The sequence below is a fragment of the Syngnathus scovelli genome, chromosome 17 (genome assembly GCF_024217435.2).
Source record: "Syngnathus scovelli strain Florida chromosome 17, RoL_Ssco_1.2, whole genome shotgun sequence".
NCBI classification, from domain to species: domain Eukaryota; kingdom Metazoa; phylum Chordata; class Actinopteri; order Syngnathiformes; family Syngnathidae; genus Syngnathus; species Syngnathus scovelli.
Window position 1 is genome coordinate 2326140 of NC_090863.1, and position 284123 is coordinate 2610262.

The 284123-nt window shown below is 45.4% G+C and overlaps 15 protein-coding genes and 9 long non-coding RNA genes across 47 annotated transcripts in view; 10 read left to right on the forward strand and 14 right to left on the reverse strand.

The window, feature by feature from the left end:
* LOC137839604 (glypican-1-like) overlaps positions 1-9724 on the reverse strand; it is a 30783-nt gene extending 21059 nt beyond the window's left edge. The window contains exon 1 of the mRNA XM_068648657.1: positions 9170-9724. Within this exon, the coding sequence (XP_068504758.1) occupies positions 9170-9329 (160 nt within the window). The 5' untranslated portion in view covers positions 9330-9724. The remainder of the gene's footprint in view (positions 1-9169) is intronic.
* Positions 9725-18685: 8961 nt separating this feature from the next.
* Positions 18686-136012, reverse strand: gpc5c (glypican 5c). Of its 4 annotated transcripts, none has more exons than XM_068648656.1 (9): positions 135865-136012; positions 127481-127642; positions 86264-86967; positions 77245-77408; positions 76276-76332; positions 75088-75210; positions 47461-47581; positions 36078-36216; positions 18686-20683 (listed from the first exon to the last, which is right to left on the reverse strand). In XM_068648656.1, exons 1-9 carry the CDS (start codon positions 135959-135961, stop codon positions 20502-20504), a joined length of 1749 nt encoding a protein of 582 aa, XP_068504757.1. In that variant the 5' UTR covers positions 135962-136012; the 3' UTR covers positions 18686-20501. The 4 variants fall into 4 exon arrangements, with proteins under 4 accessions (XP_068504757.1, XP_068504756.1, XP_049602801.2 ...); XM_068648655.1 differs by lacking the exon at positions 135865-136012 and adding an exon at positions 134445-134930; XM_049746844.2 differs by lacking the exon at positions 135865-136012 and adding an exon at positions 134839-134927.
* Positions 57663-60479, forward strand: LOC137839611 (uncharacterized). Its single transcript, XR_011085620.1, has 2 exons — positions 57663-59986; positions 60052-60479. It is a non-coding gene; the product is annotated as an uncharacterized lncRNA (long non-coding RNA).
* Positions 62118-63907, forward strand: LOC137839607 (uncharacterized). Its single transcript, XR_011085616.1, has 2 exons — positions 62118-62549; positions 62615-63907. It is a non-coding gene; the product is annotated as an uncharacterized lncRNA (long non-coding RNA).
* On the reverse strand, positions 88795-91476 carry LOC125984732 (uncharacterized). Of its 2 annotated transcripts, XR_011085614.1 has the most exons (3): positions 91312-91476; positions 90391-90699; positions 88795-89328 (listed from the first exon to the last, which is right to left on the reverse strand). It is a non-coding gene; the product is annotated as an uncharacterized lncRNA (long non-coding RNA). The 2 variants fall into 2 exon arrangements; XR_007487053.2 differs by lacking the exon at positions 91312-91476 and having other exon boundaries at positions 90391-91289.
* LOC137839609 (uncharacterized) lies at positions 92842-94842 on the reverse strand. The gene is made up of 3 exons (XR_011085618.1): positions 94741-94842; positions 93930-94034; positions 92842-93128 (listed from the first exon to the last, which is right to left on the reverse strand). It is a non-coding gene; the product is annotated as an uncharacterized lncRNA (long non-coding RNA).
* LOC137839608 (uncharacterized) lies at positions 96782-99907 on the reverse strand. Its single transcript, XR_011085617.1, has 4 exons — positions 99793-99907; positions 98982-99086; positions 98171-98275; positions 96782-97369 (listed from the first exon to the last, which is right to left on the reverse strand). It is a non-coding gene; the product is annotated as an uncharacterized lncRNA (long non-coding RNA).
* On the reverse strand, positions 113570-116555 carry LOC137839606 (uncharacterized). The gene is made up of 2 exons (XR_011085615.1): positions 116103-116555; positions 113570-115487 (listed from the first exon to the last, which is right to left on the reverse strand). It is a non-coding gene; the product is annotated as an uncharacterized lncRNA (long non-coding RNA).
* Positions 117006-119030, reverse strand: LOC137839610 (uncharacterized). The gene is made up of 3 exons (XR_011085619.1): positions 118720-119030; positions 117818-117922; positions 117006-117113 (listed from the first exon to the last, which is right to left on the reverse strand). It is a non-coding gene; the product is annotated as an uncharacterized lncRNA (long non-coding RNA).
* LOC137839605 (uncharacterized) lies at positions 122199-124459 on the reverse strand. The gene is made up of 5 exons (XR_011085613.1): positions 124267-124459; positions 123300-123416; positions 122920-123076; positions 122440-122629; positions 122199-122309 (listed from the first exon to the last, which is right to left on the reverse strand). It is a non-coding gene; the product is annotated as an uncharacterized lncRNA (long non-coding RNA).
* Positions 136013-140311: 4299 nt separating the features above from the next.
* nyap2b (neuronal tyrosine-phosphorylated phosphoinositide-3-kinase adaptor 2b) lies at positions 140312-156346 on the forward strand. 2 transcript variants are annotated; one of them, XM_049748269.2, is made up of 7 exons: positions 140312-141263; positions 143143-143337; positions 146149-146462; positions 149097-150170; positions 151766-153079; positions 153287-153393; positions 153596-156346. In XM_049748269.2, exons 2-7 carry the CDS (start codon positions 143159-143161, stop codon positions 153872-153874), a joined length of 3267 nt encoding a protein of 1088 aa, XP_049604226.1. In that variant the 5' UTR covers positions 140312-141263; positions 143143-143158; the 3' UTR covers positions 153875-156346. The 2 variants fall into 2 exon arrangements, with proteins under 2 accessions (XP_049604226.1, XP_049604228.1); XM_049748271.2 differs by having other exon boundaries at positions 140313-141263; positions 153599-156346.
* On the reverse strand, positions 156256-174826 carry LOC125985492 (collagen alpha-4(IV) chain). Its single transcript, XM_049748399.1, has 48 exons — positions 174817-174826; positions 174725-174770; positions 168644-168686; positions 167933-168004; positions 166896-167030; positions 166768-166812; positions 166577-166693; positions 166386-166451; positions 166255-166290; positions 166028-166090; positions 165906-165941; positions 165777-165818; positions 165616-165699; positions 165431-165475; positions 165289-165360; positions 164960-165004; positions 164837-164890; positions 164665-164728; positions 164431-164535; positions 164060-164209; positions 163973-163981; positions 163794-163883; positions 163549-163700; positions 163245-163317; positions 163060-163166; positions 162782-162965; positions 162615-162686; positions 162423-162530; positions 162130-162348; positions 161905-162066; positions 161656-161823; positions 161406-161549; positions 160920-161030; positions 160667-160845; positions 160516-160579; positions 160353-160427; positions 159939-160046; positions 159754-159861; positions 159545-159616; positions 159325-159453; positions 159021-159128; positions 158796-158951; positions 158612-158719; positions 158368-158505; positions 158170-158286; positions 157792-157980; positions 157308-157591; positions 156256-157193 (listed from the first exon to the last, which is right to left on the reverse strand). The coding sequence occupies exons 1-48, from the start codon at positions 174824-174826 to the stop codon at positions 156924-156926; spliced, it is 5034 nt and encodes a 1677-aa protein (XP_049604356.1). The 3' UTR covers positions 156256-156923.
* A 306-nt stretch (positions 174827-175132) lies between these two features.
* LOC125985437 (collagen alpha-5(IV) chain-like) lies at positions 175133-192070 on the forward strand. Its single transcript, XM_049748284.1, is given in 53 exon segments — positions 175133-175191; positions 175193-175319; positions 176617-176670; positions 177271-177360; positions 177441-177485; positions 177570-177614; positions 177701-177763; positions 178134-178187; positions 178873-178899; positions 179398-179466; positions 179605-179667; positions 179753-179788; positions 179896-179937; positions 181955-182032; positions 182147-182200; positions 182303-182368; positions 182902-182946; positions 183011-183064; positions 183161-183208; positions 183638-183722; positions 183811-183846; positions 184015-184185; positions 184338-184430; positions 184610-184693; positions 185080-185150; positions 185231-185419; positions 185517-185679; positions 185767-185856; positions 185925-186032; positions 186124-186218; positions 186317-186467; positions 186561-186671; positions 186805-186969; positions 187053-187139; positions 187277-187417; positions 187510-187608; positions 187689-187781; positions 187920-188059; positions 188140-188266; positions 188391-188471; positions 188567-188665; positions 188792-188839; positions 188995-189177; positions 189256-189386; positions 189456-189528; positions 189599-189673; positions 189746-189871; positions 189946-190041; positions 190159-190368; positions 190441-190618; positions 190765-190879; positions 191126-191295; positions 191376-192070. Coding segments are annotated over 53 exon segments (5079 nt in total). The 3' UTR covers positions 191452-192070.
* On the reverse strand, positions 176994-222116 carry LOC125985435 (fibroblast growth factor 12). 11 transcript variants are annotated; one of them, XR_007487313.1, is made up of 9 exons: positions 213720-218806; positions 212774-212821; positions 209260-209370; positions 206309-206412; positions 199458-199656; positions 194789-194930; positions 187018-187109; positions 179379-179478; positions 176994-178185 (listed from the first exon to the last, which is right to left on the reverse strand). XR_007487313.1 is itself a non-coding variant. In XM_049748274.2 (9 exons), exons 2-9 carry the CDS (start codon positions 213913-213915, stop codon positions 193748-193750), a joined length of 1062 nt encoding a protein of 353 aa, XP_049604231.1. In that variant the 5' UTR covers positions 213916-213970; positions 221008-222116; the 3' UTR covers positions 193057-193747. The 11 variants fall into 11 exon arrangements, 8 of the variants coding, with proteins under 8 accessions (XP_049604231.1, XP_049604233.1, XP_049604232.1 ...); XM_049748274.2 differs by lacking the exons at positions 176994-178185; positions 179379-179478; positions 187018-187109 and adding exons at positions 193057-193928; positions 194010-194090; positions 221008-222116 and having other exon boundaries at positions 213720-213970; XR_007487314.2 differs by lacking the exons at positions 176994-178185; positions 179379-179478 and adding an exon at positions 184425-185166.
* Positions 222117-230500: 8384 nt separating this feature from the next.
* On the forward strand, positions 230501-233664 carry LOC125985434 (presenilin-associated rhomboid-like protein A, mitochondrial). Its single transcript, XM_049748273.1, is given in 11 exon segments — positions 230501-230649; positions 230842-231016; positions 231375-231482; positions 231549-231681; positions 231866-231961; positions 232046-232195; positions 232539-232609; positions 232704-232805; positions 233008-233105; positions 233377-233416; positions 233419-233664. Coding segments are annotated over 11 exon segments (1176 nt in total). The 5' UTR covers positions 230501-230569; the 3' UTR covers positions 233542-233664.
* Positions 233665-234575: 911 nt separating this feature from the next.
* rc3h1b (ring finger and CCCH-type domains 1b) lies at positions 234576-247203 on the reverse strand. The gene is made up of 19 exons (XM_049748268.2): positions 247053-247203; positions 245560-245993; positions 244628-244748; positions 243371-243610; positions 243113-243288; positions 242790-242990; positions 242460-242592; positions 242212-242330; positions 242012-242124; positions 241684-241923; positions 241349-241560; positions 240823-241262; positions 240191-240346; positions 239955-240110; positions 239677-239896; positions 239454-239596; positions 237760-237975; positions 237555-237658; positions 234576-237470 (listed from the first exon to the last, which is right to left on the reverse strand). Exons 2-19 carry the CDS (start codon positions 245788-245790, stop codon positions 237314-237316), a joined length of 3378 nt encoding a protein of 1125 aa, XP_049604225.1. The 5' UTR covers positions 245791-245993; positions 247053-247203; the 3' UTR covers positions 234576-237313.
* A 107-nt stretch (positions 247204-247310) lies between these two features.
* LOC125985433 (uncharacterized protein KIAA1614) lies at positions 247311-253928 on the forward strand. Of its 2 annotated transcripts, none has more exons than XR_011085665.1 (10): positions 247311-248993; positions 249228-249291; positions 250211-250363; positions 250432-251519; positions 251709-251859; positions 252311-252530; positions 252639-252751; positions 252834-253024; positions 253090-253419; positions 253540-253928. XR_011085665.1 is itself a non-coding variant. In XM_049748272.2 (10 exons), exons 2-10 carry the CDS (start codon positions 248261-248263, stop codon positions 253281-253283), a joined length of 2907 nt encoding a protein of 968 aa, XP_049604229.1. In that variant the 5' UTR covers positions 247311-247929; positions 248224-248260; the 3' UTR covers positions 253284-253928. The 2 variants fall into 2 exon arrangements, 1 of the variants encoding a protein (XP_049604229.1); XM_049748272.2 differs by having other exon boundaries at positions 247311-247929; positions 248224-248993; positions 253090-253928.
* Positions 253929-256483: 2555 nt separating this feature from the next.
* tal1 (T-cell acute lymphocytic leukemia 1) lies at positions 256484-262801 on the forward strand. Of its 2 annotated transcripts, none has more exons than XM_049746943.2 (4): positions 256484-256686; positions 257717-258391; positions 259938-260056; positions 260843-262801. In XM_049746943.2, exons 2-4 carry the CDS (start codon positions 257823-257825, stop codon positions 261349-261351), a joined length of 1197 nt encoding a protein of 398 aa, XP_049602900.1. In that variant the 5' UTR covers positions 256484-256686; positions 257717-257822; the 3' UTR covers positions 261352-262801. The 2 variants fall into 2 exon arrangements, with proteins under 2 accessions (XP_049602900.1, XP_049602901.1); XM_049746944.2 differs by having other exon boundaries at positions 256491-256686; positions 259938-260026.
* LOC125984771 (uncharacterized) lies at positions 259323-266292 on the reverse strand. Of its 2 annotated transcripts, XR_011085654.1 has the most exons (5): positions 266146-266292; positions 265215-265271; positions 261203-261353; positions 260820-261084; positions 259323-260416 (listed from the first exon to the last, which is right to left on the reverse strand). It is a non-coding gene; the product is annotated as an uncharacterized lncRNA (long non-coding RNA). The 2 variants fall into 2 exon arrangements; XR_007487068.1 differs by having other exon boundaries at positions 260820-261353.
* A 117-nt stretch (positions 266293-266409) lies between these two features.
* Positions 266410-271113, forward strand: LOC125984764 (protein phosphatase 1L). Of its 3 annotated transcripts, none has more exons than XM_049746947.2 (5): positions 266410-266608; positions 267031-267364; positions 268624-268798; positions 268929-269090; positions 269295-271113. In XM_049746947.2, exons 1-5 carry the CDS (start codon positions 266526-266528, stop codon positions 269645-269647), a joined length of 1107 nt encoding a protein of 368 aa, XP_049602904.1. In that variant the 5' UTR covers positions 266410-266525; the 3' UTR covers positions 269648-271113. The 3 variants fall into 3 exon arrangements, with proteins under 3 accessions (XP_049602904.1, XP_049602905.1, XP_049602903.1); XM_049746948.1 differs by having other exon boundaries at positions 266472-266604; XM_049746946.2 differs by lacking the exon at positions 266410-266608 and adding an exon at positions 266674-266907.
* A 1792-nt stretch (positions 271114-272905) lies between these two features.
* arl14 (ADP-ribosylation factor-like 14) lies at positions 272906-274183 on the forward strand. Its single transcript, XM_049746953.2, has one exon. It carries the CDS (start codon positions 272998-273000, stop codon positions 273607-273609), a length of 612 nt encoding a protein of 203 aa, XP_049602910.1. The 5' UTR covers positions 272906-272997; the 3' UTR covers positions 273610-274183.
* A 1532-nt stretch (positions 274184-275715) lies between these two features.
* LOC125984762 (zona pellucida sperm-binding protein 3-like) lies at positions 275716-278026 on the reverse strand. Its single transcript, XM_049746942.2, has 8 exons — positions 277559-278026; positions 277271-277386; positions 276986-277089; positions 276740-276917; positions 276553-276670; positions 276369-276454; positions 276073-276296; positions 275716-275909 (listed from the first exon to the last, which is right to left on the reverse strand). The coding sequence occupies exons 1-8, from the start codon at positions 277916-277918 to the stop codon at positions 275872-275874; spliced, it is 1224 nt and encodes a 407-aa protein (XP_049602899.1). The 5' UTR covers positions 277919-278026; the 3' UTR covers positions 275716-275871.
* Positions 278027-278342: 316 nt separating this feature from the next.
* The window catches only part of LOC125984765 (schwannomin-interacting protein 1), a 6653-nt gene continuing 872 nt past the window's right edge, over positions 278343-284123 (reverse strand). For 2 of the 4 annotated variants that reach the window (XM_049746950.2, XM_049746949.2), the window contains 6 exons: positions 280673-280782; positions 280133-280253; positions 279681-279890; positions 279470-279593; positions 279283-279376; positions 278343-279169 (listed from right to left, as the gene is read on the reverse strand). In XM_049746950.2, the coding sequence (XP_049602907.1) occupies positions 279118-279169; positions 279283-279376; positions 279470-279593; positions 279681-279890; positions 280133-280253; positions 280673-280782 (711 nt within the window). In that variant the 3' untranslated portion in view covers positions 278343-279117. Of the gene's footprint in view, positions 279170-279282; positions 279377-279469; positions 279594-279680; positions 279891-280132; positions 280254-280672; positions 280783-280933; positions 281046-282141; positions 282319-284123 lie in introns of those variants that run through there. The other 2 variants (XM_068648686.1, XM_049746951.1) reach the window with 2 other exon arrangements.
* LOC125984758 (uncharacterized) overlaps positions 282533-284123 on the forward strand; it is a 12110-nt gene continuing 10519 nt past the window's right edge. Inside the window, exon 1 of the mRNA XM_068648685.1 lies at positions 282533-282849. The gene's annotated coding sequence lies outside the window, so the exon portion shown is untranslated. The remainder of the gene's footprint in view (positions 282850-284123) is intronic.

Genomic DNA, 284123 nt, shown 5'->3' on the forward strand with positions numbered 1-284123 from the left:
ACAAGGTGAGCAACCATGCGCTAAGCTCAAGTTGAGGGAGTTCATTTGGAAGATGTCAAATATTTATGAGAGAGGAGGACTGTGCTGGGGGAGGGAGCGAGCGAGGGAGGGAGGGAGGGACCTAGGGAGGGAGGGAGCGAGGGAGGGAGGGAGATGGGAAAATACATAAGGGAAGACCCAAACGCCCGCACGCCGAGACAAATGAAACCAAGCGTCCTCCGTTCTGACTGAGCGGGAGAAAAATGACATCTAAATAAGTCACTGTCATTTCAAGTTCATTAGCTCACCACTTGCCTTCACCCCTGGGGGGATGGAGGGTGTGCATATTCAAGAGGGAACCACTTGTTACAAGCGTCCTTTCGGCTCGTAAAATAATAAAGTAGTTACACAAGACAATTGACTGTGTGGCTGGGAACCTTCTTCTACGACAGTCTTAGGTTTTCGACAGAATTTCAACATCAGCTTGCTTGAGGCAAGACACAGAGATGTAACCTTTTAACTGATTTTTAAAATGTGACCAAGCCCAGAAAAAATGTTTTCCTAGCAGACTGAGGAGGAACGGTTTCTCTCAACTCAAGGATACAATTTATTAACATTGGCGTGCACCCCGCATTGGAGGTCAGAATTCGTAAAGACCAGGCAAACGCAAAAGTTACGCAACTACTCAACAGGAGGATGGAAACAATTGTCATGTTTGTGAATAAAATACCATATCATGTTGGTGGAACGTAGTAGCTATCTATGGGTTGCGCCACAACTTAGGCCTGCTTTTAGCTGCTCCAACATCTTATCTACTTTCTGCAGACGGAATGCCCAGAAGGTTATTATGGAATGGATATGATGCTTCTTATGAAGTAATCATTGATTTATTTGTAATTTTAGTTGAATCAACAAGGTTTCTTGATGATCCAGCAAAATCCTCCCTGCAACTAAATCAAAGTGAATGGCTGCCGGATGTACCCTACCTATCAAAATGAACGGAGGGATGTTTTATAAAAACCCAGGGGAAGATGAACAAATGGAAGGGACTGGAACAAGTGAGACAGCAGGGCAGCAGACCAGACCAGACATAGTGTAAGTGAGCAAAAAAAAAAAAAAAAAAAAAAAAAAAAAAAAAAAAATGGCCATTTAAGTAATGAAAACACATCTTTTACCAACAAACAGGATGACATTGACAGTAATTGCATGTAATTATAAGCCTGTCTACAGGTTCCTCGTCTTCCAAGACCTTCGTAACACTTTGGTCATGCCCACTCTTCCATTATCTACTTCCATGGTCCAAAGAGCCGCAATGGTCAAGCCTAACAAGAAAACCACGAGTGGGATTTTTGTGAGCCACACACAAATGATGTCAGTATCAAAGCCAATCTTTCGATCTAATTACGCCCAAAAATGTGCTGAAGACAGCACAGCGGATGCGAGTTGGCATGCGAGTGGGCAGCTGAGGGAAAGTGGAAGACAACTGGCCGCAAATACGGCAAATAGTGCAGAACTTCATGCAGAGGAAAAGCGCTGATCTCAAGGCTTACCATGAAAGTGCACTCAAATGCGAAGAAGCGTTTGTTTGGTTTCCAGGAAGGCAGTGGAAGTTTGGGCAGACGAGAAATAGATTCCCACAGAAAGATCAAGAAAATAAAGCGTTCATTCAATAAAACACTCTTCTGTCAAAACAAGTTGCTTTAATCTAAGAGGCAATTAAAAGGCCTGCTGGAAATTGATGATGCGAAACCATAAACAGCCATCAAAAAAATAAAAACATTCAAAGCTTATTAGTGTGTCTGAAAGAAGGTTCCAAAACTTCAATACGAGAGGCTATAAAATGGGAATGATGAGGAGAAAAGTATGTGTTTATGAGCCAGACATACTAAGCACAATTTCTTTGTGCTGTCTAAAATCAATCTATGCCATTTGTCCGAGGTGAGCTGGAACCTATGCCTGAATGCCTAAAGCAGACCACTCCACAGCCCGGACTGGTCAACAGACCGAAGCATTCATTCACACCTATCAAAAATGCCGTTTTTAACGCGTGCGGCAAAAGATGCTAATTGCAATCCTTCCAAAACTCCAACTGGGATCTCGCGGCCGCACGATCCCCAAGTACACGTGTGCTTGTTTCCCCCAAACTGTACTCGCCAGAGGAAGCCCTAAAGGAGCTGTCAGCAGCTTCTCGCAATGTGGGAGTGAGCAGTGCAACTGGAAACATGCAGCTGCTTTGCCAGTGATTACGGAGGCTGATGTTAGCACCTAGGGGGGGTGCAAGCTGGACACAAAGAACATATTCACAAGTCCTGACCCACCTGCCGTGTTGGTCTCACACACTGACAGACGCACACACACCCTTAATTATTTCCACTCTCAGTGAGATTGTCTACGTTAATAGCTAGAGTGTGAGTGTGACTGAGGGAAGGACATGAGCTGCTGCGTCTCATCTTTATTAAATCGGCGTCGTGGGAGCCAGACATCAGGAGCCAAACACATTTCACTGATTGGTTCACTGATCAGACGCCACCTTGCTGATATCAAATTGAGATCTTGTGGTGGAGACACGCATAAAAGCTTGGGGAAGAGAGGCGATAGTGTTGAATATAGGAACAGATGAGATGGCTGAGCCATTGGCAGGCTTGCTTTTGATGTCTAGCTCGCTCGCTCACTCGCACAATAAAACAGTAGAAGATGTCAATCTATTGATTACGTTTCCTAGCAAATAACTGGATCTGGGCTCAAGAGAAATACAGTGTATGATCAGAGATTACAGTCGATTTTCTCAATTTCCAAATTCATATTTTTTGGTTGTATACACATAATTCGACAGTAAAACACTTGATTCTCAGTACACCTTTCCCTTGTTGAAATGAATGGAAGTGCCCTTAATCCATTCCAGCCTTCCAAAAACCATTGTTTGTAATGTAGGTTCATGAGGAAAATAGCACTCACTCTATAATATGACGTTTGATCAATAAATACACATAAATAAAGAATGAAAAAGAGTAAATCTTTGCCTACTTCTGAAAACGTATGCTTAAGTGAGCCGTTCCGTTCGGTTTGTACTCTCGGCCAAAGCAAAGATTCCGTGCTGACTGCTTGACCACGTCAGGTCGTCTAAGTCAAAGCAAAGAGACGGCCAGTTGTTGGAAACACACAATTTGCATTAGCTAACAGCGTTTGCTTCCGATGAGCGGCGCTCGCTCACTCGCTCGGAAGATGTAGGGGTGAGTGGGGATAAAACTGCCATTTGCCCTCCGTGAGGTCAAAGTGCTGTCTTTTGAATCTCTCGCGTGCTTGGGGATTTGCAGTAGCTATTTTAGATTTGAGGCTTTGGCCTACAATCCCAAAAAACGTATGCCTTGGTTCATTCATTCATTCATTCATAAGTCTCCATGAAAGTGAACACTTGTCAAGGGTCGAGCTTCGCTCATTCCATCTTACGCAGGAGCTCAATGAAGACAAAGAAAATAGATGGAAGAATAGAACCTTTTTGGCTTGAAATCCAACAAATCATCAAGCAGTGAAATTGCTTGTGCAGTTGCCATAGTGACAACATCTCCCTCAGTGCAAAGAACCAGATGCCAGAAAGTTCATTGCACAACTGCAGAGCCGTGTGTTTCTTTGGGGCGTGGCGGCCTGCAGACGTCACACTGTGCTTCAATACGGCTTTGGAAGTTGGGTCAGCACCGTGGCCGTAAGCGGCGGGAAGCAGAACCGCAAAAGTTCACGTGACGTTAGGCTCATAAAACAAAGCCAGAACGCTCGAGCGAGTGTTGCCGAGTAGCCTTGGAGTCGACGTTGAGGCGTAGGTTCAAATCCCACAAAAGCTTGTTAACATTTCGATCTTTTCCATATGATTTTTAGCAGGATGGCAGAAATTCTGATCTCATGGTTCCAATGGTGGATGTAGCTAAGAATGGAACAACGTAGGAATCAAATCCAGGCAAGAACATGGAAACTCGACAACGGATATCTGGACCCCAGATTCAGACCTGTTTTTTCAATTCCTTTTGATTTGAACAACTATGTATATGCTGGATAGCCAAATGAATCAAATACATAAGGATCTACAAACCAAAACCAAAGATGGGCAGATGTTCTCCCTTATCAATACATTTGCAGCACTTCCTTGATCAGTATGCTGTTTGAACCTCACTCGAGGGAGGACATGAGCAGAAGCGGACGCCAAACGACGCCTTCATGGCACATTTCCTGTGGTGTGGAAGCGTGCCAAATGAACAGCAAACATGTGGCGCACATTTCGAAGCCAAAGATGTCTACCGTATGCGCTTGTGATTTAGCTGCTCATTTTGAGCCTAAAATCATCGTGCAACAACACTTTTGCTCTCCGCAAATGAGTCACTTGAACTATTGGAGCATTTTCTATATTTATACCGTACATGGGAAAAGCTGGGACTTGCCGACTGCTCGATCACACGTAGCCATGTTTTCATTTCGGTCTGGGCTTTGCCATGCTACCTAGTATAGCACCGATTCCATCAATATAAGCTAGAAAAAAACCAGAGGAGTAAAAACGGTTCAAATATTTGAAAAAGATTCTCTTTCAAATTGAAGACAATTATAGTCATGAATGAATTCGATTTGTCTTTGCGGGCCTCATCAATTGATGTGGTGGGCTGTATCTGGCCCCCGGGCCTTGGGTTTGACATCTCTGCACTAGATGATAGCAAAGTGCTACTTTTGTCTACAGCAACTTTTTTTGAACTTTAACATAGTTCAAGTCTTAGGTTGCTTTCACGGTTTACTTCAGGTTATTATCCATCTGCACTGTGAAGCGCCGCGCCGGCCAATGAGCTGAACATGGTCATCTTGAACGGTGAAGGTAACAGTCACATCTTCAGGAAATACAAAGTCATTTAGCATTGCTGTAAAGTTTTCTGTAAGGTAGTCGGGTCTGTTCTCTCTTTTCTTTTTTGTAATAATCCTACAAATTTAATTTTAAAGTTATGCCCTTAGGTGATACGGTTGTGCGGCATTTGAGATAGCATACCTCAGTAGAAGCTCAGTTAAGAACGAATTAACCTTTTCCGGCAGCACTTATTCCAAGGAAGGAACAATGAAACTGAAGGTGTGTTGTTGCAGTGTTTAACTTTGTACACTGGAATGACAATTAAAAAAAAAAAAAAAAAAAGAAGCAAACTAAGCTGCGCAATTTGCCTGCATACACACACACACACGCACACACACACACACGCACACGCACACACGCGCGCGCGCACACACACACACACACACACACACACACACACACACACACACACGCACGCACGCACGCGCGCGCGCACGCACGCGCGCGCACGCACGCACGCACACACACGAGGCTGTCACGCACACACGTCAACAGGCTCAGACAAGAGACGCGATGGCAAGATTGGCTTTCAACTCCGATACAAACAAGTGTTGATGTCTCCTCGCCTTTCCACTGACAATCTCCAATTAGGCTTGGGCGCGCTTATCTGCTAATGAATTCCACTCCCAATGCCGCCGCATGGAATTTAGTGGCACGGTTTCATGGAAATCTATGAATGGAAAGGAGTGTGAACGAACATCTGTTTGGAATTGGAATGCCAAGTGTTTATCTCCATTTGTCCTATTTTTCCCTTTGTTTAGGGCGTCTTTATATCGGCACTTGTGCTAGTCTAAGTCTTTTCAGTTTTTTATTCTAAATCTGCTTCGAACAACCCTGAATTTGATCATTATTAAGCAGGATGATGCATAAATGACTTAACCCATTTCTACATTTGGCCATTTGTGCACTCCTGAGTGCCATTCCAGATGAAGTTTTAGTTCCACTACAAGGTGAAAACAAGCCATTCATTCTTAGAAATCATTATGGAATGAAAAGCTTCTTCAACATGTTTAACTGAGGCTTCCTTTTTTTTTTTTTTTCCAAGCCTTTTCTTCTTTTGTGAATTTGCTGTAATAGAGTGCTCGTCTGTAGCTGCCTGCCTGCCGGCCTGCTGATGGGCTCGGGGAAGTTGGCTCGCTGAAACGCATAACACCTTGCACCCTTTAAATGTGATTGGGGGGGGGCATGTCTTTTTTTTGTCCGAGTCTCCACACCAGCCGTCACGGCACAGTACATGTATTTGGCTAAAATGTGTTTAAAGCAAAAAAGTAGGGGTTCGTATGGGGGGAAAATGGCCTCTCAGTCATGTTTAGGTCCTGAATTGATATTTTTTTCCCACCTACTTCAGCTCGCAATTAAAGCAAAAAAAAAAAAAACAACTCCTATTTGAAAATAGATATTTTATATTATAGTATCTATATTTGATTGGATAAACTTATGAGCCAATAGGATTGTTTTTCTCCTGTCTGACAGCTAGCTCCATTAGCAGCTCCTGCTTCAGTGACCAAATTTAGTACATTTCCCAATAAGGGGCTAAAGGATGTTGGATGCAAGACAAATGCCATTCCTAAGATTGAATCAGTGAAGACTTGAACCAAAGTCATGGGCTAGTTAAAGTCTTATCATTAGACTCCGTCAAACGTATAAGAGCAATTTCAAGCCGAGATGTGTTTATTAAACATTTCTGGGCTTGCCGAGTTCAAAACAAGCCCGTCGCTGCGGGCGACCGTAGCCACCGACCGACCGACCGGCCTGTCTCTCTCTGCCTCTCTCTCTTTCTTTCTCTCTGTGTGTCTGTCTCTCCAACTCTCCCACAGTGGAGTCAGTGTGCAGCTCCTAGCAGGGGTGCTGAGCAACAATCTCGCACAGCACTTACAGATGACATTTCAGAGCACAGAGCAGCACACTGTCAGCCTCTGTCAAGCGGCAATCAACAACAACAAAAAGGCAGCACGGGGATGCCCACCCACACTGGCGGAGCAAAACGTTACCAGCCCCGTCCGTCTGCACATGTCTCGCTCGGGCAGCTCGCCTTGTTTTTTCTTGCAATCAAGAGTCGAACTCCTTTATCTCATTCAAAGAGCACTCCAGAGAAGGACAAAAGAAAATGTGAGTTGAGGAGCATTCATCACTGACCAAAAGATAAGTTGCGCTGATGCTAATTATCCACTAGCGGGAGGAGGAAAATCAATCATCCTTCTTTTTCTTGTCTTTCGACAAAACAACGACAAGAAAGCCGGGTCGGGTCCACAACTTATTATACTCTACGGAGAAATTCATTCATTGCAAGACTTTTGTTTCTGCGCAACAGACTGATTTCCTCGCTTCATTAAACCTTGTGCCAACATTTCACTGAAACAGCAAGAGTTGCTTTCCCCTTTTAATTTTAGTATCTTTGTCAGTGGCGCAAATGGATATTATGGACGTATATTGGTCGTCGGGAAATGAGGTGACACACACGAGGCCGGGTGACCTTGAGTGCAGTCATGAGTCTGTCTGATCACGTCTCGGTGTCACATCCTCAGCCAAATCTCAGGGATCAGCCTCAATATTCAGGTGGCTCATAATTGAGAAGCATAAAGTGAAGCTTTCATGTTTTTACCCAGGTGTTTAATATGCCAGACTAGAGCCACTCCAGAGTGCTTATTTATGTCCTCCAGGCTGGAGAGACGAGGAGGAAAATCGTCAAAGCTTCCGTTCCTCTGCCTGTGCCGATCTAACCTGAACTTGAGTACAACTCCGTTTTATTGATTTCAAGAAAGGAGGTCTTTCTTTAATGCATTATGGATTACATACACATTTGAAGGGGAAAAAACATAGGAAGAGGAAGAGCTCGGTCGGGCGGGCGGGCGGGCATTCATTAGTATTTCACTACAGGCCATACGGCCATAAAAATCTTGGGTTACTACTTGGTCCTTTGCACCTTTTGATGTATGGCGACATGAAAAGTTTCATTACAAATGCAGCACAGTCTTCACACTTTTAAAGTTGACATTCTTGTTAAGCAAGCCTGGGTTGTGGTACTAACTGGCCTCCTCTTTGATCAACGTGAATTACCCCACCAGCGGTGTCCAAACTACGGCCTGGTGGCCATTTGCAGCGGTCCGTAGCACATATGGAAAATAACATTTTTTATGGGCCGCAATTATATCAAAAAGTGAGTGGGGGTGTGGGCAGGGCGAAAAAAGAAACAACTGAGCACACACTCACGGCCGACAAGGTGGCGCTTTAAAGCGACCAAGCCAGCGGACAATCGGAATGGGCTCAAGTGAGCGACTCATGCTGGGCCCCAAATGTGTCACTAATGTGCCCCATTTTAGATGCACATTTGTGTTTTTAGCAATTATCTTCCAAAATGTATCATACGTACACAAACAAACAAACATGCGTACTTGTCTATTGCTTTAGCCCTTCAGGTGTGTAAAACTACTCAAACAACAAACCCTAGTGTATATTGGCCCTTGGGGGACTCCACCATGACTGACAGACAGCCCATTCGAACATCACGTGCCCCATGTCCAGAAAGCATTTTCTTTCGATGTAGGAAAATGGCATACGCATGCATCATCAGAACCGGCCGTCTTTCCTGTCAGTGCATGTTCCCCACTGTACCTACAGCATGTTTTCCAAGCCATCCACCCAATTCCACAAGACGCGCACGTCTCAGCCGCAGAGAGGCTGGCATTAGACTACAGATGACACAGCGATGAGTAACACGGTGCTCTCAGAGCCCACACTCAAGTGACTGGCTGCTGCTCATTTATAATAAGCAACAATTCTCAGCAGTCAGGCACCCGCGCGCGCGTTAGCACCGCAAAGAAACAGCCGCTTCAACGTGTTAAACACATTTCTGATCAAGCCATTATGCTTACTTACTCTTAATGTGTATACATTGACTTTAATTCAGCATTGCCACACACACACACGCACACACACACACGCACACACACACACACACGCACACACGCGCACGCACACACACACACAGCATATGCAACATGTGTTCGAAGTGCAGATTGTGACACTTTCGATAGATGCTGCTAAATAGATATTGAAACTAAAATGTTTCATGACCATTCTGTTTTACAATGCATTTAAACTTGATTTGATGCAAGACAAATCATGTTTTTGACATTACGTTGATTGGATCAATATAATCATCGAATACGCACTTTTTTTCCGATTAGACTTCAACAAAGTGAAGTGCACTACAACAGTGTTTTTGTTTGTTTTGTGTCACCTTTTTCAAATCATTTTTGACAGCTCGTGGTGCATTCAGGGACCGAGTCAAGAGTTGGATGTGTTCACACTCACCCGATATTTCGGACTGAGGAATGCCGTTCACTGCGAATCCTTTGCCGGTATAAAAGTGCCTTATATCCGAACAACTCCTGGCTTTGCTGGCGCCTTTGTCCCCGCAAGCTGTGGCCGTGAGCGAGCACAGTACCAGAGCTGCCACGATGAAGGAATCCATCCCGGCACAATGTCAACAGTCAAGTGCAAAAAGAAAATTGAGGAGGAAAGCAATTGAGGAAAATACTGACTGAAGACAGTAGTCTCACGATGTGTTCAATAAACTCCCTACTACTGAAGTGACGGCAGACGTCCGGTCCCCCCCCCCCCCCCCCCCCCAAAAAAAAAGGGAGCGAGGAAAAAAATAAAACCGCGTCACGCGGTGCGCTAAAAACGACTCCACACTTTGTTTTAGAGGTCCTGTTGAGAATAGGGCATTGACAATGAGCTATAGAATCAAACAAATCAGTCCGCTCAGAAATAATCCAGCATGGAGTTTGACGCGTTTGAGCAGCCCCATGCACGAAACGTCTGGACCGGCAATTAGGACGAGCCGGAAGGGTAGGAAGGACGAGCCGGGAGGGAAGGAGGGAGGGAGGGATTGAGGCGTGGGGCGGGGGGCTCATCTGAACTCGGAGGTGCGCACAGTTAACATTAAATGCTCTGACGCGCAGGGTTTAGCTTCACAAGTATTGGGGGGGATGTATAATATAAAATCAAATATACAATCAAAACAAAGAGTGCACTCTAAAGCAGGCGTGCACATAGGTCTCCCTGCTACAACACACCCAAAGGAGGTCATTTGATTCAGGTGTGTTGCAGCAGGTAGACCATGAAGGACAGAATTGGTCACACCTCTTCTAAACTGTCCAGGTGTGAATATGAGACTGGCTGCAGTTTGCAATGACATCTTGATTTTGTCTCAGGTGAGCTGTAGGCGTGCCCGCCCCGCCCCAACCCATCAACCCGCGCCCTCCCGCCATCGGTACAGAGCGGGTCAGCCTTCCTCCTCACTGTGCTGAACACGTACATGCGGCCACATCACTCCTCGCAGCGTAATTTAACGGCCGGCCGGTCGGCCGGCGAGTCCCAGCGTGCCTTTCACCTGTCACCTGCTGGAGTTCCACCGCTGTGGATTTTGGTTCACCTTCACCAATACAGCTTCTCGTGTTCTTCTCCTCTGTGCCGAGCAGCTGTGTTATCGTGTGCTTGTTGTACAAAAGCTCCAATCAGTTTGTCCAACACGGCAGGCCCAAGACATTTGAAACATTTCAATCACATTTGTAGGCCACGGTGCCGACGTATGGACAAACTGGAATTACTATGTCTCTTTTGAAAAATGAAACCTAATGTATTGTACTGTAGTATAAAATAAACGTGATGGGCAGTACGTCACAATCTTGAGTTGGAGTGTTTGGCTCTGCTCTTCCTGTGCGCTGTTTGCATTTTTCCTTATGCTTGTGTTTCTTTTCTCCAGATACTTGGGCTTCCTCCCCATGACAAAACTATGCCCCTCACTGGAAAATAATCTAAGCAAATTCTGAGACTTGTCATAGGGACTGAATAGTCAATATAAAAAAAGGGGGGGGCGCTGATAGTCCATTCTTCTCCAGAGGACCCCCAAGTGTCAAGAATATTCCACCAAGCACTTTAAGACAGGTTGGGCAAACTTTCCTGAGCACTCCAGGACCCTGATGCTGAACTGGCAAGCCCCCACCCCCCGCCCCCCCCCCCCCCCCCCAAGATGCGTGGGCCGTCAGTACGTGGTTCTCCGTGGCCTCAATGACCTCCTCCCACGCCAAGTTAAATCCTCACTGACCACCAAAGTTGAATTGCGCTTGGCCTGCCGGTACCCATCAGCTGTCACCAGAGTCCCACAGGCTAAAAAGGCCTAAAGGACTCCTTCAGCTTGACAGCTTGAAATTGCCCGCCCACTGGGGATGAATGTGAGTGAGAAAAGTTGTTTGCCTGCCCGCCCTTGGCCCAAAGGCGGCTGCTGGCATGGGCTTCAACTCACTTGCAACTGTAATGACGATGGATGGATACACATGGCATAGAAACTGGATTCATTTCATCCTGCAAGGGCCTGAATGACAGCATTTTTTTTTTCATATCAGCAACGGTCACAAAATTCCGTTGCTACCAAATCGAGTGCCGCAATATACAGTAGAATAGATTCAAAGGTAAAATCCAAGTGTATTTGAACTCTCCCTATGGCTCGAGCCTGACATTTTCATTCACATACTCGATTATCAACAAGACTTTCATTCAATGTGGAGGGGGGCAAAAAAAAAATTCCCTTTCGTCACGTGGGTGTGTGTGAATTGGAAGCAGACTGTCTGATGATGCCGCTCGCGTGGGAGATGCTTTTTATGGATTGTTTGTGGACGAGGACGCTGCCACGCATGATGGCTTTGACACATGGAGACGCTCGCTTGTTGCTGGAAAGAAGCATCAAGCAGTCACACAAACACTCAAGTGAGAAGGTGAGAGAGGGAACGGCAGGAGGGAGGGAGGGAGGGAGGGAGGGAGGGAGGGAGGGAGGGAGGGAGGGAGGGAGGGAGGAATGACATTATGACATGGCGAAATTGCCATACTGTGTCACAGAACAAGATTTTGCCACCCAAAAAAATAACTTGAAATGTGATACTTTTATTTTCAATTTTTATTTCCCACGTCAAATCAATAGTATTATTTGTACCAATTTGACCCCAAAATTGCATGAAAACTTTCCAGCAAATGCAATATACTTTAATATTACAAAATGTGAACGTAATAGGGCCTACATACAACTGATTGAACTGATTGTTAGCCTCCTTACCGTATGCCATTGTAAGGGAAAGAACTGTGTCGAACCAAATAGCCCCAAAAGGCATTTAAGGCATCATTGTTAAACAATTTCATGTAGTGAGTCAAAGATTTGTCTTGAAATATTTGTTTTAAATGAAGTCACATTATTCCAATTTGCAATTGTGAAAATCACCAATGTTTACTTCTTGTTGGCTATTCTGCTAATAGGCTTCGACCCTGTAATGTCACATGAGCAGAGAGGAACAAGCTGGCTTTAAAGAGTGTTACTACATTTTTTGGGGCATATGTGGCCATAGTTCACTAGTGGAGAAACTGATTGGCCCTTCACCATCTGCCATGAAGATCTGTATAATTAACGCTCAGCAGCACAGCAGCCATGTTTTCTTCCCATTGAAGTTTTATTGGACCTGACCATGAAAGGCCTTCTAATGAGGACCAGGAAGCAAGGGGAAGCTGGGGAGACCAGCGAGAGCGATAAAAAAAGAAAAATGACGGTGACTGGGGGCCGGATTGAGGCCAAGAACTTTCTACGTCGTCTTTGTTGTGATGCATCAAATCGTATTGTGCGTGGCCTTCTGCTCGCGTACAATATTTCACAGCATGACCTACATTTCAAAGTATGCTAAAAACACCCCAGTCACCTTGAGGAATTCAAAGAGGTCAGCCTTCCCTTCCAGACTTACCTCGCAATGTCAACATCAAGGTTAGGGTTGTGATCTCTTCGCTAGCGGTGGGACACAGCAGAAAAGCAAAACATATTGACGAAACAAATAAACGTTGACAAGGACACAAAGAGAGCACTTACAATGATTACCTAGTCCAAACCAAACTCAAGGTGGGTGATTGAAAATCAAACCTTGTGAATTTGAAGTCACACATTTTGTAGTCGTTGTCAAGTCACAACTCATTCAAATGGGGACTCTCGTTGACTTAAACACATTTTTACCGCTACGTTCATCTTCCACAAGTTCATGTGTAATATCGCCCGCCGGTCGTGCAAGACGTTGACTGACAGATGGATGATTCAAATGAGAACTATTGAGGCACTATTGGGGGGGGGGCATGAAGCATGATAAGAAGAGAGAAAGGGGGGTATATAAATAAGCTGAGCACAGAGGGATACAATATTCAAAGCAAGAAGAAATAACTGCAGCAGTAATGCTTGACTTCTCGGGGCGTCACAAATGAGAAATGTAGCTTTTACTAATCAGAGAGCAATTCTCCTTTGGAATTACTTTAGGATGGCAGTCAGTGGAGAAAAGCTGGACGATGAACCCATTTATGGAGACGTACGTACACAAGAGAGCCTGCCACTCTCACGTTTTCCACTGCAGACATTTTGCAGCATTTTAAAATGGCACGGCTTGAAATCCATAACCAATTTAACACATCAGGTCAGAATACCAGACTGATTTTCATATCGAGAAAAGAAAATGCAACACAATCAAGTCACCTCAAAGCAATTTGAGACAACTTTTTTTCCTCATATATACGTATTTCTCTCTATTTTTAACCCACCGAGTTTAGAAAAAAAAAGACCTTGGCAGAGGCACACATTAATTTGAGTGATCCTCGTGCATTGTGTCATCTCCTAAAATGACACAATTTATTAATGTGCTTGTGAATATAATAGCCTGAAGGACTCCTTGATTGCATTTTGCTCTGTTTGGACTATTACGTAGGTCATATTTATTTTCAATTCATATTCCATTAGTTAATAATACTTGACCCTAATTGATAAAATGCCAAATCTCTTGTTGCAAAGTTGAATTACCACGAAAAGAGTGCTGGTAAGTGAGTCAGGGTGAAGTGCGTGTGCTCACTCACCGCTGGCAATGATTCGAAAATGTCCATGTGAGCACGAATCATCAGGTCCACACGCTGGCTTTCCAGTCTGAAATGATTCAAAGAAAAGAACAAGTGAACAAATGAGACAAAGTAGCTCAAAAGATAAATGTGCATTTGTTTATAACGGAATTGTCGGCCATTTCAAATACATTCAGTGAAGAGTCTTCTTACCTCAACTCAGTTGTTCTATGTCAGGTCCAGTTGGACAAAAGCAACCTTGAAAAGCGTGAGAGGTCACTTCCTGGTGCCGTTCTCAGCCCCCCCCCACCCACCAAGAATCCGTCATAATTAAATCCTACTTCCATTTTGGAATAGCACGCATTCCTCCAGCATTTTTTGCGCTTTCCCATTCGAGGGCTCACACACTCACAGTTTCAAAGGAGACGGTGCAATTGGGAATTGAGTGGCATGATACAAAGCCAACGTAACATGGTTTAACTTCCCATCCCCACGCAAAATGAATAGGAGCGGCGTGTTTAAGTGGCATTCAGGCGGAGGATTGGCTCAGCACCTGTTGTAAATGCAAATGTCATCAGCGTGCCTTTGGGTTCTTCTTTTAACGCTACTACATAACGTTGGAATGGTTCTTGTTCGGACCCTGTCACGTAATGTTATGTTTGCACGTAAAAAAAAGAAAACTATTAGGAACCAAAATAAATGATTAGGTTATGTGAGCATAACTCTTTTTCTCATCATGCCATGTTGCTCCCATTTAAAAAAAAAAAAAGAAAAAAAAGATAAATGTAAATGTAGTTGAAGAAACGTTTGTCACGTCGTGTATAAATCGGCTGTTGTTTTTCGCTCTGGAGGTCTGAAACGATCTCACTCCAGGCATCCTGTTTAAGATATCATTTTTTCATCAGTTCCCCTTCAAATGGAAATGTGTCGCTATACTTTATTGCCAAAGTGTACCAATATGAATTGACGGAGAAAAACTATCATGATGGCACTAATTTGGAATTTAGAACTAGGGAGTTGTTGACTCGCAATAAGGAAATGTGATGATTGTGTTAGCAGATGATAATGACAAAAGACCAAAGGGAGAGCGAATGCGATTTGAGGAAGGCGGAATTACACCCAAGGGATCCAGGAGAAAAGGCACAGCGGCGGGCGGCCCTCATTCATCTCCAGGACACCAGCGACAAATAGAGCGAGTCTGACGGGGAATTGAACACGACATGATGACCAGCCTTGTGTGACTGGCATGCACCCACGCATATATTATTTCTCATGATGGGAATTGATCAGTGTGACCAATGAGGAGGACCAGTGAAGCAATTATCTTTTTTGGGGTTTTTCGCTCAGCTATTGCAGGTTTGACATGACACTCTGTGTTGCTAATGCTCAGAAATGCAGTCAAAGGTAATGTTCGAGTGTAATATGAAATTGCGTTGGCAGCGGGAAAGCGGGGAGTGGAAACGGCATCCGACGCAACATTGTTAATTATGATCAGAAAACAATATCTTGATATTTTTCTTTTCTTTTCATACTATTGTATGTTTCCTTATAGTAGGTACTGTAAATCTTGGCCACTTAGTATAGCTGCAGCTAACAGCTAGCAGGTACCCGAGTAAAAAAAAAACGGATTTGATTTTTACCATCATTAGAATAAGTATTATACTATATCTAATTTTTTTTAGGTGCCTGTGCCTAGATTGTCCTCCAATCCTGCAATGACTCTCCCTCATCATTTTTGTCACTCCCATAAAGTGAGTACGTAATGCATTTCACGTTCCACTTTGACATTTCTTCATCTATTAAGAACTCCCCATTTCCATCCAGTCCATTTCTAAACGTTCAACTTAGCATGAAGGATTTCTGGCTCCCTCGTTTGAAACTCGGCTGAGTATACATACACAGCGACTCGGTTCTCCCAAGCCCAAAAAGGACAGACAGCCTATTAGCGTCAGAGCGTCGACAGTTTTCGCCGAGTAGACTTTTGTTGGGAAATGTTTACGACTGCGTGGATTAGACGCGTGTTGAGAAGATGAGGTGTGGACTTACTTGGCTGAGCCGGTGAGACAGAAGCGCTGACGTGTACTGCCATTTAAAATAGACCAGACAGACAGCTGAGCAGCTGTGACCTCACGTCACCCCGACTCTCACTTACACTCGCTGACAGTATTCCTGCCATATGCACACCAGAAGTGGGAAAAGTACTTCAGCTTTGGATTGAATGGAAGGTGAAACCATCTCCTGAGAACTATGCACAGTAGTACTAAATTGATACGGCTTGGACTAGGTTTATTTTTGTGAATTATTTACCCATCCAAATGATGTCAAATATAGACGAGATTTCCAAAATACACGTACAGATGCAAAGAAAGAAATAGTCTGTGTAGGTCTATCCTCCTTCAGGGCAAAATACAAATATTCCGCCAACGCAGTGGCCCTGAACGTTAGCTAGCGAAATAACGTGTGCCGCCATGTTTACGATAGCTGTGTTTACTTTATCTGTGCAAACACAATAGAAACAATGCATTTAAAGCCTCATTTTATGCAGTGACTGATCACTTCCTGGTGCCGTTCTCAGCCCCCCCCCACCCACCAAGAATCCGTCATAATTAAATCCTACTTCCATTTTGGAATAGCACGCATTCCTCCAGCATTCCTTTGCGCTTTCCCATTCGAGGGCTCACACACTCACAGTTTCAAAGGAGACGGTGCAATTGGGAATTGAGTGGCATGATACAAAGCCAACGTAACATGGTTTAACTTCCCATCCCCACGCAAAATGAATAGAAACTTTCAGGAGCGGCGTGTTTAAGTGGCAAATACACCTACAGATGCAAAGAAAGAAATAGTCTGTGTAGGTCTATCCTCCTTCAGGGCAAAATACAAATATTCCACCAACGCAGTGGCCCTGAACGTTAGCTAGCGAAATAACGTGTGCCGCCATGTTTACGATAGCTGTGTTTACTTTATCTGTGCAAACACAATAGAAACAATGCATTTAAAGCCTCATTTTATGCAGTGACTGATCTCGAGAGTAAAAGCAAAAAAGTGAATAGGGAAATAAAGACATCCACATTACACACACACTCACAGGTATTATGTGTCTGCTACATCATTTACTACATCCATTCATTGATTTGTGTCGCTTGAAGCAAGTTTGTTAAACAGAGGACGACACATTGCTCGAGGGTATTGCTTTGGGCTAAAAGCAATTCAATTGCAACTCTGGCAAGGACGAGGCACGATATCCTCGCAAGGGACTTTTTTTGCCGTCGTCTGCTGCCGGCCAGACGGTCGCGGCACCAAATAGATTCCTGGGATCAAATGCAGTCTGCATACTAGTGGAAGTCTGCAATTGTGGGACCGAGCGGTTGGATGAAATCACTGCTATTGGGGCAGATACTTGAAGAAGAGTGCGGCCACTGGCCGCTCTGCCAGGAAAGTGTCATTAGTTATTTGCGCTGATAGGCTGATGATAAAAACAGTGTGGGTGTGGTGGAGGCTTAAAGTGCCTCTGTCGCCTGAAGCGGAGCCATTGAATTCCTTTCCTCAAACCGATGACGGGAAAAAAGACCCAGCGTGGACTTTTTTAAATCGACACCAAGCAATAATTGGACCTGAAACTACAGTGTCATCCCCGTTCCAGGACATTGGTTGAACTCCAATTGGTTTGGACTTAAAAACAATTTTCCGCATAGGAATAAGGGATAGTAGTATTCATTGTATTAATTGATCCCAGCAGCCCATTCTCATCATTTCATAGCATTTGCATTAGTATTCGACTGAAGCGCTTCTACTGCGTGTATGTGAACGTTCGATGTTTTTGGTCCGATTCGATTGAAAATGGAAGATTTGCCCCCACTGCTCGATACGTAACACTAATGTTACCTTTGTGAAATATGACCGCAAAATCCAGGCGTTTGGATCCATCTCAGGGAGAGGCCATTTTGCTGTCGACTGAAAATGACATCGCAGTCGCCAGGTGACTCAGCTACAGAAAACGGTGAGCCGTGATTGGCAACTGCGATGCTCTTCTCATTTGCCAGCTAGTGGCTTTTGCCTGTTCAAATCATATGGCACAAACAAAACCATCAAAATAATGCGTTTCAATGAGTTGGGCTGCACAGAAGTGTTTTTTCTGTGAGCCGGCCAACGCTGCCTCCGTCAGTGCGCAAAGCTACTTGTGCACATTGGATTTCTGCTGCAAATACAGACCCATATGTTTAGCAAGGAAGCCTCTTGGATGCAAATGGAGAAGGTCAGACAGTGCAGCCTGCATACATAATCACGACTCGTCAGCTTTGGGAAGTAACGGCAGTAGCGGCGGCGGCGGCGGCGGCGGCGGCAGCAGCAGCAGCAGCCTACTTCTTTGCCGTTCCTAAAATGATTTTTCAGGAAGGCTGCCTGTCGTGAAGTACTAAGACAATGAATGGGTTCATTTCCCGTGTTGTTTCAAGATGGCTTCCTCTCTCAATCCATCGGTCCTCGCTCTCTCTACAGTCTTGACATCATTATCCCCCAAAATAATCTCCTTTCTCCTTGACATGCAAATCAAGCAGTGTCTTAATTCAAAGTGGTGCCAGTCAGCAAGCCAGCCAGCCAGCCAGCCAGCCAGCCGGGCATTGGCATGGTTTGGTGCATTCCTCACTGCTACATGTTGAGTTTGCTCCTTTGTATCTTATCCTTGGGCTTGTGAGCTATTTAGTAATAGCTAAACTAGTGTTTACCCTCCTGAGGTTTGCTGTGGTCTTTTTCACAGCAGGTTTGACAAAGTGAAGATATCCACTCATTGTGTTCAGAAAAGATCCAGACTTGTCTGCTTGTTTGTGTTGGTGTCCAGCTACGAGAATATTCCCTCAAGGCCAAAAATACAAAGCTTGGCATATTGGAAAAACAATGCAATAAGACACAAAACAAGTTCAGTGACTTAATTATGTACATTTATACACATGCGACAATATACGTAGTATGGCGGCCAGTGACCTGTGTGAGGGAGATGGGGAAAGAAGAAAATTGAACACCCATGCCTCATTCACCACATCTTACAGACTGGATTTGCATAGACATCAAAGACAATCTATCCTTTTGCCCGCGTTAACGGACAACTGAACTGGACTGGACTGGAGACCAACCCGTACCTAACGGAGTTCAAATGTACATGTGCATCTTTGAAGCCTGGCTAGCCTTAGTAGGGTGGTCACGCTGAATATACATTCATTGACATCACGCTGAACATACATTCATGGACATCACGCTGAATATACATTCACGGACATCACGCGTTTCACCTTCCAACAAGAGCGACGAGCTGGATTGGCGTCATTGTATAAGGAGAGCAGCTTGCTTGTTCACCTTCTTTTGCGCCGAGACAAATACGGATTTACTTGTAATCTATTGGATTTGTGAGGAACGTTCGGCATTAGGGTGGGTTGGGGGCATTTCTGTTATCGTGACTGCTTGAAAGAAAAACATTTTCAGCATTAGAACAGGACACACAATGAAGTCATTAAGAAGGAAGGGCTTGCACAATGGCTACCACTGTGCTGAATCTGGCAAGAGAAGCACCAACATTTGAAAATGCTTTTCAACACTATTAGGCTGGGTGCTTCACAAAGTTTTGTTCACATTGGAGAAGTGTGAAGAATAAATAAGCAAAAATAATTGCAAATGACAGCCACTCGCGTAAGGTGGAAGTCGTCAGACTCTGTCATGTCCAATCTTTGTCGGGTGGGTTGTTGTTAACCGCAGTATCTCCACAGTTGAATACTACAAATGCAATCCCTTTTTGAATTCTTACAGGTTCTTTAAGTATTGAGGGCAAATCATTCCAAGAGTGATTTTTTTTTACACTGATCCTGCTTGCATTAACATTTTTTGACAACATGCATTTCCACAAGCCAACACGCAAAAGAGGATGCACGCTAAACATTCATCAAATCAAATGACATTGTTTTCCTTCCTTCCTTCCTTCCTTCCTTCCTTCCTTCCTTCCTTCCTTCCTTCCTTCCTTCCTTCCTTCCTTCCTTCCTTCCTTCCACATCCCTGTATATTCAGAGCAGATGAGCAAAATCCATTTTAACAGCTCATAAAGCTCCATCAGGCACTAAGAGCTTTAGGCCTGCCTATATACAGTCACTTACTATAAACACCTCGTTGCACGTGTGCGAGGGCGCTCACCTGCACACTCGTTACATTCTAATCCGAGCCTAGATACACAGTCATTAGAGGATATCAAATTTGCTGTTCTGGGTCGTCAGACGCCTGCAACGGATTTATCAATCTAGCATGCATTCCATAATCCTCACACAGGAGAAATGTTTTCAAAGGAGTTTTTCTGTGGGGGCGGAAGATGATGCAGTGCTTTGCCATGGCAAAATGAAAGGGACAAAGAAAAGTAAATTGTGTAAGGCCTCCCTCGTACATACATACATAGTCCTCACCAAAAATGCCAAGGGTGTGTCTTTAAGAGTGAATGGTACCGGCCGAGCTGTGTCCATCTCCACCGTTTCATGAATCCAGAGGGTGCGCTGGGGAATTTCTTAGGAGCCCGTGCATGAGATCGGTTTTAGCAAACACGCGGCGAGCGCCACAACGGGACGGGCAATCTGCCGTCTATAGTTTCACTTGTCATCCAACAAGAAGGAGCAGTCGAAAAATGCTGTGTGTGTATGTGTGTGGGGGGGTGTGTGTTGGATGTTAAAGTTCCTATGCACTTTCTTGTAGCTGAATCCCAGAGACATCAGAATAGGGTCCACTGTGAGCAAAGTGTAGCAAGGAGCAGCGCGAGGCTGCAAGGTCCCGGCCAGCAGATTGACGGGGAGCCTCCGATCACCCGTACCGGAGGGGGCTTGGCTGGGTTCTGCTTTGAAGCGTCCAACCCAGGCCCATTGGATCCAACTTCACCGGAGCCTTTTGTGTGTACTGTAGAATCAAAACCACAGAAAATATTCATCATTTGACAGTTCAGGACCCTATCGTCCTCATTCTTGGGTACCGTGCCGATCGATCACAGCCACCGATACCTAAGGCGAAGAGAGTCTGACGTTGAGCGTTGTTTCGTTATCGTGTTGAGTGAAACTGACTTCAAAAGATATTCGCTATTCAGTATCGAGGGGGAGCTCCAAAAGTAAATACTGGTCGGTCTGAACAAAAAAACTGATCAATCACTTGACTAACAGGTTGTTTCAATACATTTTCAGTCAACAAGAAAAGACTGCTTGATCACAAACCTCTAAAGAGGCTGAGCAAACATTGCATAAGCCTAGGAATAGGGAGGGAAATACGTATATCAAGGAGTGCCCATCCCCAAAGGATGAAGTAATGACTGGATGAAAGATTGCAGTGCATTGTGTCAACTGTTAAAAGAGCTATAATCTGCCACTGTTGGAAAATGAGGTCAGGTTTTCTGCTGATCCCACTCAATGCCAACGAGCCAAATCTCTCAAGATGGATGCAATTGTGGAATCAATCGACTGTGACCTTACTGGCGGCTGGCGTTACGAGAATACAGCTGTGACATCTCCGAAGTCCGTCCGTCTTGACAACGTTCAAGTTGACCGTGAAGAGACAGAAGCAACACACAACAAATGATTTCTTTTTCCATATCGCCACACCTCTGTTGTGCATGTGTGATAAGGGTTCGGCCGTCTCAAAAGAGAGCGAATTGTTTCCAGCATACGTTGTTTTTATTGTCCCGGCTGACAATAGACAAAGACAGCATTCATTCCAAATCTGATAGCGCTTATTGTGTTCGCTGGAACTGGGCTGCATCTCACCAGGATAGCCAAGAATAGAGAAGGTAAAATATGCACCACACAAAACGCTAAATCACTGCATGTTAGCCAGCTGGCTAATTACAGAGACAATTCCTGCCAAAAGAAGCAATCACCTTGCAGACAATCACGCTGCCAACTCGTTGAAGTGTTTATTTGCTATTAGCGAACACACGCCGCACCAAAGCTTTGTGAACTCGAACACAAATTGGAAACAATATCATTTAGCTCAGAGTGGGCCAGCCAATGCTAACTAAACCGCTCAAGACCAACTCTTGCTAACAGCTGTGAAAACTTGATGCTAAAACGACGTGATGCTATTTACACCAGAGAGAGAGAGAGAGAGAGAGAGAGAGCGAGAGCGAGAGCGAGAGCGAGAGCGAGAGAGAGAGAGAGAGAGAGAGAGATTATGCAATCAAGCATGTTGACACATCACAAGTGCAACAATTTGTTGATTGTCCTTTGACCAATCAATGAACTGCGGTGTGTTACGCTCCAGGTACCCAAGCTAATTATAGCGCTTTTATTGCTGTGTTATGTCATTTGTGATTCAACTAGATGGATGAATAATTAAGTTGACACCTGCATCAATGTAAAATCATGAAGTGTATCTGAGCAATGAAGTCCCTTAAAATATGCAAAGGTGGAAAGACAAACATCAAGGAGGCCAGGTGGATAATGGAATGTGATGTTAGCATAATGACACAATGTTAGCAGATTGAGTCATGCTTCATAGAGCTGGCTCAGATGCTAATGATGAAAATACAGGGAGGGAGGGAAAGGATGGAAAAGCAGGCGATGATGGTTAGGAGAGGAAAAACAGTAGGATTGCTTTCGAAGCAGCAGATTGAATATCCATCATCAAGGCAGATGGATTCCATCAATTCAAGGGTGTGCGATGGCACGCATATATAGTTTTGAAATTTTGCATAATTCACAGACCCGACCGACGCCTTTGACGATGAATACGGAGGCTACTGAAATAGGACAAAAGTAACCCAGGGAAGGAAGGAAGGAAGGAAGGAAGGAAGGAAGGAAGGAAGGAAGGAAGGAAGGAAGGAAGGAAGGAAGGAAGGAAGGAAGGAAGGAAGGAAGGAATATCAAATATATGTATATCAAATCAAAGATCTCAAAATCACTGGCACTATTGTATAAAGTAAAAGATCTTATAAACCAAACATAATTGTATTCCTTGTACTGCTCCTTCATACTCCCATACATTATGTACTGTGTGGAGGTGTGGGGCAACACATACAAAACAAACACAGATCCAATCTACATTCTACAAAAAAAAGCTATACGACTTGTAAATAATGTTGATTACAGAGAACCATCTAACCCTCTTTTTGTAAAACTGAATGCACTGAAATACAATGATCTAGTCGATTTTAAAACCATCCAACTCATGTACAAAATAAAAAATAATCAATTACCAAACAGTATCCAGAGGTTGTTTGAGTGGAGGGAAAGTACCTATTATTTAAGAGGAACACTTATGTTTAAAAGAGATTTGGTGAGAACAACTTTAAAGTTGCATTGTATAACAGCTAAAGGTGTGGAATTATGGAACGCCAGCAGTGACGAACTAAAGAATTGTAGTACTTTACCTCAGTTTAAAAAAAATGTATAAAGGCAAAATACTAATGGGATACTGTAGCATGCTGTGAGGTGTTTAAACTGCTTTTGTATTTATCTAAAGGAGGTGTATGTATAAGTGTGTGTATGTATAATATCTATATGTATGTATGTATGTGTATGTGTGTGTATATGTATATATATATATGTACCGTAATTTCCGGACTATAAGTCGCACTTTTTTTCATAGTTTGGGTGGGGGGGCGACTTATACTCAGGAGCGACTTATATATGTTTTATTTCACAAATTTTTACTTGAGCATTAAGACATCACTTACTTACAAGTTATAGTTGACCACTTCCCATGTTATTTTTAGTATAGTTGATCACTTCACATGCTTTTATATCTTTATCTTGAACATATTCAAAACATAAAAAATGGAGAAAACATCAAATAAAGCAATTAACACTTTAAAGCACCATATCCAAGTCCACTGTCTGCTGTATGTACACTTGCTCTATTTTTGCTCCTCTTATATTTATTATTATTATTTATTATTATTTGGCCTGTTCTCAGCTCTTTGTTTGTGTTTGTCACGTTAGCATACCTATCGTTTAGCCTGTTGTTGCTATTTAATGAATTGGAGTGACACCGATGGTTTTATAAACATGTTATTCATGTAATAGTTGTCCTTAATCACTCTATATGTTACGTCAGGCCCGTTCTCAGCTCTTTGTTTGTATTTGTCACGTTAGCATACCTATCGTTTAGCCTGTTGTTGCTATTGTTTAGCCTGTTGTTGCTCGTTCATGACTGTTTTTGGTGTGGGATTTTGTCGAATAAATTGCCCCCCAAAATGCGACTTATACTCCGGAGCGACTTCTATATGTTTTTTTCACTTTTTGGGGCATTTTATGGCTGGTGCGACTTATACTCCGGAGCGACTTATAGTCCGGAAAATACGGTATATCTTTAACATATCTGAAAATGGACAAATCTTGACGGAATCAAGCAAACGTGGTTACAAGGGGTAGAGCTAGGTAAGCCTAGGCTTCCTTCTACTCCCTTTTGAACAAATAAGATTTTTATGATAAAGTGAAAAATTATAACGCAATGTTTTTTTTTTTCTTTTCTTTCTTCTCTATTGTACTATGGAGTTTTTATTTTCAGTATTTTTACTTTCTTTTCTTGTATTTCTTTAAATGTTCGAAATAAACAAACAAACAAACAATGAGTGGCACAAACGGCGAGGCCTCGGAGATCCAGTCGCTCTCGCTTCCTCCTACAACTGACCTACATCGCTCATTTATCAATTAGTTCTGCATCCTCCCCGTCCTCACGCATACTTCCATTCCCCTTACTGTTTCTCATCATTTCCTGCAAAGAGTGTCATGCAATGCCCTACCTCACCCACTAAGCCTATTGTGGTACTTTAATTATATTACATCAAGCTATCCACAGGCTGGACACGCAGTCGAAGCGAGACACTGTAAAACTGCGCTCCTTTCATTAAAAGTTGCAAAAGAGCACTGGAAAGTTGGAGGCACGCTTTACAAACGCATAGAGCACCTCCGAGGTCTGTTGTAAAGTCTCACTTTAGACAACAGGAAATTATATCGGCACTTCATTTAGCGAGTGTGCCTGAGGGAGAAAAAGAGTTTTTTTTTCAAGGATTTCAATTTCAGCAAAAGTGATGATGTACAAACGTTTGCATGTGACCGATGGATGCAAGCGCTGGAAAGGGAGGAAGGAAGGAAGGAAGGAAGGAAGGAAGGAAGGAAGGAAGGAAGGAAGGAAGGAAGGAAGGAAGGAAGGAAGGAAGGAAGGAAGGAAGGAGCAAAAAGGTGTTGCTATGACTACGTAGGTGAAGCCGAAAGTAAGTAGGATGTAGCATAGTATTCTGTTAGAGAAAAAAAGCAATGCAACATCAATCAAATCAGATTGGTGGTTCGGTTTTACATGACGTGATAGTAGGATGTTGAATGAGAGGGAGAATATTTTCATCAAGCCGCACTCCAAAACTGTGGTTTCACTCTGCAATGGTGTACTGCAGCCTGGTAGACAGGACCACCTGTCTCGTAATAGGCTCATTTCAACAATGATTATAGGAGAGGGTGCAAAGTGTGATAACCGTCTCAAAGTCAACATCGGCCGTTTGGCAATCAGGTCTAGCGTCGGTGGGCGGGCGCTGTTGGTCAGGCATTTCCGGCACTGTCAATTGGTCACTATTTCCTCTTTTTCAATATAGAGGTGGAAAATAATGCATGGTTCTTTTTACTCCTATTCACTGATTAATCAAGAGATTGATCGATTGTCAGAATAAGCGTCAGTTTTAGCCCTTGTGCAAAATCCCCGTTCATTTGGACCACTAATGCTCCTCCAGATGGAGAGGCTGTTGTTTGGGATTTTTGGACACTCATTGGCCAAAGAGCAAGCAACAACAGCTGCTTGGAACACGCCTGGTCACAGCACCGACGACGGGCTGCACCGCCAAGAGAGGATGGATGGATGGATGGATGGATGGACGGACGGACGGATGGATGGACGGACGGACGGACGGACGAAGGGAGGAGAAAAAGGAGGATGCGGAAAAGGGGTTGAAAGGTGAGTGGGATAGACAACACAAAGATGTCTAGCAAGGAATTTTGGGGGGTAAAATGATAACCCAGAAAGACACCACATTTGTTTTACTTTCTTTTTGATTTGATCCTCCATCTGATGCTTCCATAATATGTGAAGACTTTTATCACCTTGTATTATGAAGCTATTGAACTAATAAAATGCGCAGAGACTTGGGCCAATGTGTGTTCTGTTTGCTAGTACGTCTATTTCTTTGAGTGGTTTGAGGCTCACGGCGCTCTCCCTCGGTTGAACAATAGCCGAGAAATGGCCTTACTACTCGGCAGCTTAGCAAGTGCAGCTGCTCCAAGCTGAACACTTGCAGCCATAAAAACACAAATAGCAGCATCAGCCGAGGTATTTCTTTTGTCTCCATCGCCCATTTAACGTCTGCTTCAAACTTTTTTATGTTGCAGTTTTCAGTTCCAACACCAAGTGTATTAAGAGTGCAGAGCTCCCCTAAGGCCATTGCTAAACATTTGTTTTACTCCAATGCATAATTCCTGATATATCTTCTCACACTTGATTTCTTGAAATTTGAGCCAACATATTGGGCAGGAATCTGTCAGACTTGCACATGACATTGGAGTCAACTCAAAAGAAAAACAACCTATTTGAGAGGGCTCATTTATTATAAGGTGGCATTTATATTTGACTCTGCCATGAATGGATTTGATTGCACGTGTGACAGGTTTCATCCCAGTGTCATCCCCAAAGAAATAAGTTTGGAGGTTTGATTGATAGCACATTGTGGGAATGTTGGTGGATGACAATAACTTTGCTCGACCTCCCTCATACTGCACATATTCTCCTCACTCGGTTCACTCCCTCTGCTGACCTTGAAGGTCTTCTCCCTCGGCTGGGCTTGATGGGAAACGGATGCAAACGGCGGAAGCAAAGGAGTTTGTGCTTCTTGGACGTGGACAAGGTCATTGCGTCTGCCTTATAGCGAGCGATGTGGCATTAAGATGAAAGATGTTTGACACGGTTGGACCATTTGAAAAAGCAGATTGGTGAAAATGAGCTGAAAGACCAACATACCGATGTAGACTCGCTATATGGTGAACTTCATTTGGCTATTACCTGATCATTTCATCAACTGTGCACTGAATCCTTATTTGGTACGGAACAAAATTGATGCAGGGACCATCGTCGAGCTCGTCAATGGATTTGCTTTTGTCCGTGTCCGACTATCTCTTCTGCTCAACCGTTACAAGGTGTGACCTTTCTGAAATGTTGGCTTGTGAGAGCAACAGCCTCTCTGTTTCGGCTAAAGAACAAAACAAAAAAAAGCCGAGCGGTGTAAGGTTTCTCGCCTCCTTTTAAGTGGATGCGCGTCTTGAAGTCGGAGCTCTGAGCGAGACTATCTATAACGGAATGTCAAGGGAGGCCATTTTGATTGAAGCGGTTGGTTTACGTACACTGGACACAGGGCAGACTGTCAATGTGACGGTTGAAAGTCCCTAACTCATCAAAAAATACTTTTTTTTTTTTTTTTCCGAAAGGTATCATAGGTATTCTTTTGTAATCATTTCGATGCCAGTTAATGTGCTGGAGTTTTTCGCTCTGTTCATTTAACTGGAAACTATTTTACTGATCACTGGCAAGACTGGAAGTTGGTCACAAACCGAGGGTGCCTGGTGGATTGGTTTTTCCATTTTTGAGGTATGTAGCCCAGCATTGGTGCCAATAACAACTTTCACCAAAATATAGGAACTCAGACAGACTGGGATCCAAACAATCACGGGGTACCTACTTCACTTGGTTTGCATCGAAAATAAATGAAGTGAAAGGTCATGAAAACACTTTGGTATCAAAATTACTTTCTTTTAAGAACATTGCTGGCGGCAAAGTGGACCTGCACAGACAGAACTATGACCAGACTCCATGCTCTTTTATTTTGGCTCACAAGCATGCAAACATTTAACATTCCACAGATGGGTAGCCAAAACTCATTTAACTCTTAACTCACAAACACTAATCAAAGCTGTTAAAGGTAAAGGATGCTTTGACACTGTTCATTAGGGGCCATCCATCTGTGTGCTCACTGTCTACGTGGTTTTATGCTAACTAGGGGCGACCTCATCCTCTCGAACGAACCACCTGATTTTGTACTTTAAAGCAAAACTGATGTGTCTTAGAAAGTTCCATCTGGTTCACAGGGGACATAAGACTGGTGGCCCCATGGGCACTGGATGGGCCACTCAAGGGGCAGAAAGGGGCCAGTGATGGGGCACGCATCCAAGCCTAGCAACAGGCATGGCTGCACAGACACTCCAGAGCAGGGGTCGCTGCGACGGAATCTGCTCAGTGCCATACTCGAGCATTGGAGTCTTTGGCAGGATTAGGATTTACTCCCTTATGCAAACACACTTACACATAGAGAAACAAAAAGCAAAGGAGGCCCTGGGGGTGGGGTGGGGTGGGGGGGATGGATGGATGGATGGATGGATGGATGGATGGATGGATGGATGGATGGATGGATGGATGGACGGACGGACGGACGGACGGACGGACGGACGGACGGACGGACGGACGGACGGACGGATCGATGGATCGATGGATGGATCGATGGATGGACTGTGACGTCCACCAGTCAATACAACAGATTCTTTAAATGGAGAAAAACAGTCAAAGGTTTTTAGGCAAGAGAAATGGGTTGAAACAACACACTTACAGTATATTGCATCCTCCAAACTCTGCCACTTTGCATTCCCCTCCTATTTCAATGATATGACAAGAATCCACACCTCACACGCCATATGCCTAAGTACTTTGGCAAGTGCTAGTTTGTTCTTTCAGACAGACATGCGTGAAGGATACGGCTATAAACTGGCTCTACTTTAGTGAGTCTCGATAGTCATTAGGGTCCTGCCTGCCTGCCTGCCTGCCTGCCTGCCTGCCTGCCTGCCTGCCTGCCTGCCTGCCTGCCTGCCTGCCTGCCTGCCTGCCTGCCTGCCTGCCTGCCTGCCTGCCTGCCTGCCTGCCTGCCTGCCTGCCTGCCTGCCTGCCTGCCTGCCTGCCTGCCTGCCTGCCTGCCTGCCTGCCTGCCTGCCTGCCTGCCTGCCTGCCTGCCTGCCTGCCTGCCTGCCTGCCTGCCTGCCTGCCTGCCTGCCTGCCTGCCTGCCTGCCTGCCTGCCTGCCTGCCTGCCTGCCTGCCTGCCTGCCTGCCTGCCTGCCTGCCTGCCTGCCTGCCTGCCTGCCTGCCTGCCTGCCTGCCTGCCTGCCTGCCTGCCTGCCTGCCTGCCTGCCTGCCTGCCTGCCTGCCTGCCTGCCTGCCTGCCTGCCTGCCTGCCTGCCTGCCTGCCTGCCTGCCTGCCTGCCTGCCTGCCTGCCTGCCTGCCTGCCTGCCTGCCTGCCTGCCTGCCTGCCTGCCTGCCTGCCTGCCTGCCTGCCTGCCTGCCTGCCTGCCTGCCTGCCTGCCTGCCTGCCTGCCTGCCTGCCTGCCTGCCTGCCTGCCTGCCTGCCTGCCTGCCTGCCTGCCTGCCTGCCTGCCTGCCTGCCTGCCTGCCTGCCTGCCTGCCTGCCTGCCTGCCTGCCTGCCTGCCTGCCTGCCTGCCTGCCTGCCTGCCTGCCTGCCTGCCTGCCTGCCTGCCTGCCTGCCTGCCTGCCTGCCTGCCTGCCTGCCTGCCTGCCTGCCTGCCTGCCTGCCTGCCTGCCTGCCTGCCTGCCTGCCTGCCTGCCTGCCTGCCTGCCTGCCTGCCTGCCTGCCTGCCTGCCTGCCTGCCTGCCTGCCTGCCTGCCTGCCTGCCTGCCTGCCTGCCTGCCTGCCTGCCTGCCTGCCTGCCTGCCTGCCTGCCTGCCTGCCTGCCTGCCTGCCTGCCTGCCTGCCTGCCTGCCTGCCTGCCTGCCTGCCTGCCTGCCTGCCTGCCTGCCTGCCTGCCTGCCTGCCTGCCTGCCTGCCTGCCTGCCTGCCTGCCTGCCTGCCTGCCTGCCTGCCTGCCTGCCTGCCTGCCTGCCTGCCTGCCTGCCTGCCTGCCTGCCTGCCTGCCTGCCTGCCTGCCTGCCTGCCTGCCTGCCTGCCTGCCTGCCTGCCTGCCTGCCTGCCTGCCTGCCTGCCTGCCTGCCTGCCTGCCTGCCTGCCTGCCTGCCTGCCTGCCTGCCTGCCTGCCTGCCTGCCTGCCTGCCTGCCTGCCTGCCTGCCTGCCTGCCTGCCTGCCTGCCTGCCTGCCTGCCTGCCTGCCTGCCTGCCTGCCTGCCTGCCTGCCTGCCTGCCTGCCTGCCTGCCTGCCTGCCTGCCTGCCTGCCTGCCTGCCTGCCTGCCTGCCTGCCTGCCTGCCTGCCTGCCTGCCTGCCTGCCTGCCTGCCTGCCTGCCTGCCTGCCTGCCTGCCTGCCTGCCTGCCTGCCTGCCTGCCTGCCTGCCTGCCTGCCTGCCTGCCTGCCTGCCTGCCTGCCTGCCTGCCTGCCTGCCTGCCTGCCTGCCTGCCTGCCTGCCTGCCTGCCTGCCTGCCTGCCTGCCTGCCTGCCTGCCTGCCTGCCTGCCTGCCTGCCTGCCTGCCTGCCTGCCTGCCTGCCTGCCTGCCTGCCTGCCTGCCTGCCTGCCTGCCTGCCTGCCTGCCTGCCTGCCTGCCTGCCTGCCTGCCTGCCTGCCTGCCTGCCTGCCTGCCTGCCTGCCTGCCTGCCTGCCTGCCTGCCTGCCTGCCTGCCTGCCTGCCTGCCTGCCTGCCTGCCTGCCTGCCTGCCTGCCTGCCTGCCTGCCTGCCTGCCTGCCTGCCTGCCTGCCTGCCTGCCTGCCTGCCTGCCTGCCTGCCTGCCTGCCTGCCTGCCTGCCTGCCTGCCTGCCTGCCTGCCTGCCTGCCTGCCTGCCTGCCTGCCTGCCTGCCTGCCTGCCTGCCTGCCTGCCTGCCTGCCTGCCTGCCTGCCTGCCTGCCTGCCTGCCTGCCTGCCTGCCTGCCTGCCTGCCTGCCTGCCTGCCTGCCTGCCTGCCTGCCTGCCTGCCTGCCTGCCTGCCTGCCTGCCTGCCTGCCTGCCTGCCTGCCTGCCTGCCTGCCTGCCTGCCTGCCTGCCTGCCTGCCTGCCTGCCTGCCTGCCTGCCTGCCTGCCTGCTCAGTAATACACCACCGCAAGAGCCTCCCGCACTGAGGTGAGAAGGTGCAAATGGTGTGAAGTCCTTGTGCGATAAGTCTCCGATGAATTCAACTGATTTAACTTAGTTCTGTTCTCATCTTCAAAGTGTTCGTAAATCACAAGGCTTGGAGGGAGGGAGGAAAAAGTTGGGCTGTGATGTTATAAATGTTTTATTTTGAGGGGGTGAGTTGCCTGCTTTGATGTCATCTCTTGCATATCAGACTTTTCCAATCAAATCTCAAAGCAGCTTCCTTCCATATGAGATTTTGGAGGACTTAGCAAGAGGTCTGCAGGACTTAGAGTGGAGTATCTATCACCCAACATTGATTCCATGTTGTTTACTAGACTAAAACCCATGTACATGAATGTTAAAGAATGACTAACATGCGTTGACTGGTCAGGTCTCGCCTATCCGGCAGGCAGGCAGGCAGGCAGGCCGGCCTGAAAGTCCACCCAGCTAATTGCAGCATGACTTACAGATTTAATCCTAAGACTTTAATGACCTTTCAATCGTTTAATGAAGGGACTGTAGCATTACTTGGATGCAAACATATTCAGGATACAAGTCAATGCAGCAAGTCAATACTTAACTTGGCTCATTGATGCCACATTGCATGAATCGACCACGCATGCAGTGCTAATGTGAAAATAATTCAAATATCTATTTAGGCCTATTCGGAGTTGCAAAGAAACAAGTTGACTTCCAAAGACAATTCCACCTTAAAGTCAAAGTCAAAGCCTCCTTTATTGTCAATACCTCCGCATGTCAAGACACACAAAGAGATCGAAATTACGTTTCTCACTATCCCAGGGTAACAAGACAGAGTTCACAACGCACATACAAGTAAACAACACAGGAAAAATAAAACAAGAAGATGAACAATAAGAGTGATAGCACGCTAGCCGCTCCGGATGCACAGCAGAGTCCGGAAAGATGACAGTCAACATGGCGTTTTCACTCATCCTCACTCACCTGGTCTGTATTTAAGTCAAACAGGCTGAGACATGGTTCAGGTTCATCCTTAGACTGTGATTTTGAATATCACTGGAATGTCTTTTGCTTGCTTATGCTTTTATTTGTTCAGTATTATGTTACAACAGTAACAAAGGCTTGTGTGGAGCTTGGGCTGTGCTCAACAGGCTCAGGCTGAGGTTGCTGCTGCTTCAGCTTTCTCAATCCAAAAACCCTGCAGCCAATTCAGAGGATGGCCATTAACTCATTCACTACTCCCATTGACGTCAAAGATATGAACTGGGCTAGCAGCGTTGAACGAGTTCATAACGGAGCGCCAACGAAACCCTCACTGAGTAGCTGCATCTGGTCAAGTCTCTGAGGAGAAAATATTTCACAGTTGAAAAGTTGAGTCGATGCCTGACAAGTGGCAAAGTGTATTAGGGTGTAACGTCAGACAATAAAATTCAAGTTCAATCCACTAAAGTCACATCTCACACCGTGTTTATGAGTCTAGAATGCAAGCTAACCATCTTCCAAATGTAACCTACTTGGAAACTTCCTCTTGTAATGCAATAGTCTTGCTAAATGAGCCCATTTTCAGAGCACTACCTTCTGAGTGCTTCTTGTTTCAAAGAAGTATTCCAAATCCTGACTCCTTGTTATCAATTTCACAAATGTATCAGGTAGTAACTCTTAACAAATCCTTTGCTTTATGACCTGTTGCCACTGAGATTCTTGGTGAGAGTCCCCAAGGAGTGCTGCAGGGGCTCAATCATAAAGGCTTCACTGACACTGCTTAGAAAGGAAATGATGATGTTGGCTAATGAGAACCATTATGCTTTGATGACTGTGCACCTAGGGAGCCCTTCCAGCTCAAATCCTCTCTCAGTGCCATAAAACCACAGGGCAGAGTGTGCCAAGCCATGACGGACAAAAAAAAAAAAAAAAAAAGGGGGAGACCACTGCAAGGCAAGATGGAGGGCGATATAAAAACAATGGAGGTGGCTAGCCGGGCAAAAACTTGGATAGAGCAGAGTCATTACGGTAAGATATAGCAGGGACTGCAAACAGGAGATTTGGAGATCTGACATAAGTCAACTATTCCTCCCATATCCACCTGCGGACCAGACCCTCGTCCTCGTCCTCGTCCTCTTCCTCTTCCTTCCCGAGCAAAGCTGCCTTCTTGAAGCTTGCTCTACCCCGGAGCATCAATTCTTGGGCCCTTAAGCTCCACATGAAAGTTTAAGGGAAATGGCAATCCTAACCGTAATATCCATATCAGGCAATACATCTGCTGGCCAGCTGACTCCTAAGCACACCAGTCCCGAAGGGTTTGGCTCACTCGGACCTGGTGGCTCAGGAGTCAGCCGGTGACGGCACAGGTTCCAAACTCGAGTGATGAGCTAACGCAAATAAATCGTTTGGAGTCTTTTTTCGAAAAGAGTAGAAAAGCCACACCAGAGAACTACAGAAGACGAGCTCATAGTAATGGCAAGGGTGAGGAAAGCTACGGTTCACTGCAGATTCACGGATTTATTCTCCCGCCGGTGGCCACAACAGCTCTTAATGTGCAGGCCTTGCCACATAAAGTACATTAACATGTCTCCAGGCAATAGCATGTAGGGGGTGAATCATGATTAAGCAAGAGAGGCATCATGCTATGTGACTACTGGACATGCAAATTGGGAAAACAATGGCAATTTGCCTTTCAAACTTTTATATGTATGCTGTACGTATGTGTTTAGGTAGAATTGTTGCAACACAAAGAGGCAAATGTATGCATTTAGTCTTGCTCATGTTTTGATTGCACCAGCCAAGAGCTGCTTGGGGTCATAATGTGTTTTGATTCATTTAGTTCAGCCTGAACACACCAAATATTGGACTTCTCCAGAAAAAGGGAAAAGTAATGATTTCATATACGGATCGTATCATTTATTTATTGCAATCTATTTCGTCATTATTCATCAATGAATTTCAAAGGGAAAGGGATATTAATACTTTGAGTCACCAGTGCGGTCACAAGATCCAAAAGATCTGGGACATTTAAATAAAAAAAAACAAAAAACCGTACACTGCACTTTATACACGTTTGACTTTTGTCAACTGTTTACTCTTTGCAGGCGTCCTTGTGCCACCAGAAATGTCTGTATAAATGTATTTATAGCCCTTTATTTTATTTCATTGACATTCTAAGTGCAGTACATTGTAAGAGTATGCAAGCCATTTAGTCATTCTTTTTCTTACCAGTTCCATTCTATCAGTGGTTTACTGCATTATGAAAACAGGTCCATAAAGTGCAAGGTGCATATTCTATTCTTCTTTTGGCTTTTACAGCAAACACATTCTTAGCAGTCAAGATGGCATGCTGAAATACCAGTGTGCACTATGTTGTGGGTGACAACACATACGACACTGTTTTTCATGATATTGATTCTGCCGCATTTATCACAGCTGAGCGTGGATGAAGAGACGGCGCAGAGGGAGTTTGAAGCTGCAGGTGCATTATGAGCCCTGTGAGATGTGGCTATATATATATATATATATATATATATATATATATATATATATATACACATTAAAAAAAAAAAACCTTTTCCTCACCCCCCGTGGGTGGTCTCTTTTTCCCTTCAAGCTCGGGTCCTCTACCAGAGGCCTGGGAGCTTGAGGGTTCTACGCAGTATGTTTGCTGTTCCAACGTTTCCTGGGATCTGTTTCAGCCACTCCTCCATGTTGGGGGTTACGGCCCCTAGTGCTCCAATGACCACAGGTACCACTGAAGTCTTCACTCTCCAGGCCTTCTCCAGCTCTTCTCTGAGGCCTTGATATTTCTCAAGTTTCTCATGTTCCTTTTTCCTAATGTTACCATCATTTGGGATGGCTATGTCAACCACAACGGCTTTCCTCTGCTCTTTGTCCACCACCACAATGTCCGGTTGGTTCGCCATTACCATTCTGTCTGTCTGGATCTGGAAGTCCCAGAGGATCTTGGCTTGGTCATTCTCTACCACCTTTGGAGGTGTTTCCCACTTGGATCTTGGGACTTCCAGTCCATACTCTGCACAGATGTTCCTGTACACTATTCCAGCTACTTGGTTATGGCGCTCCCTGTATGCTTTACCTGCCAGCATCTTACACCCTGCAGTTATGTGCTGGATTGTTTCAGGACCTTCTTTGCACAATCTACACCCTATATGTAAATCATTAGCCTGTGAAGTGCAACTGATTATAGCAGCTAGGGAAAATGTGACAAATCTGCACACTTAGTATGCAGGAGGTCCAACAATGTGCTGGCCATCTTCTCAGTGAGACTTGCAGCATTTATCACATCTAAGTGATAAAGGAGACAGTGAGTCTGCTCTCTGTAGATTAGTCATGTTCATTAGTTTGCTAATGAAGTCTCTCTTGCCAGAACAATGGGCAGACATGCCCCCTTTCAATATGGACCTCGGGAGTTTGTCACAGCAAACAGATGGAAAGGAAAAATGACTCTCCAATCTAAAAAAAAACAAAACAAATGACCCCAAACTTTTCTAAAAGATGAACAATAGTATTTAAGTCATGTGTTGGATTCAAAACTGAATGAATGGACATTCCAATATGTCTTCAACATTGTAAACCCTTTAGAAGATTTTGCAAGACAGATAATACTGATTTACAAAATTGGTTTAAAAAGACTTCACTTTGAGGTCGAGTATCACCAAGCCTTCATTTTTAGTTTTCATTTTTTAGTCATCAACAAAAAAGGGGCAATCAAATTTCTAAAAATAACATTTTATAAAATGTTGGCTCAACGTTTTACTGGCCTCACCGCACTATTGATTTATACTTTGCACACCGACTAAAGTTTTTTTTCCGTAAATCTCACACGGTGGCTTGGATTGATTCCTCACCGGCGATAGAGCTCGAAGAAAGGCCAGCGTGTTTTATCCATATGGCAACAAGGACAACGTGGAACTGGCGGTGTAACAGATATACGTACATTGTTCCATGCTCAAACTATTGCCAGTTTGGTCATCAAGGAAATTTCTTTGGTGAGGAAATTCACAAGAATTGTTCATTTTGATGACAGTGATTTTTAAACGTGATTTAATTCTCTACTAATCAACTCTGATCTTACTCGTTAGTGGATTAGACTGTGGTAGTAGAAAAGAAAGGCAACGCAAGCCCGAACAACACCCACCACACGTCATTTCATGTTCATCCAAAAGACTTGTTGTGTCAAGTTGTGAAGGCACTCCTGGGAGGCGTCAGGGTGTGTTTTTGACACACAAGTCCATGCAAATGCTCGCAAATGCGCTGTGCGTACGTGCGTGTGCGCTACTCACAGGTTGCGTCTTGACCGTCTCCCGAGGCTTGACATCCGTCTTCGTCATCACAATCGGCGCTGCTGCCCTCCATCTCGCCGCTGCCCAGCTCCTCCCAGGCCTCCATCTGGCCCAGATTTGGGAATCTCTCTTGGGTCTCCTGGATGACAAAGACTTTGTTACACGGTGGAAGTGCAATTTCACTTGGACACAAACATGACCAATAATCCAGGATTCCCACAGCAATTTATTTCCTATTGCTCTGAATTGCATAGCGTCATGAAATCATGTCGGACGCACGCTGGAGTATAACGTAGCAGCCTAAAGCATGACACGCGAGTCATTTATTAGAAGGGTTTATGACCAAATATGATACAGGTGGGTTCCTGGTTCACCATTTGGTGGACAGTTATGATCCCTATTTTAGTTGAACCTTTGCTTTTAACATTGGGTGTAATTTCACTATCGACCACTGGATGGCGGCACACTTATTTAGGTGATAGTACATTTGAAAGGAAATAGTGTATTTAGTTCAACATAGGCTGTTTTTTGTCGAAAATGTCATCTGCTGCGATCCTGCTTTTTACACCTACGGAGAATGACAGCTACGGAATTATTATTATTTTAATTTGTATATTTTTGCCCATTATTATTGATGAACATTATGGGATGTTGACTGACGATTTGTTTACTGCAAACACATCAGGGGGATCGGTACACTGTTAAACTGCATGTGCATTATTTTTGCGTTATTCGCTTTCAATATGTGCTGATATATTCTTTGAAAAGTGTGTTTAAAGAGCGTCATTTTGAGAAAGCAGGGGACATTTCGCTTAATCTTGAGCAGGCAGTGTAGGCTGTAAGATATGAAAAGAGCTGCCTGCCCTGACGGAGAAATATTGAGCAGTACAGCTGCCAACAATGTGCCACGAGCAGTGAAGCAGGGTTGAAAAGTAACCATTTAACAAGTGGCACGCTGAAAATGAACAAATTAAAGGCATGACATGTTTTGGGTAGATTTCATTTAAGCGACACAATACAACACTAATGGTGTCACATAAGAGTGATACCACACGTTTACACCGCCTGCGTGATTCATAGACTGACATCAAATAAAGCAAAAGGAGTTTCAAAGTGTTGTTTGTGAAACTGAGGAACAAGTTACGTATTTGACCCAAAAACAGATTGAGCAATCACTGATCTGTGCATCGGGAGGTAATAGAGGCAAGATTTATTTCAAAGAAGGATTGCACAATCATGCAACTACTGCGGCTTTGTATATTCAGATAATTGCATTGTCAGTACTGCATTTTTTCAAGATGGCGGCGCGTGCACACGCAGCGGCCACTTTCTGTCCCGTCAGTACGGTGATTTGTTCGTCTAATGAGTGTTCGTCCGACAGTCTTGTGTGTTCGTCTCGTCCGTGCTACAAGTACAGCAGGCAGGTTCTGCTTGACATCGGCAGAAGTGGGTTTTGCGGCGTTCTGGACTTTGAAGTGTCGACATTAAAGGCGCTCGGACTGCTACGTCCTGAAACGTCGACCTCACCCGCTATTCCTCCCCCGGTTGGGAGCCGTCGGAAACGGTGTGCGAGGAGGCAGAAGAGGGGCAAGCGCGGAGGCGTCCGGGCCAGGCTGGCGGCCAACCCAGCGCGACCGGCGGTGCCCTCCATTCTGCTGGCGAATGTTCGATCGCTGGACAACAAAATGGATTACGTTCGCCTGCTGAGGTCTACGAACCGGACGGTGCGGAACTGCTGTGTGCTCGTGTTCACCGAGACCTGGTTGAGTGACAACATTCCGGACTCTGCAGTGCATCTGGAGCGGACCGTGCCATTGTACGAGGGGGAAAGTCGCGAGGAGGTGGAATATGCGTCTACATCCGAGAAGAATGGTGCCGGGACTCTGTGGTGGTATGTAAGCACTGCTCGCCGCTTGTGGAGTTTGTGATCATTAAGTGCCGTCCTTTTTATCTGCCGAGGGAATTTACCGCGATTCTGCTAGTCGCGGTATACATCCCGCCTTCCAAGATCGAAGGAGACAGGATCGCAGCGCTTGGTGAACTGTACCAGGCTGTCAGTGAACAGGAAACAGCGCACCCTGACGGTTTCACCATCTTCGCTGGAGACTTCAATCATGCCAACCTGAAGTCTGTTTTCCCGAGGCTTCACCAGCATGTTCCCTTTCCGACACGTGGAGACAGCTTCCTGGACCTAGTCTACTCGGCGCAAAAGGGAGCTTTCAAAGCCACCCCCCTCCCCCATCTGGGGCTTTCTGACCATCTCACCGTTTTGCTTTTGCCCGCATACAGACAATTGGTAAAGGCATCCAGGCCGGTTCGGAGGCAGGTTCGAGTGTGGCCTGAGGGTGCCTCCGATGCACTTCGTGACTGCTTCGACACCACTGACTGGGACTTGTTTAAGCAGGCAGCCACCTACAACGATTGGACGGACATAGAGGAGTATACTGACTCTGTTACCTCTTACATCACGAAGTGCATCGATGATGTGACTTGCTCGAAATCCGTCGTCACTCGCGCGAACTGGAAGCTGTGGCTGACGGGGGCTGTCCTCAGACTGTGAGGGCCAGGGACAAGGCTTTCAGAGCGGGGGATGAGGCTGGCTTGAGGACAGCGAGGGCCGACCTGTCCCGAGGCATCAAAGAAGCGAAGAAGGCGTACTCCTGCAAGGTCTCCACCCACTTCAAGGACAGCAAGGACGCACGTAGCCTTTGGCGGGGCATTCAGACCATCACGGACTACAAGCCCGCGCCGAGGAGCTGTGAGGGCGACGTCCGTCTGCTGAACGATCTGAACCGCTTCTTTGCTCGCTTCGACGCCCAGAACAGCACTTGCCCGCTGAAGTCCACTCCCCCCCCACACGAGCAGCCCCTGCGCCTCTCTGCCGACGGTGTGAGGAGGGCGCTTGCCGCTATTGACACCCGTAAGGCGGCGGGCCCTGACAACATCCCGGGTCGAGCGCTGAAGGACTGCGCTGGGGAGCTGTCGGGTGTCTTCACGGACACCTTTAACGTTTCCCTGCAGCAGGCCATCGTCCCCTCGTGTTTCAAGGCTGCCACCATCGTTCCTGTGCCGAAGAAACCTGCACCGTCCTGCTTCAATGACTACCGCCCTGTGGCACTGACGCCCATCATCATGAAGTGCTTTGAGCGGCTGGTCATGGAGCACATCAAGTCCGTTCTCCCCCTCACCATTGACCCTTTCCAGTTTGCGTACCGTGCCAAGCGGTCCTCTGAGGATGCCATCTGCTCTGCCCTCCACTCGGCCCTCACCCACCTGGAGAGAAAGGACTCATATGTGAGGTTGCTGTTTGTGGACTTCAGCTCTGCCTTCAACACCATTGTGCCGCAGCGACTCATCCGCAAACTCGACGAGCTGGGCCTCAGTACCTCCCTCTGCAACTGGATACTGGACTTCCTCTGTCAGAGGCCTCAGGTGGTGCGTGTTGGCGACAAAATCTCCGCCAGCATCACGCTGAGCACGGGGGCCCCCCAGGGCTGCGTGCTCAGTCCATTGCTCTTCACCCTGCTGACGCATGACTGCACTGCGACCTACAGCGACAACCGCATAGTGAAGTTTGCTGACGACACGACTCTGGTGGGTCTCATCACGAAGGGCGACGAGACTCGGTACAGGTCGGAAGTTGACCTTCTGACCACGTGGTGCAGGGACAACAACCTCCTGCTGAACGTCAATAAGACCAAGGAAATCATTGTTGACTTCCGGAAGGGTCACACAACACACCTGCCGCTGATCATCGACGGTGCTGTGGTGGAGAGGGTGAGCTGCACCAAGTTCCTGGGGGTGCACATCAGTGAGGACCTCTCCTGGTCCGCAAACACCTTGTCACTGGTAAAGAAAGCTCAGCGCCGCCTGTACTTCCTGCGGAAGCTCAGGCGTGCATGTGCTCCTCAGGCAGTCCTGTCTACATTCTACCATGGCACCATTGAGAGCGTCCTCACCAGTTGCATCGCTGTCTGGGGTGGTAACTGCACTGAACAGAACTTGAAGGCCCTGCAGCGCATTGTGAATACGGCTGGCAAGATTATTGGTGCTTCGCTCCCCTCCCTGAAGGACATTTACACCTCCCATCTCGCCCGCAAGGCAACCTCGATTGCCAGAGATGTGAGTCACCCGGCTCACTCTTTGTTTGACCTTCTGCCCTCTGGGAAGAGGTACAGGAGCCTGCGCTCCCGCACCACCAGACTCGCCAACAGCTTCTTTCTCCAGGCTGTTAGGGCCCTGAACTCGCTATCCCCTTCTGCGTAGCGTGCGGCACTGTTGCGCTATTTTCGGGAATGTCTGCTGTACGCGCACTTGCTCCTTTTTTTTTTCTGCTCCTCTTATTTATATTATTTATTGTTGTTATTTATTCATTATTTATTCAGCACGCTTTTGTTATACTTGTTTACTTGTTTGTCTGTTGTGAGCCATGTCTTGTCACCGTGGGATAGGGGGGAACGAAATTTCGGTTTCTTTGTGTGTCTTTGGCATGTGGAGAAATTGACAATAAAGCTGACTTTGACTTTGACTTTGACTTAATGGGTAAAATAGCTTGGTTTCTATTAGAGGTGTCACAATTAATCCATTAATCTATTTGATAGAGACATTTGAAGATCCAAATCTTCTGATTTCAGGCTCTCAAAAGTAATAATTCTTTGAATTCTCTAGTCCTTCATGAAAGCAGTAATTGATCGTTTGTTTTGAATCCAAATAAGACATTTGCAAACATCTCATTGCACTTTGGAAAAGTCAAATCCTTCTTGTGTGATATCGCTTAACTATTGTTTGGTTGTTGTTGTTGTTTTCTTATCACTAAATGATACCAAAGAAGCATAAATAATTGGTTAATAAAAAGTATTTGGGGAAATGTGTTTTTGAATACACTAAGGCAGATACAATTGTCTCCGATGATTTGATTAATCGATAGAATCGTCGATTCTAAGAACATTTGATAATGACAGCCCGAGTTGTTCACATTTTTTGCTACGCTGATGCACAAAATGAAATGAGTCGCGACTCATTACAGCCTAGGCAATTTCCATTTCTCTTTCGAGTTTTGCCTTTCCCAGCATGGGGCCAAACTAATGGGACCACCTGCGGCCCCATCTTTCGACCCGTTTCATCACTTCACGTCAGATAAGAAGCTCTCCTGACACAACAACTAAGGCATCTTTTTTACAAGGTTGGAAAGGATCACCAATGTCGGATGTGAACGCGGAAGACAACAAACAGCTCGGGTTCGCTTGAGAAAGCTGACAAGGTTATCGTTACTTTACTTAGTTTGAACCGGAGCCACTTGGTGCCACTCAAAACACATGACACGAAAGTTGATTCTTTTTATTTAGTCCACATTTGAACTTACTAACGGCCTCATTTCCTGCTTCTCCCTACTCTGAGGCAGCAGTGCTGAACCAGAAGACAAGCTATGGATTAGCAAGCTAACGGAAGACACCGTGACCTTTGTGAAAAAGAGATGAAGTATTTACGATATGTTGCATTAATCAGCATATGTATTTAACAGAAGATGGAGTGTGATAAGAAAACTGCTTGCGGGAAGACACCGAGGTGAACCCGTTGACTTTTTTTTTTCCTTCTTACATTCTTTTTCACAATTAAACGGTCAGCTCGACAACAAATGTTGCTAACCAACAGCATCCTGATATGCGCTTGCGTATTTGGTTAATAACAGTGCCTTTAAGTGTCCGTTGAACACAATGGCTGTCCTAAAAGCATTATAATTAGAGAGGAACTCAATTAAGACGTGTTGCTGTGGAAACCTCGGTTCTTTTGGTACAAAATTGCTGCTTGGCTCATGCCCAAAGCAGTGGGTTACTTTGTTTGGATTTTGGAAAAACAGCCAGCTTTTTTGTTTGCCTTTTAACCCCAAATTGCTGATTTCAAAGTAACACACATGGAAATCATTTGGTGGTTGAGCTACAATGATTCTCCCAAAAGCTTCCGAGAAGAAGCACAATTTAACATAACCCAACAACGGATTGAGCATTTTATATGTCTCACACACCACAAATGATGTGGGAAATTCAACCCAATTTTTACAATACATGTAAAAGTGACAATGGCAAGAAGCTACTTCAGTAGTCATCCGCTCTATCGAATTGTTTTCTCCCATTGGCCGGGAAGATAGTCGGTTGGTCGGTCGGTCGGTCGGCTGTGTGACATTCACACACGCTTCGCTAATGTCACACGCCACCACACTGGGCCCAGACAAGAAAATCTAAACACACATTTTTTGGTGCATGTTTAAGGTTATTCACCATGTGTGTAAAATTGCTATTTCGATACATTTGCTTTGGACACGACCATTGCACTAACCCTAATCCCCCCCTTGGTAAAGTCTCTTTAACCACCAAGGATGAATATTCAATGATGTGCAGCGAGTGTTTTATGCGCAATGCATAATGTGATTATACTGTGCTGTAATATTTGTATTTAGATAGAAGGAATTGTACTTCAAACAAAGATTAGATGAAAGGTCATGATGTGCAGGGGAACAATTGAAAATGTGGTTTTATCTGAGGCGGCTCGGTGGGGCACTGGGTAGCACGTCCGCCTCACAGTTAGGAGGGTGCGGGTTCGATTCCACCTCCGGCCCTCCCTGTGCGGAGTTTGCATGTTCTCCCCGAGCCCGCGTGGGTTTTCTCCGGGCACTCCGGTTTCCTCCCACATCCCAAAAACATGCTTGGTAGGCCGATTGATCACTCCAAATTCTCCCTAGGTGTGAGTGCGAGTGCGAATGGTTGTTTGTCTCGGTGTGCCCTGCAATTGGCTGGCAACCGGTTCAGGGTGTCCCCCGCCTACTGCCCGATGACAGCTGGGATAGGTTCCAGCACGCCCGCGACCCCCGTGGGGACTAAGCGGTTCAGAAAATGGATGGATGGATGGATGGATGGGTTTTATCTGTTGACGGAACAGAGTACGCGGTAGATCGTATACGTTTGTGTCATTTTTTGGTCCACGGCAAATATGTAGAGAAAAAACATTCCCCACAATTTTCCAATCAAAAAATGCCCCGGAGAAAAACCCAGGCAGGCAGGCAGGCAGGCAGGCAGGCAGGCAGGCAGGCAGGCAGGCAGGCAGGCAGGCAGGCAGGCAGGCAGGCAGGCAGGCAGGCAGGCAGGCAGGCAGGCAGGCAGGCAGGCAGGCAGGCAGGCAGGCAGGCAGGCAGGCAGGCAGGCAGGCAGGCAGGCAGGCAGGCAGGCAGGCAGGCAGGCAGGCAGGCAGGCAGGCAGGCAGGCAGGCAGGCAGGCAGGCAGGCAGGCAGGCAGGCAGGCAGGCAGGCAGGCAGGCAGGCAGGCAGGCAGGCAGGCAGGCAGGCAGGCAGGCAGGCAGCCACGCAGGCAGCCACGCAGGCAGCCACGCAGGCAGCCACGCAGGCAGCCACGCAGGCAGCCACGCAGGCAGCCACGCAGGCAGCCACGCAGGCAGCCACGCAGGCAGGCAGGGTGTTCAGGAGTGGATATCGCCACAGCAAAGGCCTCCCTTGCCATTTAACAAAGAGAATGCATTATTTTGTGAGGATTAATGACGCCTGTTATGGCCAAACAGTATTCTGGAGAGTTAATTAAAAGCGAGCCTTTGACAGGCAGTTCATAGCTTTCGCTCTCCTGGTGTGGACAAATTGTTGCCCAACGATGTTTTTTGTTCTAACCTGAGAATATCTGATGAGAAATCTATTGCACAATGTGAAGAACAAAATGAAATTGAATTTTGAACTGCCCGTCACAACAAACTTGTAATTGCTTGCACTTTTTTTTTTCAGTTGAGAAAATATTCTGATTAATGATCTTTGACTGCGATGAGCTCAGGGAGAAAATGATTCATATACATGCTGAAATTGTGGTCCAATATTTGAGATTTGTCAGGCAGCCAAGCCTGAAACTGATGCGAAAAAATAACATGAACACAAATGATGTATAGACACCACGTAGTGGATTTTTTTTGTCGTTGACACACTTTTTGATCTAATTCTTGAATCTTTGTTTTAATAGACATTTAAATGGCAATCTAGCATGTCAAGTTAAAACCATTCCAGTGACTCGCACGGACAAATCCCTCATTATTTCTCTCTTTTACAACAACTGAGATGATTACACAAGCAAGCAGATGAGAAAGTAAGGTAATTTCTCAAGTTATGCCTGGAGCATGTTCAAATCACAGTAGTGAGTTCCACACCCACACTGCAAGTCAGCGCAAGCGCAAGCTTAACTGTTTATTGGCCCTCAACTGTGGCAACCATCGCAGGTCAATCACACCCAGAAGCCATGCCTCACACGCCTCCTCGCACTTGTCAGATAGAGCTGACTCGATCTGTTTCAAGTATGCACATGTGGGTTTACTTTGGCTTGGCTTGGCTTGGCTTTGGCGGATACGAGATCGTTTCAATTGATGAATAACGTATTATGAGAATGTTCGAGTTGCTGACGGTGGCACGTGGCTTGATCATGTTACGGGACTTTAGGATAGATAAGTGTCGCTTGTCTTCTTTGGGAATTGGGTTCTTTGCTATTTTAGGATTGACAATTATCACTTGGAAAGTCACACTGGCAGCTCATTATTCATGAAGGTTGTTATTATTATTATTTTTGAAATTTCTTAAATCCCAAAAGTTGTGCAATTTGTTCAATGGAAATGACAAATACCAGCTGACTGCAACTTATGCTATGAGATGGAGGAGCCATCCACAACGTTGCCAATAAAAAATGCAAACTGTGTGTGTGTGTGTGTGTGTGTGTGTGTGTGTGTGTGTGTGTGTGTGTGTGTGTGTGTGCGTGTGTGTGTGCGTGTGTGTGCGCGTGTGTGTGCGCGTGTGTGTGTGTGTGTGTGTGTGTGTGTGTGTGTGTGTGCGTGCGTGCGTGCATGTGTGTGTGTGTGTGTGTGTGTGTGTGTGTGTGTGTGTGTGTGTGTGTGTGTGTGTTGATGTTTCTCCATGTATGTTTTAGTGAACAGATGGTGTCTTGAGGAATTTTTCTCTTAAATGTGTCCAGTGAAGTAGCATTGCAGGATTTAACAGGAAGAGAGTTCCAGAGATGGGCCCCTCAAAAAACTAAAAAACTAAATACAAACTAAAAACCTTACCTGAGCACACTCTCATTGCCATTGTGATATATATAATTTTTTATTTTACAACAGCCACACACTATTTAAAATTGCAAAGAAATAATTTAAACAAACTGGAACAATCAATCCCATCAATCACACATAACTAGCCAGTTTCCAAGTCTCCTGCCACGGCCAATGCAGCAGTATGATAGAAAGAGCAGAAAATAGATGTGCGAGAATGATTTGCCTAAGTCACTGATTGAATTACAATTGACAAAGCAACATATCTTTTAGAGATTTGCTCACGATAAGGATAATTTGAAAAACCCTAACAATATCATCTGGTTTGAATACTTCCAGTGAAACAAGCAGACCATTGTAAAGGAATTCCCATACTAAACAGCTGGACTAATGGCGGCGAATCAAGAATCCACTTTGAGACATTTATTGTTCACGTTAGCAATATTACCAGACAGCAAGGCAGACGATAGTCAGTGGAAACAGAGAAGGCGCATTAATGTCCCATTTTACTGCAGGTCAAGAGATTCCCTTTTGTTCCGAGTGCTATTATGAGCTTTGATACGTATATATTTGACTCAACAGACATGATGTTGCAGGCAGCTGATTTACGACTGTGCGTGCGTGCGTGCGAGCGTGCGTGCGTGCGTGCGTGCGTGCGTGCGTGCGTGCGTGCGTGCGTGCGTGCGTGCGTGCGTGCGTGCGTGCGTGCGTGCGTGCGATGCACCTTGCAAGCCTGTCAGTACCAGGTTATGCAAGACAAGCGTTATGTTGCTAGACACCTGCCTGAATGCTAACTGATTTTTTTTTTTCTATCCGAGGAATGTTGGTCAAAATGTTACGGGTGGACGAGGAGACATCACTGCACTATCCTCTTAGTGCTGCAGACAAGAAAAGTGCTCATATTAAAGCATATTTACATCATTCGCCGCCTATGGAGTTCTGCCTGTGCTTCCTTCTGAACACATCAGAATGTTGCACACTTCAAGCTCTTGCTTGTACGGTAGCAATTTTGGATGCAAGGCTAGTTGGGTGTGTTCACGCCCACAACTGCAAAAAATTCCATTTGTGTGAACATACAAACAAAGCCATGCTATGTGCACTTGCGTTGCAGCCACTTAAAAGCTGCTTAGCACATTGGATAATAGAATGAGCTTTTGGAAGACAATCATTTCATTGTAACTACCTATGAGCTTCCAATGACCTGTTACACTGTCTCGGTCGGTCGGTCGGGTAAGATCACACGGGATTTTCTGGGACTTTTTGGACAGACAGTAGCGTACATGCCGAGGATCACGCAGGCTTGAAGACACAAGCTAAATATGTTCCACTTGCTCCTGTGAATGTTGAAATACTCCTGAGGCACCACATGATGCAGATTCTGATTTGTTGCTCTTATTTGGCATAAACACAAAGCTCAGCTGTGCTTGAGATTCCAGGTGGTCCCCTTCCTGATTTATGTCAGGAGGGAGGGCACACCACGACGCACGATAAAGTGACGACCGGCTACTTGACAGCCGTATCACACAAGCACGCCGTGTCGCGGCAGTTCGGAAACTTTTCTTGACCTCGTTCGTTCGTGTCTGACATTTTGAGACACCGCTAGAAAAAATGAAAATGACACCAGGACAAGCGAAGGGAGAAAAAGAGCAGAGGAACATATTGGATAAAAGTAAGCTACACTAAAGAATGGCAATTAAGTAAGTCTGAAATTGGACAGAAATTCCTGCTGTACTATCTACGTATCTCTGGCTATCATTTGAGGGCCAACAAAAGGCCAGGCCGTTCAGAAGGGAACCCAATCCTGTTGGCTCACTCTCGTCAAATGGCCTCCGGGGATTGTGGGAAATGGCCCTTTTCTTCCTGATTCCTTTCAGGGCTAAAAGCCATGACAGAGTTACTTTGAAGCGGCTGTGTCATCTCTGCCTCTCTGCCACTCATTGGTGACCTCTTGATCTCCGTCCGGGTCTCAGCTTTTGCTTTCGACACTCATTCCATTTTTCTCAATGTGCCTCTTTCATCTTCAATCACCCTTTATTTAACTTGACTTAACAATTCCATACGATTGCTTTGTCCCCACGTCGGCAGACATTATTGAGCGATTCAAAATGGCGGCAATTCAAATCCTGTTCAAAAAAGGATGATCATGAAAAGAACATGTCGGATGTTATTAGGTGACCTGGGAACTGTTCAGAGATAGGAATATGGACTCCTCTTAAGACTTGTGTGTGTGGCTGCTGTTGAGACTCTTGAGCTTTTTCAACAGCAGATAATGCCAATGGAGAAATGCATCAAACGATCTTACCTGGTTGAAGCTTTCAAGCCTCTCCTTCATTTCGACGAGCGAGGGGTTGGGGCTGCGAACTTTGACTTCTGGATTTTGTCTTTGCGCCTGGAGACCATTTCCTACCACTCTGCCTGTGTAACTGTGAGAAAAATAACAAGAGTTACATCATCGTTTTTATAGGGAAAAGATTCACTCTTAAAAAAAAAAAAAAAAAATCAATGGCAATATTTCCATTTGCAGATCGACATTTTGACCTTGCTGTGGCTACTATTTTATCTGTGGATTGATTGTTTATTTTACTCCCCCACTGTTATCTAAATGAATGCAAGATTCATACAATGATATGAAATGTTCATGCTTTGGGGATTTAACAGCGCTGGTATTAAATCAATAGAGGCAACTGAAGGCAAAGTGCCGATGAGAATGATTGGAAGCGATAATGAATTGCATGAAAAAGTGTATGCATTTTTCGGATGCGTTTAGGAGACGACGTCCGTGCGTGTACAGTATGCGTACCCATGTGAAGATGAGCACAAGCAATCAGAAAAGTGCTGAATTGGAGATTCACTGGCATGCGAGCTAAGCAATGGCTTGATAAGGTCTGCGCTCCTTCATATTTGCTGAATAAGCGCTTTGAAGAGAGCAACCCCCAAAAAAGACAAGTCCTCTATTTCTTTTCACGCCAATTTCAATTGTGTCTATTTACAAACTGGCCTCTCTCAAGCCACAGGTCTACAATAAGATTGGTCAACAGCTCATTTTAATTCGAGATGCATTTTTGTGTCCCTGGCAAAAAGATTCTTGCCTTTATTTTATTTACAATTTTTCGGCCTCGCCCATTAGCGTCCTTTAAAATCAAGCGCAATACAGATTTTAAAATGCCCTCTGAATGGTAAGCCACTCGGGTTGTAAGGTTACCAACCCTAATTTGGACTTTCTCTCCATTTCACATTAATGATTCATGCGAGAATCAAACAGCAGCGCTTGAAAAGTGACATCTTGTGTGTTTTTGTGGCTGTGTTGGTGTTCCGACTTGGCTAGCAGTTGTTGGTGCGGAAATGAGCTCATTAAATGGGATGCTAATAAAAGGAATGTGCCGGTTTGGAATTAGGCCTTCTACTTTTCGTTTCAGGGCACATTCACTATTACATAGGGGACATGACAAAGCGCACAAAGGGACATGTCGAAGCTGAATGCCGTGGAGACAGACAGACAGACAATTAATGGCGCACATGACTTCTTGTTGATGTTCTCGCAGTTGCATTAACGTACGCTTTTCGGAATCATTTAGAGTGCTATAGTGAAGAATAAAAGAAATGATAGAATGAGAATGAAAAATGAGTGAGGTTCTTACTATCTCAGGCTTTCACATTTTCAAATTCACCTTTCCACTGCATCCAAACTTGAATCAATCGTTATTCGGCACAATTGCGACTTGTTTCGTTATATTACTAGCCCAAACAAACCACAACATTCTGATGGAGAACCAACACATGTTTCTTCCAGAGGACATGTGGAAATGTTGAAAAGAATTCCTGGAATAATCCGAAAATATTATCTGGCCCGCGACTTGGGGGTGTAAGCATATTTCAAAGGGGGACAGCGCACTCCCTCACCCCAAATTTCAGTGGGGGAAAAAAAGATATATACAAAATATGAGTACTGTTGCCATTTGTGTTATTCATACAACAAAACAATCCACTTCGGATTCCAATTAACCAAAATGATCAATGGAGCTGCATAACTTGAACCCAGGATGTGACCCTTCCTGGGTGAAAAGCATTTGACGCACTTTTGGCAACAGCTAGCGCTAAATCCTCTCGTCTTCCACTGCCCGGAGCATCCCGGAGCATCCCGGAGCATCCCGGAGCATCCAGCAGCATCCCGGAGCATCCCGGAGCATCTAGCAACCCCTCCGCCCCCGTCCCCTTTCTGATGACCTCGGCAGTGATCTGTGCTGAAACTCACCCGAGGCAATTCAGCATTCCTGTCGACACGCGGCAAACAAAGCAACCCTGCATGAAATTTCCAGAATGAGTAAACACGTGAAGGAGGCGGATTCCAGTGGCCTAAGGTGAACTACTCCCAATTCCTTCTATCTGTCTATAATGGAGCTTTGCCCGCTAGGCTTTCTAAAGCCACACGTCTCACTGGGGATTTAATCATAAACAATGCTGTCTGTATTTGTTCAAGTCGTCTCGATATCGCATACAGACAGCGAGCGAAAGCACTATTGTCTAGTTCCAAACAGCAGAGATGATTCCTTACCTAATTCGCTTCAGTCATGCGGAATGATTTTCTATTTGTTTGAAAGGCTTCTGTGTAATGTGACTAATGGCCAAAGTGAATATCATCCATGATACGTAAATACTTATTAGGGTCTGAATGTTCAAATAATAAAAGGCCATGATGAATGAGATGGCTCACTTTTCACAGGCTGAGAGGACAAATGGATGAAGGCACAAGTAGGTCTTTTATTGTAATATGATGAACAATGCCAAACATATTCACCACCTTTGTCTGCAATGACTCATTTAGCTCCATTTAGCTGTTATTGTCGCACTTCACAAATGTCCGTACGGTTAATTCAAGTCGGGTTTAAATACGTGACTGACTATGAATGAATGAATACTGTGCGTGAATTGAACTTTTTCAAACCAGTTCCACATTCGTTGTGCCAATGAGTTGGATGATTCAAACACACCAGGAAGTTAATTAATTCAACTGTGTGAGTGTTCCCCCCCCCATTTCTTTGCCATCAGAAAAACCTCCTGCCAGGATAGAGACCAAAAAATTGCTTGTTTATTTTGATGAATGCATTTTATGCGGAAACTATGGGCTCTGGTAAACATTCAAGGTTATTTACAGATAAGTGAAGTGATTGTGACATGCCAAAAATGGAATCATAAATGTGTGTCTATACATTATTTTAAGCTTGTAGCATCCCAAGGAATCCCAATGCACTAGTGAAGCACAAACTTGGACGATTGGGTTGGAGATGTCTTCACAAAAGAGGAATGGCAAAGAACACTTCAAGACAGCTGGAATCACGATGCTCAATACGTAACACTGACCGAGATGTAAACAACACTTAACTTTTTGGATATGATAACGTGTTTCCAAAGAGGTCCTACAACCAAGTAACGGGACGTGAAGTCATGAGTGAACAAAGGTCGGATGATGGGAGGGGGGTGGAGTTTTTACCAGCAGAGCTCGGACAGTGACTTTGAAATATTCCGAGCAGGAGGTTTTGTTTGGAAAGGCCAGCGTGTTCTCACACTGCTGAAATCTTGGGAGCCTTTTTGTAAGGAGGCAACACTCAACTATCAATTGGTCCGGAGCCACTTTGCAAACATTTAATCAGAATGATTTGTAAGTGTGTGCACTGTTTCCCCAGTACCTCCGTACATGCAAACACACTCAAACGTTACACAAGTCAACAGTCGGTATATTTTTCGACCCTCCAACCTTTCGAGCATTGTTCTCATAAACAAGTCACATGCATATTTAAAGCAGCGGCAGAATATGCTGTTGTTGCATAAAACTGCTAGCACCTTGAGGCAATATCATTAGCATGGAAATACAAAAAAAGATCAGAAAGAGTGCAAGCAGAAGTAGCCGGAACATTGGAAGAGGGTCGTTTGCAGGGCAGGCAGGCTGAAATCATGCACTTTTCTGCATGTGCTCTATTTCTCTGGCTCTCTCTCTCTCTCACTGGAAGCTAGTTAGTGGCTTTCCCACGACCCCCCTGGGTGGGTGTCCGTCTTTTGTGTGCCGGATGACAACTGGCGCCAATAGTACCTGCCGGCCAATCTCAAGTTACGTTGGTTGGCTTCACACCAGGCGAACTGATTTCAACTACGGCTTGCTGTTTATGAACTCTTGAGAACGTTTACCATCTATGTGTTTTCCTCAAGGACCTTTTTAACTTCATTATTTCAATTGATTTATTTAAAAAAAATGAAACAGCAGGAAGTCTATTATTTTTGTTTGTTTTTTTAAAGCTGGAAATGGCAAGGTTCATGAGACTAAATGAGAGATTGGCAAAATAGTCATCAAAAACGATTGGATTTATAAAATGGAATAATTAGGGCAGGTCATATCACTAATGACATTCAATGATTTCAACAAAACATTAGTATGTATATTAGTTTTACTGTTATGTCAAACAAACAAATGATTTCTTTAATAATAATAATTCATAAGAAGCACGGTGCGACACTGGTTAGCACGTCCGCCTCGCAGTTCAGAGGGTGTGGTGCGGGTTCGATTCCGCCTCCGGTCCTCCCTGTGTGGAGTTTGCATGCAATTATGTTTTCGCTTCAGTTTTTCCTTCTTAAAGTCATTGTTTTAGTTGGAAATGTCCATATATGTCCAACCCGTCAGCCACCGACTGACCTAATGGCTACTTGGAAATACCGCGTTGGAACGACTCGTTAAACATTCTCTCTGTTCTCCACTTTAGGAGCCGAGTCGAGGGAGCCGTGTGATTTTTGCGGAGCTGGCTGGCGGCCTAGCGGCGGCTCCTCTGTCGCGGCCCTCCGCAGCCCTGCCTGCCTGCCTGGCAAAGCGGTTATATTGAGAGATGAGTCAGAGAGGAAGGCAGAGTTGAGCGGGGTCAGAACCAGAGAGCAGCAAAAAAAGCCAGCGAGAATTTGCTGGCAACTCCAAATATGATCAACAACAACTCTGTAAAGCGCCGGAGCTCGCGTTCTCAAATAGTTGTTTGGATCATTGCGGCTTCATTTGACTTTTTAGTTTTTGAATTGGCGAGGGGATGCAACTCCGGGAATAATTGCGAGCCGATGTGGAACCATTTCAACGAGTGATTTTTTTTTTTTTTTTTATCATCGATACGTAGCTGATGTCAAACATTTCTACTGGTTATGAAATTGCCTTTGGAAGAATACTTGTAGCATTGAGAAGAGACAAAAATGCACGGCACTTTGGGCATTTTGACCTATGGTCACGAGCTATGGGTCGTGACCGAAAGATACAAGCGGCCGAAATGAGTTTCCTCCGCAGGGTGTACGGGATCTCCCTTAGAGATAGGGCGAGAAGCTCGCTCATCCGGGAGAGACTCGGAGGAGAGTCGCTACTCCTCCACGTTGAGAGGAGCCAGATGAGGTGGCTCGGGCATCTCACCAGGATGCCTCCCTGGGGAGGTGTTCCGGGCATGTCCCACCGGTCGGAGACCCCGGGGACGACCCAGGACGCGCTGGAGAGACTACGTCTCTCAGCTGGCCTGGGAACGCCTTGGGATCCCCCAGGATGAGCTGGATGAAGTGGCTGGGGAGAGGGAAGTCTGAGAGTCCCTCCTAAAGCTGCTGCTGCCCCCGTGACCCGACACCGGAGAAGCGGAAGAAGATGGATGGATGGACTTTGGGCATTTTGTCTTCCCTGACCAAGAAAGCACCTGCCACTGTCCTTGAGTTCAGGCCTTTCAGTGATCAGAAAGCCTTAAAGAAGCTAATAAGAGGTTACACAAAAAGGATGGTGTCATTTTCCCAAGATCAGACAATCGTGTGCAGGATCTTAACATCAATGACACTTTTTATTTATTAATTTTTTTTATTTTTTGTCCTAGACATCACCTGAGGCAAGACACCTGCTTGGAGCAGCTTGAATCTGACCAAAGATATACGGCTGCTTATGGACGGGATGAAATTACACACGGCAATGTTGAGCTCTCCAGTGGCCGGTTTTAAGAAGGCCATTTGGTGCGGTTACAGGTATCGTTCAGTAATGCTTGAAGGTGCGATTGATTGAATGGATGGCTCCCAGTTCATCAGTGCTTCCTTTACATCATCCGATTGAATGAATGTCCGCATTACCCAAGTGAATCGGATCAAGTTTCCGAACTGAATTTTTCCACAGCTAAATCTCCCGGGAATTGAACTGCAGTTGAAGTACACTTTCGACGATTACGAACTAGTAGCTTGACATACACTGCAATGTCTGGCCTCCATGTTTGTGGTATAAAAAAGACATGATTAGGCCAGCGTAACAAGCATTTGATCTCGTCATTTGAGCCCAAGTCCCATCCTGTCTCGGAATGCTCGCTAAGCAAACTGAACCGACTCTGGGGAGCGAAAAGGGAGCGCCGTGAGCTTGAGTGAGATCGATGACTAATAATGATTCACTTATCACGGCGACAAAGTACACTTAGCGGTAATCACACACCGACCGAGATGCCGTGTACCCGAGAGGTGTTTGATGTTGGGACTATTCCATCCATCCATCCATCCATCCATCCATCCATCCATCCATCCATCCATCCATCCATCCATCCATCCATCCATCCATTTGTAACGATCCCATAGGCCGAGCCGTGTCTCTGATAGCGAGCGCGGTTCATCACTAGGCCATTATTTGCCGTCTGTCGCAAGAAAGCAGTCAGTCAGCCGTGTGGGTGAAGTCCTTGCTCCTCTAGGCTACTGAACACCGATCGATATGTCAAACAATTACGGAGGGAGGGAGGGCGGCTGAGAGCTGCATTCATTTGGTTTAAATGACTCACGCTCCTGGGTACTCTAGAATGATGTTGAAAGTTACATTTGGGCGATTGGTTTGCATTGCAATACTGCATCCTAGTGGCTAAGATGATGCACTGGAATTACTATAATGCACTGGCTGGATCCTGACAAAAAGACACGGTCATGTATGATTTACCATGTTCTGGAGAGTCTTTTGGAAGTTTGGTCTGTGGGATTTTTTATTTTATTTTTTGTTCTCTTTGACACGCTGTACTGTGTGCATTAGTATTATTAATTTTCTAATTCACAGAAAGTCGTTTTAGTTCAATTTTATTTTGTCAAATGATTGTACAAAATAAAACTATTTGTATTCTGATCAATTTAGACTATCCTTCTACTTTCACTATTTTTAAAAATGTTGTAAATTCAACACCATTTTTTTCAGTACACTGTCTTTTTAGCTACAATAACACCTAATCTGATTTTGAAGCCAAAAGATTGGGCATTTATTGAAAACTGTAATATACTTTTAACGGCCACACAGGTTTCATTGAAACCATGTCCATACGGCATTTTCCACAACCAGATGAAATAAAACTGAATGAATCACCTGCTTCTCCCAATCCAGCCACTAGAAGGTAGCGTTACTCTCCACATAAAGAGCCCCAAGAGGCGCTGAATAATACCGACTACAGTGGTATTGAAATACATCTACAGTACGACTAAAGACATCCAATCAAAGCGCTGCATCGGTCTTTAGAGAGCAGTATTCTTCTATTAGCTCATGATCGTGAACTTGTATTGAATCTGGTCAGTGTCAAAGATAACAAAATAAAATAACCCCAAAAAATCCGATACAATATCTCAGTGTTTGCTGGCCATTGTTATTATGTTATTATTTTTTCCCTTGACTAATGCACAGAATACACTTTTGTTCTTTCTTGCCCTCTGTTGACATGCAATGTTGACAAGGGAGTGGATAGCTCAGGTTTGGGGTGTGGGCGTGGGTGTGGGCGTGGACGTGGCAGGGCAGGGCAGTTGGTGTATGGAAGGCAGACAAGGGCAGGCAGGGGCAGACCCAGGACAGCAAACTATGTCCTGGAGTATAAACAGGTGGCTAGCGACCGTGATTCTCTGGTGTGCTCCCGCCACCTGTTGGTCTGTCTGTTTTCATTTGCATTTTGGAGTCATACCAAGAGACCTGAACTGCATGACACTGAGCCATTACTATTACACTGTTGACTTGAGATTTTCATTTCTTCCATGACCACACTTGATTCTCAAATTATCTCCCCTTATTAATAAGAATAGAATTGCAATTGTTTCATTGGGCCTAAAAAGAAATCTCCACTCAACATTAAGCAAACAGGGATTTACTGTGCATGTGTAGCGGCAGATGGTGAGGGTAATGAGTGAAGGAAGGGGTCAAGGGTCAGTGTCTGTTGTCAGCTATCGAGTGCAACCCAGACAAACATGATATATACAACCATAGACCACCGAGTCAAATGCATTTAGTGAGTTTCACAGTGAACCAGAAGCTTGGCATACCCCCTACACATACACATTACTAATAACAACCCACATTTTATCCTGCAGACCTGTGCAAATCGCAGTGCCAGGAGTGGGGCAGAATAAAAAAATATACATATATACATACGCATATGGCCAAAGGTTAGTTATTCAAAGCGAGTCAGGCAGCTGGTAGCATTGACACTGACATTTCTGGGCCGGAATCCCAGCCAGCCAGCCAGTCAGCCACAACCCTTAAATGTGTCATGATCAGGCCCATCTGTCAGTCAGCAAAACAAAAAAATTGGAAATTGGACTGGTCGTCAACATACTGTAAGTCGCTCAGTAAAGTTGAAACGCCCACAACCTAATGTTGATGGCTTGATTTTCCTCAAGCATGGCTTCAATATGAATGTTGGATTTCTGTCCATTTGGTTTCGATTCCAACTTCGAGGGTGTAAGAATACATTTAAATTGTAGCCTCGTCAGAATACAGTATTTCAGTATTAATCTACATAACATTGGTTATTTGCTACTTTATTTTGTACGGACTGTAGCTGTCATCATTTTTAGCTCCCACTCCGGGATATCATAAATATGAAATATAAATCTGACATCTCTAACCAAATGTTTACCTCTCATCTATTATTTTAGAAATCACCACACCCGAGAAAAAACAATCAATCAGAGATATAAGCCGTGATTTAGGAGGATTAAGATGTCTTCGATTACGAGCATTTTTAGCCATGATGCCAATGACATTTGTTTCCGCTATTTTCAGGGTAGGGGTTGGCTGTTTACTGCACTACTCTTAACATTTGTGTCTGTTCTCCTAAAAAAAAGGTCATTTCACCCTCTGCGTATAAACTGTATATGAATACATTTGTGTCCGAGCGGGGACTTTCCCTTGGGCTTGTCACTCGTTCCTTACAGAGGCCGCATTCCCAGCACCACTCGGGAGGGAGACTTCAGTGATCGAGCGAGCGAGCCCCGACACCCAAACCCACCCGGAATTCTAGGAACGTTTTCCCTGTGGTTTCAGATTACCGCACAGACGCACAGTGGGTAGATCACAGGCATGCACCTACCACAGTGTGTTACTGTACTTTTGTTGTTTGCACAGTGTGAGGCCGTGTTAGCTTTGCCTTGCTCCTTCCGTCGCTGTCATTCGCTTACACTTGAAATTCGGGACTCGAGCCAAACAGCCTGTTGATATTCCCACCCCAATACTAAATACCACACAGACATCTGCATGTAGTCACACCGACATGCAACGTAAAACCTTTGCCGTGAGCCCCGGAATCAAACATCAAAGTTCAACACTATGCCCCCTCGCGCCGAGACCAAAACGCAATCGACTTGCCTCCGAAGCTAAGCGCCTCACCTCGCCTCCAAATCACCCCAATTTTGTGATGGTGAATGTGCGCAAGTGTTAGTAAAGAACGTAAGCTCGGGCACACAGGGATAGTGTGACAGCTGGAAGGTCGTAATCCCGCGTCCACGCACTTGGAAGCTGCGTGTGTGGATCAAAGTGGACGTTTGAAGGTGGATTTCCTCGGCCTTTGAACGCTGTTAAAAAGCCCACCCAACAGAGGGAGTGTGGAAGTGCGTGTGGTACATATGAGACCTTTCTCATACCACATGGCTCTATTTCCAGAGTGTGTGTGTGTGTGTGTGTGTGTGTGTGTGTGCGTGCGTGCGTGCGTGCGTGCGTGCGTGCGTGCGTGCGTGCGTGCGTGCGTGCGTGCGTGCGTGCGTGCGTGCGTGTGTGTGCGTGTGTTTAATGGCACTAAAATGCAGAACCAATAGCTTTCATAGACAAGAAGAGCCATTATAGCAAACATTTCTGAAATTGGAATCATCCTCTCAGCAATAGTAACCTATGGAAAATGACATACTTTAATGACTAAGATATATCAACGTAAAACGAACAAGCTTAATGGCGTATAAAATCACAATCAGCTTTATTGGCCAAGTTTGTGCAGGCCAAACAAGGAATTTGACTCGGGTTGATTAGTTACTTTCAGCAGATGCCCTGCATAACAGAAAATGCCAATTGTACTGTTTGACATGTTTCTTTTCAAAAAATCAATTTTTGTTTCTTCGCTTTTTGATCAGAGTCTGGTGTTTTAGGTGAAACCAATTCATGTTCTACTGCTGAGTGAAGACAAAACTAGCAAGAAGCTCTCTTTTTTTTTTTTTTTTCTCCAGGTGTTCTTTTTGTTGGGTTGGTGCTGGGTCTTCAAAGGTAAGTCCAAATGCTCAAAAACAGCTGGCTGGCAGTGTGAAGAACTCAAACCAACTGGCGGCGAATGAGTTAACACACCGCTTACTACAAAAGAATCAATCAGGATACCATTTCCAACAATCTGGCTTTACTGGAAAACGGAGAGCAAATTGCATTTGGCCCGATTAGCAGCATGTCTGCTTTCCTGCTCCCACATAGATTGTCCTGTCAAATTCATTCATACCCAAAATGGCTCGCACAAGTATTAATGTAGTCACCAATTGCAAAAAGCCATTTTATTGATTGCTAAACAGGCACACGATTACGCTCGCCAAAAATTGTTAATCACATTCTTATCAGTTTACAGTACATGTCAATGCTATGGCAACATCTGACAAATTTGGGTTCTGGGAACTAAACAGAGTTCTTATAAGTTCCTCAATAGCGTGACGTGGCCGAAAGCGTGTCAAAGCAAAACTACAGCAACGCACAGGGAGCATATACTACAAGACAACTCCCAAAAACTCCCAAAAAGTTGGAGATTTGTGATTTGATTGACCCGGATGACGTCTTTTTTTAACTGGGAATCCTCCCGGCGCAATTGGACTCGCGGTCGCATTAGTGTCCCACTCCAACGTCGCCGGATTCGCCGCCGTTGCCGGACCTCGAGCCAACAACGCTGGACCCGCGATCGGTGCTGCACTTCGTCCCAGCAACGGTGACTGCGTGCCAGTAACGCCGGACCTGCGGTCTACACCGGACCTCCAAGAGGCTAACACCATCAGCCCCAGGAGGAGAGCTACCATCTGGCCCAGTGTTCTAGCACAACCAGCCCCTGGAAGAGAGCTAACATCAGGCTCAGTAAGCTAGTACCACCAACCCCAAGAGGACAGCCTCCACCAGGCTCAGCAGACTACCATCACCAGGCTCAGGAGGATAGCCACCACTAGCTCCAGTGAGTTGGCACCACCAGCCGCCCTAGGAGGTCATCTGTCACCGGGTTGAGTGGAATAGCATCTCCAGCCCCAGGAGGAAAGCTACCATAAGGTATAGGTTGATAATCAGGATGGCCATGAAATTGCTCCAGAAGGACATGGAGGAGCTGAAGCTATCAATGGAAGTGATGTCTTCAACTCTTGAAACCATAATGAAGCAACAGGCCATTATTACAGAGCTGATGGGAGAGGTGAAGCAGCTCAAACAATTAAATACTGAACAAAATAAGAAAATAGTCACCCTGGAAAATAGATTAGACAACTTGGAGCAGTATTCCAGAATGAGCGACGTCATCATCACAGGTTTAAAGATTAAACCACAAAGCTACCAACAGGCTGTGAAAGGCCTTGCTTCAGAGGACTATCCTGAACATGAGGAGACAACCGAGGAGCAGGTAAAATCTTTCCTCCACAGCAAAGACATTGTCATTGACACTATCAATATTGAGGCATGCCACACTCTGCCAACGAGGAGTCTAGATAGCAAGATACCACCTATAATTGTCCGTTTTACAAATAGGAAAAGTAAGATAAATCTACTCAAACAAGGTAGGAAATTAAAAGGCACAAACGTATACATGAATGAACACCTCACCAAGAAAAATGGTGAAATAGCTAAAAAAGCAAGAGCTCTTAAGAAAAACGGTAAAATACAGTCCACTTGGACTGCAGGTTGTAAGGTATTCATCAAACCTGTTGGAGCAGCAGAGAGTTCTCATGGTTTCTGCATTAGTGCCATAGAGCAACTTAAGCGGTATGAAGGAGATCAGTAACCTGTACATCATTACGTAGAACCTCAAGTTCTGATACTTTTATATCATGGAAGGTAAAAAACCTGGTGAAATTATCAACCTATCATGAACGCATCTGGAGCGGCTAGCGTGCTATCGGGCGGACCGTGCCATTGTACGAGGGGGAAAGTCGCCTGGAGGTGGAATATGCGTCTACATCCGAGAAGAATGGTGCCGGGACTCTGTGGTGGTATGTAAGCATTGCTCGCCGCTTGTGGAGTTTGTGATCATTAAGTGCCGTCCTTTTTATCTGCCGAGGGATCATCGATGGTGCTGTGGTGGAGAGGGTGAGCTGCACCAAGTTCCTGGGGGTGCACATCAGTGAGGACCTCTCCTGGTCCGCAAACACCTCGTCACTGGCAAAGAAAGCTCAGCGCCGCCTGTACTTCCTGCGGAAGCTCAGGCGTGCATGTGCTCCTCAGGCAGTCCTGTCTACATTCTACCGTGGCACTATTGAGAGCGTCATCACCAGTTGCATCGCTGTCTGGGGTGGTAACTGCACTGAACAGAACTTGAAGGCCCTGCAGCGCATAGTGAATACGGCTGGTAAGATTATTGGTGCTTCGCTCCCCTGCCTGAAGGACATTTACACCTCCCATCTCGCCCGCAAGGCAACCTCGATTGCCAGAGATGTGAGTCACCCGGCTCACTCTTTGTTTGACCTTCTGCCCTCTGGGAAGAGGTACAGGAGCCTGCGCTCCCGCACCACCAGACTTGCCAACAGCTTCTTTCCCCAGGCTGTTAGGGCCCTGAACTCGCTACCCCCTTCTGCGTAGCGTGTGGCACTGTTGCGCTATTTTCGGGAATGTCTGCTGTACGCGCACTTGCTCCTTTTTTTTCTGCTCCTCTTATTTATTTATTTATTGTTGTGTTATCTATTCATTATTTATTCAGCACGCTTTTGTTATACTTGTTACTTGTTTATCTGTTGTGAGCCATGTCTTGTCACCGTGGGATAGGGGGGAACGAAATTTCGGTTTCTTTGTGTGTCTTTGGCATGTGGAGAAATTGACAATAAAGCTGACTTTGACTTTGACTTACCGCGATTCTGCTAGTCGCGGTATACATCCTGCCTTCCAACATCGAAGGAGACAGGATCGCGGCGCTTGGAGAACTGTACCAGGCTGTCAGTGAACAGCAAACAGCGCACCCTGACGGTTTCACCATCTTCGCTGGAGACTTCAATCATGCCAACCTGAAGTCTGTTTTCCCGAGGCTTCACCAGCATGTTCCCTTTCCGACACGTGGAGACAGCTTCCTGGACCTAGTCTACTCGGCGCAAAAGGGAGCTTTCAAAGCCACCCCCCTCCCCCATCTGGGGCTTTCTGACCATCTCACCGTTTTGCTTTTGCCCGCATACAGACAATTGGTTAAGGCATCCAGGCCGGTTCGGAGGCAGGTTCGAGTGTGGCCTGAGGGTGCCTCCGATGCACTTCGGGACTGCTTCGACACCACTGACTGGGACTTGTTTAAGCAGGCAGCCACCTACAACGATTGGACGGACATAGAGGAGTATACAGACTCTGTTACCTCTTACATCACGAAGTGCATCGATGATGTGACTTGCTCGAAATCTGTCGTCACTCGCGCGAACTGGAAGCCGTGGCTGACGGGGGCTGTCCTCAGACTGTTGAGGGCCAGGGACAAGGCTTTCAGAGCGGGGGATGAGGCTGGCTTGAGGACAGCGAGGGCCGACCTGTCCCGAGGCATCAAAGAAGCGAAGAAGGCGTTCTCGTGCAAGGTCTCCACCCACTTCAAGGACAGCAAGGACGCACGTAGCCTTTGGCGGGGCATTCAGACCATCACGGACTACAAGCCCGCGCCGAGGAGCTGTGAGGGCGACGTCCGTCTGCTGAACGATCTGAACCGCTTCTTTGCTCGCTTCGATGCCCAGAACAGCACTTGCCCGCTGAAGTCCACTCCCCCCCACACGAGCAGCCCCTGCGCCTCTCTGCCGACGGTGTGAGGAGGGCGCTTGCCGCTATTGACACCCGTAAGGCGGCGGGCCCTGACAACATGCCGGGTCGAGCGCTGAAGGACTGCGCTGGGGAGCTGTCGGGTGTCTTCACGGACATCTTTAACGTTTCCCTGCAGCAGGCCATCGTCCCCTCGTGTTTCAAGGCTGCCACCATCGTTCCTGTGCCGAAGAAACCTGCACCGTCCTGCTTCAATGACTACCGCCCTGTGGCACTGACGCCCATCATCATGAAGTGATTTGAGCGGCTGGTCATGGAGCACATCAAGTCCGTTCTCCCCCCCACCATTGACCCTTTCCAGTTTGCGTACCGTGCCAAGCGGTCCTCTGAGGATGCCATCTGCTCTGCCCTCCACTCGGCCCTCACCCACCTGGAGAGAAAGGACTCATATGTGAGGTTGCTGTTTGTGGACTTCAGCTCTGCCTTCAACACCATTGTGCCGCAGCGACTCATCCGCAAACTCGACGAGCTGGGCCTCAGTACCTCCCTCTGCAACTGGATACTGGACTTCCTCTGTCAGAGGCCTCAGGTGGTGCGTGTTGGCGACAAAATCTCCGCCAGCATCACGCTGAGCACGGGGGCCCCCCAGGGCTGCGTGCTCAGTCCATTGCTCTTCACCCTGCTGACGTATGACTGCACTGCGACCTACAGCGACAACCGCATAGTGAAGTTTGCTGACGACACGACTCTGGTGGGTCTCATCACGCATGGCGACGAGACTCGGTACAGGTCGGAAGTTGACCTTCTGACCACGTGGTGCAGGGAAAACAACCTCCTGCTGAACGTCAAGAAGACCAAGGAAATCATTGTTGACTTCCGGAAGGGTCACACAACACACCTGCCGCTGATCATTGACGGTGCTGTGGTGGAGAGGGTGAGCTGCACCAAGTTCCTGGGGGTGCACATCAGTGAGGACCTCTCCTGGTCCGCAAACACCTCATTACTGGCAAAGAAAGCTCAGCGCCGCCTGTACTTCCTGCGGAAGCTCAGGCGTGCATGTGCTCCTCAGGCAGTCCTGTCTACATTCTACCGTGGGACCATTGAGAGCGTCCTCACCAGTTGCATCGCTGTGTGGGGTGGTAACTGCACTGAACAGAACTTGAAGGCCCTGCAGCGCATAGTGAATACGGCTGGTAAGATTATTGGTGCTTCGCTCCCCTCCCTGAAAGACATTTACACCTCCCATCTCACCCGCAAGGCAACCTCGATTGCCAGAGATGTGAGTCACCCGGCTCACTCTTTGTTTGACCTTCTGCCCTCTGGGAAGAGGTACAGGAGCCTGCGCTCCCGCACCACCAGACTCGCCAACAGCTTCTTTCTCCAGGCTGTTAGGGCCCTGAACTCGCTACCCCCTTCTGCGTAGCGTGCGGCACTGTTGCGCTATTTTCGGGAATGTCTGCTGTACGCGCACTTGCTCCTTTTTTTTCTGCTCCTCTTATTTATTTATTTATTGTTGTGTTATTTATTCATTATTTATTCAGCACACTTTTGTTATACTTGTTTACTTGTTTGTCTGTTGTGAGCCATGTCTTGTCACCGTGGGATAGGGGGGAACGAAATTTCGGTTTCTTTGTGTGTCTTTGGCGTGTGGAGAAATTGACAATAAAGCTGACTTTGACTTTGACTTTGACAGTACTGACAAATGCCTTTCCTTTCCAACTGGTCTGTTTAACAAACAAGCACTGATAGCTGAAAATGAAGAACTTGATTTGAAAACATTTGATTACACTGATCATAAGGGATTTGATATAGAGAACAATATTTATCCTGTGAATAACTTCTTTATCAACTACAATCAAACGAACTGTAAATACTATACTGTAGAGCAATTTAGCGAGAATGTAGCAACAAATAGGGCAATGTCAATTATACATTTTAATAGTAGGAGCTTGAAAGCAAACATCTCTAAGATCAAACAATGTTTAAAAGATATGAATAATCCCTTTACTGTTATTGCAATATCTGAAACCTGGTTAAAGGAAGATCAGTCTGAAAAGATTGACATAGAGGGGTATGAGAGTTATACATTAAATAGGATGGGAAAAAGATGCGGAGGGGTTGCTCTATTCATAGACAAAAACTGTAAGTGTAAGATAGTAAGAAATATGTCTCAAGCAATAGATAATCTCATGGAATGTATTACTGTTGAAATAGAAATGGAAACATCAAAAAAAATTCTGGTAAACTGTGTATACAGATGTCCAGGTTCAAGTATTGAGGCATTTAGTGAACTATTATCAAGAATGTATGAAAGAAAAATCTATACGAAAATGGTCTATGTCTGTGGTGATTATAATATAGATCTACTGAACCCACTTCAGCTGACTCCAATAACAGAATTCATTAACTTAATGTACAGTATGAGTCTTTACCCTGCAATAACTCGTCCGACTAGAAGCACATCTCACAGTGCCACTATAATTGATAATATATTTACAAATGTGATTGAAAAGAAAGTAAAAACTGGACTGATAATAAATGATTCAAGCGACCACCTGGCAGTGTTTGCGGTGATCCAGAACTGCACAAAGAAAAAAAAGGATTATTAGCTTTTAAAATGTGTAGAATGAACTCTGGTAATTCAATTAACTCATTCAAAAATGATCTTCTAAAACAAGACTGGAAAAAGGTATATGTGGGTGATGTAAATGAAGCCTACAACACATTCATGGCCATTATATCTGAACTTTATGATAAAAACTGTCCTCTTGTAAGGAAAGCGGTCAAACACAATTCAGTGGAAAAACCATGGCTGACAAAGGGAATCTTAAACGCCTGCAAGAAAAAAAACCTGTTATACAAAGATTTCCTAAAGATAAGAACAAAAGAAGCTGAATTCAAATATAAGACCTATAAAAACAAATTGATCAAAATAATGAGAAACAGTAAAAGGAACTACTATAGCAAGAAACTGGAGGAAAACAAGAGTAACACAATAACAACATGGAATGTGTTAAATGAAATTATTAAAAACAGAACTGGAAAGCCAGGATATCCTTCTTACTTTGTAAACAGTAACAATATAACTATAAATGAACTTGCAATGATTGCAGAGGAGTTTAATGATTACTATGTTGGTATTGGGCCTACTTTGGCGGAAGAAGTACCAAAAAAAGGGAGTACAAGTGACCTAATTAAGGATGTACCCATAGCCAAAAGTATGGTTCTAAGGGGAACGGATGAGACGGAAATAATAAATTTTTTTAGAGGATTTAAAGGTAAAAAGTCAACTGATTGTAATGGAATAGATATGTCACTTGTTAAAAATATTATTGAAAGTGTGGTGAAACCCCTAACACATATTTGCAACCAATCCCCGACAAATGGTGTTTTTCCGAGTGAAATGAAAACAGCTAAAATTATTCCGATATATAAAGCTGGGGACAAACACATATTCTCAAATTACAGGCCAATATCTTTACTCCCACAATTCTCCAAAATACTAGAAAAAATATTTTATAAAAGACTTGATGATTTCATCACAAAACAAAATATTCTGTGTGACCAACAGTATGGATTTCGGAAAAATAGAACCACCACAATGGCTTTGTTAGATTTCGTAGCTGAAATAACAACAGCTATTGAAAATAAACGATATGCTGTAGGTGTCTTCTTAGATCTTAAGAAAGCTTTTGATACTGTAAATTATAAAATACTGTTAACAAAGCTTGAGAGATATGGCATACATACAAGGTATGCCACTCACTTGGTTAAACAGTTATTTATCAAACAGGAATCAATATGTGCAATTAATGGACTTCAAATCAAAACTAAAGCAGGTAAAGTGTGGGGTTCCTCAGGGCTCAATATTAGGCCCCTTGTTATTTATTTTGTATGTTAACGATATGTGCAAGGTCTCCAGGTTACTCAAGGCCGTAGGTTTTGCAGATGACACGAATCTGCTCTGTAGTGGGGACGACCTGGACCAACTACTGGGTACTGTGGGTATTGAAATGCCAACAGAGTTGGTTTGACACAAATAAACTTACATTGAATTTAAGTAAAACAAGGTATATTATATTTGGAAACCGTCCGACAAACACAGACAAAATTCTTACAATAAATAATATAGAAATAGAAAGAGTGAATGAAGTAAAATTTCTTGGAGTGCTAATAGATAAAAAATTAAGTTGGAAACCACATTGTCACGTCTCGTCCTCAACTGCTCCACTATGTGTCTGTTGTCTTGGTTTCTGTCTGTGTGCTCGCCCCTCCCCTCCTGTGTGCCCATGATCAGTGTGATTGTTCCCACCTGCCTCTCGTTACCTGTCGTGTATAAAAGTCCTGTCTGCCCCTCACTCCCTGTCGGATCATTGGTTGCTGTCGTTCGGTGTTGGCGTACTGTCTTGATGCCGTCATGTCCTGCTGTCTTCTTGTTTCACGTCCCGGTCAGTCAGTCAAGTTATTGTTTGTTAAGTCATGTCAGTTTGCCTTTTGAGTTGCTTCAATAAACCCTGGTCCAAGCTGCACTTGGTCGTCCTGCTCCATGCTCCACCCGACCGTGACAGAATGATCCGACCACTACAACGACCAGCGCTTGGACCCCCCTCCACCACCAGCTTCCACTGCGACGCCCGATCCACGTCTGAGCAGGTTCCATCGCCGTGGGCTCCACAGCTGCCGTCGAACTTGCTCCCGCGACTCCGAACCCGCGGCCGCCATCGGAGTGCTTCTGGCGCCAGCGGCTTTGCGGCCGCGATCGGACTCTGGTGCCGTGACGCCGGACCCACGGCCGCCGTTGGAGTGCCTCCCGGCGTCATCAGACTCACGGCCGCCATCGGGCTCCACCCCAGCGTCGCAGGACCCGCGAACGTCAGCAGACATCCAAGCCAGCTGCGTCGGACCCGCGATCGTCCCTGGCTCCACTCCCACTGCTGCGGCGCGTGATGGCTCTTGCCGCCGCGCACAGCCCCGCCTTCCGAATGCCACCGATCGCGGTACGGACTGTCAGAGTTGCCACCGATCGCGGTACGGACTGTCAGAGTTGCCGCCGATCGAGGTACAGACTTCCAGAATCGCCGCCAATTACTGTACGGACTTCCAGAGTCGCCATCCGAATGCGTTCTATGTTTGGGTTGCCGCCCGAGAGCGGTTCATGTTTGTGTTTCCGCCGATTGCGGTTCTGTCCCCAAGTCGCCGCCCGAGCGCGGTTCAGTTCCCCAAGTCGCCGCCCGAGCGCGGTTCTGTTCCCCGAAGTCGCCGCCCGAGCGCGGTTCTGTTCCCCGAAGTCGCCGCCCGAGTGCGGTTCTGTCCCCGAAGTCGCCGCCCGAGTGCGGTTCTGTCCCCGAAGTCGCCGCCCGAGTGCGGTTCTGTCCCCGAAGTCGCCGCCCGAGCGCGGTTCTGTTCCCCAAGTCGTCGCCCGAGCGCGGTTCTGTTCCCCAAGTCGCCACCCGAGCGCGGTTCTGTTTCCCAAGTCGCCGCCCGAGCGCGGTTCTGTTCCCAAAGTCGCCGCCCGAGCGCGGTTCTGTCCCCGAAGTCGCCGCCCGAACGCGGTTCTGTTCCCCGAAGTCGCCGCCCGAGTGCGGTTCTGTCCCCGAAGTCGCCGCCCGAGTGCGGTTCTGTCCCCGCAGTCGCCGCCCGAGTGCGGTTTTGTCCCCGAAGTCGCGGCCAGAGTGCTGTTCGGTTCCCCAAGTCGCCGCCCAGAGTGCGGTTCGGTTCCCCAAGTCGCCGCCCAGAGTGCGGTTCGGTTCCCCAAGTCGCCGCCCAGAGTGCGGTTCGGTTCCCCAAGTCGCCGCCCGAGTGCGGTTCGGTTCCCCAAGTCGCCGCCCGAGTGCGGTTCGGTTCCCCAAGTCGCCGCCCGAGTGCGGTTCGGTTCCCCAAGTCGCCGCCCGAGTGCGGTTCGGTTCCCCAAGTCGCCGCCCGAGTGCGGTTCGGTTCCCCAAGTCGCCGTGCGGTTCGGTTCCCCAAGTCGCCGCCCGAGTGCGGTTCGGTTCCCCAAGTCACCGCCTGAGTGCGGTTCGGTTCCCCAAGTCGCCGCCGAGTGCGGTTCGGTTCCCCAAGTCGCCGCCCGAGTGGGGTTCGGTTCCCCAAGTCGCCGCCCGAGTGCGGTTCGGTTCCCCAAGTCGCCGCCCGAGTGCAGTGCGGTTCGGTTCCCCAAGTCGCCGCCCGAGTGCGGTTCGGTTCCCCAAGTCGCCGCCCGAGTGCGGTTCGGTTCCCCAAGTCGCCGCCCGAGTGCGGTTTGGTTCCCCTAGTTTGTTTTTTTTGGGACGTCGGGAGCCGTCCCTTGTGGGGGGGGTTCTGTCACGTCTCGTCCCCAACTGCTCCACTATGTGTCTGTTGTCTTGGTTTCTGTCTGTGTGCTCGCCCCTCCCCTCCTGTGTGCCCATGATCAGTGTGATTGTTCCCACCTGCCTCTCGTTACCTGTCGTGTATAAAAGTCCTGTCTGCCCCTCACTCCCTGTCGGATCATTGGTTGCTGTCGTTCGGTGTTGTCGTACTGTCTTGATGCCGTCATGTCCTGCTGTCTTCTTGTTTCACGTCCCGGTCAGTCAAGTTATTGTTTGTTAAGTCATGTCAGTTTGCCTTTTGAGTTGAATATACCCTGGTCCTAGCTGCACTTGGTCGTCCTGCTCCATGCTCCACCCGACCGTGACACACATAATGTATATCAAATCAAAGATCTCAAAATCACTGGCACTATTGTATAAAGTAAAAGATCTTATAAACCAAACATAATTGTATTCCTTGTACTGCTCCTTCATACTCCCATACATTATGTACTGTGTGGAGGTGTGGGGCAACACATACAAAACAAACACAGATCCAATCTACATTCTACAAAAAAAAGCTATACGACTTGTAAATAATGTTGATTACAGAGAACCATCGAACCCTCTTTTTGTAAAATTGAATGCACTGAAATACAATGATCTAGTCGATTTTAAAACCATCCAACTCATGTACAAAATAAAAAATAATTAATTACCAAACAGTATCCAGAGGTTGTTTGAGTGGAGGGAAAGTACCTATTATTTAAGAGGAACACTTATGTTTAAAAGAGATTTGGTGAGAACAACTTTAAAGTTGCATTGTATAACAGCTAAAGGTGTGGAATTATGGAACGCCAGCAGTGACGAACTAAAGAATTGTAGTACTTTACCTCAGTTTAAAAAAAATGTATAAAGGCAAAATACTAATGGGATACCGTAGCATGCTGTGAGGTGTTTAAACTGCTTTTGTATTTATCTAAAGGAGGTGTATGTATAAGTGTGTGTATGTATAATATCTATATGTATGTGTATGTGTGTGTATATGTATATATATATGTACCGTAATTTCCGGACTATAAGTCGCGCTTTTTTTCATAGTTTGGGTGGGGGGGCGACTTATACTCAGGAGCGACTTATATATGTTTTATTTCACAAATTTTTACTTGAGCATTAAGACATCACTTACTTACAAGTATAGTTGACCACTTCCCATGTTATTTTTAGTATAGTTGATCACTTCACATGCTTTTATATCTTTATCTTGAACATATTCAAAACATAAAAAATGGAGAAAACATCAAATAAAGCAATTAACACTTTAAAGCACCATATCCAAGTCCACTGTCTGCTGTATGTACACTTGCTCTATTTTTGCTCCTCTTATATTTATTATTATTATTTATTATTATTTGGCCTGTTCTCAGCTCTTTGTTTGTGTTTGTTACGTTAGCATACCTATCGTTTAGCCTGTTGTTGCTATTTAATGAATTGGAGTGACACCGTTGGTTTTATAAACATGTTATTCATGTAATAGTTGTCCTTAATCACTCTATATGTTACGTCAGGCCCGTTCTCAGCTCTTTGTTTGTATTTGTCACGTTAGCATACCTATCGTTTAGCCTGTTGTTGCTATTGTTTAGCCTGTTGTTGCTCGTTCATGACTGTTTTTGGTGTGGGATTTTGTCGAATAAATTGCCCCCCAAAATGCGACTTATACTCCGGAGCGACTTCTATATGTTTTTTTCACTTTTTGGGGCATTTTATGGCTGGTGCGACTTATACTCCGGAGCGACTTATAGTCCGGAAAATACGGTATATCTTTAACATATCTGAAAATGGACAAATCTTGACGGAATCAAGCAAACGTGGTTACAAGGGGTAGAGCTAGGTAAGCCTAGGCTTCCTTCTACTCCCTTTTGAACAAATAAGATTTTTATGATAAAGTGAAAAATTATAACGCAATGGTTTTTTTTTTTCTTTTCTTTCTTCTCTATTGTACTATGGAGTTTTTATTTTCAGTATTTTTACTTTCTTTTCTTGTATTTCTTTAAATGTTCGAAATAAACAAACAAACAATGAGTGGCACAAACGGCGAGGCCTCGGAGATCCAGTCGCTCTCGCTTCCTCCTACAACTGACCTACATCGCTCATTTATCAATTAGTTCTGCATCCTCCCCGTCCTCACGCATACTTCCATTCCCCTTCCTGTTTCTCATCATTTCCTGCAAAGAGTGTCATGCAATGCCCTACCTCACCCACTAAGCCTATTGTGGTACTTTAATTATATTACATCAAGCTATCCACAGGCTGGACACGCAGTCGAAGCGAGACACTGTAAAACTGCGCTCCTTTCATTAAAAGTTGCAAAAGAGCACTGGAAAGTTGGAGGCACGCTTTACAAACGCATAGAGCACCTCCGAGGTCTGTTGTAAAGTCTCACTTTAGACAACAGGAAATTATATCGGCACTTCATTTAGCGAGTGTGCCTGAGGGAGAAAAAGAGGGTTTTTTTCAAGGATTTCAATTTCAGCAAAAGTGATGATGTACAAACGTTTGCATGTGACCGATGGATGCAAGCGCTGGAAAGGAGAAGAGGAAGGAAGGAAGGAAGGAAGGAAGGAAGGAAGGAAGGAAGGAAGGAAGGAAGGAAGGAAGGAAGGAAGGAAGGAAGGAAGGAAGGAAGGAAGGAAGGAGCTACAGTGGGGGAAATAAGTATTTGACCCCTTGCTGATTTTGCAGGTTTGCCCACTTGCAAAGAATGCAACGATCTATAATTTTAATCATATGTACATTCTAACAGTGAAAGACGGAATCCCAAAGAAAATTCCAGAAAATCACATCATATGAATTTATAAAAATTGATAACCGTCTGATGAGGAAAAACAAGTATTTGAACCCCTGGACAAACAGCATGTTAATATTTTGTAGAAAAGCCATTATTGGCCACGACAGATGTCAAACGGTTTTTATAGTTGGTGACAAGCTTTGTGCACATTTCGGCAGGGATGTTGGCCCACTCCTCCCTGCAGACAGCCTCCAAATCATTCAGGTTCCGAGGTTGTCGCCTGGCAACTCGAATTTTAAGCTCCCTCCAAAGATTTTCAATTGGATTCAGGTCTGGAGACTGGCTAGGCCACTCCAGAACCTTGATGTGCTTCTTCTTCAGCCACTCTTTTGTTGCTTAGGTGTGCTTAGGATCGTTGTCGTGCTGAAACACCCATCCTCGACCCATCTTCAGCTTTCTCACTGAGGGAAGGAGATGTTGGTCCAGAATTCTACGATACATGGCCCCGTCCATCCTCCCCTCAATACGATGGAGTTGTCCCATCCCCTTGGCTGAAAAGCACCCCCAAAGCATGATGTTGCCACCACCATGCTTGACGGTCTGGATGGTGTTCTTTGGGTTGTACTCGGTGTTCTTTGCCCTCCAAACACGACAAGTTGAGTTGAGGCCAAAAAGTTCTATTATGGTCTCATCTGACCACATCACCTTATTCCAGGCCTCTTCTGAGTCATCCAGGTGCTGAATGGCAAACTTCATGCGGGCCTGTACATGTTTCTTCTTGAGCAGGGGGACCTTGCGTGCGTGGCAGGATTTCAATCCATGACGGCGTAGTGTGTTACCAACCGTTTCCTTTGCAACTGTGGTCCCAGCTGCCTTCAGTTGATTCATCAGTTCCCCCCTTGTGGTTTTGGGATGATTCCTCACCATTCGCATGATCAGGAAGACCCCACGAGGTGAGATCTTGTGTGGAGGCCCAGACCGAGGGAGGTTGGCGGTGGTGTGGTGCTTCTTCCATTTCCTGATAACTGCACCGACAGTTGATCTTTTCTCTCCAAGTTGCTTTCCGATTCTCTTGTAGCTTATCCCAGCCTTGTGCAGATCAACAATCCAGTCTCCAGACCTGAATCCAATTGAAAATCTTTGGAGGGAGCTTAAAATTCAAGTTGCCAGGCGACAACCTCGGAACCTGAATGATTTGGAGGCTGTCTGCAGGGAGGAGTGGGCCAACATCCCTGCCGAAATGTGCACAAAGCTTGTCACCAACTATAAAAACCGTTTGACATCTGTGCTGGCCAATAATGGCTTTTCTACAAAATATTAACATGCTGTTTGTCCAGGGGTTCAAATACTTGTTTTTCCTCATCAGACGGTTATCAATTTTTATAAATTCATATGATGTGAATTTCTGGAATTTTTGGGGGGATTCTGTCTCTCACTGTTAGAATGTACATATGATTAAAATAGTAGATCGTTGCATTCTTTGTAAGTGGGCAAACCTGCAAAATCAGCAAGGGGTCAAATACTTATTTCCCCCACTGTATGTCAAGCACGTCAATGGCAGCAGCAAAGGGTTATGGGAAAGGAATGGGCCATCAAACTTGAATTAGGGATCAACAGTCGACGGACGGACGGGGATTGTTGGAGCCACAAAGGAGGGACTAAGAAATTTGCTGATGTTGTCAAATGCAAATTGAATAATTGTGACAAGGGCAGCAAATAGGATGAAAAGATGGACAAAATCATGATTTCCTTACTTTAGACCGCTTGTATGATGCTATTAAAAGAATGCCATTTTGCCTTGCATCGAACTTTTGCTACGCCATGGAACAGTGCGCCGGCCGTAAAGCTGCTCAAAGTGACGCTGAGCCACAGTCGGAGGGAGATACTAGACCTTTTGGCCAGGTGGCAATTTTGCAACACTGCGCCCATTCGGCAAGGGACCGATATGCTTCCAAAAAGTGCAAATGGTCAACTGCTGAAAAAAACTGACTTTGGCTCAGTGGCCATCATCCAGTAAAGCATTTCTCATTTGCAAAGGCAATATTTCAATAAGGCTTTCAACAAAAGTTCTTCCTGAAATGGATAGGCGCACGCATTTGGGATACCTAAACTGCTTGGTGGCAGTGACGACAAGAAGCACTTTGACATAGTGTGCAATTTTTCAAAAAAAGAGGCAAATTTAAAAATGCACATTGCTCATTTCCAACAACCATACTGTCTCAGGAACGTACGCTAGCTAATACACAATGCAAAATGGTTCAAGATAGCGGCGCGTGCACACGTGTGTGTTCGTCTCGTGTGATACGTCGTGCTACTAGTGCGGCGGGCATGTTCTGCTCAACATCGGCGGAAGTGGGTTTTATGGCGTTCTGGACTTTGGTGCGGCGAGATTAAGGGCGCTCGGACTGCTTCGTCATGGAGCGACGCCGAACTGGCCTGCTCTTCCTCCCCCGGTTGGACTGCGTCGTGAGCTCGGACTGCTCCGTCCTGGAGCATTGTTGGGATGCGTCGGCAGCCGGTCTGCGAGGCAGCGGAAGAGGGGCCAGCGCGGAGACATCGGGCCAGGCTTGCGGCCAACCCAGCTCGCCCAGCCGTGCCTTCCATTCTCCTGGCGTACGTTCGTTCGCGGGACGACAAGATGGGTTGCGTTCACCTGATAGGATCCACGAACCGGAAAGTGCGTGCTCGTGCTCACAGTGGCCTGGTTAACTGTCATCTTACCGGACTCTGCTGTGCATCGGGAGCGGCTAGCGTGCTATCACGCTTATTGTTCATTGATGTTGACTTCTTGTGTTATTTTTCCTGTGTTGTTTACTTGTATGTGCGTTGTGAACTCCGTCTTGTCACCCTGGGATAGTGAGAAACGTAATTTCGATCTCTTTGTGTGTCTTGACATGCGGAGGAATTGACAATAAAGGAGACTTTGACTTTGAAACACCATAGACCGGCTCATCAATAGCATTAGTTTCATTGCTATAACACTGGAACCGATGGATATGTGAACACAAACGGTGGAGTGACACATGTAGCCAAAAAGGAAATCATTACTCAGAGGCTTATTCTTCATCCTCTGTGAAGAGCCACTATATTAGTACAGCAGCTTATGTTTTGAGTTTTCGCCAAAACCTAAGCTAACCTAAGCAATTAGAAAATTGCATTTTCATTCATTTCACGCTAGCCCTAACCCTTAAACGCAAAGAAGACAGGTGGCTGGGACAATTATCCGACCGACCAAATGAGGGGAAAGTGAACAGAGCAGAGACTCAAGAGGGGCTGGGGGTGCTTGATGGCTTTTGCCTGGTGGAACACTTTCCCCGCCTCTTGCCGCAACAGGCAGAATGAACTCCAGATGGCAAAATGATCAACAAATGGATTGTCATAAACGTGTAACAATGTCAAGAATTCAGGAGCTCTTGCACCGTCTGTGGTCTACAATGAATCCAAACTTTGGAATCATACCGTATGTGAAATATGGTTATGGTCATCCATCTTTTCAGTAACAATGAAGCCAGCATACATGCCGCCGGTGGGTGTGCATGCCACTGTGGATGTCGCTGTGCATGCCAGTGTGCACAATTGCATGAAACACCCCTCCAGCTGTTGAAAAGAATATGACGCCGGTGTTGATGGATGGACGCGCGTTTGGCTGTGTGTGTGTGTGTGTGTGTGTGTGTGTGTGTGTGTGTGTGTGTGTGTGTGTGTGTGTGTGTGTGTGTGTGTGTGTGTGTGTGTGTGCGCGTGTGTGTGTGTGTGTGTGTGTTTGTGCGGGGAGGACGACCCAACGTGTCCTCGGGGGCTCCATTTTAAGCACTGAAGGAAATATAAATGATACTTTTGCAGGCACGGCGCGGAGAGTCGGCAGTGGTGGCGGCGGCAAAGTCTTTGCCATGCAGACTCATAGGAGGGTCTTTGTTCATGCTTTGAAGGTCCCCATGGCAGGGCTGTGGCCCACTCCACAATGGGTCTTTATGCTGCCAAGTCTCCCTCCCGTGCCGCCCTCATTGGGGGCATCAAAACGCCGACACTTTTCATGCCAAGAGCATCTTCTTTTTCTTTCTCACCACAAAGCCAGTCTGGAGAGTTTACGAGTGCTGCCAAATGTCTCAGTTCTGTTTTCTTATTCACCCTAAGACCACTTGACACGGCAAGAAGAGATCTGACTCTGACCCTGGGGGTGGGGGATGCGTGATAACACGCCATTAAAGCCATTAGTGTTGTTGTTGTTGAAAGTTCTAAAGTGAGTCATCTCACACACAGGGAGGGACACGAAATGGAAAAAGGCAAAATGGGCATTTGATCATATGTTAGTGATTGTGAAGTTGGCACTTGTGCGCCGGTTGCCAGTTTGTGCGCTGACGAATGGGTGGTCTGCTCAATATGGGGTTGGCACATAGTCTGCTTTGCGGAGAAAAGATGATTTTGACAGCCACTGAGGCTGGCACAAATGCCTCATACTTTTCCTTATCCAAGAATACATCACACGCAATGAGCTGCAAAATATGACTTCATATATGTAGTAGAAGTAACAACTGAGAGATTTGGTCACAAAGTCAAAAAGAAGCCGTGGCAAAAGCTTAGGTGAGCATGGAGATGGGATTTAAGGCTTCCTTCCGCAGGAGAGCAACATTTTAGCACAAACACATTCAGGCGAAATCAATCATTTGATGCCACACGTACCTCTCCACCACCTCATCTCCACTCCAGCATGTGGCATCGTCCACCACGTTCTCTCCTTCACACAGCATCTCCGGGAGCGCTGAGTAGAAGGACTTGTAGCGCTGCAGGTACATCAGGAAGTCCCTGAGGAAACACACTATGTGAGCGAGCAAGCGAAATATCTTCTGCCATCTGTATGCATTAGAATCATCATCACAAGCTCAAAAATGATTCTGGAGATGTCAAATAGCATCTACTTACAAATAGCTCACCTATGTTACATTTGTTTTAATCACCATGGAATGCTTGGACTCAAATAGATTGACTGCATAAGCCATGATTGGTTAGATATTGTATTTAGTATGTATTCAGCGCATGGCAATCTAGCTAGCATTACTTTCTGGCTTTGCTTTCCATGAGAGAGTCATGGAAACCCAGTAAAATACAGATTCCACAAGTGATGTCTTTTGAAGACCTGTTTGTCTCGAGTGACACCGTGAAATCCATTGCAAATAAAAAGGACAATGAAGATAAGTGGGAAATGGTTCAAATCCTCCTTCAAAGACTCCTGGCAGCAATTATTTATGTGTCTCCTCAATGGAAAGCTGGACATTTTATGGCGGTAACATGACCCCCCACACACCCAAAAAAAAAAAAAAAACAACACTCCCTGTGTGATCTGGGGTGCATTTTACAACAACTGTCACCAGTGAAGCCTCATTTTGCCCTCTACTGGTTGCTAAGTGACCTGACAATGGAGGTAAGATTAATGTTCCACAGTCCGCAAAGGGCCGGCCGGTCGGCTTGTTGTATTTCAACTTTAGACCCGAGAAAAGTTGCACTGGAGCCGAGTGCACTTCTTTTTGATTGTTGACATTTTGCCCGGGTTAATCCAAATGTACTTTGATTCGGCTACTGTGCTTAATTAGTATGACAAATGCCAATCCACACAGACATACTATACCAAACAAACACAATGATTTGGGCCTTCAAGTTCCTCATAAGTGAAAGGAAATATGAGAACTACTTGATGAACAACCATGCCAAATTCATAAATTCTAAAGCTATATCCCCAAAAGTATTAGGTAGTTGTCATTCTTTTTCCCAAACTAATCTTCAAACCTAAATAGAAATCTCTGAATTCACTTATCAATGTTCTTAAGCATGGCCTGCTTTTTAAAAAATGACATTTCCCGGATGCATGCTTACCTAGAGAGTGTTCTCAGACTATGTTTATTGTTCTTGGAGGGTTTCAGTGGGGCCGAGCTGGGAGTGATGGGAGTTGGAGTCCGGGTGAGATTGATGCAAGCAAGGAGGATGCACGGGAAGTAAAAAGGTTCGGTGAGAGACAGAAAACAGAAACAAGAGCACATCATGACACCACATGGTGAGAAGGAAAAGACACTCATGCACATGCGGAAAACACCATATCACAATACGACCGACCACCTTTAACGTCATTCTGCGCTGAAATCAAATGTAGTAAATCTTGCTCGAGGTTAACGTTTGTCAAGCGGCCAGCTCCCACACGTGCTCTGGTCAGGTTTGGCAACCTACGGGAGCTCTGGATTATGTTGCCACGAACGACGGTGGCATTGCCAGACTCGCCTTGTCATCTTGGCTGGCACGGGCGCAATGATTCATGACTCGGGACAAGGTCAGACAGGCAACGCTGTAAACGTGCGTTTTGTACTAGTTCAACTGAGGCCAGCTGCTGTTAAGATTGGGTGGTATGGCTGTCTGTCTGGGTAAACAGGAAATAGTTGCGTTGTTAAGATTAAGTTTAGCCACACTGCCCATAGCCCGGCCGAGCAGCGCCAGCTGCTGCTGCTGCGGCAGCGGTGGCGGCGGCCGCGGGAGGGAGGGAGGTCTGCCTCAAAGGCCAGCCAGGTGGAAGCCGTGCGACTGTGTAACGTATTAAAAAAAAAAAAAAAAAAGATGGCTGTGTGTATTCAAACATTTGTGTCTAGGCTTGATAAATTGTGTGTGACATTCCGGCAAAGACTAACAACGACTTTTTTGCGTGGGATAAATAACACGTGCTGAGACAAACATTTCTCCGTTTTAGTGATGGCTATGACTTTTGTAGATTATCCAAATATAAATACACTTTCAATGTGTCGCTACGAACAAATGATCCATTGATTTGACGGAATCACTTCTTTGCCCTTGTGTTACCTTCTCAAATTGGCGAGCTGCCCAAGCCACTGCTCTGGCAGAGGTTTGAAAGGGGCGGCAGAAGGAAGCGGCGTCGATGAGCTCCCGCCGGGGGTCGTGACCTCTGCTCCGGTAGGCCGCATGCCGGTAGGCGCCCGGGTCGTCAGGCCACACACCTTGTCTACCTGTGGGGAACGCAAAGAAAACACACAGACACACTTGTTAGGCTAAGAAGACACAGAACAGCGGGAGAACTGCTGCGGGTGACTTCCATAAAGCAGCTGACACCTGCTCACAACTTAAGGTGGTGAATTCGAGGACCTCCCTTTTCAAAGCGCTACAAATGTTGCGCAACACTGAGTCTAAAAAGAGAAACAAAAAGCAGTCAAGAGGAGAGTCGCCGCACGTGCTGACAGTCAAATGGAAAACATTCCACTAGTTGGGGCAATGATCTCAAGAGGGCTATTAAAGCCAGAAAGGCAGGGGGGGGTAGAGACAGACGACATCAGGGTCAATGAAAATGGGTCGGAATTGTTGCTCCAAACCAAAATCAATGACATCTCATCGGCTTAAAAGCCTCCGGATAACATGATTTAGTGCTCCCCAATTAGTCCAAAAGACATTCGAATGATTCCAACGCGCCTTACGGCGGGTGACTGACTGACTAGTGGGTGAATGCTGACAGAGGTGATCCATCCGTTTTAGCTGAGGCAATCCTCGTTAGTCTCACTGTACCAAATTAGGGTCACGGCCATGCACGTCAAGCAATCAATAGCCACCAAGAATTGTGTGAATTTGTTAAATTCAACTTAAACTTGCTCTTTTTGCTGTGTCGTTATTTTGACTTGAAATAAAATTGTCAGGAAAGATCATCCTGCTTGTTTCTAGACTTGATTATCGTATTTGATTTTGTCATTGCGTATTAAAAGCTATTTTTAGGTACTATGAGAATTAAAACTCTCTCCACGTTTTAAGATGACTGTCCAAGAACAAAAGTATGTCAAGTAAGTGTGGTTTCATAAGTCAAATGTGCTCATTTGAATTGTTTAAAAATACTTATTTCTAGACTGCCGTAGATATGGGCCTAATATTATTTTTCGAAAGCTTTTCAAGTAAAACTTTCATGTTCCGTTGGCAGATCATTTCGATTTTTTTGAAGCATTATTTTTTCAAATTTCCAGTGGAATTTTTGCAGTGTGTGTGGAAATGAACATCGTGTTGAGCTACTCCCGTGTTGCTTTTTATTCTCGCACGTCTTTTGACTCCACTTCAGTCTTAAATCCTCTGGCTAGGCAGACGCAGGGCACGGGTAACGTTGTTTTATTGCATTAACCTTAACCCCCACCTGAGCCATAAAACACTCACATGTGCTGGGACGGCTCCCAGCCACACATGCGAGTGCCACACGTGTTCATGAAAACATTCCAGAAATGCACATACGTACACATTGCATTGCATTGCAGCAGCCAGAATAGATAGAGCATCGCAACTGCAAGGAGCCAAGCACTCTTTGCGTGTGTTGCGCTTGCTCCATTGCCTCGAAATAACGGGAACATAGAGGCGGACATTTTCCCCATTGGCAGGTATGAAAACAGGATGATAAAAATGCAGTCATGTGCGCACTGACTCAGGGACACTGTTTACGTCTCCCAAGAATTTGTGAGCTTTTGTGTACATTTAGCAGACAAAAGGCAATATTTGATATCCCTCTTCTAATCCATGTCGTTTCTCATAGTGACGTGTGACACTTTGCTATTCTTCGAAACAAAAATGTAAACATTGCGGAAAATAGATGACTGTCAACAGGAGGTCATTCCCGCCCGCCTTATTTTCACAGACTGCAAGGAGGCTGGGCTTTCGATCGAGCAAGAGATGGGTCAAAGCCTGGGCGAGCAAAACAAAAAACAAATTCCTTGTTCTGGGGAACACAGTCTCTCTTGACTACATAATCCAGGCGACCGATCGAGCAACAGCTTGAATTACGAGCAGGACGAGAACCCGACTATCAATCAATTATCTCTTGACCTGACGATAGCCTGAGAAGGAAGCGAGTTCCTCACGCGGGTGGCGCTCGAGCACGCTCACTGCTGTCGGCCCACCTGTTTGTCCACCTTTCAGCTATTTTCTGGAACATTCCTCATATGATTGCCTGAGGACAGTGACCGATAAAACGGATGGAAATACGATGCTCATATTCATACGGACATGTAGGACGCATGTCATACAGGATGCGTATACATTCAGCACAATGCTTTTGTACGAAGGTGTCTAAGTATCTGTGTCTCTTAAATGCATCAATCATCCCCGAGGCGAGCGTTGTGTAAGAAGAACCCAGCGAGAGAATGCGTTCCAGCTAGCCTAGCCCAACTTAGCCCAACTTAGCCCAAGGCAGGGCAGGGCAGGGCAGGGCAGGGCAGGGCAGGGCAGGGCAGGGCAGGGCAGGGCAGGGCCATCCCTCCTCTGTGGGAGTATTGGCTTACAGATAACAATAGTGGTCTTGCCGTCCTAGTTTATTTATCAAGGGATTACCCAGTAAAGCTGAGGGAACTTTCTCACCCCCTTCTTGCAAAAATGCATGGAACACTCGGGGACGGTTGTTCGGCCAGAAACAACTGCCCACTCTTTTCCCAAAGCTTTCAAAACACTGATGAGAATGTATATCAAGATAGACGGTATCATTTATCATTTAGTATTTGAAATGAGAATAAGAGTCGTGAACTGGAATCTTCTAATATTAGCAGCTCCTGAACTTTGTTAAAAAACAAAAAAAACGCCATCTTAGCGGCACTTTGGGAATTGAATATAGCTCTTATGGAACATCATCACAAAGACCAACTCCCTGAAGGAAACATCAGAGTACAAACACTGCTGCTGTTGCAGTTTGCAAAATGACTCCCAAATGTTTTTTATTTGTCCCACATCGCTGTTTCATAAATTTGACATTGATAGTGTAAACATTATTTTTGGGAAGGTTAATTAGTGTTTGTCTTGGCTGTATGGGAACACATGAAAAAAAAAAAGCTGAGCAATGAAAGAAAAGTGGAAGCTTGTACATTTCTTTCAAAGCGATTTGCTGGGATTAAGAACTGTAAACATGTCTCCCGATGACAAACTGCTACCTTTGAGTCATCCAAGTTCCTCTCAGCAAGTAACAACGTGAAAACAAAACGCATTAGCAGAAGCATTGAATTTCTTGATGAAACACTTATTCATTAGCTGATTGCCTACATTGGGGCGGGCATAAGAAAGAAAAGGGAGATTGGAACTCCGTAGAATCTCCATGAAGCCACATAGTGAGCGGCTGACATGTATATTATACTGTATATGACTCAGATGGAAAGAGAAGAGAAACAACACTGTCCACATATTCATTCATCTCAGAGCTGACACATTCTCCCAATCAATAATCTACTACGTATCCCTATGATGGATGATGGGCACTCAGACCATGTTTCTTCTCCAAACCAAGAAACAGTAAGACTACTTCCCACAACTGTAAATCGCACTTATTAGCATGACAATGTTGTTGTCTTTAACATCATTTGTTTTATCGCGATAGAAGCAGTCAGTTTATTATTTTAGCCTGAAGTTGAAAGTATGTCCCTAACAATGCTGCTTAACTCAAAAATAGTGTTTTGTGTTTGTTCAACAGTTGTATGAGGATCATTGTGTATAGGATATAGTTGAAAAGCCATGCTCTTAATTACTTTGTTCAGTCTTCATCATAGACATCGTTGCTATGAAGAACAAATCACTAGCTAATTGTGAGAGCTTTCCTCTTGGCCGCTCCCAAAAAAGCCTTGGACCTGTTTGTATGATTTACGTTCATGACCTCACCTTCCATCATCATTTTCTCCCAAGAGTTTTATGCCATTATATTTCCATTTCTTTGGGCCCAACTCATGTCGTCTTAATTTTTCACTTTGTAAGCGACGTCAATCGGCCCGTCGGCCAGCACCCCCCTCCCCTCCCCTTCCCTCCCAGCCTCTGTGATTTTTGTCTTGCATTGGAATGAGGTCATTGCTAATTAAAATGAGACTCAGACCCTAATATATCACAGGGACAAGTCCTTGAGATCTAAATCACTAGGGGGAACACTTTTCTCACTCACTCTACTTTGAGGGTTTATAGCACAGCGAAGAGAGCGAGCGACCACACCCAGCCTCAAACTGGGGTCCAAGCGGGGTACCAAACATGCAAAGGGAACACGGCGGCAGTGGCGGCGGCGGCAACAGCGGTGGGCCAGGCTCGTTGGTACGACCGCCTTAATCACAGACAGCCTTCTAACCGCATTCGCTTCTTGATTGTTCCCCCCTAACTATGGGCGTTACTTTGAATTGAGCAAGTAACATTTTCCCCCCATCTTTAAGTACATAATCAGGAGAATTACAGGCACAAAGCGTGGAAAACTATCTCGATTTTTCTAACAAGGTGGTCAATAGACAGAATAAGGTCAAATGAGTTCCTTGTGTCTGGGATACAGTGGAGGCTATGAGGAGCATGTGGATTGAGGAATTTCTGTGTCCATTTGAAGCCGCCCAGTGAACCAGCAATTACCATTAAAATGCTAACACAGATGAGGTAGGCATCCATGAAAGTGTCACAGCTGTAGCCACAGCTGCACACCATTACAACGACTCCAGTAAGTTTAGCAAGTGGAGATTTAAGGCTGCCCCGACATCTGGCCCATGGTCACCCAGGTATCTCGTGCTGCTGCTGCTGCTGATGTTGTGGTCTTGGAGACACACATACACACACATGGATGGATGGCATGGGCTATTTAGGCTGGCAAATGGGAGAAACTGCTTGGGGTGGTGGTTGGAAAGAGACTATATTTGTAAGTATTTAGAAGGAAAAAAAAAACGTTCTGGTGAGCACAAAAGGCACGGTCAAAATGGAGGCACTAGAAGTGTTGAAACATCTCGTTGGCATTCAAATTGAATCAATTAATGGACATGAGGTCATCCATCTTCCTCTGTCAACATTTATAGAAACAAATACAAATAAAAAAGATCAAGCCATTCTCACCACTCTCAACTGCTGAGCGCACAGAAAACCCGCCCCGCCGTACCTCCACAAATGAGTCCGGCATTCAGTCGTTCTTACTTTTTGGTATGTTTTCAGCAGTTATCTGTAAACCATGGCTCATACTCGGAAAGAAATCTCTGAATTCACTTAAGACGCGCTTTCAGTCATGACCCAATACATATCTGGACTATGATTTCTTGTGTGACGTGAGTTCAGCATTTTGATTCATGGTTCACAGAGAGAAACCATGTCCTTTGGACCACCGCCTTATGTTCTGCTCCAAATGTAATGGCTCGGCATTAAATCATGTGGTGATTGCTTGGTTAGGAACCATAAAGACAACATGTGAGATTTCTTTTTTGTGGTGTTGGAGGCTACTTTATATTGTCAGCATATTACACTCCCCAAGCACCAAAAGGAAGAGTGGAGGGGGGGAAAAAAAAAGAAGATATGTGAGGCTGTCTGAGCGAAGGCTGCACCCACTGTTATTAGCTAATGGAGCTTGAGGCTTAGACAGAATGCCAATGGCGCAGACAACTTATAAAGATGAGTATAGATTGGCCGGGAGAATATTTGGTAGCGGTGAGCCTTGTCTGGACTCAAATATCGCATCTGAACGATCAAACAGCAATTCAGTTACGTTACTCCAAACCAGAAAAACATGATGCATGGTGTACATTAAACGCTGCCAATAAACCAAAGAAAAGACATTTTCAGATGAAGCAGTGTTTGCAGTTTGTAAAAGTGAAACCATGGCGACCTGTACCTTTGAGCCATTATTTCCATTCTTTCAAGCCTCAAGCTACATACATAAGCTCGATTGAGAAGCTGAGGGGAAAATAGGAAGGGCAGGCATGCAGTATTTGGATTGGAAATATATGTATATCGTCAATGGTGAACCACGGCGCCTATTGAAAGGACGGTGAGAGACGGAAGAATGCGTCGTCAAGTGGTTCAGTAAATATCATGGCTGTTTAGCAAATATCAAGCAATTGCTATTCCAATTCAAGGCCTCGTTCATTGAAACGTGATCGTAATACCGTCTGACTTTGGAATTGAAACCGCAATTCAATGTTTCGATTCAAACGTCCGACTGAAATAGAAGTAGCGGGAAAATCCCCCGTTCTCCTGCTAGTATATTGTTGTTACTCGTTAGCATGTCTCATTTGGGCTTACGCATTGAATGCTGCTTCGCAAGAGTGACGCCAGAGCACTTTCCCGCAACGACTAATTTTGTAATGGAAACGCCACCACCCCAAACAAACGCAAGTAAAGCCCAGTCCAGCTGTGCCAAGGAGAGGAGTATTTCACTTCACGTTGGAAAAAAGGATGATCTTATAGCAAAAAATGGCCTCTTGAGCTCAGCAGAATCAAAGCGGAGAATGTTGAAGGCCACAGAGAGGATCACCGAGGCTCGGAGACATCATTTTCACAAAGGTCCCAAAGTTGGAGGAGGTTCTTTCTGTTTCTCCTAATGATGTCAACTCAACATAATCCAACCACAGACTCTCTCCCCTATAATCCATAAGCACTCCTTTTGACCCATACTCATGCTCCATCTCAACATGAGCAGTATTAATATTGCCACGCTGCATCGTTATCAATAACTGCCTTTCAGTCTTCTGCTAGTACTGTCAAAGGCCAGACGTAATAGATGTGTGTGTGTGTGTGTGTGTGTGTGTGTGTGTGTGTGTGTGTGTGTGTGTGTGTGTGTGCGTGCGTGCGTGCGTGCGTGCGTGCGTGCGTGCGTGCGTGCGTGTGTGTGTGCAGTATCAGTCTAGTGGTCAAAGTTACAGTATAGTGTAGAGTCTGTTGTGTGCAGCACTTTAAGTGGCAGAGAGCAACCGCAAAAGGGCTTGGTGATAACATCCCGGTCAAAAACCGCACAGTCGCAAGAATTCATTTCACTTTGTGTAAATAAATGATGTATTCTATGCGCTTGGCTTGTAAAAGATATACATTACAAAAGTAAACAGTAGGTCCGATCTGTCTGCTATTGCACTTGATTGACTTTGCGTTCAGATCCTAATGATAATGTATCGTAAGAAATTGGCCGTTAAGTGTGTTCGCCTGGGAGGTGTCGAGGTGAAGGTGGGGACACAGTAGTTGGACTTCACACTTTCCCTTGACAGGTCCCCGAGCTTTTATTCAAACATTGGGATTTGAAAAAGGCCACCGCTAACACGGCTCCTACATTTCTCTGCGCATTCCGTCTCGTATTTTAGATGGTATGAGCATGAGAAGCACGCTTTCTTTCAATTCGATCAAACTTGAGTTCATTTACTTGGCTTAGATGTGAGTGAATGAACGCAATCAGTACAAATATGATTGATATTAAAGCTGTCGACATTGATTGATTGATTGTCAAATCCATTTTTATCTTGGAATTGTCCAAATTCTTCAATGTCAGCTTGTCACCAGTAATTATTTCTTATTATTTTTTTGTACTCGTTCATAAAAACAAACCGGTGATCTTTTGTGTTTCATCAAATGGAGACATTTGCAAATGTCTGCTTTTACTTCAGGAAATAAGAACCGACCGCACCAGTTACTAAATCGGTTTCCAAAAGTTCAAGTCAAAACATTCATCATCCCTGTCGTGTGTTATTGTTTAATTGTTGTTTTGCTGTTTTGATCGCAAATAGATACCAAATAAAAAGCAGCAAAAGTTGAAAGGTGTGTTTTATATGAAATGTTCTCCGCTGAATCGATGGACAGCCCTAGTTGACATTGCGGTGTTTGTTTTTGTTCCGTAAAATCGATTGTATTGACAAATCGAACAAGTCACAAATGCTTCCTAAAACAGAGCAGAAAAGTGGGCTTACTTTACAAGTGACTCGGGATGTGGAAATGTATGTATTTTGCACTTCTGCTTCTTGCAGCATTCCAAGATGCAGAACATATTATTGGAGAATCCTAACAGGGTGTGTGTCATTTTGAGAATAACTGGCAAAGGAGACAGACGGTAATTCAGTAAGGAGGAGGGCTTGATGCAAGAGCGGGGAAAATGGGAGCCACCGGTATCCGATTGGGAACACATTCTTTTCTGGCATCATTTCTCAAGGCCGTTTTCCAGATGACTGCCTCTAATTTATACGGCCTGCTTCAAACCCGTTTAATACTGCAGCACATTTGTTCCTGCGCTTGGCAATCCACTTGGACCGTTCGTTCCTTAAGAGAAGGCAAAGAAAAATGGCTTTCTCTTTCTGTTACCACTATTGTGTTGCCTTTTTTGGAATTTGCGATGATCTGTCACGTTCTTACCAGAACCGAACCTTCCTCTGGAATGATCTTCAATGTGCAACTGAGATGATCAAAGTCATCGAGTTCTCCCACAACACAACAATTTGTACCACACTTTGGCTGCCGAATATTACAAGGTAGATGTAATGGTGTGTTCATTTCAGCTTTGCTTGAAATGTCACATATTTGTTGGATTGCAAAATGGAACCTAACACCTATAATGAGTCCTTCCTTATGTTGATTCAGTGCACAATAATACTAGCCAGGGTGTTTGAATCCAAGGAAAATTCGATTTTCTCTCTGGCAACTTTTGAGACTTGTAATAAGTCACAATCCAACCCTATGACTGCATCATAGTATATGACATGCATCAACCAAACAAATCCCACTTCATTGGATTGCATTAAGAGTCAGTTCAGCACTCAACCAGCTAACAACTACAATTTTCGCCCTTTCGCTGCCTTGCTCGTTTGGAAAATCTCCCCCCCTTAACCTCAACTCAGTCCGTCTGCCGTTCTTTGGAGCTGGCTTTGCGTTTTCTTTTCAGTATAAACACTATTTTTGTGTGAATAATTTGCGCAAGGATTAATGCAGTGGCGGCAGCGACGGGGGCGGCGACGGGGACGGCGACGGCGGCGGCGGCAGCGCTCTATGTTGCTCTATGTGGGTGGAAAAAAAATAGCTCCTAACCCACAAGTAGCCTTCAATCCCCTTCCAATCAATACATGAACCGGTGCCAAAGTACTATACGAGGTTGCGGATCACTTACCGTGGCTGTGACGAGCGGACCGTGAAACTGCGCGTAGAGCAAGGCCTCGTTCACGTGGTCCCGCACTCCCAGCAACGCCAGTTCCAGGCTGTGGTGGCCCACCATGGCGTGGGTCAGCTGTTCCAACAAGTCGCTATACCTCCTCCAAGGCCGATCCAGCTCGGACATACTGGCCAAGCAGCCGCGCATGACATTGAGACAATAGCCCACGCAGGGTTTGATGAGCGTCAAGCCTCGGCAATGGGAGCAGTAAACCATCTTCACCAGAGCCTTCACACAGTCTTTCGTCAAGGCCAGGTGTTCAGTGGCGTTTAGCACCTCCAGCCCTTTGTCCAGGAACAGGCCCAATTGCCGGCCGACGCTTATGGCCTCGGATAGCTCCTTGACCATGACGGCCGGATGCGGGCCGAAAGGGTTGACGTCTTGCCTGATCATACGGAGGCAGTCCGTCATTTCCGTGTCCTCCGCCACGCTGCCGACCGTGCCCGGGTTGATGAGTCGCGTATAGACGAGGGGGAAGATGTTATTCAAAAAATGGTGGACTGTCGTCTCCACTGACACGTTGGCCCCGTGGAGATAAAGGGAGAGTGAGGAGAAGAGTTGGTTCACGTGGGGCAAAGCTTGACGAGAAAGCGGGGCGTAAGTCCCTTCCAGCAGAGAACTCAGGTGTCCTTGTGAGAAGGAGAGCAGGTACTGGAACATGTCTACAAAAGAGAAATGAAAGGGATTCAGAAGAATGAGCTCAAGTGCAAAACCTGGCCTCCCTCCAAAGAACTAAGCTTAGCAATAGTTAGCGTTGCAAAACCAGCGCCAATATTCCTTTGAATATGATGGGGATATCATTTTTTAGGATGTCATCGCCCCAATACGTAAGGAGACTAAGTGAGAGAGAAATACAGACTCAAAACTTAGACTTGAGCACTAATCACAGAACACTCTGAGCCTAACAATGACCTCGATTGTCATTTTCCAAACTGAGGGCATGTTATGTCCAAAAGGGTTTGTGTATGCAGGCTACGCGCTAGCTACACTTCTGGGATGTGATGTCAACTTAAAAGCATGCCTGGACATAAAGGAAGACTAGCAACTGTGGCGCCGCCTCGCATCGCCTCGCATCGCCTCGCAACCCGCTGCGATGCATTGACAAAGGTTTGCAAAAGTCGCTCTCCTTTTTGTTTCATCCTTGGAAACAAAATCCGTCGTGATCATTGTATAATGATAATTGCCACAGGTTTGGTGCGCGCGGGCATTATGTTATTATCATCTCTCAGACAGAACGATAACATGGGTCAATCTCAACAGCTGCGCTAATATGTTTGACAAACCACGGGGACTCCCGGCCGGCTAGGAAAGGGCACGCGGAAGACTCCACAAAATACAAGCGTCATTATCAGCCGCTCCCACTAAAACATTTCCACAAATTAGACCAAATATTTCTTCTGGTTGTGAATTTCCAAATCATTCTGGAATTGAAGAGCTTAAGAAGCTTTTGTCTTGATAAGACATTCATTGTCCTTAGCAATAATGGTGCCTTGTTGGACATTCTTAAATTCAAGCCGGAGTTTAGATTACAACACGGGCGGACATTGTGCGGTATGATTTGATTTGACCTCTTTATGTTTCAGTAGATAGCACGCACACGCGCGCACGCACGCACACGCGCACGCACACGCGCACGCGCACGCGCACGCGCACGCGCACGCGCACGCGCACGCGCACGCGCACGCGCACGCGCACACACACACGCGCACACACACACGCGCACACACACACGCGCACACACACACGCGCACACACACACACACACACACACACACACAAACACACACACACACACACACACACACACACACACACACACACACACACACACACACACACACACACACACACACACACACACACACACACACACACACACACACACACACACACACACACACACACACACACACACACACACACACACACACACACACACACACACACACACACACACACACACATCCTTGTTAACCTCCCTCTGCAGGACCCAACTTAGTTTACCGAGTTCTGGGGTCCACCCTTTCTAGTGGTCCAAGAACTATGAAAAAAATCAGGCAAGTCCCAAAAAAAATCTTGTTACTAAAAATCACTTTCAATAAACACAATTTGAAACTTTTTTTTTCATGTCAGTTTTTCAGTCATATCTGGGGCCTGTTTCTAACATTCCGGCTTTGCGGGGTCCACCTTTACACACATGAGATTTTTAGTCAGTTATGGGGATCGCTTTTAATATTTCAACCTTATGAGGTCTACCTATACACACATTATTTTTTTAGCCAGTTATGGAGCTTGCTGTTAAGATTTAAGACTTGTTAGGTCTGCCTTTATAAAGAGGATCTATCAAGTTCAACCCCAACCCTAATCTAACCCAAACATGCATTTGTGTGGACTTAATCATTTGAGAAAACCTAAAAATTTTGTTAGTGTTATTAATACTTTCATCTGGCTAAATATACTAGATATACATTGAAATGTGCATTCTAAAATACATTCTGAAGTCTTTATTCAGATTCTGGTCCATTTTCCTTGGTCACAGTCTTAATATTCTTCAATTTGTTCAGTCATATTGGTACATTTTAAAATATTTAAATTCTGCATTTTAGCTAACTATAAAGTACACAGGATTTACAAGTAATAATTGTCTTGAGTCAAAATTTTAAATGGACACATTACAAATGTAGCCAATGAATAAAGGAACTTATTTAATCTAACATTTACGAACAGGAGAAGTGGAGCATAAAAAAAATCACAAACAAATAGTGAACAAATGGTGAAACAGGACCAGCCATGTGTTTCTATCTCTGTTAAGGGAAGCTGTTTCACTCATATTTTCTCCTCATGGTGGTTATTCTCTTTTTGACAAAGTACTTAACAGCTCGGTGCTTGTGGTTCTGCAGCAATGCATCTCTCGCAGTCAAGCTTACCAGGAACCTGATTTGTCAATATATACTTCCTTGAATGTTTATTTACTGCAGCACATTCCTCTGGGGTCCAGCTTCTTTTCACAACTTTTCCGTTACCTAAGGGCATAGGAAGAGCACTTTTTAGTTTACAACTTAATTAGAACAAAATTGCATAAAGAATACATTCACTTTATGTACAATTATCCGACAATATAATTCAAATGAGATATTTTATAACGTCAACTATCTTTGTCAACAGTGATGAGCCTACAATAGACATAAGTAAATCAGTTAATATCTGAGATATTAATCCGGTCATTTAAGTTGTTAGGTGGTCTTCAGTGTCAGCTGTTTTGATATTAACAAAATTAAAAATAGATGCACAAAAGGGTAACATTAGAATGCCCCCAGTTTTGGTGGTGGGGGAAAGAGGTCTCTCATTTTCTTGACTACTTTTAAGCAGTTTTGCATTTGACCAGAATGTCACTGCTGGTAGATGAAGCAATTCCTGGACCCTACAGAGGTTGCACAGGCAGTCAAACTCCACCATGGCAGCACATTGGGATGCACCATTTCTCTGACAAAACCATTAAGAACAGATACAAGTTGTTGCAAAATCAGGGAAAATAAAAAATAAAAATCAGAGAAAAACTTTTTTCAGACAGTGTTTTACATGTATGGGGAATTTGCTTTGATAACGTGCTACACATGGACAAACAAAGATGATAAAAGTAAATTTGGAAATATATAGTGTGTAAAAAATTAAATGCAAGCTGTATAAGAATGGTATCTGCCTTGGTGTGACAATGTGTGAATTTGCATATTCACTAGAGCAATTTTTCTTTCTCTCTTTTGAGGTAAATGTGTCATGTATACATTACCCCTATTTAAAAATAGATGTAAACAAACATCTCACATATAATCAAGGTTAGCAATGACCTGTAACTCACATGAGAAAGGATGGGTCAATTTTCATTTTATGACAAAATTCAAAAGTTTAGACCTTACATGTCTAAGAAAAAAAGTCAAGTGGTGTTTAATATATCTTGCTTGGGTCATCTAAATCTTAGTAAGCAGCATATGTGAGGATAATTAGATACTGATACAGTAGTAACAATTGGGCAATTTAAAAGCAACTGTGATAAAGTTATATATTGAAAAGGATTACTCTAAACTCACCTCCCTTTTTGGCAGACTTTTCATTACTTGGGCCACGAGATGCGGAGGTACAAGAGGTCACTTCTATCACTTCTGGGATCAGCCCATCTGAAATGACGATTTTTAAGTACAGAAAAAAAACACAGTATAGCAATATTCTAAAACAAAAATTAACTGCACCTGTATAAGAATGCTTGGTCAAATTTAATATACTCTTGTTTTGAGCAGATTGATTTGCAGAGGTACAGAGCAGTCCTTTTGGGAATCATTGTCAGTATCATCACTGTCTGAGTAGTCCACTTTGAGAAACTCCTTTGATAATTGATAGCTCTATGGAGGGAATTAAAAGAAATGTGTTGTTAGTTTCTGCAAGATACTCTTATATGCTGTATTAATATAAAGACTAGAATTTCTTTGCTCAAAATAATTAAAATTTCTGTCCAATATCTTAACTGGTAGACGACCGGTGCTGTACACATCCTCTGAAATATGCCAAAACCTTATATCACAGGAAATTTTACATATAAAACATGGAAAAGGCTCCAAAATTTACAACAAAGAAGCCACAAGAAACCATATTTCAGAAATCTGTTATGTGTGTGTGAATGATTGGCTTGGTTGGAATAACCATGACAACCTTAGATCCATACGGAGGGCCCCACAAGTAGCCATCAGAAATCTGTTATGTGTGTGTGAATGATTGGCTTGGTTGGACACCCATGGGCGCATGTTTCAACAATCCATCTATAGGTGTGTGTGCCACTGGTTCGTTTGGGCTCTATGAGGAGAACCACTAAAACCGTGTGATCCAATGGTTGGCTGAATGCTGTTTAAGGTACCTTCTGACTAAAGAACAGCTTTCCAACTAAAAGCTGTAAACTAAGAGAACAAGAAAAGGTCTACAAAGTTTATTTCTTACAACAAAGTCGCACTGAATGTTACCTGTTGGCTGGCATCTTGTTTGATGTTATCATCAGGGTCAGAGTCCTGCCAAGTTCTGGCTGGTTCAGGCAGCGCACCATCAACAGGAGCCTGAGAGCCTGTCACCTGGAATTAAAACCACAAATAACTTACCAACATCATACAGACACCACAAATGACAGACTCAAGACCTGTATAGTTAAATCATGTGAAGTTAGTCCCCGAAACCAAACAAGCTTTTCTAACTAAAGTGTTCCAGTCAGTTCTGGATGTCTAATCAGGTCCTATAACAGCATCTTTATGGATGTAGTGGAGCATCCTTCAGCATGACACTTTAGCCGTTTAGCTGTTGAGGATGTGTGGAACTATAGCTGTAATATAATCAGCCTCCATAATGTCCATAACCAAAATATGATCTAAAAACATGAGACAACCTTCGATCCATACGGAGGGCCCCACAAGTAGCCATCAGAAATCTGTTATTATGTGTGTGTGAATGATTGGCTTGGTTGGAATAACCAAGACAACTTTCGATCCATGCGGAGGGCCCCACAAGTAGCCATCAGAAATCTTTTATGTGTGTGTGAATGATTGGCTTGGTTGGACACCCATGGGCGCATGTTTCAAATATCCATGTATAGGTGTGTGTGCCACTGGTTCGTTTGGGCTCTATGAGGAGAACCACTAAAACCATGTGATCCAATGGTTGGCTGAATGCTGTTTAAGGTACCTTCTGACTAAAGAACAGCTTTCCAACTAAAAGCTGTAAACTAAGAGAACAAGAAAAGGTCTACAAAGTTTATTTCTTACAACAAAGTCTAACTGAATGTTACCTGTTGGCTGGCATCTTGTTTGATGTTATCATCAGGGTCAGAATCCTGCCAAGTTCTGGCTGGTTCAGGCAGAGCACCGTCAACAGGAGCCTGAGAGCCTGTCACCTGGAATTAAAACCACAAATAACTTACCAACATCATACAGACACCACAAATGACAGACTCAAGACCTGTATAGTTAAATCATGTGAAGTTAGTCCCCAAAACCAAACAAGCTTTTCTAACTAAAGTGTTCCAGTCAGACCTGATGTCTAATCAGGTCCTATAACAGCATCTTTATGGATGTAGTGGAGCATCCTTCAGCATGACATTTTAGCCGTTTTGCTGTTGAGGATGTGTGGAACTATAGCTGTAATATAATCAGCCTCCATAATGTCCATAACCAAAATATGATCTAAAAACATGAGACAACTTTTGATCCATACGGAGGGCCCCACAAGTAGCCATCAGAAATCTGTTAGTGTGTGTGTGAATGATTGGCTTGGTTGGAATAACCAAGACAACTTTAGATCCATACGGAGGGCCCCACAAGTAGCCATCAGAAATCTGTTGTGTGTGTGTGAATGATTGGCTTGGTTGGAATAACCAAGACAACTTTAGATCCATACGGAGGGCCCCACAAGTAGCCATCAGAAATCTGTTATGTGTGTGTGAATGATTGGCTTGGTTGGACACCCATGGGCGCATGTTTCAACAATCCTTCTATAGGTGTGTGTGCCACTGGTTCGTTTGGGCTCTATGAGGAGAACCACTAAAACCGTGTGATCCAATGGTTGGCTGAATGCTGTTTAAGGTACCTTCTGACTAAAGAACAGCTTTCCAACTAAAAGCTGTAAACTAAGAGAACAAGAAAAGGTCTACAAAGTTTATTTCTTACAACAAAGTCTAACTGAATGTTACCTGTTGGCTGGCATCTTGTTTGATGTTATCATCAGGGTCAGAGTCCTGCCAAGTTCTGGCTGGTTCAGGCAGCGCACCGTCAACAGGAGCCTGAGAGCCTGTCACCTGGAATTAAAACCACAAATAACTTACCAACATCATACAGACACCACAAATGACAGACTCAAGACCTGTATAGTTAAATCATGTGAAGTTAGTCCCCAAAACCAAACAAGCTTTTCTAACTAAAGTGTTCCAGTCAGTTCTGGATGTCTAATCAGGTCCTATAACAGCATCTTTATGGATGTAGTGGAGCATCCTTGAGCATGACACTTTAGCCGTTTAACTGTTGAGGATGTGTGGAACTATAGCTGTAATATAATCAGCCTCCATAATGTCCATAACCAAAATATGATCTAAAAACATGAGACAACCTTCGATCCATACGGAGGGCCCCACAAGTAGCTATCAGAAATCTGTTATTATGTGTGTGTGAATGATTGGCTTGGTTGGAATAACCAAGACAACTTTAGATCCATACGGAGGGCCCCACAAGTAGCCATCAGAAATCTGTTATTATGTGTGTGTGAATGATTGGCTTGGTTGGAATAACCAAGACAACTTTCGATCCATGCGGAGGGCCCCACAAGTAGCCATCAGAAATCTGTTATGTGTGTGTGAATGATTGGCTTGGTTGGACACCCATGGGCGCATGTTTCAAATATCCATGTATAGGTGTGTGTGCCACTGGTTCGTTTGGGCTCTATGAGGAGAACCACTAAAACCGTGTGATCCAATGGTTGGCTGAATGCTGTTTAAGGTACCTTCTGACTAAAGAACAGCTTTCCAACTAAAAACTGTAAACTAAGAGAACAAGAAAAGGTCTACAAAGTTTATTTCTTACAACAAAGTCTAACTGAATGTTACCTGTTGGCTGGCATCTTGTTTGATGTTATCATCAGGGTCAGAGTCCTGCCAAGTTCTGGCTGGTTCAGGCAGAGCACCGTCAACAGGAGCCTGAGAGCCTGTCACCTGGAATTAAAACCACAAATAACTTACCAACATCATACAGACACCACAAATGACAGACTCAAGACCTGTATAGTTAAATCATGTGAAGTTAGTCCCCAAAACCAAACAAGCTTTTCTAACTAAAGTGTTCCAGTCAGACCTGATGTCTAATCAGGTCCTATAACAGCATCTTTATGGATGTAGTGGAGCATCCTTCAGCATGACACTTTAGCCGTTTAGCTGTTGAGGATGTGTGGAACTATAGCTGTAATATAATCAGCCTCCATAATGTCCATAACCAAAATATGATCTAAAAACATGAGGCAACCTTTGATCCATACGGAGGGCCCCACATGTAGCCATCAGAAATTTGTTATTGTGTGTGTGTGAATGATTGGCTTGGTTGGAATAACCAAGACAACTTTAGATCCATACGGAGGGCCCCACAAGTAGCCATCAGAAATCTGTTATGTGTGTGTGAATGATTGGCTTGGTTGGACACCCATGGGCGCATGTTTCAACAATCCTTCTATAGGTGTGTGTGCCACTGGTTCGTTTGGGCTCTATGAGGAGAACCACTAAAACCGTGTGATCCAATGGTTGGCTGAATGCTGTTTAAGGTACCTTCTGACTAAAGAACAGCTTTCCAACTAAAAGCTGTAAACTAAGAGAACAAGAAAAGGTCTACAAAGTTTATTTCTTACAACAAAGTCTAACTGAATGTTACCTGTTGGCTGGCATCTTGTTTGATGTTATCATCAGGGTCAGAGTCCTGCCAAGTTCTGGCTGGTTCAGGCAGCGCACCGTCAACAGGAGCCTGAGAGCCTGTCACCTGGAATTAAAACCACAAATAACTTGCCAACATCATACAGACACCACAAATGACAGACTCGAGACCTGTATAGTTAAATCATGTGAAGTTAGTCCCCAAAACCAAACAAGCTTTTCTAACTAAAGTGTTCCAGTCAGCCCTGATGTCTAATCAGGTCCTATAACAGCATCTTTATGGATGTAGTGGAGCATCCTTCAGCATGACACTTTAGCCGTTTTGCTGTTGAGGATGTGTGGAACTATAGCTGTAATATAATCAGCCTCCATAATGTCCATAACCAAAATATGATCTAAAAACATGAGGCAACCTTTGATCCATACGGAGGGCCCCACAAGTAGCCATCAGAAATCTGTTATTGTGTGTGTGTGAATGATTGGCTTGGTTGGAATAACCAAGACAACTTTAGATCCATACGGAGGGCCCCACAAGTAGCCATCACAAATCTGTTATGTGTGTGTGAATGATTGGCTTGGTTGGACACCCATGGGCGCATGTTTCAACAATCCTTCTATAGGTGTGTGTGCCGCTGGTTCGTTTGGGCTCTATGAGGAGAACCACTAAAACCGTGTGATCCAATGGTTGGCTGAATGCTGTTTAAGGTACCTTCTGACTAAAGAACAGCTTTCCAACTAAAAGCTGTAAACTAAGAGAACAAGAAAAGGTCTACAAAGTTTATTTCTTACAACAAAGTCTAACTGAATGTTACCTGTTGGCTGGCATCTTGTTTGATGTTATCATCAGGGTCAGAGTCCTGCCAAGTTCTGGCTGGTTCAGGCAGCGCACCGTCAACAGGAGCCTGAGAGCCTGTCACCTGGAATTAAAACCACAAATAACTTACCAACATCATACAGACACCACAAATGACAGACTCGAGACCTGTATAGTTAAATCATGTGAAGTTAGTCCCCAAAACCAAACAAGCTTTTCTAACTAAAGTGTTCCAGTCAGCCCTGATGTCTAATCAGGTCCTATAACAGCATCTTTATGGATGTAGTGGAGCATCCTTCAGCATGACACTTTAGCCGTTTTGCTGTTGAGGATGTGTGGAACTATAGCTGTAATATAATCAGCCTCCATAATGTCCATAACCAAAATATGATCTAAAAACATGAGACAACTTTCGATCCATACGGAGGGCCCCACAAGTAGCCATCAGAAATCTGTTATTGTGTGTGTGTGAATGATTGGCTTGGTTGGAATAACCAAGACAACTTTAGATCCATACGGAGGGCCCCACAAGTAGCCATCAGAAATCTGTTATGTGTGTGTGAATGATTGGCTTGGTTGGACACCCATGGGCGCATGTTTCAACAATCCTTGTATAGGTGTGTGTGTGCCACTGGTTCGTTTGGGCTCTATGAGGAGAACCACTAAAACCATGTGATCCAATGGTTGGCTGAATGCTGTTTAAGGTACCTTCTGACTAAAGAACAGCTTTCCAACTAAAAGCTGTAAACTAAGAGAACAAGAAAAGGTCTACAAAGTTTATTTCTTACAACAAAGTCTAACTGAATGTTACCTGTTGGCTGGCATCTTGTTTGATGTTATCATCAGGGTCAGAATCCTGCCAAGTTCTGGCTGGTTCAGGCAGAGCACCGTCAACAGGAGCCTGAGAGCCTGTCACCTGGAATTAAAACCACAAATAACTTACCAACATCATACAGACACCACAAATGACAGACTCAAGACCTGTATAGTTAAATCATGTGAAGTTAGTCCCCAAAACCAAACAAGCTTTTCTAACTAAAGTGTTCCAGTCAGACCTGATGTCTAATCAGGTCCTATAACAGCATCTTTATGGATGTAGTGGAGCATCCTTCAGCATGACATTTTAGCCGTTTTGCTGTTGAGGATGTGTGGAACTATAGCTGTAATATAATCAGCCTCCATAATGTCCATAACCAAAATATGATCTAAAAACATGAGACAACTTTTGATCCATACGGAGGGCCCCACAAGTAGCCATCAGAAATCTGTTAGTGTGTGTGTGAATGATTGGCTTGGTTGGAATAACCAAGACAACTTTAGATCCATACGGAGGGCCCCACAAGTAGCCATCAGAAATCTGTTGTGTGTGTGTGAATGATTGGCTTGGTTGGAATAACCAAGACAACTTTAGATCCATACGGAGGGCCCCACAAGTAGCCATCAGAAATCTGTTATGTGTGTGTGAATGATTGGCTTGGTTGGACACCCATGGGCGCATGTTTCAACAATCCTTCTATAGGTGTGTGTGCCACTGGTTCGTTTGGGCTCTATGAGGAGAACCACTAAAACCGTGTGATCCAATGGTTGGCTGAATGCTGTTTAAGGTACCTTCTGACTAAAGAACAGCTTTCCAACTAAAAGCTGTAAACTAAGAGAACAAGAAAAGGTCTACAAAGTTTATTTCTTACAACAAAGTCTAACTGAATGTTACCTGTTGGCTGGCATCTTGTTTGATGTTATCATCAGGGTCAGAGTCCTGCCAAGTTCTGGCTGGTTCAGGCAGCGCACCGTCAACAGGAGCCTGAGAGCCTGTCACCTGGAATTAAAACCACAAATAACTTACCAACATCATACAGACACCACAAATGACAGACTCAAGACCTGTATAGTTAAATCATGTGAAGTTAGTCCCCAAAACCAAACAAGCTTTTCTAACTAAAGTGTTCCAGTCAGTTCTGGATGTCTAATCAGGTCCTATAACAGCATCTTTATGGATGTAGTGGAGCATCCTTGAGCATGACACTTTAGCCGTTTAACTGTTGAGGATGTGTGGAACTATAGCTGTAATATAATCAGCCTCCATAATGTCCATAACCAAAATATGATCTAAAAACATGAGACAACCTTCGATCCATACGGAGGGCCCCACAAGTAGCTATCAGAAATCTGTTATTATGTGTGTGTGAATGATTGGCTTGGTTGGAATAACCAAGACAACTTTAGATCCATACGGAGGGCCCCACAAGTAGCCATCAGAAATCTGTTATTATGTGTGTGTGAATGATTGGCTTGGTTGGAATAACCAAGACAACTTTCGATCCATGCGGAGGGCCCCACAAGTAGCCATCAGAAATCTGTTATGTGTGTGTGAATGATTGGCTTGGTTGGACACCCATGGGCGCATGTTTCAAATATCCATGTATAGGTGTGTGTGCCACTGGTTCGTTTGGGCTCTATGAGGAGAACCACTAAAACCGTGTGATCCAATGGTTGGCTGAATGCTGTTTAAGGTACCTTCTGACTAAAGAACAGCTTTCCAACTAAAAACTGTAAACTAAGAGAACAAGAAAAGGTCTACAAAGTTTATTTCTTACAACAAAGTCTAACTGAATGTTACCTGTTGGCTGGCATCTTGTTTGATGTTATCATCAGGGTCAGAGTCCTGCCAAGTTCTGGCTGGTTCAGGCAGAGCACCGTCAACAGGAGCCTGAGAGCCTGTCACCTGGAATTAAAACCACAAATAACTTACCAACATCATACAGACACCACAAATGACAGACTCAAGACCTGTATAGTTAAATCATGTGAAGTTAGTCCCCAAAACCAAACAAGCTTTTCTAACTAAAGTGTTCCAGTCAGACCTGATGTCTAATCAGGTCCTATAACAGCATCTTTATGGATGTAGTGGAGCATCCTTCAGCATGACACTTTAGCCGTTTAGCTGTTGAGGATGTGTGGAACTATAGCTGTAATATAATCAGCCTCCATAATGTCCATAACCAAAATATGATCTAAAAACATGAGGCAACCTTTGATCCATACGGAGGGCCCCACATGTAGCCATCAGAAATTTGTTATTGTGTGTGTGTGAATGATTGGCTTGGTTGGAATAACCAAGACAACTTTAGATCCATACGGAGGGCCCCACAAGTAGCCATCAGAAATCTGTTATGTGTGTGTGAATGATTGGCTTGGTTGGACACCCATGGGCGCATGTTTCAACAATCCTTCTATAGGTGTGTGTGCCACTGGTTCGTTTGGGCTCTATGAGGAGAACCACTAAAACCGTGTGATCCAATGGTTGGCTGAATGCTGTTTAAGGTACCTTCTGACTAAAGAACAGCTTTCCAACTAAAAGCTGTAAACTAAGAGAACAAGAAAAGGTCTACAAAGTTTATTTCTTACAACAAAGTCTAACTGAATGTTACCTGTTGGCTGGCATCTTGTTTGATGTTATCATCAGGGTCAGAGTCCTGCCAAGTTCTGGCTGGTTCAGGCAGCGCACCGTCAACAGGAGCCTGAGAGCCTGTCACCTGGAATTAAAACCACAAATAACTTGCCAACATCATACAGACACCACAAATGACAGACTCGAGACCTGTATAGTTAAATCATGTGAAGTTAGTCCCCAAAACCAAACAAGCTTTTCTAACTAAAGTGTTCCAGTCAGCCCTGATGTCTAATCAGGTCCTATAACAGCATCTTTATGGATGTAGTGGAGCATCCTTCAGCATGACACTTTAGCCGTTTTGCTGTTGAGGATGTGTGGAACTATAGCTGTAATATAATCAGCCTCCATAATGTCCATAACCAAAATATGATCTAAAAACATGAGGCAACCTTTGATCCATACGGAGGGCCCCACAAGTAGCCATCAGAAATCTGTTATTGTGTGTGTGTGAATGATTGGCTTGGTTGGAATAACCAAGACAACTTTAGATCCATACGGAGGGCCCCACAAGTAGCCATCACAAATCTGTTATGTGTGTGTGAATGATTGGCTTGGTTGGACACCCATGGGCGCATGTTTCAACAATCCTTCTATAGGTGTGTGTGCCGCTGGTTCGTTTGGGCTCTATGAGGAGAACCACTAAAACCGTGTGATCCAATGGTTGGCTGAATGCTGTTTAAGGTACCTTCTGACTAAAGAACAGCTTTCCAACTAAAAGCTGTAAACTAAGAGAACAAGAAAAGGTCTACAAAGTTTATTTCTTACAACAAAGTCTAACTGAATGTTACCTGTTGGCTGGCATCTTGTTTGATGTTATCATCAGGGTCAGAGTCCTGCCAAGTTCTGGCTGGTTCAGGCAGCGCACCGTCAACAGGAGCCTGAGAGCCTGTCACCTGGAATTAAAACCACAAATAACTTACCAACATCATACAGACACCACAAATGACAGACTCGAGACCTGTATAGTTAAATCATGTGAAGTTAGTCCCCAAAACCAAACAAGCTTTTCTAACTAAAGTGTTCCAGTCAGCCCTGATGTCTAATCAGGTCCTATAACAGCATCTTTATGGATGTAGTGGAGCATCCTTCAGCATGACACTTTAGCCGTTTTGCTGTTGAGGATGTGTGGAACTATAGCTGTAATATAATCAGCCTCCATAATGTCCATAACCAAAATATGATCTAAAAACATGAGACAACTTTCGATCCATACGGAGGGCCCCACAAGTAGCCATCAGAAATCTGTTATTGTGTGTGTGTGAATGATTGGCTTGGTTGGAATAACCAAGACAACTTTAGATCCATACGGAGGGCCCCACAAGTAGCCATCAGAAATCTGTTATGTGTGTGTGAATGATTGGCTTGGTTGGACACCCATGGGCGCATGTTTCAACAATCCTTGTATAGGTGTGTGTGTGCCACTGGTTCGTTTGGGCTCTATGAGGAGAACCACTAAAACCATGTGATCCAATGGTTGGCTGAATGCTGTTTAAGGTACCTTCTGACTAAAGAACAGCTTTCCAACTAAAAGCTGTAAACTAAGAGAACAAGAAAAGGTCTACAAAGTTTATTTCTTACAACAAAGTCTAACTGAATGTTACCTGTTGGCTGGCATCTTGTTTGATGTTATCATCAGGGTCAGAATCCTGCCAAGTTCTGGCTGGTTCAGGCAGAGCACCGTCAACAGGAGCCTGAGAGCCTGTCACCTGGAATTAAAACCACAAATAACTTACCAACATCATACAGACACCACAAATGACAGACTCAAGACCTGTATAGTTAAATCATGTGAAGTTAGTCCCCAAAACCAAACAAGCTTTTCTAACTAAAGTGTTCCAGTCAGACCTGATGTCTAATCAGGTCCTATAACAGCATCTTTATGGATGTAGTGGAGCATCCTTCAGCATGACATTTTAGCCGTTTTGCTGTTGAGGATGTGTGGAACTATAGCTGTAATATAATCAGCCTCCATAATGTCCATAACCAAAATATGATCTAAAAACATGAGACAACTTTTGATCCATACGGAGGGCCCCACAAGTAGCCATCAGAAATCTGTTAGTGTGTGTGTGAATGATTGGCTTGGTTGGAATAACCAAGACAACTTTAGATCCATACGGAGGGCCCCACAAGTAGCCATCAGAAATCTGTTGTGTGTGTGTGTGAATGATTGGCTTGGTTGGAATAACCAAGACAACTTTAGATCCATACGGAGGGCCCCACAAGTAGCCATCAGAAATCTGTTATGTGTGTGTGAATGATTGGCTTGGTTGGACACCCATGGGCGCATGTTTCAACAATCCTTCTATAGGTGTGTGTGCCACTGGTTCGTTTGGGCTCTATGAGGAGAACCACTAAAACCGTGTGATCCAATGGTTGGCTGAATGCTGTTTAAGGTACCTTCTGACTAAAGAACAGCTTTCCAACTAAAAGCTGTAAACTAAGAGAACAAGAAAAGGTCTACAAAGTTTATTTCTTACAACAAAGTCTAACTGAATGTTACCTGTTGGCTGGCATCTTGTTTGATGTTATCATCAGGGCCAGAGTCCTGCCAAGTTCTGGCTGGTTCAGGCAGCGCACCGTCAACAGGAGCCTGAGAGCCTGTCACCTGGAATCAAAACCACAAATAACTTACCAACATCATACTGAGAGTAATTTAAATAAAAGAGACAAAAATCTTCCTTTTTTTAATAACAAATTAATATTCCAACTTGCATACTTGATCTTACTGACTTACTTTTTCACGCCATGGCCATTTAGAATCACCATAGTTGTAATCGATTTCAGTTCCCATTTCTATGTTTTTGATGGCAAAAAGGCACAAATGGGGCTCGTCATTTACTATTTTTTTCATGGTGCAGTTTGGAGACTTGTGGTTGTCATTCACTAATCTTCCAAGAGAGCCATCCTCTGTTGATGCATCAATACTAGGAAAGAAAAAACAGAAATCAAACATTTTGTATCATATAACTAGTTTTTTAGTGAAATAAAAGTTGGTTTACAGAAATAAAAACTTGCAACATTTCAAAAGAAAAGTTGAGAGGGAAACAATGTCTTTTTGAACGTCATAGCACTAAATAAAAAAAATTGTTAATGCCACAATCCTGATGTGTTATTGAAATATTGCTTCTGAGTGACTCACTAATTTAGGGTATTTTATTCCAGTCTCTTTCTAGAGTTCATAATTATTGTATAGAAAATATTTGGATATACATACCACCAGTAATGATTCTGCCATTCAAAGTCAAAGAGAAATGTACTCTCCTTTTCAGAGTACTTGCTTGTTTGGCATTTTTCTGCTGACAGAAGTTGACACCTGTATTCTAAGATGAACTCTCCTTGTTCAAAGTGCTGGGTAGCAAACACACCTCTTCCTGCAAGGACATTTTATATAAAACCATTGGTTATGAGAAAATATTTCTTTAAGATACACCTTTAACCAAATAATTGTGGTGTTATCTTACAATTTTAATACTAAGTTCTCGCTTAGAAACAGAAATACAACAACCAATCTGAATTTGATTGTTTTTTGTGTTGTTTTATAAAATAAATAAATATATACTTAATGGATAAATGGTCTAAAAATGAGTTTATTACCTTTTTGATCATCAATAAATCTTTCCACTAGTCCAGGTTTGTCCTTTGAGGATTAAATGTAAAAGGCTGCTTCATCAGCAGGCTTTTTTCTTGCTTTCCTTTTGGACATTTCTGGCTCTAAAAAATAATTCAAAACATGGCAGAGAGAACTTTAACAAGCACTCTATATTAATTTTAAAAGATTTGTAATCATCCACTGTATAAAGACTGAAGGAATAAGCCTGGCCTGAGAACTAACAGGACAAGAGTGATTAAAGAAAGAATATTTTTCAGAAAATACTGATGTATTAATGAAAATGTTTGTCGGTTTGAAGCTGAGCTTTGTTACTTTTAACTAGTCACAGTTCCAACCAGGTGCTGCATCCAAAGAAAAGTTATTTCAATAGTTTTACCAGTATAATTCGTTATACTTTTCAGGAGCTACCAACTCGTTTTTATTATGTTTGTGTTTGAAAAGTGAACGTAGCATCCTGATTAGCGGTAGCTAATTAGCCAATAAGCTAGTTTCCGGATAGTTTTATTGCGTCAGAATGCTTGTGTTATTTAAAGAAAGCATTCTTACATGATAGAAAACCACCGAGAAATACAGAAGACATGCAGATATATCATAACACTGAGCTTTACCACGTGTTTGACGAGTTTTGAAGTGGTTTCGGCAATTACGGCCAGAGTCCGGTTCTGGGCTTAGCAATTATGAAACATTAGCACATCGAAATCATCCTGAATATAACACGGAGCAATTATACATTCTGTCGTTCGCTTTTACACCATTGTTTTTAAAACCACTGCAAGCTAAGATGAATAACAAGTTAAAAAGCCGGACTGTCTGAGGGGAAAACGTTACGCCATCCGAGTGACAATATACCGAATCCGAAGCCATAATCATTGCATATAAACCCCTCGGGGTCTGGACAAAAAGCATTTCTACATCAGTTTCTTGTACTTAGTATTTACATGCAGTTGATTTACTCACCGTGTATGTTGTGTTTCGTTATGAGCAGCGTGTCTTCGTCGCGGAGCAGTCTCAGTCTGGCGTCGTCACACGTGGCGAAGTGACGTTAAGCTGGTGGTTTTAGCCGCATGAAGCTAACACATGCAATACCTGCTGATTTAACTAATATGTAAACTGATGGTAAAGAATAAATTACTATTTATTTATACCTTTATTTTTATGTTTAGAACATGAAAAATGCACGAGATGCTGATTTAACTAATATGTAAACTGATGGTAAAGAATAAATTACTATTTATTTATACCTTTATTTTTATGTTTAGAACATGAAAAATGCACGAGACAGTTTTTAAAATAAGCCTAATAGAATGAGCGTATTTTTATAAAGCAAGTGTAATGAATATTAAATAACATAGATAAATTGCAATTGTAATGCAGGAATTTTATGTTTACAGTATTATTTTAGCTGCTATGGTTACTAAAATAATAATTACCTGGTTTAAATCTACAGGAAATAGCATTTTATTTTCTTAATCAACACTCGGATCACGAGGTGCCCTGATTGGTTGAATCACACACACTTCCGGTAGTGTGTATACTTGCAATACCACTTGCCATGGTCGGGGGGCCGCTACTGAGCACACACACTTCACACACACAATTCTCAACATTGCGACCATGAGGGGTAAGTGAAAAAAATTCGTGAGGCATGTTGTTAGAGCATTTCAAGCTGTTTTAGAGTGGTTTCCCGAGTGGGGTCCATGATTTTGGACCCCACAACGACACAGGGCCCCACTTTGTTGGTGGGCTCCCTGTCTTCGGACCCCCCATACTAATAAAAACAAGTACACACACACACACACACACACACACACACACACACACACACACACACACACACACACACACACACACACACACACACACACACACACACACACACACACACACACACACACACCCCCCTACCCTACAATAGGGACAGCTGCCTCAAACTGTGGGGCGAATGCTCATCGGTTTAGATGCCATATGAAAGCAATATGTGCTCGAGTTACGGGGCACATCTGTCGCCCACCCCGAAAACACTAAAGTTGGCCTGAAGTTACCATGTTAGCAGATATCATGTTCTACTGTTGCTCTGTCCGGTGTACATTGAAGGAAATTGCTTTGATTGAATCTGACTGTGTGTCGGTGCGTCCATGTCGCAATTTGATGTATGTTATTGTTATGCAGAGACCTGCTGTGACATTTTATATGAAGCATGAGGGAGTGGTTATTCTGTCCACCAAGACGTGGCTTGGATGGCAGTTTAATAGCCAGAGATCAAAAGGGCACGAGTACAAGAAAGATGCCAGCGCAGTAATGCCAATATGCCCTCGAGCATGGCACTGAATCTTCAAATCCGCTCAGGCAGGAGTGCAGTCATGCAGCCCCGTCAGTCTCTCAAAGTTGCAAATCAATTGTTGCCTCACTTTTCAATTGAGGACGACTTATCCAGGGCAGGGGAGCTCTGTTAGCCAGCGCACGGTGAAAGTTGTGACGCTCTGTGCTAATTGTTAGCCATCAGTGTTGACTTTGTCCATGAAAGACGGAAATGACAGTCCCCAAAATGTACAGGCTCCAAAAAAGTGAACAAAAAAGAACTAATATTTCTACAGGGAGTTTGAATAGTGCAGAAGGCAAGGGAGAAGACATTTTGAGAAGACATTTTGAAAAGCCATCTGGATTCATTAGGCCCCTGGGGTCGGCGCACTTCTCTATCTTTCCGCTTCCGTTTCTTCCAACGTCCACCTTTGTGAATACAATCCAGGGTGAAAGGAAACACAGAATCTCTTGATAAATCATTTTCAGCTTTTCTCTGTTCTTTATCAAACGCTCTCCCACGCTCATGCTGACTCAGCGCCGCCGCCACCACCGCCGCCGCCGCCGCCTCAACTGTGATAAATCAAACAATTGCTGTGGGTTGCTCTGCACTTTGAGTGAGAACAAAACACAAGTAAGCAAGAAAGGCAGCTTTGAAGACTCAACTCTCCACCACAGAGCCTGAATCCACTTTTGAGCTCAGCTCACACACTGCAGGGGCTAAGCATCATTACTGTTTCACATTCTCCCATTAGGAAGCTGCTCTCAGTATTTTGAAATAGGGCCAAAGAATAGCAGCATCAGAGCTTCATACTTTCCAGGATAAATTTGCAGGAAGGATCCCAAAAAGTGTATGGCTTTGGAAAATGTTCACCGGGGCTACCCGGTGACAAGTTTTCATCATGAAAAGGCAACTTCCCTTCACATTATGCGTGGCACCGAGCGCTAAACTATCATTAAGGAGAGGCTCTCTCTACAATATCAAAGTCAAAAGTCAAAATGGCAGTTGTCTGACTCAAGCCAGAAGTATAGTGTTACCTCACTTTGCAACACAGTGGTCTTCTGAGGCATTTCAGTATTGTGAAAGATGAGTGTAAGCATGTGTGAGTTGAACTGAGCAGTATTGTTAGAGTGTGAGGGAGCCACGGCTTCACTGCGCTTGCCAAAACCCAGCACAGACATGCGGCACCACACAGCCTAGCCTGCAGTGACGCAGGCAGGCAGGCAGGCAGGCAGGCAGGCAGGCAGGCAGGCAGGCAGGCAGGCAGGCAGGCAGGCAGGCAGGCAGGCAGGCAGGCAGGCAGGCAGGCAGGCAGGCAGGCAGGCAGGCAGGCAGGCAGGCAGGCAGGCAGGCAGGGTTCGCACAGCCTGATTATACTGTGTAAAGAATAGCATTCCCTGAAGAGAATGGACTATTTCACAGTCTCCGCCATCTGAATTCATTTCACCTAAATGAATCCTGTCAGTCATGCAGCGTGCAAATTTCCCTATTGACTTTCAGAGATAACACGTGCGGAGAACAGAATCCAAGCATAGAGTTGGGAGATAACAAATGAACAGTAACTCGAGGGAAAATTCAGCTTGAGATCCAGTGGATAGGATTTGTGTTTTGTGAGTGGAAAATGCCCTTTGGTTGAAAAGGAATAGAAATCTGTCACTAATGAATGTGATCATTCATATTCGCCTTTTCTTTTCTTTTTTAGTTATTGCTCAGCAAAGCGCGAGCAAGGCGGCTCTTGATCTTGGTATCTGTTTTAAATCAAAGTGTTTCCATGGATAGAAGTGTCATCATGTGTTAGCAAGTTTTTTATTCCGAAAGTTGGAACCTGAAACTGCACTTTCTTTCCAATTTGAATCTTTTTAAGGGCTAAGCAAAATAGAAGTTACCCTAAATGAGATTATTGCTTTTTTTTTTTAGGACTTTTACCACGAATGTAAACATTGAAAACATTACACACTTGTATAACATTTTACCTTTTGATCACAAGTGACAAGCATATGGCAGTTGGCCACTTGGCAACTAACACTTAATGGCTAGCTTATTGGAGACTTATGCGAGATGTTAACCGAGCAGTCTAAACCTTCAATTTAAACTTTAAAAAAAAAAAGAAAAAAAACAGACACGACACTACTCAGAATCAACAAATCAATTCTCCGGAGGAGAATGGAAATGAAACCAAAACAAAAACAAAATAAAACAAGTGTTGGTAACAACTTAAAAGAAGCAACACAGAACAAAACAAGCACAGTTATGAATCCCTTGATCCTGCTTAAAAAGACATTTCGTAAAGTGCAGATGACGGTTCAATATGAAATGTATACGGCATTTAAAGCGGGATACACACATCCTAATTTTACACATCTTAAGTCGTTTTTAAAAAGCAACACACAGGAGAAATGCTGTTCCAATGTTGTGTACTCACAAAATGACCAAAGCGAATTATAGCTGATATTGCTTTAGTTCTTTGGCATTTCTAAAAAGTGCCATCTCGTAGTTACAAGTCACAACAAATGATGACTTATTTGCTATTGGATCAGTTCTTTTGCTCTGCCAACACAAATAGCGATGACGTTAGCCGTGGAACTCGGAGATGCTGACTTGCCAAGGCATCATCGTTGTCGACATTGATTGAAAAAAATGAGACACATGAAGTTTGCTTTCCTATTACACTTTCCAAGAGCAAACTGATTGATTAGATGACTTCATGTCGCGTCGCATTACATGACGTTATTTAGCCGAGCAAAGTTAATGTCATCCGTAAATGTTAAGTGACAAGCGCGCCCTCCCTCACTCGTTAGCTATGCTACCCTGTCGGCCAAAAATCTGCTTCTGTCTGACAACCTGTCGTCGTGTTTGCTAACCACGGCCCGGCCGTCGATGATAATGGTTACAATTCGTGTGAGGCCAAATGTCACGTTTAAATCTGCTGTCGTACTATATAGCATCAGTAAAGGAATGATTTGCTCGGTCAGAAAACTGTTGTATAAATAAGGATATCGCCACCGAAAACCGCGAGCCTTTTCTCAAAGCAGATGTCTGCCGTAAAACCAAGACTGACCTGTGAGAGACAGCGTGGTGCCATGAGGGAGCCAGACCACCGGAAAAGAGAGAAGGAACAAAATAGCAGAAGCTAGGGTACCAGTCTGCTTGCTGGATTGAAAATAGTATTTGACAAACGGGCTAACAAACTCCAAATGGAGGAATTGAAGGAATTCAATCTTACCATTGCAACGTGATGATAGTTCCATCATTTCACAATGTGGCATGAACATGGAGCAGCCCGAATGAGTTTCTCACAAGGCCGCAGGTTTTCAGCACGTGCTTCTGTCTTATTAAATCAAATCTGTGATGTGCGTGGATAGGATTACACGTGCGCGGCAATGCAATAATGAGGTAGGAGACACCCATTAATGCCACAGAGGCTGCTGCTGCGTCATTCCCGTCTTGGCAAACAGCCGCAATTGGTCATCGCCTCGCATCTTCTCAGGAAAAAGCATCTTAATCCCCGTCGCCGGCTTTGGTTTCACCACGCACATATGCGGCATAGTGACACGTGTGTGGATTACATAGGCTCGTTTTAATGAGCACAAAATACAGTAGAGAGAAACATCTCTCACCCGGCACCGCACGGCTTAGTTTTCGACCGAGAGCCGGCAAAGCATTTAATGGTAAACTATTAATACGATAAAGAATCAGTCTGTTGAATCTTGCGCAGCCAAGCACAACAATTCCACAAATGCCAGGGCATATTCAGGGTACACTGCTGTAATGCAATGGGGGGGGGGGTCAGAGGGAGCCATCTGAGGGAGCATCAATGCTATCCGCACGGGCCAGAGAGCGGAAACATGATCGAAGGCCGCTCAACGAGCAGACGAGAGAAGGACGCTGGCAGAGGAGACGGTGGGGCTGAGGAGGGAGCCTGGCCCAGCCTGGGCCCGGGGCATGTTCAAATCCCTCATACCACCAAGGCCAGCATGGGGGCAGACTGTTGACAGACTGACTGACAGCACCCCTGGTCAAGCATTAGAAAGGCCAGGGGTCGACCGTAACCCCTGGTTTCTCTCAACTTTATTGCCGTAGAAATCACAATGACGTCGCTGATACAACGATAAGGTGCGGCACGTGGCGCAGACGGTGACCAATGCGATGGAATGAAAACACACACTGAGCCATCCGGAAGCCAAGTTGTCACTTAGCCTAAATCGAGATTCGTCTCAATGTATCATATAAAAGTGGCGGTGAACTTGTCATCTCGTGCACGTCATCGCCGTGCCTGTCACTATACGTCACTGGCATAAATCGCCAAACAGGATCCAATAGTGTACCAATGAAGCAAAAGGCGCTTTTTCAATTGTCCCGCTTGACCGTTGTCCTCAATGTGAACAGTCAAAGTGACGTCACTCTTCAATAGCATTGCAAAGCTTTAGTAGCAATCAAACTCAAAGGTCGTCAGTGGTCTCTCTTTGGCGCTTTAGGACATAAAGCAAAGAAAGGTCATCAGTCGCCTCTCTCAGGCGCCGGGAGCTTCAGGGCATAAAGCAAGGACACAAAAGACTTGAATCCCAAGACAATAGAAATGAAGGAACAAAACGGTGCTTCGTGTACTGCATTGCAAAACGTAATTCTTTCAAATGAAAATGTCATTTTATGGAGCTGAGAGCAGCTGACACTTGATGAAAATGCATTCTACCATTGTGCACATGCCCATGAGGAGTAACCCGAAGAAGCCGTCCGTCCGTCTTCAGTCAGACGCAACTCGCTCAACCCCTTTTAGATATCACACCGACATTTTTGCAAGATTGTAATCCACTGCCGCAATAATTTACTGCATGATTTCAGGATTCAGAGCTACGGACTGCAGAAAAAGACAAACTATCCATCCAAGCAAGTGATTTATGACATTAGATTCCATGCAAAATCCAAACAGCTGCCAGTGGTTTATCATCTTACAAGTGAGTCATTGCAGCACGAATCCAATCGATGGGCAGCACAGAAGAAAACCATCAATGCACGTGTTGTGATAAACAGACGGGTTGTTAAGGCGAAATTTGCCTCCAGATACAAAGTGGGGGAAATATTTCCACTGGCAGAAGATTAATGCAAAACAGACTAGTGTGAAAGGACTCAGAGATGAAAGGGGAGAATGAAGAATGTTTAAACCTTCTAAGCAGGTGTGGCTCCCGTTTTCATTTTTCAACTTCATCGAGAAGCCCGCCCGCTCACAAAGGAGTCAATTATGACTACCCTGGCCGCTACCGAAAAAAATGTAAAGAAAAATGTATAAAATTGGATTTACTGGCTTCTATTCATTGCAATATTCGAAGCCTTTTTTTTTTTTTTAGTCAAAGCAAAATCAAATCCAATAACCGAGACCTTATCTAAAGCGACAAATCAAAATGTTTTCTCCCCGTCTGCATTTCTCACATGAATTCGACTTCCTCCTTTGGAACATAATAGAGGAATGATTGGAGGATGAGTGAATAAAGGCCACCATGGGGACGGACGGACGGACGGACAGACAGACTCCTTAATGGTTTGCAAGGAGCCACAGAGGCGAGCGAGGAGGAGGAGGAGGAAGAGGAGGAGGAGTAGGAGGAGGAGAACAGTGTGGGAGCAGAAGAGTGTCCAATCTGGCCTGTAAAATGCAAAGTGAGTGGACTTGAATGGCTGGCTGTTGACTGGGTGAGCAAGTGACCAAGTGGTGGATGGAAAGCAGCCAACTTTGGGACTGCTGAAAAGACAGCATGAGCCGAGCTCCTCATTCCCTTCCGCTTGCCACAACTCCATGGATTCTCCTACCAATTTGTTCAAGTCCAACATCAGTTCTCACAAGTTTTTGGCTTCTTTCACAAACCAGTCAAGTTGCTGTTGGAGCATTCCAAGCAGAAGGGAATGATTATGTAGTCATATACACACGCACGCGCACACGCACACGCGCACACACACACACGCAAAACCACTGCATATCTCGGAGCATAACAAATGAGCCTCCTCCTTCTGTGTCGGACGGAACACAGAGGGGAGAAGAAAAAAAATCCAATCTGGACCATTCAGCAGGGAGAAATCTCAAAAGCCAGACAAGCAGAGATCTGGTCAGGGAGGGAGAAGTGAGCCCAATCGAAAACCAATAAACGTACGTACATCCTAGACCTTGCACTTGTGGTCTTGATGGGATAACTGTCAGATTGCACAGCTCTTGTTTACAGCACATGTGTGTGCTGTGGCAAGCTAAAGAACAATGAAATATTTCCCAGAAAGAAAAGATGATGTTTGCTCGCAATAAAAATGGCACATTTTCCTTCCACTTTGACTTGATTTTCGGGACGTCTGCAGCGAGTCGCAGACGTCTCGTTAATCAAGGCATTTGAAAGTCCAATGACGCTCAACGAGGAGCTGAAGAAGGATGAAAGAGACAATAAAAACCATGAGATATTTGTGGAGAGGAAGATGGCTGAAGATTTATGCTTTTATGGCTTCATTGTGTTGCGTGCATGCTTGGTGGATAACGCCAGTCTCTTTTAGCGTGCAAGCTGAAGAAGAAAGCTGTTGGCATGGCGCTCCATCTCGTTAAGAAGCCGTGCAGACGGAGCACTCGGTGGTCAGCTGGACAACAGGGAGCGGAGCGCAAGGCCTTGCAAATACCGCTCATGCACAACTTATGCAAGACTGTCATGTGCAAGATTGGCCACTGGAGGCACAATAATAGACGCAAATTGACTACTGCAGGTGACTCAGTAAGCTGCAGTAAGATTAGTCATCTATCAGCGAGGATAAAGAATATATGCCAGTAAACTTCAGCTGCATTAAACAGCTTGAAGCCTCATTTTTAAAGAATGCTCCTCTTTCTGTCAAACGGTGGCTGGTTGTGAGTTGAGTTTACTCCCACCATATAGCACTTTTTTTTTTTTTTTTTTTTTTTTTGCTAGCATCTCAAAATGAAAAAAATCTCCTAAATGACAGCTCTTAAGGCGGGTCACACATAACTCAAGGCACCGTTGTATTTGTATTGTATGTACTATATTGTGCATGGAAAAAAAACTACAGTGGGTTTAGTTCTAAAAGCCATACGTAATAAATGTCCAATTTACCATCACGGCTCTAATACGGCAGTTTTTTTTTTCCCTCCTCCCACTTTGTCCTGATTTTTGAAGGAGTTCTCACACGTCTTTATGAGGTGATAGAGGCGTATGAAAAGCCGAGGTCATGAGCAACGGTTGGCGACGGTGTGACTGTGTGACTCCACTCTACTTCCCCCCCCCCCCGCTTTTCTCGCAGCCGCAGCAGCAGCAGCAGCAGCAGGCTGTTGTGATGTGTCATGTCAACTCAGGGGACCACGGAGGCGTAGCTACAACACAAACACGACTGGGACGCGAGCACATTCACCCTGAGATACGCAATGTATTCGTTCCTCTATTAGGTCCATAAACACTTTTCTTCCCCGCCCTGAGTGATTCAATGAGACGTGTAGGGATGGATTCCGGATATCTTCCCTAATTTGAGCATGAGCTCATGGTGCGGCGCGCTGTCCTCCTGTGACCAAGCGTCGGCCTCTAGAGCAATACCTCTGCCGGTCAAAACATCTGCAAAGAAAAATACAAGCGGACATTGACAGAAAGCGAGAGAGCGCCAGAGAGGCTTGGAAATGATAGCGGGACAGGATGATCAAATCAAAAAAGAGGACGATATGGATCCCAGCAGGTTGTAAAAGGGACTTTGGGTATTTCATGGAAATGTCACCCCAGCAACTAATGGGAGAGTATTGAAGAAGCTTCAACCTTTTCAAGAGCCAACTAGCGACCTCTCCTTTAGGTCTCTTATTAAGCAAAACTCCAAAAATATCCCCTGTGACTGGAGTTCCTGCTTCACTAACTTTTTGTCTCTTGCACTCTTGCCAGCAATGTCTCCCAGGACACACAGCCTGGAGAGTTCCTGGCTGATGAGACAAGGATCAGCTAATTATGTCGCCTGAGTGAGAAAATGCACCGTCCTTGCCGTAGTGTCTCTCTCACACTCACGCGCGCACGCACGCGCGCACGCACGCACGCACGCACACACGCACGCACGCACGCACGCACACACACACACACACACGCGCGCACACACACACACACACACACGCGCACACACATCCTTGTTAACCTCCCTCTGCAGGACCCAACTTAATTTACCGAGTTCTGGGGTCCACCCTTTCTAGTGGTCCAAGAACTATGAAAAAAATCAGGCAACTCCCAAAAAAAATCTTGTTACTAAAAATCACTTTCAATAAACACAATTTGAAACTTTTTTTTTCATGTCAGTTTTTCAGTCATATCTGGGGCCTGTTTCTAACATTCCGGCTTTGCGGGGTCCACCTTTACACACATGAGATTTTTAGTCAGTTATGGGGATCGCTTTTAATATTTCAACCTTAAGAGGTCTACCTATACACACATTATTTTTTTAGCCAGTTATGGAGCTTGCTGTTAAGATTTAAGACTTGTTAGGTCTGCCTTTATAAAGAGGATCTATCAAGTTCAACCCCAACCCTAATCTAACCCAAACATGCATTTGTGTGGACTTAATCATTTGAGAAAACCTAAAAATTTTGTTAGTGTTATTAATACTTTCATCTGGCTAAATATACTAGATATACATTGAAATGTGCATTCTAAAATACATTCTGAAGTCTTTATTCAGATTCTGGTCCATTTTCCTTGGTCACAGTCTTAATATTCTTCAATTTGTTCAGTCATATTGGTACATTTTAAAATATTTAAATTCTGCATTTTAGCTAACTATAAAGTACACAGGATTTACAAGTAATAATTGTCTTGAGTCAAAATTTTAAATGGACACATTACAAATGTAGCCAATGAATAAAGGAACTTATTTAATCTAACATTTACGAACAGGAGAAGTGGAGCATAAAAAAAATCACAAACAAATAGTGAACAAATGGTGAAACAGGACCAGCCATGTGTTTCTATCTCTGTTAAGGGAAGCTGTTTCACTCATATTTTCTCCTCATGGTGGTTATTCTCTTTTTGACAAAGTACTTAACAGCTCGGTGCTTGTGGTTCTGCAGCAATGCATCTCTCGCAGTCAAGCTTACCAGGAACCTGATTTGTCAATATATACTTCCTTGAATGTTTATTTACTGCAGCACATTCCTCTGGGGTCCAGCTTCTTTTCACAACTTTTCCGTTACCTAAGGGCATAGGAAGAGCACTTTTTAGTTTACAACTTAATTAGAACAAAATTGCATAAAGAATACATTCACTTTATGGACAATTATCCGACAATATAATTCAAATGAGATATTTTATAACGTCAACTATCTTTGTCAACAGTGATGAGCCTACAATAGACATAAGTAAATCAGTTAATATCTGAGATATTAATCCGGTCATTTAAGTTGCTAGGTGGTCTTCAGTGTCAGCTGTTTTGATATTAACAAAATTAAAAATAGATGCACAAAAGGGTAACATTAGAATGCCCCCAGTTTTGGTGGTGGGGGAAAGAGGTCTCTCATTTTCTTGATTACTTTTAAGCAGTTTTGCATTTGACCAGAATGTCACTGCTGGTAGATGAAGCAATTCCTGGACCCTACAGAGGTTGCACAGGCAGTCAAACTCCACCATGGCAGCACATTGGGATGCACCATTTCTCTGACAAAACCATTAAGAACAGATACAAGTTGTTGCAAAATCAGGGAAAATAAAAAATAAAAATCAGAGAAAAACTTTTTTCAGACAGTGTTTTACATGTATGGGGAATTTGCTTTGATAACGTGCTACACATGGACAAACAAAGATGATAAAAGTAAATTTGGAAATATATAGTGTGTAAAAAATTAAATGCAAGCTGTATAAGAATGGTATCTGCCTTGGTGTGACAATGTGTGAATTTGCATATTCACTAATAGGTTAATCTAGAGCAATTTTTCTTTCTCTCTTTTGAGGTAAATGTGTCATGTATACATTACCTCTATTTAAAAATAGATGTAAACAAACATCTCACATATAATCAAGGTTAGCAATGACCTGTAACTCACATGAGAAAGGATGGGTCAATTTTCATTTTATGACAAAATTCAAAAGTTTAGACCTTACATGTCTAAGAAAAAAAGTCAAGTGGTGTTTAATATATCTTGCTTGGGTCATCTAAATCTTAGTAAGCAGCATATGTGAGGATAATTAGATACTGATACAGTAGTAACAATTGGGCAATTTAAAAGCAACTGTGATAAAGTTATATATTGAAAAGGATTACTCTAAACTCACCTCCCTTTTTGGCAGACTTTTCATTACTTGGGCCACGAGATGCGGAGGTACAAGAGGTCACTTCTATCACTTCTGGGATCAGCCCATCTGAAATGATGATTTTTAAGTACAGAAAAAAAACACAGTATAGCAATATTCTAAAACAAAAATTAACTGCACCTGTATAAGAATGCTTGGTCAAATTTAATATACTCTTGTTTTGAGCAGATTGATTTGCAGAGGTACAGAGCAGTCCTTTTGGGAATCATTGTCAGTATCATCACTGTCTGAGTAGTCCACTTTGAGAAACTCCTTTGATAATTGATAGCTCTATGGAGGGAATTAAAAGAAATGTGTTGTTAGTTTCTGCAAGCTACTCTTATATGCTGTATTAATATAAAGACTAGAATTTCTTTGCTCAAAATAATTAAAATTTCTGTCCAATATCTTAACTGGTAGACGACCGGTGCTGTACACATCCTCTGAAATATGCCAAAACCTTATATCACAGGAAATTTTACATATAAAACATGGAAAAGGCTCCAAAATTTACAACAAAGAAGCCACAAGAAACCATATTTCAGAAATCTGTTATTATGTGAGTGTGAATGATTGGCTTGGTTGGAATAACCAAGACAACTTTAGATCCATACGGAGGGCCCCACAAGTAGCCATCACAAATCTGTTATGTGTGTGTGAATGATTGGCTTGGTTGGACACCCATGGGCGCATGTTTCAACAATCCATCTATAGGTGTGTGTGCCACTGGTTCGTTTGGGCTCTATGAGGAGAACCACTAAAACCGTGTGATCCAATGGTTGGCTGAATGCTGTTTAAGGTACCTTCTGACTAAAGAACAGCTTTCCAACTAAAAGCTGTAAACTAAGAGAACAAGAAAAGGTCTACAAAGTTTATTTCTTACAACAAAGTCTAACTGAATGTTACCTGTTGGCTGGCATCTTGTTTGATGTTATCATCAGGGTCAGAGTCCTGCCAAGTTCTGGCTGATTCAGGCAGCGCACCATCAACAGGAGCCTGAGAGCCTGTCACCTGGAATTAAAAGCACAAATAACTTACCAACATCATACAGACACCACAAATGACAGACTCAAGACCTGTATAGTTAAATCATGTGAAGTTAGTCCCCAAAACCAAACAAGCTTTTCTAACTAAAGTGTTCCAGTCAGTTCTGGATGTCTAATCAGGTCCTATAACAGCATCTTTATGGATGTAGTGGAGCATCCTTGAGCATGACACTTTAGCCGTTTAACTGTTGAGGATGTGTGGAACTATAGCTGTAATATAATCAGCCTCCATAATGTCCATAACCGAAATATGATCTAAAAACATGAGACAACCTTCGATCCATACGGAGGGCCCCACAAGTAGCTATCAGAAATCTGTTATTATGTGTGTGTGAATGATTGGCTTGGTTGGAATAACCAAGACAACTTTAGATCCATACGGAGGGCCCCACAAGTAGCCATGAGAAATCTGTTATTATGTGTGTGTGAATGATTGGCTTGGTTGGAATAACCAAGACAACTTTCGATCCATACGGAGGGCCCCACAAGTAGCCATCAGAAATCTGTTATGTGTGTGTGAATGATTGGCTTGGTTGGACACCCATGGGCGCATGTTTCAAATATCCATGTATAGGTGTGTGTGCCACTGGTTCGTTTGGGCTCTATGAGGAGAACCACTAAAACCGTGTGATCCAATGGTTGGCTGAATGCTGTTTAAGGTACCTTCTGACTAAAGAACAGCTTTCCAACTAAAAGCTGTAAACTAAGAGAACAAGAAAAGGTCTACAAAGTTTATTTCTTACAACAAAGTCTAACTGAATGTTACCTGTTGGCTGGCATCTTGTTTGATGTTATCATCAGGGTCAGAGTCCTGCCAAGTTCTGGCTGGTTCGGGCAGAGCACCGTCAACAGGAGCCTGAGAGCCTGTCACCTGGAATTAAAACCACAAATAACTTACCAACATCATACAGACACCACAAATGACAGACTCAAGACCTGTATAGTTAAATCATGTGAAGTTAGTCCCCAAAACCAAACAAGCTTTTCTAACTAAAGTGTTCCAGTCAGACCTGATGTCTAATCAGGTCCTATAACAGCATCTTTATGGATGTAGTGGAGCATCCTTCAGCATGACACTTTAGCCGTTTAGCTGTTGAGGATGTGTGGAACTATAGCTGTAATATAATCAGCCTCCATAATGTCCATAACCAAAATATGATCTAAAAACATGAGACAACTTTCGATCCATACGGAGGGCCCCACAAGTAGCCATCAGAAATCTGTTATTGTGTGTGTGTGAATGATTGGCTTGGTTGGAATAACCAAGACAACTTTAGATCCATACGGAGGGCCCCACAAGTAGCCATCAGAAATCTGTTGTGTGTGTGAATGATTGGCTTGGTTGGACACCCATGGGCGCATGTTTTAACAATCCTTCTATAGGTGTGTGTGCCACTGGTTCGTTTGGGCTCTATGAGGAGAACCACTAAAACCGTGTGATCCAATGGTTGGCTGAATGCTGTTTAAGGTACCTTCTGACTAAAGAACAGCTTTCCAACTAAAAGCTGTAAACTAAGAGAACAAGAAAAGGTCTACAAAGTTTATTTCTTACAACAAAGTCTAACTGAATGTTACCTGTTGGCTGGCATCTTGTTTGATGTTATCATCAGGGTCAGAGTCCTGCCAAGTTCTGGCTGGTTCAGGCAGCGCACCGTCAACAGGAGCCTGAGAGCCTGTCACCTGGAATTAAAACCACAAATAACTTACCAACATCATACAGACACCACAAATGACAGACTCAAGACCTGTATAGTTAAATCATGTGAAGTTAGTCCCCAAAACCAAACAAGCTTTTCTAACTAAAGTGTTCCAGTCAGCCCTGATGTCTAATCAGGTCCTATAACAGCATCTTTATGGATGTAGTGGAGCATCCTTCAGCATGACACTTTAGCCGTTTTGCTGTTGAGGATGTGTGGAACTATAGCTGTAATATAATCAGCCTCCATAATGTCCATAACCAAAATATGATCTAAAAACATGAGACAACCTTCGGTCAATACGGAGGGCCCCACAAGTAGCCGTCAGAAATCTGTTATTATGTGTGTGTGAATGATTGGCTTGGTTGGAATAACCAAGACAACTTTCGATCCATACGGAGGGCCCCACAAGTAGCCATGAGAAATCTGTTATGTGTGTGTGAATGATTGGCTTGGTTGGAATAACCAAGACAACTTTCGATCCATACGGAGGGCCCCACAAGTAGCCATCACAAATCTGTTATGTGTGTGTGAATGATTGGCTTGGTTGGACACCCATGGGCGCATGTTTCAAATATCCATGTATAGGTGTGTGTGCCACTGGTTCGTTTGGGCTCTATGAGGAGAACCACTAAAACCGTGTGATCCAATGGTTGGCTGAATGCTGTTTAAGGTACCTTCTGACTAAAGAACAGCTTTCCAACTAAAAGCTGTAAACTAAGAGAACAAGAAAAGGTCTACAAAGTTTATTTCTTACAACAAAGTCTAACTGAATGTTACCTGTTGGCTGGCATCTTGTTTGATGTTATCATCAGGGTCAGAGTCCTGCCAAGTTCTGGCTGGTTCAGGCAGCGCACCGTCAACAGGAGCCTGAGAGCCTGTCACCTGGAATTAAAACCACAAATAACTTACCAACATCATACAGACACCACAAATGACAGACTCAAGACCTGTATAGTTAAATCATGTGAAGTTAGTCCCCAAAACCAAACAAGCTTTTCTAACTAAAGTGTTCCAGTCAGCCCTGATGTCTAATCAGGTCCTATAACAGCATCTTTATGGATGTAGTGGAGCATCCTTCAGCATGACACTTTAGCCGTTTTGCTGTTGAGGATGTGTGGAACTATAGCTGTAATATAATCAGCCTCCATAATGTCCATAACCAAAATATGATCTAAAAACATGAGACAACCTTCGGTCAATACGGAGGGCCCCACAAGTAGCTGTCAGAAATCTGTTATTATGTGTGTGTGAATGATTGGCTTGGTTGGAACAACCAAGACAACTTTCGATCCATACGGAGGGCCCCACAAGTAGCCATGAGAAATCTGTTATTATGTGTGTGTGAATGATTGGCTTGGTTGGAATAACCAAGACAACTTTCGATCCATACGGAGGGCCCCACAAGTAGCCATCAGAAATCTGTTATTGTGTGTGTGTGAATGATTGGCTTGGTTGGAATAACCAAGACAACTTTAGATCCATACGGAGGGCCCCACAAGTAGCCATCAGAAATCTGTTATGTGTGTGTGAATGATTGGCTTGGTTGGACACCCATGGGCGCATGTTTCAACAATCCTTCTATAGGTGTGTGTGCCACTGGTTCGTTTGGGCTCTATGAGGAGAATCACTAAAACCATGTGATCCAATGGTTGGCTGAATGCTGTTTAAGGTACCTTCTGACTAAAGAACAGCTTTCCAACTAAAAGCTGTAAACTAAGAGAACAAGAAAAGGTCTACAAAGTTGATTTCTTACAACAAAGTCTAACTGAATGTTACCTGTTGGCTGGCATCTTGTTTGATGTTATCATCAGGGTCAGAGTCCTGCCAAGTTCTGGCTGGTTCAGGCAGAGCACCGTCAACAGGAGCCTGAGAGCCTGTCACCTGGAATTAAAACCACAAATAACTTACCAACATCATACAGACACCACAAATGACAGACTCAAGACCTGTATAGTTAAATCATGTGAAGTTAGTCCCCAAAACCAAACAAGCTTTTCTAACTAAAGTGTTCCAGTCAGACCTGATGTCTAATCAGGTCCTATAACAGCATCTTTATGGATGTAGTGGAGCATCCTTCAGCATGACACTTTAGCCGTTTAGCTGTTGAGGATGTGTGGAACTATAGCTGTAATATAATCAGCCTCCATAATGTCCATAACCAAAATATGATCTAAAAACATGAGGCAACCTTTGATCCATACGGAGGGCCCCACAAGTAGCCATCAGAAATCTGTTATTGTGTGTGTGTGAATGATTGGCTTGGTTGGAATAACCAAGACAACTTTAGATCCATACGGAGGGCCCCACAAGTAGCCATCAGAAATCTGTTATGTGTGTGTGAATGATTGGCTTGGTTGGACACCCATGGGCGCATGTTTCAACAATCCTTCTATAGGTGTGTGTGCCACTGGTTCGTTTGGGCTCTATGAGGAGAACCACTAAAACCGTGTGATCCAATGGTTGGCTGAATGCTGTTTAAGGTACCTTCTGACTAAAGAACAGCTTTCCAACTAAAAGCTGTAAACTAAGAGAACAAGAAAAGGTCTACAAAGTTGATTTCTTACAACAAAGTCTAACTGAATGTTACCTGTTGGCTGGCATCTTGTTTGATGTTATCATCAGGGACAGAGTCCTGCCAAGTTCTGGCTGGCATCTTGTTTGATGTTATCATCAGGGTCAGAGTCCTGCCAAGTTCTGGCTGGTTCAGGCAGAGCACCGTCAACAGGAGCCTGAGAGCCTGTCACCTGGAATTAAAACCACAAATAACTTACCAACATCATACAGACACCACAAATGACAGACTCAAGACCTGTATAGTTAAATCATGTGAAGTTAGTCCCCAAAACCAAACAAGCTTTTCTAACTAAAGTGTTCCAGTCAGACCTGATGTCTAATCAGGTCCTATAACAGCATCTTTATGGATGTAGTGGAGCATCCTTCAGCATGACACTTTAGCCGTTTAGCTGTTGAGGATGTGTGGAACTATAGCTGTAATATAATCAGCCTCCATAATGTCCATAACCAAAATATGATCTAAAAACATGAGGCAACCTTTGATCCATACGGAGGGCCCCACAAGTAGCCATCAGAAATCTGTTATTGTGTGTGTGTGAATGATTGGCTTGGTTGGAATAACCAAGACAACTTTAGATCCATACGGAGGGCCCCACAAGTAGCCATCAGAAATCTGTTATGTGTGTGTGAATGATTGGCTTGGTTGGACACCCATGGGCGCATGTTTCAACAATCCTTCTATAGGTGTGTGTGCCACTGGTTCGTTTGGGGTTCTATGAGGAGAACCACTAAAACCGTGTGATCCAATGGTTGGCTGAATGCTGTTTAAGGTACCTTCTGACTAAAGAACAGCTTTCCAACTAAAAGCTGTAAACTAAGAGAACAAGAAAAGGTCTACAAAGTTGATTTCTTACAACAAAGTCTAACTGAATGTTACCTGTTGGCTGGCATCTTGTTTGATGTTATCATCAGGGACAGAGTCCTGCCAAGTTCTGGCTGGTTCGGGCAGAGCACCGTCAACAGGAGCCTGAGAGCCTGTCACCTGGAATTAAAACCACAAATAACTTACCAACATCATACAGACACCACAAATGACAGACTCAAGACCTGTATAGTTAAATCATGTGAAGTTAGTCCCCAAAACCAAACAAGCTTTTCTAACTAAAGTGTTCCAGTCAGACCTGATGTCTAATCAGGTCCTATAACAGCATCTTTATGGATGTAGTGGAGCATCCTTCAGCATGACACTTTAGTCGTTTTGCTGTTGAGGATGTGTGGAACTATAGCTGTAATATAATCAGCCTCCATAATGTCCATAACCAAAATATGATCTAAAAACATGAGACAACTTTCGATCCATACGGAGAGCCCCACAAGTAGCCATCAGAAATCTGTTATTGTGTGTGTGTGAATGATTGGCTTGGTTGGAATAACCAAGACAACTTTAGATCCATACGGAGGGCCCCACAAGTAGCCATCAGAAATCTGTTATGTGTGTGTGAATGATTGGCTTGGTTGGACACCCATGGGCGCATGTTTCAACAATCCTTCTATAGGTGTGTGTGCCACTGGTTCGTTTGGGCTCTATGAGGAGAACCACTAAAACCATGTGATCCAATGGTTGGCTGAATGCTGTTTAAGGTACCTTCTGACTAAAGAACAGCTTTCCAACTAAAAGCTGTAAACTAAGAGAACAAGAAAAGGTCTACAAAGTTTATTTCTTACAACAAAGTCTAACTGAATGTTACCTGTTGGCTGGCATCTTGTTTGATGTTATCATCAGGGCCAGAGTCCTGCCAAGTTCTGGCTGGTTCAGGCAGCGCACCGTCAACAGGAGCCTGAGAGCCTGTCACCTGGAATCAAAACCACAAATAACTTACCAACATCATACTGAGAGTAATTCAAATAAAAGAGACAAAAATCTTCCTTTTTTTTAATAACAAATTAATATTCCAACTTGCATACTTGATCTTACTGACTTACTTTTTCACGCCATGGCCATTTAGAATCACCATAGTTGTAATTGATTTCAGTTCCCATTTCTATGTTTTTGATGGCAAAAAGGCACAAATGGGGCTCGTCATTTACTATTTTTTTCATGGTGCAGTTTGGAGACTTGTGGTTGTCATTCACTAATCTTCCAAGAGAGCCATCCTCTGTTGATGCATCAATACTAGGAAAGAAAAAACAGAAATCAAACATTTTGTATCATATAACTAGTTTTTTAGTAAAATAAAAGTTGGCTTACAGAAATAAAAACTTGCAACATTTCAAAAGAAAAGTTGAGAGGGAAACAATGTCTTTTTGAACATCATAGCACTAAATAAAAAAAATTGTTAATGCCACAATCCTGATGTGTTATTGAAATATTGCTTCTGAGTGACTCACTAATTTAGGGTATTTTATTCCAGTCTCTTTCTAGAGTTCATAATTATTGTATCGAAAATATTTGGATATACATACCACCAGTAATGATTCTGCCATTCAAAGTCAAAGAGAAATGTACTCTCCTTTTCAGAGTACTTGCTTGTTTGGCATTTTTCTGCTGACAGAAGTTGACCCCTGTATTATAAGATGAACTCTCCTTGTTCAAAGTGCTGGGTAGCAAACACGCCTCTTCCTGCAAGGACATTTTATATAAAACCATTGGTTATGAGAAAATATTTCTTTAAGATACACCTTTAACCAAATAATTGTGGTGTTATCTTACAATTTTAATACTAAGTTCTCGCTTAGAAACAGAAATACAACAACCAATCTGAATTTGATTGTTTTTTGTGTTGTTTTATAAAATAAATAAATATATACTTAATGGATAAATGGTCTAAAAATGAGTTTATTACCTTTTTGATCATCAATAAATCTTTCCACTAGTCCAGGTTTGTCCTTTGAGGATTAAATGTAAAAGGCTGCTTCATCAGCAGGCTTTTTTCTTGCTTTCCTTTTGGACATTTCTGGCTCTAAAAAATAATTCAAAACATGGCAGAGAGAACTTTAACAAGCACTCTATATTAATTTTAAAAGATTTGTAATCATCCACTGTATAAAGACTGAAGGAATAAGCCTGGCCTGAGAACTAACAGAACAAGAGTGATTAAAGAAAGAATATTTTTCAGAAAATACTGATATATTAATGAAAATGTTTGTCGGTTTGAAGCTGAGCTTTGTTACTTTTAACTAGTCACAGTTCCAACCAGGTGCTGCATCCAAAGAAAAGTTATTTCAATAGTTTTACCAGCATAACTCGTTATACTTTTCAGGAGCTACCAACTCGTTTTTATTATGTTTGTGTTTGAAAAGTGAACGTAGCATCCTGATTAGCGGTAGCTAATTAGCCAATAAGCTAGTTTCCGGATAGTTTTATTTGCGTCAGAATGCTTGTGTTATTTAAAGAAAGCATTCTGATAGAAAACCACCGAGAAATACAGAAGACATGCAGATATATCATAACACTGAGCACACACGTGTTTGACGAGTTTTGAAGTGGTTTCGGCAATTACGGCCAGAGTCCGGTTCTGGGCTTAGCAATTATGAAACATTAGCACATCGAAATCATCCTGAATATAACAAGGAGCAATTATACATTCTGTCGTTCTCTTTTACACCATTGCTTTTAAAACCACTGCAAGCTAAGATGAATAACAAGTTAAAAAGCCGGACTGTCTGAGGGGAAAACGTTACGCCATCCGAGTGACAATATACCGAATCCGAAGCCATAATCATTGCATATAAACCCCTCGGGGTCTGGACAAAAAGCATTTCTACATCAGTTTCTTGTACTTAGTATTTACATGCAGTTGATTTACTCACCGTGTATGTTGTGTTTCGTTATGAGCAGCGTGTCTTCGTCGCGGAGCAGTCTCAGTCTGGCGGCGTCACACGTGGCGAAGTGACGTTAAGCTGGTGGTTTTAGCCGCATGAAGCTAACACATGCAATACCTGCTGATTTAACTAATATGTAAACTGATGGTAAAGAATAAATTACTATTTATTTATACCTTTATTTTTATGTTTAGAACATGAAAAATGCACGAGATGCTGATTTAACTAATATGTAAACTGATGGTAAAGAATAAATTACTATTTATTTATACCTTTATTTTTATGTTTAGAACATGAAAAATGCACGAGACAGTTTTTAAAATAAGCCTAATAGAATGAGCGTATTTTTATAAAGCAAGTGTAATGAATATTAAATAACGTGGATAAATTGCAATTGTAATGCAGGAATTTTATGTTTACAGTATTATTTTAGCTGCTATGGTTACTAAAATAATAATTACCTGGTTTAAATCTACAGGAAATAGCATTTTATTTTCTTAATCAACACTCGGATCACGAGGTGCCCTGATTGGTTGAATCACACACACTTCCGGTAGTGTGTATACTTGCAATACCACTTGCCATGGTCGGGGGGCCGCTACTGAGCACACACACTTCACACACACAATTCTCAACATTGCGACCATGAGGGGTAAGTGAAAAAAATTCGTGAGGCATGTTGTTAGAGCATTTCAAGCTGTTTTAGAGTGGTTTCCCGAGTGGGGTCCATGATTTTGGACCCCACAACGACACAGGGCCCCACTTTGTTGGTGGGCTCCCTGTCTTCGGACCCCCCATACTAATAAAAACAAGTACACACACACACACGCGCACACACACACACACACACACACACACACACACACACACACACACACACACACACACACACCCCTCTCTCCACTCTGTCGCTTTTCGTCTTGTCACTGAAGGGCACCTATAGTTTTAAACGGGACACACTTTCATTGATAATAGAGAGCAATCAATCAAAGCCAGCAGAATTAATTTCTTTAAAAGCATCTGTCAACTGCTGCGAGGACAACTTGGCTAATACTATGCTTGAACCGAGTATGACCACCACTGCATGACAATCCTCTCCTTCTTCCATTCAGAATACATTTTGAAAAAGCCAAAATAATGCATGCAGCATTCTCTTTTTACACTGGCTGTTACTTGTCCAAATTTTGTACGACATCTATGGCCCTTCCATTTTGATTGATCCATCGAAATGCATGAGCTTCAAGGTGTTCCAGGTCGTAAAATTGTTCCGTTTGTCGACACCAGGTTGACAAGACAAAGCTCATGATGGCAACTCTAAGCCTGGCCAGCTCGAATTTTGCACTGCAGTTGACACCTTCCTTCTTTCCTTCCCTCCTTCCCTCCATCATCACAACACGACCGTCAACTTATTTCATCTCCTGAAAAGTGAATTAGAAATGCGTGTTTGTTTACATGAAGGGGCTGAGAGAAGACCAGAGGCGCTAAGGCTGGGCGTATCTATGTGTGCGCTTCAAACAAGTTGAAAAGGATAAAAAAGCATGTGGTTATTGTTATAGTGGATTTTAAAGGGGGGGGGGGGGGGGTGTAACATAAAGAGATGGAACCACCCGGGAAGCTTTTGTGGTGAGCTGATATCAGGATTCTCGGTTTTGTGTGTGGTTGAGAAACGTGAAACTTTCTTTCATATGCTATCTGAATGGGAAGAAAGTCCCTTAGCATTTATAAATGTGGTGTGTGTTTGTAGAGTCATGACATGACAACTCCCACTCATGACAAAGCACAGTAGGGCCTTTTGCACTGTCCAAACAAGGCTAGGCCAATACAAACATACACACGCTGACATGCACAACATTTTTCATCGAACGGGCACTTTCTTCAATCCACTTCAGTGAGCATGAGAACAACAGACATTGCATTGTATTCAAACTGTGGTTAAAAAACCCACAACACAAAACAAAACTTTGCCAATGGAAAATATCATGGAAACACAATATGCAGAAAAGATGAGTTGTGACTAAATGAGCGATTGTGTACTTTCTCAGTATATTTATACTTTCAAATGAACTTTTGCGTCAAGTGACTGCATTTAAGTCTGGAGGATATCTTCCCAGGAATACACAATTGCAAAAAAAGTGGTACATTGTTATGGCTACAACAATTAAGAAGTGATTAGCTTGCTAGCAGTTTTAACATTGCAAAGTCCCCCTTTTAAGAGGAAAGACGGAACAATGGAGCTTCAAGGCAGGTGGCCTTTACGAGCATTTTGACAAACTTTTGCAAAGAACTTTGTAGAAACTGCTCTGTCCTTATGATCTAGACTTTGACATGAACTGATGGACACCCTAAAAATTGTTCAAGCATACGTATGATTGTTAATTGGTGTGCTACGTTCCACTCGAAGCAGACACACAAACAGCACAGAGACTGACTGTTCTTAGAAGGCTTTGCGAGTGGACCGAGCACCTGTGATGTCATCGCTTTCATATGTATACCCACCCCACCGTATCTGCTCCTATCCCATTGTTATTTTTCCATCTTAGCCTTTGCGGGCCACGCAGCGCTACTCCATCTTCATTCGGCCAGACAAGCTCAGACATGAGGTAAGACGTGAAGGAGCTTAATGATGATGAAAAGGGCAAATACCAGAAACACTTTTCTGCTTGGAACTGAGGAGAGGCCCAACTGCAGCAGCACTGCGTGACCTCTGAGAGAACAACTTTGACTGCACCGTAATCCCAACAAAATGAAAAGCTTTCATTTCCATGACAGCCATGTTACTTCTGACAAATTCCTTTCGGCTTTTTTCAGCTTTGAGAGTAAGATCAGTGGCGTCCGCTCATTTATTATGGGGTCAAACATGGCCTATGTCTACACAGCTTATTGTCTTGGAGTAATTGTAAGCTTCCGACAATGCTCTAACTATAAGATCCAGAAAACACAAAAAAAACATTGCATGCATCTCTCAGACAATGTGGGAGAGCTTTTGGTGAGGAAATGTTCCAATTTAGATGGTGCCGCTTTAGCATTGTGGTTAGCTGAGCCCTGGAGCATTTTAGTCGAATGTCAATCAAGCAGCAGAAGCAAGAACAGAATGTGCTGGATAAACCAAACATGTACTTCAAAATCAAGTCCATTTAAATCCATCCAGGAACACACACACACACACACACACACACATCTGATTTGTAGTCTTTGTACTTACCCTGGAAGGCATCCGAATGGCCAGCGATCAGGTGCTTCAGCTCGTAACTGTACAAGTAAATGTTGTGGAGGGTTTCCCGCTTCACTGCAAACTGGTAGCTTTCCTCCATCTTGCGGGTGCAGCAAGAAGGACCCTGGTGCTTGCAGACCAAGAGATCCACATCTAGGAGAGAAAGGCAGAAGATCTTGGCGTTACGGGCTCCTAATATGGCACAATCGACAAGACTGGAAGATCCACAGATTGGCACAAGCCGAAAGAAAAAAGGGGCGCTTGCATTGTCTCTAAAACCTGGTTCCATTAGCAAGGCTACAGTTTTGAGTCGACGCTATAATGCAATCATAATAGGTTTGAAAAAGAGCCGCTGATACTTGCCACGGCTAATAATAAACCTCTAGGAGCAGAAGTCCAAATCCTACGTAGTACCGTCGCTTCCGGGGGGACTACAGATTGATGTATACCTCATATGATTGTGCAGAGTGGAGCCCCACCGACTATGTGCGTGTTTGTATAGTGGCCCGAGTATGCACGCAGATAAACAGCCCATAACTCTGCTGGGAGACACACCATGGGAGGGTGGGTGAGAAAGTAGACCAAGTATTCAACTACATTTCCTGCTACATTTATTTTCCCCGCTGAATATATAAATATCTTCATGTTTTGTTGTTGTTGTTGTTGTCGTTAAGTGCAATTTGCCATTGGACCAAAACAAGCCTTGCATATCTATTACAAAGAGGCAAAGCGTAATCATGGTTTGACACAAGCCAGACGTTGCCCGTTATAGCATCAATGGCAACGACCACATGAAGGCAATGACCTAACGATGATCTAATAAACAGCTCAATCAGACTATTACATCAGCTGAAAACGAGGCCACCCTGTCCTGCCCCGTCCCGTCCTGTCCTGCCAGTGTCACCTGCTTCGCATCATCATAAACACAGCCATGACATCATTTCAAGTGCTCACAATGAGCCGGGTGGGTCTATTCAAACAGTCTTTTCCCACTTGCTTCCCTGCCCGAGCCCGTATGCACTTGGAGAGCCTCGTCATGCGGTAGCCTGATATGATAACGAAAGGGGGGGGGGGGGGGGTGGCTGGAAGGCAGGTGTTGTAACCAGAGCCTAAAGTATGGCCTTAGGACAGACCGCAAGAGCAGCGCCTCAGCGCCCAAATCCCTCCATGAAACACAATAGGGTTGCATTCTCAATCCCTCTTTCCCTTTCTGCCCCCTCGCTTCCATTTGCCTGGCATATCCTGGCGAGGCCCAATGGGTGTCTCTTAATGACTTGACGAGGCTCCATTTGTTCCCATCCAAGAACCGGACGAGTGAACCCTGGCTCTTCTACCCCAACTCATTAGCTCATCCCATTCTAAATGTTGCAAAGCGCATCTTGGCCATGCCGTCATGTCGACTCTGGGCTGTTACAATCAATATGCTGTGACACATTGCGATATCTTTGTAAGCAAGTCCTGACTGACTGCCAAGCCGCCGCTACAAGGCAATGAATGCGTAAATATAATTGACGGCTTCTTTAGCTACATGCCCATAGTGAGCTCATCGTGCTCTCATTTTCCTCGGTGTTAGCGTATTATTTCTCTGATATGAAATGAATATGCGGTGGACTCTCAGTAATCCAGGCCGACCTCGCCGTCCCGGGCGACTCGTCGGATGGAGTAAGTGATATGCAGAAAGCCTTTTGGCTCTTAAAGCCACCGCACCGCTCGGGGATGGTCTGACTGTGTCACAAATATACTACATACTTGCCTGCTCACTGTTTTTTTTTTCGAAACAACCGCTGAATCTTTCGAACGTGCGGAATGGAACCGCAATAAGGTTCAAGAGTCAGTCACGGCGCCCTCCAAACTTAGGTCTGATGGCTACTGTTCAGCTTTGGCGGGAATTCAGCAGCAATTGAGTTTGTCAAATTCAAGAAGCAGATCAGATGTAATTTATCCGGCGCTTTGGCAGGGTGAAAGCATCTGATTAAAAGCCTCTGACCATCGGATTAGGTTTCTGCGGCGTCTCCAAATTCAATGGGTTGTCTTGAGATAGCAGGTGAAAAGCTTCACATCAATGTATGCCATATGGCCATCAGCAAATTGATCCGGTCTCATAACTCTTCTTCAGCTCACGGGTCAAGCAAGGGCAAACAAATGGTTGACATCGACGACTTGATTCAATTTCCCAGAGGGGAGGCTATTTCAACAAAGCTAGAGGATTTACAAAGCGCCCCAAAGCAAATTAAAAACAAAATTAAAATCTGCTTTTAAAAACAATTGTCTGTTCAGTTTCTCCTAAAATGGCACAGATAAATCAGTCGATTTTCCATGCCATTTTCCTGGTATTTTTTTCTTTGATTTGATTTTTTCCCTAGACAGATGGAAGCGTAGACTACGGCTTCTTTGTCATTTGTGGCCACTGAATTTATTCTGCCTGGCTAAACCGTTCACACGCTTAAGACTCAAGTCTGAATCCTAATTCCCTTAATCATCCTCAGGTGACAAATACCTCGGGAGTAATTTACCATATTAAAGCTACAGCTCAGGGGTCTGGGCTTGTTAGCAACAATCCCTTCAGCGACAGTTCAGTGCACAAGTCACAACTATAATTGCGCCGCTTGCTCACATGCCATGTGCAATACACCGTGTCGCAAAACATTGTCAGAAAACAAGCAATTAAGGGTTCTTCAGCCTCAGGAAACTGCTTCCCCTTTGAACTTGTCTGATCCAGTAAGCATACAGGATACACATGCTTTCACAGATGGGCGGGGCTTCTTGGGCTGGACCGTGCCAAATGCAAACACACCACAAAGGAGTCTTTGCGGCATACCTGCATTTTTTGGACAACCTTAAAAGCAAGCGCTGGTGTTTTGCTATCCGAGACCTGTCAGAGTCTGGCACGCGGCTCCAAAAGCCGTGGCAAAGACAGAAAGCGCTGAGAGGCCAAAGCTGGAGGCCGATAGGCTGACAGATATGGACACCATCGAGTGTTTAAGAATGCCGTTGACCAACAATTGCCAATCAAAAGATTGCCGTGGACTGAAATCCAATAAGGGAGGGAGGGAGGGAGAAAAAGCCAGACTCAGACGAGGTAATCAGCTTCAGACTGGCGCGGCGCAACGCCGGTAAGGCCGCTGCGACAGACTAAGAACCTCTGAGGCGATTGCGACATTGCCGACGACATCTTGAGCTTTGCTACTTTGCACACGTCTTTTGAAGGATTCACATGTCGATGTGGAGAAGGACGTGTCCTCCGTTCCGTGCGTTAGCTCTCCCAGCAAGAAAGGCCGTGGTAAAAGGGGAATCCGAACAGGGAATGGACAGCCAATCAAAGGCCATGTTGAGCTTAGGGTTAGTTAGGCTTGGTCAAACTTTTGAGGCTCTAACTGGTTAAGGATGTAGCGATAACACACAGCATTTCCGTTCCCTTGCCGTTAATGGCGTGGCAGCGCATTTGCCTGCACCTCGTAACGACTGTAAACGACTAAAAAGACATGTTTCCACATCGCGGGATAAGCTCCGCTTGACGAGGGCGTTTGAACGGAGCTATCAAAGGAGTCGATGGGGTCTGAGGATGTTACCCAAGAAGCCAACTCCAGCGTCGCAGTCTGTACAGCACTGCTGAGCTTCTGTACAGTCTGTACAGCACTGCTGAGCTTCTGCCTGCCTGCCTGCCCGCCTGCCCACCTGCCCGCCTTGCCTGCCTGCCTGCCCGCCCGCCTTCCAAAAGATTTTATGAGTTAATCTCACGATGTGGCGTTTGGCTGCGTATCACAGCGCAGAAGTAGGACGCAATATATCTCTTGAAGAATCTCAGCGTAAGCAATTCACGTCAGCGATCGTCTTTGGTCTCACTGACCGAGGAACAAATTTGAAAAGCAGACCAAAAATGTTGTTGAGAAAATTCATTTCACAAAACAAACACGGAAAAACATGCATGTTCATTTTTTTGCTAATGGGACATCTGCTTTATTGTAGCCACGTTGACAAATTGATACTGCTATCAGTATTTACAATATCAAATGGTACCCTATTGACCTTGACCTCATATACATACGCACGCCTTGCATATCCATTAACAACACAAAATGCACACCCTCGCAGTGCAAATCTGCTTTTTTTTTTTTTTTTTTTTTTCTCCTAAACATGGCCATTTCCAGTTAGCAGTGTCTGATGTTCCCCCTTGCCGCAAGTCCTCCTGGCACGTTTCATGAAAAATGTGTTCACCGCACATGAATGAAACGCAGCACTGTATGCTGACACAAACATCACACTGTGAAAGGAGTTGAAATGTTGCCACTTCAAATTTCGACCGTTGCTTTTGTTGGCATTTGATCTGTAAAAAGCGACGCGCTGTAGCACAACTCTGTATACACAAACACACACAAACACACACAGCAAATGTCCCACTCAAACATCCCCACCGCTGGTAAGCACTTTAAAGACATGAACGCGTCTGACCCAAAACAACCTGCTCTAAAGGCGAGTGTCAATAAAAAGCAAAATAAGAAGCCCAAAATGCCCTGTTTGGGCAGCTGTATCGCAGGAGCAGATAAGAGACAAGGCTCAAAACAGAAGAAATGCTTCTTTTCAGCTATCACTATGAGGGTTAAGGCTTAGGGTCATTGAGGGTGATTCACATACACACCCATGGACCCAAAGGTTTTGGGACATGTGATTTTACGTATACGGACTGAAAACATGATTTGGACAAGAACGACAATTACTGATGAAATCAATTGAGACTGTCACACCCTGCCATTTAGCTCACACAAATGTGCTACGAATGCATCTCCCCCTGCTTTAGCTTGTCATGCTAAGCTTAATTGCGAGCTCCTTCCTTCTGCTTTCTGTGAGCACGCAACTACTGCTTGTAAATGAACCGCTTTGCCTCTTGTTGCTCCTGGTGACAACAAACAGCCGAACAAACAAATATCAGATGGTTTGGATGCACTTTCCGCCGCGGCTATCAATTGCTCCGCTCCAATGTCCAGCTTCATACTCAGAGAGGGTGGGATGCTTGGCCAGCTTCACATCAACCATATGGCATCTGCACATTTAAAGGGCAAAACTGCTAAGCACCGACAGGAGCGCAAAGCTGCTAGCTATGGACCCACGTCAATGGAACAGATGTTAGGAGGTCTGACGGTGTTAAGTGACAGAAAAACTAGTTGAACCCTCTCAAAATGGGTTTGGAGTTGATCATTGTTCAAAAACTCTTGTCTTTGGGCATAAGAGAAAAAACACATACCACAATGTGCAAAGACAATCTGATAAAGGAAACCAAAAGGCCGGGTTTTTTTTTCTTTTTTTCAGATGCACAGTCAGACCCTAACTCATTTTCTAGATATCATATCCAATACGCAAGAAACTAAAATTCTGAAACTTGTTCTATCGTCACTTATTTGCAATGAGTTACATCACTGTCCTCAACACCAAACGCCACACTTCACAAAGTATGTATGTCCAAAACATTGACAGTCATGTTTCCAAGCGCAACTTCAAACTGGGAACGTCCCAAATAATAGTGTTCATTGAGTTTTGAGATGCGAGTCATCATTCAGAATTTTGACTACTGTATGCTTGGCAGTTGTGGTTATAGAAGCAATTCCTATTTGACTTCACCAATGGTGACGCAGCACAGATAGATATACTTCTAGGCATATATTCTTTATCATCCTTGAAAACTGACGATTATCACAGCATCTTACAGAGTTACATCAGTAGGAGCATTAGTCTGTGCCTGCATGACCGTTCTACTGCTAAGGCAGGCACAACAGAAACAGCAGCACTGTTCACTGGGATGCAGCATTAAATCATGCACATACTTTTCAGTTCTTTACATTTTATTTCATTTTTAAAACACAAAGTGCAAGTTTTCCGCACTTTTCATTTATTTATTCATTCATTTGTGGGGGTTCTTTAATGGCATTACCATTGAATTCATATTATTATTATTATCATACCATTGAATTCTTATTAGGCGGCTCGGTGGGGCACTGGGTAGCACGTCCGCCTCACAGTTAGGAGGGTGCGGGTTCGATTCCACCTCCGGCCCTCCCTGTGTGGAGTTTGCATGTTCTCCCCGGGCCCGCGTGGGTTTTCTCCGGGCACTCCGGTTTCCTCCCACATTCCAAAAACATGCTTGGTAGGCCGATTGAAGACTCCAAATTGTCCCTAGGTGTGAGTGTGAGTGCGATTGGTTGTCTGTCTCTGTGTGCCCTGCGATTGGCTGGCAACCAGTTCAGGGTGTCCCCCGCCTACTGCTCGATGACGGCTGGGATAGGCTCCAGCGACTAAGCGGTTCAGAAAATGGATGGATGGATGAATTCTTATTAATATTTCAATGAGGAAATATTGAGACATTGGGGTCGTGGGGTGCTGGAGCCTATTCCAGTTGACTTTAAGGGAAAGACAGAATATAGCCCAGAATGAAATGGATGAAGAACCATTCACACCATCACTGAGTGGGAATGGGACCCATGCTGCCTGTATAGCAAGCAGGAGAATGTAGCACTACAACAGATGGCATTTTTCGTGTATTACAAATAAATTGATGAATATGATCTTTTTATTGTAGATACATTTCAGTGTTACAAGATCTAGCACTAATTTCAAATAAAAATAAGTTGGAAATTAGAAGATGGCAGATATTTAGATATAGATTTGATATTTTTAAATATATTTTTGGTATCATGTCAAATAAGTTTATTGAAAATTTGCTGCCTCCTATTTTATTTCACATTGTCAGCACAATAGAATGTTACAGCAAGTTCCACCAATAACAATGACATTAAATTATTGCATGGTACCACATATTTTACAATGAAAAAAGTGTTTTTCTTCAAATAATACTTTTGGTTTTTTTTCCAATTCAATAAAAGAGGTTTAGTTTTTTAAAAAATAAATAAATGAAAGCCCCCCAGATCAGTCATGCCACACTGCTGAGGACCGAGAGGTATCTCACCTGTGCCAGGTGTCTCCGGGACTCGATGCAGGGGGCCGACCTGCCTCACCTGGAAGGCGGCCCTCACCTCATGACAGCTGTACGCGCCCACCTCAAGAGCGCTCGACGCAAATAAGAGCGACAGCAAAATCCCCCAAACTCCGCGGAAGTTCACGCGTGGGCATATTCCTGCACGGGACATTGCCGCATGTCACACCGGACCGGAGAGCGAGCCTGCCTGCCTGCCTGCCTGCCTGCCTGCCTGTCTGCTGGATGGATGGATGGAGCCCTGCAGATAGTGCGTGCGCGCGCACGTGTATGTAAGTGTGTGTGTGCGTGCGCGTGTGCGTGTGGAGTCCGAAAAGAAGCGACGAGGAGTTTTTAAACATCTGATCCAGACTGATGTTTTGCTCACATTATTGGTCGGGAGGTGTGCAGTCTGCGCCGTGACACGGGAGAAGTGCTGCTGGCTGGCTGGCTATGTATGCGTCTGACTGTCTGTCCACGCCGTGCGCACGCACGCCCCCCTCCTCTTCCCCCCCCCCCCCCCCCCCCCCCCCTGTCATGACCTACCCCAAATAAAACTCACTCAACCCTTTTGTGTGCGTATCATTTCTGCACGTCCGCGTTTTCCAAATCAACCACTTGTGCTCTGGTTAATATACATCGACCTAAAGACGTCGTCACAGGTCCCAAAACCTTCAGTATGTGTTGGATTGCAGTCTTCGTTCAAGATGTAGGATACGACTTTGTTTGTATCGAGTGTGATGACTACTGGCTGTTATGAACGATACTTGCTCATGTCCATCAAATTCCAGCAGACAAGGAAAAACGGATTGAGTTTGCTGCCACCTACTGGTCAAACGGTTCATTTGCACCTTAGTACAAATTTGCGCAGAAAGTTTCTTTTATAATCCAGCCAAATGTTTGGCCACCAGGGCGCAATAGAATGCAGACACACAAATACGCATGCACAAATGCTCAGTAAGCATGCAAAAATGGTTTTTGTTTTCTCAGAGGATAAATACGTATATGCCAGTGTGTTTTGTTTCTATTGTCCGTCTACAGGTGCTGCTCCACCATTACTTTTCACATATCAATTGATTAAATTGTTGTCAAACCACAATATTGCTGTGCTCGCCCTTCTAAGGGATTTAGATCGTGAATGCGGTAAACAGCAGACTTGAGTTATTTTGAGTACAAATGTATTATTTTCCAACTGTTGATTTAAAAACAACCCGTGTTAGGTTAAAAATTGGACCGAACCAAAAACAATCAATTGGGTTGAGTTTTGTGCAAAACAAGCCAGTTGGGTGAACTTGACAACTTCGTCGGTCGCTCCAATTTTCAAACCCAGCAGTTGTACAGGCGTTTATACTGGTTATGGTTACTGGTCCAGTGAGTTTTGACAGCTAAATTAGAGGATAAAATTGTTACTCACTGTGTAAAATTTGCAGATTTTCTAGTGTCCAGAATGAACCGTGGTGGCCCAGCCAAAATCGTGCAGAAAAGCTAAAAAATGCATGCTCAAAACGCATGCTTACCTGGCAGGACACACTTCCGCATTAGTTAATTTCCGCTCATTGGGCGCGGGCACACCTTCACAATAAATAGCTGTTCCATTTGTCGTTGGTATTCGCCACCAGAGGGAGACAAAGCCCAGGATGACAATACTACTTCAACGCCTCATCGCTTTCTATCAGTAATACGTGCTTTGAGTAGGCTTCTATAGAAAAGGGCGATATGAAATCCAACGCATTTATTAATTATTATGATTATTATGATTATTATGAGGCGGCTCGGTGGCGCACTGGGTAGCACGTCCGCCTCACAGTTAGGAGGGTGCGGGTTCGATTCCACCTCCGGCCCTCCCTGTGTGGAGTTTGCATGTTCTCCCCGGGCCCGCGTGGGTTTTCTCCGGGCACTCCGGTTTCCTCCGACATTCCAAAAACGTGCTTGGTAGGCCGATTGAAGACTCCAAATTGTCCCTCGGTGTGAGTGTGAGTGCGATTGGTTGTCTGTCTCTGTGTGCCCTGCGATTGGCTGGCAACCAGTTCAGGGTGTTCCCCGCCTACTGCCCGATGACGGCTGGGATAGGCTCCAGCACGCCCGCGACCCCCGTGGGGACTAAGCGGTTCAGAAAATGGATGGATGGATGATTATTATGATTATTATTATTATTATGAAGGAAGGGAAGTAGGTAGGTAAGTGTGTAAAACAAGGTGGCGGAAATCATGATCAGTTTCAGAAAGCAATCACTGTTAGCACTAAACTTTCAGGTTCTCTGTTAGACAGCAAAAAGAAGGGGAGAAAGGTCAGAAAATGTGAACACCTGAATTTTGGCACTTTGTTCTGAAATTGAATGTTGATTGAATGCTTAGTAATTTTTTAAAACAAATTTTAAAATGAATTTCAAACTTTGTATTATTTGTTTTACTGATTTGATGAGTTACAATGTAATGTGTTGTATTTGTCTCTAATGGCCAGAAGATGGCGTCCAATACTTTTTTCCCCCTAGTTACCCAGATGTCCTTCCTATTCAATTATTACAGGTAGGCCAATTGAAAGTAGATCTATTTTTCTTTAACTGTAGATGTTTCAAATGTGTCTCTTTCTACTGTAAATACAAAATAGAAAAGAATAAAATAGTGTTTATAATACAAGATCAAAAGTATTTTGACATCAGCTTCAGTCATGGTGGGGGTTCTTTTCTTGTGTTGTCTAGTATTTGCGCTCATCTCTTCATATACTGCATGACCTGCCTTTAGCCTATCAGTTGTGGCCGTCTAAATGGGGAATTGAAGGGACTTACATAGGGTTAAAGCCTCAAGATTGAAGCCTTCCGCTGACGGTTGGAGAGGTTACGCTTTCCAGTCTCCCATTTTCACCTCTGCGTCTCGGATCAGGGGCGGTGGTCAGAGGCATGCCTCATCTTGATGGAAGCGCTGATGATTTAGTGTCAAGAAGCGTGATTAACTTGAACATTAACCCTCGCTGTGCAGATGGAGGATCAAGTACTCGAGGAAAACACTTGCTTGTGACTGGAAAGACACCACTCACTGACCCTAGATGAGCAGTTGGAAATGGTCCGCTCTGGAAAGCACTGCTGAAGGTGTTTCCTGTCAAGAGTCATTAACAAGTGTTATTGAGTTCATGTTGAAGAAATGAAACCTTTATCGCTGTGGGCAAGGCTTTAAGGTTGTTTTATAGAAAGTGTAAATTGATTCTTGACTGTGTTCCTAGTTGAACCTGCGGGCTTCACTCAAAGATTACAATCGATATCAAAGGTGCCAAAGATACAGATCAACTTTGACTAATATATGCGGGGGTTGGAGCTATGTGCTGGCCAAGGGCGGCCAGGCCAGGCCAAGGGCGGCCAGGCCAGGCCAAGGGCGGTCAGGCCAGGCCAAGGGCGGTCAGGTCAGGCCAAGGGCGGCCAGGCCAGGCCAAGGGCGGCCAGGCCAGGCCAGGCCAGGCCAGGCCAGCAGGCCAGGCCACCCTCGAAACAAATACTTCTTTTTTGTGTTTTGACATGCTAGCAAATGGTAATGTCTCAAATTCTGCATCATTGCATGCCGGAAGTCATATTTGAGCATTTCTAAAGATGACTTGCAACCAGATATGAAATATAGAGTGGTCATAAGGTGATGCACATTAATAGTAAGAGAAGAAGCCTTATGCTCCATTTCTCTTTGGGCAAGGATGTGAGTGGTGGAAGTAAGCCCGTGCTGCATCTTCCATGAGAGTCTGCCATAGTCTCACCATCTGTCCAGCTCTCCTCACCTGTTCGGGAAATGCAAGGAAGCCTCTCCGGGTCACAATTCAATCAGCACCGAGTCTAACACTACAACGGCAATCAATTAAAGCACACGGCTACTAAAACGCAAAGTCTGTGGTGTATATTCCAACAGATGTATCTAGTGATGACTAATTGATTGGTTTAACGGCTTTTATGGACTATTCATTAGCCTGTAACAGCAACGGGTCGATCAGTGCAACATCATTTTAAGCGTGAGTGAACTTGACAAGAGGGGGGACGCTCCAGGCAGCATTACAAGAGAAACGTCAGGATGCGCGCTATCAGGTTGTCAAAAGACAACATGGTATAACTAACTTGCGGGCTAAGTTTAAAAATGGTAGCCCAAGCCGTTATCTGCATTGTAAACAAGAACGGGATGTATACATTTCCTCTGTGACACGCTATTGTTCAAATATCCCCAAGATTCATTCGTAGGTGGGGGAAAGTTATTATGTAAATTAGCCCATTTGTTTCATAAGAGGCTAGCTACACTCAGTGTATATGCAGATCAAATATTTACTTGATTCATTTAAACACTTGGTGGGTAGGCAAGCACTCCAGAGACCTAATTATTTGTGTTAAGAAAAAAATAAAAAGTACATTTTCCATAAGTTCAAACTGGTACTATGTCTTTTATCCATCATATTCTATATTTATCTCTCATTTTTTGGATTATTTGGCTAAAACCGAATTTGAATCCAATGAAGCATGCATTCACTGGTGTATTTAAATGCCGTTCAAGCACAGATGAAGTGAGTATGAAGTGTAAACTAACATTCATTGGCTCCCACTTCACCCTCCTTTCTGTCCCCGAGGGAATGTCCTCCACTGTTCACAAAACAAAGTCGTGTTGTGCACGTAGGTAGAAGAATTTGTTTAACCCCGTTCACCCCCTCGGGATTCCCTCGCGGTCTGTGTTCATTGAACTCCTAAGGGATCTAAGTAAGATCTTTTACATGGAGGTCAGTCTGTATTGTTTGTGCCTGCCTGCCTGCTTATGTTGCCCATTTGGTCTGTACAGAGCGGCTGGCTTTGTGTCTGGCTAATGGAGCACATTGCTTACAAAAGGGAGGAAAAGGAGGGAGGGAGGGAGGGAGGGAGGCAGGGAGGCAGGCAGGCAGGCAGGCAGGCAGGCAGGCAGGCAGGCAGGCAGGCAGGCAGGCAGGCAGGCAGGCAGGCAGGCAGGCAGGCAGGGGGTGACTACTTTTTGGTCACAGCGTTTTACGGCGAGTGAGTGGCTATTTATGGCACGCGGCGTGTTGTCATGAGACAAGCAGACGACGCTCGTGGTCTAATCTGGGACTGTTCACTTCTGTAAAGCTCCAGAAGTGGAAGAAGCTTCTACATGGCTGGACATTTCTTACACATGATTTTCTTTTTGGTTTCAGACAGAAAGTGAAGGGGCATGGGTTAAGAGAAATGGAGTGATGGGTTGATGAGAAATGGAGTGATGGGCTGACGAAAACAACAGATCCCCGCCTAATCCTTTTGTGTCCACTGTGTTAATCCGTCCAAGCACAGCCCACCCCACCGCCCCAAATTGTATAGCAGGCATTCCCACCACACAAACAATCAAACATGTTGTACGAAAAAAAAAAAAAAAACGCGTCCCCCAGACAGTCTACTACAGTTCATGCACCTCCGGTTCAACTCGGCCTGCTTTAATCCCGTTCGCATCCTAGGCCGGCGGGAACCAGACTCTCATTTGCATGTCTTACTTTGTTTGCATACGTATGCAAACATATTTTAGGGTTGCCAGCGTGTGCATGCTGCAAAGCCAAATTGCACTTTTTACCCTTTTGTTTGCGTTCGCTTTTTGGTTTGCCTGCTGTGAGTGTAACAAATGCACTTACACGTTTGCAGCAAAGTATTTTTGTGTCTTTCGGTCTTGTTTACGAGCTGTAAAGGAGAAGGGGGGCGGCGACGGAGGATGGATGGGGTGAGGGAATAGGAGGGGGGGTGGAGGCGGTGGTTGCCAGGAGGAAGAGGAGGTTGAGTCTAATGAGGTCACGCCCTGGCAACCCAATTGGCTCCTCCTACTCTGCACCCCATCTCTCCACTCAGAAGAGGAGAATCGCCCCCTCCAAAACTCTCCCTCCCCCTTCTGACAGAGAGAGCTCTCCATGGTGCTGAAAGCAGAAAAACACATTTGAGCTCCAGTTACAGTACGAGCAAAACGCACACAGCCAGCACTCAAGAGGAAACATAAAACCAGGAAAAACGACACGCATGTATGTGAGTGCGCGTAATGAGCAGCTGAAGGCACCTAGTGTGAGGAAATGGTTTTATCGAGGGAGGAGAAGTCGAGAGGATGACGTTGTAACGGAAGGTGGCTACGGTAAGCGGTAGGCGTATTTTTGTTTTGATCTATCGCTGGGAAGCCCGGTGTCATCTGTTCCGGCACAGACCTGACAGTTCAGACCAGTGAGGACCAGCTGGGACGTTGGAAAAGCACATCTCTGGGCTCTGGGTGAGGATTCCTTTCACCATGTGTCACAATGCAAGAGAGTTTGTGCATTTGTGCATGGGACCAAAGGAATTGATGTGAAATTCAAAGACTTTAAAGGCCGGAAGTGCAAGCGAGCGAGCCAGCCAGCCAGCCAGCAGTATTTTGAGGTGAGCGCGCGTGTCTGTGTCATGCTCACAGCGGCGGTGTTGGAGGTGACGGCGGGTGCGGTCTGCAGCTCCGCTGCGTCTTCCGTCCTTCTCTAGTATGTGCTGATGTGCGGAGTGGTAAGGCTGGCACGTGGCAAGGAGGTTGGCACCATTGGATCTCCCCTTTCCGCGCCTGAGGGGAGGCTGGAGCGTCGGGTCTTGCACTCAATGGCCCGGTTCCTCTCGAGCACCAGCCTCATCCCGGGTCACCGGGACTCCATCTAGCAAGCCAAGCGTTTGGACCATACAATGGATGGATTTCTCGGTGGATTTAAGGGGAATAGTGCACTGGTGCTGCAGCAAAGGTCAGAGTGCGTACTGGATGTGCCTTGTGAAGACAGAAGATTCACTGGTGAACAAACCAGCAGCAGGGACGCAAGACCGCTGTAAGTATTCCCGCAACTCTTTGAATAAATGCAAAATAGCACAGCTCGGGCTGCCAGGTGCACGCTTGGCCTGGCAATTTTTTTGACGTTGTGTCTGCAAAATATCCACGCTGGTCTTCTCCTGTCACACGGTTGCCTGGTAACACAAACCGTGTGCCACTTTGATTTACATCTCAACCAAAGTGCACATCTGCGTTCCAACTGTTGCAGTCAGTGTCAACTGGGGCACAGTACAGGAACGAGAGAGAGAGAGAGAGAGAGAGAGAGAGACCATGCATCAAGTGAAAGAGACAGAGCAGAGCAGAGCAGAGCAGAGTGGGCAGGAGGAGGGGTGGGGGATGCACTGAGGTAAATGGGTTGTCCAATTGACAGCTTTTATGGAGATGAGCAAATAAGAATAGCATTTTACATTGATGAGTTATGGGAGGGCAATCCAATGTGAAAGGCTGGGCTGATGAAAAACAGTGTGATAAACAAGCCTAGTTGGGCGCAGAGTGCTGCTGCTGCTGCTGCTGCTGCTGCTGCTGCTGCTGCTGCTGCTGCTGCTGCTGCTGCTGCTGCTGCTGCTGCTGCAGGCTTACGGGGATTAAGCAGACAGGCTTAATTCAGATCCAGCAACTGTGCCTTACCTAGCGCTGCATCCTTCACACATTGAACCTGTGCACTTTTGTCCTTTGAAATCCAATTCTAGTGCTTTTTGGTACATTTTGTGCCTGCTCGTCAGCGATATGACAAGGAAAAAGATGGAAAACACCTCAGCAGCTTTAGGGCTTTGGTGACCTGGTTTGCACTGTGAGATGCCGACCGCTGTGCCAAAAAGAGTAAACGTGTCGCAGCAATCAGATAAAGCCAACGACCTTGTGGCCACGCTGGATTCATTCATAGACAGACGCAAGGTAGACGGATGCTGAGGTTGGCCAGACAATGCTCGGCCTCCCAATTGGCCTTGCAATCTCCATCTGGCTGCCCTCCAAGTACCCCCCTGCATACCCCCCCCCCCCCCCCCACACACACACACACACAGTTATCACTGACCCCTCCCCCTCCCCCATGCACACTCAGTGGTTCTCTCACACGTAAACAAGCATGAGTCTTAGGCTCATCTGAAAACACTGACCTACATAATAAAAGCATGCATGAGCTGTCTTCTTCACCGTCGACCTCTCCCAATTCACACACTTGTGAACTGTCACCGTCCTCGTTAGCCCCTGCCTGCTTCATCTCGGATGCCAAATGGCTACAAACAAGTGAGAAAAATGAGAGGCGGAGATTTTGTTTTTATTTCCCACACTATGTCGCAATGCACATCACTGCTGCTGTCAGTAATGGTCTTTTATAGCAAGAAACAACTCGGGTGCAGACTATTTTTAGACACCAAACACAAGACGATTGCGCGAGCATGCAAAACCATGCCAATGCAGTCGAGTAAAAATTAATCCGTGCGGCTGCTCCCAGGAGTATTACATGTTCTCATCGGAGCCCACCACACGTTTTTTTTGGGGGTTTTTTTTTACAAATGAAAGCTCTTTTTTTTTTCTTCTTCTTTTTGTAACTACGGTGTGCGTGGTCACAGCGGGCAATTTCAGCCCGAAAATGTGAAAGCACCACTTGGAAAAGCAACAAGCCAAATCGGAGACTTGGTTTGGCTGTTTACTGTGTCTACGACATGTACATGTACTACATGTCACATGATCTTGGAGGATGTTGCAATCCTCCCAAGGAACGGACATGATGCAAAGCTCATTAGTAGTACGAACCTTCTTCGGCAAGCGTAACAAATCTTAACGACAAGCAACTCTATAAAAAGCTCAGCTTACGATGACCTTGAAAAATGAATATTGAAATCACCGCTAATTACTTCCTTGTTTTCTGTTTCCAGTGGGATCATTTGAAGAATGATGAGCTCCAAGGAAGGGGAAACTATCCGCTTCTTCCAGTATGTCGAGGAGAATGGACTGAAAGCTTACAACGGCCTGCTGGCTCAGAACCTGGATCACGCCAGGAATGAGAAGAATAGGCTGTACCTGCAGGAGAAAAACGACAAGAAGAGAAAGCAGGAGGAAGCCATAAGGAGGTCGGTAGACGATTTAAATCAAGTATTAGTCATCGCCCTACTTCTGAAGAGGTAAAACGGTCTTGGGTTCACTGGGAAGAAGCTGGAAGAAGTGGGCCAAGTGGCCGGCCGGCTGCAGGGTCCCTGTGGCGCAGGCACTTTGCCACATTTGGACCATTGCGAGTACAGACTATGCCCACCCATCATCTATGGAGGATAATTCGTTTTTCACTTTTAGATTTATTCAGGACTTGGATTGAGGTCATCACTGCTCCATTTGGGGGGGCTTTTACAATTAAGAAAGGAAGGGTGGGTCATCACATGAAGTTTTTAGGATGCCGTCAGTTGAGACTTGTCGTCCTGAGGGCAAACCAAATTGGGACAAGAGGCTTTATTTTACTTTGCAACCTCTTTAGTATATGTGCACACTAACCCAAAAAACTAATCTTGTGGGCCAGGATAGGGAACACACAGTCATTGAAGATGACAGATCAGACACTATGATCATCCCAGCTATGAGGAGAGCACATGGACGATCGTGGGTGGGGGCCGCTCTTTAAAAACCCAAAACACGGCAAGAGGAAGAGTTTAAAATTGGGATTTTTCAAGAGCCATATATGTAGGTCAATTAAATGACCCCAATGTCTCCAACCCAACAAATCCTCCTGATCTTTTTCTTCTTTATAGTAATAGAAAGAATGAGAGACCAAGGTCTCGTGAGCAAGCTCGCCCTCGCATGCAAATATGACTGCTTCTGTGTGCACGAGCGGGAGCAAAATCGAGACATTATCAGCGTGAGAGAAAAGCTAGGAAGCGTGTGGGAGGAAGAAAAAAAAAAAATTCCAAGAGTAAGGAGGAGGATGCAAGTGTGCGGGGTGAAGAGAGAGAAAAATGTAGTGATTAAATGTGAGCACCATTGCAGGAGATGTGTTTCTGCCTGGTGACAGCTGGAACAGCCGACGGCCAATCAGATCAACACGTTAGCGTTGAGTGAGGCCGGCCTTCCTGCCTTCGCCACACACACACACACACACACACACACACACACACACACACACACGCACACGCACACGCACACGCACACGCACACGCACACGCACACGCACACGCACACGCACACGCACGCGCACGCGCACGCGCACGCGCACGCACACGCACACGCACACGCACACACACACACACACGCACACACACACACACACACACACACACACACACACACACACACACAGATATTTTCTCTATTTGGGTGCACAGCAGCACCCTTCAAAATAAATGAGTAATTGGGATTTTTTTTTCCCTCTGCTGTTTGGTCTGGAAAAAAAAAAAACAAGGGAAAAAAAAAAAGTAATGAAATGAGGAACACATGACTTCATTTCAAAAAAAATATTGGCCAGTAAAAGACATATTTTTCTGTTTGTAAATCAGTATGACTGTAAAACATTGTATGACAAACCGAAAGTAGAAAAAAAGTGACTGTCCTACTGGTGTGGACGATAGTCAATTTTCTTGATGGAGGTATTCGTTTTTTAAGGGTTGGACCAGTAATCAAAAGTTATAACTATGATCTTGAGTAAAAAAAAAGCTCTACACAAACTGACTGGCATGAATAAATATCTTAGCATAACTTGCTTTGATTTGCTTTTTGACCATTCAGTCATGCAGAGCTGGCATATGTGAGAGAATTTCCCAAATAATGAACACACAGTTCATTAAAACAAGATGAACTCTACGAATGGACAGGTTGCCTGCCGTAACATCCACCTCGTCAATCTGTGCATATACCAGACGAGTGCACGTGTGCTTTATTATTATCGCTTACTTCTGTATCTTGTTTCTATGGTTACCGCGTTGCTAGGCAGATTAGAGCTGGGACCAGACCTCACTGCATGTGCACCTTCTGTGCAGCAGCTGGTGGCGGGGGGGGGCTAATAAGTAAAGTCACACACCCAGGGGTTCACAAAACACATCAAAACATGCAAATGTAAATTCATATCGTTTGAACGGACCAATTTATTTTTACAGTAAATACAAACTCCCAGCTGTTGAGCACTGCATTCTTCTTGTGAAGCTCATTTGCATACTCCACTCAGACATCATTAACGCTCCTTTTAGGCCAATCACGCATTTATAAGGGTTGATTGTGTACACACCGGGAGCGTGGTGATAGGTTGGCTGGGGGGGGGGGGGGGGGGGGGGGGCGGGGGGGGGGGATTGCCATGGTCCTATCCGGAATTGAAAATCTAATCAATGGCTTGCCCTGAAAGATAAGCAGTTTTCAGGGGGCAATAGGACAGCTGTTAACATTGATGTAACACTTAGTATGTGACATGTGCAGAAATGCAATGGTGAGAGGGAGCAAGAGAGGGAGAGGGCGAGCTAGAGAGAGAGAGAGAGGAGAAACATGCCATGATGATTATGGACTGCAGTTAGGACTGTTCTATTATTGCTGTCCACCAACAGGAAAGGCCTGGAGCATGAACATGGACGCAAGGACTTGAACTGAATGGCATGTGATGTCATGTAATACAGTACAGTCAACTGCTTGTTTGTGGTTTTGCTCTTCACAAATTTTTCTTGTGAAACCTATCCTTGACTATTTGATGAAAACAGCACAAATTATGGAGTGGCATTGCACTCATAAAAAATACATGACCATTGTATTTTTGGGGAGGCTGGAAGGAATGAATAGCATGACCATATATTTCAGTAAGGAATGATGATTTGAGTTCTTTGAGTTTCCAGCGTGATCACAGAATAAATTAAAATTGTGATGGCCTTTGCATGTACTGTCGGTGATTGAAACAGCATCTCCTTTGTACCCTTGTGTAGGACAGGGGAGGACATAGTAGCAACAGAAGGCAAGCACTTACGTATGGGCTCCATCACCATGCCAGACCCGCAGGAACGCATGCCCATGCCCCATCCGCACGCTCTGGCCTGTGGGCAGGGCTTCTCCGTGCGCTCCCAGTCCCTCCACTCCGTGGGCGGCAGCAGTGGGGGCGGAGACGAAGAGGTGGGGAGCCCGACCTCCAGGAAGCAGCCCCCGCCCAAGCCCAGGAGGGACCCGGCCACCAAGCTGAGCATGTCGTCCGAAGCGGTGGACCACAGCCTCGTGTCGGCCTGTCGTGGAGACAGATGTGATGGTGAGTGGTGGTGGCACTTCACACCAAAGCAGCGCACCGCTATATTTAGCAGCTCTCGGAGGTGCCCTCTTCAACCCTACTTCTCCGACAATGACGTGACATCTCGCCAGTCGATCACATTGAACCGTTGCACCCAGTTGGTTTAACAGATGCCTCATGTAAAGACGTAGCTAGCACTTTTACACCAAGTGCCATTGAATAAAAGACCAAAGTCAAGATTCTACGCACAAAAGCCCAGAACTGGGAGGCAACCACAAATGAAGAACTACTATCATGGTTTTAGCCCAGCAGATGGATGTGTGTACTCATCCGGCTCATGCTGTTTTTGGCTGCACGGTCATCTGTCAAATGGGCAAAAGGATCTTGACATTTCCGTGACCTTGTTTAAAAACAGTTACATAGCTCCAGGCAAATCGCCAATTAACGTCAAAACATTTTTTTTTTCGCTTCCAAACTGGCAAGTTGAAATGTAGGGATGGCATAATTGAGATCTTCCCTGCAGCAATCAGTCAGTCTGTTTGGGCAGAATAAACATAGCATGCTCATTTGGCCATGGCTCAAAACAAGGACATCATTGTAGGAGGCTCAGCATCCTGGATGCTCTAATGGAGATGAGAAGTAATCATTCATCTTAGTGAGAAATGTTTTCCCCAAACCGCATTTTGCAGAGAGCAATCCTTTATTAGAATCGTTGAGACTGCGAGAGCAAACTCAAACAGGTTGCTGAGGGCTTTCGAGTCCATTTCAGTTGAGATGCATGACTGCCAATGCAATGTGAAGGGACTCGCCCAGCCGGGCTGAGATTGGTGGGGATGTCCGTGTGTGCGCACAGATCTTCCTGGGCACCACGGCAACCGTCCTGCAGAAAGAAGACCCCCCCCCCCGCCCCCCCCTTGCCAAGCCAATCACAACATCCCTGCGCAGCGCACACCAATGGCTCTGCAGAGATGCAGAAGTCTGAGGCAGCGCAGCCAATGACGGCGGAGCTGTGGGGGTGTTCCTAGCTGAGGGGGAGGGTTGCGTGCACTGTAGCAGGAAGGGGAGGAGCTCGGGAGAGTAGAATTCATTCAGGAGGAGCGAATGACCTAGATTTGGTTTCCCCCTAGGATGGGGTACAGGGTTACCACAGGGAGAGGGCGGTAAGGAAAAATCCAGAGAGCAATCCAGGGAGAGGAGAAGGGACAGCAAGGGGGATCTGTCACGAGCGTTCGCTACTGAAAAGGATCCACCACGCAAAGCTGCTTGTGCAAAAATGCAGCTGTTGATGGAAGAGAATGCACGCACATGCAACCCCAAGTCGAAAGGCATCAATAAGATAACATCATCCACTGCAATTCTCCAAAACAGTGTTTCCCAACCAATGTGCCGGAAGACACTTCATTGGTGCAAAAATGTGCCTTTGTGGACAACTCATCATGTATCTTTGTTCCTCTATCTATGCGAGCAACGTACAGTGACAGGCGTAAAAAAGACGTCCTCTTCCAGCCAATTCCAAGTCAATTTCTCAGGAAACATTTTTGTCGAGTGGGATTTTGCTAGCGTCAAGGACGTGCTCTGATGCAAAACATTAGGATGAGGCAATCAGGAAACAACAGTCTTAGAAGAATGGCATTACCACACGGGAATTGTTCAACAGACATCTTAATTTGTATCTTTTCGTTACGATAAGCATTGCCTTCGTAATAACAGCAACCTTAGCCAATGTAGTTTGATGTCTTTGTTTCCAAACGGACTAGATGTGGAGTCCATCCCCAATCGAAAAAAAAGTAGTGTACATCCATTTTCTACAGCCCTTGTTCTGAAATGGGTCGCAGATGAGCTGGAGTCTATCTGAGTTGAAATGGGCAACACGCAATAATACCTGCTGCCCTCATTTCCATCGGACAATGTTTGAGCATGTGTCCGTCCTGCTGCACCTAGTGTGTCACTATGCTGGTGAGTCATACACTTATGGGAAGTACTATATGCGTGTGTCTGGGCCATCTGCTGTCTAAATTATTAAAGGCACAAAATCTGCAGCATGAACATTTTCAGCCATGATCTGGGTCCACCGGCAGGGGGCCTGTCAGCGGAAGGGGCACTTTTGATCAAAACAAATCAGTACGTGACCGACAAAGCCACCAACAGGTTCGGTGGAGTAAAGTGCAACACTCGGAGGGGATGACGTGGTCTACCGCGGTAACGACATCTAAGCTCACTGCAGCACATGAAACGAGATTCCCACTGCAATGCCACGTCACCACATTGAAAAAGAAGCTCCACGGCGTGGTAGTGTGTGACCCGGATACTGCACTTGCGTAGCGCATCCACTGACTGCTGCATACGTATGCGACCTAGAAACACAGCATATGCCTCAGCCATTGCCACATATCAGACTCAAGATACTGCCATTGACATTGACCTACATCTGACACACTGAACCCCACCGCACCGCACCGCACCACATCATTCCAAAAATCGGAAGGGAAATTGAATGGGAGAAACGAAGAAAATAAAAAGAAACACAATAAACATACTACCAACTGTTGAATGTAACTTGTAATCGAACTTTGATCGGTAGAGTAACCGAGGTACTCTACTTGGAATTGTCATGGCATGACTGAGCGACTGACTCTCTCACTTGCTCTCTCACAGTTCAAGGATGCAGTGAGGACTGCCGGCGGGTGCCACCGCCCAAACCCAAGAGGAACCCAAACACACAACTGAGCGTTTCCTTCGACGAGTCTTACATCAAAACTCACAGCGGTGGAGTGTGCCCGGCCAAAGCGCTCCACCGCACCTGCTCCCCGTGCGAGCGCAACGCCTCGCCGCCGCCGCAGAGCGACGACAGCCCCACCGACGACTGCGAGGACGAGCCCGTCTACATCGAAATGGGCGGGATAGACGTCAGGGGGCGAGAACTCTTGAAAAGCGAGGACGAGGAGGCGGGGGAGTCGGTGTACGAGGAGATGAAGTACCCCATGCTGGATGATATGGAGTACCGTACTGACCCGGTGGGGTGTCGCTCGGCATGTCCCACCCCTGCACCGTATGACCCCGAACCTCCCAGCCGATGCTCCACTCCTAGAAACATTCCTTTCTGTGACATTCCTGCTCCGTTCCCCAACTTACTTACTCACAGGCCTCCACTGCTGGTGTTCCCTCCAGCCCCGGCCCAATGCTCGCCCAATTCGGATGAGTCCCCCCTCACCCCGCTTGACGTTACCAAATTGCCAATGATGGAGAACCAACCTTACAGCAAATCGCCAACCTCTTCTGCCGAGCCAGCCTCTTCGGCACACATCCGTAGAGAGCTGACGGCCACCCCGACCCTCACCGTTTCTGGCCGCTCCTCCGCACCTCCCCTGCCTTGTACGCTCTACAAATCATCCACCTCATCGTCCTACCAACGCAGCCACTCGGCGTGCCCGTCGCCGGTCAGCATGGGGCGCTGCCTGACCCCGTTGAGCCTCATGCGAACGCCGCCGTTCGACGCTGCGGTGCCATTTCCGGGGGGGCTGCCGAGAAGCGCCTCGGCCACCCCTCATGGCAAAGGGTCACCGCCCCAAGATGGTGTGGCACGACTCCATGGCTCCATGCAGAATGTGTCGACGGGGCGTTCGCGAACACCCACCAGCCCGCTGGATGAACTGACCAACCTGTTTACCACTGGCAGGAACATGCTGAAGAAAAACGCCAGTGGGAGAAAATCCAAAGAGCCCGGAGAAAGTAAGTTCTTTCACACATTTTCCTGATAGTAGGCAATGATCGTGGAAAATGGGCAGCAGGTCCCTGCGACTGCCCTATGACTTGGCGCTGTCAGACCACATTTTTATTTTATTTTATTTCTTTTTGTAACCACGATTGGTTGGAGTACACCTTGTAAAAAAGAAATCATCCATTATCTGAACCACCTGTAGTCACGGGGGTCACGGACCAAAAGAAATTCAAATTAACTGGAGGTTTCTGGTGTCTCTGACTGATCAAGACAAACCATAGAAAGAGCCCAAATATCTGCACCTCTACTCTACTCTTAGCAACTACAACATAGCAACAGAGGAAGGAGGAGGATTGCATTTCTTCTTTCCAGCTTCTCTCCCTCCGTGTAGAGCAGCCAATCACAGTTCAGGAGGTGCCGGCGCGCGACGGAGCAACACGCTCCTGATGTGCACAGAGCGAGGGCACTCAACTCCAATCTAACACCGCTTGTCTCTCCAATCGCCGGATGGTCTACTTTGAGTTGCAGCCAATCAGAATGCTGCAGCAGCAGCAGCAGCAGCAGCAGCTTTTACACTCTGCAGACATTCTGCACTTTCTGGTGTCTCCACGTTGACATGAAAAGAACTCGAATTCACCATAGAATAGAATCGATTTGATCCTTTCGAAATACTTGATGATGGAAAACATTATTAGCGTTGAGCTCTGCTGCTGTTTTCGAACCCCATATGCTCATTTAGCACAACAGTCATTTAAAGCGTATTTTGATTAGCCGCACAACAAGCATGTGTGGGAGCTGTCGGCATCTATCCCAATGCACACATAAGCTCAATCATAACCATGGGAGCTTTCTTTTTTTTTCTCTCTTCCGAGCGTCAACAACTAGCTTGACCCACATACCAACCGGTTAATCACCATTGGCCACGCACACATAGGCATATATGACACATGCCTATTATGCAAGAGCCTATATGGGAAGCAGCGTACTCCCTTACAATATGCATTTGTGAGCCTTTGTGTTTCTACCCGAGTACACACTACAGTGTGTGGAACGACAGTAGTGTTCAGAAAGATCCGAGTCCTTCATGCAGACATAAAAAGGGGGTTTCATAGTTCAGTGTTTAAAGATGTGGTCAAATAAAGCCATGCATGTATTGCAAATGTGGCACTACTATCATTACCAACATAAAGTCGACTATGATCATACTATTTTTGAATGAGAATTACGTATTCAGCAACTGCCTTTTTTTCTTTGTACCGTATGTAGTTAGTGCCACCTTGAGGGCAATTTATGGAATGCAGAAAAGTGAACAAGCCAATTGTATTGCTCTTCTACCAGACGGAGTATGCAGCATTATTGAAAACATACAGTCCCAATCCTGGCTAATATTATTAACGTAATGATTTGGGAAGTGCTTTGATACTTTGTATGTAGTTAGTGCACATTGATGAAAATGCAGCGATTTGATCCAGATGATCCAACTTTATACGTGAATTGAGAAGTGAACCAGTGTGAACAGTGTTATTCAATGATTAGCATCTCAAAAAACAATCCAATCAATTCAATCAATCAATCAATATTGAATACCTTCTGTTTATATTTACAGCTGAGTCCAAAAGTAAGTCCCACGGTGAGTCCAAACGTGAAGGCAAGGAACGGCACGGTCACAGCAAGGAATCCAAGCGAGACTCGAAGGAGCGCCATGGCAAAGAGTCCTCTCATCGCAGAGACAAAGACAGAGACAGAGACAGAGACAAAGACAGAGACAAAGACAGGGATAGATCCAACAACATAGAGTCACTGTCCCACAGGCGCAACAGCAAAGACCGAAGCAACGTGGATGCAGCACTTGTCCGCAGGGACAGTTGGGAAGGCAGAGACCAAGGCTACAGCAGTGTGGAGCCCATTCCAGTTAGGTGGGATTCGAAAGAAAGGAGTTGCAGCTCCGTGGAACCCATTCCGTTGATAAGAAGAGACTCAAAAGATAGAGGGATTAGCAACGGAGACCTGATGCCGAGGCGAGACAGTAAGGACAGGGGTCCAGGACACGGACTGGAGTCTTTGGTCAAACAGGAAAACAAAGACAGAGAGCGACTCCTCGATCAGGCGCCAGAGTTGTTACCCAGACAAGACAGCAAAGAGGGTGCTCGAAACGGTGGAGACTGCAGACACGACGGCAGAGAGCGACTGCTGGATCAGCCACCGGAGCTCATACCCCGACAAGATAGCAGAGAGCGTGTGAGAAATGGGCTGGAGTCAAAGCACGATAGCAGAGACAAGCCACCCGAGCTTCTGCCCCGACAGGAGAGCAAAGACAGATTTAGAACTGCGTCCGAATACAGGCATGATAGCAAAGACTATCGTCCCGATTTATTAGCCCGACAAGACAGCAAAGAGAGGGCGAGGAACGACATGGAGCACAGACACGAGGGCAGGATAGACCAGCCGCCTGAGATCCTTCCCAGACAAGAGGCACCCAGGAGCAGCAGCAGCAGCAGTAAAGAAAGGTCAGGATTTGTCTCCGAATCAAAGCATGAGGGAAGAGAGAGAAACGTCCACAACGGAGACCTTCCACCACCTTTTCTACCAAGGCAGGACAGTAAAGATCTGAGTCGGACTGGCCTGGAAGGAAGACCGGACAGCAAGGACACAAGTCCCAATGGCTCGGATCAGCACCAGTATGACGGTAAGCTCCAAAAGAGCCCTACCGCGATGGAGTACAGGTGCGACAACAAAGAAAGGGGACACAGATGTGACGGAACGCCACGACGAGAGAACAGAGCAAATCAGAGTACGGACCCGTCCAAAGCACAAGAGAGAAGCGGGAGCACAGTGTCGGGCCAGCACTCCTGCACCACCACGCCTACCCACCACAGCAGAACAACGGGGAGCCCTCCGATGACCGTGGGCACCGGAAATGGTGAGGCTCCGTTGCGCGTATGCTATTGATGAATGGGGGTGCCAACCGGTGGGCTTGCAAAGGTTTCATCGAGGATGGAACGGGCTGAAAAGTAAACAGCAGTGCAGTCGTGGTCTCATCCAAACTATGTACCATTATCTGGGTATGCCTTTCAATCATTCCTGATCAATCTTTCTAACAAGGCCACATTTGTCCCCGTCTTTGTAGATACTATGAAAGCAGTGCCTAAGTATGCCCGCTCGCCTTCCATGTCCGCTAACCCGTCTCCAATCGGGACGCCACAAAGGAGAGCGGCAGAGGCTCATCACAGCCAGGTAAGCAGATTTCAAATGTACTACGTATAGTTGTTCACCTCGCAGTCCAAGCAGTTCGTTTATTCAACCATGTGAAGTGCGTTCAACAAGAAAACTGGCGTTTTCAGTTGACTTGACCTGCGTTGGCGCACAAACCAACCTGGTGCTTTCACACTTACTTAGTGGCAGTGATGCCTCAAGTTGATACGCTGCCACTGCTCAGCAGATGCCCCAGATGCCGTGGATCTGCGGCGACACCACCATGCTGGAGCAGATTGAGAGGAAGCGAACACTCTGCAAAGAAATCCGGTCCAGGCAACATCCTCAACTGCAGCGGTATCTGGAGAGGCCTCCCCCGGACAGGAGTGAGGATCAGCCAAGTCAGAGCAAGCAAGAGAGTGGCCCGGTCCTCCCGCCTTGCGGGAAGAGCGGCGGGGCCAAGAAGATCCGTCCTCCTCCTTACCCAACGCAGACAACTGTATTCTGGGACACTGCCATCTGACTTGATCCAAACACACCTGCCATGCGCCACACAAGCCAGAATGAGGCCCCCTTCCTCTCCCCTCGAGGGATCATCCAGACAAGCAACTAGAGCACCAGAAGGAGGATGCTCACTGATGTCAAAGGATAATGGTGTTACCATAGCAATATTTCTGCTTGTTCAGGTTGTCACGTTTTCTTATCATCGCTGGTGATATTTGATATTTTTCTATTTCATGTGGCTGGATTCTTGTAATATAACCAGTAGAGTAGATATTTGATCAATAGATATTTTCTAAATCAGATGGGGATTAAAGAGCATCCGAAATGATGTATAGCAGATGGAGATGCCATCTAACGTTTGGTTATCTTAGGATTGTTTTTTTACGTTTTGCCCATTACTTTGACCTTAAATACTCGATGAATACTTGTCCTGTGGTAGTAGCATAACGTTTTTCTTTCGACCCAACACCTTTTGAAAGCACTACTTAAGATGAATGATGTACGTATTCCGTTTTGTCTTCAACTCCTTGAAAGTTTCACTGTTGTGTTGTCAGTCGAGGAGTTGTGTCGACATTAGGGATGGCTTTCATCGATTGTCAAGTGAGTGAGGAGAGAATTGTCGATTCATCGTGTTTGGAAGCATTTACGTAAGACAAAATGGAGTGCACTCGGCGCTGCCGATTCAGTCGGTTTATTTTTCATCTGAAAAGACGCAACATGGCAGCTATGTGAAGTTGAGCTTCATCCACACATTTTTCACTATCGTAATACAACACTGTCATCCACTCGACTTCAGAACAATCAGAAAAGGATTGTCCAATCCCATTAATCGGAACAACATCTTTGCATAGTCGACAAGGAAATGGAGTGAAATGCCCATCCCTAACGGACAGGTTGTAGATTGCTATCCGCGCCCACTTTAGCGCATTTCAAATGTATGATGGAAAGAAGTCACTTCATCAGTCTTTTGGGGGGGGGGGGGGGGGGGGGGGGGGGGGGGGGGGGGGGGTGAAACTTTGTCAGAGTGTAGTAGGACGACAGAGGAAATGTGATGATGATGATATCTGTAGTATTGAACCACACCAATACGGGTGTGTCGTAGCAAATTAGAAAAGACATTATCGACAGTATGATTTCCAAAACCAGCCAAAGCCTGTTTTAAGCGAGAAACTGTGTGGTTGCACTTTGGATGGGTTGGTTATTCAAAATGGGCTTGGTGGCAATCCACTCAACGCCGGCGCCTTTACTTTGCCATGCACACTGCAAGTACCAGTACACAGTGTAAATACTTGATGCCAATAACCAGCCTGTACAATCAACACCTGAGCTTTTAGAACCTGTCTTGATTTTACTGCAGATTATAATAGCCATATGCACTTGCTTAAGAAATACCTTTCAAGATGATGCTTATATACAGTATATATTTTTGAAAACGTGACAAGTAGCGAGCTGTGCCATGTGCCGCGTTTTATTTTGCCAGGGAAGTCAGAGCTCCATTCGGGATTGGCTGTGTGCGTGTGTGCGCGTGTGTGTGTGTGTGTGTGTGTGTGTGTGTGTGTGTGTGTGTGTGTGTGTGTGTGTGTGTGTGTGTGTGTGTGTGTGTGTGTGTGTTTGACATGCAGTCATTGACTGATTGGTTGTCCCCGGATCGATTGCGATTGGCCGGAAACATTTACGGAGATCATCGAGGACCTATGTCATGGCCAACAGCTCAAGAAATGAATCTAAGGACAGGGGGTTGCACAAAGGCCTCCAAATCTCGGGGGTTTGCCAAGAAAACTGCACTGCCCATCACCGCTCCATCAAATCCAATCAGGCTGGTAACAATGTTCCTTCTCCCTCAGCTCTCTCTCTCCCTCTACCTCAACCTCCTGTTTTCATCATCTCAATTGGTTCCCTTTTGCACATTCAAATGCAATGTCCACATTGCCAAATACTAGTATGGGTTGGACGGATGAGCTACAGCCCTCAGAGTGCAAGTGCAGTAACCCCCTCTCGTGGTGCCAATCAGCGCCGCAGCCCTCCCTCCCTCTGTGTTGTACCGATACGATACGTGTGAGTGAGAGAGAGAGCGACAGAGAGAGCGCACCAGGGAGTGACCTCTGTGTTTGTGTGTGCCTAGCTACGTACACTGTATGCAAGCTGAATCGAAAGAAAAAAATAAAGAAATAAATATGATTGTTTCAAAATGTTAACTTGGCCCCGCCCGCACCCATAATATTCGGGAAGGCGGGGTAGGGTTTTGGAAATGTAATAATGATGATGTACAATCTTTTTGTGTGTATAAACGTGCACTGTGAAAAGGTAGAGAGAGCACCGCACTGTCAGAGTCCTCTGTCTTATTGCACTTATTGAGTGTTCTCTTGTTTTGCGTATTTCAAAAAATAAAGGAAAAAAAACTTGTTTGAGGAAAAATAAGCATTGTATTCTGATTGTCACTTGGGCTTGTTAAGAGAAATACATAAATAAATAAATATGAACTTGAAACCTACCACGGGAAAAAAGATGATCATTATATACGTACTAAAAGGAACAGTGGCAATTGTTCGTTCATTCTAAGTTTTGTCATTCGAACCAATGAAGAGCACAATTTAGATGGCGAAGAAAAAAAAAAAAAAAAAAAAAGAAGCATTTATAAGAATTTTTCCTGGAGGGACACTTTACTTGAAAAAAAATACTAACACTTATGAACACATGAGAAACAGTGTCAAGATAATCATCACCCACATACGTATCATCCGTTGATGGTGAAATTAATCATGTACAAAAATCAGCATTTGTAAGAAGATGTGACCAAACTCATTGGCAATTCCGCCGTCATTATCTTGGTTAAACTGATATTTCACGTGCGGTTAAGGCTATGCCAACAACGCCTTTTTGTCGGCTGATTTTCCTCATGTAAAATGTGTGCCTTACTTCAAAAAAGATTGGGAATCACCCGTCGAGACGTTCAGCCTGATACTTTGCCACCTCATTAGTATGTGCTTAAGTAGACATGTCTAAGTTGAACTTTTGGAACAGCAACTCAACTTAGCACCAAGCAATCCAAAGCCTTCTTCACCCTTGGGTCAAAATGTGCTGTACTGTCTGAGGCAGACTTGACATTGACTGGCCTTGCGTCGCTGCTCCCCGGCAGCTTTGATGGTCCCGGGCTTGGGCTTGACAAACTGATCAGTGTGGCGTATGGCGGTCAGCCAGAAGCTGTAGAGGTTGGCAAAGTAGTGACAAGAACCTCGCGCGCCCTGGCACTCGATGATCGGGTGGGTTCGGAAGTCCTTGAGGCAGCTGCCGGGGGATGTCAGGGACTGACCGCCACCCTCGTCACCTGCCCCTGTTTCCTGGAAAAAAACACAAATACAAAAGCAGCGGTGAAGACTCATCTGTGTGTCTTTTGCTCATCCCATTTTCAGCCGGCAGAAAAAATCCAATCTATATATAAATTGTATACACACAAGGAGAAAGGAAAAGCCCGTCCAAAGGCTCCTCCAGCCAGGTGGGCATTGTGGAATTGATGGATCCTGACTATGAAAAGCCACAGCTGGCAAACGTGTCTCGCACACCACACAGCGGCTGATGTGGGATCTGATCTCATAGCCAAAGAGCGGCATCATGGGTATAGCCGCCGTGGTGGAGAGCCAGTAGGACTTGTCGTTCCGAGCCGAGTAGTGGCAGGCAGCTTTGTTGCAGTAGGAGAACGGCATGGTGGAAAAGACGGGCAAGCAAGAGCCAGCTTGACCTACAGACGAGCAAGGCGGGAAGGAAATTTGTTGATTGGATTGATGTTCTGCAAAAACACTTACTAGCTCGACTTGATATGCTATAAAAAGAGCTAGCCACCCCAAATTCCAAGAAGGTGCTCGTTTTCTAAATTGATGCCATTTAAAGCCAATGCTGCTTACGGATTGACAAGTGTCAATCATGCCGGAATTGACCCACCAAGGTCTTGAGTGTGAGCCTTCTCCTGTCCCTCCAGGTAGGCCAGACTGTAGCCCACCCAAAGCTGACTGGTGCCATCAGGGCATTGAGGCACTTGTACCGATTGGCTATGAAGAACCAACAGAAAGCCTGAGCTTGATGTCCTCGCATAACCTGGTGCGCCTGGGTCACCACGTGGACCTGGGGTGCCTGGAGAGGGGATACGCAGAGTGTACAAAATCCAAGGACAGAGTACACACAAGCAGCTGATGATCAAACAAATGGGCCTACTGTTTTTTTGTTTCGTATTGATCTAGCTCAGTGCTTCATGACGTAGTATTTTCAATGTCAGCTACAATCCTGACAACCTGAATGGATTGAATGAAATTTCAAAGTTACCTTGAGGCCCAACAAATCCTGGTTCACCAAAATCTCCTACATCACCAATAGAACCGTCAATACCAGGAGGACCTGGGGGTCCAGTGATGCCCTGAGAACCAGTTCGACCCTTTGGTCCTGAAATGCAAGAGAAAAACAAAATGATTCTCAGACATACTACGTACGTATACGGTACATTGCAATAAATGAGTCTCTTGCCTTTTAGTCCGTTATGCCCGGGTGAACCCGGAGCGCCTGGCAACCCAATGGGTCCTGGGTAACCAGGTGGCCCAGGAGGGCCGTCTGGAGCCTTCCGTATGGGTTCAGTAAAAGAATCACCAGGGACACCCTTAGCACCTGCACAAGTGAACAGTCATTAAACAGTATGATCGAGAATAGTCTACGCTACAAAGAGTCCCAAAGATACCTTTTGCATAGCTCATGAAGCTTTTGGACTACTCACCAACATCTCCAGCTGGGCCAGTTACTCCTTTCCTCCCCGAAGGCCCAGGATCACCTCTCGGTCCTTTCGCTCCATCAAAACCTCTGGAACCGGGAAGGCCTCTCTCACCTATAAAGATGCATTTAAGGCTCAAAGATACATAAGTATAATGGATCTTTTCAATTACACTTGAAGGTGGTTTTACCCTTTGGTCCTGGAAAGCCTGGATATGACGGAGTTCCTTGATTTCCTGGATAGCCCTTGTCTCCTTTCTGGCCTGGAAGCCCAGGTAGGCCGGGTGGCCCCGGATCCCCCTTGTGGAAAAAGAGGCTGCCTGCTTCACCTTTCGGTCCAGCAGGCCCTGAGTAGAACAAGTAGAACATCAAATAAAATGATGGCAACATGCAGAATGAAGAAGACATGAACAGACCTTGCGGGCCGGGAGCCCCTTCAGATCCTGGATCTCCGACAGGTCCCGGCAAAGGTTTGTCACATTCTCTCCCAAGATAACCAGGTTCACCTAGAGAACCGTCTGGACCTATTGGAAGAATATGAAATAGGACATTGAATTCAACTTTAAGTGTCAGGAAAGGCTGATTCCAGTTGAATAGTATTTCCGATATCCATTAGGACGCAAACCCATGTACTATATCTCATAACCTCCCTCAGATGATCTGTTTTCTTGATGCAATGGCGTTGTCTTGATCTTCATTAGTTTCATTCGTATTTCATACCTGAGTCACCTGGCGGACCCCTCAGGCCTTTTGGCCCGGGATAAGAGGGTCCTGGAGGCCCCGGCAGTCCCTTGGAACCCTTAGCTCCAGGATATCCATCTGGTCCAGGATGACCTGGGATAGTTACTCCTTGAAAAACATAAGAACTATTTTTAAGAGATGTTTTAACTGAAGAACAACAGAATGGTGAAAACAAAGTTTTATTGATTTTTTTTTTTACCACTTGCTCCTTTCATCCCTCTCGGTCCCCTTAGGCCATCCAGTCCAGAAAGACCGGGCGGACCGGGCAGTCCTTAAAAATGTCATTATTCATATATTTAGAATTGCAAAGAAAAAAAGGCAGGATTATACCAAAGTGCACAGCCGTAACAATATACAGAATACCATGTCATTGTATTTTTTAGATGTTTCAAAAGACAATATAAGTACCTGAGGGTCCAGTTGGGCCTGGTGGACCCAAAGACCCCACATACCCACTATCACCTTGAACACCCGGAAGACCCGGACTACCCGATGGACCAATAGGCCCAGGAAAACCTATTTTAAAAAAAAATCTCATCAACAATAATGGAACCCAAAGTAATTCACAAAGAAAACAGCCACGGAAAAATCACCTGGTCCACCATGTATTCCCGGATCACCAGGAGTGCCCGGCTGTCCAGGCGTTCCCGGATATCCCCTTGGACCTGGATCCCCTGGATCCCCTGGATCTCCAATCGGTACTGAATAAAAGAGACGGGGGTAGACGTTAGTGAAGCACACCCTGTATATTGCTTCTCTGCGCCATTCAATTCAGATTGGGTGGTGGCTGACGCATGGTGTGCTAGTGATTTGCATGTCTTCACTTCTAAGGTTTGCAGCTTTGGCATTTTTGTTTTACTGTACTAAAGGTGCCTTTCTTGACTTATTTGTAGTTTGACTCTGTCTGGTTGTTAGTGAGTGCAAGACTTTAAGGGATAGGGGTAAGAAAACAGCTTTCAAATACAAGTTTTTTTGCCTTTACGTTGACGACTATACTCAAAATTTACCACTGAATCCCTTCTCCCCTTTAGCTCCTTTGGGTCCGGGGCTTCCGGGATGTCCAAAAGACTCTCCGGGTTCACCTAGAAGAGTATTTGTTTGAATTAGTGAAAAAAGCTAACCAGGTAATGTGGTAAACGTTAAATACATTGATGACAGATTTGGATTTACCTTTGGCACCTGAAAATCCTGGAACCCCTGGAAGTCCTGGTTGTCCCTGTGATCCTGGTTCTCCCTGTATAAGATACGAACATAACTGATGGCATTACAACAGAATTATTATACACATAGGTAATAACTTCAGGTCATTTCGGATTCGTACCGGATCTCCATCATTCCCACTGTATCCCCTTGGTCCAATAAAACCTTTCAATCCAGGGTGCCCAGGATTTCCAGGTATCCCATGTCTTCCAGGTACACCAGCATCACCTTTAAATCCTTGTGAACCAGGGAAGCCATCTGGTCCTGGAACGCCTTGCCTCCCTCTTTGCCCCTTTTCACCTAGAGAAAATGATGAACTAATCAAACTGATCAATAATTATCGACATCATTTTGCAAGCGGATAGTTTAATTGCCTGTTGGTCCTGGTAGACCTGGCTGCCCTCTTCTTCCTGGAGTTCCTGGTTCTCCCTTTTTTAAAATCTCAAGTTTTTCTTCCCCGGGTAATCCTCTGGGACCACGTATTCCTGAAGGCCACAAATGGGGATTATACAGTGTGTGTGTGTGTGTGTGTGTGTGTGTGTGTGTGTGTGCGTGTGCGTGTGTGTATGTATGTGTTTATGTATGTATTTATGTATGTATGTGTGTATGTATGTATGCATGCATGTATGCATGTATGTATGTATGTATGTATGTATGTATGTATGTATGTACGTATGTATGTACATATACATATATATATATATATATATATATATATATATATATATATATATATATATATATATATATTTTTTTTTTTTAGATTCTGTGGCCACTACTGGACATGGACTTTCGGTGAGGGCAAAGTTTCCAAACGATGCAGTCAACAGCAAGTGAAGTGAAGCATTTGTACGTCATACCTTTCATACCAGGATATCCTGTTTCTCCTCGGCTACCTAGTGGACCATCAAAGCCTCTTTCCCCCTGCTTGCCTCTTGGACCTGGAGGTCCCGGCGGGCCTGGTAAGCCTTTGGCCCCATCCCTGCCAGGTAAGCCCAACTCACCTTAAGAATAAATCCCAATAACATTATCACTTCAGCAGGACCAAATAAGTACTCCCTTTTGACTGGAATTTAATTTCCTTTTGACTGTAGATTTGACACGGTTCACCTTTGTGTCCTGGCCAACCGTCATTCCCAAAATCTCCCGGAGGACCAGCAGAGCCTCTCGGCCCTGCTGGGCCCGGTATACCAGGAGGACCACTGCGACCCGGTGGACCCATGGCGCCATGACCCGGTAGGCCATTATCTCCCTGTGAGCCTTTTGGACCAGGGATACCTACAGAATAACAAGGAACACTTGAACATGGGAGAAATCAAACCCCGTCAATGAGTGGTTAATTTTCTCCTCCATCCTCACCTGTCACTCTTGGTCCAGGGTTTCCTGGAGGACCAGGTGGTCCAGGAGGTCCTGTTGACTCCCATATTGTACATCGCGAGCCTGGAGGTCCGGGAGCTCCACGATCACCATCAAATCCTTGTTCTCCTTTTCGACCTGGCCTTCCAGGTGGCCCTTGTACACCTGTGGATGTTGTCAAATATTTGAGATGCAGACTGATCTAAGATTTGGTATACTTCCACTTACCTGTAAACCCTGGGCTTCCTGGACTGCCAGGAATCCCCTTTCTCCCTCTAACTCCAGGTTGGCCTGGATGACCAGGAGGACCTGGCAAAGTATTGAACACATCTCCAGGGGACCCTTTCCTCCCTGATGGTCCCGGTACTCCGGGAGCGCCTGGGGGACCATCGAGGCTTTTCCCACGACTACCAGGGTCACCATGATCTCCATTTATACCTTGTGGCCCTGTTAGGGATACAAGGTGTTACCCAGCTAAGATATCAATCATTTGTCAATGACATTGTTGTCTGCCTGACAACCTGGAGGTCCAATCCCTTCAATTCCACCATCATCTCCTTTCATGCCTTTCCGTCCTGGATGTCCCGGGGGTCCTACAATTCCGTCCCTTCCGGGTTCACCTGGAAAGCCTACAAACGTTAAAATGACCAAAGAGATTGAGTTTAAAAACTAATATTGGCATAAAGTAAGGTAAGTTCTGTCCAGTGTTTCACCTGGGGAACCAGGTTCTCCCTTAACACCAGGTGATCCCGTCGCATTCTCATGACAACAGACTGCAGGGTCGCCTAATGATTTTCAGTGAAAAAATGCTTGCTATAGAAACAACATACATACATATCAATAAATCAGAAACATTGATTGAATAAGAAAAGTATTCAACCTGGCGGGCCCTTTCGACCGGGAATTCCTGGGGAGCCCGGGTACCCGTGATCACCTTTCAGTCCTGCTGGACCCTGGGGACCTGGAAAACCAGGACCTGGGAGCCCCAGACTGCCTGGCAAACCTTTGGGACCACCTGTCCCTGGGTCTCCTTTGGGACCAGGTTTACCTCTGTAACTGGAACCCTATGAAAGTGTGTAAAGTAGTCAGTTTTTATCAACAATGCATCAAATACTGTTAAGTCTTATGTATTTGCAGTATTGAAAGCATACTACTCACTGGTGGTCCAGGGATTCCTGGCAGCCCAGGAAGACCATCGATTCCTGGTTTACCCAGTTGGCCAGGAGAACCAGGATATCCAGTGTCTCCTTGGTTTCCCTTTGCACCTTTTATCCGTCAAAAAAAATGTCTGATGTTTTGGGGGAATACTATGAGTGGTTCTTAACCATATTGGGCTTGCTCACCTTTATCTGTTGTGATAAAGCCATCCCCCTTTTGGCCCTTTAGCCCTTTTAAACCTAGGTATCCTTTAAAACCCTGCAATTACATACAGGAAGTGTTCACATGTAAAAACTTGGTTGCGGGGCTAACATTAAAATGTTAACTGTAACAATTTCCATTTGAACATGCAATACAGAAACATTTTCCATCATCCCTCAGCCTGCCTTCATCATCATCTCCAAAACTTTAGCCACTGCAGGCCAGTAATATTATCAAGTAATTCATGTATTGAGCACGGCTGTCTATTGGTTATCCCATTGTCCTCACATGAGGTCCAGCAGGACCCTCTTCTCCTTTTAGTCCTGGGTCCCCCTTCATCCCTGGAGTTCCTGGTAATCCTGGAGGTCCTGGAAAACCAGGCTGACCAGGGGGACCAGGCGGTCCATGAGAAAACGTACAATTACAAGCCCCTTCACAGCCTGTGGGGATCATTGGCAAATGAATGCTTGTGCATTTTTCTCTCTTAGGACATTTTGACGGTTAAAAATAAAAATAAAAAAAAAAGCACACACCCTTAAGTCCTTTGAAGCCTTTTATTCCAGGAGGTCCTCGGGGTCCATTATCACCAGGGTCACCTGGGTGACCAGGCTCACAAATGTAGCCTATGGAATCAACCAAGCACAAAATGTAAGACACTGTAATGCTGTCAAAGACACATTGGAGATGTTTTAAAGAAGGGGATGGTACTCACCCCCACATCCTTCGTGGATCAAACGTAAAGCACAGCGTTTTAGATCAGATATTCACAACCCAACTTACAAAATATAGCATTTTATACCTGGAGGACCGCGAACTCCGATAACACCTTTACGCCCGCGTATTCCTTTTCTTCCTTTTGGTCCTGGGACTGGATTGATTAAGCCACCTGGCTCTCCTTTAAAGCCCTTAGGACCCGGGGGTCCGCTTGGACCAGGCACACTCAGCCCATCTAGGAAATAAGACAAGGTAGATGAAGTCAAAGCAATCGTGTTTTTAACAGATCCTTTTCTCTTAAACCCCAAAAAGTCAAAATGACTTTTTAAAATGCCGCCGAAATCCAACGTTCATCCATCATCATATGTCGTAAACAGACAATCGAGAACGCTTGTAAATGAATCGCATACGCAATGTGGCAAAAAAAGAAGTCATGACCAGGCAGAAACTTCTTACCTGTATACGTTAGTCCTTTTGGGCCAGGAGGGCCACGTGTGCCCATTAATCCGGGATCACCCTCTAATCCAGGATTTCCAGGATATCCCTTTTCCCCTTTTGCTCCTGTGTACGTATATAATACAATATCGTGAGAGAAAAGTCACGCAAGCACGGACGGGTAGAACATGCAAATTCCACACACTGGTTGCCCCACCGTATTTACAGACAGGCAGTATTTCTGGTAAATCTCACCTCGAAGAGGAGACCCTTTCAAATACGTCGTAGGACCAGGAAACCCCCGATCTCCATGGTCGCCCTTTTATAGTGGTATGAGTGGATGAGATTTTGAGTTTGATTCCAATTCTTTGCAGTATGGAAGCCTGTAATCATGTTGATGTTGAAAACATTTTCAAGGTAGGCTTACCTTTGGTCCAGGTGTTCCGATAAGACCCGGAAGCCCCCTTTCGCCTGGCAACCCCTAAATATCAACATATACGTACAAGATGACCTATGGAGATTTTGTTCATTTCGATATTGCTAGTTGTACCTCAGGTCCCACTGGTCCTGAAATTCCAGGTGATCCCTGAAAACCCTAAAAAGAAGAACAAAATAACATTTGAAGTATCTTTGAGTGCATCCGGTATACACAAACGACAAGAATACAAAAAAGGGCACTTGTAAATGTTTCCACAGAGCAGAGAGAATACGTACGTATGTGCCAGGCTTGTTGATGCACTATTCAAGGAACATGACTAATTCTAATGTTGTTGGATACTTTCAAATGACCGCAATATCAATGCTCATTTCTGTCTATGGCATTCCATTTCCATTGTACGTATATCAGCATGAAGCTCATTTCCTGTGTCAATGACTTGCCCGAAGTCCAGGAAAACCAAGAATTCCTTCCTCTCCTTTCATTCCTTGACTGAAGAAGTCTCCTTGACCACCCTTTCAAAAAAATACAAGTCATAGTCATGATGTTACATTGTTTTGTCTGTGACGAAAGATTTGAACTCACTTTTTTGCCCTTTGGTCCACATGGTCCAGGACGACCTCGGTCTCCCTGAAATACAGGCAAATCATTGATATTGTTGAAATGATATTCATCCAAGTGATCTAAAATGGCCCGAAGGATTCACACACACGCACACGCACACGCACACACACACACACACACACACACACACACACACACACACACACCTTGTAACCTTTTGGTGCGAGGTAACCCGGGGTCGGCTCAATGATTTCTTCTGGTCCTTGTGGACCGGGTGGGCCTTGTTCACCCTGGTACAGCACATGGAAGGAAAGTAGAGAAGATGTTTGCAATACGCATTTGCAAATGAACAGAATAGCTGTCTTACATCATCTCCTGCTGCGCCTGGCTGTGGTCTTCCAGGGTCACCCTGCACAAAGACATTTTTGTTCTATCCTATTGGCTATATGTGGATTAATGATCTTCTTTATTCTAACATAGAACTGCAATGACTCACCGCTGGTCCTCGGAGACCTTTATACCCTCTTGAGCCCTGAGTGGAGAAACAGTGGCGTTAATGACCGCTAAACAGCAGCAGTATTCATGCTGCAGTTATTCTATCAAATCATATTTATTCACCTGATCACCAGGTGGACCATGAGCACCTGTGTAGCCTTTTGGTCCGGCGACCCCGTTTTGGCCCTGAATGAAGAGGAGCAAGATTTCCAAAGGGCACTTCTTGTATTTGATGGTCACGCCGGTGAAATGTCATGATGAGCAATGGAATATTTTGGAGAGCCTTCATAGTCCTCCACTTTAGAGTTTTCATTGTAATATTCAATTGTGAGGCGAATATATGTACGTACAGGTAGACCCGCATCTCCTTGTCGACCGGGATCTCCCTGTAAGAATAAAACCAAATAACAATCCAAATGGTGCGAATGGAATTCATAGTAATGACGAGATGATCTTATAAGAATCAAAGAAGAAATCTCACAGGAAGTCCAGGAATGGAATCAGTGTATAAGGGTTCTCCCTTAACTCCTTTTGGTCCGGGAAATCCCTGACAAAGAGAGAAACAAGGATTTCATACTGGCTATAGAATACAGTACATTGGAATGCCAGAACTCCAAACTCCTCCCCACCTTGCATGTTTTATTTTGAAATGGAATCACATTTTCTACTCACAGGTGGCCCATGCAGACCATCCAGGCCAGGAAAACCGGGGACACCAGGTTGACCCGGAGCCCCCGCACAGCCATCCACTCCAGGCAAACCGGGCTCACCGCCTGCTCCAGGGTGACCCTAAAAGGTGTTGTATCCAGTCTAAAAATTGTAGAAGTGACAGGGAGTGGGGTCCTCAACCAGTCTTGACTTACCAATGAACCTTCGTGACCAGGAAAACCTGGAGGCCCAGTGTTGCCCTAAAATGTTCAGGGAAGAAAAGTATGATAGATTACTATTATCATGATACAAAGTTATAAATTGAATATGATGACAATTTTACCCGGGCTCCTTTAAGTCCTTCCGGGCCTGGTGATCCCGGTGAGCCCAGCCTGCCTTTCTCTCCAGGTGGCCCCACACTGCCCCATGATCCCATTTGCCCGCGAGGTCCTTGCTTCCCTGATTTCCCTGGAGGTCCCTACAAAGAAAGCAGGTCACCCTGGTGGAGCATGTTTTGCTTCATTGTAATCTAATATAGTACCTATGTATATTTGTTTGACTTGAATTGCTTCTTTGAATATTCTGGCTTCCTCACACTTATACAACAACAACAAAAAACATGCATGTTAGGTTCAGTGGCAAAATGGATTGTTCTCCTCACTTATCTGGTCCCTTGCGCAACACCTGAGCCCTCAGTCGAGAGCACTAAAGAAAGGTGGACTTTAAAAGTACTGGGCCTCTCTCATTTTATTGAACCAAGGCATACATGTACGTACGTAGTTTGCATAAGAACAAACAGAATAAAATCTCATAAATAGTGAAACAATCATCACATTTACTGCCCGTTCAGTTGAACATGAAGCTGTCATTGTATGAATGGCAACAGGTTTGCTGTACCGTTAATTGTTAAATGCCACTGGCATAGAAAGAAAGACAAGGGTGTAACTATCATTTTGGAAGTGGGAGGTCCAAATGTGCTTTGATGGGAAAAGGATCATCCTCTCATATAATGGCCGAAGAACAAATGGAATATTACTGTGAAACTCTGGTTGCATTTTTTGCAATGGCAGCAAAGCATAAGTAGCCAGGTATTGATTGACATGACTAAATGTCCATTGGCAACGCGAAACAAAGTCCTATACTTCCTTCTTTCCAGCAGAGGACACTAAAGATCACAAACTGGGCCTTTTTAATAAGAGCCATCAAAAATGTGCTCATCATGTGAGTAGTGTTGGCTAAAATATGTATCAATGTAGAACAAAGATGTGGAAATCCTCTCTTTACAAAAAAAAAAAAAAAAAATGAAAGTAATGAAATTATCTTACACGAGCTGTTTAAGAGGTGATTAATATTGGTGGGATTGATTAACAATCTTCTTACCCGTGCACCTTTGGCAGGAAGACACTGACATACAGAACAGTCTCTGCCATCACATGGACCTTCAACATTTCCCTGAAAAAAAGACAAATCTCAATGACATTGGATGCTACTGATTAGTAAGCGACCATGTACATATGTACGTATTTGTGCGTGCATTATGTAAACGACATGGCCGTCAAGCAGCGACCTCACATCAAAATCTGTTTAGGACCTTCCTCTGGATTGTGCAGTGGACAGTTTAGCTTCTGGAGAAATGCCTCCAACGGGTCAGCGTTTACCAAATAAGGACCCTGACCTTGATGAGAGCGTTTGATCTGAATCCAAATAGTTTGAGAGGCTGCTAACAAAACCACTCAGCACCTCCGGAGGCAGACATTTCCCACGCCAAAAAGACGCCTTTACTGCTCTGGCAAATACTGTGAAATGTTTTGGCAACAACGCAAAATATTTGGAGGAGTTTATAGATTGAGAAACTCCAAGCCATCGCAATGTAAATGCAGCTGACATTAACGAGAAGAGATGATGCGAGGAAAAGTGGCATGGTCAGTTCCACTATGCGCGTTATACCACAATGCAATGTGGCTGCAATATCCAATGTGGTGATAGAAAAAAAAAAAAAATGAAAAAAACTGCAAACACATTAGCGTGCAAGTGCCGCTGTTCTATTGCTGAACATTTTTGCATTTAAATTTCAAGTGGACAAATTCTTACCGCGTTAAGATGCTGTGCAATGACAAGCAGGACAAGGAGCCACCTGCAAAATAAAATGGATTTACAGTATTGTATGTCTTTTGGCCAACAGAATCCAAGACAACTCATTGTCCTTGAGTTATTTTCCAAAACTTTGTTGAATATGCTCTGACTGAGGCCACAAGGTGGGTAGCGTTGGCCACATCTGCCTCCTTGTGAACACTTTAGGCACTCATCGAATGAATTAGACTTGGGAAAAACCAAATGGATTCATTGCCTTTGCGAATAGAACCTTTTATAAAGTATATCAACTTGAGGGCCGGTTTTCAGTTGATGCAGGTTGCAGATGTGTTGACCGCCTGCGTAAACAGTCCAGAAGTGTGTTTAGGATGCTTGTGACATAGTCTAAGCATCTTGGTGGGGTAACAACATTTAAGCTGTCTGACATTCTTTTCTTTTTTTTTTCTTTTTTTTACCAATCCAAGTCACAATTTCAGGACAAATGATCTGTGATTCATCATAAAACTTCCTACCAGAAATGAAATTTGAACAAGCTAGCATCAAAACTAGCAAAGTTGCATGCTGCTTTGTTCTAGATTCTGCCATATTATGCCAGCCAGCCACTTGTTGCTTGTCAGAAATCATTGAGCGGGATTAGTTGCAAAAACAAAAAGACTACAAAGGAAATTAAGCAGCACTTCAACACTACAATGCAGATTGATACTGTATTTCTGTACTGTATTTATGATGAAATAAAAACCCTAACCCACTTAAACAACATTAAAATCAACAGATTTGTGTAAAAAATACTTCTTATACTTCATATACACAAACACACACGTATATATACATATAGATTAAATGTATGTGTATTTACATACTATATATATGTGTGTGTGTATATATATATATATATATATATATATATATATATATATATATATATATATAATATGGCATGCCGTTCAGGAAATTAATATTTGAATATATTGAATGAACCTTGAATATATTGAATGAACATTGGAATATATTGAATGAACCTTGAATATATTGAATGAACTTCGGAATATATTGAATGAACCTTGAATATATTGAATGAACCTTGAATATATTGAATGAACTTCGGATTATATTGAATGAACCTTGAATATATTGAATGAATTTCGGAATATATTGAATGAACCTTGAATATATTGAATGAATTTCGGAATATATTGAATGAACTTCGGAATATATTGAATGAACTTCGGAATATATTGAATGAACTTCGGAATATATTGAATGAAACTTGACTGACGTCATCATTGCCGCCATCTTGTACATGCATTTTGTTGCTGCCGCAATTATGAACCAGTCAGCTCGCAATATCGTGTCAGCTATTCTTAGCAATGATGAAATTGTCAATGCACTGGCGAGTGCTTGTACCACCCAAAAATTAAATTAAATGAAGTTGTACTAAAGTCAAGTCAGGTGGTAGCCTTCAGAATTTGCTGGCTTAATAAAATGGCATCAGCTGAAATATTCCAGTACTTTACTCAACTGGATAAAATTTTTGCTATAGGTTGTACTCCAAATGACACTAACAGTTTGGAGACTGTATCTCGTCACATTGAGGATCATATCTCCATTATTGCGTCATTCATAGTGCTTATGAGTAATAATGTTCAACAAAACATTGCTGAAAGAACATTATGCGTCCTTCTTGAACGACTCTACGAGTCTCTAAACGAGATGTTGGCGGAAATAACAGTCCACCTGGAAGTTGATGGACGACTGCATGACATGGGCACACATTCTGCATCTCAGAGAGGAAGGCTGAGGTAAGTAATATTTAAATAAGTGTATGGGGATCTAGGCTAATGCAGCCCAAGAATAATATCTACTTACAAACTTATTATTATTTATCATCACATAAAAAAATATTATAGGCTGCAAGGTACTTGCTATAGGAGTAAGACAATTAATTCACATGTGAATAAACACATTAACACATTTGTTTTTACTTTATTTTTTCTCTTTGAAGGTACAACATACCAGCTGCTCAGCTGATTCACATGCGAGATTTAGGGTTTAGCTGGATCACCATATCTCGGATGCTGTCTGTAAATATCCGAACACTGTACAACTACAGGACACAACTCGGTCTGATGGATTATGGGAGTTTCACTGACATTACAAATGACGATCTCGATCGTCTTATTGCTGATATTATCAGACAAACCCCCGGTTCTGGAGAGACCTATGTCACTGGTAGTTTGAGAGGGAGAGGAATCAGAGTTCAGCGTTGGCGGGTACGGGAGCGTTTAAGGGCAGTGGATCCAGTGGGGCGAGCCTTGAGAGGACGAAGGGCAATTCAACGGAGGGTCTACAATGTCTCTTCCCCAAATGAAGTGTGGTATGTGTTTTATAAATTTGATTAACATTAGTTATTTTTTCCTAGCTGGTCAATAATGCGCAGCAAAGGGTCGCAGGCAGGAGTTGAACTGCATCTGCAGCAGAGGACTTGTAGCCTTAGTACATGAGGCGCATTACATCCGAGATTGGAACATTCTTATTACCAAGTACAAATAGTCTTACAGCAAAATCAATGAAGTTACATTTTTATGTACATCCAGTGTTGTCTATTACAATAATAATCATAATAATAACAACAACAACAATAATAATGATAATATTAATAATAACAATATCAAAAACAGAAATAATAATACATTTCTTCTTATTTCAGGCATATTGACACAAACCACAAATTAAATCCATGGGGATTTGTCTATCATGGAGCAGTTGATGGCTACAGTCGCTGCATTACCTTTCTGAGATGTTGCACAGACAACCGAGCATCGACTGCCTTGCATCTTTTCCAGGGTGCTGTGAATGTATTTGGACTGCCACAACATGTCAGGGGTGATGCTGGTAGCGAGAACATTGATGTTGCACGGTTCATGATTGCAAATCGAGGAACAAACAGAGGAAGTTTCATAGTTGGACGTAGTGTGCATAATCAAAGGATCGAAAGACTGTGGGCAGAAGTAAACAGGGTTGTGTCAGCATACTATAACGACCTTTTCCTCTTCATGGAATATGTCAGAGTTTTAGACAGCACTGACCCTCTTCACATTACAGCTCTTCAACATGTTTATCTTCCTAGAATAAACAGATCTGTGGATGAGTTTGTGATCCAGTGGAACAACCACAGCTTGAGGACAATGGCGAGTCGGTCCCCACTGCAGCTGTGGACAATGGGAATGCTCCAACTTCCTCAGGATCAAAGGCCACTCAATCGTGTGCCTGTGCAACCCCCTTATGATCACCAGTGGGATGTGGAGTTAAGGCCCATCAACCCCTTCACTGATGATGGAAATCATGGAATTGAACTTTTTGTCAGAGCATGTGACCTACTTGAGAGATAGTCTACTAGCATTAGTAATTCAGTTGTTCCACTACTGTGATATAATATATTGTCACAGACCTGGATATAAATAAGTAATTTGAGTTTTAATCGTTTAAGGGATAATGGACAAAAGGAGTGTACAGGTCATAGGACCTAAGATTTTCTCATAACATACTATTCTTTCATATGATGTATCACCATATAGATATTCTTTCTCCAGGTTGTTAGGGCCCTGAACTCGCTACCCCCTTCTGCGTAGCATGCGGCACTGTTGCGCTATTTTCGGGAATGTCTGCTGTACGCGCACTTGCTCCTTTTTTTTTTTTTTTTGCTCCTCTTATTTATTTATTTATTTGTTGTGTTATTTATTCATTATTTATTCAGCACGCTTTTGTTATACTTGTTTACTTGTTTGTCTGTTGTGAGCCATGTCTTGTCACCGTGGGATAGGGGGGAACGAAATTTCGGTTTCTTTGGCATGTGGAGAAATTGACAATAAAGCTGACTTTGACTTTGATACTGTAAGTTTCATATGATGTATCACCATATAGATACTGTAAGTGCCATGCATTTTATATTCAATTGTGGATGAAGTATTCAGTTCTTTTCTAGTAAAAGTATATACAGTAAGAGTTTGACTCTTTCAGTTGTACTGTTAAAAGCATAGGGTTCTCAAACTTTTCCACTTCCGGACCCCTAAACTGACACAAACTGAGATGTAGTGAAGTAGAATTATAAAGTATCATGCAATGCAAATGCTCAAGTAAAGGCCTGGCAAAGACCTGAAATCTTTATTTAAGAACAATTGGGTACATGTACTAGTTACTGCCCACGACATGACAAGTCAGGTATGTACATTTCCCAGTGATACTAAATTGACAATGAACCAGTCCACACAAAGTAGGAACACAAAACCATCCATCAGAAGGCCTCACACATAAAATACAGTCATCTTGAAAGAGAGGTTTTTTTTGTAAAAGTAATTTTCTTTGGGCTGACTTTAACTTTTACAGTATACAGTCAGAGTTCTGACTTTTTTGTAGAATGAATTTTAAAAAAAAGTTCCCCATTAAAAAAAATATTCAGTGGCCCTAATACTCTTCCATATTTACAGTACTGGTAAAGGAAAGGTAAAAACTGCACTGTATGCATTATGAAAATAATTAACCATGGAATACTGTAAACAAAAATTAGTTCCATAGCAATAATCTCCGCCAGGCATAATCTCACATACATTTGTCTGTATGTCCGCAGTCCGCTGTGTGAGCAACGTGACAATGTGTCGCCGTCCATCAAATAGCCTGCGTTCAATACTAAATTAAATATTCAGCCTGCATGGTTGTGGGTGATTCTAATGATATCTATATGAACAGCTTCTCTTTTAGTTCATGCAATCCATGCAACCGCTGCAGCTTTTCATTCTCTAACCTCTACAAGTGCCGCGCCGGAGCGCAGTGCCATAACGCAGCGGTCCCCAACCTTTTTTGCACCACGGACCGGTTTAATGTCAGGCAATATTTTCACGGACCAGACCCCCCGCTCAACGTGCGGTTTAAATTAACCCTACCTATTCTTACCTCTTCTGTCTTGGGCCCTTTCTAGTGAATGGGCGTAGATTGTACAGGGGGGCTGTTGTGGGGCACTGCTGTGAGGTCGATGGCAAACTGAGGTTGCGATGATTAACAGAAGCCTGGTCTGTTGTGCGCCCAGGTCTGCCCGGATTAAAAGCAGCCTGGACTTCTTCGTCCAAAGCATGATATTGCTGGGCATGTGTCTCCGGGGGATTTTGGGTGGTACAAGCACTCGCCAGTGCATTGACAATTTCATCATTGCTATGAATAGCTGACACGATATTGCGAGCTGACTGGTTCATAATTGCGGCAGCAACAAAATGCATGTACAAGATGGCGGCAATGATGACGTCAGTCAAGTTTCATTCAATATATTCCGAAATTCATTCAATATATTCCGAAGTTAATTCAATATATTCCGAAATTCATTCAATATATTCAAGGTTCATTCAATATATTCCGAAGTTCATTCAATATATTCAAGGTTCATTCAATATATTCCGAAATTCATTCAATATATTCAAGGTTCATTCAATATATTCCGAAGTTCATTCAATATATTCAAGGTTCATTCAATATATTCCAATGTTCATTCAATATATTCAAGGTTCATTCAATATATTCCGAAATTCATTCAATATATTCAAGGTTCATTCAATATATTCCGAAGTTCATTCAATATATTCAAGGTTCATTCAATATATTCCGAAGTTCATTCAATATATTCAAGGTTCATTCAATATATTCAAATATTAATTTCCTGAACGGCATGCCATTCAATATATTCAAATATTAATTTCCTGAACGGCATGCCATAATATACGTACACACACACACATATATATATATATATATATATATATATATATATATATATATATATATATATATATATATATATATATATATATATATATATATATATATATGTGTGTCTGTATATATACATATATATGTATATATATGTATATATACATATATATACATATATATACATACATATATATATATATATATATATATATATATATATACACACACACACACACACACACACACACACACACACACACACACACACACACACACACATTTTTTTCTATTTTTTTTTTTTCCAAGAAATTTTAAATTTGATCTCACCTGAGGGCACACCATGTCAAAGCTGCACATGAAGAGCTCATCTTGGCTAGTCAGGTCCGAGAACTCAACACTTCCACCTGTGACAAAGACACAATGCTGCATGATATCCTGAATGGCTAGAAAGCCTCAAAGCTTCCTTAGTTGCAGTACACAAAGTCAAAGAAATGCATTAAATGTCACCCTCATCTCATTACAGTAGTCCCCATTTCAGAAAGTTCATCACACTTACCCGAATTCAGACATCCAAAGGCGTTGAAGGCAGGATGATGTCCAACAAGATGCAATCTAACTGGTAGAAGTAAAAAAAAGTCTCATGGTCAGATGAGCTGGAGCTGGTAGTTTTCAGCTCGACGTCATCTGAGCACCTCCCCTCTCTCAGGGTCACGCAATCCAGAAGCATGAAAATGAATGTCAAAGCAGCGTGCATGGTGCGTAGCAGTCGCAGCATCAGGGCGAGCGGGCGTGGATCACTCCTGACGACTCGTCTTATGATTTGGCTGGAGACCCAGTGAGAGGAAAAGAGATGGAAAGAAGAGGGTTGCTGCTTCCTCTGATCCTAATTGCTGTGCTGCTGACCCACGTCGGTGCCAAGAAGGTAAGAATACGTATTTGGCAGCCGGAACAATAGTTGGCTAAACTTCATACCAGAGCAAAAGAAACGTTTTCTAACTTTTGCCAAACGTCTATTCCCTGTTGCCTTGACTTTTGGTGTGCCTGCCAACATCTTGCATCTTGACGAGAAGAGTTTGTTTGTGTGACTGTAAGCATTTCAGAATACTTTGTGGCTCACCAAGTTGGTGGGCCTTTGTGTGAGAGCGCTTAGAGGGCAAAGGACAGAATGCTGCTGAATTAAACAAAATACTTTGAAGTCCTCTGAACCACTGCTCCCTTGTATTGGATGTGCAGGGGTCAAACTCGGGACCAGGGGCTGGATCTGGACCCGCCACATTATTTTATGTGGCCCATGAAAACAAATGTTGTACAAGTTACATGATTCTTGCTCAAATCTCCTTAAGTTAAAGAAAAGAAATCCTCAGATATTGCAGCATATGGTCCCCTTTTATCTATTATCTTTGACTTGGGGTTTTAAAAGGAGTTATTCATTTGTAAGGCCATGGGCGGGGATAACTCAGGTGGTCCGCAAAACAAAAGAAAGAATCCCCAACAATTCCTCAAAAATGCTGCAAAAGGGATGGGTACAAATATGGGAAAAGAATCTGGGAAAAGAATCTTTAAAAAAAGAAAACTTCATTATTTAGTCTGGCAGCTGGGAGGGTCAAAGCATATTTAAGGGGGGGGGGGGGGGGGGGACACACAGTCCCCCTATAGCTCTGCCACTACTGAATTGGCGCAGCATCAGGAGCAACTTGGGGGTTGAGTGTTCAGACTACGACTCATTCATGGGGGCCTTCAAAAAAAAAAAAAAAAAAAAAAAAAGAGTTTGACACTGCTCATTCATGGGGGCCTTCAAAAAAAAAAAAAAAGAGTTTGACACTGCTCCTTGAAGGAGTCAGCATTTCAAATCATGCCAAATAAAATCAAGACCAAATTAATGAAGTTTCTTCCATGATCATCTCTCTCAATACATGAATTGGAAATCACTGCTCAAGCTTGTAGAAGCCATAGAGGCCAAAGTGGTATAGCAGTAGCTTGCTGGGCTCCACTTCGATTGAGCAAATGCTAAAGGTTCCAACTCCTAACACTGAGTGTGCCATGGAAATTGATGTCTCACTGTTATTGGAAGAAATTGATCCCATAAATCCCGTCCTTCCCTCCATGACTCCACTCAAACGCATTGATCGCCTGCCTTTACATACTATGAGCAGATTGGGCTTGCAGAGGCAAGTGTGACACTGGACTGACTACTGTATACAGTATGTTGTGTGTTTCAGTGCGTGTGCAGCGGAAAGTCACCATGTCACTGTGAAGGAGTCAAAGGCAACAGGGTGAGTGATGCATTGCATTATTTCATGTGGGTCATATGTGCACGGTAAGTTACTGATGTTGATGATAACAGACATTTGATGAACACAGGCTTGGAGCCATGAAATTTCCAAGGACTAAAACCTAAAAAAAAAGGGATTAAAAGTAATCACTTTTTTTTTTTACATCTTAAGCATGTTTAAAGCTATGCAATACACACACACACACACACACGTACACAAACAGGAATTAGCTTCTCAACATTCTTGTTTGCTACCTTATCAAGAGGGACCAGATGGAGCCATATACAGTACAAACTAAAGTTCCCTTTTAAGAACTGCAGCTGTTACTGGGAGCATTTCATCGTTTTTATTTGTACTCAAGAGCAGACATAGTAAATGAATCAAATCAGTCCATATTCTACCCCGCCCACAGCTGGTAGAGTAGCTGCTTATTACATTTCTTTTTACCTCATCACAAGAGACCAGATGATGTATTTTTCTCATTTGGATCCATTCGTCTCATTTCTATAACGCTTCGATGAAAGGCACGGACGGATGCTCTCTGGACTGAAAAGCGTTGGAGTCAATTTGTTATTGAATTTCCCAAACGATCCCACACAGGGAGACAGGGGTCTTCCAGGAAGTCTCGGCCCTCCAGGACCAGAAGGCCACAGGGGAATAAAAGGTCACGCTGGGCCAAACGGACTAAAGGTACATTTCGTTCCTAGCAGTTTCACATCACTGTAATTCCACGTCAAGAGCAGAGTAGCAACGGTTATTGTGTTCTGCAGGGCAACACTGGGCCTGATGGGCCAGTTGGCCTCGTAGGAGACCCGGTAAGAAAATCAAACACAGCCTTGTTTCCGTTTACTGGACATGTAAAGTTGGAATAGGTCCGATGATTACTGTATGTCTTACAGGGTCCCGAAGGCAAAGAGGGATTTGCAGGCTCGCACGGTTTACCGGTGCACTACAACTCTTATTTACCTCAAGTGTTGTGCTGTGTTTGTCCGCAGATAGATTGGCCGTTAATGCGTTTCTTCATTCATAGGGCATTCCGGGTCTGCAGGGCCCACCTGGGGAACCGGGGGCTCCAGGGTGCAATGGAACAGATGTGAGGAAGTGTTCATGTAGCACCATGGGATGGTTTCTCGGACAAGGAAAATGAAAATCACTTGAGACCAGTGTTTTGTTTAAGTTGTTTCCATTGAATTTGGTGACAAATTTCATACACTCATTTCAGGATATTTGGCTGAAATTTCTGGATGAACCAAAAATGCACCGTCATTTTTATTGTCAGATGAACCTAAGATTCACTGATCACTGTTTTGTACAACTTGCTTGTCTTTAGCAAGGAGCTGAAAAACAAACGGACGAGGTGAATGCTTTGCCTTTCTGTGACCAGTGTCTCTACGTATCTCTGTTCTGGGTGAACAAAGCTAAAGAGTGGCACGTGAAAGCATTTGAAAATGTTTTTGTTTTAGGGAGAAGATGGCTTTCCTGGTGCTAATGGTGTCCCTGGACTGGATGGACTCCCTGTAAGATGACAACGCAATTTATAGAGTTGAGATACCTCTGAAGTCGAACAATGTCCTCAGCATTTTTTGCCATTTGTTTACAGTAGATACGTAAATTTTTTGAAACAAACAATTTGAACTAATCATGTCACAATAGTTTTGCCCTGATCTATTTGATAAAATGACTCTATAGCGTTTGCTTTTTGGTGAACATAAAAAGCTGACTACAGAGGATTGCATCATTTTCAGCCCAGGCTAGGCTGACCTTGTTGAGTTGGCCTACGTCCTGCTTTTATCTTCTTTCAAATCTGCACAGTGAAAAACAATTGTGTGCTGCCATCCCATGCCCAACCCAAAATCTACACAGCCTGCAACAAAACAGTCTTATATGTAACTACGCAATGTTCGATCAGACTTCTTTTTGTTTTCTTCACACCGATACCGGCACTCACCCGCCAATACTGATGCCAAGTATCAATATCACTAGTACTTTTGAATGATAGAATATCAATTAACACAATCATAACAATCATTTCATTGTCACAATGTATCGCAAGCAGCAAAATGAGCGCCAAATTCCGCATTGTCCGACTAAAGAGCTCTCAGTGGATCATGGGTTTTCCATGACACCATAGTTAATTGAAGACTGCCACCATCAAAGCCTTTATCTAGTATTGAAACTTGACTCCTCGTTTTTAATTCACAGGGTCCTCCGGGTCCTCCTGGACCAAAGGTAATAAAATACATGCTGCGCCAGCTGAGGTCAGTTGCTAAGCACTTTTTCTACAAGTGTTTATTTAGGTCGGAAAAGAGTAAAAGTGCCCAGGACTGCCCTTTTGGAAGTTTCTTGCAGGGATCCTGCCTGATGTACCCAAATAAAAAAAATAAATAAAATAAAATAAAAGATGGAAATTATAATAACATGACGCGGCACAAACATCTGAGCCTCCCCGAGGTCCCCGAGCTAATTTCGGAACACATTCGAGTGGGACCAATAGCCTGTTTCAATATTAGCTTTGAAATTTGCTGCTGCTACTACTACTGTACCTGAATTGCCCTTTCAATCACACCTGAAGGACCGACCATATTAAGAAGGAAACCTACTGCTGCCTGTTTATTTATTTTTTTCTTTCTTTATATTACACCTAATCTTGTATTATTTTGTATATGTTTAATAAAAACGTGGAAAAAATAAATAAAAATTTGAACAACCTTTTGGGCATTTCTGCAGGGTCAGTCTGCAGTGTCAGTTGGGGCAATTCCGGGGCCACCAGGACTTCCAGGGAGAACAGGAGTACCGGTAAATGTTTTCCTTATACAACAAGAAAACGTTCCGATTTAACAACATTCAAGGGGTACAGACATAAAATGACAGTATGAACAATTTGAGGTGATGTTACAAATGGATGCATATTTCTGTCTGGGATCAATATTTTAGGGAGCGCCAGGTTTCCAGGGAATACCTGGGCCACAGGGAGACTCGGGATCTCGTGGACCTGATGTGAGTCAAATGGTTACACTGTGCAGGATTAAAACATCACAAACTGTCAATTTGAAGCGATGACTTTTATTTATTTTTTTAACAGGGGCTTCCGGGCCCTGCAGGGCTTCCAGGGTCGAAGGTAAAATTGAATATTTGTGCCCAAAAAGCTTAATCTGTGACTCTTGAGCCTTTTGTTTAAAAAAAATAAAATAATAATGATATATATATATATATATTGTATTTTAGGGTCAAGGAGGCATAGGTATTCCAGGACCAGCTGGACCAAAGGTAATATATTTTAAAATACTAGATACTAGTAATAGATGTCATAACGCCGAACACGGGTGAAGAAACGGCTACCCCTCAAGTGATGTCACTAAAAATATTGCAAAAAAAGAAACAAAAAGGCCTCCATTACAGTAGGCCCTTGCATACTTGCAAAGTCAAAGTCAAAGTCCCAATGATCATCGTCACACACACATCTGGGTGTGGTGAAATTTGTCCTCTGCATTTAACCCATCCCCATTTGATTTTAATCCATCCCCTGTGGGAGAGGGGAGCAGTGAGCAGCAGCGGTGCCGCGCTCGGGAATCATTTGGTGATCTAACCCCCCAATTCCAACCCTTAATGCTGAGTGCCAAGCAGGGAGGCAATGGGTCCCATTTTTATAGTCTTTGGTATGACCCGGCCGGGGTTTGAACCCACAACCTTCCAGTCTCAGGGCGGACACTCTACTACTAGGCCACTGAGCTTGCAGATTCATCATTTGAGTTGCCCAACACTTAAAGGCCGAGAGACATCCCTTTTTTTTTTTTTCCAATTAGAACGGAATTTGATAGAATGTATAAAAAGAACACATTTGCCGCATTGGAAATTAAAAATGGACACCGATTACTAAGAATAAAGCTAAAATTAAATGCCAGTTTATCGATCGGGTTCCGCACGCAGCCACACCGGTGGCGCCATTACTGTGACGTCACAAGTTGTACATCCGGATCTCAACAAACCCAAACAACATGGCAGATGATAGCGACAGCTCCGTTTCTAGCGGCAATATTAGCATCATTTTATCCGATTCAGAAACCTCTTTTGACGCAGAATATGATGAATCTAGCAGTTCACTTGGGCTGAGCGGAGCACATTTTCTGAATTGTGCCCCTCCCCACTCTGGTTAGGTTGGCATAGTAAAAAGTGCTCTTGGGGGCTTTAGAATGCCGAGTTGATCTCGGCACATGAAGAAATGACCACCTGCAATGTTTGGTTTAGGTTTTATGAGCATTTTTAATTTTATTGCTTAGATCGCATTTTCTCGACGAGTTGAGCACGTTTTCTGAATTGTGCCTCTCCCGTCACTGTGGTTAGGTTGGCATAGTAAAAAGTTCTCAGGGGGCTTTAGAGTGCCGAGTTGACCACTGCGCATGGAGATATGAACATCTGCAGCGTTTGGTTTAGGTTTTAGGCGCATTTTTTATTTTATTGCTTAAATCGCATTTTTTCGACGAGCTGAGCACTTTTTCTGAATTGTGCCCCTCCCGTCACGCTTCGACATACTTTTCAAAGTCAAAGTCTCAAAGTCAAAGTCTCCTTTATTGTCAATTCCTCCGCATGTCAAGACACACAAAGAGATCAAAATTACGTTTCTCACTATCCCAGGGTGACAAGACAGAGTTCACAACGCACATACAAGTAAACAACACAGGAAAAATAAAACAAGAAGATGAACAATAAGAGTGATAGCACGCTAGCCGCTCCCGAAGCACAGCAGAGTCCGGAAAGATGACAGTCAACCAGGCCACTGTGAACACGAGCACACAGCAGGCACGCACTGTCCGGTTCGTGGATCCTATCAGGCGAACGCAACCCATCTTGTCGTCCCGCGAACGAACGTACGCCAGGAAAATGGAAGGCACGGCTGGGCGAGCTGGGTTGGCCGCAAGCCTGGCCCGACGTCTCCGCGCCGGCCCCTCTTCTCTTTTTGTTTACATTCACTGAAGCTAAACGCGTACAACTTGAGACGTCATGAGACGTCACTTCCGGCTGGCGGCTCGGTGCAGTCAAACTTGTCTGTGCGGCAAATTTAAATTATATTTTTCAGAGCAACAGCTTCCTTTTCGTTGTTTCGATCGTCAATTTATATTTATAAGCCCATAAGCTAACTAAAACCGATTTATACATATACCAGTGTCTCTGGGCCTTTAAAGAGGGCATCAAAAGCATCATTAACTTCAAAACGTTCTGATTTGTTTGCATCAAATCTCATTGGTTGCATTTGCCATTAACAAGTCATATTCATCTTTTAATTTAGGGGAGACAAGGCCCTCCAGGCCCACCTGGACCACCAGGTCGCATCAGGGAGTTTTTCACTGAGAGTCTCGTGTTAAAGGTGAGTAAGTAAACTGCACATGATTTACTTGTGCATTATTTATTGCACGTTGGGTGTGGAACTACAAAAATAAGCCAGATCGGCAATAAGGTATGAATGTGACTTGGTTGTCAGGGAGCAAAAGGAGACACAGGGGATACCGGAGAAAAAGGTTGCAAAGGTCCTCAAGTAAGTTCTTCTAGATACCTATCTAAATCTGTGTAGTGGTCTCGATATTCATTCATTCATTCATTCTTTCGTTCATTCATTCCCTGAATGATATTTTCTCAGGGAGACCCTGGTGATGGCTACCACACAAAAGGAGCAAAGGGAGATCGAGGTCAAGTGGGTCCAGAGGTATACAATATGTACAGTATAGCTCTTTTTTTTTTGCATCTCTTTTTATGCACGTAGTATCTACATTTCTATATGAACATGCGGTCCAATATTTCATTTAAAAACATAAGACAACAGAGGGCAGTAGTGTGCAGCAATAACGAAAATGGGCTACGTAAGGACGTTTCATGTCACGTGCCATTAAACGACCGAGCATTAGACTGAAATATTCTTATTGTGAATTTGACGTCTTTGAAGGGTGTCTGTCACCTTTGCCAATATGAGCAAGAATGGGTTGACAGCAATACTGTTGAGCCCTTGCCGCTCCTGCAAGGCAGCCTCTGTGAATAATGCAACAGAGGTTCTCCCCAGTCGCAAGCGGTTGCTGCGTTTATGATGACTGGCATGTAATGTGTCCGGACCCAAAGAACTTTAATGGGAAAAGAAATGAATGGCCGCCGGCAACGCCGTGTCGTCATTCGAGCAAACAAAGGGTACTGAACTGATTGAATGCATGGACTCAATGTCCTCACTGGACTTAATTGTCCTTGCAGGGAAAGCTGGGGAAGGATGGTGAACCTGGACCAGCAGGATTTATGGTAGGGATGGTATTTGCACAGAGTGGTGTTATGGCGTTGATTAGAACATATTGGGTGTGTTTAGGGAAGGCCTGGTCCCAGAGGTGCGCCAGGATATCCAGGGGAAACGGGAGGGACGGTCAGTAATCGCTTCTTTTCCCTGTAATGTCATTGCAATTGTTGATGGGTTGCCATGTGGTTGATTCAAATCGATCACACCTCTCTGTCATTTTAGGGTGCTAAGGGCGATCGAGGTCAACCTGGTCAACCTGGGGAAACAAAGGTAATTGCATCATTCGAATTTATAGTACGTACGTACGTATGTATCAGAAGGAGTCCCCATTGTAGTCCCCATTTCAAACAGTTCCCAAGTGTTGTCAAATGACAATATATGTACTGCGGTTATTAAAAGCCCTGTGGCCACTGTGGCTCCGTAGCTTCAGCCAGCCGAGCCAATCAGGTCATGGGCAGAGAAACTAATTGTCAGACGGCTATTATGTAAATAAGCCCCACTTATACAGCGCTCTCACAGAGGCAGATAAAAGATTGGACTTGGTTGCTTCATTTCACACTCCACGCTTCCCAAAGACCCAACTGTTTGTATAGAAGTCGTTAAAAACTTCATTTCCCATAATATGGATGGCCCCTTTAAGGTTCATCAAGGACTAATGTGAGCTGTGGGCTGCTTTTTAAAAGGATTATTTCTTTGCAGATAGTGGGAACCGTGGATAGCCTGCTGAAAGGATACATGGGAGAACCAGGTGATCCAGGCCAACCTGGACGTACTGGACGCCAAGGTGAATGACCATACAGTACAGTAATGTAGTAACTGCAAACTTGCTATGAAAGCTTTTTCTGATTTCTTTTCTTTTCTTTTCTTCCCAGGCAATGTGGGATTTCCTGGACCTGATGGACTGCCAGGTGCTTACCACTTAACCAAGTTTACAATACATGGGCAAAAGTAGTGGGACACCTGCCTACAGGACTTGAAAACATTGTAGAGCTGCCTTTTGCACTCACACTTAAGGGCTGTGTTCCAAAACACACGTAAACATTCCTAAATCAGCAGCCACTCAACTTTTTGTACAGGGGGTTCATCTGATCGACAAGGGCCACCAGGTCCTGATGGTTCTCCGGGTCCCAAGGGAGATCCTGGTGACCCGGGTGATAATTATCCAGGCCCTTCTGGTGCAGAAGGAGATCCTGGTGAACCAGGACTTCAAGGTGATGAAGGTCCACCTGGACTACCTGAAGACGAAGGTCTGTGCGTGCAGATGTTTTGAAAATGCTCAATGTCGCTCCAACTTTGTGCACTGTTTGTTCGGTTAGTGATAACCAGGTTGGAAAGGTGTCAATATGAACTGGACTATTGAACAATGATTTTAGGTGTTAAGAATTCTTGTTGTTTCCAGGTGAAAAGACAATTGTCAAAGGGCTGCCGGGACTGAAGGGTGTCAAGGGTATGCCCGGGCCAGGAGGATACGACGGGATGTATGGAATGAAAGGTGGGCAGAAACACTGTTGAAAATGCTAGTTGTTGAATTGATTTGCTGATGGCCACCTACGTACGTATAAGCAATGGCAGTTTATGTGCCAGAACAGTTCACAATAGTCTGAACATTTTGAAGTCAATTAACATTCCAAAAGAAACTTTTCAAATCATTCCCGTGGCTGCTTTAAACAGGGGAGAAGGGCGAGCCCTGCGTTGATTGTGTGAAGGAAGGTGTACCAGGCCCACCAGGTCGGCAAGGGCCGCAAGGATTACCAGGTAAGAGTATCGAATCATCGTCAAAATGAAGTCGCTAGGCTCAAAGGTTTGATCGAAAATAAAATTAGATATCACTTATTCATTTCATTACTTTCAAATGAGTATTCATATTCATTTGATGATTTTAAAACGAGTTTGAACACGACATTTTGGAGCTGCCATCGCACAGATGTGCCTTTGACTGTTGTTCTTCTTTAGAGTGAAAACGAGTTGATGCTACATAAATCTGACAATTGCAGCCAAACGACGTCCTCGATTTCACCTCAATCAATGAAATCCTACTACAGTTCATCGATGAATTGCTTATTATGCCATCTCCAGCCAAAACCTGAATATGGATGCTAATCCTGCAGAAATGCTCATATTCCTACATGTACATTGTTCAGGATTTAATCAAGGACCAGGAGCTAAAGGTGACTCAGGTTTCCCAGGAAGTCCGGGCTTGCCTGGAAGTCCGGTAAGAAAAGTTGTATCTGGGGGGAAAAAAGGATTACATTTCTTTTTTTTATGTTAACATACAGTCATTCCTCTGCCAAGGGTTCTATTGGTATACCAGGTGTACCAGGCTTCCCTGGACAAAAGGGAGAGCCGTTTTATGACTTCAGACCAGGAGAAAAAGGGGAGAAAGGAGACACGGGACATATTGGCAGGCCTGGAAACGATGGCCACCCTGGGTCTCCAGGACGGCGAGGTCTCAAAGGTGTCCAGGGCCCTCCAGGGGATTCGGTGAGAACATTTGGCCGCGGAAATCTTTCCAGTTTTTCTAACGAATAATAACCGGAGCAATTTCAATCACATTATTTCTTCTTTATCTACGCTTTAGTTTAGTAGAGAGGGAGCAAAAGGTTTTCCAGGTCCACCAGGGCTTACGGGGAGACCAGGACCACAAGGATACCCTGGAGCAGAGGGGTATGGGCCTGCTGGACCTCGAGGAACCAAGGGCAATTTGGGGGTACCTGGGTTCCCAGGGTCACCTGGATTTCCAGGTGCATAAACATTTGGATATGAATGCAGAAACCCAAAAGACAAGTAGACATGCTTATCAGATCTCCTCTCTTATCCTACCATGGTAGGCCAGAAAGGAGAGCCAGGCTTCATTCACGCAAAAGGCCTGCCTGGACCACCTGGGTTTAAAGGTCAAGAAGGATTACCAGGAAGGCCAGGTAATGTATCCAGGAATACGCACTAACTGATGAAAGTGTCATTCACTCTTAAACAAACCTATTTCCAGGTGTTCCAGGCACTCCAGGTTTCATAGGCAGGCCTGGCTTCCCAGGACAGAAAGGGGAAAGAGCAGATGACGCATATCCTGGACCACCAGGGTTTCCAGGAGAGAAAGGTTGTTTACACGCCCCGAAATTGTAACATTATAGCGATGACTTGGGCTACAACACAAACTATAGAACTAAACGTATGCGTGTGTTATACAGGTGACAAGGGGTTGCCAGGAAACCCAGGTCTCCCGAGTATCGGCCCTCCTGGTCTGCCAGGTCGACAAGGCCTTCCTGGTCTTCCAGGAGTGAAGGTCAATAACAAAAGCAACCTTAAAACTGCACAAATACTGTAGACTGTGTTAACACATTGCAAACAAAGGCTCGGTTTTCTTTCTAATGTCATGTTCAGGGCGATGGTGGTTATGGACTGCCAGGACCGAGCGGCCCACCAGGCCTTCCTGGAAATGATGGTGCTCAAGGGCCTGGAGGAGATCCTGGACTACCTGGCTCACCAGGGAATCCGGGATTACGAGGAAATCCAGGGTCATCGGGAGAAAAAGGTTGTCACAGACTCTTTCATATATAAAGAGGAGGTTGAAATCAATCAAATCAATTCCTCCATTCATTATCTGCTGTTTCCATGTTATGTTTAGGAAATAAAGGAGAAATTGGCCCAGGGGGACCAAAAGGTAGTAAAGGCTCATGTGAGCCTCTTCCTGGACCAGCGGGGCCACCAGGACTAGATGGCAATCCAGGACTGCCAGGTAAGTGTCCTCCTCCCAAAAAAACAGCTCACAAGTTGCTGTTTTTTTTTTTTCTACTTTATAGTATCTTTACAATACTTCTGTGTTCACCTGATCACCATTTTGTTAAATGGCTTTACCTTCCCTGTCCTAGGCCCGGATGGGCTGCCAGGTGAAAAGGGAAACAGAGGATTCCCTGGGTTTGGTAAACCTGGCCCTCCAGGTGAACCGGGTCATCCCGGGCCAACGGTACCAGGTCCTCCAGGGGTGACTGGACTCAAAGGAGTTAAGGGACAAAATGGCCTACCGGGCCAAATGGGTATGGTGATATTTGACACCAACATCACAAACCACTATGAAAACTTACTTTTGATTGTTTTTAATCTACTTGGGTTTTCTCAGGAGTGAGAGGAGATCCTGGACCAGATGGATTACCAGGATACGGACCACAAGGATTGCCTGGAATTATAGGACAACCAGGGCAAATTGGTATACAAATGAACTTCACTTGACTTCACAAACAGCTTGACCTGGCTTCTTAATCCGAGTTGAAATCATCACAAGGGACATGTAAAGACAGCACTCATGTGACCTGCATGGAATCCTTTTTGATGGATTGTTTACAGGTGACCCTGGTCGAGCTGGAAACAAAGGTTCCTCGGGCCCTCCAGGAATGACTGGGGACCCAGGACCCAGGGGTCCCCCGGGAGCTCCGTCTCCACAACCTATAGAACGTACTGGCCCCCCAGGAGACCCTGGCCCACCAGGTGACTTCATTTACCAATTTACTGTATGAAATGATGTGACATTTGATGATTCCATGCACAGTAAATAATTCTGCTGTAACTGCATGCACCAGGTGAACGTGGAGCAGTTGGTCCCTGGGGAGATACTGGAAGTATTGGAACAAAAGGACCAAGGGGAAATACTGGAGCACCAGGGAGGCCTGGGGGAAGAGGTGTATTTCCCCACCCCATGTTCAATGCATACAAACGTGACAACAATACTAATTTTGAGAATGATATGCGTTATGTCCAGGTCCACCAGGTGACCCAGGTATTCCAGCATTCTTGAAAGGAGTACCTGGACCCCCCGGGGTACCAGGAGATCCAGGCCTCCAAGGCAATCCTGGTAAGTATAAACTGTATGTATAAAATGTATGCTTTCATTTAATACCTAATCAGGTGCATCTAATATTAAATTCATTTGTAAACTCGGTGTCTGGAATTAGATCTGTACTGTTGTTAATATACCGTAATGCTCAAATAGGATTAAAGGGACTAAAAGGAGATCAGGGAGTCTCTGGAGAGCCTGGCACAATTGGGGCTCCAGGTCCAAGGGGGTACAAAGGAGAACAGGGAGAACCAAACTATGAGGCGTACGGCCCACCTGGACCGATGGGACAAAAGGTGAAAAAATAAGACGTTAGACTATTTGTCCGGAATCAAATGTACATCTCAACGAAACAAATCATGTAAATTTTCTTCAGGGGGAACCAGGATTAAGCAACACACACACAATGAAGGGTGCAAAAGGACAGCCTGGTACTGTTGGAGAACATGGTTTACCAGGATTTAATGGACTCAAAGGGGAACCAGGACCCAAAGGACAAAATGGTCTGGCAATTTATTATAGGCCTTTATGTCTTCTAATATCATCTATCCATCCATCCATCCGTTTTCTGTACCGCTTTGTCCCCATGGGGGTCGGACCTTATTTTTCTCAATCCTATTGTTCCAGGTTCACCTGGATATCAAGGACCAAGAGGTTCAGATGGACCTCAGGGAAGCAAAGGACGGCGAGGACCCAATGGACCACCAGGCAAAGTCCATTGAAATGTTTAATAGGGAAGAATGCAACAAAATGAGTCTGCATTACATTCAATAGTATTATCTTTTGCTTTTGATGGTTTTCAGGTACCCAAGGCCCACCAGGTGGTTTTGGGCCTCAAGGTCCCAAAGGCAATCAGGGACAGGATGGCATCCCCGGACCACCAGGAGAGAAAGGAGATACAAGTGAGAGACAGCAAATTTTCAATGTCTATTTCCTAGACAATGCTGTATTTTGACATGCATTGAAACGCAAATGATACTTTCTGTGTTGCGTCCAATTAAAATGTTCCGATTCTTCCTCGTATACAGTTGTGATCGAGGGACCACCTGGTTCACGTGGTGACCCAGGTCAGCCAGGTGAGCCTCTGACTTCAAAATATCTCAGTTTACTTCTTAGAATATACGTATGATCTAAAAAGAGGTACGGAATGAGCAGAGAATGTGTAACTTGATTAGCTAAATGGGTACATTCGTGACAGTTGGATTCGAAAGCTCATCTTCCTGTTCTGTAGGTCTTTCTGGCAATCTTGGTTTGCCTGGCCCACCTGGTCCAGCAATTCCCGGATTAAGAGGAGACAGAGGACCTCCTGGATCATATGGGGTCTCAGGCCCCAGAGGACCACCGGGAGGAGATGGGGCATGTTACCCCGGGGCTAAAGGAGACCGTGGAGTCGATGGCCATGCGGGTAGGCCAGGTGAGTACATTTCTTCACAAATTAAATGACTCGCATCTTTTGTCGCACATCATCAAACTCAGCTTTTGTTGGTCAAAGGTTATCCTGGTCCACCTGGACCTCCAGGCCCTCCTGGACCTGGACTGAAAGGGAACAGAGGAGAACCAGGCCCGACAGGGAGACCAGGTTACACAGGACCGCTAGGAGAGCCAGGCAATCCTGGTCCACCTGTATGTGATTTGTATGGCATTGGAGTCCTGTTTTGATATGAGGAGGTTTTGACTAATTTACTTTGTCAGGGTCCAAGAGGCACACCTGGAAATCCAGGACCAAGAGGTGACTCTGGTCCCACTGGAAACAATGGGTACCCAGGTAAGCGTTTTAACTATATGTACGTATATCATTCAAAAAGTAGCAATAGCCCTAACTGAATATTTTACAGGTGACAAGGGAGACCACGGAAATTTACCCGGCCCACCTGGTCCACCTGGGTCTAAGGGTTTTCCAGGACAACCTGGTGAGTACACTCATTGAGATGCAAAGTTTAGACTCTACATCACCATTCTATTATCTTTTTTTTTTCCATCAGGCATCAAAGGTAAACCAGGATATGGTAGGGTAATATATGAATCAGGACCCCCAGGCTTACATGGTTCTCCTGGCTACCCTGGGCCCCCTGGGAACACTGGACCAGTGGGACCACCAGGCCAAACAGGTGCAAAGCTTAACCTCTCTTTAAACCATGCACACTTGGTACATTGTTGCAACTCAATATGTTATGTTTAAAAGGTCTCCCGGGTATTAAAGGAGTCCAAGGTTCCAGCCCGGTGGGGCCACCTGGATTTACTGGGCACAAGGGAGACAAAGGAGCATCAGGTTTGCCAGGTGTGTGCAGGAGTGTACTTGTTGGTATAAAATGCAGAAAATCATATCACGCTGATTGCACTTTGTGACGTACTAAAAGAGACAAATCAAGTAATATTTTTCTGGTTCCCTTTTCAGGTCAACCGGGAGGCTATGGAGATCCAGGCAACAAGGGCCAAAAGGGAGTACAAGGGGAAAGTGGCTATGGCTATGTGACCAGTTTCCTGATTGCGCGACATAGTCAGAGTACTCAGGTGCCTAGGTGCCCTGAAGGCACCACCCTTATTTACGTTGGCTACTCTTTCCTCTTTATCAACGGAAATGAACGAGCTCATGGTCAAGACCTTGGTAAGAGAACTCTTCAAGTCCCAGAAGCCTTCCGTTTGATCCTTTGATGAACCATTTCCAACCGAACGTCAGGCACCTCAGGAAGCTGTCTGCCTCGATTCTCCCCCATGCCCTTCCTCTTTTGCGACACGGAGACAAACTGCCGCTACGCTTCTCGTAACGACTACTCCTACTGGCTGTCCACTGATGCGCCCATGCTTCCCTCCATGGTTGCCTTGACAGGAGAGCAGCTCTCCTCCCACATCAGCAGGTGGGATTTTTGTCCGTGAATATGCAACTAGTTGGTCATGTGATTGTAAAAGTGGCTGTCTTTCGTGGACGTGGGTTTAGTCATTGAGCACGCGTCCTATCTACGTCCACCGGCTTCTCAACAATTTTGTTTCTGTTGTCGAATAGGTGCGCCGTGTGTGAAACTACCTCGAATGTTATAGCGGTCCACAGTCAGACAACTCTGCTACCGGAATGTCCCAGAGGCTGGGATTCCCTCTGGAGTGGCTATTCATTTGTCATGGTAACAGTTCATCACTAAGGGTGGCCCTCCCTCATGTTTGGTATTCTCAGTGTTCAATGCGACTGACTGACTGACTGACTGACTGACTGACTGACTGACTGACTGACTGACTGACTGACTGACTGACTGACTGGCACTGACGGACACTGACGGACACTGACGGACACTGACGGACACTGACTGACTGACTGACACTGACTGACTGACACTGACTAACTGTCTGTCTGTCTCCTTTGGGCATTGAAGCAAACAGGTGCTGGTGCAGAAGGCTCTTCCCAACCTCTAGTGTCTCCTGGCTCGTGCCTTGAACATTTCCGCCAAGTGCCATTCATAGAGTGTCACGGCAGGGGGACGTGCAACTACTACCCTGATTCGTACAGCTACTGGCTGGCATCCGTACACCCTGACATGTTTAGGTACATTTGAAATATGGATGAAATTCTCCACTACTTGTACGTCAGATCCTTCATGGTTTTTTTTGTGTTTGTTTCTACAGTAAACCCATTCCCCAGACGGTGAAAGGACCTTCACGAGAAAACATAATTGGTCGCTGTCGGGTTTGCCGCAAGTAGTAGTAGCAGCAACCTGAAAAATGTGACGGATGCACAAATACTTTTGAGTGCACTTCCCCATGCTCCAGTGACAATGTTTAGCGTCATTTGGCCCGCCCCAGGAAGCAGCGTGTAGGGCTACAGTTTGGCTCAAAATGATTCCACCTCTTCATGAGATCAAATGAAATCTTGACGAGTGACGATGAGACCTCGACTGGACATGCTCAAAGTTTGTTTGCGTTCACAGCATGCAAGGGGCGGGGCCTTTTCGTAGTATATGGGCGGTGGGAGTCGGCATCTGTTAAAGTACAATTTACCTCATGCAGTCCATCATCTTTATTGCGCAAATGTGCCTTGGACTGCAGGCAATGAGAGGCGGCCCGAAAAGGTGCATTTTTACAGTTTTGGGAAGGTTCGATCAGAATTGATTGAAACAGTTGTCATTTGCCCTTTACCGAAAGTACATCCGTGCAATAATCACGCTGTCTAACCAGCATCTTGATATACGTAGCACATCTGTGAGGTGGATTGGTAACTTGGCAAAGAAGTGCTCACAAAGAGAAAATGTTGGTCTGAAGAAACACTTGCATTTACATTTTGTTCTCTGTATGATGTACAATTAAACCTAACATTATTCATACTTTGCGTTAAGGCCACAATTATTTTCATGATCATACTATGCATTATCATGTTTTCACATATTCTTCCTTAACAAACACAAAAATGTAGCCCGTCATTAATGGACACAAAAATCAAAGAGAATGAAATAAAGCAGTTATTACACGACTACTAAAATCCTTCAACCAAAGGCAGAGTCCCAATAAATAACAGGGCAGCACCCAAGCTGCCCCAGGAATTGGCTTGTCGTGGAAATGATGACTCATTCATTGCACTGGCTGTAAAAGTGAATGACATGCTCTTGCTTGAGAATTCCTGCGTAGTTCAAATCCAAACTTGAACTCTTCACTTTAAAAGCTATTTTTGTAAATATGCCTGCATGTTTGACTTCATGTGCGTAACATAGCAAATAGTGCCAAATGCTCATGCTTTTCCACAAGACAAAAATAAGCAATGTCTGCTCGCAGATTGAGTATACGTAGTTGTTCATCACTGTGTGTTTCTGCTCTATTCGCCCAGAAAACGATCCTCAGAGCAACCCCCCGACCCTCCGCAAGGAGCAGTGATTCAAACCCGCTTCCCCATATCTGTCACCGCCATCAGTCGATGGACTGACTCCCCTGCCATAGTTTACACTGAAAGCGACAGCATGCCCAAAACACAGTTGGCACAAGCGTATCCCTTGAAATTGATTGGTGGCAGTCGAAAAGAAGAAACATGACATGAACAAGGAGTGTCGTACTAAGCAGATGCTCTGCCGACAGGTGCCATGGTGAATTCAAGCCTAAGCTTTAAGAGCGCACGGCTGTCAGCTCCAAAGTGTGCGCCCTTAACCGTAGGACCAGTCATTCTCCCACATTGCACTCACTAATTGTTATGGGGGCCGGATGAGGATGCTACACCTTTCGAATTGTTTTAGCATTCGAGTTGGTGGAAGCCTGTCAAGGGCACTCTGTTCCACATGCAGTACATGCATTCTGTGCATTCCTGCAATACACTTCAAGACGGGGAAAAAAGCCACAAATGACAGCAAGTGAACATCTCCAACCAAGATCATCTCATTACTAACCTGTCCCCCACAAATTACCATTTCAAATGTACATATATGACAGTTATTTATTCACAATGTAGTACAGGGAAGTAGAAGAGACCTGGCGCAGGTGCAACTCAGTCATATCCGCCATCTAGTGGTGAATAGTGATAACACAATCGAAAACTGAACAGTGGACCGTGAAATGCATTGGAAAATTATATAGGCTTTTTCTAAAAGCCCAAATTTCTTAAACCTCTGAAGTAAGCACACAAAAAAAAGGCTGTATGATTTTCAAAAGTAAAACAATAACTACCATGCTGCACGTCAAAAAGAATAATGGTTAGGTCATGCACATTAGTGCTTCACCATAAACATTGTAAATAGTGACAAGTATGTCTTCATTTCAACCCTGTTAAGTTAAGCAGAGCAGAAATCTCATTAGAGGTTGACACTAAAACTTACTGCGTGGAACAAATGATCACATGACCTTTATGGCCTCTAGGCTTCACGCAGTTTTGTGGATCCCACTTTATGACACCTGCGAGTTTCATGCCATCATTGTTTATTCACATGGGCGTTGGGCTTTTTTTCCGTATCATGGATGACTTGCTTTTACAGCACACGTCAATGAGAATGGCTGCAAAACTAACAATGTCATCGCCATATTTAAATAGCCTCCACCTTCAAGTCAGCCGGCCGGGCCGGGGTGGGGTGCACAGCTTCAACAGAAACGACAAGACAAGGAAAGATGGTGCACACTTTTTGCTTGGTGGCACTTTTCTGCTTGGTTTTGCCTGCTGTGGGGAAGCCACAAAGCCAACTGAAAGACTTGCAACTTGGCCAAGACCTACCATGGCTCACACAAATACAAGACAACCAGGTAAGAAGGCATCAATATACAGATGGAACATTTATGGAAAATACGTACCATCCGAAAAAATCAACTTTTTGGAGAGTGTGGGGAGCGACGGTGTACCTCGCACAAAAGTGCCATATAAGGACATCCTGCCTGGATTTAGTGTCATTTGGGATGGATATAAAAAAAAAAAAGATGAATTATCTTCATTTGTTAAGTTTCGTTTCCCCCGAGAGATCTGACGTGCTATCCGAGTCACCTGTCAGATTTTTGTCACTCTGATATGCACAGTCGTTCATGTGTGAAATTGCAGTTTAGATATGGCAGATTTTGGATGAATGTCCCCGCTCGCGTTATGTGTGCAAAAGTTTTGAAACTGCGCAGACCACTGCCGGTTCTAATTTACAGTTGAAATGATTTGTCTTGACACATGCTTGAAATATTATTTCAAAGCAACAACAAAAGATGTGAATTGTCTCGAAAGATGATTTTACTCTTCAATAAAAGGGAATTCGATTTAAGGACAATCTAATTGTAAGAATTCAGTTTAATCCGCTCATTTATTTCATTTCAATCTATTTCGAAGAATAACATTTCATAAAATTAATATATTCTAAGAATAATATGTATTTATTTATTTATAAGAATAATTTGATTATAAGAGAGTGCGGCTATAAGATTTGTATTCATTGGAATTGACTATATTTCATGAGGAAATACATGATCGATTTCCAAATAAACAGGATCCTTCACTTTGGTTCTTATTTTTCAGGAAGTGACAGACAAACAGAACACGATGCAGTTGCTCTACGAACTCTTCAAACAAAACAACAAAATAATCTTAGAAGAACCTGGAGAGACGATGGAGCCGGAGGAGAATGAGGAGGAAGGAGGACTGGAGAGGAGAGACAGTCCTGATGTTCGCAAAGCAGGATGCCGAATCTTCTTCTGGAAATCCTGGACTGCCTGCTGACCCTGCCCGCGGCTGCATTGCTGTGTGAAAATCAAAAATAATTTGGCTTCTGCAACCGTTTTGTGTTTTCATTCTGTAACTGCAAAAACACACTTTGTCTGATCACAATCATTTACCTGCCGTATTTCTCAAATACACTTAGCAAAGAACAATTGGGCAACCCAAATGCATCTTATGAAGCTTGCCCTACATGTGGAAGTAAACAAATTAGAATCAATTCTCCTTTATTCCGCATGGACGGTGACAACCACACATCGCTCGTTGACAGCTTTATGGGGTCGGTCATATCTTACACATTACTTGTTGCCTGACATCATGCATTCATTTTAGGATTTGGTGCACAACTTTCTCCACAAATTGCTGACAATGAAAGGAAGGAACATCTGTTTTTTTTTTACAACAGGCAGTCACTTGTTATTGCGTGCACCGTCAGCGGCGACCTCGGCAGACTCCCGGCGGTGTCCTAAAGGTCTCAATTTGATGCACCTTTGCACTTAAAGTGCATTACAAGAGTCGCTTTGGTTAAATGTGATCAAATGGGAGAGATTGTTATTTTCCGGAACGCTATCATCTCCCTTCGGTCCAGGCCGAAATACACTCAGCTACATTTACAACCTAAATTCTACTATTTAGTGTATTCCCAATGGTCTGTTGGTTTTATTTCACAATGTTTTTCTTGCCTTCACTGCAAAAGAGGTTTCTAATTGAGTGCTCTCCGTGCCTCTTACCTCATCACACAGATGGTCAATCTTCCAATGAAATTCCGACACATTCACTTCGGACTTGGCCGTCCAAGAAAATTCTATTCAATTGCTTGTCACGGTTGGCATTTTTCTCCATTTGGTTTCGATTAGATTTTGTTATGGCTCGTTTGGTCTTTGCGTCCAGCTGTTGTCGTTAGCGTTAACCAATGGGCTTCCTCGTGCCACGTGTACCCCGTTGTCTGGTCACTTATCTTGTATTTAGTTCTGTGTTCAATTCCTGTTGATGTGCATCATCCTGCTTTGCCACATGGCCAAAAGTGTCTGACCGAAACTCCACCTGGATAGTTGCAAGCAGGGGTTTGACAAGCTCTCACTGTCCACATGGCAGTGAATGTGTCCAAGAACGATTTATAGTTGGACGAATACGTCAGGGGCAGGATAGATGACTGGACGGAGGAAAGACAGCCTAGTGTTTTTTGGGGAGCATTGTTACGACGGTGATGAACCGTTCGTTCCTTTTCCAAATAAAGTTAAGTTGTTGATCGGCCTCATTAGATGCTGCGGCGTATTTCTGTCTTTTCTCTGCCTCAGGAAGATGTTAAGAGAAGTTAGGTTTGGCTTTTTGTTAGCTGGCTGGCGTTTTATTTTATTTATTTTGGGGGGGGGTGCGCGTGCGTGCATAGCAGTTGTGTTTCAAGGCACTGCGCTGCTAGTTTGCTCGTTACGGGACAGAAAAGTTTGAACTAGCAATAAATATATGAATTTGCATTTTTGATGTTATTAGAAAATGAATGTGAATTTCTTCAGATATGCGTGGTTATTTTCAGTAGTAGCGTCAAGACTGCTCCATAAAAAAATGGACTGTCTCCTTGTCCTGTTTGTCCCTTGTGGGTGCTGCAGCCATTGTGCAGCAGAAGAGAAGACAATAACACGTCCTGAAAGTCAGGGGCACCTTCCTCCTCCTCCTCCTCCTCCTTCTCATTCTCTTTTGCCGGCATGGAAGGTCTGTTTCCATGACAACGAGAGAATTAAGGCCGAAGGAGCGCCGTTCCAAAATGACACCACGTATTTAAGAGGATAGCGAAACTGTAAATCACTCCGGCGGGTGAAATGATAGCGGAGGAAAAGGGGATTGGATTTGCGGCAATGCGAAAAGCCCCAGGCTGATGGATGTCGTCCGACAATGAGAGACGCGCAACAACTGCCAGTCATCGTTTGCAGCGAATAATTCACAGGGTGGCTTTGGTCACATAATCTTTATTCTGAAATAATCACTAAGGGGTTTTTTGTTTTGTTTTGTTGTGTTTTTCCATCATCATCATCAATGCAATTTTTTCTGACAATTCATAGTGCATATATGGGTGTGTTCCGATGCAGTGAAATCATCTGCGAACATAAAAAGAACTTTTTTTGTTAAAGCCTTTTGCTTTAACCATTCATTCGTTTGAATTGTTCTCAACGATGATCCCATCCAGTGACATGCATCGACATTTGCACCAATATAAACCTCTGTATAAAAGATACTTACAGTAGTATATAGGTATGTTCATATATCTCTATTTATGCTGGTCTCGCCGCACCTCTTGACTTCCTGTGTTGTCTACTCTAACGTCGCACGATGAGATGCATGGTACTTGAGAGCGGGAAGAAAAGGCAAAGAATGATCGACTGAGTGACCCTATTCAGCCAGTTGGTGTAAATTGCAATTGCTGGTATTTCAAAATCCATGTTTTCTGTAATTGCTCTGAAACACTCATGATTGTAATTGAAATTGAATCTGGAAGGATCTTACCCTTTTTCAATGGCAATTGACATTTTCATTATTCACAAACTGCCTGCGTAAGTTGTATACATACAACAGTTGGGGCCTTGTGTATGTTTTGTTGGTTTGTTTTACGTATCTTCCTAGACGACAAATATAAATGAGCTTTCTGCTAGATGTCATATGTTTTGATATGAATATACGTATGTGCACATTGTCAATAAACAAATAGATAAATAAAAGTATGTGGAAGGGGTCAAACGAATCCATTCGCTCTGAATGGTAAAATTGCCTCGGAGTCTGGAATGCACTGTCTGTACGTTTTGTTGTGCCATGAAATTTTTCCAAACTTTCTCGAACGCTTGGTTTGTAAACACCGCTTCAATGGACCAACTAGCACTTCCTGAGACACACTAATTGGAGGACAGGGAATTGGGTAATGTAGCGGACGCAGCATTTACACGGCAGCGCAGCCGATCGCTTGGCTTTCCGCAAAGACTTTTGCAGTTGATTGCTCTCCGTGCCAGGCCAGGCCAGGCCAGGCCAGGCGAGGCGAGGCGAGGTGGTGTGCGCCTCGACACAATTGCAAAAGTTTTCCATCCTTTCTCCCTCATCGAACAAGTTATGACGTAAAAATAGGATTTGGACTTATCGTATTACTGATGCTGGTCATTGCCTTTTTGGAAGGACGACAATATTTCCTGGTCTTCACTTAACACAACCGGCTCATTTCAAACATGTCTTAACACAACCAGCTCATTTCAAACATGTCCAATACACACTTGCTAGTAATAGTCCCTAAACACCTCCTAGACCGCACGGCTGATATTGCTTCAGACGCCGGACGCAATTTGTCGTCGCACTTACAGCACACACCTGATTTACTGACATCCCATGGTAAGCACTCTTGTGACTACATCACCAAATACATTCATGCAGAGCAGCTCTGGTGATTCAAGATTAATCCATGAGGGAAAAAACGGATTGGTGGACTGCTTATTATTGGCAAATCTAACACAAGAGAGTATTTAGAAAAGAATGCATATCAAAAGTCAGCACATAATCAACGCCCCCCCCCCCCCCCCCCCCCCCCAGCATTAAAATGTAAATGAGAGATGTTTGTGTGAGGAGAGGCCTCTGATCCATTGCGTCACAGCTCTTTTTGCATAAAATATCAGTCAGGTCCTGATCAAAAAGGTTGATATATAGATATACATATATAGTTTGACTCTGTTTCATAGTAATTCTTCTAAAAGTTTTCACAGGCAAGGGTTAAGAGTTTGTCCCTTCTGGTCACGAGTACTGTAATAGCTCCTTGGTCGCCGTGGCGACGATGACACTATTTCAGCGATGGTGCATCCGATTCGGGCAGGGCGGGAACTTTCCTACGGCCCCTCGCCTTTGAGGTGAGGGTGGGGGCATTCAAGCCAAGCCCCTCAGTGGAAGCCCCTCCCTTTCATTGCTATGAGGAGTCCTGGTTGACTGCTTTGCCGCCGTTCATGGTGGGGGTCCCTGAGCTTTTGCGGGAGCGGTGTTTGTCCTCGATCTCGTGCAGCGACGGCTCGCGGTACATGCAGACTGAGAGGGATGACACAAGGGTGACCGAATGAAGAAGGTATGAGTATAGAAACAAGGAGAAGAGTACCGTTAGGATCGAATGTCAAGTCCCAACTCCAACACATGAAGCAGCTATGTATGTATAGAGGAAAGCGAACAAAGTCAGCTGATGCGGCTGCTTTCGAGCGCCTCATTGTCAGCATGAGCGTCACAGAGAAAAAGAAGGGAGACAGGCAAACTCAAAAGTGACGGCAAACTTTTGATACATGTACTATGCAGTCGACACATTGATTTAGTGGAAAATAACTTCTGGGTGGGTGCCTTTCAAGTCAGTCTTGTCATGCTTATGCATCTTTCTTTTCAATAACTGTTTGTTGTCTTACGATTATGGTTGAGCTGGAGTTCATCTCAGCAGACCTTTGGACCGGAGATTCATTTGGTCATTCAGACCTTCAAACGTGACGGCAAGCAACTGCATACAATGCACGATCGATCAAATGTCTTGGGTTTTCTTTTCATGTTACCTTCAATGGGCCTTGGTACAAAGTGAGAAGAAGGTTTGGTCTTCTTGACCCGATTGCCTTTCATGACTTGGCCCTCCTTGGTGAGGCCGAGGAACCAGGCCCGGCCCGACTCCTGCTGTCGGTACACAGTGGACGAGTAGATCACATAGTAGTTCTCGAAAACGGACTCCTTGAATTTGCACTCTGGCGTGAACATTTCCTGTAAGAGCGGAGCACATCGAGTACAATAAATATGCATCACAATGTCTCTGCGCTATGAGCTCAATTCATGGCGAAAGATAGAGCAAATATTTTGAATTGAAGTCAAACTGAAAATTCATTTGAAGTGCGACAAGCCTTCCACATTCAAAAGGAGCGAGGTCAGGAGACGCACAACACACGAGTACACGCGTAAACACACATGCCACACAACGATGCTCTTATTAAAGATACCTACCGAGCAGCAATGGAAGATTTGTATCGCTCCGCATCAGTATCAAAGCGGCACGTCAAGGAGAAAGTCAATGAGTCGCAGGCGGGAAAGATGGAAAGGCTGTGTTGGGCATTACTGCCATGACAGCGCCGAGGAGCAAATCATGATCTAATGTTATACTTGTAGTATTATCACGGCCTCTGCGCGACTGCATCTTTCAAATGGACTTCTCTATATGGATGTCATTCTACTTGTACGCTGGTTTTATGTACTTTCTCGTGACTCCACTTGGCTTACATGGACGCGTCGACATTATGCAGTCCAATGTCAACATACCCGGTAAAATAATGGCTAAGAGGTTTTGATAAGTTTTTTTAAAAAAAAAAAAAATATATATATATATATATATATATATATATATATATATATATATATATATATATATATATAAAACGTACAGCATTGTGAGAGAATTTCTCAAAGCAGCAAGCATAAATGGCTTCAGCTTTAAAGCGTACTCCGGCTCTCGTCTTTATCCAAACCAGACAGGAAATGAGTGAAGTTATATTGGTGCCTATAGATGCAGCGCAACGGAGGATTTGCTTTTCTGCTTGATTTTGCTTTTTTTTTTTTGCTTGTCTCACTTTATTGGAGGCACATTATGGAAAATCCATTTTTTAATGGCTTGTATACAAATAGTTTGGCTCTTTCGAGTGCATGAAGTGGGAAATGAAACAACCCCGTAAATCTTTTCTTATCTGCCTAGTTGTGAAATATGAAGCGACCAGCCATGACATAGCAAAACAGCGGTCGCTTTTGCCAAGTGGCACATACTTGATTGCTTGGTGATTCCCCCAAAACCATTTTTTTTTTTTTAAATGTATACACTCCTTGTTTATCAGAAGACACCTTGGAAATGAGTCATGTTGTATTTGTGCAGATAGCTGTAGCCATGCAGAACAGCTGGATTGCTTTTACACAGCCTAATCGCATTTTAAAGCAAGATACGTGTGTGTGTGTGTGTGTGTGTGTGTGTGTGTTGCTGTGTTTGTGTGTTTGCATTATCTCCTGCAGGTTTCTGTGCCCTTTTAAAGTTGTCCAATTCCTATTCCCACTGGAGGTGACCATTTATGGTGTCGACGTGCATTGTAAAGTGTGTGAGTGCGAGGATGTGTGCGTGCCTGTGTGTGCGTGCGTGCGTGTGTGAGTCGAGCCACAGAAAGAATTAAAGTTGAGCTGGTAAGAAAATAAAATAGGTTGAGGATGTGAATTTCACATATTCTTTGAGCCTGTTCCATTTTATTAGATGCACAATTAAATCAATATTAACATAGGTTTTCAGTTTAATAGTCTACTATAGCAGGGGTGTCAAACGTCACGGGCCGCATCGTAGTCGGAGTTTCCCTTAGAGGGCCGTTATGATTGAAATCAGAGATTAGTAGAAACTGTTCAAATATTTTAAAAAGACAAGTTGCAAACAATATCTCTATTCTTTTTTTTTTTTAACGTGAAGACAATTTGTTATTTATTTGTGATTTTTATGCTCTATGACGCTCTTAGTCATTCAATAGACATTTTGGGGGTGTGCGAGTGCGAGTGTGTGTTTCTGCTATTTAGATTCCTGATTTTAAAAACCCAAATAGTCTTTCTGACCACTTGAGGGCAGTACAACAAACTGCGAACGTTCATGTTAATTAAATGCGCCCAAAGGAATAAAACTTGATCTCCATTTCAGCTATGAGATAAGCAGTAGTCAGTAGCTAATTGTGTTGTTTAGCTGTGTGCATTCATCTCATTGGGCTTATAAAGTATGGACTAATTAAAAAGAAAGACCGCCATATGTCGTCTAAAGACAACGTGTGTGAGTGCGAGTGTGCTCACGAAGCATTTCACAGCTCAGCAACAGTTTGAGTCACTGGCCGTTTGTTCTGAAAAGACGCAAGCATGCAAGGCAAGCACGGGAAAGGACTTTGGGAAGGTGAGGTCACCCAAGTCAACGCTGTACGGACACCTCTCGCGGGTCAGCGGCGGGGGGGGAGGACGGCTTCGAGGGGAGCCTGCGGACGTTCCGTCAAACTGCAAAAATATGGGCTGGGGCTCAGTGGGTCGGGTCGTGTCCTGCCTGCCTGCCTGCCTGTCTGGCGGCGGCAGCGGGCACATATGTGTGTGTGCGTGCGTGCAGGGAAGACAGGGACCATGCACACCATCAGGCATCGGCCCGTCTTCATCTGTTATCAGGTCAAGCATATTACAGCAGCAATTCTCAAACCGTACAAAACATATTGTACTAAAATACATTTGGATGTTTGAGGAATTCCTGGCAGTAAGTCACGCCACAGCGTCCCCTCCCAAGGACATGACTTGGGCTTCCAGTGTGTTACGTGCAGAGAAAAAAGCACTCGGGAAGGAAGGAAGGAAGGAAGGAAGGAAGGAAGGAAGGAAGGAAGGAAGGAAGGAAGGAAGGAAGGAAGGAAGGAAGGAAGGAAGGAAGGAAGGAAGGAAGGAAGGAAGGAAGGAAGGAAGGAAGGAAGGAAGGAAGAGGGCACAACGTAGTGACTTTGAAGTCTGACAGCGCACCTTGTTTGCAGATGACTGAGTGGGAAAAATGAGGTGAGGAACGCGGGTCGCAGTCTCTCATTAAAGTCATCTTCTTAATGGATTTGCACACATTGAAGAGGAGGAAAAAAAGGCGTGCAACACACTCGCCGCACTGGAAAATACTACATGGAATACGTAATGAAGCGGAGATGGTCGTGGTACAAAACCTGTGAAACAAAGAAAAGTGGAGCCATTTTGGAATTGGGGTTTTTCATGCTGCTCATGCTCAATAAAGGTTGGGAAACACTGTCCTAGACATATGGGTGACTTTGTAAGTAGCTGCAGAGGATTCTGGAAGGACTTCAATTTCAATTTGGGCACACGCCATCAAAAGGTTTAGGTTAAGAAAATCCCAGGACTGACACAGATTAGCCAAGGTGGCCAATTCCTTATTCTGGAGAGAATTCAGGTCAGCTACGGTGTAGACTGGTACGACGTACGGTAGATTCTCTCGCACCCCTTTTTCTCTCTAACACCCTCCCTCCCTCCCTCCCTCCCCACTTGTCTGTTTATCTTCTCTCCTTCTCACCCCAAAGAATCAGCATGTGGTTGTGTTGACCTTGCTGATGGCCTTGCAGAGAAGACAGTGATGATAAATGACTGCAACCAAACCACAAACACGTGCTAATGTCCCAGTGGTCAAAGAAGAGAAAAGCTGAATGGGGGAAGAAAAGACTTTACTTGTTGAATAATCTTTGAGAAATCATATTTGTTGTGGCCGAATGGAGATGGATGATAGCAAAGGTGCAAAAGTCTTGGGCCACCCTCAAGCAGTTGTTTTGCTAATGATGTCCCTCGTACGGCTCCCTAAAGCTCTCTCACAGAAAGCACAGACTGCCAATTCAAAGAAGCATTTTTGGTTTGAGCTTGTCCATCTGTTTGTTAGTTTGCAGTCCACTTCCTGGGAAATGGAGGATGAGAAACAGATGCTTGATGTTCTCTACTAATTCCACAAGTGACTTAATTCTTATCCCAACACCTTTTGCCAGATGCTCACCAAAATCCTTGACCCATGTATGACAAAATAGATCTGCCCTATATATTTCAAAATAAAAATCCATCCATCAAAAAATTCATTTCCAAAATATGTCGATGAATATAGTAGATGGAGACAGCTGGGAAGAAAGAATGACAAAGATTATAGTCATCAATATATAGGACGGATGGACGGACGGATAGCCTGCCTTTAGCTTTGACGATAATAAAGTTATAGGGTGCCTATTCTTGCTGTGCTGGGCAACTGCAAACTAGGTCATATTGAGAAGAATTTATGAATAATGGAAGGGATCTCTTCATTGTAGCCGCTCGGCCCCCCATGCACGCACGCACACTAACGGGGCTAAAAGCAATATCGAGTGCGCTCACCACAGCCTCATCAGCAAAAGCCTCAATAGGGCTGGAGCCAATCAACGGCGACCACTTCAACTGATGAAAGAAAGCACCAAAATGGCTTCCTAAAATCTCACACCGCAACAAGATAGACCAAAAAGAAGAGGATATCCCTCAATAACCACCTCCAGGAGGGAGGGAGGGAGAGAGAGAGAGAGGGAGAGGGAGAGGGAGAAGGAGAAGGAGAAGGAGAGGGAGAGGGAGAGGGAGAGGGAGAGGGAGAGAGAGAGAGAGAGAGAGAGAGAGAGAGAGAGAGAGAGAGAGAGAGAGAGAGAGAGAGAGAGAGAGAGAGAGACACAGAGAGAGACAGAGAGAGAGACAGAGAGAGAGACAGAGAGAGAGACAGAGAGAGAGCGAGCAGAGCGAGAGAGCGAGAGAGCGAGAGAGCGAGCGAGAGAGCGAGCGAGAGAGAGAGAGCGAGCGAGAGAGAGAGTGAGAGAGAGAGCGAGAGAGAGAGGAGAGCGAGGAGAGAGAGAGAGCGAGAGAGAGAGAGAGAGAGAGAGAGAGAGAGAGAGAGAGAGAGAGAGCGAGAGAGAGAGAGAGAGAGACAGACAGACAGACAGACTGCTGCGTATGCTTGAGATTTAAGGGGCAGAGATGACGGACGGTAGGAGAGAACCACCGCATAGCATAGATGGGCCGAGAGATGAACAGCCTGTTAGATAAGAGAGCAGGCAAACAATAAGAAACAAGTTGCATTCAAAGTCAAACGTTTTATGGCCGTAGTATCGTAAATGTGAGATCATCAAGCCCACGCTCCATTTTAAGGCTGGCCAATTTAGCAAATTCAAATTGACACCGCAATGTAGTAGAATGCCATTTTCAAGAGGGAGGGAGGGAGGTTGGGAGGGAGGGAATTTCTCAATATTTGACTTCACCAAAGTGCATTTAGTCTATTTAATTGAAACACACTTACAGCAAAAAAAAAAAAAAAAGAAAAATGCACATTTCTATTGCACGGCCAGAAAGGTCAAAATTGCATTTACCAGCCCATAAAAACGGATAATTAACAGGATGAATGAAGTGTCATGGCTGTTAGGCCGGAAGCTGCCATTTGACACTCACCAGGGCACGGCACGGCACGGCTCGTCTTGTAATTCATAAGAATCGTGACACAAATGATACTTTCATGAAGCGGGTGCACGCAAGCCCGGGTGCTCTATTTGGCGTCATTTCAATGAATCACACCACGACCTGGGTGCTATTTAACATGAATTCCACTGACGGGCGCTGGGAGCTTGTTTATGCGTCTTAAGTTCTGAATGAAAGCCGTCTAGCCCGATGAGTTGCGTCGGCGGCACACGCGTACTATTCTACGTCCTTGTCTGAACCCCGCAAGGGCTCCCGAGTGCGCTCCGATGGGAAATGATACAAATTTGCAGGACGTTCCATCTCCACAGAAAAATGGACGCCATCTGGGCCCACCCAGCTCACTCTTGATAAACCCTGCTCCCTTATCGGTACGAGCAATCAAACATGCATGCGCTGGTCTGTCCTTCAAATATTTTTGGAGGATTTTGACCAGATGCGTTGCAAGTAGCACGACCGTCTCTTTCCTTCATTCCCTGCACTTGCCAACTGGGTTAGGCACCACGAGACTGGAAGTTATATAAGCATGTTAACGAGGGATGGTATGTCTCTACTGTATCTGCGCGGAAGCCACCTTTTCATTTCCTCTGCATGTCAAACAATCCAGTGTGTTACAGAAGCGTGTTTTCATCCTCACTGTAACAGGCGGCGAAATGAAATATGACATCCGTGACTCTTTCCACCCCCGCTCGACTATCGGCTACCCACACTCGCCTGCGCACTTCTCGCATCTTACGCCGCATAAGAAATCTATCCGCATGATATTCACTCCCCCGCCATGTTCATTTCTGGAACCGAGTGGAATCATTTTAGTCGTGGGGACTCGGTACATACTAAATGTAGAATGACACACAACCTTAAGGAGTAAGACGGATGGACAGATGTCACGGGATCACCTCAGTGTCATTTCAAAGTCCTTGGATACCACACACTGTTTGATAGCAACTTTTTTTGCAATCAATTTGATAATATAATAATTGATCATAAAAAAAAATTAGCAATTTAGCTATGCAATAGCATCCCACTGGTCATTTTAAGCTAGTAAAACACGGTGTGCATATAACAACAAGTGAACGGAACGTTTGTTTACAGATCAACTCTACAGTGAGTCGATACGAGAGGCGGCAATTTGAAACGACGAGTCCTGAACTCAGTGTGGAGTTCAATGTAAAACATGCACCGCCATGCTGCGTGATCAACAAAGTGAGAGGGAGGGAGAGAGGATAAGTGGCTCATAACAACACAATAACAGTACATCACAAGGGCTCTTGTGCTAATGCTGGATATTCATCAAAGAGGCTAAAACAAAACGTGGGCTAAATATATACAGTCAATGCTGGTCACACACAAGTGCGGGTCTTACAGAGCTGTAGAGCATTCCCTCGCCGTTCATGCCGATGTAGAAGCCACTCTTCACTCCCTGGATGGCCACCACTCTCAGACCCACGGGAATAAGATTAAACAGGGCTGCACAGGCAAAGTCAGGCAGGCAGGCAGGCAGGCACAAAAGAGACAAAAAAAGACAATTTAGTTTTCACTTAACTCTCCTTGGCATGAGAGTGTCTGATCTCTCTGTCTCTGTGAGTGGACTTTCTGGCACTCTGACAGCAGTCAAGTAAACCAAAGGAACAAGACGTGAACAATGGCAAGCGCAGCCACCTGCCAGAGGAGCATTAGAGTAAAGCTTTGGCAACACTGGATATGGCTTCATTCATTTTCTTGTCAAACAAGATGAGTGCATTGGCTCAACGGTACGGTTGGAAGGCTAAAATGAACCTGCAGCGTTGTGGAGCTGAAGACAAATAGAGTGGATTGACAAGGATTTGCCCTTGATTGACAGGAGATGACAGAGTGACGCTGTAAAAGTTTCCATACAGCAGAAATAAAAAGGACAAAAATCCATCAGCACAAACTAAAAGACGACGGCACTCTGACATTCAGCTATTCTGCTTTATCGCAATAACATCTGTGACTTTTGATCAGATTTGACTGACTCTGCAACATAAGCGAGGCGCCTCAGTGTCGTTATCGCGTTCACTTATCACCCAACGCTGATTCGTGTCGGAACACCGCGTTAAAACAGAGACGAGCAAAATTGACTCGTGCCGAAATATCCCAGCCCGTTAGAAAGCGCCGCTGTTAAATCCTGGTAAATCACAGCCAGACGCCCCGTGATGGCAGCCCATTTTAATATTCAAATCATCGTGGATGACCCAAACGCTCCTTAAGGATGTTGATGGCAGCAGAGATATAAAAATGAAAAAAAAAAAAAAAAAGTGCTTATTAGAAATGATCATCATCCAGGTCATTGGTTATCTGAAAATGTCACTCTCGAAGCAATTTTCTTCTCGACCCTTCATTAGCATATCTAAGAGCCATTGCTATCTCTGCGCCGTCACTTCCACTGAATGCGAGGGAGGACATGACTGTGACTTTCATGGACTTTGCTTCCGGATGGCATGTGAAGGGACATTGTCAATGCACTGCTGGTTTCCCGCCTGTATTATTGGAGGGGGGGGGGGGGGGGGGGGGGGGGTTGTTAACGAGGGCAGACGTGCTAACGCAAGACTGTCCTCTGAGGAGATTCAATTTGGTTCAATAAATAACGACGGCATCGATGGTGGAAATGTACCCCCGGGCCACTGACGCGGCCCATTCACACGGGCAACTGTTATTGTAATGCATACATACCCTTGAGGCACACTCACGGCAAGCAAAGGCCTACTAAGTGTCCGCTCGTCATCCGAGTCCTTTTATGTCTTCCAGCTTTTCAAAAAGCACAAAGTATTCCGAGTCAGAATCCAATTTAACCGCACAGGTCAGGAGGGAAACTGTTCCAAATTTTGAAGCGAGGATCTCAAGTGATTAGAAAGTCTCCTTTCATTCCATTTATCACCTTTGAGCATTTGACACTGATGGAGTGTGAAGGTGTCGTGACTAATAAGAAATATATTTCGCCAGCAATTACTGAAAACCATCGAGAGATGGTCATCAAATTAATAACGGATCTGATTTCTAAAATGGGAGTTAATTAATCGAATGAGGTTTCACAGTCTTCGGTGTTAACAAGTTGTCACACTTGCCATCTTTAATATTCCAAAGTTTGTCAGCATATGCAGACAGATTTTTTTTCTATTCAATCATTTTAAATATTTTTTTTAAAAAAAGGAAAAAAAAGAAAAAATATGTTTTAAATAATTAAATACAACGGGAAAAAAAAAGATTTTTTTCAAGGGGAGGGGGCATCCTTGCAAATGATTCAAGTTATTCAAATAGATTGGATCAATTGATTGATCTTCTGATCGTTGGTTTTCTCCTTTTTTTTTTTTATAAGCTGTGTTTAGTGAACAGCTGAAAAAAATCCCCCAAAATGTTCATGAATTTTGGATTGCAGGTTGCATCATGGCCCCTCTGTACTGCCAATTCTGCAGAATAAATGGCCGCAGGTCAGAAAGCAGCATGGTTCAAGGCTAGAGGGCTAATCTATTCTTCAAATCCGGGTACCAGCCTCTCAATCAATACATCCATCCGTGCTGGATCTGAATCCAAAAGTCTTTGTGCCAGCACTCCCTTCCCCTTCTTTCTACCTTCAAACTGTCTGCACTTGCGGCACCACATACGGAGAATTATTTATTGGGTACAAACGGAGACGGCGGTATTTTTAGTTTCATGCGGCTGAATTATTCACCGCGGCCCTTCATCCCTGGCTGGGCTGACGTGGCTGCTTAACAAGGAAGATGACCTCAAGGCGGGGAAGCCCTCATCATACTACAAAAACACGAGAATACAGAACACAGATGCGGCAAGAGAAATTAAAAAAAAAACAATGAGTGCACAAAGGACGAGGCATCTTAACAAACGTTTCTCACTTAACTCTTTGCCCTGTAATCCTTCACTTGCCTTGATATGAATGCACAAGTGGTTCGTTCTCACTGAGGGCTTATCCGCATAATTGGAAAGCAAGACAGCGAGAGCTTTTTGTGTCCACCAGAAGGCTGTCAGGGTCCGAAAGCTTTGGCAAGATTATGATTAGTTTCCCACCTGAGCTGAGGGTAAACTTTAGCACAACAACATTCCCATGTAACAGATTTGTGCTAGGGAGGAAAGTGATATCAATCACAACGCATGAGTTGTAGTAGAAAAGGAATGCAACAGTTGTTTACAGCACATGTGAAAAATGATTTCTTTTTTAAGGCTTAGATTTGAATGTATGCCAATATACGACTTAAAAATGACTTGAAGAAAATATGTGACCTCATTATTATTAGTTACACCATCATTTCTTCCAAAAAGTGATGCGAAGGCGCCACTCACTGTTGTCGCTGTTCTCGTCCTTGCAGCCATCAATGGTTCCGTCCGGCTTCATCTGCAGGTAGAAGCCCTGCTGGCTAAACAGTCGTGTCACGATGCCTTTCAGCTGTGGCTCTGCAACACGCACGTACATGCACGCACGCAAACACACACACACACACACACACACACACACACACATTGGGCCAAACCACAACCCCCCCACACCGGCCCCGCAGGAGTATGTCAGACAAACAAAAATCTGAAACCATTTTTTTTTTCCATAGTACAAACAATAAACAAATCATTTACAATGAAGGTTGGGGGTGTACACCAAAGAAGAATATGTGTAGAGCATACATACATTGAATGTAAATACAATCTCAATGTCTTACTTACGTGAACCTTGCCAGCTGCTTACCAATAATGAATTGCAATGAAACGTCTGTTGTGTTAACGAAAGCCCTCCCGAAAGCACCTGCTTCCAGGGGAAATTCAACAAGCGCTTTGAACCGACACATTCTGACAGCGCTATTTCTTACTGGAGAAGTTTTTTTCACTCCGATAACCCTGACTGACCTCCAACTTTGAGGCTGTGTGTCATCTGGTGCCTCGCCAGGGTGCTGCTGAAAACGTTCAACACTTCACGGAGGGGGGGGGGGGGCGGAGATCAGACTAAAAAAAAAAAAAACTACTGGGCATCTGGCAATGCCTGGGTGAGGAAATATAGCCCTGTTTGATAAGGTTTAAGGCTAGTCATGATTTTTTTTTTTTGGCCCCCGCAATGGATGAGCCTCTTCGGGCACAGAGATAAACAAAAAAATCATTTTGTATTCTCCGGCTGACAAAGGGAACAAATTATGCAGTTTGTCACAGCAGATTTGTGCTAACATTTGCACTTATTTAAGGCAGGCCTGTGTCACACACAGGAATGTAGGGTGGCATGCAGAAGTGGACTGGGCGTGCCTAAAACGACATTCTGCCAATCAAAAGGGGCAGAATGCTATCAGAAATGACAAAAAAAAAAAAAAGATGAGAGAAGAGTTGAAAGACGATCCCAACATCAGCTACCAGTGAAATGTCATGGAGTATTTCCAGTTCTCGTTAGGTTCCGTATACTGTGCAACACATTCTGGAAAATCTGAGTGGTCGTCCTTCAAAGTCGTAACCAACTTAGAGGTCAATCCATTCGAGGGAAGCAACGCAGAGCAGAACAGAGCAGAGCTCAGGGTTTCTTTTACTACATCTCTCGAGAGCTGAAGGCTCAGGATCCAGACGAGTGAACATGGGGTTTTTTTTTTTCCTTCCAGCTTTTATGTCGAGCTGATGTCAGCTCATCGTGGGCCATCTGCTGCATGCACAGCAGGCCCACGAAGAAGAGGGATGTTGCAATGGAACCAATAAAAATGGTTTTAAAAAAAAAGGGGACGTAGCCACTGCGACCTCATCCTATGGTTTCTATAGGACGATACACCAGAGTTAAGACTCTATCTCAATTTCAGGTCAAGACACACTTTGATCCTTGCAACCATTTGTATACCATTTATCAGCACTAAGGTTGTGATAAGAACATAAAATCTATTAGTCATTTATTTATAATGATATTCTTATTGTGACTATGACAGGTCAGCCCTCACTGCAGGTGGCCCTCAATTAAGTTTTTAAAATAAAAATGTTCACTATAGCAGAGTAGTCTTTAAGTTGTAATAACAGTGTTCACCACTAGATGGCAGACATCACTCATTGGTGCCTCCAACCACCAGACAGTAGTGCATCAGAAGAGGAAGACAGAGCATGCCCTGGGTAAGCAATAAGTCAAAAGAACTGTCTTATTCCAGTCAAATAGAAAGATAGAGCCAATAATAAAAAGTATATATTTTGTAGGTTGGCTCCAGAAAATTAACTGTCTAATATACGTATATGCTGATTTTTAACTGGTGTAGGCATCACCAAATATTAATCGCACAATCGGAGGTAGAGTAGGAATCACTTTCATCTACAAAGTGTAGCATCAGAGGAATGAAAACACACGCACTCAAAAAAGACAAAGAAAACCCCAAACACACACACACACACACACACACACACACACACACACACACACACACACAATCATTTTAGATGCTCACTGCACTAACTTTTTTGTGCAAATACGCAGTCGGGCACTCTCCTCCCATTTTGCAGAAACGTAAAAGCTAAGTGATTTAAAGCCTTTCACTGTTAAATAATACAGCTCTTTCATTAACTGTTCAATAAAACAATGATCAGAGCTGTGCAGAGGCGAGCCCGTGGAAGAGGTTCATATCTTACTCACTCAACCGTGCATCAACCAAGACATCAATCCCCAACTCACCTAGCCCCGGGGCCTTCCATTCCCGGGACGAAGCCTTCATCATCCATCATCGGCTGGCTGGCTGAGGTGACCGCCGCGCACACGCGTGACTAAATTACACGCCATAAGCTCACTTCCATAAACGTGCGTGGCCATCGCCGACTGGCTCATCAGTTCCGATCATTTGACATTGTGTACAGTGTGAGTGTGCAGTACAAACAAAAAGTGACAGTGTAACGGTTGCCATTGTGTGTGCATGTACGTATGTGTGTGTATAGTGTGATGGCTGACAGCAGCCGGTATAAAAAGGTCAGACACGTAACATACTTCATACTAAACAGGACAAGACATTTAGGTACGCTGACAAATGGTGTCATGGCCGTGAAATGGTGAATGATCACCTGTTCTAATGGCGGCGCCCGCGCCCGCGCCCGCGCGCGCACGCACGCACGCCCGCGCCCGCGCGCCGCACACGCACGCACACGCGCACGCGCGCACACGCGCACACGCGCACACACGCACACGCGCACGCGCGCACACGCGCACGCGCGCACGCGCACACGCGCACACGCGCACACACGCACACGCGCACACACGCACACACGCACACACGCGCACACGCACACACGCGCACACACGCACGCGCGCACGCGCACACGCGCACACGCGCACACACGCACACGCGCACACACGCACACACGCACACACGCGCACACGCACACACGCGCACACACGCACACACGCGCACACACACACACACACACACACACACACACACACACACACACACACACACACACACACACACACACACACACACACACACACACACACACACACACACACACACACACACACACACCAATGTACACCTACACTAGAGCTTGACACACAATATTTACAGACTTTGGAGGAGCGAGGGTTTGACCAAAAAGAAAAAGAAGCAAAAACTAAATGAGGAGGCAGAGCCAAACCTTTTTTGAAAGACAGCCACACAGAGATGAGAGGACAAAAAAAGTCAGCAATCAGACAGGTGTTGAAGCGTCCCCCTTTCCTCTATACGTGTCCCTCACCACCACCCCCGACGGCCCCGAAAAGAGGAGGAGGAGGAGGAGGGGGGGGGGGGGGGGTGAGTCGACGTGGGCGCAAGATGGGGTGGAGACGAGAAGAAACACAGCACACACGGATGGAGGCTGAGCTACTGACCTAGCCTGCAGCCCTTATGGGCCACCTGTGGAGGTTTCGAGGGTGCATCTTATGAAGTACGGGGGGTGGTTGGGTGGGACAGAAGGAGAAACAGTCTTTTAAAACAGGCAGATTGGATTTCTTTTTTTTTTAATTGAAAGAAAGTCCAGCGAATCGGCTTGTAAAAGCAAAAATATGTCAAGGCATCAGTATGGGTGGCTTCACATTCATCACGGCGTCGCTCGCGTATTGTCCAAGAGTTACCTACCTGCCAAATAGTGAGCAACTCATTTTCTCATCTGGCATTTTATGGCACTGGAATTGTTTACTGGCACTCATCCCATATGAGCTTTTAATCAGTCTGCGGGACTCTCCCATTGGAGGGGGGGAGGGTGGGGGGGGGGGGGGGGGTGACTCACATCACTGTGCACCAACAGGGAATTATCGTGTGGCATCAATAAAAGCGGAGTAGCTCTTAATCACCGAGGCCATAGCTCCCTTCACTGCAGTAATGCTTCCCGCAATAAACATTTACCATTAAAACATTTCATCTGAAAAGAGCCTTGTGGTGCACTGCGGTGCAACTTATCCCCCTCCTCTTGAAAACCCCAATCAGCATTCATTTGGACTTTGGGGAATGGGGGGGGGGGGGGGGGGGGGGGACTGGCTGTTCACATGCACGACGGAAAACTCCTCGCGCATTCTGATCAGGGGGTGACGTCACAGCCCAAACATGTTCTCGACATCAGAATGGAACAGGTGGCTGGATTTTTGGGTTTTTCTACCTTCTGTGGGTCATTTGGTGACTGCAGCACAACGCCTCTGCTGCTCTCTCTCGAGAGAGAGAGAGAGGAGCAGGGGGGGGAGGGTTGGGTTCGGTTAAGGGGGCGGGCGGGCGTTCGAGGGATCCGTTTGCACACATCGCTCGCAGGGGGGGGTGGGGTAGCGGTCGGAGCGCCGCACTGACCTGGTCGCCGGCGCACGGGTCGTTTCTTGCCGCTGCAGAAGCGCACTTTGCTGAAGACCCCCAAAAAATGCCGCTCGCACAGAGAGCGGGGGTCCTTGCTGGGGCTGGGCCGACGCTTGGACGTGGACACCCGGTCGCTGTTGGACTCCCTCGCCTGGCGCTTCTGGCGGATCAGAGAGCTGGCGATCGCGGCCATCTGCCCGAACCGAGTTGAAAAACACCCGAGAGTCTGGTGCGGATGAGAGGGGAAGCTGGTGCAGAATTTTGATGGAGAAAAGAAAAAAAACAGACGGAGGCGGTCGATTCAGCGTGTCAAACAGACGCTTCAACCAAATGTCATGCTGATGAGGAACTCGGAGTCCGGAACATCATTGAGATTCCAGTTGCATCTTCACGCCATCTACGAGAACTTTGTTGCACTGTCGGGACTTCATTGCTATCAAACTACCCGCTGGACCGTGCAGACACGCAACAGTGTTGATAAGTTGCGTGTCATTGGAGAGCTTCTGCCTTCCGTTATTCCCAATCCGGCTTCTTTTTAACAATCCTTCATATGGAGCGCAAAAAAATGTCCCTTTAGGTGTTTAATCCACCACGACTGGCAGATGCAGTGGGTGTGCACGGTCGCTGCTCTGCAAGGAGCCCAGATGAGCACGCCGTACGCTCCGGTTCCGACGATGGCAACGGGAGGGGGCGGGCAATAAAGGGTGCTGCAGATGTGTGCAATCCAGAAAGAGGGTGGAGAAGGGAAGGAAGGAAGGAAGAAAGGAAGAAAGGAAGAAAGGAAGGAAGGAAGGAAGGAAGGAAGGAAGGAAGGAAGGAAGGAAGGAAGGAAGGAAGGAAGGAAGGAAGGAAGGAAGGAAGGAAGGAAGGAAGGAAGGAAGGAAGGAAGGAAGGAAGGAAGGAAGGAAGGAAGGAAGGAAGGAAGGAAGATTTTCCTATGAAAAGCAACAATTAGTTTCGAGTGGCATTATTCCTCGGCGTGTCTCGCCGCGCGGATGCTGTGGCTGTGCTCCATCGCCGACAGACAAAGTGAACGGTCCATAGACCGCCTCACCCTCTTCCTCCCCCTCCTGCTCCTGCTCCTCCTCCTACTCCTCCTCCTCCTCGTCCCCACTCCCTCTTTCTCTCCAACTCTTAACGCAATCATACGTGAGTGTATTAGGAATTCGCATAGCCATGGTGATGAGTGTTGGTGAAAAATGTGAATACATAAGAAGACCAAATGTGGGTGGAGGGTGCTGCTAAACGTCTCACTCTCGCTTCATTTGGATGAATCTGGCATGTTAAAAAAGGGTCATGCATCTGATTTGAATGATACAAGGGCATATTTGTATGTCAAAGCTGTGCAAATAAACTCATGCTTATTATTCCACGATCACATGCGTCCAATTCATCAGCACCTCATCCGTGCTTCTGCACAACAAAGACATGAACTTGAAGATGACTTATCTCCAATCATGTTTTGACACGGCTGAAATCAATAGGTGGCAGCACTTCTACAAGCGTATTTGACTAAAACGGAGAGCGTTCATGCAAGTCCAAGTGCTACAAACTCCCATCCGCCAAGACGAGCAGCCTAAATCCTCACGTTCGTCGTCAGCAAATTCACCAGGTGCCCTCCGGTAACAATCAAAAGACAGAGAACACAATGTGCCGTCTGCTTCGGCGACAAAACCAAGACAGGCAACGGTGGCTCAGTAACCTCCTTATTGAGGAAGTGAACGATAAATGTCGCCAGCAGCTCAAGTTTCAGTCGAGCCTCGACAGTGGAAAAGTCGAGCAACAATCCACAAGCAATCGGTTCCCCTGTCATTTTGTAAATGATGGAACAATCCAGGTTACTGGTGCCCCATTCTAGCTCAGTACGTATGTGCAAGAGTGCTTGTGTCTACTACACTCCTTAAGATTTGGGCTATTTACAACAGCCATTGCAAGAGGAAAGCTCTTCGCTGATTCTCACCATCCAGCACACAATCCATTTAGGTACTCACTTACTTACATTAGGGCTCGGACCTCTCCCGGCCGATTGGGTCGAGAGCGTGCCACAATTCATTTCATTGGCATTTACTGTACATTGTACTTTTTTACATGACAACCACTTCAACTTGAATTGTCATACTTGTATAGCAGAGGTGTCAAACTCACAGCCCAGGGGCCAGATACAGCCCACCAAATCATTTGATGTGGCCCGTGAAGACAAATTGTGCATGGACTTCATGCGTCAATACTAAAATTACAATTTGTATTCACTTTTGAAGATAGAAAAATTGCAAGCAATTTTCATGAACATTTATCGATTTAAAATATTGGAACAGTTTTTGCTCATCTCTGATTTCAAAACTAGTTATTCATCAGTTTGTTGCGTCGCCTATACTGTATATACTATAAGGCGTTGACAGTCATAATGGCCCTCTGAAGGAAACTATGACTACGATGCAGCCCGCGACAAAAATGACTTTGACACCCCATTAAATGTCTCATAGGTCATTTACTACAACAATAAAATTGAAAACCATTCCAAATTTGCTATGCATTTACCAAATAACGGCCTGGTGGTGTAGCTTTTGCGGAATGAGGTTTTACAGGTATAGTTGGGCTTTTGTGGGGCCAAGACATGCTATGAATATATATATATAGTGTGTGCGTGTGTGTGCGTGTGCGTGTGCGTGTGCGTGTGCGTGTGCGCGTGTGTGCTCCCCCCCTCCCTTAATGGCATCTGATACAAAGACACTTGCTAACAGAAGAACCCCGGTGCGATACACCATAAGTCTATTGATCATATAAATGTGAACACATGCAGTGTTAAATTTAGAATCTTCGTGTGTTTGAAAATAAGGAAGAAAATGACCCAAACATGCACCAATATGAGTCAAGTGTGATACTAAAACGCTTTTCTTTATGTCTGCTGACCCCTTGCGGTGAAAGACTAAACCGCAGCTAGCTATTCAATGCAAACTTGCACCTTGCGTCGTCCAGTCAGTCACTTGGCCAAGACCAAGTTTCATTCTTAACTTAGAAAGCATCCAATCATTATTTCACTTTCTTGCCATAGGCAAGACATACGAATGAGGAGCTATTGATCAAAGCATAGTTCCAGCTCATAATCAATTGGAATAAACAACACACACTCTGCCTCAATGCAAACGTCTCACAATTTAGCAATCAACCACAAAAGTAAATAATAATTCATACAAAATATTCCAGCTGCCTTTTAATTGACACTTTACAGCCTGGTGTGAAGTTGAGGAGACTGACGGACGGACGGAGGAGAGGGGACGTCCAAATGTAAGACAATGCTCAAATGTCTTACGCAGCTTTGGCAAAGTGCCCACTTGGTGCACTTCCCGCTTCATATGCTTTTGTTTGACCCCCAAACCAGGATTTAAAGTCAATTCTTGTCATCTTAGCAGAATGCAAACAGACTTTGGAGTGCCTATTGTATTACCTGCACAGGTCATGTGTTTCAGACAGCACAAAACTTCAAGGAAAGGGCAAACTTATGAAATTAAGCCCAAGCACTGCTGGATAGGGCTTAAAGAACAAAATGGTACATAACTGCACCAGAATCAAATAAATATATTGTTGCACTCACAGATAAGGAACCCAGCAAGTCACATGACACAGATTGCATATTGGGCACAAATAGCATAGCAATTTTCTTACAACCTGACTTGAGCATCCACACACACACACAGACACACGCACACACACACACACACACACACGCACACAAAATAACTTGAGGACAGTGTGTGGAAATAGCTGTTCCCAACATGCTGCTTTTGGTCCACTCGTCTCAGAGGAGTCGGCTGCGCTTCCTTCTAATTGACTGGCCTGAATTTTGAGCAAGACCTCGACTGTGATACTGGAGATTCGAACATTGTCTAGCGCAAGTGTTACTTCTTATAGTTATGGAAATGAGTGGAGATGATCATTTGGAGATCACTACTGGGCGGGCGGCTACAAAACTAGTTGAAACTTTTCAATGACAAAATGACAATGACACAAAAAGTGGGAAAAGTGGAATGGTGGGAGACATTATCTCGGTAACTTAGCAGCAGCCTTTAGTGCCACAGGAGGTCACTTCTGCTGTCCTTATTCAATGACTTCATTCAAGCTTAAAAGGTGTAAGCCACTGTATTAATAATTCATTTAGAACTGTTTCCTACGGGCAGCCTTATTGTTGATGTCAAATGGAGAGAACATCTGGCATAAATTGGACTAAACACCATCAAAGCACGTGGTGTTGGTTTTTGGATTCTGTACAATGACGCTAAAGTCAACACGCCTCTGTTCAAATGGCAGCCTTTTGTGATATGAAAACACTGGACCACAATACTCATTTCCAATAGGTTTCTACTGCTGTATTAACGTGACCTATTGATTCGACAAAAGGAGTAGGTACATCTAGAAAACGGGGATAATGTGCTTGCACACGTGTAAAGAGCCTAATAAATGTGGATGTGCTCGGGTCCAGAATGAACCAATCACATGGCAGCATTTAAATTGGCTCGTGAAAAATGAAGCTGTTCTCGTCAGCTTTTCGTCACTTTTGGGGGAGCAGGGCTTTCGGAAGACTTTGTGCAAAAACACTGCTGCTGCAACAAAACACGCTTCACTGTTTTTGGAATTGGCCAAAAAGTTCAAACCTTGGTTGCTGCATTGGACTACAAGATAATCCTAAAGACTTGAAGCCCATGCGGGCTATTGATATGGCACGAGTTGAAATGAATCCTCAATTGAAGCAATAGTGCAGGAGTGAAAAGTTTGCCTATTGTGGTGCCTGTCCTGTACGACGCTATCCTTGGTGCTGATGCTTTGGGGATACTTTGCCGCACGCGACACTGCGTGCGTGCGGGCGGGCTTGCGTGCGTGCGTTCGACGCACTAGAGTGTGCGTGGAAGAGGACTGCGGGGCTCAGCGCTAACACACTCAAGCGGGGGGCCAGATGATGAGCGACTCAGCCGCAGCACTCGACTTGGGCACGCGCGCGCGCTGAATGAAAGCCACTCGACCGCCTTCCTCTTCATCGTCATCCCCGCTCTCTTTCCCCCCCACAGGAGCATGCAAAGCGGTTTTGTGTGTGTGTGTGTGGTGGTGGTGGTGGTGGTGGGGGGTGGTCTCTCACCGTCGGTGATAGTGGTCGACTTCGATCGTTGTCCACAGAAACACTGCAGCATATGCGCTCCTTTCTGGAGGAATGGCCTCAGAATCCTCATTGATTTGTCATTTGGATGGCAGCCCTCCTCGATCCAAACAACGGCACAACACAGCACGCCATGCAGGGTCAGGCAGCATCGCGTATACAGCCAGCCAGGCTGCCTCCCCCTCTCCCTCTCCCCCTCCCTCCCCCTCTCTCCCTCCCTCCCCCTCCCCCTCTCCCTCTCTCTCCCTCTCTCTCCCTCTCCCTCCCTCTCCCTCCCTCTCCCTCTCTCCCTCCCTCTCTCCCTCCCTCTCTCCCTCTCTCTCTCCCTCTCTCTCTCCCTCTCTCTCTCCCTCTCTCCCTCTCTCTCCCTCTCCCTCTCCCTCTCTCCCCCCTTCTCTACAGCCAGCCAGCCTGACTCTCTCCTTCTCTACAGCCTTGGAAGGGCACAGTCTGCAGGACACGTTAGGCTAAAACGAGGCATCTTGAGGTGGTCTCACCACGACCACCACCACCACCACCACCACCACCACCACCTTCTGCTCTAGTCGCTTTTATCTACAGAGTCGTCATCAATGCTCCTCTTGCTCGTTTCTCCACGCAACGCAAGGACGGCACGCCGTGCTCCAATTGTATGACACCGGCAGCGGACGTAATAGCAAGTGGGGGGGGGAGGGTCGATCGGAGGAGGGGAGCATTTGCTGCGAGTGGTGGTTCGGGTGCTGGCGCGGGAGGGAGGTAGGGAGGTAGGGAGGGGACACGCGAAGCCATCATATACGCCCGCCCGAGGTGGCAAAAGTAGAGCGATGTGTTTAAAAGGACAGTTTACGTTCTTAAGCCTTACCATGATTTTTTTTTAAAGATCTGTTGATGAAAACCACTATCTATACGAAATGGTGATTTTTTTTTTCCAGTGGAAAAAAAACATGACAAAAACTCCCGAGCACTAACTTCAATGCAGCATTTGCGGCATGTACAAATGAGGTCTCGCACAAGTTTGGAAAACAAGCACAACAGAATTATGGAGCCATCAACCTTGGGCTTAGTTGCTATTGTAATGTACACGATGTACATAAAAGGATGTTTCAGGTCAGCAAAACGTCTCAACAGCAGCAGCAGAAGAGGAGCAAGGGAAGGAAGGTGGGAGGGCCAGGCATGTTGATCGAGCGAGCGAGCGAGCGATGGTGCTGAATATTCAACTCTCGATCTATACTGCCTGCCCCTGTGCACTCAACACTGTTTGCAAGAAAGCGTAGATACGGTAAACTCATGTGCCCGAGGGTTTTGCTGGCCTGCTACAACCTGACTGTGTTAGGAACAGACTCATCTGCATGTGATGACACCATGGAAAGATAAGACAGCTCGAGTTTCACCTCCACGCGCAATAAATGCACAGAAAGTTCACCTAGTAAGGCGATATGGCAACATCCGTGTTGTTGTGCTTTTAGGTCGGGTTGGGGGTGGCAGCATCGCATCGCATGTGAAATCAAAGTTAGTTAGCGCCAATAAGCTCGTGTCCCCAAAAGGTTTTACAATGTCACAATATGAAGGCAAAGCGTAATTTGTCTCCATGAAACCCCTGCACTCACTTCAACATACAAAGTCGGACTAAGATGCCACAAGATGGTAGCAAAGTACTACTTTGACGTGCCTCAACTGACTTGGCCATCCAGTACATACAGACATACATCGTACATCGTTCCTGCAAGACAGTGAGTGGCAAAGCACGACTATTGTCAACTCACTGCAACAGGGAACCGATATGCCACCATTTTTTGGGTGGGAATTGAACTCATCAACTTACTTTGACATATGCAAGTGACATGTAAAGAGTTCTTGCTGCTTTTTAGAAAATGGTCGTTTTCAAATGAGTATTACCTTTAACCACCGCCATACTGATAAGCAGGTAACCCAGTTCTTGAAACAGCTTCAAAACCAACATGAACATCAAATCCTGAACCCAATACTCTGGGCATAAATGACTTTGGAGCTCAGGGCTGTGTTGGCTTTTGTGTATCAAACATAACAGACGCCTCGAATGCAGGTCCGCGATGCATGCACTTGACTCAACGCAAAGCAGCTGGGAATGAGCCAACACAACATAATGAGCATCCCCTTCATGAAGGAAGGAAACTTTCTTACCGGCGTTTTTATCCCCCATGTCTCCGAGTGGTGCAGAAGTTCAATCGACCGTAGATGCTCCCGGCCCGGGTTCCGTTGTCTTGAGAGAGAGAGAAGCAGCGGTATCAAGTCAGCACGTTTGTTTCAAAGAATAGACCCCCGCAGGACAATCAAGCACGTGGTAGCAATCTCACGAAGGAGGCGGACTCTGGCTTCAGGCTTCTGCGTATGAATTGGTTTGCCTTTAAAAGGTGTGGTCTGAGTTGGGGAGTGACATGAGTGTCAGCGAACTGGTTCAGCAGCCTGCTTATTGAGTGTGGCCAATTGCAGCTCATTCTCAACTTTTTGTCCCCTATTTCCAGCATTCGGACTTCTCTGTGGATTCAAGCCAACGTCTTTCAAAAAGCTACTGTGGTATATGGTTTTTGCTGCTTCGCTGGTCTTCAAAAAACACTCGGTGATCTGTGGCTGTTTCCCGACGAATGAGCACTTCAGGGACCACGGCTGATTGGGAAAAGATTTTATTCAACCGATGTCAGAGTGAAGTCTTTCCAAAAAGTTGAGTGGCACAAGGCATGGATGTACGGCAAATATAGTTTGATAGTCTTACTACTACTAGTGGATCATCTAGTGCGACATACAGATACGCATAAAGTTCAAAATTCGCTTCACTACTATTATTAACGTTACTATTTCTCACATTCTACGCATTTCCCATAATTGCTCTTATGAAACAAGGCCCAAAAAAAAAAAAACTAATACAGAAATGTAACTACAATTCACCATTTCTCAAGAGACCTTCTAAATGTTTAAAATTCCACCCCACCCAAGTATTCACTTGACACTATGACCAAACAGCGCAGTAGGGAAGGAAAATGACAGAAAACAAGAGCAAGTGTTCATGTCCAACGGGCTCATTGATCAGTGATGGGGGAATGCGCCCTGTCAGCACTTGTGGGACTCGACAGCTCCACTTGCCTCTGATCTCTAAAAGACATTTGGAAGCGAGAGAGGCTAATGTGTCATACAGGAAACGTATCTGCATAAACAGCCACAGATGACATCATCAATCCACTTACATGAATGATGTTTTTAGTGTGTGTGTGTGTGTGTGTGTGTGTGTGTGTGTGTGTGTGTGTGTGTGTGTGCGTGCGTGCGTGCGTGCGTGCGTGCGTGCGTGCGTGCGTGCGTGCGTGCGTGCGTGCATGCGTGCGTGCGTGTGTGGTTTCCGATCTTTCTTTTTCTGTCCCTGGTTGCCAGTGAATCAATGATGAAAGAGGACACGTCTGCCGGACGAAATGGATGTCCTGCACTGATCAGGAAAGAACTTGAACTCTCGCATAGATTTTGACATTAGTCTTAAAGAACGTTTTTCAAACCGCAAACCCAAACAAAGGGGACTGATGATTATCACCTTGTTTTCTACTGTCATCCTTCATCGTGTTTCTCCTGTGCCCCTCCACCATGTCCTGGTCCGACCCACAGGATAATATCGTCGTCGTCAATCGTCATCTAACTTGGCTGGCGGAGTGTCCTTGGGCCTGCCTGTTACAGAGGCAAAGGCATATTGCTGTCCTTTCTGTCTATTTGGTTAATGCTTCAATGCATTGCATATGGTGTGATGCTAAAGGCAAGAATGTGTATTGCAGATGTAGCCTTGGAAGTGAGCCCTGACTTCTCTGCAGACACTGCAGTGCAGCTATATTGGAACTTCTTCGCCTAATTCTGGAGTCAATGGTGAGCTTGTGCGAAGTTTGTGGAACTTGTCTGGATGCCAATAGCAACACCCACCGCCATCAATACTGCTCACCTCGGCGAGGCCTCCATTGCGTTCTCTCTTGTTTTCTTAGAAACCCTCAGTGTCTTAGTCGGAGTAAATCATCGGAGTTATTTTATAAGCACTTATTTGATTTATAACTCCGTATTTTGATGTGATTGTGTAGATATATTTTAATATATGACAACTTTGCTGAAATACTTTATTGCAGAAGAGGGTTGCATTTTTTTTTTAACAACTGTAAAGCCACCTCTAATTAAATTTGATTTTAAACGCATTCTGAAGTGTACTACTTCGGCCACAAGAGGAAAGTGTTGTAATAGGTGCTGTTGGATTGTGTCCACAATTTAGGGAGCGCGTTATCTGCGCCTCACGGCAAAAGCCTTTGCCAATCACCTGTTATCCAATTTACTCACTGCGTGCTCGTTTGATTTCTTCAGATTTAGGAAAATGCAAAGACACTGAAGCAGAAATTAGACTTAGACAGATTGGTTGAGTTCAATCACAATTCTTGTTCAAAAAGCTCTGTTTTCAGGAAAGTACAATACAGCGCTGGGCCCTTCAAGAGCGGAAAGTCTCCATTCAGAAAAGGCAAAGTCCAAGGTTGCTAGATCAATTTTATATTCAGTAGCACATTGTGGGTGTCATGCGGTCGCGTTTATTTTTCCAGTTTTTTGTCTCGTCGATTGTCGTAACTTTACTTCCGGTTTTATTTTGTCATCCCTTCCGTTTCAGTTCGTGTTTCCTTCCTCGGTGTTTGGTTGTCTTGTCTTCCCTGATCCCGATTGTGTGCACCTGCGTAATTGACACTAATTGTCATCACCTGTGTCCCCGCCCTTTTGTGTGTATTTAGTCCGTGTCTTTCCCTTGTCTTGTGCCAGTGTGTCTTGCCTCGTCCCGACCACCAGCGATCCCTTGATGTCCGAGCTCTCTGTAAGAACCCTCCTTTTTGTCTCGCCACCGAGCGACGCTTTTGTTTGTGCCTTGGTCCCCATCGCCTTTTTGTCTCGCCCCAGTGCGACGCCTTTGGTTGGTACTTTTTGCTACGTGTTTTCCCTCGTAAGAGGCGTTTTGATTTGTACTTTTAGCCTTTTGACTCGCCTCAGTGCGACACCTTTTGTTTGTACTTTTTGCCACGTGTTTTCCGTCGCAAGAGGCGATTTGATTTGTACTTTTGCTCAGTGTGCTTGCTGGAATAAATCCCAGAAAGAAACGACTCTGCATCCGGGTCCTCCGTCTTGTCCCCTGCCTGACAGTACACACTGGCCAGTCATGGACTCGGCAGAGTCGGAGCACCTGTGCGCCGCAGTGCGTTCCCATGCCTCACAGCTCGCCCAGCACCAGAAGCAAGTGGGCGACTTGGGGAAAGAAATCCGAGGAATCGCTAAGTGTCAAGAAGAATTCAGAGGAGCGGTCGCCACCCAAGTAGCACAGCTGGGCCAGCAAATGCAGGACGTGCTCTCGCTCTTGAACGCGGGACCAGCAGCGACTTCCAGTACACCCGCTGCTTCCTCAGTCACTCCCCTTGCCATAGCTCCCATGACCGGCGGTGCCAGACTGGCTCCTCCAGAGCGCTACTCCGGGGAACCCGGCCTTAGCCGGGCATTTATTACAGAATGCGGGATGCATTTTGAGAGGGCCCCAGCAGAGTTCCCCACCGAGCGCTCCAAGGTGGCCTACATGGTTTCATACCTGACGGGAAGGGCCCGCACGTGGGCCACCGCGGAATGGGCCAGGGATTCCGTCTCCTGTCACTCTCTCCCCGCTTTCATCAAGGCTCTGCGAACGGTGTTCGATCCAATCTCCACTGACCGAGAAAAGACTCGCCAACTCTGTCAGATAGTCCAGGGACAAGACACCGTCGGGGACTACGCCATCCGGTTCCGCACGCTGGCCGCGGAGTGCGGTTGGAACGCGACGGCACTATATGACATCTTCCTCCGGGGCCTCTCTACGTAGGTCCATACAGGATCAGCTAATCCCCTTAGACCTTCCCACCGACCTCGACGCCCTCATCGCTCTGGCTATCCGCACTGACAACCGGCTGCAAGAGTGGAGGAAGCACCGAAGCAGGAACACCCCCGCCTTCGTCCCAGTAGCCGGCCCTGACGTTCACCACTCCAGGCTGGACGGGGATCGGCAGCGCCAGGAGCCAGAACCGATGCAGTTGGGCAGAGCTAAGTTGACCGAGGAGGAGAAGTTACGGCGACGCCGAGAGGGAAGATGCTACTACTGCGGTGAGCTCGGACACCTCCTTCTCTCCTGTCCAGTGAGGAGGACCCTGAAGGTGAGCGCCTTCTCTGCGGCTCCGTCCCCGGAGCGAGTGCTTCCCAAGGGCAGGATTACACAGTTGGGAAGAGAAATAGAACTCGAAATACTAATAGACTCAGGAGCAGATGAAAGCCTGATAGACTGGGCATTTGCTCGCCGGTGGGGGGTAAAGACTGAGCTGATGAACACCCCCGTGAAATCTAAGGCACTCAATGGACAGGCACTTTTTGAAATAACTCACATAACAGAACCAGTCTCGTTGTCGATAGGTCCCCACCAGGAGAATATAAGGCTACATGTCGTGACCTCTCCAATGAACCCTCTCATTCTCGGGTATCCATGGCTTCAACGCCACAACCCCGTCATAGACTGGGGATCAGGGGAAATAACGGGATGGGGGCCCGACTGTCATGATTCCTGTGTCAGGTCTAACCCGCGCGCTGTGCCTCCTGCTCGGGACGCGCAAACCCCCGACTTAACCGGGGTCCCTGCGTGTTACCACCCATGGGCCGAGGTATTCAGCAAGGCCAAGGCTACCTCCCTACCTCCCCACCGTCCGTATGATTGCGCCATTGAACTCCTGCCGGGTTCGACTATACCTAAGGGGAGGCTTTATTCTCTTTCGGGACCTGAAAAGCAAGCCATGAACGAATATATAGACTCCTCCCTGCAAGCAGGACTGATTCGACCATCATCGTCGCCTGCGGGGGCGGGGTTCTTTTTCGTGGGCAAGAAGGACGGCACCCTACGTCCCTGTATTGATTATAGTCCTCTCAATCAGATCACAATCAAGAACCGGTATCCGCTCCCACTGATGTCGACCGTGTTCGACCAACTACAGCAAGCCCGGGTGTTTACAAAGTTAGATTTGCGCAACGCATACCATCTAGTGCGCATCCGGGAAGGGGACGAATGGAAGACAGGGTTCAACACCCATCGAGGACACTTCGAATACTTGGTCATGCCATTTGGTCTCACCAATGCTCCCGCTGTGTTTCAGGCCATGATCAATGATGTTTTGAGAGACTGTTTGGACCGTTTTGTATATGTATATTTGGACGATATTTTGATTTATTCCCCAGATCTGAGAACCCATAGGATTCACGTCGAGACGGTGCTGCGACGTCTTCTTGCACACCAACTATACGTAAAGGCCGAGAAAAGTGAATTCCGCAAGGACACCGTATCTTTTCTCGGCTTCATCGTGGCCCCGGGCAAGGTTGAGATGGACCCGGCGAAAGTCAGCGCGGTTAAGGAATGGCCTACCCCCGACTCACGCAGAAAGGTGCAGCAATTCCTGGGCTTTGCCAATTTTTATCGGCGGTTCATCAAGGGCTTCAGTGCCACGGCGGCTCCCTTGCACGCACTCACGTCTCCTAAGGTCCCCTTCCGCTGGTCAGCAGAGGCGGAGGCGGCCTTCCAGGAGCTAAAGAACCGTTTCAGCACCGCTCCCATCCTCACGCTTCCTGATCCGTCGCGACAATTTGTGGTGGAGGTGGACGCCTCCAATCAAGGAGTAGGGGCCATCCTATCACAGAGAGCCAAGAGCGACAACAAGCTACACCCGTGCGCATTCCTGTCTCGACGGCTGACGCCCGCCGAACAAAATTATGATGTGGGGGATCGCGAACTGTTGGCAGTTAAACTGGCATTGGAAGAATGGAGGCATTGGCTGGAGGGTGCACAGCAGCCTTTTTTGGTTTGGACAGACCATAAAAATCTTGAATACATCAAGTCAGCGAAAAGATTGAATTCCCGCCAAGCCCGCTGGTCACTTTTTTTCAATCGCTTTAACTTTTCTCTATCTTACAGACCGGGATCCAAAAACACCAAGCCTGACGCCCTCTCCCGTGTTTACAACTCAGATCCAGAACTCAAGAAACCCGAATCCATCCTGCCTCCTCAGTGCCTGGTGAGAGCAGTGACCTAGCCAATCGAAGGCCGGGTACAGCGGGCCAATGGAAACAAGCCACCCCCTAGTGGCTGCCCGGAAAACAGACTTTTTGTCCCAGATCAATTCTGATCCCAAGTCATCCATTGGGCTCACACCTCCAGACTCTCTTGTCATCCAGGCATGCGCAGAACCCTGTTTGTCATCCAGCAGCGATTCTGGTGGCCCTCCATGAGGGCTGACATCAAAGAATACGTGGCAGCCTGTCCCGTCTGCGCCCGGAACAAGAACTCCCACGGCGCCCGTATGGGGTTGCTGCATCCCCTACCCATTCCTTCGCGTCCATGGGCAGAGATATCCATGGATTTCGTCACCGGACTTCCGGTCTCGCATGGGCGGACCACCATACTCACAGTAGTAGACAGATTCTCAAAGATGGCTCACTTTATCGCCTTGCCCAAGCTCCCGTCCGCTAGACGAACAGCCATAGTAATGATGGACCACATATTCCGGGTTCATGGGTTCCCGAAAGACATTGTCTCCGATAGGGGGCCCCAATTCGTATCCAGGTTTTGGAGGGAGTTTTGCAGGCTCATAGGGGCAACCGTGAGTCTCACGTCAGGTTATCATCCGGAGGCGAACGGGCAGACGGAACGGGTCAACCAGCAGTTGGAGACAAGTCTCCGCTGCCTGGTCTCCCAGAACCCCTCCTCATGGAGCAAGAACCTCTCCTGGGTGGAGTATGCCCACAACTCCCTGCCCACCACGGCCACAGGTATGTCCCCATTCAAGTGTGTGTATGACTACCAGCCCCCAGTCTTCCCTGACAGTGAGCCGGAGGTGACGGTGACTTCGGCCCACGCCTTGGTGCGCCGCTGCCATCGCGTCTGGGCGGCGGCTCGGGCCACGCTGGTCCGACAGGGGGACCGGGTCAAGCGGATGGCTGACCGGAGGAGACGTCCGGCGCCCGTGTACCAGCGAGGTCAACGGGTCTGGCTGTCCGCCAAGGATCTTCCCCACCGGGGGGACTCCAGGAAACTGGCGCCTCGCTTCGTGGGTCCGTTCCCCATCGCCAAGGTCGTGCACCCGGCCGCGGTGCGTCTCCGCTTGCCCAGGTCCCTTGCAGTCCACCCCACCTTTCACGTCGGGAAGGTCAAGCCGGTGGTGGACAGTCCATTGGTGCCGGATCCTGCGCCGCCTCCGCCTCCGCGGACTGTGGGAGGTGGGACGGTCTACACCGTAAAACAACTATTGGATGTGCGCAGAAGAGGCCGGGGCTGGCAGTACCTGGTGGACTGGGAGGGTTATGGGCCGGAGGAGCGGCAATGGGTGCCGCCTAGTTATATTTTGGACCCGGGACTGTTTGATGACTTTTATGCGGCTCACCCTGGGGCTCCTGGGCCGTCTGGGATCCGGCCCTAGGGGGGGGGTTCTGTCATGCGGTCGCGTTTATTTTTCCAGTTTTTTGTCTCGTCGATTGTCGTAACTTTACTTCCGGTTTTATTTTGTCATCCCTTCCGTTTCAGTTCGTGTTTCCTTCCTCGGTGTTTGGTTGTCTTGTCTTCCCTGATCCCGATTGTGTGCACCTGCGTAATTGACACTAATTGTCATCACCTGTGTCCCCGCCCTTTTGTGTGTATTTAGTCACACAAAATGTGTCTTTCCCTTGTCTTGTGCCAGTGTGTCTTGCCTCGTCCCGACCACCAGCGATCCCTTTATGTCCGAGCTCTCTGTAAGAACCCTCCTTTTTGTCTCGCCACCGAGCGACGCTTTTGTTTGTGCCTTGGTCCCCATCGCCTTTTTGTCTCGCCCCAGTGCGACGCCTTTGGTTGGTACTTTTTGCTACGTGTTTTCCCTCGTAAGAGGCGTTTTGATTTGTACTTTTAGCCTTTTGACTCGCCTCAGTGCGACACCTTTTGTTTGTACTTTTTGCCACGTGTTTTCCGTTGCAAGAGGCGATTTGATTTGTACTTTTGCTCAGTGTGCTTGCTGGAATAAATCCCAGAAAGAAACGACTCTGCATCCGGGTCCTCCGTCTTGTCCCCTGCCTGACAGTGGGCTGGGATTGATGGGTGATGAGTCTTCGGGGTGGGGCAAGTTCGAAGGAGAGTCTGCTTCCATGGGAGTGGTGCTGGTTATGGGCGATTCGGTGTGTTGGTGGGGGGCTGTTGTCTTCCATCCCGTCTCTCGGCCTTGGCGATCATCTTTGGCCGAGTTCTCGGGTGGCTTCTTCTTTCACCCACTGGTTTTATCTCCACGTGACCTTCCTGTGAACATTCTTCTCCAATCTTGGACATACACTGTCGTACCGTATTCAACCGTATCTTTTCTTTGTTAGGCAAACTATTTCCCTCTGTGCAGAGCGTTCAGTAGTAATCAAAAACTGGCGTCTAGCATTAGTCAAAACATAAGATACAATCAAGTACTGAACGGTCAAGACGACTCTGGCCGTGTCCATGATTCAGAGAAAAAACATCAGGCATGCATTCCACAGTTCCTTAAGGGTCATTAAGCTATTTAGGTAATATATCAAAAGTCATTTGTTATTTCAAAGTCCTCAGAAATATATATATCAGATCATAAAGTTATAAAAACCTTTCTCATCACCACTTATCAAAAATGTCTAGTTATGTCTTCTTTATTGATTTGGTGTGTAGGTATAATTATATGCTTCAAATGTTTCTTTTATTTATTTAATATGTGAATATACTTGTCTGCTTATGTACTTTATTCAATGAGGTTTGAGCATATCTGTTTTTGTAGCGAGGCAGGACTTTTTGTATTTCGACCTCATTCCTTCACAAAAGAGATGCTGCCTTCAAAGACTCCAAAATAAATGGAGAATCCACGATTTCACGTGTTCTTGATTTTTTTTTTTTTTTTGCTCTTATACCTAACCAATTTAAACCAATGTCTAATCTTTTTTTCCGTACGTTTTTACATTCCATACAAAAAAGGCAATAGGATTACAGATTTTATATATATATAAAATAGGAGGGTGCGGGTTCGATTCCACCTCCGGCCCTCCCTGTGTGGAGTTTGCATGTTCTCCCCGGGCCCGCGTGGGTTTTCCTCCCACATTCCAAAAACATGCTTGGTAGGCCGATTGATCACTCCAAATTGTCCGTGAGTGTGAGTGCGATTGGTTGTCTGTCTCTGTGTGCCCTGCGATTGGCTGGCAACCAGTTCAGGGTGTCCCCCGCCTACTGCCCGATGACGGCTGGGATAGGCTCCATCACCCCCGTGGGGACTAAGCGGTTCAGAAAATGGATGGATGGATGGAGACCCCGTGGGGACTAAGCGGTTCAGAAAATGGATGGATGGATGGAGATATATCTCCATCCATCCATCCATTTTCTGAACCGCTTAGTCCCCACGGGGGTGCTGGAGCCTATCCCAGCCGTGTATATATATATATATATATATATATATATATATATATATATATATATATATATATATATATATATATATATATATATATATATATATATATATGATAAATAATCCGATTCATCCAAACATACGTTACAGCTGAACGCACCAAACACAAACATGACGTTGCTGAAGTTAGGAAAGTCGTAAGGCAATTGGCTGAGCTTCAACATGTGGGCGGAGCTTCGATTGAGGTCAGAAAAACAAACATGGCGTGGAGGGGCTGCATTCTCAAATGGACCAGAAGAAACCAAATTCCAGCAAAAAATATTGCCACGCGAGCGTCCAGGCAAGTCAATATAAGATTTTAGACTATTTGCTGAGGGAAAACAACGACTAGAATGCTTGCGAGTGCCGGCCGGACGCATAACTAATGGGCTAGCGACTGTCATTGGGGGGAAGCAAGTGGCAGTGAAATGACAGCTTTGCATTTCACGTGTCTGGTAATTGTTTCGATTTCACTTGAAATGTTCTTTCAAAGGCTCGAGCTCTACTGTCAAGGGAGGCGTGGATTCCGCCGTGACGCTAAAAAGGCAGAAACCAAACAAGGCAACGTCAACCCTGCAACACATCTTAACGTTTCACCACCTCCGGAAGGACCAGCAGCACTTCAGCTTCGGCCCAAGCTGCTCAAGCCTCTGCTCTTCACAATTGGGGTAAGGGCGCTTTTTGCATTTTGGGCCCTTTTTTGCATTTTGGGCCCTTTTTGCATTTTGGGCCCTTTTTGCATTTTGGGCCCTTTTTGCATTTTGGGCCCTTTTTGCCTTTTGCTCTTGGACACAACACATGCCTGCAGAGTCCGTGTACTAGTGCAACATTTCAGTCAGTAAGGAGCACATCAAAGCACAGCACAAAATGACCACTACAATCATTTCTGTCTTTTCTTTCTTATGAAACAATATGCTGCAGATTGCAGCTTTTGTCTTGGACTATATATTACAACATTTTTACATTCCTATTAAGACTTGCGTCGACTTTTTGCTCCACGATATAGTTGTCCTAACGCCACATCAGTTTACAGGCTGCTCTTTCGGTGCTGCGGCCATCCTGCAAAACGACAACATTAAGCCAAGAGTCAGAACTATAAGGGACGAAGACGACGAGTCTAATCAACTGCTACGGGTGAGCTTTTGTAAAAATGACGAAAAACAAAAGACTCACTTTGTGAGGATATTTGGGGGAGATTAGGCTTCCACAGACATGGCGTACTGGCATGACTGGTGGAGCCAGCTGACGGCCTTCCAACGCCAGATCATCATCCTCATGTCGGTGGTGGACGACTTCTGGAGCAGACGCACCGAAGGCCAGAAAACAGTCATAAGTGAGTTTACTCTATACCGAGTGGATGGAAAAGGGCCAACCGGTAAAACTCTGGTTTTTTTTCTTTTTCTTTTTCTTTTCAATTGACTTGTACCGGTGGGACAAGTTGTGGAATGATGATTTATTTACCTTGGTCCTCATTTCTGAGATCCATCCGTGGACTTTTTATAGCCAATGTTTTGCAGGTATAATCGTGGCAAACACATTGGTGCTGTGTTGCTGGAGGATCCCCTCGCTTCAAAGGAGCATGATGAAATATTTCACATCGAACCCCGCCGCCAGTGAGTATCACAGCCGTTTTTGAAAGGAGAATAGGACCCATGAAAAAATCTTTGGAGCGAACTTGTCATCTTTGTTTCGGGCAGAGTCTCAGTGCCTTCCCATGGTCTTGTCCTCATTCAGCCACTACTCCATCTTCCACTTGATGGCCAACATGTATGTCCTGTGGACATTTTCCTCAGGGCTCGTCTCCATCTTAGGGAGGGAGCAGTTTCTCGCCATCTACATGTCAGCTGGTAAGTAAACTGGGGATGTTTCACAAATCACAAATGAATCCAGCTCACAATTGACACTGGTATATTTTGGATGATAGTTCTGACTTTGCAAATGTTGTTTGACCCGCACCAAATGTTGTTTGACCCGCACCATCTCTGAATATTTTGACTTTATCCATGTCAAATGGATTATTTTGGCAGACTATTTCAACTTGATTCTTATGAAGGATTGATGACTATGATATTTTGGCTGTGTGTAATTCGGACTTTTCTGATTGTATTTGACCATCTGGCCTTTTATCATGAATATGCACCGTGTTATGTAACAAGCAGAAGCAATGAACGTCATGTTGTTTCCCTCCAGGCGTTATTTCCACTATGTTCAGCTATGTGTGTAAAACAACCTCTGGACGCATCTTCCCTTCATTAGGAGCGGTGAGCTACTTCTCCACTAACAGTTGATACACAGGAGATGAGATGTTGGTTTGTTGTTTGTTTTTTTGAAATTGAGCTTTTTGGTCACTGCCAGTCAGGTGCAATCATGGCGGTGGTAGCTGCAGTCTGTTCCAAAGTCCCAGAAGCCAAACTGAGCATCGTTTTTCTCCCTATGCTCACTCTCACGGCAGGAACTGTGAGTGGAATAGCCGAGATCATTTGTAATGTTCCATTTTGAATCAACACAACTACTTTGTTAGATATTGTTTGGCAGATGCAAATTGGTGTGTGTGAGAGCAATAAAGTCCAATGTATGAATAAGTGACTGTCTCAAATGACGGCCGAGTGGATGGCTATGCTTGGCGCAAGTTGAGCCATTCTATTTTGCTGCTCTTCAGGCTTTGAAAGCTATTCTTGCTGTGGATGTGGCAGGCTTGCTATTGGGATGGCAGGTGTTTGACCACGCGGCCCACCTCGGTGGCGCTCTCTTTGGCATGTAAGTCAAGAAGATTAGATCATTGTATGATTTCAAAAAGGTGGGAAATTGCCATCATGTGCTGTGATTGATTGAATTTCCCACAGCTACCTCAATCATGATTTCAATTCAAACAACTCGTCCCATCAAATTGCTTGAAGTCACTTGCAAACTCCATATTAGAGAACTCAGATATAAATGTGTTTCATGCATAAAAAAAAATTCTTGTGAAAATGAAATGGATTTCAAATAATGATCCATTTTCAAATGTGACGATATATTTTTTGTGCAGCTGGTACGGAGCGTACGGTCACAAGCTGATCTGGGGCAAGAGGGAGTCTGTGGTAGGGAGTCTGTGGTCAAGATGTGGCGCAGCTTTCGCACTCCTGGCGGTGGCTCGAGGCCTGGAGGCGGGCCCGAGGTGGATGACAAAGGAGGACCACCCGGACCCAATTAAAACTGGATGGGATCCCCTCAGAAAACTGAATCCTGGCCCATATTATCCCCCCCCCCCAGGATACGCAAACAGCCTCTTATCCACAGACATGGATGGTATTAATAAATGTTACTTAACACCTAGTATTATTGTTTTTCCATCCACATGCTAAAAAGCCAAATCTTGATCATCTGCTTTTCATATTATTGTAAGTATTTCTTTTGGTGACAATCGGGCACTCCTACCTCTCCAACTGCTACCAAATGTACTGTTTTTTTCCCCCAAAAAGTTTAACCACAATTCAAACTAACAATGCAAGGTTGTTTGTGTGTTGCAGTTACTGAACGTGTGTGTGTGAGAGAGAGAGAGAGAGAGAGAGAGAGAGAAAACTCTTACCTTAACTGTCATCCGGCATCTTCAGAGGCGCAATTTTACTGAATTCAAGCGCTGCCTTGTTATTGTCGTCCAAAACGAAAGTATAATACCATGAGTACATCCGGCCGGGTTCTGCTTCTTCTTGGCGTCGGCGCCTCCCTGAGAAATCAAAGGAAAGGTAGGCGCAAGATTAGCATCACCCTCATGGTTGCCAACGAGAAGGGTTTGTCGCATTAAATTGCATAGACCCACTAGAAATTGACTGTGGGATTCTGGTTAAGGTGTTCCATTAAAGATTAAAAATAAAACTTAAATGGAATGTCCTACTCATCTTACAAATGATAAGAAACTATTTGAGGGTGCAAGGGGCTTGTAATACTAGAGGCATAAATCACCTGGAAGAAAAATATGGGTATAATTAAAAATAGCCTATCATGGCTTTTTTTTTGGAACATAACACCCCCGGAAAATGAGGGATTACTGTATCTGAACGGGTGTGTTGACTTGATATCCACTGAGGCACAAGCTGCTCATCCATTAGAGACATTAACATTTCAATATTTCACCTTGGCTCAAGCAATTGTGTAAATATGCATCTATACTGCACACAAACTTCTGTTTACGAAATGTTTTTTGGACCATTTGTAACGTAAAAAAAAAAAGAGAGAGAGAGATAGAGCAACACTCGAGAGTTAGCAATCTCATTTAATCTTTTCCCCCTAAACTCGAAATCACTGTAGTACATAAGTTACATTTTGTGTCAAATTTCACAGGTTCAATTTTTTTCTTTCTTCCTCAAACTTCCAGTTTGACCTCTTGCTCGTATCAAACAAACAAACAAAAAAGCAGATTGTATTATACAAAAATGCAAACCAATTTTCACACAGTGAATTCTCTTACAAAGTCAAAATGGCGTCATAATGGCTACATCCACATTGGAGGAAGATAATTCTAGACATTCCTTAATGGAGTATAATATACATATAAAACCTTTTTTCCTTGCTGAAATTAAAACTGTACCTTAATTTAAGAGATTTTTCTGATGTTTTTTTTTTTTACAAGGGAAGCTATAATAAAAAAAATAAGAATTTTGCAAATTCCATTACCCACAAAGTCGGGAAAATACAGCACGAGCCTCAAACAGCAGTAACAGAGCTCAGTGGTTTAAACAGAAAGTTGGAGAGTGGAGGCCTTTAACTACATTATCTCATTGGTAAACAGCAGTTTCCCCCCAGAAACATCAAACCGGTATCTCTTGCTATGTAGTAAAGCTCCAAATGAGACATTGTCCTAACTCAAAGGTGTTTGAAGCAGTTAGAATTGTTTTGGTTGACTTGCACTTGAATAAAGTGACAGGAAGACCTCAAGAGCAAAAACAACAAAAAGAAAATGTGATATTCTTGGAGCTGTTCATTTGCAGGTCACAATATTCATTCTATTGTAGAAAGCCAAAAAAAGAAACTACAAATCCTGCTTGGACAAGAATAGTTCCTTCAAAATATGCATTTTTCAAAAGTCTCAATTTGTTTTGGCAGTATTGCACTGTTTGAAAAGGGTCATTAGGACGCTGCATTATCATACCATTTGGGCTTTCATATTTGGAAAACAGGAGGATCTGAGGTCAGTTGTAAAGTCAACTTCCCGAGTATCCTCTTATGGGGGTGCAGGGGGAAAAAGTGGAGATATATTTTCTACAATACAACTAACACACACAAAGCTCCATTAAAGTCTCCCAAAAGAAAAATTCTCCCCCCTGCAAAGTTACAGAATCGATTTTGTCTTCTTCGGAAGCATAGTCTTATCTTTGTTTGAACACAAAAGATTAAAGTGAACACACGTCAAATGCGCACAGAAAGTCCTTCGTCTGGGAAAGGATAACGTCTGTGTTGGCAACCAGTGGACAGAAAATTAAAACCAAAAAACAAAGCAAACAAACAAAAACAAACATCTTGCTGATTCTAAAGTAGAGATCATTTAATATAAATGTTGAGCGAGTAGAATAAGAGGTGGCACGTTAATAGTGCTTTAGTACATGAATGCATGTATACATACTCGTATGTATAAGTGAGCTGTGTACCTAAACGATAAATGTTGCGCTTGCGGGCGGGCAGCGGGAACAGACACAAAAACATTGGCGTCCACCTCCAACGTTGGGTGTCGGCAGTAAACGTGTAAACGGAGAGCGAGACTCGCCGAGTGGCGATGATGACAGTTTTGGAGCGTGTTATGATTCCTAAAAGACACTGGAAACTATTTCCTGGCACTTCCTGATGAGCGCACACAACAGTTTTCCTGTCCCCCAAAATCGTAATGTAAAGCATGGAAACAAAACAAAATGGAGAAAAAGGGGAAGGCAACTTCATAGAAGTTAGGCGACCACTTGACGAGATCATCCCAATGGGGAGGCTTTTTTTTTGTTTTTGTGAGTGGCCAGACGAGAAGCTCTGAGGAGGGAAAGGCTCATCAGTCAAGATTGACCCTGATGGAGTAAGATGACTTTTGACCCTGAAGATGTGCATTCAGCCAAAGCACTTTTTGTTTTTTGGTGGAGTACATTATTGTGACCACGGTGAGGAAGAAGCACATTCCCTTATTAAGAAAGTTGCAATCTTTAAAACAGAATGCTTCCATTAAATATTTAATATACTGCTGTTAAGTATGCAAAAAGACATAGCACGAGTAGTCCATCCTAAAAATGCATTCATTAAAAAAATAAAAGAAATCATGCTTCTCATGGCAGTCAGATGGCGTTCTTTCCCTTCCCAGACCATCTGGATCTGTGCGAGCACTTTTCTTTCTTTTTTACGATTCTGGGGGCGAGGGACAACTTGCGTGCTGCTGCTCTTCTCCGCGCATTAGTGTGATGCTAGATTCTGGAGGCCGCTTGCCTCGATAACCGTTTTTTTGGTTTTGGGTTTTTTTGCGCGCCGTGTGACATGAATCTTGAGAGTGGGAGGGGCAGAGGGGGATGAGTGAATCCCTTTTTAGTTTTTAGTGGTACTGTCACCATCACCACCCTGTTCCTCTTCCTGAATGTGAACCTTGTTAAGTCTAGAATCCAAGGGGGGGGGGGGGGGGGGGGGGGGGGGAGGAACAACCAAAACACACACAAAGAAATGTTATCTTATGCCATGGTTTCCAGGCAAGGAAAGTCAATTAAAAAAAAAAAAAAAAAAAAAAAAAAAAAAAAAAAAGCTCATTCACAGAACAAAAAGAAAGAAAATTCATATCACGGCAGATACTGCTCATCTTCTAAATAGAATGTGTATGTATGCCTGGTGCATGCTTTTCAACAGAGCGTGTGTGTACGTGTGTGTGTGTGTGTGTGTGTGTGTGTGTGTGTGTGTGTGTGTGTGTGTGTGTGTGTGTGTGTGCAAGTGTGTGCAAGTGTGTGCAAGTGTGTGCAAGTGTGTACTGCTTAAGAGCAGGAATGGACAACCCCGTTCTTCTGCATTTCTGAGCTCGTCCCTACTGGGTCAGAACACAGGCTCAACGTCGACGTCTTGTTTGTCAGTGACAGCATGGACCCGCCCACTGCACCTTCTTGCAGACTACTGGAGCCGTTTGACACCTCACTGCACAGACACCGCGAAAAAAAAAAAAAAAGCCACTTGACGAGAGACACCACTCAGAGACAACAATTTTGCGCTTGAACTTACCCGAGAGCAAGGGAGATTTCTTCCAGCTGGGTCTTGTGCTCTGGTTGTCCATTCTCAGCCGATTTCATCTTGTACTGCTGAACCTCGTGGGCGACTTGGTTCTCCTGTGTTTGAAAAGAAAATGTCTCACTGTGTCAATGAAATTTGGTTTTGCGGTCATCACGACTGCTGTGCTCGATCAAATCGGAATCGAAGGTAACCTCACCATCGCCATTTCACGAGTGCGTTTTCCAATCTCTCTCTCCACCTGGTGGAGCTCCAGGCTTAGCTGTTCACTGGAGACTGCCGCCGCAGCACTGACCCCCCCCGTTGGCCACTTGAGGGACTGTTGCGACTGCACGGCGGCAGCCTGAACTTGGTTGCTGCTCACTGGCGGGCCTGCTAAAGCACTGGTCTCTCTCTGCAGCAGGTTACTGGCAGACTGTGATCACACGGAGGAAACCATTTCAAATGTCAATTGATTTAAGTCTTCATTGAAGAAAAAAAACTTGGTAGTCGTCGAGGAAAAGCTCCATGCGACAACCTAAAGCAGGGATGTCAAAGTCAAACACACCGAGGGCCAAAAAAACAAATTTGCTACAAGCCGAGGGCCGGACTGGTTCAATGTTTATTAAAATATATCGGAATGATTGCACATAGCCTATTGAACTAAGACCTAACACAGTGTACATTATTTAATGATTAAATGAATATGGCAATATTTTGTTATGGCTCTGTCAGTAACTTCAAGGGAAAATATTTTCAACAGCCAAACAGCAAAAAATTAAATTGTTTTAAAAACAAAATGTGTTTCTTAATATCAAGATAAATGCATAAATAAAAGTGCATGCATTATAAACTGAAAGTTTATTATTGTGCTGCTCTATGATCTACCGATCATTGCTTTCAAATCGTAAAATAAAAAATTAATCAAATCAGTTGTATTCTTTCTCATGGCTCTTATCTGCAATTTTCCCTTGGTCCATTCAACTGAAAAATAAATAAAAATAAATAAAATTCAAAAATTTACGGCACACAGACAAAACAATACTTTCTTCAAAGAAAAACCACGTCTTGTAGAAACAAATGTAAAAATGTAACCGAATTAAAAAACGGAAAATACGTTACTGTTCTGTGATGGTCACTTGTCTGAGGCTGAGCCTGATACTTAGAGGTGTCTCATCTTTTGTACAAGTTCATCAATGTTCGGGGTTAGGCTCTGAGGCTCAAAACCCGTTTTTGATCAAATCTCCTTCTGCAAAGGGCCGGGCTGATTTTGCGATCTCTTTTGCCACAATAAAGCTAGCCTTGGCAGCAGCGTCGCTTTGCGATTTAGCATACGTGAACATAGCCTGTCTGGACTTAAGGCCTCGTTTTAATTCTTCCACCTTCTGTAGCTTTTGTTCATATTCCATATTCTTTTCTTTGTCTGTGTGTTTCTTAGACGTTTGATAGTGCCTTCTTAAATTTAATTCTTTCATTACAGCCATATTTTCTCCACACAGAAGACACACAGGTTTGCCTCTTACCTCCGTAAACATGTACTCTGCCTCCCACCTGGCCTGAAACCCCCTGTTCTTAGCGTCCACCTTACGTTTAGCCATTTTTGAGGAGGGGGGTATCAGAAAGTTGAACTCTGCTCTGACTACTGATAAATAATGAAGCCGCTTGTGCGAGCTGCAGGGACATCGCGGGCTACCGTTGCATTGTGGGAAATGTAGTGTTGGTGCGTGCAAAACACCAGCGGGCGGCTGTGGCCTGCGGGCCGGTTCTAATAGTAATTCAATATCATCCAGGGGGCCATAATCAATCAATTCGCGGGCCGGATCTGGCCCGCGGGCCGTAACTCTGACATATGTGACCTAAAGGAAAGGAAGGCGGGGGGGGAACAAAACAAAACCAAAAAATAAAGCCTTGTACCTCAATGCTTTGCATCTGTGTCTGTTGGCTGATCTGCTGGTTGACCTGCTGCAGCTCAATCTTTAACTGTTCTCTTTCCTGGGCTGTCTGGTGGGAGGGGTACGAAGCTCCGCCCCAACCCACATGACTTCCATACATGTATTCTGATGGAATGGAAATTCAAAGTCAAACTGTGGCTGACGTAAACAAACGCGTGCTGAGAGATGATTGATTTTTTTTGTACCGGCCATGGACATGTGTTTAGAGTTTGGGTTCTGTGGGGTGGAGACCATAGCTTGGACAGGGCCGGTCTGGTAACCCGTCTTGGAGGTACGGGAGATGGCGCCAAAGCGCGACACTGTGGGCTGGGGACCAAATGGGATAATGGGGTCGTCGTCCTTTACTTCTGCACCCCTCCGGGGGGCCTCCAGCGACGGTTCCCTCAGAACCTTAGCGTCCACATTCTGACAGCAGACGTGAAAATGAGTTGTTTGTTTTATTCCGTTTGTCGTCTCAACTCACCATCATGTCCATGGCACCGGGAGCCAGAACATCTTTAGGTTTGGCATCCTTGGTGCCGATGTAGGAGCTAATGGTATCGCACGACCATGGAGAGTATTGGCCGGCGTAGTCTGGCTCTCTGCATTTCCCGATGCTGTGGGTACTCTCATCGCCATACTGCAGGCGTACAAATCGCACATTGATTGAACGGTGACCTAATTGACTAGAACATTTTCGCAAATTGCCACGGTGCTAACCTCAGGAGGATAGTCACTTGGAAACGGATGCGAGAGAGTAGGGGAGGCTGCAAATGGCGGTGGAGAAATAACTTTCCTTTCCTCCAGCTGGGAGAGGAGCTCCAGGCGACGGCGGTGGAGATAGTCCAGACTGGGCTGGGAGCCGGCATACGAAGCCTGGGAACATGCAACAAAAGATAAAGGTGCTGAATGGTGAATGACTAGAAAGATGAGAGTGAAGAAATCCACCAAGAGAACCAATTTGCTTTTTCACGGAGGACTATAAAAAAAAAAAAAAAGAATAATATGTGTAGCAAGGCTGTAGTTCTGAGAATTTTAAATTATTCAGATGATTCATGAACTATCAAATCACACTTTTAGTTTGAACACACGTGTGCAACCATAAAGTTGATGGAAAATACAGTGTGAAGTATTGGTGGACATGGCAGGGCCTGGTGGGGTGGCATGAGACATCGCATAAGATCAAATCTTGCTAATGAGCCAGGATACAGCAGGCAGGCAGCCACGCAGGCAGCCACGCAGGCACCACGCAGGCAGGCAGCCACGCAGGCAGGCAGCCACGCAGGCAGCCAAGCAGGCAGGCAGCCACACAGGGGTGCATGGGTATCAACAAATGATTGAAAATGGCTCACCCTGACACAAGTCCTCATGGGTTGCGATTGAGCTCCTGATGGGTAGTAGCCTTCCGGTGGGTATCGATCGCGCACACTGGGCTCTGGGTGGTGGTACATGGAGGTAGCCTGTCCGGCTGACTGCGGGGGAACATCCAACGGCGTAGTAGAGCTTATCCTGACCAGACCATCCCTCGGTGACAGGTAAGGCTGCGGAGGAGGCGGCGGAGGCGGCGGCGGCCCAGCGTAAGTCCCGTGACGTACACGTTCATAGTGCGATGGGTGAGGGTACGAAAAGGGAGGACCCGAGTGAGGACCCGAGTGAGGAGCCTGGTAAGGGCGCTCCGATGGCCCGTAACCAGGGTATGGGTCGTGGTAAGGGGGTCCTGACTCGCTCGGGGGCGGAGGGTTACGGATGTAATCCCGAGAAACATACTGTGGTGGCTGCTGGTAGGGGTACCCTAACGACGAGGAAAAGAAAAGTCAAATCCCAGGAGCGACAAAGCGACACACATCACTCACAGCGGCCTGTTTAGCTCAAGTGTACCTGGAGGATACTGCGATGGCTCATACTGGGAAGCGGAGGGTGGCGGGCGCGTGTCGGAGTAGAACATCTCGGGGAGCTGCTGCTGGGGGTACATGGGCGAGCCTCGGGCAACAGGCATTTGCTTCACGCCGGAGAGATGATCTGAAGGCATCCGTGGGTGAGCCAGGGCATGAGGTGGCAGAGGCATACCAGTCTTGGGCATGGTGTCCAGGCTACGTTGAAAAGAAATGCACCAAATCTTAATAGTCAGTCAGTCAGCCAATACCTCAACACTGCTGCGTTTGTAAGAAAGGTCAATAACATCATCTTGTGGCACTGCCATATGGTCTACTCACAGGTCAGGTGGTGATCCCGGGGCACTAGAGCTCCCTCCGTCCATCTTGAGGGGCTTCCGCAGCAATTCGTACGGGACTGTGTCTGCGCCGCGCGCGATGAGCTGAGGCAGGTTGGGCGCAACACTCCCGTTGGTGAGGGGCGAAGGCTTCCTGGTCACGGACACGTCCAGGGGAAGGCCTTCTTCAGGCCCGCCTGAACCGGGCAGGCGAGCCGCCAAGCGCTTATTCATCTTTCGATACCTACAAAACATAGGGCGCCATTTCAATACTGCTCTCTATGGAGAGAGAGAAAGCAAGCGCATGAAATATGAAGTGAATCGAGACGGACTTCTCCAGCTCTTCCTGAGAGTGAGCAAAGGTGCAGCTCGCTCCGCGGGGACAGCCTCCTTTCAGTTTCATGTCACGACACATGTATGTCTTGTACTTGCTGTGCTGTGGAGGCTACAAACACATTTGACTCTTCTTACTAACCATGGAAACCAACCTACGTATGCACAAAAGAAAAAGAAAAAAAAAAAATCACACTACCTGTTGAGGGTCAGCCCCTTTCTTGCTGTGGTTCTGGATGAAGTCCACTAGGCCGTGCACAACCGTCTTCACCGCCACCAAGCCCTTCTCCAGCTGCTCCCAGGTGGGCGGGGGAGCGTCTGGGTGAGAAATGAGCAAAGCGGGGGGGAATTGGGATTCAATATTTCAATTTCATACCTGAGCAATTCCGAACAATTGGGCTCACAGCTCGGCGGCCATCTTTGAGTCTTGCTACTACTTTTGCTTACCGGGGCTGGGATCGATGTTGGCAAGCAGTTCCAGATGAGGCCGCAGCCTATTAAGATTAGCTGGGTCGCCGGTCCTCTGCAGGGCGATTGTGAGCTCTTGGACACTCTGGGCAAAGGATGCTGGGGTCTGCAGCTAAGTAGGTCACAGGGAGTCAACGTGTCAGGGCTTTCATGCTTGGCTCATCCGGTACACGCACGGGTTGGAAATTGCAAATATGTTCAGTGCCGTAAAGTGGAGAAAACATGCTAACGCGTGCGAACACCGCAAAAAAGAAGGGGAAAATGTGCAGTATTGGATGACAGAAGTCCATCCACCACAAGCAAACGCACCTTATCTATGATGGACTGCATGTGTGACTTGTGGGACTGATCCCCATACAAGAGAGAAGACCACTGGTCGGGCGCGATGCGCAAGCCGCCCTCCATGGCAATTTGCACAATCTGAGAGTCGTGCTCACGCCGCAGAGCCTCGTAAGTGCGGAACTCCTCCTTCAGTTGCATGAGGGATGAATCTTCGTCACGTTTGGTCACCTGAGCAGGCAGTGAAGAACATTTTCCACAATGCCACAGTTATGGCACTAAACCAAAGAGTCATGTTTGAAAATAAAAACGGATATTTCGGATGAAATGCCACTCAAGTTCCTCTGACGCACCTTGAAGCAGGAGGCCCTGTAGAGAAGCTGCACCACATGACCTATGCTCGTCTTGGAGGCCTGCGGAAAGCGAGGTTCCAGCCGCTGGACCACAAAGAGAACCAAAACCTTCCTGGACAGAGCCGAGCCATCCTCCAGTGCAAGAAGGACCAGTTTCAGGGCCTCTTCTTGCATCGCTATGGGAAACCATCCAAATCAGGCCCGAGTTAAGTCAGCATGGCTTTTGGGATGGTGCGGCAGTGTGAGGAAGCAAGCTACCTGGGCCAAGGAACTGGCACCCGCGCGCACGGACGGCAGCCCACAGATTGGAGGACAACTGCTGGGGGTTCTGGTGCTGCAAGATGAGCTCCGTGACGGTTCGCTCGCCCAGGGAGCGGGCAGCCCTCATGGCCCGCACGCGGCCTTCCTCCTCCACGAGCTGGCAGTGGACCAGAGTGACCAGTTTCCTCTGCATGGGTCGACTCAGCATACTTTGGGCTGTGCTGCTCAGACCGACTCCTGGTGAGGTATCAGGCCAAGAGATGAATCGCCGATTAGAAATCAAAAGCCTGACGTCGTTGCTTATTGACTTTCTCTGGAGCCCAATAAGCACTCTTTCAACTGTGCTCTAAGATGCCACAAGAAAAACTCTTTTGCCCTCATAGTTTGCACTCTTTCCAATTGACATTTTTGGGTGACGTTATGCACTGCACACGTTTTAAACAAGCAACATAGCCCATTACAAAGACTTAACGTTAATGACTTCCGCATGCCAAGATGGTGAGGTAAATCCAAACAAGATGCTTGCTACCGTTTACGCAAAAAACATGCATGACACATGCTGCTGTTGACATCATCCAATATTGTGATGCCCGGGTTCTGTGTTAAAGCTCAAGGTGCCTCAATGGCAGTTTTGCTGGTGCTCTGCTAAAGAAACCAGTCAAGTTGTTGGTTGTGACATTTAATGCTTTGTTCCTCGTACATTTTTAATCCAAAAAGAGCTCTCTCACAGGTGAACCACAAATAGCGGTTCCTCAGGTTTTACAGGGTCATGAAAGTCATTGGATAAACGTCTTCAAATTTCAGTCACTTCAAACAGTCATTCTGATTAGCGAGCAAATAGATGAAAATCCCCATTATGTTTCTGACAGCAAGGGGTTTGTCGCTTTGCAACGCAAGGAGGCCAGCTACGATCAACACGCAGATTGCTGCCGGCCATTACATCATCGGTGTTAGTAGCTGTGTTTGAGTGGAATCATAGCACACGCTCTAAATGACTTGTCCATAATGTTCTCATCACAAACCACACGGCCATGATGTCAGCCTGTGCCAAGACAGGGCAATAAGGATATCGACATGAGTAAGCGGGCAGGCATGCGACTCAACCACCTTGGTAAATTCTCAATGTGTTGCCGACTGGTGATTATCCAGTATTGCTTTTATATTTGGACGCTGCGGGCGGGCCCACAATAGATCCACAGAGTATTGGGCATAAAAAATGAGCAAGCAGATAAGATGTTTTGAGTTTGGAAGCACCTCGTGTGTTGCTGAGGGGTTTCAGGTAGAGGGCCAGCTCCTCCACACATTGCCGGGCCTCCTCATAATGCTGCGAGTCCTCAGGACTGCTAATCAAGGCCACTGGCTGGGCCTTAGGAACCTGCACACAACAGGAGTTGAAGGAAAAAGCTTCAGTAATCAGCGGAAGCGGAACGTGCCTTGGTCACATGTACGGCTCTTTGAACTGTCATCACGCATTACCAAACATGATATAAATATCTGGGAACCCTTTCTATCTTTAGCTGTTCCTTTATTGCACTGCCATTTCCCAATTCATGGCCCACCCAAATTAGAATGTACTAAATATAGCCATCCTCCGTTGGCATACGAAAATATCCGTCCGGTGTTTTACAGCACTTATCCTCATTAAGGTCATGGGTGAGCCCAATCCCATCGCTGCTGATTTAAGGTGAGAGGCGGAGTACAAATTGGATTGGTTGCCGGCCAATTGCAGACTATGTCCATGAACCTAACATGCATGATTTGAAGTTCCATGGGTCTCAGTTTGATCGACAACCAGAACGTGAAATGAGCCACATCCAACTATGAAAACACCACCTCACATAATTCTCACTAAGCAAACGCTTGGTTAAAAAAAGGAGTTATCATTCAAACAACACATTCAGCAACTATTGGGGGACTCTTGTTAAGAAGGTCATCTGGCTTTTCACATTTCATCGCAGTGGAAGCTCTGAAGTCGATTAAAGCTCAAATACGTCTGCGGGCCGGGCCATACAGACCACAGGGGCTAACAGCCTGCTAGCTTAACAGCCTGCTAGCTCAAGTTTCAATGATTTACGTCCACATAGATGTCCTCGTGCATTAAACATGTTCAGGCCCACTCCAAAGGTAGCGCTGCACTTTTGGGGACGCTTGAGACGTTCCGAATGTAAAAAGGAAAGGTGTCCCACCTGGCCTCCCACCAGTTGCAGCAGGGCTGTGTTGACCGGCAGCTGCTCGATGTCCGTGCTGATGGCCGTCTGGTCGAAGGGACAGGCCTTGCGGTGCAGCTTGTTCAGGCACATCTTACAGACGGTGTGTCCGCAGCCCAAACTGATGGGCCGCCGAACCGTCTCCTCAAATGTCTGTGTGCAGATGGGACAGAGCAGGAACTCTGTCCACTGTGGTGCTTGAACTGGCATGATGATGATTATATGTGGGTGGGTGAGTGAGTGGGTGAGTGAGTGGGGACTAGTGCGTGCAAAGGTGTTTAAACTATGACAGAAAAAGAATATAATAATAATAATAATATATATGAAAGATTCCACTGGAATCAAGAATTGTTTTCTTCCGAACTAAATGTCCTCACACATTGTGGATTTTGGGTCACATCACACGATGAATACTGGAGAGAGAGAGGGGTGACAAACAAAACAAAAGACATTGCAATGCATTCAAATAATGTCACATAACAGTCATACTTACAACAACATTTAATGTGCAAATCCTTGCCCTATTTTAACGCTATATTGACGTATCGAGGATTTTCAACAACATCCAAAGAAAGCGCCAGAGGTAGTCAAGTATCCCAAATGCAAGTCCGAAGAATTGTGAGGAACTATCGATGTGGTTTGGAGAGCAAACAAGCCCAAAACAACTGCCTATGTGGCCTACTTAATCGTGCAGCTCGCCACTGAGGCTATGGACAAAGGGTGCTTGAATTAGCTAATAGCCTCTCTACGCTATCCCGAACTTGTTGTGACGCTGACGTTTGCCATTAGAATTAAAGTAGCATTAAGCCGCAAGCATTCTTTGATTGTAGGCTCCAGATGTCTGCTGTCGTAACTATCGTGTCATACGTACCGGGTGGGTAACTGAAAGAAAGCTCGCTCGCTCGCTCGCACTCAGCTGATTTACAAGCTGACTTGTTAGCACCGTCCGGCTATGGGTGGCTAAGCAAGCGAGCTTGCTCGCTAGCTAGGTAGCTAGCGAGCGAGACATCGTCGTGCCTGCCAATTTACAATTTAACTCATGTCCAAGCTTAAATAGATCAACAAAGGTTCGCCACACGGACATTTTCTGAACATTTCCAGGGATATAGCCCGTCTTTATAGGCCGTGAGCGAGTATTAATCGAGAACACTATGAACGAAACGAAAACTAGTGAGGCTAGGGAGATTATGTAACATTGGTCAACCAAAACATCGGAAATTGCTTAAAATGTCTTCTGGCTATTACATCATCACTTTAGCCAAACGACGGGTGAGTGCTTAAATCACGTTTTGCAGAAGCTGTGAATGCAAAATACTTGTACCGAGTGCTTGGCTGGAGACGAGCAATGCTAACACGCTAACGAACAAACCCAGGCTAGCGTTCCGAGCTAAGCATTGTAAATACCACTAAAACAAAACATTCGGCTTCAACCGGACCGCACAAATGTTCTCTCCAACGGCGTCGTTACTCACTCATTCCAAACGACTTGGAAGATGTCCATCTCTGGTTAAGAAAATGCGATATTTCCTTGCCATGTCGACTGTACAGCGCAGCCGCTGCCGAGGGGGGGTTGTAGGGGAAGGGTGTCAACTCTACGGGGCGAGACCAGACGGGGCTAGCCGGTTACAGCTAGCTGGGGCGCGTGCGTGAGGAGCGCGTGAACCAGACGAGGGCTCCCTCTTGCGGCGAGGAGCTACAGGTGCACTCCCAAAAGGACCAAAATAAATCACATCTGGAGATGCGCACGTACACGCATGCACGGGCGTGTGCGTGTGTGTGTTTGCGTGCGTGCGCGCGCGCTCGCATGACATGAAAACAGGAAGGCGGCTGGATGGATGGATGGATGGATGGATGGATGGATGGATGGATGGATGGATGGATGGATGGATGGATGGATGGATGGATGGATGGATGGATGGATGGATGGATGGATGGATGGATGGATGGATGGATGGATGTTGTGACGAATAAGACACACACACTCTTGTGTCATCTTATTTCTCGATGATTTAATACCATTTCGGTTCATGGTACACCCTCTGCCCTCTTTTTCTTATTTAATCCTCCTCATTGACATATCAATGTGCGGATCGCGCGTTACGCAACAGTAAGGAGGAGCTTCACTCGGAAAAGCTGCTACGCGAGGCAAGGGCGAAATTTAAGCAGGTTTTTGTTCAGGTTTTTTTTTTTTTTTTTGCTCTACTGTATTCCTGCTGTGATCATTTGTGGGCGCAAATCACGCCAAAGGGAACGACCTGGATGCACATCATGGAAGTGGAAGAAGCATTGGAGGGATGTTTTGGCAATTCACTCTTGGAGATCTTAGTGCAACGCTAACAGAGAATTACGGTAATTTCCCTCATTGGAAAAAAAACAACAATCGCTACTTTGTTCCAATGTTATGCAGGGTTGTAAATAAATATTGTGCACGATGACTTCATTCCATTTTGATCTCGGCGGGACTGCTTGTTGGTGAAGAGGCTCAATTGCATGCAGCACTTGCTTATTCTCATTCCAAAGGATTATCCCGCAAAGTAATCAGCGGATGAAGCAACGTGACTGAATCCATGTTTCATATCTCCTCACCGTGCCTATCGGAAAGGAAGTTGTCGTTTGGTGATAGTCTTTCTTTGATCTGCGCAGCGCACAAGTGGACGACTACCTCGCGCATGAGCGGCCAATGGAGCACGAGAAGGTGGCGGGGGCAATTCAAACGAAATCTGTCCCTGATTTACCCCCGGGCTCAGCTTTCCTGCCATCCTCTCCCGTGAGCGGGAGGGGGAGGGGGAAATTGGACGGCGACGAGCTGCCGGACGTCCCCTTTGGGCTGCAGCCTACTGGGAAAGGTCAAGTCACTGCTACTTGCTGCCAGTTGGGTACACTGAGCAGCAGTGACGAAGAGGAGAAGAGGGAGGACGTCGAGGTGCAAATCAGATTAGAGATCCACAGTCCGCCGCCGGACACACCGGCGCAGCTCCGAGAAGACCAAGCGACGGAAACGCATCCTTCTCCCCCCTCTGTATCTCTACCTGAAAACGGTAGGGCGACGGAGGACCCCGTGGCACCTCCTCGGCCACCTGTGCTCTCTTGCTCCATCTCACCCCCGAGCCCCAAAACACCTCCCCCCACCACAATCAGACACTGGGCACCCCCAAAGGGCTTCTGGAGGGTGGCCCGGCCGGAGACGTTGCTTATCAACAACGTGGATCCCCATAACGTTGCCTCGGCTTTATCCTTCACTCAAGCGGAGGACAAGACGGAAGGCCAGGGAGACATTGTGGCAAATGCGGACAAGCAGCATTTAGCAGGCGCTGATGACAAAGTCAGGCCAAGAGCTGATGAGAAATTGAAAGAAGAAAAGTGCAACGAAGAATGCAGAGATGAAGATGCCAAAGACAGCGCGGATGATCAAGGTACGCCTGCAGGGAAAAGCATGTCAAAGGTGATATGTCTTGACAACTTGCTTTCCCAATTCATGACACCATTTTCAAATCCTGTTTAGCATTGTCATGTCACCTGGCACGTTTCCAATTGAGCAGGCAGATGTGCGAGATGTGGATGTTTAGTCCAAGGCAGAATGGGATACACAAACAAGCCAATCAAATGCTGGCATTTGCCTCAAATTTCTTCCTGTATTTTTGTGGCAGATCAGGGAGCCCATGGCACTTTAGAGGACTTTGTCACGCTTCAGGAACTGGAGCCCTATTTGAGGTGAGTAGTAGGTGAAGTAGTCCTGGAAATCATTTGGAGAAATGTCACCATATTTGACTACTCAACTCATTCCAATTTCAATGAAGGTGATATTTTGCAGCCATTATCATGATTAAAGTGGGTATTATATGATGGCGATTAGAACCCGTGGACGGGAAAACAGATGGTCAACCAAAACAGGCCATCCCATGTTTGAAAACATTGACATGCCAAACTTTCATCTAGCGCAAAACAGTATGTTCTTGCTCCCAGTGCGTCCACGATGACAAGGATAATCCACATGACGAGCGTATCATGCTATCTTTATCGCTGGGCTGGCCGGCCGCCTGGCCGGCCGGGGCTTAGAAAACGAGTACAGACGATGGAGCATAATGCAGAGCAGCTTAGCCGGATGGATGGATGGATGGATGGATGGATGGATGGATGGATGGATGGATGGATGGATGGATGGATGGATGGATGGATGGATGGATGGATGGATGGATGGATGGGTGGGTGGGTGGGTGGGTGGGTGGATGGATGGATGGATGGATGGATGGATGGATGGATGGATGGATGGATGGATGGATGGATGGATGGATGGATGGATGGATGGATGGGTGGATGGGTGGATGGATGGATGGATGGATGGGTGGATGGATGGGTGGATGGATGGGTGGATGGATGGATGGGTGGATGGATGGATGGATGGATGGATGGATGGATGGGTGGATGGATGGGTGGATGGATGGATGGGTGGATGGATGGGTGGATGGATGGATGACGTGTCGCTTTGCCGCTTTACGCCAGTGCCACATAAGACGGATTCGGCCAGCTCAATTCGGTCTTCATTAAGTCGATAAGCGGAAATGGACGTGGTCGGACTTTTCCCTTCTGACCGACGACGGCTTGTACGTATGTCCCGAACGCGGATGTTTAGATCTCTCCTGGTAATCGGCGATGAACTCCCTCTGAGTCCGAGGCACGAGCAAGCCAAGCGTCTCCTGGAGCGAGCGCGCCTCAAGTCCCGCTCCAACCCGGTTAAAGGTGACCGCCCCGGCAGACGCTCCCACTCTGATCACATGGTGACTGTGTAAGTTCACTTTCTATCCTGGAAATGGTTGCATTTGGGATCATCCGCATCAAGTCTATTTATTGCAGAAAGAAGCAGCAACTTAAGGCTCACAATCCCAAAGCCAATCAAGCTGCCCAAAGTGCGTCCGCCGCTCCCCTCCTCGCCCCTGAGCAAGGAGACGCCTCCCCCGGGGATCGGCTGGCCGGATCCAAGCGCTATGGCTGCTCGCCCACTCGGGTCCGCTTTGAGGACGAGTCGGAGAGAGAAGCCGAGTCTCGCTATTTGGACAGGGTGCGACAGCGCGGGCGACCTGCCGTGCCAAAGTCCAAAAACAGGGACAGCAACGCAGATTCCAGCAGTAGCGGTTCCGAGAGGAGTCGGAGCCACAGGAGCGTCTCCGCGCCTGCTCTCCAGAAGCAAGAGACGCTTGTCGGCGCCGAAAGCGCCACGGTGATTCGAGAGATCGTAGTCCTGGTGAAGAAATGCCAGGCTTGCGGTTCTGTGATGAGGGAACCTCAGCCCGTCTCCTCGCAGATCATCGAGTTACAGCAGAGCGCCAACCCGGAGGACGCGAGGGGCAGACCGGTTCCTTGCTGGGTGCCTCCCAGCAAAGCGGAAGTCAGCAGCCGTCCCAAGGCTCCTCTGACGGTCACCTTTGCGGGTGCCTTTGTTCTGGGGGAGAACAAAGAAAGAAGCACAGGCTGGAAATCATCCGGTTTTGGGAAGCTGAGGAGAAGGAGCAGGAAAGGAGAAAACCGACTGGAGTCCGGCAACGGGCCCTACGGTCCGTCCTGGGCCCAGAGGCGGAACTCCAATCCCAGGAATAGAGTCAACCTGAGCAGAGGCGTTTCCTTCGCAGCGGGCGGAGTAAGGGAAGCACCCACCCTGCCTATCAAATCTGCTCTCAAGTCAAGCTCCAGGAATCGCTCTGCTGCCGCTCAGTCCACCGTGCAGTTCCAGACGGCGTCCGACCAGGGAAGTGAAGTCGGGCCTCAGTATTTGGACCGGCCAGAGGTCCGGAGGGAGTCGCCTGCCTCATCGACGCAGGCGTCCCTCGCGATACGCGAGCCGGCGGCGGCGTGCATCCGGCCTTCCACGCTGAGGTACCCCCCTGCTCGTCTCAACCCGGATGTGCCAGCTGCCGATGTCTGGGACGCCGCTTCGGATGGAGCGGGTGAGTGCGCACAAACGAGATGGACTAGTTTGGAACTTTTAGTGCTTAGTGACACACTATGCACAAAAGGTAGGGGAAGGACATTTGGCTTTCAGAAAAAAAAGCAAAAACAACCTTCAGTATTCTCAAGGCATTAAGCACGGCATCACGAAACGCATCCAATCTTATCCTATCCTATGCTTTGAGCAGTGGCGACAGACACGGCGGGAGCCGGGTCCGAGTTCCACCCCGCTATGCGCAGCGCGGCCTCGTCTCGGGCCGAGGATCTCAGAGCTGAGCTGTTGAGAGCCGAGCATCTGAAAGCCGAGGCCGTATGGGAGGACAACTCGGATGGATCCAGGTGAGCCGAGACCACGACGCTCTTTTGCCATAACTTTGACTTGAACGCACAACCTGCCTTCCATTTTGAAAAAGAGGAAGAACAAGTTGAATGCTCATTCTATTTGGGAGTCAGTGTGGAGGACTTAATACTGATCATACTTAATACTAACCCCCCACACTGACAGCATTCCCAAAGCTACTCCACAGGGGATTACAACCATGGCACACAATGAACAGGATGGCATTGTGGGGTGGAATGTTCAAAGCAAGGCTGCTCTCTTGTGGAAAAGAAATGCAGTTGCATTTTTTTGTCACCACAAATGATGACTTTTCAAACTTGACAAAATGTTTCATCTCTCAAATGGTAGCCCTTTAGAGATGTTTCCCGTGTTTTCTATATTGTCACTTAAGCTTTGTATAATATCATTTGTGTACCTGTGCTTTTTCTTTCTTCTTTTCTTTCTTTCCAGGAAGCCGGACGGTCGACCAAAGCTTTTCTTGCGTCGCTTCTTTTCCTCCATCGGCCTGAACAGCGTGGGCAGACTTGTGAAGGGAAGCCGTTCCAGTAGCATGGAACAGCTCAGCATTCCCGCCGCCAGCAGGTCCAACGCAAGTTCGCCGAGCCCCACACGCAGACCGCATCCCAGCGTTCGGATACAGAGGACGCCCTCTCTGCAGACCCTGCACACGGTTTGGTTTGGTGCTACTCTACCTGGCTAGAAAAACACAATGACATGAAGAATAGAGTTCTGTCCATGTTGAAGTGCACCATTTCTAAGCTTGCCTTTTTGCCTCTAGGCCCTGCCACTGGCCCAACTACGTAAAGCCTCCTCCGTGCAGAGTTTGGAGAGGAGAACAGAGCGTACAACCATTCTGGGTGAGGTGCGCATACCTTATGGCCTAGCGCCAAGGTAAGTCCATTTCCAGAGGCGAGGCACGTGGCGTGAAGCAGACCTTGGTGCTCAGTGAAAGAAATACTTGTTCTGCCCAAAGTCCTGACAGTCCTCATCTGGAACTCCACCGGACCCTGAGCGTTGAAGACGTCATGCCATCCAGGGTGCTGCGGCCAGCGGGGAGGGTTTCTCAGGCCTTCCCAGACGGGTCTCTTCTCCTCGAGCTTATCAGACCCCCAAATGGTCCTTTTGGTTTTGTCATCTCAAGGGGCAAAGGCAGACCTGACACAGGTATGGTGTGCAATGTACAGACGGGGGATGGGCAACCCTGCAAAGCTCTCATTGTGTTCTCGCAGGCGTTTATGTGGAGAAAGTGGGCGACGGAACTGGTGACGTTCCTTACGTGGGTCTCCTGGGCGTGGGTGATGAGATTATTCAGGTGAATGGGGAAGCGGTGGCAGGACTCAGTCTGGACCAGGTGACCTGGCTCATGACACGGGAAAGCGTGGCTTCTCTACGGATCATGCCGGCTCGACGTAGCCCACGCTGAATGCGGGCAACAGACAGCAGCATACCTTCTATGTATGAAGAAAGTAAGACTTTGGTGCCATCTTGTGGTATCTTTGTGCCAAGAAAATAGGTTGAATTGACTTCAAGCTTCACTAGAGCTTTGCCACCAACTGATGGCAAGTATCAATCTTTGGTGGCGGCCTCAACTACTCTTGGCAGTGCTTGGTGGTTCACTGTGCAGTATTGTGTATTATATTGATATGTGGGCTTTGTTTATTTTCACACTTCACCAGCAGGGCCAGACATTAACTTGCAGGGATGAGGATGATGAAGATGATGGCCAACGCCATATCAATATTTCAATGCAGCAGCAGCAGCAGCAGCAGCAGCAGCAGCAGCAGCAGCAGCAGCAGCAGCAGCAGCAGCAGCAGCAGCAGCAGCAGCAGCAGCAGCAATATTTTTGTCATATTTCATGTTCAGGAATACTTTAATGAACAGAGTATGGTATGCTCAATATATTGTGATCCAATGTAACCGTTTGATCCACAATCTGACATTATGCAAAATGTCTAGAAACACCTTGAAGTGTATATCTTTGTCTACAGGTGGGCTACCCTAATAATGGTTATCCAAATATGGACTACAACCATGAATCGTTAATAAACAGCAATGACTTGCAAAGGTTTCCTGCAGCATCTGCTCATTATTTGGCAAGCACAAGCATACTGCCACACTTGATTTATAGTTGCCTACGGTCTTGATATTACAATTTCATGACATGACATTTCGCTGCAAAATCGTCCCGTCTTGTCCCCAGCCGTTCCACTATGTGTCGGTTGTCTTGGTTTCTGTCTGTGTGCTCGCCCCTCCGCGCCCATGATCAGTTTGATTATTCCCACCTGCCTCTTGTTACCTGTCGTGTATTAAAGTCCTGTCTGCCCCTCACCCCTCGTCGGATCATTGTTTTGTTGTCGTGTCGTCTTCATGTCCTTTTGGTTCCTGTCGGTTTCAAGTATGTTTTGGTTGGGAAGTCATGTTTTGTTAAGTCATGTCAGTTTACCGAGTCTGTATTTTGAGTTCCGCCAATAAACCCTGGTCCAAGCTGCACTTGGTCGCCATTTCCATCCGTTCGTGACACAAAATGAAATACACGAACACAACCAAATGATTTTGAACCGAATTTACAGTTTGAGCGATGTCCGTCAGCTATGCCTAAAGTAGTTCTAAATGGTTGTGTTTGTCGTCTGTGAATGAATCTTAACCAAAATAGCCATTCTTCAAAATAAAACTTCCGCCCATCAGGAAGTTCGAAAGTAAAAGGCACCCAAGCAAGTTTTCAAATGAAGTGTGTCCTGTACAGGTTCAATCAAGACTAATGAGACGATTAGTGTAGATGCGTGCCTCCTTACGTTCGAACGTGCAGCATTGCAGGATGACGCTCGTGACTGGATGGATGGATGGATGGATGGATGGATGGATGGATGGATGGATGGATGGATGGATGGATGGATGGATGGATGGATGGATGGATGGATGGATGGATGGATGGATGGATGGATGGATGGATGGATGGATGGATGGATGGATGGATGGATGGATGGATGGATGGATGGATGGATGGAAGAGGGCTGCCGTCGTGTCGTGTCGTGCCGTGTCGTGACTGCACTAAGCCTCATCCGTGCGGCAGACATCGTGACTGACCCTTGGCGCCGTCTGAACATATAAGAAACAATCCATAAAACACTGATAGCAATCTGACGACGTCGAGGTGCACCTCACACCAAATAGAGCAACCGTGCACGTTTTATTGCATTAAATTAGCAGACAGAAATCCGTTCTTAATGGCATTCGTTATGACCTGCATGCAGCTATTTGGGAGCTGCTGCAAATCTGCTCCGTGATAGCGTGTCACCGTTAATGCTGCTCCTTTATTTATCTGATGCGTGTGCGTGTGTGACCACAAGCCGATAGCCGCACACTTTATCTCCCCTGGCCACGAGTCCACCCCCCCCCCACCCCCCTGAACTGCCACCAGTGCTCCGTGGCCCTCAACACAATGACACTTTTTTCATTTCGATTTTTTCTGGGGGGGCATTCACAATAAGCATTTATTTGACATCAGAAGCATTACAAAATGGTCAGAAAGGACCTGTTTAATTGAATATTTTTTCAGGTTTTGTTTAGCCCGCCGAGGCCCTCAAAATGATGACTGAAAATGTGTGCGTGCGCCTTTTAATTTTATTATTCTATAAAAAGAAACAAAAATCTGATATATCAACCCATTTTCTCATCCACCGATGTCTTTTTTTGTTTTTTGGGGGAGCGCTCCAATCAAAATTACATTGCCAATGTGTGTGTGCGTATAGTATATATACGCACACACACCCGCACACGCACATGACCAAGACACCTTTTTAATTATATTATTCCTTAAAAAGAAACAAAAATCTGATTTATCAATCCATTTTCTCATCCACCGATGTTGTTGGTTTTTTTTTGGGGGGGGGGGGGGGAGTCCAATCAAAATTACATTGACAATGTTTGTGTGCGTATAATGTATATACGCACACACCCACACACGCACATGACCGAGACGCCTTTTTAATTTTATTATTCCTTAAAAAGAAACAAAAATCTGATTCATCAATCCATTTTCTCATCCACCGATGTTTTTTTTTTTTGAGGGGGGGGGGGGGGATTCAATGAAAATTACGTTGACAATGGCAATGATTGCGTATATGCAACATGCGAGGTTATCTTAATTTGGTTGACTTATTTTTTTTCTTTATTTCCATGTTTCATATCATTGAAAAAAACGGTGTCAATTGGCCATTAAGGATTATCTCTGCATAATTAGACCTTCATCATGGGATATGGAATAAAAGACATTTTGATCTTTTTAGGTTGAGGGGGAAGAAGGGATAAAGTCTTTTTGGGAACCTATCATGACAAATAAAGACAATTCGGTCAAAAGCTTAAACTGTTCTTTTGTTTCTTTTCCATTGGAAAAAAATGAAATGGAACACCTCCATTGCCACCGCTGTTACAGTATCCCGCCTGACGATGCCCCTCCCCCCTCCCAACGCCTATACAGTCCCCCCGCGACAGGCAAATAATAATGAATCATTTCATAAATAATGGCCCTAGGGGGGGCTTATCGCGAATGAAGAGGCCGCCGCCATGCGCTTATCTCCCTCGGCCACATTGCCGGCCCGAGTTCCGCCGAGCGAGCGAGCGAGCAAGCGAGCGCGCGTTGGTTACGGCGCGGAATGCACGCACACACACATGTACAGTATACAGACAAGCACGCACGAAACACACACTGGAAGTCTAAAAAAAAAAAAGAAAAAAAAAAAAAAAAAAAAAGAAAACGTCAGCTATGGATGAGCCACTCACAAAATGGCTCCACTTAGGCGGTAGCATCAACAGCAGCACTCCCAACGGTAAGTGCTCCAGTTCCAAACCGGGCGCTCTCCCGTCCGTCCGTCCCATCGTCGGTGGCTCGCTTTATTTTATGATCTTTTCTAGTTGAGAGGCATTCTTTGGGATTATTATGCGTTTGCACGCTATTCGCTCTATTGGCTCGGAGGGCTATTAGAACGGATGCGAGGCCTCCATTCGGGAGAAATGATGCCGCTTTTAACCCGTCAAATTCACCTTTTAAATACAATTTCATGTCAGTTTATTTATCGACCCTTGCTATTGTTAATATAACATGTGGATCGTTTTTTTTTTTTTTTTTTTACAGCAACAACACAACGGCCTAGTTTTTTTTTTTTTTTAAGGGCATGTTTTTGTTTGTCTAAATAATGCATCGCTTTATGCGCCATTATATCATAGACCGAAATGTTTTCTGCAATGGCCCTTAGATAATGATGTAAAATGTTTCAAAAGGCTTATCTACCAGCACCAGACAAAATAGGCTTGGCAGAAAGTGATCAAATACATTTTAAGTTAAAGGACAGTGTAATAATGTGACTTTTAAGACTATTAAAAATAAGATCGTGTTTTGGGTTAGGCACAGTATGACAATTGAGACCATTAAAATATATCTAATTAAATTGGGCTGTTATTTTCAGGCGACGACAATTAAATATTAAATCTTGTGTTCGTTTTGACACTTATAATTTGTTCGTGATCATTAAAGCTTCTACATACTCGTTTTGCCAACCAAAAATGTGACCTTTTCATACATTTAAAAATAATGATCGGAAAAACCTTGCAGCTTGTTACTTGATCACAAACGTGACCTCAGGCAAAAAAGAAAAACGAATGGTCCGTTTTTTTTAGAAAAAGGGGACTTTTCAGAAAGTAAAAAAATGAATGAAAAAACATGTTTGAAACAAGCCTCGTTTTTAAAGCCATTAGCAGTCAAGGTATCCGTCCGTGTATTTATACAACGAGATATCAATCAAGTAGGCATATGTCATCATTGAAAAAAGTGACACATTTTTTTTCTTTTCTCTTCCATAGGGTTGGTTGCACGTACACATCCCACATTTAGAATGGCGAGTGCACGGCTTATGGCTTAAAATCGTGTTCATCCAAACTGTGGAAAAAAGACAGAGAGGGGGAAAATATGATGGAAAAAAGGCAGCCGGACCTTTGTCGCGGGAGTCCAGACGCAGAGGCTGGTCGCGGAAAGCCTGAAGACTCCTCCGTCATCATCAGATGCGAGGAAGAGGAGGAGGAGGAGGCGAGGATGAAGAGGAGGAGGAGGAGGAAGAACGAGGAGGAGGAGAAGGAAGAGAAAGAAGGGGGAGGGCTCACCGCGGGGGTCGAGGAGACTGATGACGCGCCCCTGCAGAACTCGACCAACGGGACCGTCATCAACGGTGTTGCCAAGGAAACCGCCTCTCGCGACGCCCTTGACCTGAAAAGGGAAGTGCCGGTGATCGAGCTCTCCAGGAGGGACGCTATAAAGGCGCTGGAGAGGAGGGCCGAGAGCCATTTGGTGCCCATCACGGAGCTCCGCAGACCTCCTCTTCCTCACGCTCTTCCTCCTCACGCTGCTCTTCCTCATCCTCCTGCACCGCCGCACACCCAACGAGAGAACGCTCGAATGGTCCAGCTGAGCCCCAACGCGTTCCCTGTCCCGGCTCGGGCCATGCTCTACAACCTGGCGCAGCCTCTCGCAGCCATCAACAGGTACGCATGCACGCACGCGCACGCACGCGCGCGCACACACGCACGCACGCACACACACACACACACACACACACACACACACACACACACACACACACACACACACGCACGCGCGCGCACACACACACACACACACACACGCGCACACGCACACGCACACGCACACATCCTTGTTAACCTCCCTCTGAACACACACACACACACACACACACACACACACCCTCCGCCTAAATAAAAAAAAAAAAATCCAACAACATAGGAAACACACAACTCAGATTATAATCACTTGTCAGATAAATCATATCAGTGTATCAGTTGTAATAAATGAATCCATAATGGTGTTATTAAGATCTATGTTAATTTGCATCCTGCATGGAAGGCTATTGATATTAAAATGTCCTCATAGCTGCTCTTCAAAAAAATCTCAGCATCGTGTCAGCAGCAGACGGATGTCCAGATGAGCTAACATAATCAATGTTAACATGCGAGAGGTTTTGTCATCGTATGCATGTGCTATGATGCAAAAAAAAAAAAAAAAAAAAAAAAAGAAGACATAGTGATGATCATGCTTGCATTCGAGGTCATATTTTGCAGATGATGCACTATGTTAATGTTAGCAAATACATAATACTATATATTCTACATGTTTGTGACATATTGGATTTATGAAATGTGCAAAAAATGCAAATATATATACATTTGACTGCATCTGCTCTTAATTAGATGAAGATTAAAAGGCTACTTTTTGCACCTAATGTATATTGATCATGTCATAAGACAGCAAGTATTGGTGATGTCTCTCCTTTTGGTCTTAATTTGATTATGATTCCTTGCAAAAAATGATGATGTAATGATGATAAAGCGAAGCTATAACAGTAACATTCATTTTCCTGTATGTGCTCTTTTTGAGTCATTCTGGGCTTGGGGGTCATTTTGATGTCAAATGATGCTTTAATGACTGTATTAGCACTTTTCGCAAGCATTTTCTGCATGTACTCTTAGTTTGGTGATTACATGCAAATAAAAGTAACATTTGTAGGTATACACGATCATGACATTTTTGATTATTTTCCTGATAATGTGGGGGGAAAAGAACATATTGAAGTCAAGCAACATTGTAATTTGAACATTTCCTGCTTGTGATCTTAGGTAAATAGTGTACAACGACATAATTTTAACATATGTTGATGATGTAACTATGATCAATACCAGTGTTCACATTCATTTCCCTAATTTGGATATGTTAGAATTAACATATTTTGTTCATGTATAATGATGATAAAGCTAACATATGACCAAAACCAATACATGCGATTTCCTGCATCGTACGTACAACATTTGAACATATAATGGCAACGTAACGACGATTCAAGCGAAGACGTGATCAGAGCTAACATGCTTTTTCTCTTATTTTGTTTAAAATATATATATATGTATTTATAAAACATAAAGCGGCTATGTTGGTGTATGCTTCTATGATGTGAAATGACATGGAATGTAACATGCTGCTCTTGTCTTGTTTTTTTTTTTTTTTCTTGCCATGTAGTCTTGGAGGGGATTCTGAGCAGTACAGCATGTACCCCAGCAACAGGGTAAAACGCCGCCCGGCGCCTTATGAGGTTGAACTCGACGAGGGTAGGAGCATTTTAGATCTTTATAAGTATGGTAAGACGCACTTCTGCTGTGTCCTCGCACCTGCCGCTTAAAGCTAGCCCCTCACTCCCTCTTCATCTCCATCCGTCCTTTGAAATGGATCTACCAGGTCTTGCCCACACCGCAAAAAAAAGAAAAAGAAAATACTGTCAAACCTCAAACTAATGGTGTCAAACCTTCAGGTGGATTTGTATTTTCTGGTGTCTTCTCCATGCACACTGACACATGCAAGGCTGGAGGATGGGAGAATAGGAAGGGGGGGAAGGGGAACAGGGGGTTGAGCTTTTGCTGCCTCTACCTCCATGCCAAGCATTTACCGCAGTGGGTTGAGGGATTAAGATAGACTGGGTGTGTTCCAAGGACGACAAAAGCCTGGAAGACACCATGGATGGGGGTGTGAGGATGTGACTGAATGCAGGCTCTTTTAGATATGCTGTGGAAATACCTGAGTTGTGCATGCACCCAAATTAAATGTCAAACCGTCGCTAACATTGGGTGGCTTCTTTTCATTTCAAGTTTGCCCTCTCAAATTAAAGCAAAAAAAGATCCTGGGAAACTCGAGGAATTTCCACTAACAACCTAGGCGAAACTTTGTTTCTTAGTCGAGGGGTCGAACTTAAACATGTTCCTATGGGAATAAAAGTAACACTTTTTCTATTTGGAAAAACTGATTTAAAAAAAAAAAAATTATGTATTGAAATGGCAATAATATGGTGAATGACTGTATTCCTTTAACATGAATGTCTCTTTAATACGCGCAATGTCATTTACTCACGTCTCTTGATGTTTCTCCTCAAGCCGGCCAGCCCAAGATTGTCCGACGTATCTTCACCAACAGCCGCGAGCGTTGGCGGCAGCAGAACGTGAACGGCGCCTTCGCAGAGCTCCGTAAACTCATCCCCACTCATCCTCCGGACAAAAAGCTGAGCAAGAACGAGATCCTGCGTCTGGCCATGAAGTACATCAGCTTCCTCTCCAACCTGCTGGAGGACCAGGACGGGCACGAGGTCGGCCCCCCAACCGAAGGGGACACCGGGATCCTGGTGGGGGCACACGACGGGGTGCCCCAAGGCGGGCCGCGTCAGGACACGATGGTAAGCTTGGCTAGAGACGACCTGCTGGAGACCATGTCGCCCGGGTCCAGCTGCGGGAGCTTGCCTGACGGAGACGCCGAAGGCAGCCCGGAGAGCTTCGTGGAGGATCAGGACTCGCCTCCCGCCCCGAGGACAATGGCGGCTTCACGCGGCCCTCCTCCGCTCCATCTCAGGCGCAATGGACGCCCGCTGGATGGCTCCGGCCGACGATGATTCTGAAAAACAGAATGAAAAGTGCGTGCTTACATTCGTGGGTCATTTGAGATGGAGAATGAAGATCTATATTGTGAGAGAGACAACATGGACTTGACGACCTTCTGCACTTGACAACACTGATGGAAAAGCCTCGGTCGCTGGATTTGGAAACAAGGTGTAAATTGTGCATGTCTTTGAACGAGCAGCCTGTGGATGAAACAGTTGTTTGTTTTGAAAAAGCTAAGAGCTTCAAATCTGAAATCAATCCCTTGTCTTGTATTAGAAAGTCAAAATCATGTGCAATCAAAGCAAGAACGAGCCAAAAGCAAACCGTGAAAAGTGGGACCTCTTGCAATGAAACCACTGAGCAAATTGGAAGTTGCTGACAAATGAGCTTCTTCTCACAAGATGATAGCATCATCTGTGGAAACCACGTCATTTTTTGCCCCAGTTACTATTAAAAAAAGAGGATGCAAATGAAAAGAACCAAATCCTGAACACTTAAGCCCTTTTTGCACTGCACTCGCTCTTTGGATGAAGTTTGGTTAGACCTGACCTGAAAAAGTGATCCCCCCCCCCGTAAAATTGGTCAAATCCATATTGCGCAAGCATCTATTGGTCAAACTTAAAAACTGAAACCAAAACCTGACGTGCTAAAAAAATAAAATAAAACAAGTTTACAGACAAATCAAAGCACCTGATTCAAATTTGCTGTGACCCGCTATTACAATCTTGAGTCATTCAACCAAACATGGTTGTTTTTTTAAAATATAGAATTCCAGGGTACCTCAATGGCCTAGTTGGTCGCACTTACGGAAATTTGTGGTGAGAAGACAGCTCAATATAGAAACCCTAAACTGCCCTTCAGTCAATGATTGTAAATAGCTTTCTATTTTCACGGAACAACGTCATGTGCTTTTAAGATGTACCTATACTGTGTTGTTTGTTCACAGGTTTGGTTTAAAAGATGGAAGGCGAGTCATAAACACGAAAAGTTGGTACCATTTCATCTCGTTACGGTTTGGTAACACATTTTTGCAGTTTTGCATGGGAGGTACAAAAACACACGATGATTCTCGAGGTGTACAAAATGTCGGTCACGACGTCATTTTGACCTGAATGTCTAGTTTATTTTTTGTTTTTTTCTTCCGACTGTAACGCGTATGTAGTTTTAGAAAGGTACAAAGAGAAACCAACCCCTTCGTTGCCAACGGCATGGCATGTTGGTGACGGACAGCACCAGCAGTTGTCAAGGTTTGCTCAATGCTGCTGTGCGTTCGGCCTTTTCAGCAGAATTTACTAACCTACACTATATTGGTACCTTTGGTAACTATGGTATTTTATGAATGGCGGCAAAAAGGAACTTGTACGTTTGGTTATATTTGTTGTAGATGTATCTATGAATTTATCCAATGTTAAATCTGATGAATTTTACACAAAACACTCTGAATAAAAAGAACAATACGTTTCTGATGTGCATAATGATTCACAAAGATGTGCCTTGAACTACTTTAGAAGTTCCAACTCGCTCAAATCGTTCATTTGTATCCTTTTCAACCCGAAATGTACTTGGTGTGATCCAACTTTCCTGTAAATAATGATTCAAAACATAACATCTCTCAATTATTATTTTAGGGAGCAAAGACAGGCAACAAATGCTAGTTTTCCACACTTAAAGAATATGTAGTTGGATCCATGAGCAGAACACTTTGCTAAGTTAACCTTATGTTTCACCTTATTATTATTGGATATGTCCCTAAATCACTGGAGCGAGAAAAAAAAAGGGGGCCACTGCAGCAAAATGGAGACTATGGCGTATAACACTGCAGCATGCATCCAAACCTAGCTTCAAGGTAAGATCATAGGATTTCTGTCAGCGTTTAATCATTGCATTTCATTCGTGTCATATCTTAGAAAACATCATTGCAAAATAAAAAAAATAAAAGTCGTAAAAAGCAGCTGTTTTGACATTGGCTCTCATTCCAGCGTGCAGGTGTACCTAATGTCATTCCCGATCGACCCTCCCAGGCTGAAAGTGGCGTTCCGCTTCTCTAAAGTCGTCATGCTTATTCCTTGGTGGACGCTCACTTCCTCCCAGCATGTGACAACTTCCCGTAGAGGTCATCTGGGCTCAGTGACCTACAGGATATCCTGCCATTGTCAGAGAGCTTTCGACAGCCTCCCCCTGCACTTGCCTCTCTCTCTCTATGCTGTTGTGTCTGCAATGCAGCAAAAGAGCTCCCACTCTCTAAAGCGCGCTTCGCTCCTACCGATAATCCAAACAAATTGAAGCATCCCGCCTGATCGAGTCCAAGTCATATTTCTATTCAGACGTGACTCCTGACCCCAATTGCTGTCTAAGTGCTGCTCCCCCCTAAATTGTGGCTTGGTCTCTTTGGAAGAAATAGAGGAACATAATAAGTAGCACCGCATCAGGCCCAAAAGACACCGGCCCAGCAGGCTTCTGCCCTGTGTACCAGATGGCCGCTCCAGCCCTGCTCGGTCAGGTGTGTGACATTTGATAAAAACAAAAAAAATCAGATAAGATGTGGAAAAGCTGGTCAGAATATGATAAACATGTTTAGTGGGAAGCAGCACTTCTCGACATCCCTCAAAAAAAGTGGAACTACTTCCGGAAAGTGCACGAGACATCCATGTGTTTGAAAGGGGCTCTGGGGGTTAATGGCTATACCTGCCTCACGCTCACAAAATCTCACCAAAAGAGTGTATGAGGGGAGAGAGGGAGGCCTGCGAGCGCGCGTGTGTGTGTGTGTGTGTCTCAGTAGGAGTGTACGCTCCGCATAAATGTGTGCGTGTGTGTTTATCAGCTCCGTGCAGATGGGTGGCTGAGTGGCTCTTGCAGCCAAATGATTCAGTATGCTAATTAGTTGCTATCTGCGCTGCTGCAGGAACAATATACTGTCTTTTGCTCGGTGGGAATCCAGCCTGTTGGGAACAGATTACACTGCGCACACTGCCAACGTAGTTATTTATATGCACACGCCCAGTAGTAGAAAATACATAAACATGCGCACACGCATATTTACAGAAGGGCCTATAACCAAACAAGCAGGATGCATTTTTAACACACACACACACACGCACGCACGCGCGCGCGCGCGCGCACGCACGCACGCACACACACACACACACACACACACACACACACACACACACACACACACACACACACACACACACACACACACACACACACACACACACACACACACACACACACACACACACACACACACACACAATAAAATTGAGGGTAATTTGGAAGACATTTACACCTGCATGTGGACTCAAACTACACATCAGATGTTAGAATGATGGTGTGAAGAATGCATTAAAAATGTGCTACTCAAAAGATAAAGCTTTTGTTGAACAGTATTATTACTTATAATACATTGCAATTGATTAAGTGATCAGTAATGTAGTCACCAAGTGTAATTCAAAACATAATGGATGGACTTGTGTCCATTTGTATGGCGTGCAAGTGCTTTTTCATTTACTTTTGGAGGGAGGGAGAAAAACCTGCCGAAGTGTGTCCAGCTGGGGCATCATTTAAAATAAGACACAAAACTGTTTCCGTAATCATATTTCCAAGTTTCAAGTTTTAATTGAATGAATACATTTTGACCAAATAAGTTTGGTCAGCCATTGTGTTCTCATTTTTTTTTATATTACTCGTCAAATATCAGTAGCATAGCGCAGACAATACCATAGATGAACCTGTAATATAATCCCTAACCGAGCTCTCAATTTATTATCATTTTTCTCAGCAGTTAAGAATATATATATATTTTTTACATTTACTTGTTGTTGTTTTTTTTTAAATAACACAGTCAACCCTTATGAATGTAAATACAACTTACATGTTCTCTTTGGTAGAAAATGAGTCACACAGCCAGGCAGCTTCCAGCGGAATGTCACTGCAAAATAAAAAACTGATTTTGGAAATGTTTCTCTTAAAATGGATTGCTGTTGTTCGCAGGCGGCTGAGTTAGTGCCTCTCTGGGCAGGGATGTAACATTTGTAAACGTCAATGCTCTTTTCAGTGTTTAGCAAGCGCACGGCCGAGTCGCAATTGATGGCCATGTCATGTGGTGTTTTTACTGCAGGGGTTATCCGTAGCAAGGTGCGCAAAAGCAGCTCTTGTGTCTTTGGACTCGCATCAGCTCGATCGGATGTATATGTATTGCTGTGTGAAGGATGCAATTCACCCTCAACCTTTTTGAACAGATTGAATGTCTACAAATGGTGCCATGATCGGTAATGACACGGCGATTGGAGGATTTCAGGTGTCATATGGGCACATTAGTGGAACCCGAAGCAACATGGATCATTCATTCCATTACCAAAGCCAATGTCAATGAAATATAACGAAGCAAACACGGCATCAACAATATAAATATTACTAGCAGACTATGTCATTACAAATTTCATTTGAAAATAAAATCACTTTCTTTGCTCCAAATGATGTTTTCCTTGATTTTTGTGCTTACGTATGTATTTGTGCTTTGTGACACTGTTTCCACGTGCGGGCTTAGGGTCAAACTAACCTGTGCAAGGTGAATAAGCAATTGCAATTCGTACAACAGCCCAGTGTGACAATTATCCCCATCCCAGTCTCAAATACCTGAAGGGAGGACCCGGTATTTGATCTAAAAGTAAAACTTCTGCCAGTCACAGGCAGGGGTTTGAAACGCAATACTGCCACCTGGTGGTGAGCTAAGGGTTATTGCTAGCTGCTTCATAGTTGAGGCTTGGCTTTGGACTCTTGTCAAATAGAGGGATGTGTGTTACCTTTTCATGGGAAGGTCGAACTGATTGCTTTGGACTCATTCTCCACTGGCGTTCCGTTGCCCCAGTAACGCAACTCCAGCACCTGATGTCAAACAAAATAACACAAGAGGGGGAAGGAAACATTGCAATCAACAGACATCAAGTTGTTTTGATTCATAGAACGGAATGATCTATTTTTGGACGGGGTTTGTTGTGCTGTGTTGCGGCTGCATACTTGCACGTCAAGCTAATACTGGAATGGCGCAACATAACATTCACTGGTGGGGAATTTCAAAGCAAAAGCATGTGATCGAACGCGTGATTTACTTGGTATGATTTCCTTAATCATGACGCGTGGCGTGTGTGTGTGTGCGTGTGCGTGTGTGTGTGAGTGAGTGCGCATGTTTGCGTGCGTGCTTTTGTGTTTCAAGGATTCGAAGTGGGATGTTAAAACGAGCGTCCTTCGCAGCAGGCAGGCAGGTAGGTAGGTAGGCAGGCACGCAAGCTCTTCCTACATCCGTGTCGCTCTCCTCGGGTTGGGTGGGTAGGAGGGAGGGAGTGAGGGAGGGAGGATCTTAACAAGGAAGCAGCAAAATCCGCTTCCGCCTCCTGAGATGGACCGCTAGACCTCGGGCTCATGTCGGGAGTCGTTTCGCTGCTGATTTCGAGGCGAACGAAGCGCATGAGGGTGACCCGGCCGGCGTGCGGTAGTCGCAGTCGCAGCAGCAGCAGCAGCAGCCGCCGCCGCGGCACAAGCTCCGGCAGGCCTCTGTGGTGTCCGTGGTGCGTTCAATGTCCCCCGTTAATGGAGTGAACAGTGCATCCTTTTGGGCGGCGTGTGATGATAGGAGACACGATGACGCTCTTGTCTCTTCTGGGTCGGATCATGCGCTATTTTCTCCTCAGGCCGGAGACGTTGTTCCTGCTATGTATCAGCCTGGCGCTATGGAGCTACTTCTTCCACACGGACGAGGTCAAGACTATTGTCAAGTCAAGCCGCGACGCCGTGAAGATGGTGAAGGGCAAAGTGGCCGAGATGATGCACAACGAGCGGCTGGGAGGCCTCAACGTGCTGGACGCAGAGTTCTCCAAGACCTGGGAGTTCAAGAGCGACAACGTGGCCGTGTACTCAATACAAGGCAGAAGGGATCACATGGAGGATCGCTACGAGGTGCTCACCGACATCGCGAACAAGAGCCACCCGTCCATCTTCGGCATCTTTGACGGCCACGGCGGAGAGGTAAGTAGCGCGGGCTGGCACCGGCACCGGCATGGGCGGCCCTCTCTTGCACCCGAATGCGTCATTTGCGCTCATGTGGACGGTCATACTCCTATGAGCAGCATCGCTGGATGCACAGTCCTCACGGGAAATCACTGGGTAACACAAATTTCTGGAATAGTGCAGTCATGTGAGAGCGGCCAGAAATTCGCCCAATTACTAGCTAGTAGTCACTCTTTTTATACGGATTGTAGGAGAGTAACACAAGTTCCCATCCTTCCTACTCTGCTTTGTATTCCTTTGTGTGCACCCCGTCCGTCCTCCCCCCTTCTGCCTGAACCATCACAAAGAAAGTGCATGTTTCTTTGGGATGGTTCCAGCAAACCCTGTGCATATGTCATCAAGTGTCATTGGATTTCATCTTGTCATACTGAGTGCCCGGTTCTAGCAAGCTGTCTGGCACCAATTCCCCCCCCCCCCCCCCCCCACGAACATACAGTTGTGCTTTAAGATACATACCAGTTGACTTCATTTCGTGGCCATGCGCGGAGGTCCAAATTGTCTTATCAATTGTCTTACCCTACCCAATGTCCTATAAACAAATATTTAACCAACCAACCAACCAACCAACCAACCAACCAACCAACCAACCAACCAACCCAAACAGGACGTTTCTGTTTCTTTCTCAGTTCCAAGTTGCGCGTATAGTGTTAACAAACAGGACAGGAAGCAAGGAAGGAAAGTTCACAAACATTTGAACTGGTTGAAAATGATCAAAGCTCAAGTCAAGGAAAAGCGCTCACCTTGTAAAGATCCCCCCCACCCGTCAAGCACGTCAAAGGTTCCATTTTCTTCCGAAGAATTTCCATCAATGTGATCACTGGTAGCTCCCTTGTGGCGTCTCCACACAAACACACGGAAAATAAATGTTGATTTAGTTTTCAGAGGTTTCACATTGCGGTATAGCACATTAGGCACATTATCAATTATTGATTATCAATTTACTGTAATTGTACCACACTTGGCTGCTAGTGTGTACATACAGGAAGCCCACGAGGCACAGGGAGACCATGCAAACAATGAGGGAGAGCAGCAAACAGGCTGGAGCTTGCTCAATAATTCAACAGGAGTGCTCAATAGAAGTGGCCTTTACATTAGTCATTTGGGTCATCTTATCTAAAGCTTTGGATTTGGAAAAAAAACGGAAGGAGACACAACGTAGCATCTGTTCACTCCTCCTTTTGTCTCGCCCCTCCCATCCTCCCTGCCCTCTCCACAAGGCTGCAGCAGACTACGTGAAGGCTCACCTGCCCGAATCCTTGAAGCAGCAGCTGCAGGCGTTGGAGCGAGAAAAGAAGGAGAGCGCTCAGTCTTACGCCAGCATCCTGGAGCAGCGCATCCTGAACGTGGACCGAGAGATCCTGGACAAGCTGTCTGCCAATCACGACGAAGCGGGTCAGTGTGCAGCAACCCCTTTGTACTTGAGGGGCGCTAGCAAATGAACAACTTTCAAGGCTATGGAAAAGCTTGGAGGACCACTTTCCCTATTTGATTGGATTTAAACGTCTTGTCTTGTCTTGTCCAGGAACCACGTGTCTGGTGGCACTCCTGTCAGACCGAGAATTGACAGTAGCCAACGTGGGCGATTCCCGCGGCGTCCTGTGCGACAAAGACGGCAATGCCGTGGCACTGTCACACGACCACAAACCGTATCAGTTCAAAGAGCGCAAGAGGATCAAGCGGGCGGGTAAGATGAGAGAGAGGAGAGAGAGAGAGAGAGGAGAGAGCGAGAGAGAGCGAGAGAGAGAGAGCGAGAGAGAAAAAACACTGCGCTGCGCTGCGCCGCGCCGCGCCGTCAAGGCGCATTTTGTTTTGTCATTTGTTTTGCCATGAACAATGAATGCCCCCTCCTGGTGAATTCTGACAACTGCATCTTGTGACCCTCCCATAGGAGGCTTCATCAGTTTTAACGGTTCCTGGAGAGTCCAGGGAATTCTGGCCATGTCCCGCTCCCTCGGCGACTACCCGCTAAAGAACCTGCACGTGGTCATCCCCGACCCGGACATCGTGACGTTCGACCTGGACAAACTGCAGCCTGAGTTCATGATCCTGGCGTCCGACGGCCTGTGGGACGCTTTCAGCAACGAAGAGGCGGTGCGCTTTGTCCGCCAACGCCTGGACGAGCCGCACTTTGGCGCCAAAAGCATCGTCCTGCAGTCCTTCTACCGCGGTTGCCCAGACAACATCACCGTCATGGTGGTCAAGTTCAAAAGCGGGCCAGGAGGGAGCAAGGCGGGAGACTAAGTCAAGTGAGACTGTATGCCGTTTGATCCATCAACAGAGATGGATGGGGACTGGCAACGACCAAATGACTTTTGCGTATTTAACATGCATGAATTTCAATACGGAAGGGAGCAGGAGTCACCAAAAGAACAGGTGGAACGTCCCAATGAGTTGAGATTCAAACCGTTTCAGAATGTGGATTCAATTCATGCAAGACTAACACTATTGAGTAGGCAAAAGAAAAAAAAAGGGAGCAACGGAGACGTACCGTTCTTTCAGTGACTAATGACGGAGGCTGTAATGCAATCCATCCATTTTCTGTAGCACTGTTCCTCATTAGGTGGATGAGTCTGCTGGAAGCTCTCCCTGCTGACTTTGGGCAAGAGAACATGTGCAGGGTGCATAGAGACCAACACATTCATAATCACATTCGCACTTATAGTATGGACAATTAGCTTACAGCAGCATGTTTTGGGGATGTAGAACCAAACAGAACCGTTTGGCAATACAATATTAATACATAGCATAACAAATATGACAAACTGCATTTGTACCAATCAAGTGATGTCCCTAAAACATGTCTGGTTTTTTTGACACTCATAAGATATTAAATCATTTTGTCCCTGATTGGCAATACGATATTAATACATAGCATAACAAATATGACAAACTGCATTTGTACCAATCAAGTGATGTCCCTAAAACATGTGTTTTTTTGACACTCATAAAATATCAAATCCTTTTTTCCCTGCCACTATATGAGGAAATGCCAGGAGGGGACTTAGCAATGCTCCCAAACTATAATCTTATTCAATTTTGTAATACAGTGGTGCCCTGAGATACTTCAATGATTGACCATGCTTGCTCCTCAAAGGAAATCCGTTTTTGCCACGTTTTTCATGTCAATCGATATTGTGCGGCTTTTTCCGTTGGCCACCTGGGGGCAGTAATAATGCATGCAAAACAACGCCCCCCCCCCCCCCCAAAAAAATAAAATCAGCTAACCCTATGCTGTATCTAAAGTCACCACTGTACACAGCTAAAATTGTTTGCAATCATTTTACTCGAATGGCTCGATAGTACATGGCAGTACCCTGACCCTAACCGCAGTGTAGAGGAACCGTCACACTTTCCGTATGGTGAAAAGTAATGTCAGCGGCGATACGTTTTAAGCAAAAGCTACGACTGTAAACCGAGACGTAGCACTAGATTTATTTCCATGAATTTTGTGTCCTCACTGGAATTTAGTTGGATATTGTTGAGCCATTATTCCACGCTCAATGGTATTTGAAAAAAATGGTTTGCTGTTGGCTTTCTCCTTTGAAGAGTTTCCATTCCAAAGCCAACTCAATTTCCTTCTTTGTGTGTAAAAAGTGTTTCATTTCAATTGACCTTACATGCCTTATTTATTGCGTTTTTGGTGTCAAGCAGATGGCCAAAGCGATGTACTTTTTTCTTTTACAATAAAATTCATACTCATCACATCACTCTGGACTTTTACGACCTATTTAAGAATTGCAGTAGAGCTTCAGAAGGCGGAATTAGTGTCGAGTTAAGAGGATTGATTCTATTCGCATCCACAATAAGAGCGGTGGTGACATCACCAGCACCATGACTGCGCCTAACGGTAAACGACGTCAACAAGGCACATAGCAGTGAAACCCAACTCCTCTTCATCAATGTCCAGTTCTGTACGTCCGAGTGACGGCCTGCACCAGGTGCAAACACTCAGAATAGTCTGGACCTGGTGACCACAAAACTCACCCACTTGCTTCACGGGAACACGCACGGTGGCGTTTAACAGATACGTAGCTTGTGGATTTTGAAAATGGGTCACCAAGGTTCCAAATCGGAGGCTGGCGTGATTCTGGCCGCGGGGGAATTGCCTCACCAGGCCTCTTCTCGGGGCCAGGTCGTATACGTTCAGAGGTCGGTCGGCCGGCAGCCTGCGCAGCTGCCGCCGCAGAGGCCGGCGGGCCGCTCGCCTCGGAGCCAGGGGCACCGGGAAGCCGCAGGACTGGTGTACGTCATAGACAGCCCGACCGGCGGCGTGTGGATGAAGCCGAGAGAGCAATGGACGAGAACTTGACCCCGGAATAAAGAATTCAACTCAAATGAGGAATAACACCATTGTGTTGGGCTTTGGCACCCCCACCACGTTCTGACGTGGAGCAGATTGTCTCCTGATCCGCCTTGGAGTTTGGCGGATCAATGATATTTATTTAGTCCCTTGACGCGTTCATGTGGGCAGTGCTGGAATTGGGGGACAAGATGAAGAGAAATGAGAAGTGAGAAGATGGGGGGTGGCAAATGTTTTCCATGCAGACTGTGCAGCTGTGTCGTCGGGAAGGAAGCAGTAATACAGCACAGTATTCTTTACATGCATGGCATTCATACATTTGGAATGTTCAAGAACGAAAGAGGAGCGCTCGCTCCAGTGCCATGTTTATTATTTATTGTTATCGCATTGGTTTTAACTTTGTTATTCGTTGACCTAACATGACTGCTGATCGGTATGCGTGATCGACCGAGAATCATATTTAGCTTAAGGTTGCTCCCAAATGATCCGGCAAAGGCTTAGATGAGCCCAATTTAAATGTCATTGTCTATCCAAAAGTAACTTGACAATGCTTTTGGTTTGTGGTAGTAAAAGTATTTGAAACATTTTAGCTGTGTGTTTTTTTTCTTTCTTTCTTTCTAATACAGTTGAACGACCTTATGTACTAGGGCCCTCAACTGTGGTACGTTCCACGGCAAGGAAATTGAATGGTATTTCTTTGCCGATCACGTCACGACATGCCTATTTGGCTTGTTGTGAAACCTGTTGGGAGTTTAAAAAGGGATTGACATACCTTGACTTGTTTACAATCAGGTTATTCTTCTAAGTTTAATGCTGTATTCACTTGTTGCACAACTAATAAAGCAGTAGTGATTTTCTTACACTCATCACTCGGCACTTGATACTATTTATTTAACAAAAAAACTGCTTCTATTTTTAGGCACTGTGTGACTGTTTGGTTTTGTATTTGTTGCGCACCGCTGCATGGTAGGATCACAAGACACAGGTCCCTTTGAAGCTACATTTGAAATTTAAAGTAGTCATTTTGAAACATCCAGAAAAATGAATGGAAAGAGGCAGCAAAATGACAAATGCAAGAGTCTGGCAAAGTCCATGTTTCCAAACTGACAGTCTCCTTTGTCCCTTAATAGTTGATCTATTAATGTCATTAAGTTAGCCGCACCTTCCACAGGAAATTATGCCAAAACACACCTTGAAAGGAGCAGGTAAGAAGGAAACACCCTGCCTGCCCAGGAAGAGACAGTCAGACAGACGTCTGCCTGTCTTGGTCAGAGTGCTGGCTGTGAGCTGAATGGGGCAGCGGGGCTCCACGCAACCCGAGGCCCGGGTCCTCCTGCTGGGTCTGGACAACGCGGGCAAGTCCACCCTCCTGTACAAGATGAAACACAACAGGTTAGTCGGCACCGTCCCCACCATTGGCTTCAACGTGGAAATGTTTGACGTGAAGAAGAAAAAGAAGAACTTTGCTCTGACCGTGTGGGACGTGGGCGGCCAGACGGAAATGCGCCGCCACTGGCCGACTTTCCACCAGGACACGGTGGCAGTCGTCTTCGTGGTGGACGCCGCCGACCGGGACAGGGCGGCCGAGGCCAAGCGGGAGCTGGAGAACACGCTGACCAGCGAGCAGCTCCGCGGGCGTCCGCTGGCCGTTCTCGCCAATAAGCAGGACGTAGACGGCTCTATGACCGTGACGGAAATCATAGACAGCTTTCACCTGCGGAAGACCTGCGGCGACAGGGACTGGTTCGCTCAGCCGTGCTCCGCGTCCACGGGCTTCGGCCTGGAAGAGGCTCTCAAAAGGATCGGCCACATGATCAAACCCCCGACGGAATCGGCGCCCAACGTCAAGGAGAACATTCGGGACACCATGAATTACATCAAATTTAAATCCGTTAGGCGTTGAGTGTGAATTGGGATGGGAACGGACACACGTGTGGTTTCCACAATGACTGGGCAATCATTTTCATCATGAAAATGCACAAGTCTTGTCATTCAAATAGGCCTACTACACTAAAAACGGACTGCAGAGTTGAAATCTTATTTGTATCAATGCAATTATGCTCACGGACTGAAGTTTTGTCTTTCTTCCTTCATAGAGTTGTGTTGAAAAAAAAATCTATTTATTGACTGTAAATATTTGTAGCTCTATAATGGACATGGCACCCTACTTAGTTTGAACTCTGGTAATGTTTAGAAAAAAAATACTAATCAATGAATAAACACGGATATTGGAAACTTATATTCAATATTTCAGTTGTGGAATTCGTCACCAAAGCCTGCAGGGTGAATTATGAACCGTGCTTGTGCAATCAATAAAACGACAAGTTACGACATGACATGCCTCGAAGGTTTCACCTACAATTTATAGAGCACCAAAACCAAAGCTATGACTAGTTTATTCTGGATGTGCCATCAGGTATTGGTGAATTATTCATAAAGATGAGCAGAAAGCCATTAAAGTCATCTTGCAGCATCAATGGTACCTCGTGTTTTCTTGTTGACCATATTCCTCACGAGTACATCCAGTCTGAAGTCTTTCTAAAAATTGCTCCTGGTTTGTCCCACAGAGGAATGAGCTTGTCCATACCGTACGGTCTCCTCATAAGTGGGTAGATGCTTGCACTGGTCATACGTGGGCAGATAAGCCGTGGGTGCGCCATCCGTGAGGCTGTCCGGCGTGGAGCTCTCCATCAGCAGCTCCCGGGAAGCGGCGATGGCCGGTCTTCCGCCGTCGTCCGGGCTCAGCTGTCGGGATCGTGAACACAACACACGCTGGATCGAGTATCCCAAGGCAAAGAGAAGAAGCATGATGAGAACGCCAGAGAGCTTGCGAGTAACCGTAGCAACGTGGTAGTAGGTGCCGTCCTCCGAGGGCTCGCAACAAGCGCTGGCGTTTCTAGGGCAGCATTCCTGCTCGTCCTGGCAAGAAGAGGGTCCGCATCTCTGGCTGGACCGCCTTCCGAGAACGGAACACACTGTGAGGACGGCCAACGTTTGGAAAAACATGTCTGCGAGTGATTCAAGGAGAAGCATTGAAGATGCGGCGGCGTCACTGAAGCAGCATCAAAATCTCACTCATCTCGCATGTACTCTGCAACACGAAGGCGCCTCACATTTATTATGCACTTAGTGAGCTCATTAGACCTTCTAGTGAATTGCTAGCAAAAGCCTTACGTGCATATTCATTTGCTTGGAAAGTAAACAGGCGCCCGGGAAAGGGAAATGTACTACTAATGATTGATCACAGAAGGGACACAAGAAGCTTCAGAACCACAGCCAGCGCTTCCAACACCCCCAGGAACTTAATGTACAAGATGCTGACCAGAGGTGTAGACTCTCATAAAAAGGTATTTGCGGCACCCGTTAAAGCCTTCGTGGATAAAATTTTAATGGATTAAAAGCTCGTCTACAAAAGTAGTCGTGTGCTGAAGTGGTCCCTAGTGGTGAGCAGCAGTTCTGTTTCGGGGGGCTGGGATTAGTAAGACTGCCTGCTAAGAGCTGATGGAGGGATGTGAGAGTATCCACTGATAAAATATGTTGGGCTGTCAGGTACAAAGACCCAGCTTTTAAAAAAAAAAAAATTAAAAAAGGGACTTCTAAAATTTGTAACGCAATGGCTGTCTCAGATTGGAAGCACAAACTCGACCATTTCAAGCAGCATATTGCAGTAGAATCACCATTTCAGTTTTGCTCATTCCAAGCAGTAAAATATACAAGAATACCCACAGTTCCTAATTCCAAAGTGAAACGCTACGTCAGGCACTTCTCACAAGAAACAATCAATATTGGGACTACAAGATTGTGGGTGGTAATGGAAGGAAGTGCTCCTTAATAGCATCCCTCATCTACGGAGGACGGCCGATACGTAGATCAGATTGATCAGATACTGAAAGGATTCGCAGTACGTTTGCGTACTTTGACAAAAAGAAATCCATTTGCTTTCGCAGAGCGCTTCGAAACCCAACCCTAAGCAAAAGCAAGCAGTAAAGTGGCTTGAAAAACAACAACATTCTGAGGTAGCGTAAAAATTGTATTTGAGAGCTTGGTCACAAACACGAGACGGCAAAGAAAGAGAACTGGAGAAAGAAATTCCGTTTCCAGTGTGTGAAGGTCATCTTGGATTGACCAGACTGGAGGAGTTGCTCAAAGGTATTGTGACAGATGTCTATTCAACAGTAAGAGGACCAAGTTGGACGACTCTCACTGTAAAGAGCATAAAAAAGAACAAAGTCACACCAAAGTACATGACAAACACTATGCAATGTATCCCTCTAATCTGACATTCTGCATAAAAAGAAAAGCACGTTACGTCGAGTTTAAACAGACTCGACTAAAGCTGTTGCTACTCCGTCATTTTTGTTCTCACTTAATTTGTAGTCTCTCTCCATCTTCACACCAGAAGTGGGCTGCTGAGACATTTCAGGGTGGGCATGCAGATTACTACTAGTTGCTTGCTGGGCTTTGTCCGGAGCAACATTTTCTCCCCAATTTGCATTCAGCCATATGTCTGTAGCTCTGGTCGTTTCCCTTGTGGCCAATAGTGGACTGCAGGTTTCACATTTTGTGTGCTCACCATCTGCTGACCACCATCTGTGCATGGAGAAAACCCAGGATTGTTTCAAAAGCACAATGCCCGGAACAAGTGCTACTCTGTGCCATTACCCGTTGTCAATAAAAGAGCAGGCCCTGTTTTGAGAGGTGACAGCTACCGAGTCTGGAACAGCCTTCAACCAGCAAGTGATGTAAACCTAGACGGCAGGGCAGGGCAGGGCAGGGCAGGGCAGGGCAGGGCACACAAGTCAGCATGCAACCTCCCTTGAGGTATTTTGTCAGTGGTGATGCTAACCTGACTGTTGGGCTGGTGATGGAACCGGAACGCTTCCAGCTGAAACTGAAGCGTGTGCTCCACAAGCCTGGGCAGGAAGCGAGAGCTGGCGTTTGTGTGGAAGGCGTCCGTGAGACATCTGTAACCGAGGGGGATCATCTGGTCGCATTTTGAGCCGCGAGATGCTAGACCAATATTCAGCACTCACCCGTTACGCTCGAGAAAGTCGTATCTTATGGCGGAATACGGATCCGGGTCAGCCGTGGCGGCGCAATGCTCCACGTAGACGCGCAAGGGCTTATGTTTCCGGACAGCGGCGGATACCTCCATGTGCATGGGTTCACCCAAAAAATACGTATGCGAGCGCCTCTCAAACATCCAGTCGTCTGAAACGTCCCATAATGACTTCAGTGGCATGAATAGAATGGCAAAAAAATGGAATCGCGCCCCCCACCAGTCACGAGGCGCAGTCTGAAGTCAATGCGACTTTCGGCCGCGACCACCCAGACCGAAGGAATCCAGGCCGGGTGCAGGGAAATGCCACCCACAGAATACCTCCTGAAAAAAGAAGCTCCATTTGACGCAGCGATTTCAAGTCTAGCAATTTGTTTGCTAAAAATTAGAACAAATTAGCAGGGATTTATTGATAGGCAATATGATCATGCCTTTTAAAACGGACCTGTCATACAGTATGTGCAATTTGGACCATCCTAAATGCATATTTGAAGTCAGAAATTACTTGTCAAAATGGCATTCGACCGGAATGGTCACCGCGTCCAGTCGACGCAAGCCGTCAGATGATGGCTCAGGTGTGTAGCCCAACACGTTCGAATAGATAATCTTGTCTCGTGTTGACTAGAGAGACGGAAAAGCAGTTCAAGTCTTCGTAACCGCGGGTTCTTTTTTTACTTAAATACAGCACAGTAGAAAGCGTACACAAGCAAATGGAGCGGCAAAGTGAAGTAGTTAGAAAAACGTTAAGGTTTTGAATGGAATTGAAAAAGTTTTTTTTTTTAAACGTGCTTACCGAGAGCAGAGTTCCACAATCCATCAGGTCGGCCCATATGGTCAATGTCGCGCCGCCGTCAGCCGTCGCTCGCGCGCGGCATGAGCCGCTTCCACGCGCCGGCTCAAAACCGAGGCGCAGATGTTCGGGCTCCACCAAAAGGCCCGTGTGGAACAAGTCGCGCTGAAGCACAAGCTCCATCGAGTCCGAATGACATTTGACAAGTAGCCTTTTGGGACGATCTTGCAGCTGCTGAGGTTGGACGGAAACGCTCGGCCCTTGGTCGTATGCTACCAAGTGGTAGCGGCGGCTTTCGCTCAGGGCCAAAAGGGCCAAAAGGGCCAAGAGCACGAAAACGATGCAACAAGGCGCGAGCTTCATTTCGACCTTCAACTTTGGAAAAGTGGAGCTAAGCCTCACCACCGCTCAACACCGGCGGCCGTGCAACTAGGTGATGATGGAGTTCAGCTATATTGAGCGCCTTCTCCTCGTTTGACACTTATTGAGCCTAACCCGTTTGAATTAACCACAATTGGCGTCAGGTGTGCGATCACATGAGGTCATTTCCGGTTCGGATCACTTACCTTATCAATAGAATGCGACGCATTCAAACGTGATATAATAATATCGGTTGGTAAATAAATGAAAATACTTTTTCACACATTATCCAGGATAAGCAGACTGTTTTCATTTGAAATGACCCCCCCCAAAAAATTTTTTTTGACGTCGCCTTACGTGCAATTAAGCAAAGAATCACTAGGTGGTGCTACTAAATCCAGTTGCGTGATAACAATCAGCCGCTCCACACACTTCAAATGTTTATTATCCCATATCTTTACAGTCAACATACGAGACATGTATACGCGTAGCATACAATAGAAAAACAAAGTTGACTTTATGCTCGAAGGACACACTGATAATAAGCAACAAGTTGTTTTTCTTTCATAGACAACTTTTCCATCCATAACCCTTTCTATCACATAAAATAGAGATATATATGTATGTATAGTCTGGGATTTAGTTGTTTTTTTTTCTTAATAAATTTACCCTAAGAAAAAAAACTCAATTGAGGCAGTTCATGATGCTTTTGCTACTCCTAAAAAATACCTTTCATATCATCGGTGTGTTGTATGCAATGCAAATGTGCAAAAATGAAGGTCAAAAAGTACAATGAAAGTGTGCACTATAGCAGTGATTGCTGTACATCCAGTTGTTTGTCTCAGTGGTGCTGCAGCATTCAAGCCATACTTTCAAATGAGCACTGGAGACAGACTGACCATATTTCTATTGCAACAGTGACTTCTAGTTTCAACTACGACGGACAAATCAAGAAGAAAGTGTGCAAGTGCTTTCTCTAGCCATCTCAAAATGGACATACGTTGGCAAAGGTGACGGAACCCTTCGAAATGTGCCATGAGCAATTGAGCAGAGGAGAAAGCCAAAACCATCTGGCTTCAGTGGTGCGATACGTTATGAACACTATAGGGCCTCTTCTTTTCTCCACAGACAGCACAAATGGAGTTTCCGTGGCAACACAAGTGACAATCCAATGAATGGCGTGCAGGTGGACACGTGGGAATTCATTTAGCGTTTGCTTTCTCAGCCTGATGTCGCTGATGGCTGTGAGCGTGTCTGCATCGAGACAAAGACAAGCAAGTACACCAAATGTGGGCTGCTTAGAATCACCCGTCGACCCACAAGCTTTTTATACGTGACATCAAATGAGAAGACCAGAGTGTGTTCACCTGGTGAGGTCCTCGATGTCCACCAGCATGGCATCCTGCTCAACATGCTGCTCATCCCTCAGTAGCAGCAGCTGCACCAGCTCCTCGTTGAGACCTGCAATGAACGTAACTGTCAAGCGGACGTTCCATCCACGACAATGTCAACAATGTTCTGTGCTCACAACATTTGTAAGTCAGACCTACTTACTCTGGATTTGTGAGTGCAAGTCGTTTGTGATCACTTGAAGCTGGCCAAGACTCATATCCCTCATGTCGCCTCGCCTCAGATTCCTCTTCATCAAACATTCGCTGATGTGAGGCAGATGCGGAAGCTGTGTGTATCCACAAAAGCAAACTCATTTCAAGTTGACGTCAAAACAGAACCTCTCCAGAGCCAATTGTGATTCATGCTGACTAACCAGATCTGCCACAGGCGAGCGTCTGTGCTGCTGCTGGATCTGCCTCTCCACCTCCACCTGCATCCGGGCCATAGGTCTGGCCAGAGCCAGGGCCACCCGTGCCTCCTCCTGGAGCCTCCGCTGCACCCGCCAGAAGCCGCCGCAGTCGTCCAGCGGGTCCGAATCCTCCTCCGCCGTGTCTCGATCCGATAACGACGAGCTCTGCTTGCTCTGGAGCAGGAGGATTTGGATTCATTTGATGATGAACATACGAGACGGTGGTTGTTTTTATTAGGATGACATTTCGGGTCTATTGACCACTTAGAGGTCATTTGACTTCATGTGTATTGTGGGAATGAAAATGCTGCACGTTTTCAGGAGTGAAAAAAGTCCAATTCATTTTTGGGAGAAATAGCATTAGGTTCGTAGTCATAAAAAGAAGAACTATCCGGTCAAAGGCAGCCTATGCATACCACAGGTGACAAGGGTGTGTCCAGACTGGTTTCTGTCCTGCTGTCCTCGGCATCGCTGTCTTTGTCGCTGCTGCTGCTGTCGTTGACAAAACACACCTGCAGGTTGACACCGCTGTGGAACCTGACAGAAGATAGAACACCACCAAAAAAACTTTGTGATGCTCCCACGAGCATACAATGTACATGGAAATATGCCAACTAGGCCAAGGTAGTCATTTATTTGCCTAATGTTTACATCCAACTCCACTCATACTGTGGAAATAATCAAAGGTAAGTGCAAATATTTATTCCGAAACTATCAATAGCTAACCAGCAGGCAGTGCATGCACATATTCATCAGTGGATTTATTCTGCTGCCGAGTAGAAAAAACAGAAAGAGCGACAAATGTAATGAAATATCCATGATGTTAGAGGGAGGGAGGGAGGGAGGGAGGGCGCGAACGTCAGCCGACGTCCAAAATAGATGGCGAGTTCAAACAACGTCAGCCGTCAGTCAGAATACAAAAATAGTTCACACGCCCGCCGCATTGAGAGACCCACCGAGAAGACAGGTCGCTCTTGCTGCAGCTGGTGAAGATGACTGGCTCGTCGTCATAGAAACTGCCCAGGGCCAGTTTCTGCCTGATAGACTCTCTCTCATTTCGCTGGGCCTGCCAGAAAAACAAAGGGAGAAAAAAATGTCACGTCTCGTCCCCAACTGCTCCACTATGTGTCTGTTGTCTTGGTTTCTGTCTGTGTGCTCGCCCCTCCCCTCCTGTGTGCCCATGATCAGTGTGATTGTTCCCACCTGCCTCTCGTTACCTGTCGTGTATAAAAGTCCTGTCTGCCCCTCACCCCCTCCCCTGTCGGATCATTGGTATTGGTTGCTGCTGGTTTTGGTTGCTGTCGTGTCGTCTTCATGTCCTTTTGGTTCCTGTCGGTTTCAAGTATGTTTTGGTTGGGAAGTCATGTTGTTTTGTTAAGTCATGTCAGTTTACCGAGTCTGTATTTTGAGTTCCGCCAATAAACCCTGGTCCAAGCTGCACTTGGTCGTCCTGCTCCATGCTCCACACCCGACCGTGACAAAAAACCCACAATTATGATGCTGTATATGAGATGATCAACAAGGACATTCCGGATAGACCAATATTCTAAATGTAGTATCCGTTGTGTTTTGGATTGAACCAATTGGGCTGGGTGAAGAAACCGAGCCACTTTCAAGCAACGGTCACATACACAATGTGTACAAAGCACGGTTGTCATGGTAACGGAATCGCCTTTGGCCCCATAGCGTGTGGCGTGGGATGAGGGCTTGCTTCCTTGAATTCACAGATTTCTTTTTGACCAGATTGCAATGATAGCTGGACTCGGATTGGATAGATAGGTGAGGTGACACGTCTGCCCTGGCCGCCGTGCATGACGGGATCCACAGGCATACAGCAACCCTGCTTGCTGTGGGAATGATGAGGCACATTCAGACTTGGATGACTGGAACCTTCTACAACTAACCACACATGCTGTGATATTATTTCGGATGGTAGAACAACTTAGTGATATTTTTCAGCCACATTGAGGGATGGTTCTTTCATTTCACCTCAACTATTTATCACGTGTGTCTTTTTTACTGCATTTTAGCATCATCGTTCAATGCTCCAGCAGGACTCCCGTGTTTTGTTTTTTTTCCCCCCTCCTGGTCTGGCACTGCCTTTTTTGCATTTCCCCAAGCTACCCCACATATGAAACGGCACGTGTGATAAATGATGATACATCTCTATGGTACTGCAGCACATTTGACTTTAACACAGATGGCATACCTCGAGTTTTTGCACAGATACAAACATCTCATCAAACAAAAACGATAGGAGAAATACGCAGATGATAAAAAGAGCACACCGGCCCAAGCCTCTGTGTCGCTGAATCATTCACAGCATCTCACCAGCGATGGCTGCCAACCACGTAACATCTGCCAATGTTTCTCACCGCTTCGACATTACGTATACACACAAGGGGACACACACACATACACACACCTGGTAAACGCGTTTCTCCTGATGCACCATCCTTCATCGCATCGTACTGAACACGTAAGTCCGCCCTGCCCTTCTACACTGCAGTGGAGTCGGACCCAGGAGACCCTCTAATAAACTGCAGGAGATGTGGGAGGGGGAAGCGTGAGAGGAAGGATGGAAGGAGGGGAGCAAGAGATGTGGGAGGGGGAAGCGCAAGAGGAAGGAAGGAAGGGGGGGGGGAGCATGAGATGTGGGAGGGGGAAGCGCGAGAGGAAGGATGGAAGGGGGGAGCAAGAGATGTGGGAGGGGGAAGCGCGGGAGGAAGGATGGAAGGGGGGAGCAAGAGATGTGGGAGGGGGAAGCGCGAGAGGAAGGATGGAAGGGGGGAGCAAGAGATGTGGGAGGGGGAAGCGCAGGAAGACAAACGCACCAGAGGAAGGACGGAAGGGCGAGCTGGCCATTTGTGCCTCTATCTTCCTCATCTTTGTTATCGTTTCCGAGTCCTCGGAATGCCCTCAAAGCTATGCCATGGAAGAGCGAGTCACGGCTGAGCAGTCTGATGAATGAGACGTGCGACCTGGGTCGCTCCATAACTCATTAATAAATTGCTCCCATGGACACTTGGAGTAAATATCAGCGCATTCCATGATGACTGGGCTGACTGTACTAGGCAGTACATTTGGAAAGATTGCTTTTGCCTCCAAATGTACAATGGACGGACAGTGGGAGGTCAGTACATCCGTTTCACAGTTTTGAGGTTCCGGGTTCAAATCCCAGCTAGCGATATGTGGAGCTTGAATGGATTTGGTTTGGCTTCCTCCCTAATCCAAAAATGATAAATAAGTCAACAGAATTAAATAGAAAGAAATGAAAAACAAACAAATAAAAAATGAATACAAAAATAAAAGAAAACATAAAATAAATAAAAACAAATAAATAAAAAATGAATAAAAAAGGCGGCTCGGTGGCGTACTGGGTAGCACGTCCGCCTCACAGTCAGGAGGGTGCGGGTTCGATTCCACCTCCGGCCCTCCCTGTGTGGAGTTTGCATGTTCTCCCCGGGCCCGCGTGGGTTTTCTCCGGGCACTCCGGTTTCCTCCCACATTCCAAAAACATGCTTGGTAGGCCGATTGAAGACTCCAAATTGTCCCTAGGTGTGAGTGTGATTGGTTGTCTGTCTCTGTGTGCCCTGCGATTGGCTGGCAACCAGTTCAGGGTGTCCCCCGCCTACTGCCCGATGACGGCTGGGATAGGCTCCAGCACGCCCGCGACCCCCGTGGGGACTAAGCGGTTCAGAAAATGGATGGATGGATGAATAAAAAAATAAACAATAAAAAATACATATATAAAAATAGATACATAGCAATAAATAGATTGACGTCTTAACTGAAGACTCTAAATCACAATTAGCCATTGTTGTGCATGTGAGTGTGATCTATCTGTGCCAGTCCAGGGTGCACTCCGCCTCTCACCAAAATGAGCATTGCACAAGATGGATGGATGGATGGATGGATGGATGGATGGATGGATGGATGGATGGATGGATGGATGGATGGATGGATGGATGGATGGATGGATGGATGGATGGATGGATGGATGGATGGATGGATGGATGGATGGATGGATGGATGGATGGATGGATGGATGGATGGATGGATGGATGGATGGATGGATGGATGGATGGATGGATGGATGGATGGATGGATGGATGGATGGATGGATGGATGGATGGATGGATGGATGGATGGATGGATGGATGGATGGATGGATGGATGGATGGATGGATGGATGGATGGATGAACCCTTTGCCATGTGACCAGAAGAGAGTCGGTCGGGCACGCGCACTTACCCTAACACACAGCTCACAGTACTGCGTCATAGGCATGCTGGGTAAACATGCTTTTGTTTTGAGTCATCTATCACGCTTCGTTGCATCAGACAGCTATAAATATCTCCAAGGAGCAAAGGCCAAGCCACCATTTGCTCGGAGACTAAAACACAGC

Bases quoted from the DNA above. Each gene is read 5' to 3' on its own strand.
- gpc5c (XM_068648655.1), bottom strand. From the start codon at position 134,625: ATGTCCCGTGCAGGAATATGCCCACGCGTGAACTTCCGCGGAGTTTGG. The intron at 77,409-86,263 runs GTAAGTGATCCG...CGTTCCCCACAG, and splicing joins GTCCGCTCGTCACAGCCACG to GTAGACAAGGTGTGTGGCCT. The intron at 76,333-77,244 runs GTAACACAAGGG...CATCACTCCCAG, and splicing joins CAGCTCGCCAATTTGAGAAG to CTCGGCCCCACTGAAACCCT.
- nyap2b (XM_049748269.2), top strand. From the start codon at position 143,159: ATGATGAGCTCCAAGGAAGGGGAAACTATCCGCTTCTTCCAGTATGTC. The intron at 146,463-149,096 runs GTGAGTGGTGGT...GCTCTCTCACAG, and splicing joins TCGTGGAGACAGATGTGATG to TTCAAGGATGCAGTGAGGAC. The intron at 153,394-153,595 runs GTAAGCAGATTT...GCCACTGCTCAG, and splicing joins CAGAGGCTCATCACAGCCAG to CAGATGCCCCAGATGCCGTG.
- LOC125985492 (XM_049748399.1), bottom strand. The intron at 164,891-164,959 runs GTACAACTAGCA...GTTGATATTTAG, and splicing joins CAGGACCAGTGGGACCTGAG to GGGTTGCCAGGCGAAAGGGG. The intron at 159,454-159,544 runs GTAAAAAAAAAA...ATGTTTTTCAAG, and splicing joins AGGGATGAAAGGAGCAAGTG to GAGTAACTATCCCAGGTCAT.
- LOC125985435 (XM_049748274.2), bottom strand. From the start codon at position 213,915: ATGGCCGCGATCGCCAGCTCTCTGATCCGCCAGAAGCGCCAGGCGAGG. The intron at 194,931-199,457 runs GTAACATGAAAA...ATTTTCACACAG, and splicing joins TGTACCAAGGCCCATTGAAG to CAATGCAGCCGCGGGCAGGG. The intron at 194,091-194,788 runs GTTCTTCTAAGA...CACTAAATCCAG, and splicing joins CGGCTCCATCGTCTCTCCAG to GCAGGATGTCCTTATATGGC.
- rc3h1b (XM_049748268.2), bottom strand. From the start codon at position 245,790: ATGCCAGTTCAAGCACCACAGTGGACAGAGTTCCTGCTCTGTCCCATC. The intron at 243,611-244,627 runs GTGCTTCCAAAC...ATACCTCACCAG, and splicing joins ACCCCTCAGCAACACACGAG to GAGTCGGTCTGAGCAGCACA. The intron at 239,597-239,676 runs GTACAAAAAAAA...CCATTCCATCAG, and splicing joins TAAACACATGTCCATGGCCG to AATACATGTATGGAAGTCAT.
- LOC125985433 (XM_049748272.2), top strand. From the start codon at position 248,261: ATGGAGCACGAGAAGGTGGCGGGGGCAATTCAAACGAAATCTGTCCCT. The intron at 248,994-249,227 runs GTACGCCTGCAG...TTTTTGTGGCAG, and splicing joins AGACAGCGCGGATGATCAAG to ATCAGGGAGCCCATGGCACT. The intron at 251,520-251,708 runs GTGAGTGCGCAC...TGCTTTGAGCAG, and splicing joins CGCCGCTTCGGATGGAGCGG to TGGCGACAGACACGGCGGGA.
- tal1 (XM_049746943.2), top strand. From the start codon at position 257,823: ATGATGGAAAAAAGGCAGCCGGACCTTTGTCGCGGGAGTCCAGACGCA. The intron at 258,392-259,937 runs GTACGCATGCAC...CTTGCCATGTAG, and splicing joins CCTCTCGCAGCCATCAACAG to TCTTGGAGGGGATTCTGAGC. The intron at 260,057-260,842 runs GTAAGACGCACT...TTTCTCCTCAAG, and splicing joins TTTAGATCTTTATAAGTATG to CCGGCCAGCCCAAGATTGTC.
- LOC125984764 (XM_049746946.2), top strand. From the start codon at position 266,762: ATGTCGGGAGTCGTTTCGCTGCTGATTTCGAGGCGAACGAAGCGCATG. The intron at 268,799-268,928 runs GTCAGTGTGCAG...TGTCTTGTCCAG, and splicing joins TGCCAATCACGACGAAGCGG to GAACCACGTGTCTGGTGGCA. The intron at 269,091-269,294 runs GTAAGATGAGAG...ACCCTCCCATAG, and splicing joins CAAGAGGATCAAGCGGGCGG to GAGGCTTCATCAGTTTTAAC.
- arl14 (XM_049746953.2), top strand. From the start codon at position 272,998: ATGGGGCAGCGGGGCTCCACGCAACCCGAGGCCCGGGTCCTCCTGCTG.
- LOC125984762 (XM_049746942.2), bottom strand. From the start codon at position 277,918: ATGAAGCTCGCGCCTTGTTGCATCGTTTTCGTGCTCTTGGCCCTTTTG. The intron at 277,090-277,270 runs GTAATTTCTGAC...TTCTTTTTTCAG, and splicing joins GTCGAATGCCATTTTGACAA to GAGGTATTCTGTGGGTGGCA. The intron at 276,918-276,985 runs GTGGGGGGCGCG...GGGACGTTTCAG, and splicing joins CAGACTGCGCCTCGTGACTG to ACGACTGGATGTTTGAGAGG.